General features: G+C 39.7%; 2 protein-coding genes and 2 non-coding genes across 11 annotated transcripts; 3 read left to right on the top strand and 1 right to left on the bottom strand.

Annotated features, from left to right (window-relative positions):
- The first annotated feature begins 18,565 nt into the window (after positions 1-18,565).
- On the top strand, positions 18,566-137,960 carry UBAP2 (ubiquitin associated protein 2). 7 transcript variants are annotated; one of them, XM_044940192.2, is made up of 30 exons: positions 18,566-18,590; positions 50,823-50,962; positions 67,059-67,211; positions 68,136-68,213; positions 70,741-70,851; positions 75,420-75,573; positions 77,369-77,446; positions 89,814-89,868; positions 91,655-91,758; positions 98,110-98,175; positions 101,382-101,434; positions 104,514-104,581; positions 106,762-106,951; positions 109,769-109,982; positions 117,224-117,504; positions 118,106-118,275; positions 120,300-120,513; positions 124,426-124,465; positions 126,523-126,706; positions 127,593-127,662; positions 131,944-132,139; positions 132,701-132,792; positions 133,055-133,102; positions 135,399-135,477; positions 135,685-135,890; positions 136,157-136,256; positions 136,339-136,446; positions 136,602-136,669; positions 136,752-136,943; positions 137,043-137,960. In XM_044940192.2, exons 2-30 carry the CDS (start codon positions 50,864-50,866, stop codon positions 137,136-137,138), a joined length of 3,567 nt encoding a protein of 1,188 aa, XP_044796127.1. In that variant the 5' UTR covers positions 18,566-18,590; positions 50,823-50,863; the 3' UTR covers positions 137,139-137,960. The 7 variants fall into 7 exon arrangements, with proteins under 7 accessions (XP_044796127.1, XP_044796126.1, XP_044796129.1 ...); XM_044940191.2 differs by lacking the exon at positions 18,566-18,590 and adding an exon at positions 18,779-18,916; XM_044940194.2 differs by lacking the exons at positions 18,566-18,590; positions 67,059-67,211 and adding an exon at positions 18,779-18,916.
- Positions 107,073-107,153, top strand: LOC112584156. The gene has a single exon (XR_003108499.1). It is a non-coding gene; the product is annotated as a small nucleolar RNA SNORD121A (small nucleolar RNA).
- On the top strand, positions 125,818-125,901 carry LOC112584157. Its single transcript, XR_003108500.1, has one exon. It is a non-coding gene; the product is annotated as a small nucleolar RNA SNORD121A (small nucleolar RNA).
- Positions 137,961-139,188: 1,228 nt separating the features above from the next.
- UBE2R2 (ubiquitin conjugating enzyme E2 R2) lies at positions 139,189-233,622 on the bottom strand. 2 transcript variants are annotated; one of them, XM_006066694.4, is made up of 5 exons: positions 232,793-233,613; positions 166,205-166,291; positions 155,887-155,984; positions 145,330-145,464; positions 139,189-142,415 (listed from the first exon to the last, which is right to left on the bottom strand). In XM_006066694.4, exons 1-5 carry the CDS (start codon positions 232,967-232,969, stop codon positions 142,196-142,198), a joined length of 717 nt encoding a protein of 238 aa, XP_006066756.1. In that variant the 5' UTR covers positions 232,970-233,613; the 3' UTR covers positions 139,189-142,195. The 2 variants fall into 2 exon arrangements, with proteins under 2 accessions (XP_006066756.1, XP_025137689.1); XM_025281904.3 differs by lacking the exon at positions 166,205-166,291 and having other exon boundaries at positions 232,793-233,622.
- Between the last annotated feature and the right edge of the window lie 8,880 nt (positions 233,623-242,502).

The raw sequence follows: 242,502 nt of genomic DNA, 5'->3' as shown, positions 1-242,502 counted from the left end.
TGGGGATCCTAGTTCCCACAGAATAACTCAAAGATATTATTTTGTTTGCTGTTAAAGTGCTGCACTCAATATGTTAGCAAATATGCAAAACTAAGCGATTTCCACAAGACTGGAAAAGGTCAGTTTTCATTCCAGTCCCAAAGAAGGGCACTGCCAAAGAATGTTCAAACTAATTACTGTACAGTTGCGCTCATTTCATATGCTAGCAAGGTCATGCTCAAAATCCTTTAAACTAGGCTTCAGCAGTATGTTAACCGGGAACTTCCAGATCTACAAGCTGGGCTTCAAAAAGACAGGAACCAGAAATCAAATTGCCAACATGTTGGATCCTGGAGAAAGCAAAGGAGTTTCAGAAAAACATGTACTTATTTTTCATTGACTATGCTAAGGCCTTTGACCGTGTGGATCACAACTGTGGAAAATTCTTAAAGAGATGGGAGTTCCAGACCACCTTACTTGTCTCCTGAGAAACCTATATGTGGGTCAAGAAGCAGAGTTAGAACTGGGCGTGGAACATCTGACTGGTTCAAAATCAGGAAAGGAGTATATCAAGGCTGTATATTATCACTGTGCTTATTTAATGTCGACTACAAATTGGCTTTTGCCAAAGGCATTTGCCAGTGACTGAACAACAACTACACGGGCATTTGCCATCTGCTTCTGCGGAGACTGAACCCTGTGCTGCTGCAGCTGTTGACCTTTGACATGCCCTGAAAGGAGTTCAGGGTGAAGAATGAGGCACTCTGTGCCCCAGGGAAACTGGTGGAACAGGTCTTCAGATAGATATTTTCAGGAGCTGATTTTCATGATCCGAATCCTTGCACCTCCTCATATCTAGAAAAGCACACTAAATCCCTTCACGGTGGCATCAGTTCCTCATGACCAACCAGCAGAAAACCGTTTGTAAAATAAGTGCTTGGCTGCATTAAACCCCTGCTTCATCAAAATCATATGTACTGACCTTCCCCCACTACCTTTTTGGAACAGTTTCCCAGAGCTATCTGAGAGGTGTTAGCTAGGACTGTCTCCCAGACTGCAGTCCTCATTTTGCCTCAGATAAAACCTAACTAGCAACTCTCATCTTGTGCATCCTTTTTTAGTCGATATTAACTTATATGCAGAGATTTTTGTTGTTGTTGTTTAGTCCCTAAGTCGTGTCCAACTCATTTTCAAGCCCATGTGTTATTGAGTCCAAGGACTGTCTGCTCGCTGCACAACAGGCCAACTAACCAAGAGAGATGAGGTATTGGGGCAAGGAATATGAGTTTATTCAGAAAACTGGCTGACTGAGAAGAAGGCAGACTAATATCTCTTTGTCTTGTCAAGGTCTGGATTTGTTGTTCAGTTGCTCAGTTATATTCGACTCTTTGCGACCCCATGGATCGAAGCACGCTAGGCTTCCCTGTCCACTATCTCCAGGAGTTAGCTTAAACTTGTGTCTGTTGAGTCGGTGATGCCATCCAACCATCTCATTTTCTTCTTCATTTGTTAAAACAGGTCACAAGAGTCAGGGAAATATTTATTTATGTTTCTCAGTTTATTGTAAAGGATATTATAAAGAATACAGATGAGCAGCCAGATGAAGAGGTACACAGGGCAAGGTCTGGAAGGATCCTGAGTGTAGGAGTAGAACTATGGTATGCCACCTTCCGGACCAGAAGCTCATAAATCTTCCCTGAGGTCAGTGGGCAGGACTGAAACCCTCTAATCTCTGGGACTTCCTGATCAGTAGTCCAGTACTGAGCCTGTGTAGGAAGCCTCCCCAGGTCAACCAGCAGCATAACTAAGGTGGGAGAGAGTAGTCGTCGTTGTCGTTGTTGCTCCGTCATGTCAGACTCTTTGTAATCCTGTGGCCTGTAGCCTGCCAGGCTTCTCTGTCCATGGGATTCTCCAGGCAAGAATACTGGAGTGGATTGCCATTCTCTTCTCCAGGGGATTTTCCCAACCCGGGGATCGAATCCGGGTCTCCTGCATTGCAGGCAGATTCTTTACCATCTGAGCTACAGGGAAGCCCTAAGGTAGGAGAGAAAGGGCTTATTGTGAATAACAAAAGACAGACAATCCTACCACTGAGATAAATACAAAGATTTTATTAGCTTTCTTCCAGGAACCAGGGCTCAAGTACAGATGGTCTTCTAGCCCTCTGTATCTGTGCATTCCCATCTGCAGATTTAACCGAGGGAGGATGGAAAACACTCAGGAAAAAAAAAAAAAAAATTCCACCAACTTCCAAAAACTAAAACTTGAATTTTCTGGACACCAGCAACTGTTTACATAGCTTTAAATTATATTAGGTATTATAAGTAATCTGGAGGTAAGTTAAAGTATACAGGAGTGGGAATTCTCTGATTATCCAGTAGTTAGGACTCTGAGTTTTCATTGGGGAGAGAGAGTGTATTCAATCCCTGCTCCAGGAAATACGATCTGTCAAGCTGCTGGTGCAGCCGAACAGAAAATATAAGGGAGAATGTTAAATGCAAATACCATGCCATTTTATATAATGTACTTGAGTATCTGTGGATGAATCCTCTGGGTGGGTGGGGTAGGGTGGGATCCTGGAGCCAATCCCCTCTGGATACTGATGAAATGAAATTCATATTTAATGGCAAGACAAGAAAATTTAAACAAAATTTTTCTTTGCCTGTTTGGGCCTCCTCCCTCCCCTTTACTGTGTACTATGCATCTACATAGGAATTCCCTGGTGGCTCAGATGGTAAAGAGTTTGCCTGCAATGAGGGAGAACCACGTTCAATCCCTGGGTTGGGAAGATTACCTGGAGAAGGGAAAGGCCACCATCTCCAGTGTTCTGGCCTGGAGAATTCCATGGACTGTATAGTCCACAGGGTCGCAAAGAGTCGGACACCACTGAGCAACTTTCACTTTTACTTTCTTTCAAGAGTCACTACTCCTTAGGAGATAGCTCAGTTCAGTCGCTCAGTGGTATCTGACTCCTTGCGACCCCATGGACTGCAGAACACCAGGCCTCCCTGTCCATCACCAACTCCCAGAGTTTACTCAAACTCATGTCCATTGAGTTGGTGATACCATCCAACCATCTCATCCTCTGTCGTCCCCTTCTCCTCCCACCTTCAATCTTTCCCAGCATCAGGGTCTTTTCCAGTGAGTCAGTTGTTCGCAGGTAGCCAAAGTATTGGAGTTTCAGCTTCAGCATCAGTCCTTCCAATAAATACTCAGGACTGATTTCCTTTAGAATGGACTGGTTGGATCTCCTCGCAGTCCAAGGGACTCAAGAGTCTTCTCCAACACCACAGTTCAAAAGCATCAATTCTTCAGAGAATTCTTAGGAGATAACCTTCCTTCTTAATCTTTCAAGGGGTCAACACCACCCAGGACCTACTACTTTGTACCTGTAGGTCTGGATTGTGTAAACAGTCCATGATATGTCATTTGTCTCAAGAACTTCTACAATTGTGCTTTGACTTCCAAGGGGAGAATAGTACTCACAGCTTTCTAAAAGACTGTGTCCCAGACTATAATCCTCAGGTTGGCTCTAGTAAAATTTTCCATTTCTTTCTTAGACTGACTTTTTTTTTAAACTGGAGGATAATTGCTTTACAATGTTGTGTTTACAATGTCTTTACAATGGGCTTCTCTGGTGGCTTAGCTAGTAAAGAATCCACCTGCAATTCAGGAAACCTGGGTTCAATCCCTGGTTTGGGAAGATCCCCTGGAGAAGGGACTGGCTACCCACTCCAGTATTCTGGCCTGAAGAATTCCACGTACTGTATAGTCCATGGGGTCGCAAAGAATCGGACATAACTGAGTGAAAGAAAGTGAAAGTGAAGTCGCTCAGTCGTGTCCGACTCTTTGCGACCCCATGGACTGTAGCCTACCAGGCTCCTCCCTCCATGGGATTCTCCAGGCAAGAGTACTGGAGTGGGTTGCCATTTCTTTCTCCAGGGGATCTTCCCAACCCAGGGATCGAACCCAGGTCTCCCACATTCCAGGCAGACACTTTAACCTCTGAGACAACTGAGTGACTTTCACTTATTTCACAATGTTGTGTTGGTTTGCTGTACAACAACATGAATCAGCTATAAGTACACATATATCCCCTCCCTCTTGAGCCTCCCTTCCACTCCTGCCTCATTCCACCCCTCTAGGTCATCATAGAGCACCAAGGTGAGCTCCCTGTGGTGCCTGTAGATAGAATTTTTTTTTTTAAGTCATTTATTTATTTGGTTGCATCAGAACTTAGCTGCTGCATGCAGACTCTTTGTGGTGTGTGGGCTGCTTGTTGCAGGGCGCTGGCTTCTCTAGTTGCAGCACATGGGCATAGTTGCCCAGCACCATGTGGGACCTTAGTTTCTCAACCAGGGATTGAACCTGTGTCCCCTGCATTGCAAGGTAGATTCTTAACCTCTGGACCACCAGGAAAGTCCATTTTCCTTAGATTGTCTATTGATTAACTTTTTCATCAACAGTACTGAGGGACAACTATATATTTGGCTTTAAGTTTTTAAAAAATTTTATTGGAGTATAGTTGATGGGGAGCCTGGTGGGCTACAGCCCATAGGGTTGCAAGGAGCCAGACATGACTGAAGCGACTTAGCATGCATATACATGCATAGTTGATGTATAATATTATGTGAGTTACAGTTGAGTAATATAGTGATTCACACTTTTTAAAGGTTGTACTCCATTATAATTATAAAATATTGGCTATATTTTCTGTGTTGTACAATATATCCTTCTAGTTTTTTTTTTTCCCACACTGTATGGCTTGTGGGATCTTAGTTTCCTGAAAAGGGATTGAACCTGGGCTCACAGCAGTGAAAACACTGATTCTTAACCACTGCATGGCCAGAGAATTCCCTGTAGTTTATTTTATACATAATAGTTTGTACTTCTTCATCCTTTATCCTTATATTGTCCTTGCCCCCTTCCCCTTCTCCACTGGTAACCACTAGTTTGTTCTCTGTATCTGTGAATCTGCTTCCTTTATGTTATATTGACTAACTTGTTGTATTTTTTTTTAGATCCAATATATTACTGTTATCATACAGGGTTTGTCTTTCTCCATCTGACTTATTTAACTTAATATGATACCCTCCACATCCATCCTTGTTGTTGCAAATGGCAAAATTTCATTCTTTTTATGGCTGTGTAGTATTCCATTGTATATACATACTGCATCTTCTTTATCCATTCATCTGTTAATGGATATTTAGGTTGCTTCTATATTTGGCAACTGTAAATAGTGCTGCTGTGAACATTATTGTGCATATATCTTTTTGAATTAGTGATTTTGTTTTTTTCTATCATATAGTCAGAAGCATAATTACTGGGTTACATGTGTATACTTTTTTCCTTGGTTGGAGGAGGTACACCACCCAGCTTGCCAGATCACAATTCCTCAAGCAGGGATCAATCTGTGCTCCCTGCAGTAGAAGTGTAGAGTCATAACCACTGGACTTCCAGGGAATCCTCAACATGTGTATACTTCTTATCACACAATAAACAGGAGAAAAATGTAGGAATTTCATCAGTGAAGTGAGCAACTTACTAGCTGAATAATACCTTTTGAGTACTGGAAAAATATTTCTTTAATTTTTTGGTATCCACAATGCAACAGCTACAGACATGAGACACTTCTAATTTGCATTGTTCATATTTTCTCCATCACTTTCTTAAGTCTAGACAATGAATAAAACTAGCTCTGATTTGTAGCATTTGCTGATTCCTGTGGGTAAATACTCCCACCATAGCCTATTTCAAGCTGCCAACAATGATGTCACTGACCATGAGTTAGGAAGAAATGCACTGTAGCACACCATTATATGGTTTCTCCTCCACACAAATAGAATAGCGTAGATAATAGTAACATTGGAGAAAGGAATGGCAAGCGACTCCAGTATTCTTTCCTGGAGAATCCCATGGACAGAGGAGCCTGGCAGGCTAGTCCAAGGCGTCACAAAGAGTCGTATGTGACTGAAGCTACTTAGCAATAGTAATATCACTAGAAGGCAATGAATTGGAGTATTTATTATCTTTATTTTTATATAACTTTTTAAAGTTTATGTAATTCAATTTTTGAAGACTTCTCAAATTTCTGAAAATTTAGCAAGTGGCTCTCGTGAGCCCATAGGAGCCAGCTCTAGCATACTCTGGTTTCTTACGAGACTGTAAGATCCATGAAAATGAGGCCTGAAACATAATATATAGTCAATAAATGCTTCTTGCATAAATAAATGAAAGTAATTTTAGTGTTATTCAGTTTCTTACCACCTAAAGAACTTGATTAAATTAATTTGACAGGGACGTAAGAGATGGGTACTGCTTGAGCTGTTGTCAGACCCTCATGCCATTTCTAAAGAAATCTGGGAGCAGGTTAGATAAAGGAGTAAATTGGTCAGGGAGGCCTGAAAACTCCAGATTGAGAATGAGGGGAGAGTGAGAATATCCATAACACTATCACTCAGTCATCCTCCACAATGTCGCCAACATTTATTTTTTGTTGCTGTTTTTTTTTAATACTGCTGTATTTATTTTTATTTTGACATGTATACACTGGTATATTTATTTATTATTTTTGGCTCTGCTGGGTCTTCATTGCTGCACTCAGGCTTTCTCTAGTTGAGAAGAGTGGGGGCTGCTCTCTACTTGTGGTACACAAGCTTCTTATTGCAATGCCTTCTCCTTTATGCAGAACACGGGCTCTAGGCACTCGGGCTTTAGTAGCTGCAGCACAGTGTTTCTGTCAGTTTTGGCTCTTGGGCCCTAGGTGGTGCAGGCTTCAGTAGTTGTGGCTCTCGGGTTCTAGAGCACGGGCTCAGTAGTTATGGCGCATCGGCTTGCTCAAGGCATGTGGAATCTTCCCAGACCAGGGATCAAACTGTGTACTCAGCATTGGCAGGTGGATTCTGTGTATAGTTTCTAGTCTCTGAGGTCTTAGCTGCTGCCCCATCTTCTGTGGCATAATTAATTCTCTAGTATTTTCATACACTGGATTGGGGAGATGTTGGTCAAGGATACAAACTTTCAGTGATAAGAAGAATAAGTTCTGGGACTTCCCTGGTGGTCCACTGGTTAAGAATTTGCCTGCCAATGTGGAGGACACCAGTTTGATCCCTGATCGAGGAAGATCCCACATGCCTCAGCGCAACTAAGATCCTGAATCACAATTACTGAAGCCCAAGTGCCTAGAGCCTGTGCTCCTCAACAAGGGAAGCCACAGCAATAAGAAGCCCTAGCTCTGCAACTAGAGACTAGCCTCTACTCACTGCAACTAGAGAAAGCCCGTGTGCCGCAACAAAATCAGTGCAGGCAAAAATTTAAAATAAATACATTAAATTTTTAAAAATAAATTTTAGAAAAAGAGTAAATTCTGAGGATCTAGTGTACAGTATGGTGACTACAGTTAACAATACTGTCTTGTATAGTTAAAGTTGCTATGAAACTAGAGCTTTCACATTCTCACCATAACAACAATACAAAAAAGGGAATTTCCTGGTGGTCCAATGTGCTCCCACTGCAGGGTGCCTGGGTTCCCTTCTTGGGTGGGGAACTAAGATCCTGCATGCTGTAGAGTGGCCAAAAAAAAAAACAAAAAAAAAAAAGCAAAAAGCAAACCAAAAAACAAACAAACATAAAATGGTGCTAATGTGAGGTGAAGGATTTGTTAGCTAAACTTATTGTGGTAAACATTTGGCAACATCCGTATGTATCAAATCATCACATTGTATATCTTAAATTTACACAGTGTTGTACATGGGAGAAGGCAATGGCACCCCACTCCTGTACTCTTGCCTGAAAAATCCCATGGATGGAGGAGCCTGGAAGGCTGCATTTCATGGGGTTGCCAAGAGTTGGACACGACTGAGCGACTTCACTTTCACTTTTCACTTTCATGCATTGGAGAAGGAAATGGCAACCCACCCTAGTGTTCTTGCCTGGAGAATCCCAGGGATGGGGGAGCCTGGTGGGCTGCCGTCTATGGGGTTGCACAAAGTCAGACACGACTGAAGCGACTTAGCAGCAGTATGTCAATTATATCTCAACAAAACTGGAGAAAAAAAGAATTGACATATCTGTTTCCCTGCTAGACTGTGAAAGCCTTAAGGACAGAATCTGATTCATCATCTCCCACGGCCCAATTTAGTCTCAGGAATTCACTTAGTTGGCAACAACAATTGTTTATCAAAGGGATAGTCTAGGGAGAGGAAAGTATAACAGCTAATCTCTCTAGGCCTCAGATCTTCCTCTTTAAAGATAATGTTTCCTTGCCTGCCGGGAAGCTGAAGGAGATGAGCTTACAGGTCATTTCTCAGATCCATGAGATGCTTCAGAATTTCCCCTAGAGCGGAGCCCAGTTTCAGACATGTTGAGAAGCACTGTGGTTTTATCCTTCACCCCAAAGGTATTTGATCTTACTTTAAGAAGCCAACAGGTGTAGCCATTCTGTTGCTGCCAAAGGCCACGCTGAACTATCTTTGGCCCGGAAGAGGGCCCAAACTGTTGGGAGATTTGTGTTTGGCTGGGGGAATATCAGGGAAGATCTGGGCTCAACAGGTTGTCAAGTCCCCTCCACAGCCAGGCTGGGAATTTTCCTCGTCTTTCATTGGAGCAGATTTCTCCTGGCAACTACCATGTGCTTGTTCTTGGAAGCGCGATAGGAAAGTTTTGCTCAGGTTTACTCAGGAACTGAAAATTGACATGCAAGTGAGTGTTGAGTGGAAGTATTCTTTCTTTAGTGACCGCAGCTGGCCCACTCTCAAGATGGCAGAACTGGCGCCCTATCAGCAGAGGATCTGAGGGGGTGGCCTCCTCATGTAGAATATCCACCCTTCCACCTGTCATTCCACCATTCAATCTGAATTCCTCAGTGTCTTTAAGGAGGCTTTTCTGCTTCTAGAAACCCAAATGACATTCCACTTCCTTTGGAGAGAGTATTTTAGCCAAAATAACAGGAGGAAATGTAATTCCTTAGCTTAGCGTCAAGATACTACACAATCAGACACTACCGAACTCTACAATTTTATCTGCCACTGCATTGATCCCCAAAGAAGTCTCCTTTAGCCAAATTGGCCTTTGAACCTACCTTGCTTTTATTGCCCCCTCTGTTTGCTGTCCATGCCATTTCCTCTGCCTGGAATATTTGGCCACCCATCTTCCCTTAGTCTGTCTCTCTTTCTTTTCTCAGTAGACATTAAAAAATATATATATTATTTTTATTTGGCTTCGCCAGGTCTTAGTCGGAGCATATGGGATCTAGTTCACCAACCAGGGATCAAACCTGGGCCCCCTGCATGGGGAGCTCAGAGTCTTAGCCACTGGATCACCAGGGAAATCCCCTCAGTAGATATTTATTTATCATCTACTCCATGGGAACGCAAAGACATGTTCCTTTCAGACTTGACTGAAGCAACTGAGCGCGCACACACAGACACACACAGTGAAGCACTGTGTAAGGTAAGGGTTGGGGTTTTGTTTGTTTGTTTGTTTGTTTTTTTCAATTGTTTACAGCCCCCAGAACAAAGCTAGACACGTCCGGGGCATACAACAAATCCAATGTGAAACATGCCTTATATTCCTTCCATCTCTAGAATTTGCTTGGCTTCCCAAGAGGCACTGGTGGTAAAGAACTTGCCTGCTAATGCAGGAGACAGTAAGAGCTGGGGGTTCAATCCCTGAGTCAGGAAGATGCCCTGGAAGAGGGGGGTATGGCAACCCACTCCAGTATTCTTGCCTGGAGAATCCCATAGACCGAGAAGCCTGGTGGGCTACAGTTCATATGGTTTGAAATGACTTAGTACCCAGGCTAGAATTTGCTAAGTTATAATTTGGACATGCAGGTGGGTATGTATTGGTTTCTGCATTTCCCTTGTAAGCAAAACATAGAAAGTAAAAAATAGAATTTTGTGAGACTGAAAGCATCACTCTTCATTTTAACAATACTGAGTATGCTTGCTATGAGCTAGAAATAAAGACATGAAAGGACATGCTCTCTTGTCTCTAGAAGCTTATAGTCCCATGGGAAGAGGCAAGCAAAAACACTAATGATGTTGGAGAAAATTAAGTACTATGTTTGGAATTAGGGAGATCTGAGTGTTAATCTTGACTCTGCAACTTGTTAGCAGTATGTTTTGAATTAACTCTTTCTGAGAGGTAATGATGCTGATGATACTTCAGAGTTGCTGTGGGAAAATAATTTCTATTAAACATCTTGCACTGGGCCTGGCACTTCACATGGGCTCAATAAATATTAGTTTTCCTTCATTTTTCCTTAAACCACAAGCATTCATTGAGTCTCTCTGAGTCTCATGAGGAATACAGGCCAAGAATGAATTTAGAACAAGTACCAGGTGTGATTTTCTGCTAATTTATGGTCTGTTAAAATAGCGAGACCCACATGAAGAGTTAATAATACTATGAGATGGGATCAAGGAGGGCTGGGATTTCCTGGAGAGGTGGGCCTGGAGAGGAAATGAGACCTGTGTTGTGGAAAGGTAGGTATTGGGGAGGGACAGTAAGGGTATGTAGTCATGAAGATCTTGGGATGAAGGAATGGAGGTGCTCTGATGGATAGAAGTGAAAAATAAAGTGGAGCAGGGAGTATGATTGCTGAGAGAAATATCAATAACCTCAGATATACAGATGACACAACCCTTATGGCAGAAAGTGAAGAATTAAAGAGCCTATTGATGAAAGTGAAAGAGGAAAGTGAAAAAGTTGGCTTAAAATTCAACATTCAGAAAACGAAGATCATGGCATCCGGTCCCATCACCTCATGGCAAATAGATGGGGAAACAATGGTAACAGTGAGAGACTTTATTTTCTTGGGTTCCAAAATCACTGCAGATGGTGACTGCAGCCATGAAATTAAAAGACACTTGCTCCTTGGAAGAAAAGTTATAACCAACCTAGACAGCATATTAAAAATCAGAGACATTACTTTGCTCATAAAGGTCCATCTAGTCAAAGCTATGGTTTTTCCAGTGGTCATGTACAGATGTGAGAGTTGGAGTATAAAGAAAGCTGAGTCCAAAGAATTGATGCTTTTAAACTGTGGTGTTGAAGCAGACTGTTTAGAATCCCTTGGATTGCAAGGAGATCCAACCAGTCAATCCTAAAGGAAAACAGTCCTGAATATTCATTGGAAGGACTGATGTTGAAGCTCAGACTCCAATACTTTGGCCACATGATGCGAAGAAATGACTCATTGGAAAAGACCCTGATGCTGTGCAAGATTGAAGGCAGGAGGAGAAGGGGACAACAGAAGATGAGATGGTTGGATGGTATCACCAACTTGATGGACATGAGTTTGAGCAAGCTCCGGAAGTTGGTGATGGACAGGGAAGCCTAGCGTGCTGCAGTCCATGGGGTCGCAGAGTTGAACACGAATGAGTGACTGAACTGAATTGAACTGAACTGAGGGAGTATGAACTAGATTATGGAGGGTTTTGAGAAGTGGTCAGAGTTATTTTATGCTGTTTTTAAAGCACTGTGTTGATTTTTGAACAGAGGAGTGGTGTGTTTTAAAAATATAATTTCTCTATACATTTAAAATGTACTTACTCTATAAAGGATAAATATACAGTTATCTTTCTTTTTGGCTGTGCAGCATGCGGGATCTTAGATCCCAGACCAGAGATCAAACCTATGCTCCCAGCAGTGGATGCACAGTCTTAACCACTGGACTGCCAGGGTTTAACCACTGAACTGTCCCCTGTTTAAAATTTTTTTTAAATCATAAAATACCTGAGTATTAAAGGCAATTTGAAAATATAGAGGTGAAAAATGAGAAAATGTTATCCATAATCCCATTGTCTAAACACTTGTCTGTGCCAGGTCACTTTGGTCCTGCCGACACTCTGTGACCCTGTGGGCCATAGCCTGCCAGGCTGCTCTGTCTGGGGGATTCTCAAGGCAAGAATACTGGAATGGGTTGCCATGCCCTCTTCCAGGGGATCTTCCTGACCCAGGGATCAAACGCATGTCTCTTAGGTCTCTTGCATTAGCAGGCAGATTCTTTAACACTAGCGCCACCTGGAAAGCCATTGCCACCCCCCTCCACCCCCGCCAAATAAATAAACACGGCCCATATTTATATTCTTTTGATGTACTTTTATAGCCTTTCCTATCTGTAGTGTTCTTACATAGTTACATTCTCTTAGCAGGTTTTGGCTTTTTATACCTAGCTCTATACAGCCAGCATTTCCTCATGTTCTGGCACGTTCTTCGTAAATGTTATTTATAAAGGCTTCGTTGTGTGGGATCTCATAGAATGCCATAATTTACTTACCCATTTCTCTACAGTCAGACATGTATTAATAAGATGTTTCCTATTTTTTGCTTTTATAAATAAAGCTGTGGAAATGTTTTTTTGGCATAACAATTTTTCCATATTTAAAATTATTTCCTTAAGGCAGGGTACCAGAGTTGCTTTGGATGAAGGAATTTTAATATATTATGACTTTTGTAATGGCTTATGCCAGCATATATTTCTATTAGCCACATAAGAGAGTGACTCTTTTTCAAAACACCGATTAGCATTGGGTAACATCATTATTTTCACTATTATTAATTTGGTAGGTAAAATACATGTTATTGCTATGACTTTCAACTTAAAAACTTATGAGTGAGGCAAACATTTCCCTTTGTTTTTTGATTGGCTCTATTCCGTCTTTTAGAAATTGTTGACAACTTATGTACAGAAATTTCAGGGTTCTCCATTTATGTGAGCTTTTTATGGTAAGTATTACACATTCAAAAATTTGTTTCCCACCATCTATTGTTTATCTTTTAATTTTTTTTAAATGTTACATAAAGAAGTTTTCTATTTAAGAGTAGTTAAAAAAAAAAAAGAGTAGTTTAATCTCTTAATTACTTCCTTTCTGCCTCTCCATGGCTTAAATATTTATTTGTTTCCTTTAAGCTTTTCTATTTTTAAAAAATGACAATTTTTGTTCACTGCACCAGACTGGTTTTTCAACTAAACCAAATCGAGCACAGCCTGGTTTAGTGGAAAGAGCACAAGTCCTTTCCTATCTGTTCTGTGAAATCTAAATACCTACCTAGAATATTTGTAATTGGGATAAAAATAAGATGGACATATATAGCACTGTGCCTGACATACATTAAAAGCTTACCCTTTTATCTTTAAACCATTTTGTCACAGAGAGTGCAGTGTGGCTCTCAGTCTTTCCCCCAGATTGGTAATAGATTGTATCACTACTTTTTAAATTATTATTATTTTTTTTTTTCTTTTTGGCAGCTCTGGGTCTTCGTTATTTTGTGTAGGCTTTCTCTGGTTGTGGTGTGTGGACTTTTCTTTGTGGCTTTTGGCTTCTCTTAGTGAATGATGCTAAAGCTGAAACTCCAGTACTCTGGCCACCTCATGCGAAGAGTTGAAAAGACTCTGATGCTGGGAGGGATTGGGGGCAGGAGAAAAAGGGGGTGACAGGGGATGAAATGGCTGGATGGCATCACTGACTTGATGGATGTGAGTTTGAGTGAACTCCAGGAGTTGGTGATGGACAGAGAGGCCTGGCGTGCTGCGATTCACGGAGTTGCAAAGAATCGGACATGACTGAGCGACTGAACTGAACTGAACTGAACTGTGGTTCATGAGCTCTAGGGCACTTGGGCTTCAGTAGTTGTGGAGCAAGGGCTTAGTTGCTCCCCACAAACACATGGAATCTTCCCAGACCAGGGCTCGAACCCATGTTTCCTGCACTGGCAGGTAGATTCTTAACCACTGGGACACTGGGGAAGCCCTCTCACTACTTACTTTAACTACTGTCTGCAAAGGCAGAATTTGTCTCATTAGCAGACAGCAAGCACGCTCCTTTCACAGTTGTGGATGTTTGTGAAGTCTAACTTAGACTGTTAAGTTAAATTTTTTTGTTTCCCTGGGTCTTTTTCTGAAATATTTCCCTGCTACCTTAATGCTAAGAAGAATATATATACTGAAACTGGGATTTCTCAGTTTGCTTGAATATTTTAGGCATAACAACTTTGAGAGTATGGAAGTAGAGTTATGATGAACTATTTTATTTTTGGCTGCACCATACAGCATAGCATATGGGATCCTAGTTCCCTGACCAGGAATCGAACACAGGGAGAGCATGGAGTCTTAACCACTGGACCGCCAGGGAATTCCCTGAACTATTTTATTACACCAAATTAGTGTCTGTCTCTTCTACCTTAGACTGAACTGTGATTGGCACAGAGGATACATGCCATTCTATATTGAGGTCCAGGCATTTTCAGCCACTAAAGGCAAATCTGTCTTGAACAAAAGAAAAAATTAACCTGGCAGAAAATAAACAATATTTTTGGATCTTAGTATTAATATTTGCTCAGCACTTACAATGTGCCAATGTTCTAAGTATTTGTATTAATTCAGATAATAATTACTATGAATATTATAAAGGTGATTTTTTATTTCTCTCATTCCTTCCATGTATATTAATTGAAATTCTTCTGTATGGAAGAGTTTTCTCTTCTCCCTATCTACTCTTCTATTTATTTATATCAGCATTTACTCCTGGATATTTATTTTATTCCTTGAGGTATAATCAAATACCATCATTATTTATTTTGCTGCTCAAATTATTCCATTTTTGGTCATTGAATGCACTTTCTACTTTTAAAAAACAGAAATAGAATAGAATATCAGAGTTTAATGTGCTGTGATTTTGTAAAATGTTAACATTAAGGGATGCTAGATAAAAGGGATCAGAGGTGATGGCACCCCACTCTAGTACTCTTGCCTGGAAAATCCCATGGACGGAGGAGCCTGGTAGGCTGCAGTCCATAGGGTTGCTAGGAGTTGGACACGACTGAGCGACTTCACTTTCACTTTTCACTTTCATGCACTGGAGAAGGAAATGGCAACCCACTCCAGTGTTCTTGCCTGGAGAATCCCAGGGACGGGGGAGCCTGCTGCGCTGCCATCTCTGGGGTCGCAGAGTCGGACACGACTGAAGCAACTTAGCAGCAGCAGCAGCAGCCTTTAGTTTTCCCCCTTATTCTAAGTCTTAGGTAGGACTTCTTCCTTGATAATTTAGTGAAAGCACCCAGTGCAGTATGCCTGGAATAGAAAAACAGACATTTAAAATATAATAACAAGAGATAATTGAGGCCTGGAGAGGTAACATAGCTTGTACAAGCTAACACATGGTCTCTGGTTTCTCTTTTCTTAAAAGTTAATCTTCAATTAAAACCAGTACTTTCTCCATGTAGAAATGAAAACATTACAGATTAGATTACAGTCTCTTTCAACTAGCACTCTCAATCACAAACCTCTTCCCACTTCTCAGAGACAGCTGTTACCAGGTTTGTCCACATCCTTTTGGAAGAGCTTTCTTGGGCTCTTTCCATTGTCTTTGCCTCTCGAGGGTGGTTTTCGTCTTTGACTCTCCCACACATTTCTATACAGCAGAAATACAAAAAAGAGGAAGACTGAATTGCCCAGACACAACCCTAGCTCAGTGTCAAAAGAGAGATAAGACACATCTACACATGAATGGTCATGATAATAAGTTCTGTTTGTTAAAGGGACAGGCTGAGTATTCTTTGATCAATTCAGATGAATAACAAAGGCTTCCCTGGAGCTGAGTGGGACAAGGTTTCAAGTGTTTTTCAAGTAATTTAATCTACAGCTAAGAAAGGCAATGTCAAAGAATGCTCAAATTACCATACAATTGCACTCATCTCACACGCTAGCAAAGTAATGTTCAAAATTCTCCAAGCCAGGCTTCAACAGTACATGAACCGTGAACTTCCAGATGTTCAAGCTGGATTTAGAAAAGGCAGAGGAATCAGAGATCAAATTGCCAACATCCGCTGGATCATCGAAAAAGCAAGAGTTCCAGAAAAACATCTGCTTTACTGTCTATGCCAAAGTCTTTGACTGTGTGGACCACAACAAACTGCGGAAAATTTTTCAAGAGATCGGAATACCAGACCACCTTACCTGCCTCCTGAGAAATCTGTATGCATATCAAGTAGCAACAGTTAGAACTGGACATGGAACAACAGACTGGTTCCAAATCGTGAAAGGAGTATGTCAAAGCTGTATATTGTCACCCTGCTTATTTAATTTATATGCAGAATATATCATGAGAAATGCTGGACTGGATGAAGCATAAACTGGAATCAAGATTGCCAGGATAAATATCAATAACCTCAGATATACAGATGACACAACCCTTATGGCAGAAAGTGAAGAACTAAAGAGGCCTCTTGATGAAAGTGAAAGAGGGGAGTGAAAAAGTTGGCTTAAAATTCAACATTCAAAAAACTAAGATCATGGTCCCATCACTTCATGGCAAATAGATGGGGAAACAATGGAAACAGCAACAGATTTTATTTTGGGGGGCTCCAAAATCACTGCAGATGGTGACTGCAGCCATGAAATTAAAATATGCTTGCTCCTTGGAAGAAAAACTATAACCAACCTAGACAGCATATTAAAAAGCAGAGATATTACTTTGCCAACAAAGGTCTGTCTAGTCAAAGCAATGGTTTTTCCAGTAGTCATGTATGGATGTGAGAGATGGACTGTAAAGAAAGCTGAGCGCCGAAGAATTGATGCTTTTGAACAGTGGTGTGTTGGAGAAGACTGGAGAGCCCCTTGGACTGCAAGGAGATCCGACCAGTCAATCCTAAAGGAAATCAGTCCTGAATATTCACTGGAAGGACTGAGGCTGAAGCTGAAATTCCAGTACTTTGGCCACATGATGCGAAGAAATGACTCACTGGAAAAGACCCTGATGCTGGGCAAGATTGAAGGCAGGAGGAGAAGGGAAGAACAGAGAATGAGATGGTTGGATGGCATCACTGACTCAATGGACATCAGTAAGCTCCGGAAGTTGGTGATGGACAGGGAAGCCTGGCATGCTGCAGTCCATGGGATCACAAAGAGTCGAACATGAATGAGCAACTGAAATGAACTGAGTCTATTAGTAACTAACAAGTTAGTAATCAGCAAAGTATCCTACGCAAATATCACTTTATGCTTCACTCCCTTTTCACCTTTATTAAACCTGTTGTGTCCAAAGGGTATACAAGGTGTGAAAATGATTACTAATATTTATTGAGGGATTGCGTGCATGCTAAATCGCTTCCGTCTTGTCCGACTCTTACTACTCTGTGCCGAAGTGGTACTTCACGTAATCTCATTTAATTTCACAAGCAGGTGAAATGTTGTCACAAAGTAATGCTGGAATTGCGGTGAGGCCTGCTGGGCTCCAAACTCCGTGTGTCTAACCAGTTTCGGATATGCCTGTGAGGATCCAATAGGCCGGCAAAACAGAAAACACTAAAAACCACTGTGCCATAATTATGACCCACTACATTACTTTGCCAACAAAGGTTCGTCTAGTCAAGGCTATGGTTTTTCCTGTGGTCATGTATGGATGTGAGAGTTGGACTGTGAAGAAGGCTGAGCGCCGAAGAATTGATGCTTTTGAACTGTGGTGTTGGAGAAGACTCTTGCGAGTCCCTTGGACTGCAAGGTGATCCAACCAGTCCATTGTGAAGGAGATCAGCCTTGGGATTTCTTTGGAAGGAATGATGCTAAAGCTGAAACTCCAGTACTTTGGCCACCTCATGCGAAGAGTTGACTCATTGGAAAAGACTCTGATGCTGGGAGGGATTGGGGGCAGGAGGAAAAGGGGACGACAGAGGATGAGATGGCTGGATGGCATCACTGACTCGATAGACGTGAGTCTGAGTGAACTCCGGGAGTTGGTGATGGACAGGGAGGCCTGGGGTGCTGCGATTCATGGGGTCGCAAAGAGTCAGACACGACTGAGCATCTGATCTGATCTGTCTTCTTCACGCGTGATTCGTAGAGTTAAAACAGGTGAGGTCATTTTGAGAGGCAGGTTATCCATTGTTTGGAGATAGAAAACTTGGATTTGGGTCAGTGCAGCTGGGAAACTGAATTCTTTCTCTACGCTTAAAACCCGGACAATTCCTGCCTCAAAGGGTTGATTCTATGACTTAATAAATGAAGTTGTATGACTACCGACAACGAGTAGGCTTTTCAACAAATGCTGGTCTTTTCAGGCAGAAGAGGCTTGGGAATGCAGAATTCAAGCCCGCATTGAACAGGACAGAACCTGCGAGGTCCGTCCGCCCCGTGGAGGTGCTTCCTGAATCCCGCCGGGCGCAGCGGCTACCTTTGCGAGCCGTTGGCGTTTTCCCGCGCAGAGGGCGGGGCGGAGCGCGAGCCCGGGAACGTGTTCGCAGAACCCCACGCCTCGCCGGAACTACATCTCCCAGGAGGAGGGACGCTCAGCCACCTGGCAGGCGGCGCCCACTGTTAGTAGTCTCAGGTGGTAGCCCTGTCAACTTTCCGCCTTGGCCTTCCCTCGTACCGAAGTCACAGGCGCACCATCTAACGAACTCAGGAGGGAAAGGATGTGGTGGTGGGTGCCTTTGCTGTACAGCAGTTTGGGAGTCGTAGTCCCCTCGCACAAGGTTTGGGAGGCTGGGTTTGTCTTGAGTGGTCGGACCACATCACGTGATGACGGAAAGGCGGCCGTAGGCAGTGGAGCGACCTGTGGTGCCTTGTGTGGTCATCACACAGCGACGACGAGCTGTTCTTGGACGCGGTGGGTAGTACGTCTCTGAGAACTCCCGAGTTCGAGAAACTGCATAAAATCTCCCTCGTTGACTCCATCTGCGTGCCTTCCCTTGACCCGCAGCTGTTGGCCTCTCGGGGTGGGAGTTGGGTGGCTACAGGAAACAACGCGCTCCGTAGGCGGGTTGATGAGCCGCGCGGCGAGCTACGTGTGTTGGCTCCTCCTTCGGCCGTGACGCGGAGTCACGTGACGGGCCGGGCCGCCTCTGCCGCCGCCGCCGCTTTGTAAGAGGCACATTGGCAGGTAACGAGCGGCGGCGGCGGCGGCGGGTCCCGAGTCCAGCGAGAGCAGCAGCGGTAATTGGCACCTTCTCTCTCTCCTTCCCCGTTCCAGCTCCTTGACCGCTACAGCTTGCGCTCAGTAGACCATGGTTCAGCTCTTCTTTCCTCCAGCGCCCTTCCTACTGCCCCAGCGTCCACCCTGAGGTTGGGCCGAGCTTCCTTCGCCGGTTTCGTGCGCCCTCAGTTTGCCCAGGCCTGGGTGCTGTCCTTCCTCTCCACCGCTGGTTGTCCTGCGCTCCTTTCTGCCTATCCCTTCCTTGTCAGCCCAGCCCCACCCAGCCCCAGGGGGCGCCTGCCCCTCCCCCCCTCGGGTTTCTGTCCTGGAGGGTGTGGTTTTTCTCTCCCACCGTTGTCCCTTCCAGCCTGTCCGCTCGAGCTCCCGCGCCACGCTGTCAATGACCACCTTTCCGCGTTCACGCCTGTCGCTAGTCCTGGAACTGGACATCTCAGAGCCCAACTTCTGTACTCTCTAGGCTTTCCTGGCAGCCCGGAGGCATAGTTCAGTTCTACTTCTCCTCCTCATTCTGGAAGGCTTTGGTGCCAGAGTCTTGGGATTCAGTTTTCCTCTTCGGTCCTAGTTCCTGTAGGCTGGCTGTGTCACGGTTGTTCTTTAGTGTGTAGGTTTGAGAGGGGTTTTGTAAACTAAAACGCTCTCTTTTATTTTATTCCAAATCTTATTCTTTTCATTGGTGCATTGCATCTCAGTTTTCTTTGCCGCTGAATCACTTTTCCCACTCGGCATTCCCACCTTTTCCCCTGGGTTTTCAATCTGATTAGTTGTCCAGGTATCTCAGGTACCATCACTGTTCTCACCACTCTGATCTCTTCCTTGTTGTCTCTAGGAGTTAGTTGATTCCATCATCATTCCTTTTATTTCCTGTTTGACCTAATCCTGCAGTTTACTTCCACCTCTGTTGGATATTGTTTCTGCGTGTTTTCAAGGTGTCTCCGCCAGTATTTAGGCTTGCTGTGTTCTGCCCTTGTGTGCCGTAACAATTGAGAACTTTTAAAGGTCTTCACAGGGTACCTAAAGATCATCTTTTATTTGAAGGGCATATAATTCACTTTTTGAGTGAGCCCAATTACTGTATATTTTCTCTTTGATTATGATAGTACTTTTAAAATCAAAAGTGTCAGTAATCAGTGTGTTCCTCACTTTTCCGTTATGAGTTGTACATTCATAATTTTTAGTTGTAGTTTAGTTTGTCTAATAAAAGTGGAAGGAAAGTGAATGTAATCCTAAGGATTGGGTGACTCTTGGGGCGGGATCTGTCTGTCTCAGGAAAGGGAATAAATTCACTCGCTGGAGATGAAGGGTCTTCCCATACCCCAGCATCTCTTCAGAGCCCTTGGCTAGGACTGCCCTCTCATTGCGTGGCTTATCCAGGCAAAAGTGATTAGTTTCTCCTACACTACTTTTCTGCTTGCTTCCAGTGTGTTCCTCCTGAGTTTGTCTCCTTAAGGCTAGTTCACACGTGTGGTGAGATTTTTTTCCTCCACTCCTGTCCTCCTTGTTTCCCACAGCTCTGATTTCCTCTGTCTGCTTCCTTGTTTCTGACCTTCAGTAATTAAGAAAACGATTGAAAGAAGGGAGGTTTTTGTTATGATTGAAATATGACTGGAAGTGGTGGCATGGGAATGAGGCCATGGGAAAGGTTTGTGGTAATTGCCCCTCCTGCCTGTTTCCTGCTGCTCTGGTTTCCTCTGGCCTCTCTCTCTATATGTGGGCTGGACCAGCTCTCAGAGAGCTGCCTTCAGAACTGGGCTAGAACAGTGGTAACACCTCTGCTTCCCTTTCCTGGTAACTGGTCAGCCTGTGCACTGCTCATCAGTGGTGTCTCTTGGTATTAACCTGAGTGACTTGTATTGTTTGGTGAGAAATGGTAGGAGAACCAGGAGGAGGATGGGTTTATTTCAGGATTTGTGTTTTGACAGAAACTGGTTGCTAACTCGGCTCCCATGAGTATAAACTGCATATAGAGAGTATAAACCAGTCTTGAAGGTTTGAACTGGTCTGAAGTGAAGCCTGTACTTTTGAAGTGTTGATTCCCCAGTCCTCTTTAAAAATGAAAACTTACTGTTAAGATTTTATTGTTGTCATAAGAAACTTTTTGTGGGGTGTGTAAGTGCATTATAAAGGATTAATGCCTGCTCAGAAGAAGTGGTCTGCATGATTTCACAGGTTGTGAAGTTCCTTTGGTTTTATTTTTAAAAATTTATTTATTTGGTTTTGATGGGTCTTTATTGCTGCGTGAGAGCTTTCTCTTGTTGGGGTGAGCGGTGGCTTCTCTTGTTGTGGAGCACAGGCTCTAGGGTGCACAGGCTTTGATAATACTGGCACACAGGCTTAGTTGCCCTGTGGCATGCAGGATCAAACCTGATCCAGGGATCACACTTGTGTCCCCTGCATTGACAGTCAGATTCTTAACCACTGACCAATAAGGAAAAAGTCCTCCTTTGATTTGAAACAAACCTATCTTTTATTTCTTCTTGTGAGGCAGCTATAAGTCAGCAATGATCAGTTAGCTCTTAGTTGTTAACTTGAGTATATGCAGTGTCCTTTAAAAGCTAAGTAGTATGGCACTGGTGCTGTTTGACTAGTGAGAAGGTGGATCTCTGATAGAGCTTAGAAACCGTTGTTTTCTCTTTTCTCTTTTCCCCAGAAGGAGAGTGGGAATATAACTTGAAGTAAGGTAAAGAGAGGGAATATCACCGTATAAACCTGTGGTAGGTTTTGAAATATTTTTGACCAATTATTGAGAGTCCCTTGGGCTGCAGGAAGATCCAGCCCATCAATTTTAAAGGAAATCAGTCCTGAATATTTATTGGAAGGACTGATGCTGAAGTCAAGCTCCAATACTTTGGCTATCTGATGCAAAGGACTGACTCATTGGCAAAGACCCTGATGCTGGGAAAGATTGAAGGAGGGAGGAGAAGGGGACGACAGAGGATGAGATGGTTGGATGGCATTACCGAGTTTGGTTTGCTCAAACATGAGTTTGAGCAAGCTCCGGGAGCTGGTGATGGACAGGGAAGCCCTGCGTGCTGCAGTCCGTGGGGTCTCAAAGAGTCAGACACGACTGAGCGACTAAACTGAACTGATCAAGTGGACTCCTTTTTTTAAGTCCAAGAATCAAATTAGTTGGTTTTGTTTTGACAATTATAATGTCAACTATGTATGCTGAAATTTCCTACTTTTAAAAATTTTATTTTTTTGGCCATGTTGAGTGGCGTGTGGGATCTTAAGTTTCTCCACCAGGGATTGAACCCATGGCCCCCTACAGTGGAAGTGCAGTCTTAATCATTGGACTGTCAGGGAAGTCCCTCTCCTACTCTTTGTATATTTTCCTGACAGTGTTTTTCTCAAAGATGCTTGTTCTGTACTTTTAAAAGTTATTTTAGTTTTGAAATTTCTTGGCCTAGGTTTTGAAGAACAGGCTTGTGAAATTCTGGCTGACATAGCATGTGTATTATAGTGTGTTTCAGTTTTCAGAAAACTCATTTTCATACTGGAGTTATGAGCTCAATTAAATTGAAACCCAGTTCACTGTTTGGAATTAATTTATGAAACGAGGCTTGGACCAAGGGGTAGGTGTTTCATTTAAGACTAGGCAATGCTCTACTTTTAAAGGGTGTTAGCAATGCGTTGTTTTTTTTTTTTTCATTTGGAACTCTAAAAATAATAGAACATATGTTTGATTAGATTGAACTCTGATTATTTTCAAGGATTTGTAGAGGAGAGAATTTTATTTGGATTTAGACTTGTTGCTATACCTTCATTTCTTTTGTTATTAACTTTTTATGTAAGTTGTCACATAGGAGCTTACTCATTTTAAGTTATGCTATACATACATAATCCACTAATACTTTATTTGTATGTCCACGTCGTGATATCTGGGGTGTTAGTTCCCTGACCAGGGACCAAACCCATGCCTTCTGCAGTGGAATTGTGGAGTCCTAACCACTGGACTGCCAGGGAGTTCCCCCAATACTTTAATGCTTTGTTCTTTACTCAAAAATTTTTACATGTCACAAAAGAAAGAAAAGAAAGAAAAAGAAGTTGCCCAGTTGTATCCGACTCTTTGCGAACCCATGGACTGTAGCTGACCAGGCCCCTCTGGTCATGGGATTTTCCAGACAAGAGTACTGGAGTGGGTTGCCATGTCTCAATCTTCTCATCAAATCAGCTCTAGGTATACCTGTGGAGACTTTGAGAAGCTCAGCGTTCCTTCTTGCTATTAATGTCTTTCTCCCTCTTTGTCTTCTTGAATTCTTTCCATTCCTGTCCTCCTGTTTTCCTCTTCTTTCTCTTTCCCTTGTTTTCTCTCTCTTTTTTGCCTTCTGTTCCTTCAGCCACATACAAAAATACTCAACACGCAAGTCTCAGCTGAGGAGGTTGTATTCCTTCTGACTCTTATTTGCCACCATAACATTGCTGCTTCCTAAGCAAGCAGATGAAGACTTGAAATGTCTTTGCAGTCTCACGGGCTTGGGGAAGGTGTATAGTGCTGTCTGTATTGTACATGTCTACTCAGCTGGAATGTGTGTGGTTTGGAAGGTGGGATTTTTCATTTGATAATAATGTTTGTTGTCAGATCATAAACAAGAGAATGCTGCTGCTGCTGCTGCTGCTACGTCGCTTTAGTCGTGTCCGACTCTGTGCAACCCCATAGACGGCAGCCCACCAGACTTCCCGTCCCTGGGATTCTCCAGGCAAGAACACTGGAGTGGTTGCCATTTCCTTCTCCAATGCATGAAAGTGAAAAGTGAAAGTGAAGTCGCTCAGTCGTGTCCGACTCTAGCGACCCCATGGACTGCAAGCCTACCAGGCTCCTCCGTCCATGGGATTTTCCAGGCAAGAGTACTGGAGTGGGGTGCCATTGCCTTCTCCAAAACAAGAGAATAAGTGGGCTTAAAAAAATACCTAGATGTCCATCAGCAGATGAATGGATAAGAAAGCTGTGGTACATATACACAATGGAGTATTATTCAGCCATTAAAAAGAATGCATTTGAATCAGTTCTAATGAGGTGGATGAAACTGGAGCCTATTATACAGAGTGAAGTAAGCCAGAAAGAAAAACACCAATACAGTATACTAACGCATATATATGGAATTTAGAAAGATGGTAACAATAACCCTGTGTAGGAGACAGCAAAAGAGACACTGACGTATAGAACAGTCTTATGGACTCTGTGGGAGAGGGAGAGGGTGGGAAGATTTGGGAGAATGGCATTGAAACATGTAAAATATCATGTATGAAACGAGTTGCCAGTCCAGGTTCGATGCACGATACTGGATGCTAGGGGCTGGTGCACTGGGACAACCCAGAGGGATGGAATGGGGAGGGAGGAGGGCGGAGGGTTCAGGATGGGGAACACATGTATACCTGTGGTGGATTCATTTTGATATTTGGCAAAACTAATACAGTTATGTAAAGTTTAAAAATAAAATAAAATTAAAAAAATATATATAAATTTAACTGAAATAAGGTCTAGGGAAAAAGTAACTGTCTTTAGGATTTATCGACAAGCCTAACTTGTTTCCTAGACCAAACCAGTTCTTCCCCTCTCTTTTTTCAAGTTAATTTACAAATTTCCATTTTAAGATTGGTTTTTGGGTCAGGCTGGCTGGGACTGTTTTACATAAGAAAATGCATTTTAGAAAATTTGGAAAAAAAAAGTGACTTATCGTTTAACATTTTAATATAAATCTTTTTTCTTTTTTCCCTAAAGTGTACACTTTGAAAAGAATGAGATCATACCTTGCATACTTTTTTTTAATTGAAAAATATAAACTACATGCCAAAGGAGGTATATGAAGTAGAAAAAAAGTGGAGTTTTCAAAGCCAAAAATAAAATGACCAACCAAGAAATGGAACATTAATACCACCTTAAACTCCCTTGTGTATTCCATCTCCTAAGTTACTTTTTCCTTGGGGGCGCGGTTACCATTACCCGATTATTTTGGTCTTACTATTTTTAAGAATAATTTTTACTCGCTATGTATCCATAAATAATATATAGTTTAGTATTGCCCGTTTTCAGTCTTGATCTAAATGGGATTGTGTGATTCTCTGGATACTTCACATCTTTTAGATTCATCCATATTGATTCTTCTCCATCATTTTCAGTAGTATGTTACTCCATTGTAAGGATATGGTGCATCTTATTTTATTGTGATGAATGTTTGTCTCATTTCCAGTTTTTTTTTTTTTTTTTCGATTACAAATTATACTTATTCTCCATGTCTCCATTTGCACCCCACCTCAAAATGAGTAAACTAGTTTGCTGAGATTGTATGACTGAGAGTGGAATTTTGGGGTTGTGTGTAGGGTATGTGTAATTTTAACAGGTAATCCCAAATTATTAGCGTCGTTTTGGTCGCTAAGTCTGACCCTTTGCGACCCCATGGACTGTGGCCCCCCAGGCTCCTCTGTCCTTGGGATTTCCCAGGCAGGAATACAGGAGTGAGTTGCCATTTCCTTATCCAGGGGTCTCTCTAACCCGGGGATCGAATCTCCTGCATTGCAGGTGGATTTTTTTTTTTTAAGGGGAAATTAAGAAAAAAGTTTTTATTTATTCATTTTTGACTGTGCTTGGTCTTTGTTGCTGTGCATGAGCTTTCTTTAGTTGTGGTGCATGGGCTTTTCATTGCAGTGGCTTCTCTTGTGGAGCATAGGCTCTAGGGCTTTTGGGTTTTAGTAGTTGTGGCACTTGGGCTAAGTAGTTGCAGTTACTGGGCTCTGGAACACAGGCTCCAGTAGTTGTGGCACATGGGCCTAGTTGCTCCATGGCATGTGGGATCTTCTGGATCACGGATCAAACCTGTGTCTCCTGCATCTCTTTACCACTGAGCCACCTGGGAAGCCCAGTGTTATATAGTCATTCTTAACTAGGCTCATTTGAACCACTGGGTGCTGGGCTTAGTCATTCAGTCCAGCTCTTTGCGACTCCATGGACTGTAGCCCACCTGAGTGGGACTGTAGCCCACCTATCCTCTGTCCATGGGATTCTCCAGACAGGAATACTGGAGTGGGTTGCCGTACCCTCCTCCAGGGGATCTTCCCAACCCAGGGATCGAACCCAGGTCTCCTCCTGCATTCCAGGTGGATTCTTTACCATCTGAGCCACCATTTGAACCACAGAATATAGAAAGTGACTATTTTCTCAGTTCTCTTGAGGATGTTACATAGCTAGTCTCATTCTGGATACCTATAGGAAAATATAATTCGTGCATACAACAGATATGTTTGACATTGGAGCTAAATTCTTAAAGACTGAATTGGTGAGAGTGCCACATTCTTGCTAACATTTGGTATTGCTTTAATTTTTTGTTTTAGCCAATTCTAGTGGGATGTTTAAGATAGATCTTTTCTGAACAACACACAGCTGGATTTTGCTTTCTTATTGCAACCTGCCAACTTCTCTTTTAAAAACTGGAGCATGGAGACCATTCATGTTTTTGGTAATTATGGATGTTTCAGGTACATTTTTGCCATATGGTCCTGTACTTGTCTTTATTGTTTTTCTGTCCTTTTTGCAGTTTTAATTCTTCTTTGTTGTTGGGCTTCCTCCAATTTAAAGACATTTTTCAAATTTGTAAAAGCTGAAGGAGTATACTGTATACCTTTGAACAAGAGTTATTACTTAATATTCACATTGAGTTTTCTCTGTATATACTCCATGCGTTATCTTTTGAGTCTAAGTGATTTGAAAGTAAAATGCAAATATCTTGACATTTATGCCTAAATGTTTCCTTAGCAAGTGTTTCTTCACAATAAAAACTTCTCATAAATAGCCACAATAACATCTTTACACCTAGGAAAGGGAATGCTTATTTAAAATATAATGTATAATGTCAATAAAATTTGACATCCACATTCAGATTTTCCCAACTGTTCACAAAATATCTTTTATAACCTCCCTGTTCAGTCAGGGTTTCTGTTTCTTTTTACCCTATTTAGTTATTGTCACTAAAGTACATTACTGAATAATAATCCATTTCTTTAGTGATTATTTTCTCAATTATTTATCAGATGTAACTGCCAGTCAGAAAATCATCTGATAAGCAAGAGTTAACTATTGCTGTTACTTGTTCAGTCGCTAAGTCCTGTCTGACTCTTTGTGACCCTATGGACTGCAGCACGCCAGGATTCTCTGTCCTTCACTGTGTCCCTGAGTTTGCTCAAACTCGTGTCCATTGAGTCAGTGATAACTTAATCCAACCATCTTATCCTCTGGTGCCCCCTTCTCCTTTTGTTGTCAATTTTCCCCAGCATCAGGGTCTTTTCTAGTGAGTCAGCTCTTTGCATCAGGTGGGTAAAGTATTGGAGCTACAGCATCAGTCCTTTCAGTGAATATTCATTCAGGGTTGATTTCCTTTAGGACTGACTGGTTTGATCTTGGAGCCCAAGGGACTCTGAAGCGTCTTCTCCAGCACCACAGTTCGAAAGCATCGATTCTTCAGTGCTCAGCCTTCTTTATGGTTTAACTTTCATGTCTATACATGACTACTGGAAAAACCATATCTTTGACACTGTTACTTAGTTAAGATAATTCTTGTAAATGTTAAATAAATTTCATTTTATTGTAGGATAAGTGTAACTTTTTTGGACTCTTAGAAGGCTCAAAGTGTATCCTGTTATTCCTTTGCCCACCCCAAGTTTTGAAACACTGATTAAAGTTCCCTTTTTAATGTGTGAGAATGAAGCCAAACTATTATATTTATAAAAACTTTTAGATAGTATATTCTCATGACAATTCTCTGGAATGCTCAGAATATAGGTTAATCCAGATTAGGTCTGAATAACAGTTTTTTGATGTTACTGGTATATGCTACTGTACAGGTGTTCAGTTGAACAAACATTTACTGCTACTTGTTGGCAGTTGTTAGGTGCTAGGGATATAGGTGAATAATGCACTGTCCCTGTTCTTTTGGTGCTTAATTCCAGTGGAAAGACAGTGCAGTTAGGAATCAGGATGCTGTTGGGAGTGACAGAGGAACACACTGTCAGCTGATTCCAGGTATTGGCCAAGGCTTCCTTGAAGTATTAGGAGTTTGAGCCTTACTTCTCCTGGGTTCTTCCCAAATTCCTGAAGTTAAAATTGTTTCTTTTGTTAAAACATTTTGAATTTCATCATAATGAAGTTTTATTGGAATTTGGTGTTATTTGGGTTACCATCTTACTGTATCTTTTGTTTGGCCTTGGCTTGGTAGTTTATTTGTAGCCAGCAGCAGCAGTAAAAAAGAAAGTTATTCTTAATGTAAGTTAGTAGCTTTCAACATTTTTTTGGGTAAGTGTTTTATTGGAACTTACTAGATGTTTCAACATTTCTCCTCCAATCAAGATCTCATTTTATTTTGATGAGAAATTTCCTGTAATATCAGTTACTTGGTGAATGCTTCTTTGAATTGTTGAAGATCAGATGACCTCTTAAAAAAATTCTTAGTTTAGGTACTTCACCTTATTTAGTATCCTTTTAATTCCTTGTGATTGGGAGTGCTAAGTTAATGGTGGAAAAAATACCCCTGTACAGAACATTCCAGGTAGTGGTGACAGGAATAAAATTCTTGTTAGCTAGAGGAGGCCATTTACTATTTTAATCAACGAACTTTCAACTTTCATTTTTTTAAAGGCAGTTTGAGCTGTTTAATTGTTCTGGTGCTTATCTCACTTTACCAAAAGATCCCAGCTGTAATGGGATGTAGCTGGCATACCCTGAACCAATTTATATACTTTGGTCTAGACATCTGTGGGACAAAGAAATGACCAGGGTCACAAAGGATTTTGTTGCAGTGACTTCAGGCCTGTAGTGATAGTTGTACAGCTTCATAAATACTAAAAATCACTGAATTGTACACTTAAGAGTGGACTCTACAATACTCATTATACCTCAGTAAAGTTATTTCAGTTGTTTGAATAAATCAACAATATTTTGAAACACTTAACAAAGAAAGTGGTCAGTGTACTTTAATCCTATAGTTGCTACCAGTTATGATCTAGTTTAACCATTTGAGTGAGGTACATTATCTTGTGTGGTGCTCCTTACAGACTTGTGAAAGAGTAAAATGCTCAAGGTTACTTAATCTAGTAATTTGTGCGACTTCCAAGACTGTACTCCTAATCATAATACTATACTACTTTATCTGTCTGAAATACTTCTGTCAGGAGTACAGCCAAGTGCTAGCTGATAAGTCAAACAATGTCCACATTTGTGGTACGTAAGGCTGGGGTTTTGTAATGGACGGGGAATGAGGAATGGATATATGCAGGTGGGGCCCTTGAACTCCTGTGTCTAGTTCCTCTAGACCCATTTGACTTTATCTGCTTTATGTGTTAGGATTTAGTCACTGGTTTGGTTGGACTTGGTTTCTGTGGTTTAAAAACAAAGCAACACACTTGCTTTTGCTTGAGTTTTCCATTCTGATTTTACTAGCTGTTCTCATCAGCATGGTGAGCTGGTCTGTAAGCTCTCTGCCAGTTTAGGTGTGTCCTTTGAGGAAGGTGAGGCACACAGCACTGAGAAGCGGCCATTGATAGCACACTGGCACATCCTAAGAACAACAGGAAGGCTGTAAAAATTACGCTTAAGAACTCAAGCTGCTGTTAAGTAGGGCTGTTTAGTATATTGTTGCTGCTGCTGCTAAGTCGCTTCAGTCATGTCCGACTCTGTGCAACCCCATAGACGGCAGCCCACCAGGCTCCCCCGTCCCTGGGATTCTCCAGGCAAGAACACTGGAGTGGGTTGCCATTTCCTTCTCTGATGCATGAAAGTGAAAAGTGAAAGTGAAGTCACTCAGTCGTGTCAGACTCTTAGCGACCCCATGGACTGCAGCCTTCCAGGCTCCTCCATCCATGGGATTTTCCAGGCAAGAGTACTGGAGTGGGGTGCCATTGCCTTCTCCGAGTATATTGTTAAGAAACAGTAAAATAATCATAGTTATTATGGACATCAAGTAAAGACTAATTGCTGTTTACATTGAAGGACAGAAAATGAGAAAATGGAGATATGTTTAGTATGCTGTTGAGAAAATATGTCTTATGAAGGGTTGATGGAAAAAGCAAAATAGGAACTTTCATAGTGGTCCAGTGGCTAAGACTCCATGCTCCCAATTCAGGGGGCCTGGGTTCGATCCCTGGTCAGGGAGCTAGATCCCACGTGCCGCAACCAAGATCCAGAGCAGCCAAAACAAAACCAAAACCAGGTGCAGTTAGGAAGAATGACAAGGCCGATTTGATCAAAGTGTAGGGATCGGAATGGAATAAAGACCTTGTATTTGTGATGATTGATGGTCTGTGAACAGAAGTTAATGAAGTTTGTTGTCGTTTAGTTGCTCAGTTGTGTCCTGCTCTTTGTGACCCCGTGCACTGTAACCGGCCATGCTCCTCCGTCCGTGGGATTTCCCTGGCAAGAATAGTGGAGTGCTTTGCCATTTCCTTCTCTAGGGCTTCTTCCTATGGGCAGGTGGATTCTTTATTGCTGAGCCACCAGGGAAACCCAAGTGATATTGTTGTTTGATAGAGTTTAGCAGTATTCTGAAAGATTAAACATTTTGATCAACTTTGGCATTAGTTTCATAATTAAGATAGTTCAGACAGGTAAATAGGGGTATGTCATTTCAGTGAAGTAGAGAAGAGGCAATTACTGATACTCTAGTTGATAAAGATGCCTTAGAACTGCTTAGAACCTTAGAGACTTTAAGTACAAACAGTAACCCTTAATCAGGTACCTGTTGTAAGTTGATGGCAGAGAATGTAAAGGAAGGCATAGGTTTAAGGCCTTAAATCCTTAAATGGGTATAGGAAGGAGTTCATTAAAAGAATGGCTTAAAGGTTTTGAGCTCTGGAACACCTGGAAAATGCTGTTGGCTACTTGGAAAATTTCGGAAATCTTCAAGTAAGATCGTTTTGGATGAACTCCATTATATGTGTATGTAACTGTCTAATAGGCAGTTACTTGGAGGCTGAATCTCTGGAGAGACATAGTCTTTAGCTTTTGCTTTGAAGTTAAAGGTAATAATTGATGCTAGTAGGGCATAACATTTCTGTGGGAAGGGAGAACGTGCTTAAGAATTGAACAATATTCTTTCAGAGGTGGGAGAAAGATGTGATGCCGCTGAGGATTTGAAGACAAGAGAGAGCTAAGATGGTGTAGTATCTGAGAAACCAAGAGAAAAAGTTATACAGTGTGTCACATGCCAGAGATAGGTGAAAGACTGATGAGAACAAGAGAAGTTTGACAATTACTAGGAGTCAGTAATGACTTGGGGGAATAGTAGCTTTCCTTTTGTTGGCGTGTTAAGGTGGTAGAAACCAGACTGAAAGTCAAGGAGATGTTTGGTGAGGAAATGGAGGCAGTGAGTGTATTCTTTTTGAGAAAAACAGCTTATGTAGTCACTGCTTGCGAGATAGAACATGTAGTTTCTGAGGACTGAGAAGGTAATTTTTCTAAGCCGTTGTTTTTGAAAATCTGGATGTTGAGAATAGTTGAACAAGTTTTTGTGCACATTCTTGTGAGAACTAAAAGAATATGGAATATTTTCTCAGTGTAGCTGTTGGAAATTTCCTCACTAAGGAATTTTCTCTTTGGTTTGGATGAAAACTGAGCCTGGTACGTAAGTGACAGGTGTGTTAAGATTTACATGGATTGCATGACTCTGTTTTGGTAGGTACATTCTTCAGGTAACTGCCATTTTTTAAAAAGTTACTTTTGGCATGAGCGAAACAGTAATAAACATGCTGTTAGAATAAATATACAAATATGCTTTAAAGAAAGGAAAAAAAGTCAAGCAATTCAGGACTGTGTATCCTGAGGTATATGAGGAAAGTTGAAAAACTAAGGAAAAGCTGTGGGTATGAAGTACTTAAAAAATTAGTGTTTATATTTTTGGCTTATGATAGAGCTGTTTTCAAATAGCTTAACAATGAATATACTGAACCTTTAAATCAATTGTAAAATGTTTATGTATTTGTAACAATTGAGTGCCAAATGTTTAAAATGATTTGTGAAAAATAAGAGTAACTTGAAATATTTTGTTATCTGTTTTCAGTAAGTATTGAAGATTTGTAATTGATAGAGATTTGTAATATAATATTGTAAATCAACTAAAATTCAAATAAAAAGTAAAAAGAACTGAAGATTTGTAAAGTTTTGTCTATTGAAGTATAGTAGGGATTTAATCACTTTGACCACTAATATCCAGTTTACTGTATTAGAGTGGTTAGCAGAGATGCCGCTTTGCCCAAAAACCAAAACAATAAATTAATGTGAGATAATGGGTTAAAGTTCATCCTAAAGGAGATCAGTCCTGGGTGTTCATTGGAAGGTGATGCTGCAGCTGAAACTCCAGTACTTTGGCCACCTCATGTGAAGAGTTGAGTCATTGGAAAAGACTGATGCTGGGAGGGATTGGGGGCAGGAGGAGAAGGGGACGACAGAGGATGAGATGGCTGGATGGCATCACTGACTCGATGGACATGAGTTTGGGTGAACTCCGGGAGTTGGTGATGGACAGGGAGGCCTGGTGTGCTGCAGTTCATGGGGTTGCAAAGAGTGGGACACAACTGAGTGACTGAACTGAACTGAATGGATTAAAACTTTTTAAGTGATCATGGGTTAAACTGGGTAATATTTTGAGTGCTGTTGAATTGGGATATTTCATGAAGTTCTTTTCACATCTTGAGGAGTTTGGAAATTTTCCTGTGTTGGGTATTGTTATGGCTTTTCTGTTCTTGAAAATAAGAGGCAAGAATTAAACTGGCATTACAGTTTAAGATAAAGTTTTGGCCTAGCGTTATCTTTGTAACTGATTCTGGTCAATATGACTTGACTAAAACAAAGATTTGGCGTATCGAACTTGTATCCCCAAGAATAGGGAGGTAGGTTAGCCTACCCTTTCTCAGTGGGTCTCAGGAAGAAAAAATAACCCAAAGGAAGAAGGTGGCTTTTCCTTGCTTATCCTCTTTGCTATAAAGGCCTTGGGAATGAGCAACTAGTGAGAAGTTCATCTTTCTCCAATGGAGGGTGGTGGCAAAATGGGAGTGAGGGTGTGAAGGCAAAAAATTTACAAAAATATGTCTCAGTCTTCATCACAGACTAAGACTACTGTTGGCATTATGTCTGTTGTGTTCCAATGGCTCTGAGACCTCACTAGATTCTCTTGAGAGGGTAGGTGGGGATAAATGCAGCTGAATGTGGTTGGGGAAGAGCCAAGTCAAACTAGGATGTGGATAGGTGAATTTGAGATGGGACCATCCAGCTGGCAATTTATTATGACTTTTTAATACCCATGAAATAGGCCTGGTATTTTTTTTTGGTGCCTGATGTGCGTTGACATCAACGGCTCAGTGGATGCTTACAGGTAGGTAAGGTTGTCTCTTAATCTTTCACGCTACCATAGAACAACCTGCACAAAGTGAGGAAACATTTGAGGGCTTCTCACAAGAATGTTTAAAGGTGGAAAGTTGTTGTCTCGCCTCCTCTCCCCCTCAAGGCAGTGAAACAATGCAGATAATTTTAAAACAAACAAGGAAACAGCCTGAAAGATCCTGTTGTCCTTGGGTTCAGAAATATTTTTGGAACGTGGCCATACTGTGCTGCCCAGAAGTCATGCAGATGTGTAAATGCTGCCACTTTGAGAAAGAGGCCAAGACAGGAAAGATAATGATATGATGAATTTATTTAGGAAAGCAAGTTCCTGGGCATGCCCCGGATTTAGAATAGATTCAAACTAATTCCTCACATTTACCCATCACATGGTTAGAATAACTGATGTAGAATCAGTAAAAGTTAAATCATGTTTATTGTACTGTATTTGCCAATGAAGAGAAATACTGCATTTTAGGAGGCAATTATATCAAAAAGGCTTGGAGCCAAAAACATTTTGGCACCTAAAGAATTTTCTTTCATATTCTTGTAATATACCTGATTTCTCAACTGACTAGGGTAATCAAGGTGCTATAATTATATTGCCACCTTGCTTTTACATAATAGTTTATATGTTAATGTTCTGTGATAAAAGTGTGGTAGAGTAATTTCTCGTGAATTACAATGATGTACGACAAATAAAAACAGTGGAAGGCTATTCACTAAACTGTTAACAGTAGTTATTTTGGGGTGATGGAAGTGTAGGTGGTGGTTTTATTTTTTTCCATTTTTCATTGTTTTTTTTTTGGAACTTTGTATGACTGAATGACTATTATGGGTAAAATAATAAAGTGAAATTATGTTTTTTGTAGTTTTCTCACCTTTCAATTGGAACCAACAGGAACAACGTTTTCATCTAAGGTTCTTTTGAGGGCAGCAATTCTCAAACTTTATTGTGCATCAAGTCTTGTTTAAACATTTCTGATGCACCAGATCTGGGGTGACCTTTGGAATGTGTATTTGTGACAAGTTCTTGGGTAGTGCTGATGCTGCCGGTCTGGATAACACACTTTTGAGAACCACTGCTGCTAAGTAGTTGGTGTGACATCCTGGCTGCACATTAGAAATCTGCAGAGCTTGTTTTTTTAAAAAATTGATATATGATTTATATATCATAAAATTCATCATTTTAAAGTATGCAGTTCAGTATTTTTAGTATATTCACAAAGTTGTGTGAGTATCAATATTTCTAGTACATTTTCATCACCCCAAAAAGAAGGCGCCCCCCCATTCTCACGACCAGTTTGCCCATTCTTTCCTGATCCCATCCACTAATATACTTTCTGTCTCTGTGGATTTGCCTTTTCTGGACATTACATGTAAATGGAGTAATACAGTATACATATCTGGTCTTTTGTGACTGGCTTCTTTCACTTAACGGTTTCAATGTTCATCCATGTTGTAGTTTTTATCAGAAGTTTGTTCCTTTCAGTACTTGACTAATCATTGTATGGTTATATCACATTTTATTTATCCATTCATCACTGGATTGTTTCTACTTTTTGGCTATTATGACCGATGCTCCTTATGGACATTCCATGTGTGAATTTCTGAGTAAATATTTGTTTTCAGTTTTCCTGAGTATGTACCTAGGATTGGAATTGCTTGGTCATATGGTAACTCTTTGTTTAATTTTTTAAGAATTGCTTGGAGAACTTTTAAAAAACAGTATTGCTGTCTGGGTCTTAACTATTTTGAGCCTGATGTAATAGGACCTGGTTTCATTTTTTAGAAATTGCTCAAGTGATTGTACTACGCAACTAGGGGTGGTGATGGATGGTGATCCACTCACTATTCCAGAGTCTTAAACTTTGTTTATTTGATGATGGGAAATTCCTGATGCTTCTGGAAGTATCACCACTTAAGAGTGGAGATTTAGACATGGTTGGAAAGCCACATTAGGTCATGAGTAAGCTGACAAACCTGGGTTGACTTTCTAGCATTTTTGCAGAGTAGAGTTTTTCTGTGCTCCTGCTTTACTTGTTTCACCCTTCTGTTGGTTCCTTAGGCCCATTGTGCAACCACAGGATCAGAACAGGGCAGGAGATAATGGCATAGTTATCTAGTAATTGTTTTTAAATTTTGAAGTATAGTAGCTTTACAATGTTGTGTTAATTTCAACATGGTGATTCAGTATCTTTTCAGATTATATTTCATTATAGGTCATTAGAAGATAATGGGTATAGAGTAATTCCTTGTAGCCACAGCCTGTGAGGTAGATAGGTTTAGAATGGAGGTTGAAAGCAGACTCTAGATGTGTCACTGTTTATGTGGGTGAGTACTAATTCTGGGAGAGCAAGACCAGAGTATATAACATAGGAAGAGGAACAGAATCTGCTATAAGTAGAGCAAGAAAAAAAAAGTGAGTGTCTGTTTAGCAAGAATTATTATGGATTTATGAGAAAGCTGTTAATATTATATTCTGATAAGTGGATGATTTATAGAAATTCTATTTTAATCTAGTTCCAGTGTAAGTTTTTTTTTTTTTTTTAAAATAAAAAAGAAAACTGAACTCTTTACTAGTCTTTGTGGTGTAGTAACCCTCTACTGAAGGTAACATCCTAAAAAAAAAAAAAAAAAAAAGAAGGTAACATCCTGGTTATTATTTGGGGAGTGCTTGTTTGAATGCAATGTAAATAAAAAGTACAGTACTGTAACTTGTAGATCTTTTAAAATGCTATATAGTATAGGGACCCCCTCCAACATCTCCTCTTTTTTAAAAAGATTTTTATTTTTAAGAATTTTTTTTTTTCCCATGCTGTGAGGTGTATGGGATTTTAGTTCCCCGACCAGGGATGGAAATACAGAGTCTCAACCACTGGACCGTCAGCAAAGTCTGAAACCCTCTCCCCTGCCTTTTTTTTTTTTTTTTCAGAGAAAAGACCTGAAAGGGTTAAGACTGCTCATGAATACCTAGGGGCTTTTCAAGGGATAGGAGGGCAAATCATCATGAGGTGGCTGCTGAACTAAGATCTTAGTTAAAAGCCAGGGTTTAGAGCCAAGAAGTTAGCAGTGGAGGAGTGGGACAGATGTATGGAAGCAGCTATTAGGCAATTAAATACTTTTTCTTGACTGACCTTAGATAACCGCAAAGAGAAATATGACTATGCCAAACACTTTTTGATGTCCCATAATGTTCAGGTGTTCACCAGCACTCATCTTTTCTGTGGGCAGATTAAGTGTACAAAATAGCAGATAACATTGTGTGCGACGCCTTGGTGTAGGGGAGTTAACCTTGTCCACCAGCTGCTCGAGGCCTGACCCTGCCCTCAGCAGCTGCGGAGAATAAAAAAGTACCAGCTTGGTCAGCTCCTGGCACGCATGGCACAAGCAGTTTAGCTGTGTGGAATTGGGGCTCACACTGGAGTTCCTTGGCACTGTAGCTGCCTTACTCTCCCCTGAGCTGGGGTTGTAGACTTGCCCTTGCTGGCTGCTTTGGGCCTTCCAAATTTGTTGAGGTCCTTAATGTAAATCAGTGTTGTTCTCTGCAGGAATGAAAAGATGAATTTCCTCTGCAGAAAAAGGTTGAGAATAATGGATATTTTCTTGATAGAAAAAGCAAGAACACATATTGGAAGTTAAGTATAAATAATAAAACATCCGATTAGCATATCATTACAATAGAGAGCTAAGGGAGCCCCTCTGGGTATCTGAAAGGCTGGGAAGTTAGGTGAGATTTGGACCCAGAACCAGATCTTTTTGCACCAGAGGTGAGTTATTAAGGTGGCACTAACAGTAGTAATGCTGTCTTCAAGACAGGGAAGCTGACTTGGAATGTGTTGTTTATCTATAATTGATACATATGCTTGCTGCATAAAATAGTGGGGAAGAGCACAGACTGTGGAGCCAGATGGCCTGGTTTTGAATCTTGGCTTTACCACTTGAATCTTTGTCTTAGTTTCTTCTTGTCTGTAAAATGGGAGTAGTGTTAGTATGTATTTCAGAGTGCTGTTGGGAAGGTAATGACAATGCTGTATGTATAAAGCACTTCAGCGGTGTCTGGTACATGATAAACAGTTTGCATTTGCTGCTGTTGTTATTGTCATAGCTTAATGGTTTCAGGATATTGCGAATGAGTGAATGAGTCTGATACGGATGAAGGACCCCTGACCGACCCAGCCTTGCCAGTCTAAGATAGCTCTGGCACTGCTGGCCTCAGGACTGAGTGAACAGCATCTCTGTGAGCATTCTTTTTTTTATTTTGGCCTTAACGCATGGCCTGTGGGATCTTAGTTCCCTGACCAGGGGTCAAACCTGCACTACACCCCCCCCCCGCCCCCCGCCGCCATCGCAGTGGAAGCACGGTCTTAACCACTCGACTGCCAGGGAAGTTTGTTTGTGAGCATTCTTGATGGAGGCTTGCTTCTGTTCTTAGTAGTTGAGCCCTTAGCTGATTACATAATTCATGTTGTGTGGGTGTATTATCTTCTGTTGGGGGGGAAAAAAAGACATTGATTTTGCTGTTTCTGGAATATAATTTTTTCTTGATGCAGTCAGTAGATGAAATACTCTGTGAACCTCCTGGTTTCAGAGGTATCTTCCAGTGCTGATACTTTGTGATACTGTCTTCAAGCCCTTGGTGCTTTCACCAACATCTTCACAGTTATCGTCATGTTATCAGCAAGTGTTCTGTAACTCCTCAGAATGACCAAATGTACCCTTGTTTTTCTTTTAGGGTTTATATGGTTTTTAGATAAATTTTTACCTATTTTTTTTAATGTCTTTTTTATGTCTAATTTTAGTTACCATCTTATGGTGAATTTGTGGTATTGCTCATGTAAACTTTAATAGAAGTACAGGTGGCTGTTAACCATTTTGAGTTCATTCTGAAATTCTGGAACACTTGAAAATGCAGCTGAGATATCTTATCTACAAAAGGTCCTTGAAAAAAAAATAACAGTTAATAAACCATTTTCTAAAAATGACCCACTACAGAGAAAATCTTTGTACTTTAATCAAGTTGGTTTATTCTGTTTTACTTTCTTTATATTGCAAGTAATTTTAGACTATTCTTGGACTTTAGATAATCTAGGAGCTTTATGTGGTATTTGCTGATTTTGTTTTTGTTCTACAGATGTAGTAGCATTTCTTATCCCTGTTAAAATCTATCACATCTTTAATTTACTTTGAATGAGGTGAAGTAAATATGGTTTTTAAAATTTGGTTGTATGGATTGAAATAACTTGGTGCTTCCTGCCACTTGAGAACCTGAGATATGTATGTTTGAGTTTCTACTGCATTATTTTTAGAATCTCTTGCTCTTGTCTGTTTCTATTCTAAGAATTCTCTTGGAACCTGTTCCATGGTAGTAGTTCTTGGGGGTGGAGAGTGATAGAGGGGATGGAACACAAGTGTAAACTGAATTCCTGTGTTCTGGCAACTGGGTGCTTATTGGAGAAGTACTGTCATTTGCTACACAGAGCTCTTTTTCCAAAAAAGGAAACAGAATTTCCCCATGTGAGAGTATGCTGAAGGTGTTGATTTTTACATCTAATTTCCATGCCTTACTCATTTTCATAATTCATTGGTGGTAATTTTTAAGGATATTGGTAGTAATTTTGGTAACTTAGGCTTTTTACTTTGCTTTAAGAATATACTGACTCCAGAACCTTTATGTAAAATATAAGAAAATTTGTCTGTTGAATCATACATCCTGTTAACTTTGTATTTTCTGAGCTCTGTTTTCTTTTCCCTGAGGATTCCATTATATTTAAATATTGTGGTTTGGAAATAACCATTTTTCTCTTTTAATTAAGATTTACTGCTCCAGGTTATTCATAAACTATTGCTACAAAAGACCTTTGGCATAAATATCGCAAATGGTTATTTCCAAACAACAATATTTAAACATAAACTAAGCAATGTACTTTTCATGTTTTACAAAGCAGTTATTTTGGTTTAGCTATGGAGCAGAAGCCTAATCACCTATTCATTGTTGAAAGTGAATTAAGAATTGATGATTAGAATAGAGATAGAAGATGGCGCTAGCGGTGAAGAACTCTTCCGCCTATGAAGTAGATATAAGAGACCGTGGATTTGATTGCTGTGTAGGGAAGATCCCCTGGAGGAGGGCATGGCAACCCACTCCAGTATTCTTGCCTGGAGAATCCCCTGGTCAGAGGAGCCAGCAAGCTACAGTCCATAGGGTCACAAAGAGTCGGACACGACTGAAGCAACTTAGCACACACACATGGAGATAGAAAGTCTTAATGTTTATATATTGAGACAGTGAATTAGTAAATTTTTTATAGTTTGAAACATAAGGAGCTTATGGTTAATCTGATTGACAACTGAGAATTTGGATATACTCCATCAAAATGTTTGGTTGTAATAGCAAGGTTATTATAAAAGTCTTTTGTAAATCAGAAAAACTCAGTCTTAATCCATTCAGTTTAGCCTATTTCTGTACTTGCAGATTTTCATCACCAGATGGCACTGCTGTAAGAAGAAAGTTTCATTTTGTTATTTTTAATGTACCTAGTTTATTTTCATAAGTAGAGGCACTGAGGGATAAATAAAGTGAGAAAAGGATCACATTATTCAATTAAAAAAATAACTGTTCTGAACTCTGTGGATAAACAAAAGATTTTTTTAAAAGGTTTTACCCTTGGAATACCCACTCAGCCAGGCAGATTTTGGTTGGATGCTTAACTTTAGATATTTAGCATAGAATTATGGAGTGAAGAATTATAGGGTATTAATGCTGAAAGTGATTTTAGAAATAAGTTATCTCTTTACTTCAGAAATACTAGTATGTTTCACATTTGTATGATGCCTGATAGTTAAAGTATTTGTATGTATGTTTTCATAGCTGAGAATACTAAACTCAAAGAAAGCTTTTAAGATAATTTTGACATAACAACCTTGTTTATATAATACAACCAAAAGAATAAACCCAAACCAACAAAATCTTCAAATTGTTTATCTCAAAAAAGGATGCAAAGTGTGTTATTCGTACTGACAGTGAGAGATTCAAATAGAGGAAAAAGTTTTAAACCATAATAGACACATAGATGTTCTCATTAATTGGTTATTTGCTATTATAGTGTATGCAAAAGAGTGCAGTAACATGCCTGTAGCCTTAAGCATTCCAGTTGACAGAGGACCTATTAAGAAAATCAATAAATGATGTTAGGACACCTAGTTCAGTACAAAGCTTGTGAAACCTTTTTTAGCTAAAATCGTTTTCAGGGACATAATTTTCCTTGTGATGCCTGAAATGGTATCCTGAGTTATGATGTCTCCTCTCTTTAAATTTAAGATCAGATCAGTCGCTCAGTCGTGTCCGACTCTTTTGCGACCCCATGAATCGCAGCACGCCAGGCCTCCCTGTCCATCACCAACTCCTGGAGTTCACTCAGGCTCAGGTCTGTCGAGTCAGTGATGCCATCCAGCATCTCATCCTCTGTCGTCCCCTTCTCCTCCTGCCCCCAATCCCTCCCAGCATCAGAGTCTTTTCCAATGAGTCAACTCTTCGCATGAGGTGGCCAAAGTACTGGAGTTTCAGATACACAGGTCCAAAAGATAACTAGAAATACTTGTTTAATGTCATTTCATTAACCTGAGATGTGTAAGATTTATAAATAGAGGTACATTGTTTCACATCATGGGAGTGCTTGCTTTGGGGTCTCCATAACTGATTGTTTTAGAAAACAATTCAATTTATGTATTGTTCTTTTTTGGAATCATTGACTCTTATGATTTGGTCTTTCTTAGGTTATTCTTAATTTTTACAGTTGGGATATACGTGTACATACTCACTTTGTTGTACAGCATAAACGGATACAACATTGGAAAACAATTATACACCAATAAAAAAAAGATACCAGCTTCTATCACATGTCATTTCAACACATTTGTAAAATGTCTCTTCTGTTGACACCTACAGAGTAGTAAAGGGAGCAAAACAAAATGAGTTTCTGGTCTTGTTTATGATTTAAGTCTGGGAAGGCAAGTTAAATATAGAAGAAATAGAGAATTTATAAGCTGAAATATGAATTGCATGTATATACTTTAGAATTCAGAGGAAAGTCAGTAGATAAAAGGCATTAGGAAATAAAATCCTAGAAATCTGTAGGCTGTTTTGGAATATTTTAAATGGACTTTGATAGAAACTTAAAGGTGGTTTAGGTTATCTGCTGTAAACTTGTGGTCAACTCTTGCTGGTTTTCCTATTGGATAGTTTTCTATTGCTTCTTGTTTCATAGTATTTCTTTCTTTTTTCTTGGCTGTACTGAGTGGTTTGTGGGATCTTAGTTCCCCTACCAGGGATTGAACCTGGGCCCTCAGCAGTGAAAGCTTCGAGTCCTAACCATGGGACTGCTAGGGCATTTCTCATAGTGTTTCTTCCTTCTCTCCTTTTTCTTTAATTGAAATATAGTTGATTTACAATGTTAGTTTCTGGTGTACAGTAAAGTGATTCAGTTTTACTTATATATATATATAAATAGTTCTTCCATTATGGTTTATTATAGGATATTGAATATAGTTCCCTGTGCTGTATAGTAGGACCTTGTTGTTTATCCATCTTAGTATTTAATAAAATCCAAATACTTCTACTTGTCAGATGTATGTTGATAAAAAAATTTCCCAATTTATGGCTTGTATTTTCACAGGGCCAGCTGCCTTTTTATGAACAGAAGTTTTAAATTTTAGTTATTAATCTTTGGGACTTCCCTGGTGGTTCAGTGGTTAGCACTCCACATTTCCACTGCACAGGGCATGGGTTTGATCCCTGGTTGGGGAACTAAGATCCTGTATGCCATATGGTGAGGCCAAAAAAAAAGTTTTTAATCTTTGCAATTTTAACACCTTTTGACTCTTAAGAAAACAATTACTGTCATGAGATAAAAATTCCTTTTATGGGGTTAAAAAAATTAGCCTTATTTTCTTCTGAAATCAGTAGTTTTGCTCTTTGTGTAAGAGTCGGACACGACTGAGCGACTTCACTTTTACTTTTTACTTTTCATGCATTGGAGAAGGAAATGGCAACCCACTCCAGTGTTCTGGCCTGGAGAATCCCAGGGACAGGGGAGCCTGGTGGGCTGCCGTCTATGGGGTCACACAGAGTCGGACACGACTGAAGTGACTTAGCAGCAGCAGCAGAGTACCTGTAAAGTAACTTTTATAATGTATGGTTTAGGAAAAGACATTTTAAAAACTATACTCAGCCAGTTCTTTTAGCTTCTTTGAAAGTCCATCGTTTCCTGACCGCATGCATCCTGTTGGAAATCATTTTCTGGGCTTTCTCTTCTGATCCATTGCATGGATTGTCTGCCCTGTCCCAGTTGTGTACTGTGGTAAATACTGCAGCTTATAATCCTTGATACCTGGATGGTCAGTCTTGCGCCTTGTTGTTTTAAGAAGCATCTTCTGTTGACTGTTTGTTCCCTGTGTCATTTTAGAATCACCTTGTCAGGTTTGAGAACAAAACCCCTGTTAGACTTCTGTTGGAAATTCAGTTGAATCTAGTTGAGGAAGAATGATCACTTTTACTGAGTGAACTGTTTAAAATAGGAGTTAGAGCACTTTTTTTCAAGGACCAGATAGTAAATCTTTTCTGCTTTGCCTGTGTTGTAACTTAACTATTCAGTACTGCCATTGTAGTGCAAAAGCAGCCATAGACAACTTACATAGAATTTTTTTTTGTTAGCTGGTACTTAGGTGTAATTTTTGTACATTTATTTTTATTTTGTATCTAAAATTTTGCTGAACTTACTAATTATAATAATGTATCTGAAGATTCTTTATATTTTTTATTAAAGTATAGTTGGTTTACAGTGTTTCAGGTGTTTACACTTTTCTTCGGGAACTGTGATTTTTTTTATTTTTTAAATTTATTTTTGGCTGTGCTGGGTCATCATTGCTGCACGTGGGTTTTCTCCAGTTCTGGCGCGTGGGGGCTACTTTCTAGTTGCTCTGCACGGGTCTCTCTCTTGTGGAACAAGGGCTCTAGGGTGAGTGTACTCAACAGTTGTGGCTTACGGGCTCCAGAGCACTGGACTCAGTAGTTGTGGCACACAGGCCTAGTTGCTGCATGGCACGTGGGATGTAACTGGACTAGTGATTGGACTCGTGTTCACTATTGAATCTCCAGGGAAGTTCTTGACTAAAAGAATACTAAGAAAATTATTTCCAGCTGGATATTCTTGTTTTACTGCCACCTTTTTGTAGAAATGCTTTGTCACTAAAATAGATTCTTAAAAACTTTTAACATGTTCCCTAAACATGAAATAATATGACCATTCTACATTATTTTGCCATATATATTTCCACTCTCCATTTTCAGCTTTTTTTTTTTTTTTTCATTTTCAGCTTTTTAATTTGATAAAGCTTTTTATGTGTAGTTATTGGAGTTGGATTTGTTTTGCTGTTTTCTCTCTTTTTAATATTTATTTGCTTATTTGGCTGGGTTGGGTCTTACTTGTGGTACGTGGGATCCTTCTTTGTGGTGCACAGACTCTAATTGCAGTGCAAGGGCTTAGTTGCCCTGCAGCAAATGGAATCTTCCCGGACCAGGGATCAAACCGTGGCAGCAGAGAGAGAACTCTGGCTTTTTAAAAAGAGGACCTTGAGAAGGCTGATAATGAGTTTCTAGGCTTCCCTGAGCGGACGGATATGATTCAGTTTAAATGGGATAGGTTGGATCAGGAGATAGGTTGGATCAGTTAGGGCATTGTAGTATTCTTTTGCTTGGACATCTCATTCATTGAATCATCTTTTAAGTGGCAGAAACAGTTAAATCTCAGTTTAAATTTTCAACTGAGTAGGCTTAACATTAAAAATTTAATATCAAGTACATTATTATTATTATTTTATACTTCTCCAGGGAGTATTTTATTTTTATTTTTTTAAAATTGAAGACTAGTTGATTTAAAATCCTGTGTTTGTTTCAGGTGTATGGCAGAGTGATTCAGTTATATATGTTTTTCCTGATGCTATTCCATTACAGGTTACTATAAGATATTGATTATAGTTTCCTGCTATACAGTAAATCCTTGTTGCTTAGCTATTTTAATTACAGTGATGAGTATCTGTTAATTCCAGATTCCTAGTTTATCTTCCCCCAGCTTCCCACTTGGTAACCGTAAGTTTCTGTGTCTGTGTGTCTGTAAAGACGTTCATTTTTTTCTCTTTTTTTTAGATTCTACATATAGATGATGTTGTCTTTGTCTTTGGCCTATTTCACTCAGTATGATCTCTATGTTACTACAAGTGGCAATATTTTATTCTTTTTCATGGCTGAGTAATGTTCCATTGAAGTACATAATTTTCTATGTGCCGCATTTAGGCCAGCTGAGTCAAGCGGATATTTGTAGGCCATAGATGATTAGTTTATTTCCAGTTCATGCTCCTTAAGTGGTATGGTTCAGAGGGGAAGATGCATGTGTTTTCCAGTTAATTATATTCACCTGAAACAGCAGACTTGTAAAAAATATTGTAATTTTAATAGAGAATCTTTATTTATTTTTGGCCATGCTGGGTCTTCGTTGCTATGCTTGGGCTTTCTCTAGTTGCAGCAAGCAGGGTCTCCCCTGCAGTTGCAGAGCATGGGCTTCTCGTTGCAGTGGCTTCTCTTGTAACCATGAGCTCTAGGAGCTTGGGCTTCAGTAGTTGAGGCTTGGCAGGCACAATTGGCTGTGGCGCTTAGTTGCCTTAAAGCGTGTGGGATCCTCCCGGACCAGGGATCCAACCAACCATTGGACCATCAGGGAAGTCCTACAGCAGACTATTTGAACACTACAATTAGTTGATTGGGTTTATACCATCTCAGCAGATCTTGAAAACAATAAGTTTGTTCAGAAAGAACATAGGTAGTATGTTGATTAAATACCACGTGTAAGTTTATTGAGGGTCAGCATTTTCTAATAGTTTCTTTGGGAACAAGCAGGTACCTTTTGTTCTTGAGGAAGCATAGAGCCTATTAAAACAGTGTGTGAATTATAGGATTTTGTTTAATGACTGAATTAGCAGTTATAGTCTGCATTTTTCCTGGAAAGGAATACCCTTAAGCTTTAAATACATTTTAGAACTCTGCTAAATTCTTAGAGCAGGTTTTTAGCCTGGACATCCATCATCATTGAGCAGGTGGAGTGGGTTGTTCCTCAGGATGGGTTTTGACGGGAGAGGGAGTGAAGATGAGATGTAATTCTCTTGAAATTTCAGGCAGAAATTTCTGTGGATATGCCTTTTTCTGAGGGGAGGGGCCATAGTTTTTATCAGTTTGTCTAAGTGCTTAATGGCCCAAAAGCTTGAGTCACCATATTATATTAGAGTGAAACACATGTTTAATGACAGACATGAAAGTGTTATTTTTACCTTTAATGAGGTTGCAAATCTGGCATCTGAGACTGTAATAAACTGGAGAGAGAACATTCTTTAGGAAGGGATGTTTTCAAATATGTATTGAAGCTTAAAGTATATGAGAAAGGCACCAGAGTTAGCAGCTCTTTACCTAGTGACATCATGTATGACTTAAGTGGACTCTTGTTTAAAATCCAAGTTCTTTTTATTTTGTGGGATGTTTCAGCAAAGGATCTATTCATCTTGACTCACATCTACTTTAATTACTGAGTTGAGTTGTGACATTCTAATTACTTTCATGGTAACATGTGGATCATCAGTATCATTTTTAAATTCTTTTTTATGACTTCTTTCGGCTTCCTCTCATATTCGTAGCGGTTAAAAACTTTGCCATTTTCTTTTGTTCCTCCACCCCCCACTCATCTAGTATGTCTCTTTTACTAAAAAAGTAAAGATTGATAAAACCAACTCTGTTGACTGTCTCTCCTAATCTTCGAAAAATTTGGCTGCTGTTGCACCCGCCCTTTTATTCATTCTGTTGGCCTGAGAGAGGGCTCCCTCTTCTTGTCCAAGGGATTCTTTTTATTGCTATTTCAGTTTAATGCCTCTCAGTTATCTCCTCTTTGGCTTATGGATAGGCCTCTTTTATTCAGTAAATATGTATTTGGAAGAACAAAGTGACAGGATGGATGTAATCACTGTCCTCACGGTGCTTACAGTGTATTAGAATTGCTCAGTGTACCTCATCCTTACTAAATTCTACTTTGTTCTGTATCTCCTTCTGGTTACTACTTCTTGCAAGTATGATTAGTTAGTTTACTGTCCCTCTCCCTCATTCATCTTGGCTTTTTCCAGTCCAGGGTTCTAAGCTCTGTTGGCAGTGGTCACCAGTGACCTCCTAGTTTCAGAGTTCCAGTGGACCTTCGATTCACACAGTGATTTTTTAAATTCTTGAAAATATTAAAGGGTTTACTTTTTTATTTTAAATGTTCATGTTGTTTGCTATTTTTTAGCAAATAACTTTGCTATTTTTCTGAGCGTATATGACTGTCAGGAAAAGTTAGGGAGATGGTGCTAAGGTGGGCTGCAAATTACAGTGTCTCTAGCCACAGGTCTTGTGTGTTAGAGACTGCAGTGTCTGCAGTTGGGTGTTGTGTAGGTTGTTTACATAAATGAGAGTTCTGTCTCCTCCATCCTTGACGTTGGGCTACTGTTTTGCTAGTATATGATATGAAGGCAAGAGTTACTCACTGGTTTGATTTGTAGGCTCTGTACCCTAGGAAATAAGCAACTGGGGCTCACTGTGTTGGATCTCATTGGTCTGTAAAACCTTTTCAAGTTTTATTTCTGATTCTTAAAATGGGGATTATGCCAAATTCTATAGAGTGTTGAGTATTACAGTGAGTAATTTAAATAAAACATTTAGCTTGTTGTTCAGCATGTAATAAATTTAAATAAAAAGTTGCTGTCACTATATAAACATTATAGTTGAGCCATATTACCTTTTATGGGGAATAGTAATTGGTTTCTTCCCCCTCACTGTTGTTTATGTTTCTGTGGACCCACCACTGATTATACTTTATCATATATACAAATTCACTTATTAAGATGGTCAAAAACATTTTCTTGGAGGCGTCTCTTTGGTGTCTCTCTGTTTTCCTGCTCTGATTAGGTTTGATTGCTCTGTAGGCGTCCTGTAGTCAAGATGTCATCTTGATAATTTTTCACTGTCATCTGAGGGAGCCACCTCTCCTGTCTCCTGTGTTAGACCTCCTTCTTATCCCCTAGTTTTTGGCAATCACTGATCTACTTTCTCTAGTTTTGTCTTTTCTAAAATGTCATAAAAATGGAATCATACAGTATGTAGCTTTTTAAATCTGGCTGCTTTCGTTTAGTATAATGTATTTGAGATTCATTCATGTTCAACAGTTGGTTCCTTTTTATTGCTAATTAATACCTGTATAGATATGCTACATGTGCTCACTCTTTGAACACATTTGGCATATTTCCAGTTTGGGGGACCATGAATAAAGGTGCTGTGACTTTTCAGATTATTTTTTAGAAAAATCGCCTGTGGCCATCCCAAACTACAAGGAGGCTGAAAAATTTAATATTTAGCTTTCACCCTCTTTGCAAGAGGACTGCGAGAGAAAAAATATGTTGTAAAGGGATTTTAGTAGGTAATGCATGGGGTCAGTTGCAAATGGCCTTTTCTTGGTATGCTGTTTCAGAGGTTTTGTTTGTTCCAGGAGCTTCCTGATTCCTGAGTATGAGGTCCACAACCTATTTCTGTCTTCACATTGATTGGAATCTTTGCTGAGTATAGGATTCTAGGTTGGAAATTATGCTCTTAAGGCATTGTTGTACTGTTTTTTAAATTGGGGTAAAGTATACAGAATTTACCATTTTAACCATTTTTTAAGTGTACTGTTTGTATACTTTGTTAAGTACATTCACATGGTATTGTGGCCATCCATCTTCAGAACTTTTTACATTTCTTCCTCAACAAAAATTCCATACCCATTAAACAATAGCTCCCCATTTCCCCAAGCTCCCAACCTCTGGTAACTATTATTCAACTTTGAGTATGAATTGGACTACTCCAAGTAACTCATATAAGTAGTCATAGGATATTTGTCCTTTTGTGGCTGGCTAATTTTGCGTAGCATAATGTCCTCAAGGTTCATTCATGTTTGTTGCATGTGTCAGAAATTCCTTTTTAAGGCCGAATAATATTCCATTTTATATTTATACTCCTTATGTGCTTAACCTTTTATCTGTAGATAGAAACCTGGGTTGCTTCCACTTCTGAGCTGTTGTTAGCTGTTTTTAGCTATGAACATGGGTGTACAGTTACCTCTTTGAGACCCTGCTTTTAATTTCTTTGGTTTATACCCAGAAGTGGAATTATTGAATGGGATGGTAGTTTTACTTTATAGGAACACAATACTGTTTTCCATAGTGGCTGCACCATTTTATATTCTTACCAGTGGTATTCAGGATTCCATTTTTTCTGCATCTTCTCTAAAACTTATATTCTGTTTAAATTTTTTTTTTTAAATCATAGTAGCCATGCTATTCAGTGTGAAGTGGTGTTTTGTTGTTGTAATTGTGTTTTGATGGCATATTGAATTATGTGCCTGGCACTTAGTTGCTACTGAGTAAGTGTTGAGTAAATAAAGGAAAATTACAGTTGTTTTTGTCTCATTGGAAGATTTGTTATTTATAAGTGGTTTTTGCCTTAAGGTATAGCTCGCTCCTAGACATCACATTTTGAATTAGATTATTGGCAGTAAAGTCTCCGCTAGACATAATATTGCCTTTGGGTTCAGATACCAACTGCAAATGGAAAGAGGCAGCTAAAACTACATATATTAATAGTAGTAACTATATACACTTGTCCCTTGGCATCTTGCACAGGATTGGTTCTAGGACCTCCCTCAGATACCAGAATTTTGTGCATGCTTATCTCCCTTATAGAAATTGCATAATTGGGACTTCTCTGGTGGTTTAGTGTTTGACTGTATGCTTTCACTGCACAGGACATGGGTTTGATCCCTGGTCAGGGAACTAAGATCCCCCATGCCAAAAAAAAAAATATGGCAAATAATATTTCTTGAATATAACCTACAGGCATCATGCTGTATACTTTAAGTCATCTCTGGGTTACTTATAATACCTAATACAATGTAAATGCTATGTAAATAGTTGCCATAGTGTGGCAAACTTGAAGTTTTGCTTTTTGGAACTTCCTGAAAAAAATGTTTTTCTAATATTTTCTATTTGTGGTTGGTTGAATCTGTGGATGCAGAGGGCCAACTATATAGTGGTAAACTAATTGCTGGTTAAAATTGAGATATTTTATATTTTTGTTTAGAATTGCTATAATCATCGTTGAGAGTAGTGTTTGTACATGGCCTTTACTATGTTGAGGTATGTTCCTTCTGCGTCTACTTTCTAGGGAGTTTTTATCTTAAACAAATGTTGCATTTTGTAAAAAGCTTTCTCTGAATCTATTGAGATGATCATATAGCTTTTATCTTTCAATTTGTTAATATGGTGTATCACATTGATTTGTTATGTTGAAGAATCCTTGCATCCCTGGGATAAAGCCCACTTGATCATGATGTATGACCTTTTTAATGTGTTATATTCTCTTTGCTAGAATTTTGTTGAGGATTTTTGCATCTATGTTCATCAGTGATATTGGCCTGTAATTTTCTTTTTTGTGGCATCTTTGTCTGGGTTTTAGTATCAGAGTGATGGTGGCTTCATAGAATGAGTTTGGGAGTTTTCCTCCTGCAATTTTCTGGAAGAATTTGAGCAGGATAGGTGTTAGCTGTTCACTAAACTTTTGATAGAATTCGCCTGTGAAGCCATTGGCCCTGGGCTTTTGTTTGTTGGAAGACTTTTGATTATAGTTTTGATTTCCGTGCTTGTGATTGGTTTATTCATATGTTCTGTTTCTTCCTGGTTCAGTTTGGAAAGATTATACTTTTCTAAGAATTTGTCTAATGAGATGAACCTGGAGCCTATTACATAGATTGAAGTAAGTCAGAAAGAAAAACATATGTATATTAATGCATATATATGGAATCTAGAAAGGTGATACTGGTGCTCCTATTTGCAGGGCAGCAGTGGAGATGCAGACATAGAGAACAGACTTACAGATATGGAGGTGGGGGAGGGGAGGAGAGAAAGGAGAGGATGGGATGAATGGAGACAGTAGCATGGAAACATATACACTATCATGTAAAACAGATAGCCAGTAGGAATTTGCTGTATGACTCAGGGAGCTCAAACCAGTATTTTACAACAACCTAGAGGGGTGAGATTGGATAGGAGGTGGGAGGGAGTTTCAAGAGGGAGGGCACATATGTATACCTTTGGCCAATTTATGTTGATGTATGGCAGAACCAATGCAATACTGTAAATCAGTTATCCCCCAATTAAAAATAAGTTAATTTTAAAAATTGCTATAATCGTAAACTGTAGACATTTAGACTGCCTTGGTAAAATTGGCTTAAAAGCTACCAGGGGAATCTTAAATCCTTAGTGGGTAGTTTCTTGAGAATTTCCTTTCCAGAGAATCTTTGTTTTATCTCATATTTCTTCCATATCCCTGAATTTTATCCTTGCTGTTTTTTTGTAATCTGGAAGTTTTGCTTACCATGTCTGATTTCTTGCAGATTTTCTATTTTGTGCATACGTTATTTTGTATATACTGTATATGATGACTTCGGTGAGCAGTGACCGGTCTAGAGGTGCTCGGGAAAAACCACAGATTTCAGCGACACAGGCAACACAACTACAGAAACAAGTGGTACAGGTAAGTTTTTGTGGAACTCTTGTTTTCTTTGTTTAAAATTACAGAAATTAAGGGGCATATATGCATTCATGTTCTCCTTTGTAGGAAACCCAGGATTTTGAAACTTGTTTTTAAAAAGATAGTTTAGGGATTTCTCTGGTGGTCCAGTGGTTAAGAATCCACTGCCAAAGCAGGGAACACAGGTTCAATCCCTGGTCTGGGAAGGTTCTACATGCCATGGAGCAACTAACCCTGTATGCCACAAGTACTGAGGCCCACATACCTTAGAGGCTCCACAGTGAGAGAAGTCACCACAATGAGAGAAGTCACCACAATGAGAGAAGTCACCACAATGAGAGAAGTCACCACAATGAGAGAAGTCACCACAATGAAAGCCTGCCCACCACAACTAGACAGTAGCCCCCTCTTGCCACCATTAGAGAAAACCTTCACACAACAACCGAGACTGAGTGCAGCCAAAATAAGATAATTTTTTTTTTAAAGAAAAAGATAGATTAAATTTTTTAAACAAGTAAATAGTCTGTAATAGGAAAGAGGAAGTACAGATTCAGGTAAAGTTGTTCCTTAACCGTTTAATCCTGAACTTTTTCCTGCTACTTATTAGCACCTAGGCTGTCTCCTTTTTGTTATTAATCTAGGTGTGCCCCTGGAATGTAATATGAAAATCTCAAGTGGAAAACAATGGAAAACAATACTCTGAAATAGAGAGAAATCTGAATTACAAGATATTTTTTAAAATGCTGTCTTTTCTGGGACTTCCCCGGGTGGTTTAGGAGTTGGGACTCCATGCTTCCACTGCACAGGCATGAGTATGATACCTGGTTGGGGAGCTGAGATCCCACATAATGTGCAGTGTGGCAAAAAAAAAAAAAAAAAAAAAAAAAAAGTGAGTTGTTGGGAATGGAAACTGTCTTTATCTCCCACCCAAATAAAATTTTTGGAAAGCCGCCCATTGAGCTTTGAGAAGGATTTCTAGACCCTTAGATTTCTGATTTCCAGAGAATCAAAGTCTACAGAATGGAGGAAGGTGGACCACCAAGTATTGTCTCTACTAGCTTTTCCATTGGCCCTTTAAGTGTGGCTCATTTTATAGAAGAAAAAAGCTGCCCACTGAACTTTTAGAAGGATTCCTAGACACTTAGATTTCTGACTTTCCTTATAAAAAAACGTTTGGTGAGAATTTCTCAAAACAGTAAAATCCTTAACCCTATTCTGGAAAGTGTTTCTTAAGGGAGCAACCTGAAATTGGGGGTAGAACGTGTGTCCCTCATTCCAGAAGATACTTCCTGCCCAGTCTAAATGTCTAATGGTAGAGGTGCACTGAGACACCCTATCGAGACAGCAGGGTGTAAGAACATGAACTCTTTTGAATCTGAGTAAACCTGGGTTTGGGACCTAAGTTTACTACTTTACCATTGAGATGTTATTACTTAAGTCTTTTTGAAGCTCAGTTTAAAAGAAAAATTGCTTGGAGAGTTAGAGAAACATTTTGAGAGTGGTACATATAATTTCTGAATATCCTTCTTCTGGATTTCCCCCAGATTTTAACATTTTTGCCATGTTTGCTAATTTATCCTGTTCTCTCTCCTTCTACAAAGGAGAACCTACACACAACTTTTCCTTCAAAGTTTTTGAGAATAAATTGCAGATATGGTGCATCTCTACCCCTAAATATTGCAGTATGTAATTTTTAAAAAAGTGAAGTGAAGTCGCTCAGTCTTGTCTGACTCTTTGCGACCCCATGGACTGTAGTCCACCAGGCTCCATGGAATTTTCCAGGCAAGAGTACTGGAGTGGGTTGCCATTTCCTTCTCCAGGGGATCTTCCTGACCCAGGGATCGAACCCGGGTCTCCTGCATTGCAGACAAACACTTTACCATCTGAGCCACCAGGGAAGCCCTCATTTTTAAAAAAAAAAAAAAAACCAAGGATCTTATTTTATGTAGACACAAAACAATTATCAAAAATCAGACAATCAGCTCATCTAATGTAACCTGTACATTGTATTCATATTTCCCCAATTGTCCCAATAGTGTCCTTTTTAGCTAATTAAGTCCTTGATCATACATTGTATTTAGGTGTCAGTTCTCTTTAGTCTTTCTTTTTTGAAACATCATTTATTTATTTGGCTGCTGTGGGTCTTAGTTGTGGTACGTGAGATCTAGTTCCCCGACCAGGGCGTGGATCCAGCTGCCTGCATTGCGAGCACGGAGTCTTAGCCACTGGACCACCAGGGAAGTCCCTCTTTAGTCTCTTTTAATGTAGGACTTCCTCTGTTTCATGACACTGATGTATTTGAAGAATATGTGCCATTTATTTATAGAATGTCTTCCAGTTTTAATTTGTCTGATACTTTTTCATGATTAGAGGAAGTTTATGCATTTTTGGTAGAATTACCACAGAAATGATGATCTGTACTTAATGCATCATATATGATGTATAGAACATAGGTTTGTCTTATAAACTGGTAATTTTGTCACTTGATTATCTACTATCATGTGAGGAGATAGAAAAGCACTCTAGTTTTAAAAAATGTAAAATGGAGTGTGATAATGTTAAACTTAAAAAGTTATTTTATGAGGAAAAATGGGCTTATTTGGGAATAGTAGAGAATTGCAATTTAGAGTAAGCAAGCTATTGCAGAAACCATAGTCAAGTCTCAGAAACAGAGGAACCTTATTTTATAGAGAAAAATGAGGAAGTTGGGAGGGGTTGTTGTGAACAAAAGTCCATTAGAGAAAAGTGAGGTACAGGGTAATAAGGGTTTCTCATTAACTGAGTTGCTGAAATAGTTGATTTCTTATAGGGATGCAATGTACATCTTTTCCCATTGGGGCCTACCTGCCATGTTAGTTTTTCCTGTAATTGACCTTTAGTGGTACTGCCTGAGAGTTTCCCCTTCTGGTCTCCTGATTCCATTTTAGTGAATTTTCCCTTTATTAATTTCACAATATTTACTTTACAGAATGCTTGGAAGGAATTAGAAATTATTTAAGTTCTATTCAGGAAGTGGTAGCTTTTACTCTTGTTGTGTATTCTGCATATGTTATGAAGTGAATAATAATAATTGAAAATTTAATGAAAAAGGCCTGGTTACTGAAAGAACCCAGTATTTTGCTTATAACGCAACTGTTAAAATATTTAAGCAAAAAGAATAGTTCTTAATTGTTGTTCAGTCGCTAAGTCATGCCCGACTGTTTATGGCCCCATGGACTGCAGCACGCCAGGCCTCCTTGTCCCTCACTATCTCACAGAGTTTGCTCAAGTTCATGTCCATTGAATCGGTGATGCCATCCAACCTTCTCATCCTCTGTTGCCCTCTTCTCCTTTTGCCTTCAGTCTTTCCCAGTATCAGGGTCTTTTCCAATGAATCGGCTGTTTGCATTAGGTGGCCAAAGTATCGGAGCTTCACATCAGTCCTTCCAGTGAATATTCAGGGTTGATTTCCTTTAGGATTGACTGGTTTTATCTTGCTGTCCAAGGGATTCTCAAGAGTCTTCTCCAGCACCACAGTTTGAAAGTGTTAATTCTTTGGTGTTCAGCCTTCTTTATGGTCCAACTCACATCTGTACATGACTACTGGAAAGACCATAGCTTTGAATATACAGACCTTGTTGGTAAAGTGATATCTTTGCTTTACACTGTCTAGGTTAGTCATAGCTTTCCTTCCAAGAAGCAAACATCTTCTAAGTAATTAATTATAACTAACAATACTTGTCTTTAGATGGTGGGCATAAGGGTGATTTATAAAACAAAATCTGACTTCATTGTATTTTCCAAATCAACTAGGTGACAGATCCAGCCCAAAACTTTTGGCTGCACTAGGAAAGCTATGAACACATTGTTCATTGTGAAAGTAGCTTTAGCTTATTATGAGCCAAGTGAATGGAAGAGAGATCCAGAGGTAGAGAGTTAGTAATGCTGTTTTTCTTGGCAAGACTTTTGTTTTTCCACTCAACAGTTGTGTGGTGGATGTCACTAATGTTTGTTGTAGGGGAGGGTGTGTAACCTTGTTAACTTACCCCTTGATTCTGCTTTTGCCCTCTGATTTCAGAAGCTGAACAGATCTCTTGACACATTCTAGAGCTCAGCCTGGCAACTTTCCTATCATACTCTTAATTTGGTGCTTTGGTTATTGAATATTTAAAGTCATTTTCTCTTGACTAGGGTAGTCAGCAAAGGAAAAGAATATTTAAGGTTTTGATTTAAAATGCCTTATGTTTCATCAGTATGCTGTGCTAGTGTTGCAATACTGGACTCCTGTTAAGTGCATCAGCTGTGTTGTGTCTAGATGGTCCATAATCTTAGGGATAAAATGATGATACCACTGAAGAGAAGTACAAAGAATATTTCAGTCATAGTATTTAAGCTGAAAAAGCTGAGTCTGAATAAATTAGTGATTAGTATTTACCTTACATATGGTACTGAAGAATGATTTTATGGTTAGAAATGTATGGATGCAAAAATATCAAAATGAAAATAAGGAAATATATAGAAGCCCTAGACTATTGCCTGCAGCAAAATGCTGTTGGCAGTAACTTTTCTGCTTATAGTCTTTAGTGAAAGTTCATCAACTTGAGTTTTTCTTACTAATATTTTATAAGATATTTTAATCGAGTTAGAGGAGCGTTCTTTGTAACTTGTGTATATTAAGGAAGCACAGACAATTCTCTAGCAATTTTTAAGTTTAAATATTGCTGCCTTTAGAGGTATTATTGTGGCTATTTCCCTCCCTGCCCTATTACTTTTAACTGATCCCACATCCCTTTTCAGAAAGATATTATAGCCAGAGTCCCTGTCCTTGGTGTATCATATACTCTGTAAAATTGTTGTATGCCGTATTTTCTCTGTGAAATGTCTTGAACTAGGCATATTCCGCTAATAAACATCATACAGTGAGTGAATTTTTCCAACTGGTCTGTGGTTCACTTTCTTGGATATTTTCCCCCATTTATTGTGTGTGTGTGTGTTTATTTTTTAAATGAAGTCTAGTTGATTTACAACATTGTTTCAAGTATACAGCGGAGTGACTCAGTTATATGTATGTATTTCAGGTTATTTACCATTATAGTTATTAAAAGATACTGAATACAGATCCCTTTGTTATTTAGTAATTCCTTGTACCTTAACTATATTTTGTATAGTAGTTTGTATCATTAATCCCATACTCCTAATCTATCCCGCCTCCACGTCCTTTCCCCTTTTTAACTGTCACTTTTGTTTTCTATGTCTGTGGGTCTTGTTTCTGTTTTGTATATACGTTCATTGGTATTATTTATTAGATTTCATATATAAGTGATATTGAATAGTACTTGTCTTTCTCTGTCTGATTTCATTTATATTTTTAATTTTAGCTCCTGTTTAACATCTGTTTTTCCCCCTTGGTTTCCTTGGTCCTTTATTTTTTACCTTCTTCCAGGCCTTCTTTTCTGGTCTGCTGAAATTCCGCCCCCCTAATATTTTATTATGAAAATGTTCAAATATAAAGAGAAGGTGAAAGACTTGTACAGCCAACACCCACAAGTTCACAATTACCTTTAAAAAATTGTTTATGTATTTATCTGTCTACCCTGGGTCTTCGTTGGTGTTCATGGGTTTTCTCTAGTTAGAAAGAGCTGGGAGCTACTCTCTAGTCGTGGTGTGCAGGCTTCTCATTGTGGTGGCTTCTCATTGTTGCAGAGCACAGGCTGTAGGGAGTGCAGGCTCCATAGTTGTGGTGCATGGGTTTAAGTTGCCTTGCGACATGTGGAATCTTCCTGGATCAGGAATCAAACCGGTGTTGCCTGCATTGGCAGGTGGATCTAACCACACACCACCCGGACAGCCCCCTCACAATTACCTTTTTGCTCTATTTGTTTTTATCACATTAGACTAGCTATCCATCATGTTATCTTATTTTTTTATGCATTTCAAATACATTTATACGATATACCCCTGGACACACTTGCTTATATGTCATTAACTAGAGCTTAATATTTGTCTAGGTTTCTCTCTCTCTTTTTTTTTTTTTAGGTGAAATTTACATACAGGTGCATTTAAATGTATCAGATCACTTAAATATATTTTAAAATATATTTTGTGTATACATTTTGAGTAACCCAGTCTCCTATCAAGATACAGAACATCACCTTCATCCCAGAAAGTTGTGCTCATTTTATTTTCTTGGTATAGATACCTGCTTAGGGTTCTGGTGATTTTATGTACTATTGACTGCTTTCCACTTTGCCCTCCATTCTCATTTCTCTCATTCTGTGTGCCTCTTTTCATTGGATTCTCACAGGTTTCTTAGGACGAATGTAGGCAGAGTTCTCCCAGATCTTGCACTTGTTGTGGTCACTTTTCTCAGACTGCAAGTACAAAGTGATAAAAGAAACATCTTTTACATCCCTTCCTTCTCTTGGCCACACTAGCCTGGACTCTCATGACTGCTTTCTTAGACTGTTCAAATAGCTTCTTCCCTAGTTGGGAGGCAGCATGATTTTTAACACTGGATACCCCACACCTCTGGTAGTTAGGAGGCCTGTGCCAGTAACACCCAGCATAAAGCATGAGTAAATTACATAGGGGTGCAGTATGGAGTTGAACTGGATTACTACCTCTGAGATCTTCCTAGCCATAAAACAGAAGCTGTACTTTGTGATTTATTAATTTTTATAATAGGAACTTTTGGATCTTATAGGAAGATAATTCTTCATTGATGAACAGTTTCCTGATGGTTATTTACCAAACTACTGTTGGCCTTATACTGTATAATACTTGTACTATGTCTTTCTCAAGTTTGGGCATTTTCCTGAGAGACAGAGATTGAGTGAGTGTATGTGTGTGTATGTGTGTGTTGGCATTTTAGCCATAAGAATTTAGTTCATGCATACATTCTACTTTCCTCACTTAATTGTTGAAAGACTTTGTCTGTTTAGACCCTCCAGTACAAATGGCTGGAACAAACATCCTTATTTTGTTCTTGATGTTAGGAGGAAAGCTTTCAGTTGTCTTTCACCAGTAAGTAGATTGTTAAAGTTGTTGGTTTAAGTTAAAGTTGTTATTAAGTTGAGGAAGTTCCCTTCTATTTCTGATTTGTTGGAGTTTGTTTATCTTAAAGGGGTTCAGTTCAGTTCAGTTCAGTCACTCAGTCGTGTCCGACTCTTTGCAACCCTATGAACCACAGCATGCCAGGTCTCCCTGTCCATCACTAACTCCTGGAGCCTACCCAAACTCGTGTCCATTGAGTCGGTGTTGCCATCCAACCATCTCATCCTCTGTTATCCCCTTCTCCTCCTGCCCTCAGTCTTTCCCAGAATCAGGGTCTTTTCATATGAGTCAGCTCTTCACATCAGGTGGCCAAAGTATTGGAGTTTCAGCTTCAACATCAGTCCTTCCAATGAACACCCAGGACTGATCTCCTTTAGGATGGACTGGTTGGATGTCCTTGCAGTCCAAGGGACTCTCAAGAGTCTTCTCCAACACCACAGTTCAGAAGCATCAATTCTTCTGCGCTCAGCTTTCTTTATAATCCAGCTCTCACATCCATACATGACTACTGGAAAAACCATAGCTTTGACTAGATGGACCTTTGTTGGCAAAGTAATGTCTCTGCTTTTTAATGTCCTGTCTAGGTTGGTCATAACTTTCCTTCCAAGGAGTAAGTGTCTTTTAACTTCATGGCTGCAGTCACCATCTGCAGTGATCTTTGGAGCCCATAAAAATAAAGTCAGCCACTGTTTCTCCGTTTATCTGCCATGAAGTGATGGAACTGGATGCCATGATCTTAGTTTTCTGAGTGTTGAGCTTTAAGCCTGAAGGGGTACTGGATCTTATTAAATTCTTTTTCTGTGTCTACTGAAATAATCATGTTTTGTCTGTTATTCTCTTAATATGATATATTACGTTAAGATGTTAAACAACCTTGCATTCTTGAGGTAAACTTAACTTGGTCACAGTATATATTCTTTTTTTGTGTGTTGCTGGTATGCTAGGGTTTGCTAGGATTTTGTGGGGGGATATTCTTCTGTAGTTGTGTTTTCTTGTGATGTCTTTGCTTTTGATATCAGGGTAATACTGGCCTTATAGAATGCATTAGGATGGTTCCCTTCTCTGTGTTTTGGAAAAGTTTGTGAAAATTGATGATTGGTGTTCATTCATTGTTTGATAGGATTTACCAGTGAAGTTATCTGGGCCTGAGTTTCTCTGTGGGAGCTTCTTTTTGACTAATTCAATCACTGTTACAGATTTTCAGTCTTTCTTAAGTCAGTTTCAGGAGTTTGTGTCTTTTTAGGAATTTGCCTTTCAGACAGAATTGTTGACTTCTGTCTAGGTTATTCAGCTAGATGGCATAAACTTGGACATGGTTATTTTCTTATAATCCTTTTAATTCTTCTGAAGTTTGTAGTGATGTTTCTCATTTCATTCCTAATTTTAATACTTGAGACTTCTGTCTTTTTTCTTGGTTGTTCTAGCTAAGAGGTTTATAATTTTAAGATTTGGAAAAAAAAAAAAGTTGGAAAATGATAGAGGTCTCTACATTTATCCAGCTTCCCTTAATCCTAGCATTTTATATTAAATATTGGCAAAGTTTTTCCAGAAAGGGCCAGATGACAAATACTTTCTGGTCTACAGGCCACACACAGTCTCTGTTGCATGTTCTTTCTTTGTTTTTGTTGTATTACAACATTTTTAAAATGCTAAAAACCTTTCTTAGCTGGCACACCATACAAAATCAGATCTTAGACTATAGTTTACTGATTTCTGTCCTATGTAATTATTTGTCAAGAGGAAGATAACATTGGCACAGTATTATTAAATAAATACTGACTTTATTTGGACTTCTCTATAGTTTTTCCACTAAGGTCTCTTTTCTGTTCCAGGATCCAATCCAATTTGTTGTCATGTCTCCTTAGTCTCTTCTGATCTGCAGCAGTTTTTCATGACCATTTACACATTTGAAGAGTATATTGATACATTTTTAAAATAATTACTTGGTTACCTATCCTCCAAAAGTGAATACTTAATATTAAAAATATTATGAACTTACGAGTTTTACCATTTAAAGGGTTTTAGTTATTCCTAGTTGTTTTTTTCCCTTAAAGTTGAAATTATCCCATCTTTATCCAGGTCTCTTGAAATTGGATCCTGAGGACTTTTTGACTTGGTTTTAGTAATCTTTGATAGTTTCTTCATAAACTGGCATATAAATTACTCCATACTTCTCTTGTATAATTTCTGCTGCATACCTTGATCAGACATTGCACTAGGGTATCCTGGCATCTTTTAGTGGAAATCGCACTTAGAGACCTCCATCTGGTAATGGTTTTGCGTTTGTCATTGTTTATAGGTCTCTCCAGTGGACAGACTGAAAAGTAAAAATGCCTCATGAGTTAATAATGCTGATAGCTCATATTCAGGACTACAGAATTTTCATTTTCATTTTTTATATAACATTTTCATTACTTCTACACTGAGAATCCTGGTTTCTTCAGAACCCAGGGGTTGGCGTAATTAGAATATCCCCAAATTACTCGTTTGCTTTATCTCACATTATGTGTATGCTGCTGCTGCTGCTAAGTCACTTCAGTCGTGTCTGACTCTGTGCGACCCCATAGACGTCAGCCCACCAGGCTCCCCTGTCCCTGGGATTCTCCAGGCAAGAACACTGGAGTGGGTTGCCATTTCCTTCTCCAATGCATGAAAGTGAAAAGTGAAAGTGAAGTCGCTCAGTCGTGTCCGACTCTTAGCGACCTCATGGACTGCAGCCCACCAGGCTCCTCCATCCATGGGATTTTCCAGGCAAGAGTACTGGATTGGGGTGCCATTGCCTTCTCCGATTATGTGTATATACAGCCTTTAAAACAGCCTTTAAAATAAGAGTGCTGAAACTACTACCATGTCTTCCCCATTTTACACCATCTCTCCTGTGCCCAGTGCTATTTTTATTTATACACAGTTTTCAACTTAGGGAACTTGTCCTTTTTGATTCCAGGGGCCTCCATAAACATTGCCTTGTTTTTATGTAATATCTTGGTCATTGGCATCAGATTTCAACATACTGAATATAAATGTTTACATTCTTTGCTGGAGCAACAATGTGTGTATCAGTTCTGATTCTGTAAAAAAAAATTTTTTTTTTTGAATCTAAAATTTTCAGCTTTACCTTGAAGTCAGTTGATAGAAGAAATGTCTAATTGAATAGTTTCTTCAGATGTGAAATTTCAGTGAAACTGCTTAGCTTATTTGCTTCAGCTCCTTCTGTAGCAGCTTTTAAATTAACAGCATTAATTTGCAGGATAATCACACTTGTACATCTGAGTGCCTCGGTTTTTATTAGTATTGGTGAAAATTATTCAACAACTAAGAGGCACTCTGTGTATAGACCTGGGAAGTAAGTGTCTCCAGTTCTTGAACACAACAGGGGTCTCACAGCACACTTGTTTTTGCCATTTGCTGTCTCATAATGTGACTCCTAATGCGGAGCCATTGTCAGCTGTCATTCTCTTATTTCTTGACACAGCCAGCATTTCTGGTTATCTTGAATAGTCACTCTGCTAGACTTCAGTAATTTGTCATCTGCTCTCTTTTATGAGGGTCACTACATGGTTTTTCGCTATGACAGCCTTATTAGCAGCCTTGAAAGCATATTTTACTTGATAGAGGTAGCCCTCAAGTGAAAAAATTGATGTAACTGCTAACGCCAGCACAAAGGACAGATTGGTGCACTCACTCTTCCAGGGTGCAGCCTTTGGTATTCATGGCACCTGAATCAGCCGATAAGCTCCATCTGGAACTTGTGGGAGTCCCCTTCTATCCTTCTTCAAATAGTATCCTATACCTACATGCCCTGTTCATGTGCCAGTTAGTTGTATACTGTACTTTCTCCATTTGAGACATCATTTAGTTTTACTTCTACAATAAATATTGTGACTGTTAAGCATGTACTTAGGTCAGTATCTCTAGTCATTTATATTATTTATCTGAAGCCAGTGCTGTTGTTGATTCCCCAGGAAAGGCTCATGGGAATAATCATCCCAGTGTTCTATGGTGCTGGTAATTATTTATGCCCTTTGTATTTGACTTTAAAGTCATTTTTTTTGGCTATACATGTTTGGCTCTTACTTCCTCTACTTGAATATCTTAAAATGTTTATTTTCTTTTTGCATTAAAGCATTGCTTTTGACAAGTTTATTGATAACTCTGATTTCTTTCCCTTAGAAGTCTTGTTATTTCTGCCTACGTACACATGGATATTTTTGTTTTAAAGTCCAGCTATTTTACTAGAAAATATCCTAGTGTGGATTGTTATGCATTGATATTCTTAAGTATGGTGTGTTTTTCTTCAAAAATTTAAACATTATTCTGTTTGCTTTCCACACATTTTTCTTGAATTTTAGTTTTAAATCTTTGTTCTGTTCCTTTTCTGTCCTTGTCATCTTCAGAGACTTGTATTCTCCACAGATTGAGGTTGGGTTGTCTTTTGCCTACATTCAACATTTGACACTTTCTTTTCTCCCATTCCTTTATCTTTTTCCTTTTTTAAATTTCGTTTTTACTTTTAAGTATTTTTCCTCTTTTGTCTTTTATTTCTCTTATAGCATTAGTTGTTAAGTTTATTTTTGTGTTCTTTTCAGTTTAGTTTTCACTTTCATTTCTAAATTAGAAAAATGTAGACATAAAATGTTATTCTTTTATGTTTTTATCTTTTTCTTCATGCTAGGTCTTTTAGTACATACTGAAACAGAAGATAGCAGTTTTACTTTTTTCCCTAGGCACCTTTTTGGTGTACTATCATTGGTTATGGGGGGTGTTACCTTGCTTATTCTTTTTCTCTTATACTAACTTTGTATTGGGTTTGACCTTTATTTTTAGATAGCTCATTTTTATGTGAACTGAGTCTTGAACTTTTACATGGCATCATGGTTCAGAGTGGCTTTTCAAACGTCAGTGTTTCCTCTTTACCTATGTAGTTATGTTGGCTTGCTTTCTGAGATTTCCTGGCTTTGTTCTGTTACCCCAGTGTGGACTTTTTTTGGAATTTTCTGTATATGTGGCCCAATTTTGATTCTACTTCCAGTATTTTCTCTCAGTGGGAACTTTAGCTGGTCATTTCAGTTCAGTTCAGTTGCTCAGTCGTGTTGCTTTTTGCGACCCCATGAACTGCAGCACTCCAGGCCTCCCTGTCCATCACCAACTCCTGGAGCCTACCCAAACTCATGTCCATTGAGTTGGTGATGCCATCCAACCATCTCATCCTCTGTTGTCCCCTTCTCCTGCCTTCAATCTTTCCCAGCACCAGGGTCTTTTCAAATGAGTCAGCTCTTCGCATCAGGTGGCTAAAGTATTGGAGTTTCAGCTTCAACGTCAGTCCTTCCAGTGAACACCCAGGACTGATCTCCTTTAGGATAGACTGGTTGGATGTCCTTGCAGTCCAAGGGACTCTCAAGAGTCTTCTCCAACACCACAGTTCAAAAGCATCAATTCTTTGGTGCTCAGCTTTCTTTATAATCCAGCTCTCACATCCATACATGACTACTGGAAAAACCATAGCTTTGACTAGATGGACCTTTGTTTGCAAAGTAATGTCTCTGCTTTTTAATGTCCTGTCTAGGTTGGTCATAACTTTCCTTCCAAGGAGTAAGCATCTTTTAATTTCATGGCTGCTGGTCAGTTTCAGTAGTTTATGATGGTACTACTCCTGCCTATTTCAACCTTTCTGCAATCCTGTAACTTAGTTTGCTATTGGAGTTGTCAAAACCCTATAGTACCAGGTGCTGTGCACAAATTGGCCAACCTTACTTTCAAGTAAATGTCACTTGGCTACATGGGGTTTCCTGTTCTTCGACTAGTTAGACACCCCAGTGCTGGCCTCTGCCACAGTTAATTCCATGCAGATGTTGTAACTGTTGTTTTTTTTCTTGTCATGTTTGTATTTTGAGGTTTGTAAGAGATACCTTGCCACCTAGTTTTATGTTGTTGTTATCCCTGGGATTTTTAAAAAATATATATTTATTTATTTGGCTGTACTGGGGCTTAATTGAGACACAAGGGATCTTTTAGTTGTGGCATACAAATTATTAGTTGTGGCATTTGAGATCTAGTTCCCTGACCAGGGATCAAGCGTGGGCGCCCTGCATTGAGAGCACAGAGTCTTAGCCACTGGACCACCAGAGAAGTCCTGTCCCTGGGATTTTAGTTTTGCTGTTAAGTTAGAACAAAGCTGTTTCTTTGTGCAGACACAGTTTCACTATCAAATTTCATAAATTTATCATTTCTGCAGTGTTCTCTACAGTTAATATTCCAATTTTGTCAATGTGGAACTTTCATTTATTCCAATGAAGTCATTTACTCCAATAATGTCTTTTATATCATGTTTCTTTCCAGTACAAAATCATTATATCGTATTTGCTTGACAAGCTTTTTTAGTCTTCATTAATTTGGAACTGTTCTCAGCCTTTCTTGGTCTTCTGAAATAATAGCAATTTTGAAGAATGCCAGTTACTATAAAAAATGTTCAGTTTGAATTTGGTGTTTCCTTATGAGTAGATTTAGGTTATAGATGTCTATTTGGAATGCTGTTTAACTCACATGGAGTATTTCTGAGTCCCATGTGTAGCACCACATGATGTTTCTGCCCTCACTGAGGATGTTAATTTTGATCACTCAGTCCAGGTTTTGCCCATTTCCCTTATTGTTATGATGTCTTGGCCAGCAACTAAGAAATAATCTTTCTGGAGACACTTTGAGACCCTGTGTAAATAATCTCTTCCTCGTTGAACTTTCCCCTTTAGAATGAGCATTCGTTGATGATTCTTATTTGAATTTTTCCTGTGGTGGTTGCAAAATGAAGATGTTTCAGCTCTCCTACACTCTTGTTTCATAGTCTTTTTTATCATCAGCATATTAGTAAGTTTATTTTTTAAAAGATTACTCTTACTAATGATCTACGAAGTAAAATGAAACCAAATAGAGATCATCTTTATTTTCAATTGGTTAAATTTGCATTTTTTAAAAACTGAATTTTGAGAAAGCAGACCCTTTACACTGTTAATTATAAATTTTTGCAGCCTTTGTGAGGAGCATTTTTGAGCAGATGTATGAAACTTCTTTTAACGTTTTTCTAGACAGTTCTTTGACCCATCTTTGTATGTATTCTAAGGAAGCTATCCTGGATATATATATATAGAAGATTAAGTGTAATAATGACTCCTGTAGTGTTTAGATTGTAATGAAAGTTTATAGAGTAAAATGCAAGACCTATCTAGTAGATTTTTATGCAGCCAATAAACATAATACAGGTGTTTACAGTTGATAATATGACCCTACAAAGTAGTAATGGTTAATATTTTGCTTTTGATATCAGAGAAAATTATTTAAGTGCCAGGTAAGTAGTTTTTGGTATTAGGTAGTTACCTTATGAGTCACTGTGATTTTCTTGTGGGCTGTGTGTAAGTTTTGTTATTTAAGGAAATTTATGTTAAGAAGCGATGAGCATTCATATGCTTGGATTGGAGCAAGGCTGAGTGAATATGAGTGAGGCATATTTTTAGACTTGAAGTTCAGAGACTAGGAGGGATTGGTATTAGGGAAAATGGACAGAAATTAATCATGTGGGATTTTAGCACCAAGAGCCCCAAATGTATTTTTAATTTTATTATTTATTTTTATAGAAGTATAGTTGATTTATAATGTGTTAATTGCTGCTCTACAGCAAAATGATTCATATATTTATATAGTATATATATATATATTTTTTTATCCTAGTGGGTTTTTAAAAATTGTTTATTTTTGACTGCACTGGGTCTTTGTTGCTGTGCTCAGGCTTTTCTCTAGTTGTAGTGAGTAGGGGCTACTCTCTGGTTGTGATGTGTGGGCTTCTTGTTGCAGAAGCTTCTCTTGTTGAGCATGGGTTCTAGCTACATGTCACATGGGCTTAGTAGTTGTGGCTTAAGGGCTCTAGAGTGGAGGCTCAGTAGTGGTGGTGCATGGGCTTAATTGCTCCGTGGCATGTGAGATCTTCCCATACCAAGGATTGAACCTGTGGCCCCTGCATTGTGAGGCATATTCTTAACTATTGGACCACCAGGGAACCCTGTCGCAGTGGTTTACTTTGACTCATAAGTGGTTGCCACTACCCAAAACTCAGATATATAATGTGGAAGTGCCATCTTTCCAGAACTCATTTTCCCCTTTGGTTTTTCCTTTTACCTCATTTACTTATTTCATACCTTGGTTCTTTAGGCTGCAGCACTGGGACTTCTCCTTTGAGGGTGTATGTAAAGAAGGCCCTTATGTATACTGATGAGGATTGAGGTAAAATTGGCCATATGTGTAGACAGTGCTTCTGTAATGTAAACATCTTTCTGTAATGTACTAGCACTTCAGCTGAGATCACAGCAGGCATAGGTTGGGATCAAAGGATTGGCCATTTGGTTGGAGGGAACTGGCCAAAGCTATCTGGAGCTTGAATAATCAGCCACACACATGAACTGGAAAGGTCTTATGAAAAGTGTTTTTACATTGTAAAAAATACTAACATCCCCCTCATCCCCGCTGTCAAGATTATTATGAATCTATATTTAAAGCAGGCTTCCCTGGTGGCTCAGAGGTTAAAGCATCTGCCTGCAATGTGGAGAATCCCATGGATGCAGGAGCCTGGTGGGCTACAGTCCACGGGGTCGCAAAGAGTTGGACACAACTGAGCAACTTCACTTTCTTTTCTTTTCATATTAAAAGCAAAGATGAAAAGCTGTTTATTATTAGCATTTAGTGAATCCCCCACCCCAAGCTCATTCAATAATTTAAATGATTTAACTTTAAAAATGTTTGTTAGGAGTTAGTAGAGATTTTAGCTAGCAGTAGTAACTTTACTTAAATAAAATTACTCCAAAATAGTTTATTATGTATTTTGTCTGTGCTGGGTCTTCGTTGCTGCATGGGCTTTTTCCTAGCTGTGGGGGCTACTCTCTAGTTGAGGATCACGGGCTCTAGGGTCTGTGGACTCAGTAGTTGTGGCTCCCAGGCTCTAGAGCACAGGCTCAGTAGTTGTGGTTGCTCTGCTGCATGTGGAATCTTCCTGGATCAGGGATCAAACCTGTGTCTCCTGCATTGGCAGGCAGATTCTTCACAACTGAGCCACCAAGGAAGCCCTGGAGTAATTTCAGATTTATTAGAATGTTGCCGAGACACCAGAGATTTCCTGTATATCCCTCATCTGATTTTATTGTCACAATTATGGTACCTTTGCCAGAGCCAAGGAACCAAATTGGTATGTTGCTGTTAACTCACTGCACAAGAGTTACCTTTTCAGATTTTCTTTCAAGTTTTTAAAAAAATCTTTTAATTTTTGTTTATTTATTTATTTTTGTTGTATCATGAAGCTTGTGGGATCTTAGTTTCTTGACCAGGGATTGAATCCATGCCCTCGGTAGTAAAGTGCAGTTTTAACTATTGGACTGCCAGGGAATTCCCAAGAATTACTTTTTTTTTTTTTTTTTTTAATGCCTTTCTAAATTTTTAATTGGCAGAAATACTACAAAAGTAAACCTCAAAAATTCAGTAACTTGGTCTTTTTTTTTTTTTTTTTTTTTTTTTTAGAAAATGGTTTTGAGTGAAAAAAGCAGCTGGAAAAGAATTTTCTCTGTAGCTGACTAATTTTAGTGTTTGAAAGTTGGTTCTTTTAAAATTCTGTTAAATGAAATCGTTAAAAAAACTGTGGCTAAAAATGTAACTTAAAAGTTTTCATTTAGGTAAGTACAGAGTTCTCTTCAGAACTGGTCTTTTTGGAGTTGATAGCAAAGCTCTTTTGCTTTTTGACCGCAAGGCTGGGTTTAAGCCTGTATTCTGGAAGTTTGCACTGCTTCCTGTTCTTCCAGTTTCTGTTATGCTGTAACTTCATCTCCTCAAGGGAAAAAAAATTCAAAAAAGAAAATTTAAATGAGTCACATGGCTAATGAAAATGAACAGGACTTTATTTAGGTCATTTGGCCAAAGGAATGGGACCTTTATGCTATTTAATTTGGTACTTATTTACTTTATGGGAACACATTAAATACACTTAAGAGGTCTAAATGCAGAGTCCTTTTGTTTTTTTAGTTAATCAGTATTTCTGTAACCATAGTGATTGAGAACTTTTATCTGTTTGCACCAGGTTTTGGCATTAAATCTTTAACAATTGTATTTGATTTTCCAGGCAACAGCTGAACAGATGCGTCTTGCTCAAGTGATCTTTGATAAAAATGATTCAGAGTTTGAAGCTAAAGTTAAACAGGTATGTTTCTGGCAAAGGATACTGTTATTTTTGTAATGTATTTTACTGTGCTTTAAAAGGTAATTTCACTAGAGATTCTTACTTTAAATTACGTTTTTTGCTTAGTTGCAAATAATTGGATTTTGAACCAGTGATTAAATACCTGTATTGGTGGCTGCTGCTGCTGCAGCTGCTAAGTTGCTTCAGTCGTGTCCGACTCTGTGCGACCCCATAAACGGCAGCCCACCAGGCTCCCCTGTCCCTGGGATTCTCCAGGCAAGAACACTGGAGTGGGTTGCCATTTCCTTCTCCAGTGCATGAAAGTGAAAAGTGAAAGTGAAGTGGCTCAGTCAGGTCCGACTCTTAGCGACCCCATGGACTGCAGCCTACCAGGCTCCTCTATCCATGAGATTTTCCAGGCAAGAGTACTGGAGTGGGGTGCCTAGAATGAAGCAATTTTAGCAGTAGAACCTTTCTGAGTAAGTGTTACATGTGAACAATGAGCATTTGTGAAAGCAGGCTGACATTGTATATACTTGTGCATAGAGAGTACATTTAATATTTGACAAATTATCAGAAAATTTTGTTTGATGTTAAGGAAGAGCTGAATTGCCTTTTCACATATTGTGATGATTCCAACCATAGATTGGAAAAGTTATTAAATTTTAGGGTGATGTCTTCATTTAGAATTTCAGTGAGATAACATTAATTTCATGCTATTCTTTTTTGATAAGAGTTTCTTTCCATTCAAGATTCTAGAAACCAAGCTATAACCCTTACCTTACCTTGGTAGACGTCTCCCAATAATTCCTGTAATTCCTTTCAATAATTCCTTATAAGTCCCTTGGTGAACCTTTTACTCTGTTCTTACCTAAGTTGCTGTCATCAGACTTAAAGTGATATTTTTGGAAAGCCATAGCAAGCATTTCTTAAAAAGTCATAGAACCCATTCACTGGAGTGAGGTTTATGAATTACTTGAGACATGCTTCTACATATTTATCTGAAGAGCGTGGCAGAGACACAAACAAGAGCACTGGTACAGTTCAGAGCTTTAAGTTTTAACGATGGTTCTCTCTTTTACTAATCCAGTCACTGGGGGAATTTCAACAGTAACTGTGCATCTTAATAACTGCATGTGATGGGTGTTGGGCCACTATAGATTCTTGATAAAACACTAACCTCGTTAGTAGACATCCAAAGACTGAAGCACTGGAAAGCTATAGAGTGTATACAGCCTTGCTGGGTAACACAGGAAGGAAATCAGATGGAATGGGGTGGTGTAAAGAGCTGTATTTAGGAGATCAGGAGACCTACCTTTTTGATAGGCTAATTGTTTTATGACCACAGAGAAATCATTTCAGATATTGGGGTCAAAGTATTTTGAAATGCAGCTGATATTGGTGCATATTGAAATAGTTAAATGTAGTTAAACAAATAGATATTTAGATCGTACATTTGCTCACTAATAATTGAGAAACCTATATTGTGCCTAATCTGTGGTTGTTCCTTGTGTTGAACATATTAAATAGCTTAGTATCTCTTGTAGGAAGCCCATCAAGGAGATTTATTTAATTTCAAACAATAGTACCCTGTTGAGGCCACTTGAAAAAATAGTATGTCCACGAGTGAGTTTTGTGATAGCTGCCAAATTCTAATTGTGAGACCTTAGAGTGTGATAGGGCTTCTCTGGTGGCTCAGGCAGTAAAGAATCCATCTGCAATGCAGGAGAATTGGGTTCGATCCCTGGGTTGGGAAGATCCCCTGGAGAAGGGCATGGCAACACTCCAGTATTCTTGCCTGGAGAATTCTATGGACAGAGGAGCCTGGTAGGCTCAGTCCAGGGGGTTGCAAAGAGTCGGACACGACTGAGTGACTTTCACTAAAGTGTTATAAATTATTTTGTATGTGGAATGTTCTAAACCAAGCAGTGATAGCCCATGTAGGGAATGTTGTCAGAGAGTGCTAGACTATTGTACAATGCAAGCAGTTGGACTGGATGTTTGGCAGTTGTGGCCATATACTCATACTTGGTCTTTGGGAGGGCTTTTCTGATGGCTTATACTGTAAAGATTCTGCCTGCAGTGTGGGAAACCCAGGTTCGATCCCTGGGTCAGGAAGATCGCCTGGAGAAGGAAACAGCAACCCACTCCAGTATTTTTTGAAGTATATATAGTCCCGCTTAACATTTGAGCAGTTTAGAAACTTGGGAATCCCAGGCCTGTGAACTAGTTTGAGCAGTCATAAAACTGATCCTGAATGTTCTGAGAATGTTGGTATGTATGTATGTATATGCTGCTGATTAAGAATCTGATGCTTGGTCAGCTTGGAGGAAGGTTGATTTGTAGCTTGACTTTGCCAGTTTTGGTGGAAAGACATGGAGTCATCAAAACAGGTAAACCTGATATTATATTGTACACTTGGAGTCTGGAAGAGGCCATCTTTATATGGAAGGATTGCATAATCTTTGTCTTTATATAGTAGAATCTTAAAATTAATATCAAATGCCAATTTTGGGTTCCCCTAATCATTTTCTTATAATTTCAACAGCTTATGGAGGTGACAGGAAAAAATCAGGATGAATGCATAGTGGCTCTCCATGACTGTAATGGAGATGTCAACAAAGCCATCAACGTATTGCTGGAGGGGAATTCAGACACTGTAAGTATTATTAATTGATTTGCATTGCTAAACTTTGTCTCTAGTTTCATATTGCATTTTCAGCTTTACCTTACTTGGTGGAGGTAGAGGGAATTATGGGTGCCATTCCATATATATTTTAGAACCAGAAAGAACACTAACGAGAAATGTCTGTTTGTTATATACGTATGGTTTCTTCATGACGTTGTAGAATCTGAAGACTCTAGAGAACTTGGTCATCTAGTCCAGCCTTAACACAGTTGCCAAAATTCTCTGGGCCTGTGGACATTTCACTACCTGAAAAACTTCTCTCTCCACTGCTCATGTTCCTTCATCTCCATCATCACCTCTCGCTACTCCTTATATCTCTAGGTTAACAGAAAATCAGGATTTGCTGTTATATCTATTTGCTTATGTGTTGACACATTTTCATGACAGCCTGACAGCTATATAAAATAAGAAAAAAAAATTTTTTTAAGCTTTGTAAAGTTTGAGGAATGCACATGGCACACTAAAGCTCCTTCCTTTGTATTTTAGAAAGGGTGCTGCTAAAGCCACACCAGAGGCAGGTGTCAGTTCTGATCTTTTGATTTCTAAATAGAAATTGCACAGTATTTCATTTGTATTTTTTCATTGAGGAAATAAATTTCAGAGCAGATTAAAACAGTCATTCACCTAAGTGGAGTATAAAGATGAGCACATCAAAAAGTGCCTTCTTATTGTTTAGGTTTAATCAGGTTCTCATTTTTACAGGTAGACTTTCTTAGGCATAGGCTGTATTAAAATGAACCACTGTGACAAGCTCAAAACTGAAATGAGTATCTTTTTATTTAATAGGAAAGCAGGTGGAATGAAATTTATAATTATAAACATCAGATAATTGGGAAAATACTTCATTATTTGAGTATAGCAGTATCTGTGGCTAAAATTCTGTGCAAGATAACACTGGTCCAACATGATAAAACTACCAAATACGTCAGTTTGTCAGGAAAATGCATGATGTTAAGTGAGGAAGTCAAATTTTGAAGAGTTCTTATTTGCTAACACTTAGGCATGTATTTGGAGAAGGCAATGGCACCCCACTCCAGTACTCTTGCCTGGAAAATCCCATGGACGGAGGAGCCTGGTAGGCTGCAGTCCATGGGGTCGCTAAGAGTCGGACCTGACTGAGCTACTTCACTTTCAGTTTTCACTTTCATGCATTGGAGAAGGAAGTGGCAACCTACTCCAATGTTCTTGCCTGGAGAATCCCAGGGACAGGGGAGCCTGGTGGGCTGCTGTCTATGGGGTCGCACAGAGCTAGACACGACTGAAGCAACTTAGCAGCAGCAGCAACAGCAGCAGCAGGCATGTATTTGCCAGATTTTATAACATATGGGGAATGGTCGGCCCATTGCTAATGAATGCAGTGTAGAATGGGTCTCATTTTTTAAAATGACCTGAAGGACTGAATTGCTCTTATTTTATTTATTTATTTATTTATTTATTTTCAAAAAAAGCACTGAATAAATGAAATATTTCCAGATTGTTAATTTGAGGGGCCTGTTTTCTTTTATATGGTAGAGATAGGCCTGGATGCTGTTTTCTCTTGCCTTTCCTTTAGCTCCCACAGATTCATCATTCATTTTCTGTGGTGGCTGGGTTAATCTTTTAAGTCTTAAATGAACATCCAGTTCTATCTTAATAAAGAGTTTCAACTTCCCTTTTCTCATTTGGAACTGAACTCAAAGGAGGTGGTTCTGGGCTGAAAGTTATAAAAGTCTCTTTGATTACCTCTAGAACTTTGAAATCACACAGTTGAGGGGTAGATCTGCCATGTTGTTTTCTTAAAAGATTGGAAGCTTGCGAATTAGGGCCTGAACACAGACACGACAAAAGACCTTTGCCTATTTGGAGGTGAGAGGGCTATAGGGGAAATGGAGAGGCAGAGGGAAAGTCCTTTTGAAACCCTGGTTTGTTTAGGATCATTCTGTGGTCCATCTTTCATCCTGTTTGCCTTGTTCTTACTTTATTGTCTGCAGCAGCCATGGGTAACCAGCTGTAAGGAGTATCTTCCCCTGCCTGCGGTAGATTATTTGGAGTGGGCAGTTAGAGAATGTGAACATAGTAGGCTTGATTGGTAGGAGCAGGAACTGTTCAAAATAAACTGTGAAAGCAAACAAATCTTGTCCTATTGGCTAATCTTGTTCTGTAACAAGGCCTTCTGAAAGAAAATGGTTACTTTGAAAAAATAGTGGAATTGTCTTCACTATTTGTAGGGGTGCATTTGTCTATCTAATAGAGTAGTTGTCAAAGGAAACCACTGAACAGAATCTTAAGTACTGAACTTTTCCTTTCATTAAAGTGCTGTTTTGTTTGTGTGACAAAATAGTTTTGAGGTTTAAGTCACTTGCATTAGTGTGCTTAAAAAAAAAAATATATATATATATATATATATATATATATGTTTGTATTTCTTATATGTATGTATGTATGTATGGTGCATGCTCAGTTGTGTCCAACACTTTGTGATCCTACAGGCTGTAGCCTGCCAGGCTTTTCTGTCCATGGGATTTTCCAGGCAAGAATACTGGATTGGGTTGCCATTTCCCTCTCCAGGGGAAGTTTCCGACCCAGGGATCGAACCTGCATCTCCTGTGTTGCCTGCATTGGCAGGGGGATTCTTTCCACTGAGCCACTTGGGAAACCTGTTTGTATTGTTTAGTTTTTGGCAAATATAAAGGGGTAGGAGAGTGATTTTGAATGAACTGGCCTAGACAGCTGCTTTTCTGATTGCTAAATATGGTATCTTGGAAGACAGTTTCTGTTAACATTTCTTCAAACCTATTATACAGGTAGCAAAATATAGATGACACAGGTTGCCAGAAGTTCTGTTGAAAATCTTTTGTAATTATTTGGTTTTCTTTGAAAGCCTGTGTGCATGCATGTAGACTGTTTTGCAAAATGTGCAGTTGTATTCCCTTTAGGATTCACTGTGGTGTTAGTCCATTTGCCCCTTAAAGGTTCCTTGCCCTGCTTTCCTCCCCATGTAAGTTCTCATTAGTTTTTGATCACAAGCCAAGACTTGCTTAGGGGTATCTTTTGCTGAATGAAAATAGGGTAAGATGTTACTGTCTCTCAAATGTATTATATAGAAATCTTACATATTTGTCATGTTTATTCATATCAGCGAACATAATAGATGGAGTTTATATGCTGTGAAATTTCTTTTCTGGAATAAATAAGCTTTATTGTTTTTGCCAATTAAAAAACAATACAGAACAATAAAAAAGGTAAATGATCTTAAAAGGCCCTCACTTGGATAACTACTACTTTTTCCAGCGATACACAAGCTCCGTTTGCTGATAGCTTGCGTCACTTATATATTATGGCTCTCTTTCTATGAACATGTCGATTACTCGTTAACTAGCTATGTATTTCTCACTTTATGAATGTTCTAGAGCAGGTAGTCTGTTAAGCTAAACATTTGGGAAATTTTCCATCCTTCTGTTCTGTGGTTCATTGTCTGCATATAAATGTTTGTACAATTACCAGATTATTTCCTCTGAATAAAAACCAAAAAATAGAATTACTGGGCCAGAAGTTTTGAACCAATATAAAATTTGGACACTATTGCCAGGTAGGCTTTCTGGAAGGTTAGAATGGATGGATGTTCATCAGAACTGAGAATACCTGATTATTCTACCATAACTATTGGCTGTTGATTTTTTAAAAAATTTATCAAAGCTTAGAGGTGGAAAATGACTTGTTTTAATTTGTATTTTTTTCCACATCCAATCATTTTATGCACTTACGTTTTTTGGATAATGACTTTTTTTTTTTAGTTTAAAGTAGTTATTGCTTAGTTTGAAATTGAATCACTTCAAATCCCTTGTGAGTAAATTATGGAAAAATAAATAGAAATGAATGGGTCAGTTTTGGGATCTCCCAGCAACATCCTGATGGATATCCTAATATTCATATCTGTAAGAACATAGTGTTTCATTCTTTTCTCCACGATTTTTCTGCAAATGATTTGATTTGTGGGAGAAAGGAGGTTACATAAATCATTTAACTTCTCATTAGAACAGGTCTTTGGAGGCTGAAATTTTCTGTATTTAAAAACTAACCTCAAATTTGTCAACCACTAAATTCTTTAAGATGGTTATCTTAGACAACAAATAGGGAAAATTGTATTCCTGAGATTTTAGGGTAAAATCTTACAGTCTTTGAACTAGTTCTATATATTAATAGGTGTTTGGCCAACTACTGAGGTAGGTGGGGATGGTATGGAGTGGGAGCTTGGGGAAATAACATTTGCTTTATTCTTATCAGTATAGAAAAAGGCTCTTTCGTGGGACAACATACAGTATGTTGTCAGTTAAGCTAGTGATGTAATCTTTTGTGCTCTCCATAGCAGTAGGAACCTAGCAAGAGATTTGCTGTCTTTGTCATCAGAAAGTACAGTATGTTTATGGAGAAGAATTAGAATGGTAGGCATGCAAGGTGTGAGGTAGGGGTAATTAGGTTCAAAAGATAAATGCACATACCCTTGATGATTGTACACAGTTTAAGTGACAGCTCTGAATAAATGCTCTTATTTTTGGTAGACTTCATGGGAGACTGTAGGAGGGAAGAAGAAGAATTTTGGAAAAGAAAGTTCAGAAAACAAAGAGAATAGAGAGAAGAGAAGTGAGAGAGAAGTGAGCCGTGGACGTGGAAACAACAACCGGAAAGTAAGAGGTGGCAATCGTGGGAGAGAGTGTAAGTACAGACCTTTTAGCCTCAGCTTTGCTTTATGAAAATTTTCATGCATACTAAAAAGCTGTGAGAATGATTCAATGAATGCCCATAAATCCATTTCCTTAATGCAATATTTGTTAATATAAGTAACACTTAGCTACAACTGAGTAGTTTGTTAGAAACCCAGCTAATGCAGTTTCATATTAGCACTGACCTGGGGCTGTAGGTAGTTCTGTTGTGTCTTAAGACTGCCTCCTCTAATATAGTGCATCTTCTAATTTTAAAGAAGGGTTTTTTTGTTGGCTGATAGATAAAGCTATTTATTCTTCCCTACTTATGGATATTCTTGGTATTTGCAGAGTTTAAGAGGAAAGTTGTTGAATAGGGAAGATTTTTCTCAATACCTTCCATTCAACTCAGGTTTTGGCATCATTCACCCAGAACAACACTACCTTCTGTGCAGGCATACCAAAGTAGCTAAATTATGGATGAATAGAATATAAATATTTAACATGTCCGCTTACAAACTTTCACTAGTTTATTTATTCCACAGATGTTTATCGAGTATCTACAATGTAGAAGATATTTTTAAAGGTGTACAGCAATGAATACAGAAATCTTTGCCCTTCTAAGACTTTTTAAAAATATATATACTTTTATTTATGTATTTATTTGGCTGTGCTGGGTCCTAGTTGTGGCATGCCAGATCTTTAGTTGCAGGCATGTGGGATCTAGTTCCCTGACCAGGGATTGAATCTGGGGCCCCTGCATTGGGAGCACAGAATCTTAGCCACTGGACCACAGGAAAGCCCCTGCCCTTCTAAGACTTTGCAGGAAGGTAGTGTGAGATGTGGAGAAGGCGATGGCACCCCACTCCAGTACTCTTGCCTGGAAAATCCACTGATTGGAGGGGCCTGTTGGGCTGCAGTCCATGGGGTCGCTAAGAGTTGGACACGACCGAGCGACTTCACTTTCACTTTTCACTTTCATGCATTGGAGAAGGAAATGGCAACCCACTCCAGTGTTCTTGCCTGGAGAATCCCAGGGACGGGGGAGCCTGGTGGGCTGTCGTCTATGGGGTTGCACAGAGTCGGACACGACTGAAGCGACTTAGCAGCAGCAGTGTGAGATGTAATAATAAAAAAGAAGAGTAACATTTTATATTAATATGACAGTATTTTAATGGCATTATGTAGAAATTATGTTCTGGGGAAAAACAAAGGCAAAGAGATGGGAATTACAAATAGGGTTTGACAAATTTAAAGAGAGTGGCCATGGAAAGCCTCACTGACAGCTTGCAGAGTTAAGCCCTGAAAGAGGGGAGCAAGCTGTGCCAGTATTGTTCATAAAGATTCTATATCATATAGAGTCACTAATGCCAATATAGGAACGAGGAGAAGAAAAGACTGTGTTAACAGTTAACTTCCCCAAGAACTCAGTATTCCCTTGGTATTGCAGTTGGCTAGTCTTTGCCTTTCCAGGCTTTGAACTTGACCAGTGAGAAAATTTTCTTGCATATCGTTGCATAACAAAGGTAATTTTTTGCAAGTAAACTTAACTTTATGTGATGGAAAGTCCAAACAAAAAAAAAAGTAGTATGTCATTTTGATTTCTTTTTGAATTTTCACCTACAAATTAAGCAAGTTCTGCTGTCAGTTTTTTGAGCCACTCTGGCTTGGTTTTGTTTATCGTATTTTCCAAACCCTTTGGTTAAATTTTAACCTTTTTTAAAACACCTTTTTGTTGTTGTTGTTGAGGGGCAGAAGGAGTCTTTTTGTCCTTGTCTTTAGTAGCTGTTTGCTCTTTTTCACTTTAGTTAGAGGTGAAGAGAACGGAATTGATTGCAATCAAGGGGACAAGCCTTCAGATCGAGGCAAGCGGGCTCGTGGTAGAGGTAAGAGAATGAGTAGGAAGGAGACACTTGTGATAGGGAGAAGGAGGCAGGCTGTTCATATGCTCAGTTCACTGAGGGCAGTGTACTGTGAAAGAACGGTTGGTCTGGAATCTTTTGATTCATTTACTGATGCCTATAAGTGAAATGTTTAATTATATAATTTTGAGGAACCCTATTGGTTGTTTTCAGATGAGCTGAGAAAGGCCCTTTGTGTGAATAATTTAAAATTTGAACCTCTGACCAAAAAGTTATTAAGTTCTCCTGTGTTGGACTTTAACAGATGTGTTTTACCCATATGGTAATAGTTTTAAAATCATTTGCCCATTGATTACCCCCATCCAGTGTTTTCCTGTTAGTGATCATTTCTTTGCATTTATTAATTTGGGATGTCATTAAGCCACTTCAAGAATGTAGTTCCACATATTTGGAGTTGTAACTGAATTTTCTTAGGGCTCTAAAAATCAAGATACATAATGTAATAGGGATATCTTGTTTTGGTTCAGTAAAGCTACCTGAATTGACCGACATTTTGTTTGATTCCTTGTTCCACTCAGTTGTGACTGTTCTCCAAATGTGCATTTTACAGTGGCAGAATTTCTTTTAATCAGAAATATTAGGGATAGAAATTAATGTAGGTATACTGCATATGCTATGAATTCCCTTGGCTATTCATCCAGTTATCATTTACTAAATTTCTACTATCTGGGCCAAAAGTAAATAATTTTCAGAGATCAGAAAAGGGCAGAATTATATACTAATTTGTTGGGCACAGTGAAAAGAAGGTTGTGCTTTAAAAACAGATTTCAATTGTAATTCCCTTTTCTAGATTTTTTCTTATTTCAAGCACAGAGAAAAATGGAGAGAGTAAATGAACCCTGAGGCCCTTCATGTTTAGTCAGTAATGTTTAAGGATTTTAGCCATATATGCTCTATATATGTCTACCTTTCTTGTCTGCAGAAATATTTAAAGTAGATTTTTGTGGATATTTTATCATATATTATTATGGTAAGCACCTCTAAAAAATGTATGTGATTTTATATGTAACCATGATGCTATTTTCACACTTAAAAATATTATCTAATAATCTGTACACAAAGTTTCCTGATTATTTTTAAAATGACTTTGTAATTGATTTCTTTTTCTTAAAAAAATTTTTTTATTTGGCAGTATCAGGTCTTATTTGAGAGCAAGGGGGATCTTTCTTTGCAGCATGTGGGCTTCCCTCTCTAGTTGTGGTGCTCTGACTCCTGAGTGCTCAGGCTCAGTAGTTAACATGATGCGAGTTTAGCTGCCTGATCACATGTTGCACAACCAGTACTTCAGAAGTTGAACAAATTGGGCTCTGAAGTTTTGCCTCATGCTCCATACTCACTGACCTCTCGCCAATCGACTACCACTTCTTCAAGCACCTCGACAACTTTTTGCAGGGAAAATGCTTCCACAATCAACACGAGGCAGAAAATGATTCCCAAGAGTTCATCAAATTCTGAAACACGGATTTTTACGCTACAGTAATAAATTTATTTCTCATGGCAAAAACATGTTGACTGTAATAGTTCCTATTTTGATTAATAAAGATGTGTTTGAGCCTAGTTACAGTGATTTAAAATTCATGGTCTAAAACCACAATTACTTTTCTACCAACCTAATATTTACTGGATTACACAATATACACAGAAGTGCTCAGGGTATGGTTTTGACATTTTATTTTAAAACAAAAAAACAGCAGAATTTTGTAGAGTGTTTTTACCCAGAGTCCCCAAACTTTTTAATATTTTGCTACATTTGCATTGTCATTTTCTCTCTATGTACATACTATTTTTTTTTCCTGAAACCATTGTGTGTGCATTTCAAACATAATGCCATTTTACCCCTAAATATTTCAGTGTGTAAACTCCTAAGAAAAAAGATACTGCTTACAGAACTACCTTAAAATTATAAAATCAGGAAATTACTGTTGTTACAATCTGTTTGGCCTTATTCAAAACTTTCCAGTTATCCTGCTAATGTCCTTAGTAGCAAGCAAATATTCTGGTCCAGTATCCAGCCAAGATCACACACAGTTTTATTTCCCATGTCTGTTTATTGTTCAATCTAGAACAGTTTATCTGTCTGGAATAGTCTTCCTCTGTATTTCATGGCCTTGATGACACTTTGGAGCATCTCTTTTGTAAAAAGACCTTCATTAACAATCTGAGAAGTTTCCTTATGATTAGATTCACGTTATGGTTTTTGGTAGGAATGCCACAGAATGATATAGCTATCTTTCTCAGTACATCATATTAGAGGGTACACGATACAGATTTATCTCATTACTAGTGATGTTAGCTTTGATTACTTAAGGAAAGTGGTTTCTGCCCAGTTTCTCCTTTGTAAAGTTACTCCTTCCTTCCTTGTAATTAATACATATTTTTTTCAGGGGAGTGCTCTGAGACTGTAAATGACCATTTTCCCATCAGACTTTTCTTCACTGGTTTAGAATCCATTAATTTTTTCCTGAAATAATTATTGTGGCACATTTATAATCAGACTTTTTTGCTAAAGAAAAGTTAATATATGAGACATGATGATAGACTCTATGCTTTCTTCCTCTTTGAATTCCTGGGGCATTTGCTGTTGTCATTTGACTCATTTATGCTACTTTACAGTTGGGGAAGATGTATTCCTATCTTTCTGTAGATGAAGCCTGAACCAGGGACAACTTGCCTGAGTCCTAAGTCTCTGAGTGAAACAATCCCCAGAGATGCCCTGTTGGGCTGAACTGGTCTCTGGGCAGGTGGGCAGCTCATCGTCAACACAGCAGCCATCTTTATCATTGAACCAGCTCTGAAAATCTGGGAACTTTTGCCAGTACAAAAAACTTTAGAACTAACTTTAAACTTTAAAATCTTTAGGATCTTAAAGATCATGACCTGGAGTGTGCAGTGATAAATTCAAGTGCACACAGTTTCTGGCAGATTTGGCTGTTATCAAAGCCCTGCTTACAGTCTCCTGGGGATGAGAGAGGGATTGCTTTCTACTTATTTTTCTTTAGGTTGCACATGTTTGGTCCTGGGGGAGTATCTGTTATTTGGATTTGCCTCTTCTAGTAAAGATGATTAGGTGTCCTCTGTGTTTTGGCTTTTTTCAAGGAAAGTGAGCAACTTTTTTACTCTGGTTCTCAGTGTAATACATAATATTAAACTATTAAAAACTTGAGCAGTTATTCAACATAGATGTAGCATAGAGTTCCTAGAGAGACCTATATGAGTAAAGTTTTAGCATTTATCATTACGTTGATTTATTCTTTATGATTATCTACTTTAATCTTGTTTTTCTCTATTTTATGAACCCAGGTCTGTCTTCTGAGCTGTTAGATGAAAACAGGTATTTGTACCAGGTTACAATAAAGGGAAATGTATACATATCAAAAACAATATTGCTGGTAGCATTACTAGCCAGGTGAAAATGAGAGAACAGTTTTGTTAGCTTTTTAAAATGGACGTGAATGTGGATTTTATTTTTATTTTTTAAATGTGTTTCTATTTAATTTGGCTGCACTAGGTCTTCGCAGCATGTGGGACCTTACATCTTCATTGTGGCGTGCAGGTTCTTTTAGTTGCAGCATGCAAATCTTTAGCTGCAGCACGTGGGCTCTAGTTCTCTGACCAGGGATGGAACCCAGGCCCCTGAATTGGAAGTATGGTGTCTTAGCCTCTGAACCACTGGGGAAGTCCTGGATTTGATTTTTGAAAATCTGCTGAAGATATTTGGGTTGTTCCTGTTTCGTAGTTGGGTGCGGCTGCTGCTGTCTGGAGACATGGAGATACGTAGTCGGTACTGACTTTTTCCAGGGAACTCGAAGGATTTCTTGAGTTTTGGTCCTTAGATTATGTTTTTCTTTTATAAATTTCTTTCTTTTCTTTCATGTACATATTGCTTTCTGGCTCAAAGATTAGATATTATTTAATGATGTCTTAGCAGAATCATTTTTTAAAAGTTTACCACTATTAATATTTAACCACTTGTTGGTACCTTTTGTCACATAGTATGCCATTGAATGGGTGCACTTATCAAGAGCAGTTGTATTGTTTAGATTTCTTCACTGGTAACAGTGTTTATTGTAGCCTAAAATGTTTTACATACTATACAACTCACCCATTTAAATTACATAATTCAGTGGGTTTTAGTATATTTATAGAATTATGCTAGAGGCAGATTTTATTTTCTTGGGCTCCAAAGTCACTGTGGACAGTGACTGCAGCCATGAAATAAAAAGACGCTCCTTGGAAGAAAAGCTATACAAATCTAGACAGTGTATTAAAAAACAGAGACATCACTTTGCTGACAAGGTCAACTATAGTGAAAGCTGTGGTTTTTCCACATTCCTGTACGGATGTGAGAGTTGGAGCAAAAGAAGGCTGAGCGCCAAAGAACTGATGGTTTCAAATTGTGCTGGAGAACACTCTTTTTTTTTTTTTTTAATTTTATTTTATTTTAATCCGCCACAGGTATACATGTGTTCCCCATCCTGAACCCTCCTCCCTCCTCCCTCCCCATACCATCCCCCTGGGTCGTCCCAGTGCACCAGCCCCAAGCATCCAGTATCGTGCATCGAACCTGGACTGGCAACTCGTTTCATACATGATATTTTACATGTTTCAATGCCATTCTCCCAAATCTTCCCACCCTCTCCCTCTCCCACAGAGTCCATAAGACTGTTCTATACATCAGTGTCTCTTTTGCTGTCTCCTACACAGGGTTATTGTTACCATCTTTCTAAATTCTATATATATGCATTAGTATACTGTATTGGTGTTTTTCTTTCTGGCTTACTTCACTCTGTATAATAGGCTCCAGTTTCATCCACCTCATTAGAACTGATTCAAATGTATTCTTTTTAATGGCTGAGTAATACTCCATTGTGTATATGTACCATAGCTTTCTTATCCATTCATCTGCTGATGGACATCTAGGTTGCTTCCATGTCCTGGCTATTATAAACAGTGCTGCGATGAACATTGGGGTACACGTGTCTCTTTCCCTTCTGGTTTCCTCAGTGTGTATGCCCAGCAGTGGGATTGCTGGATCATAAGGCAGTTCTATTTCCAGTTTTTTAAGGAATCTCCACACTGTTCTCCATAGTGGCTGTACTAGTTTGCATTCCCACCAACAGTGTAAGAGGGTTCCCTTTTCTCCACACCCTCTCCAGCATTTATTACTTGTAGACTTTTGGATCGCAGCCATTCTGACTGGTGTGAAATGGTACCTCATAGTGGTTTTGATTTGCATTTCTCTGATAATGAGTGATGTGGAACATCTTTTCATGTGTTTGTTAGCCATCTGTATGTCTTCTTTGGAGAAATGTCTATTTAGTTCTTTGGCCCATTTTTTGATTGGGTCATTTATTTTTCTGGAGTTGAGCTGTAGGAGTTGCTTGTATATTCTCGAGATTAGTTGTTTGTCAGTTGCTTCATTTGCTATTATCTTCTCCCATTCTGAAGGCTGTCTTTTCACCTTGCTAATAGTTTCCTTTGATGTGCAGAAGCTTTTAAGGTTAATTAGGTCCCATTTGTTTATTTTTGCTTTTATTTCCAATATTCTGGGAGGTGGGTCATAGAGGATCCTGCTGTGATATATGTCAGAGAGTGTTTTGCCTATGTTCTCCTCTAGGAGTTTTATAGTTTCTGGTCTTACGTTTAGATCTTTAATCCATTTTGAGTTTATTTTTGTGTATGGTGTTAGAAAGTGTTCTAGTTTCATTCTTTTACAAGTGGTTGACCAGTTTTCCCAGCACCACTTGTTAAAGAGATTGTCTTTAATCCATTGTATATTCTTGCCTTCTTTGTCAAAGATAAGGTGTCCATATGTGTGTGAATTTATCTCTGGGCTTTCTATTTTGTTCCATTGATCTATATTTCTGTCTTTGTGCCAGTACCATACTGTCTTGATAACTGTGGCTTTGTAGTAGAGCCTGAAGTCAGGTAGGTTGTTTCCTCCAGTTCCATTCTTCTTTCTCAAGATCGCTTTGGCTGTTCGAGGTTTTTTGTATTTCCATACAAATTGTGAAATTATTTGTTCTAGCTCTGTGAAGAATACTGTTGGTAGCTTGATAGGGATTGCATCAAATCTATAAATTGCTTTGGGTAGTATACTCATTTTCACTATATTGATTCTTCCAATCCATGAACATGGTATATTTCTCCATCTGTTAGTGTCCTCTTTGATTTCTTTCACCAGTGTTTTATAGTTTTCTATATATAGGTCTTTAGTTTCTTTAGGTAGATATATTCCTAAGTATTTTATTCTTTCCGTTGCAATGGTGAATGGAATTGTTTCCTTAATTTCTTTTTCTGTTTGCTCATTATTAGTGTATAGGAATGCAAGGGATTTCTGTGTGTTGATTTTATATCCTGCAACTTTACTATAGTCATTGATTAGTTCTAGTAATTTTCTGGTGGAGTCTTTAGGGTTTTCTATGTAGAGGATCATGTCATCTGCAAATAGTGAGAGCTTTACTTCTTCTTTTCCAATTTGGATTCCTTTTATTTCTTTTTCTGCTCTGATTGCTGTGGCCAAAACTTCCAAAACTATGTTGAATAGTAATGGTGAAAGTGGGCACCCTTGTCTTGTTCCTGACTTTAGAGGAAATGCTTTCAATTTTTCACCATTGAGGATAATGTTTGCTGTGGGTTTGTCATATATAGCTTTTATTATGTTGAGGTATGTTCCTTCTATTCCTGCTTTCTGGAGAGTTTTGATCATAAATGGATGTTGAATTTTGTCAAAGGCTTTCTCTGCATCTATTGAGATAATCATATGGTTTTTATTTTTCAATTTGTTAATGTGGTGTATTACATTGATTGATTTGCGGATATTGAAGAATCCTTGCATCCCTGGGATAAAGCCCACTTGGTCATGGTGTATGATCTTTTTAATGTGTTGTTGGATTCTGATTGCTAGAATTTTGTTAAGGATTTTTGCATCTATGTTCATCAGTGATATTGGCCTGTAGTTTTCTTTTTTTGTGGGATCTTTGTCAGGTTTTGGTATTAGGGTGATGGTGGCCTCATAGAATGAGTTTGGAAGTTTACCATCCTCTGCAATTTTCTGGAAGAGTTTGAGCAGGATAGGTGTTAGCTCTTCTCTAAATTTTTGGTAGAATTCGGCTGTGAAGCCGTCTGGACCTGGGCTTTTGAAGCCGTCTGGACCTGGGCTTTTGTTTGCTGGAAGATTTTTGATTACAGTTTCAATTTCCATGCTTGTTATGGGTCTGTTAAGATTTTCTATTTCTTCCTGGTCGAGTTTTGGAAAGTTGTACTTTTCTAAGAATTTGTCCATTTCTTCCACGTTGTCCATTTTATTGGCATATAATTGTTGATAGTACTCTCTTATGATCCTTTGTATTTCTGTGTTGTCTGTTGTGATCTCTCCATTTTCATTTCTAATTTTATTGATTTGATTTTTCTCCCTTTGTTTCTTGATGAGTCTGGCTAATGGTTTGTCAATTTTATTTTTCCTTTCAAAAAACCAGCTTTTGGTTTTGTTGATTTTTGCTATGATCTCTTTTGTTTCTTTTGCATTTATTTCTGCTCTAAGTTTTAAGATTTCTTTCCTTCTACTAACCCTGGGGTTCTTCATTTCTTCCTTTTCTAGTTGCTTTAGGGGTAGAGTTAGGTTATTTATTTGACTTTTTTCTTGTTTCTTGAGGTGTGCCTGTATTGCTATGAACTTTCCCCTTAGGACTGCTTTTACCGTGTCCCACAGGTTTTGGGTTGTTGTGTTTTCATTTTCATTCGTTTCTATGCAAATTCAGCTGATCTTTCAATGGAATGACTGATGATGAAGCTCCAGTACTTTGGCCACCTGATGCAAAGAGGCTGCTCATTGGAAAAGACCCTGATGTTGGGAAAGATTGAGGGCAGGAGGAGCAGGGGCGACAGAGAGTGGAATGATTGGATTGCCTCAGCAACTCAACAGATGTGAGTCTGTGCAAACTCCTGGAGATAGTGAAGGACAGGAAGGAAGCCTGGCATGCTGCAGTTCACGGGGTCGCAAAGAGTTGGACAGGACTTAGTGACTGAACAACAACAATATAATTATGCAGCCATCACCATAATCAAAACTATTGATTCCCAATTCCTTCTTCTTCCTCACCACCCCAATCCCAGCAATAAACAACTGGTAATCTCCTTTCTGTGTTTATAGATTTGTCTGTTCTGGACATACAATGTAAATGGAATCTAGTAATATGTGTCCTTTCTGACTGGCTTCTTTGACCTAATGTAATGTTTTAAAGGTTCATTGATGTTCTACTTCATATCAGCACAATTTTGTAGCATGTATAAGTACTTCATTTCTTTTTATAGCCAAATAATATTCCATTTTATTATATACTAAGATTTGCCTTTTTTTTTTTTTTTTTTTAAAGCTTATATGGTGACTCTCCTCCTCCCATCTTATCGTCATTAACTTTAAGGATAAATTATCTTATTCCTAAATTTTGGATTGTAATCTTGCCCAAACTTGTACATTGAAAGCTTTCTTTTCTTTTTTTACTCCAGTTTCTGACCTTCTTTTTGACTGTGGTATGCTGTGTAAAGTCTTACCTTTGCCTTTTGATGATATTAAAATAGACATTTCTAATAATAGGCATTATTAGAATTCTGCTTTTTAGGACATTTCCCCCTGTTCCCCTGTCTCTTGTAGATTTTTGTCAAGACCATATTTTTTAATAGTTTACCTTGGACTACTGGATAAGTTAACTGTACATGATTAAATATACATTTAATTGTATTAGTATGGTGAATATATCCCTTGACAACAACTTTTCTCTGAATTGGAGTACTCTTAAGTACTAAATGAGAAGGCAATGGCAGCCTACTCCAGTACTCTTGCCTGGAAAATCCCATGGACGGAGGAGCCTGGAGGGCTGCAGTCCATGGGGTCTCTGAGGGTCAGACACGACTGATCGACTTCACTTTCACTTTTCACTTTCATGCATTGGAGAAGGAATTGGCAACCCACTCCAGTGTTCTTTCCTGGAGAATCCCAGGGACGGGGGAGCCTGGTGGGCTGCCGTCTATGGGGTCGCATAGGGTCGGACACGACTAAAGCGACTTAGCAGAAACAGCAGTGCCCCTCTGTGATGGTGGCGTGTCCGACTCTGTGCGACCCCATAGACGGCAGCCCACCAGGCTCCCCCGTCCCTGGGATTCTCCAGGAAAGAACACTGGAGTGGGTTGCCATTTCCTTGTCCAATGCATGAAAGTGAAAAGTGAAAGTGAAGTCGATCAGTCGTGTCCGACCCTCAGAGACCCCATGGACTGCAGCCCTCCAGGCTCCTCCATCCATGGGATTTTCCAGGCAAGAGAACTGGAGTGAGTTGCCATTGCCTTCTCTGAAGTGACTTAGCAGTAAGTACTAAATGGAATCATGAAATATTTGTCCTTTTGTGACTGGCCTGTTTTCACATAGCAAAATATCCACAAGTTTCAGTCATATTGTAGCATTTATCAAGATTTCTTTCCTTTTTTGAAAAAGAATTACTTATTTTTGGCTAGGCTAGGTCTTTGTTGCTGTGAGGGCTTTCTCTAGTTGGGGCAAGCTGGGGGTACTCTGTAGTTGCGGTGCATGGGCTTCTGGGTTCTAAGTTGTAGGCTTCAGTAGTTGCAGGTCCCAGGCTCTAGAGCACAGGCTCAATAGTTGTGGTGCATGAACTTAGTTGCTCCACAGTATGTGGGATTTCCCTGGACCAGGGATGGAACCTGTGTTTCCTGCAATGTGAACATGGGTGTACAAATCTCTCTTCAACACTCTGCTTTCAAATTCTCTTGGAGATACACACACACACACACACACACACACACACACACCTACCCCCAGAAGCAGAATTACAGAATGATACACTTTTTTTTCCCCTTAAATTTTTTTTTATTCTACATCGGACCACAGTTGATTTGGGCTTTCCTGGTGGCTCATTGGTAAAGAACCTGCCTGCAGGGGACACAGGTTCCATCCCTGGGTCAGGATAATCCCCTGGAGAAGAAAATGGTAACTCACTCCAGTCTTCTTGCCTGGAAAATCCCATGGACAGAGAAGCCTGGTGATCTATAGTCCATGAGGTCACTAAAAGTCTGATACCACTTAGTGACTAAACAACAACAGTTGATTTACAATGCTGTGTTATTTCAGGCATACAGCAGAGTGATTCAGTTATACATATATCTATTCTTTTTCTGGTTTTCCTCCCATTTAGGTTATTACAGAATATTGAGGAGAGTTCCCTATGCTATAAGGATCATATAATTCTATTTTTAATTTTGAGGGGAATTGCCAAACGTACTGTTTTCCACAGTGGCTACACTATTGTACATTCCCATCAAACAGTATACAGAGGCTTCAATTTCTCTGTGTTCTTGCCAACACTTGCTATTTTCTGTCTCCTCCACACCCCCACCTCAGCCATTGTAATTGGTGCCGCGTTTACATAATGATTAGTGATGGTGACAATATTTTCATGTGCTTATTGACCATTTTTACATCATCTCTGGAGAAATATCTATTCAAGTCCATTCCCCACCTACCACGCCTTTTTTTTTTTTTTTTTTTAAGAATTCTGTTTATTTTATTTATTTTTTTTTTTAGTTCTGTATTTTTTTTAAATTTATTTGTTTATTGAAGGATAATTTCTTTACAGAATTTTGTTGTTTTCTGTCAAACCTCAACATGAATCAGTCACAGGTATATATTTCCCCTCCCTTTTGAACCTCCCTCTCATCTCCCTCCCCATTCCACTGCTCTAGGTTGATACAGAACTCCTGTTTGAGTTTCCTGAGCCATACAGCAAATTCTTGTTGGCTATCTATTTTACATATGGTAATATAAGTTTCCATGTTACTCTTTCCATACATCTCACCCTCTCCTCCCCTCTCCCCGTGTCCATAAGTTTATTCTTCTGTCTGTTTTTCATTGCTGCCCTGTAGATAAATTCTTCAGACCGTTTTTCTAGATTCCATATATATGCCTTGCTGCTAAGTTGCTTCAGTCATGTCCGACTCTGTGCGACCCCATAGACAGCAGCCCACCAGGCTCCAGCGTCCCTGGGATTCTCCAGGCAAGAACACTGGAGTAGGTTGCCATTTCCTTCTCCAATGCATGAATGTGAAAAGTCAAAGTGAAGTCGCTTAGTCGTGTCTGACCCTCAGTGACCCCATGGACTGCAGCCCACCAGGCTCCTCCGTCCATGGGGTTTTCCAGGCAAGAACACTGGAGTGGGGTGCCAGCACCTTCTCCCAGAATTCTGTTTATTTTTGGCTGTTCTGGATCTTCGTTGCTGAGAGTGCTTTTCTCTGGTTGGGGCTACACCTCTGGTTGCCGTGCACGGGCTTCTCATTGCGATGGCTTCTCTTGTTGCAGAGCACAGGCTCTAGGGCATGTAAGCTTGAGTAGTTGCGGCCCTTGGGCTCAAAAGTTGTGACACACAGGCTTATTTAGTTGCTCCATGACATGCGGGATCCTCCCAGATCAGGTATCAAACGTTTGTCTCCTGCATTGGCAGGCAGATTCTTTACCACTGAACCACCAGGAAAGAGCCCCCTTGTGCATTTTTTAATCTGGTTATTTGTTAGTAGTAGAATTTTGTTATGTATTCACAATGTTACTTCCTTATCAAATGTATAATGTGCAGATATTCTTTGGGTTGCCTGTTTACTCTGTTCATGTCTTTTGATTCACCTGTTTAAAATCTAATTTTTTCCTCTCTTGCCTTTCATTCTGGGGGTCATATCTAAGAAATTATTACAAAATTCACTGTAATAAGCTTTTGCTGTAGATTTTCTTCTAAGGGTTGTATAGTTTTAACTCTTGGGTTTAGTTCATTAATACACAATTTAGGATTCAATTAAGAAAAACCAAAGAGTCACTGAATAAAACTATTTCTTTTGCTTGCTTGCTGTCTTGTTTGTTGCCCTCTTGGTCATTTATCAAAAATCTTACTATTAAAAATGGTATTTAATATACCTTCAGCTTCCTTAGTAGATCCTCTTTTTGTTTCTCCTTTCATTTTATAGTAGAGGCTTATGGTGCCATGGTGTTTACACTAGATGTGTTTAAAAAGATCCAGAATTTTTAAAAGTATAACCTGCCTATGTTAAGCTGAAGTATATGACAAATGTTGTACAAGCAGAATTAAATTCTTTTCTCTCCTTTGAGCTCAATAGGTATTTGTGTCATCAGGGACCTGCAGATTGCGTGTACTGGTTGGGAATGTTGGTGCTGTTAGGAGCAACGTCAGTAATGTTTGGGCAGGTGTGTAAGGGATGAAGTTAGTAGAGTTATAGTTGCGTGGAACGTAAATATTATTTTTATACTTTTTTGTTTTTAAAGGATTTGGGCGTGGCAGAGGGAGAGGGGCAGGAAGATTCTCAACCCAAGGCATGGGGTAAGTCTTAGCTATCCTGTTTTTGAATTTGCTACCTTCTCTTTTTGTTATCTCTAAGGCTTTCCTTCCCCTATCCTGTACCTGATTAACCGTCCTGGTGAGTCAGATGTTTTCTATATTTAAAAAGAGAAAATACTAAAAAAATGAAATAGAACAAATGACATTGTATTGCAGTAAGCCTTAGAGTGATTTTTTAGTCCTGGCTTTATTGACATTTTGGATTGGATAATAGTTTATTGAGGTGGTGGGGTTCCCTTTACATTGTAGGATGTTTAGCAACGTCCCTGGCCTCTCCCTACTAGATCCCAGTAGCACCCCTCCTCAAGTTGTGACAGTCAAAAATTTCTCCAGACATCGCCAAATGTTCCCTGGGAGGGAGGTGCACAACCACCCCAGTTGAAAACCATTGCTTAAGAATTTTGTTGGTAAATCCAGCAGTTGTCTTTGAATGGTAAGTAAATGCAATGTTTTGTTTTTTTTTTTTAATGAAGAACAATCAATTTTATCTTTAATTGTAATACTGAAAGATGAGTATATTATTTTTAAATAGAGGGTATAGTCAGTTATTTATTCATTGCTTCTGGTTATTCTTTCACTTTTTCCTGTTATCTAAAGCTTTAGCTGCCACCCCCCATTATAAAAAGTATTTAAGCATCTTATAGAGGCCATAGGTAGATGATAGTCAAGAAACGAAAAGTCCTTTGTTTGTCCATAGCTTCCCGGCAGTACTGTTTTGGGTCACTGCCTAGAGATGGTGACTCTTGCCATCTCTTTTCTGCCTGAGCTCCCTGGGGACAAAAGAAGGATGAAAACGCAGGAAGCAAATTGGCTGGAACATTTGGACATATATGCCCAGCCTCGTAGCTTTGAAGGATTTTGTAGATTTTGTCCTCCACTTCAGAAAAAGTGCTGTTGTGATTCTTTTTGTCAGTGACACCCCAATAATGCTAAAATATTTTTTTATAAGTTGTGAAAATTTTGGCGATGTTATTTAGTTTGATTCTAGTTAGGCATCTCATGCAGGAGACCACGGTTCAATTCCTGGCTTGGAAAGATCCCCTAGAGAAGGGATAGGCTACCCACTCCAGTTTTCTTGGGCTTCCTTGGTGGCTCAGATGGTAAAGAATCTGTCTGCAGTGTGGGAGACCTGGGTTCGATCCCTGGGTTGGGAAGATCCCCTGGAGGAGTGCGTGGCAAGCCACTCCAGTATGCTTGCCTGGAGAATCCCCATGGACAGAGGAGCCTGGCGGGCTACAGTCCATGAAGTCGCGTAGAGTTGGACATGAGCGACTAAACACAGCACAGGCATCTGAATCATAGGTATTTAGGGTTTTAATTTAAAAAGAAGCACTGAGCAAAATGTTTTCTTTTTATTTGTATCCATCTAAACAAAATGAATCATTTATTGTAAAAGGTTCAAAGCCAATTTGGATTCTGAGTTGGGAAGAAAAGACCTGTTGCCTGTTTAGGTCTAGGCTTAGTTGGCATGGGGTGGGTGGGTTTTTCGTTAGAGCCTTTACCCTGCCTAGAACTATTATAGGTCTCCACGCCTGCTTTAGGATGCAGAGGACAACAATTTAGGCGAGTAGAAGCATCATACAAGAGTGTATGGAAGTCCCTAGTCAGCCTCTGCTTTTTAGAAGCTCTAGATTCTGATGGCCAGAAGAATTGGCTTATGGCTAAATAGGAGAAGGAAAATGAAGTCTCTTACAGTGGCCAGGGAAGATGATATACAGTTAATTTTGTGATTATTTCATTTGCCTTTATTTTTTATTTCAAACCCAAGGACATTTAATCCTGCGGACTATTCAGATTCTCCATCTATAGATGGGTGTGGGACAAAACCAGTAGTTTGGGAAGCTGCTCAGAATGGTGCAGATGAGGGAACTGGTAAGTGTCTGTCCTCACCAGAGATGTATTTTAATTGTTTGAGCTCTTAATAACCAAAGATGACATCCAAGTGTGCTGGTGGAGAAAAATGAAAAACAGGCAGCTATTCTTCCTCTGAGGCTACTCTTAGCTGGTCCTTAGCTCCAAAGTTTCTCATTTACAAAGCTTATTGACGATAAGGTATGTGGTTTTTTTCCTCTTTTGCACTCTGAAGAAGATGCTGTAACAAACCTGTGTAAGGCAGTACAAACCCACACTCAGATCTTGGTGTCAGAGATACAGAGAATAATTTCTTAGTGGCAGACTTCAAACAAAGTATTCACTGTTCATAGTGGTGAACACAAATATGGCCAGATTAAGAGGTTGATGGTGGTAGGTGAGTTCAGGGTAATAGTTGCTTTTGCAGGTTTTTTTGTATCCTAAAACTTTAGGGTTATTTGTTTACTGAAGTTCATAGATAAATACTTGTTAATTGGCTTATTTATTTAATAGAACTCTTTTGAATATTCCAGATAATATATGTTGATATTAATTGCTGTGATTATATTTGTAAAAACATACTTTGATACTTCCTGAATTATAATCCCATATATAAAATCATAGCTCAATAATTACCTAAAAAAGTGGCACCATCACAGGAGCACGGAAAACTAGGAATCAAATATACCATGGAGAGGACCAACAAAAGTTATAAAAATGGGACTGAAAGGTTGTTGTTGAGCTGTGAAAGACGCTGGGATTCTTGGCCTCTGGAGGAGAGGAATTCAATCTGGGGCCAATGACGAGGCTTGATTACTCAGAGCTTTTGTGTAATAAAGTTTTATTAAAGTATAAAAGAGATACAGAAAGCTTCTGACATAGACATCAGAAGGGGGCAGAAAGAGTGCCCCCCTGCTAGTCTTTAGCCAGGTGTTTTATGTCTGTTAGAAAGTTACTAATCAGATAATAGAGACACCTCAAGGCTGATGGAGTTTCACCAGCCCCTCTCCTACAACATGCATTTTTGAGATAGGATGGCACGAGGTGTGTCATCCCCCAGCCATAAAACAATTGATATGAATACTGGTTTGTTGATCTGTATCAGCCAAAACTTAGTCTTAGGTGGAACCATTTTGAAGAAAGGCAAATTCCAGAGCAAATACATAGTTTCATTAACATAGCTTAAGAAAAACATTTCCATAAAAAATTGCATTGGTTAGCTCAACGTTTGAGAAAAGTTAAGTTCTGGTGGAACCAGGTGTCGTCATGGCAACACAGAATTTTAAGAGAAAAAAAAGTCTGAGACTTGTTTGTTGCCTCCTGCCGCTTAAGGGAGAGAAAAACGTCTGACACTTGGAGTCTATTTCCTCTTTTTGGAGACCCCCTGGCCTTCCTGCCTGTTACCCTCTCAGTAGTTTGAAAACACTAGTAAAATTGATAAGTTTATCATGAGACTGATCAAGGAAAGCAGAAGAAACATAATTGGTTGTAGGAATGAGAAAAGGAATATTGATATTATTATAATCTATTATAATTAATATCATAGCTATTAAAAATTGTCAAGATATTTTGTTGATAAATTTCTTTCCACATTTGAAATTACAGATTAATCATATTCTTCAGCACAAATGTAAAAATTTTAAATCACAATATTGGAAAACAATTCAGTAAACTAGAAAAAGGATATATCATGGCCATGTTAAGTTTAAACTTGATATTTTAACATTTAAAAAATCAAACTACTCCTAGATATATACCAGAGAGAATGGAAGATACAGGTTCACATAAAAGCCACATGTTCTTCAATGGATGAATGAGAAAGAAAAATTATCCAGATTAGTCAGATAGAAGCAGAAGTAGATCAGTAGTTGCTGATGGCTGGGAATGTTGGGAGAAATGGGGAGTGGCTGCGAATGGGTTCTAGAGTTTTTTTGGAGTGATGAAAGTATTCTGGAATAGTAGTTGTGATTGTTGTACACCTTGTGAATAGACTGAAAACTAATTAGTCCTGTGCCTTAAAAGGGTGGATTCAAAAGTCACAGCAAACTTCACAATAATTAGTGATGTATAGAATATCCTTTTGTAACAAGATAAAGGACCTTAACTTTTTAAAAAATATTTATTTTTAATTGAAGGATAATTGTTTTATAGTATTGTGTTGGTTTCTGCCAAACATCAACATGAATCAGCCATCGGTATGCATATATTCCCTCCCTTCAACCTCTCTCCCCATCCCAGCCCTTTAGGTTGTTACAGGGCCCCAGTTTGAGTTCCCTGAGTCATAGAGCAAATTCAAGGGGCTTACTTTTTTTTTTCTTTTAAATAAAGGCAAAAGATTTAGTCAAAACTGAAGGGAAATAGGATTGCCCTCATTATTTCTGAACCATTGAAATAAAGAATGAAAAAGAATAGGATTGGAAAGGAAGGGAAAAACCTGTCATCTCTGGCACTGATACAAATAATCTATAGATAAATTAATGAAATTAGTTAGAAAGCTTTAAATGATGTAGCTAGTTCACTTAACAGGTAATATTTCTATAATCAACAGAGAAAATGGGGGGGGCAAGTAGCTTCAAAAAACGTCAAATGCCTGTGAAGTCTAATGATATGCAAAATAAGACCTCTATATATGCAAATGCAAAATATAAAATCTTACAGTAAAATGTAAAAATTGAGTGTCTGAAGAAACATTAATGAGCAGAAGAACTACCATTTATAGTAATACAAAAGCATGAAACTCCTTGGTCTAAATCTGACAAAGTATGTGTAAGATTTGTATGTCAAAAATTATGCAACATGAAGATAAATATCAAAGATGATCCATAAAGGAGGTGAGATAACTCAGAGGTGTTTATGAGTTGGAAGACTCATAAATGTTATTGATATGTTACTGATATATCATTGATATTGTTATTGATACGGCATTTCTCCCCATATTGATATATAGGTTTGAACATACAAGTTTGTTGAAAATCGTAGTAGGATGTTTTTGTGTCAGTTGATTCTAAACTTGATTCTGAAATTTTTATAGTAAAGTATAGGTGTGAACATAGTCCAAACAGTTTTGAAAACTAACAGCATTCAAAGACTCACACTCCATGATTTCAAGAAATTACCCTAAAGTTACAGTAATCAAGACTGTGGAATTGGCAAAAGCATAGAGATAGATCAATTACATAATAGCAAATCTAGAAATAAACCCACAGATACAATTGGTTTTGGACAGATGTTCCAAGACAATTCAATACAGCATACCTTATACTGTATATTAAAAAAATAACCAAAAGTGGATAATAGCTATAGATGTGAAAGCTGAAACCACAACTTCAAAAGAAAATACTGGGGCAAATCTTAGCCACCTTGGATTAAGGAAAAATTTCTTATATAGGACATAATAAGCATGAGTCTAAAAGAAAAACATGGTTATTCAGAAGAAAGCAGAATGGAAGACCAAGGCATAGTTTAGGAGGAAATATTTATTTAAAACCTCTACTTGAAAAGGGACTTGTATACAGAATGTATAAAGAATTCTCCGAAGTCATTAAGAAGAAAACAAGTAACCCAATGAAAATAGCAATTAAAACAACAGCAAATGAAAAAGTTGTGGAAATGGATGGTGATGATGGCTATACCACATTGTGATTACTCAATAGCAGTGAATTGTACACTTGAAAAAGGTTTGTTGTTCAGTTGCTCAGTTGTGTTTGACTTTTTGTGACCCCATGGATTACAGCACACCAGGCTTCCCTGTCCTTCAGGGTTAGTTAGCATGGTAACCCTAAAAAAGATTAGCATGGTAAATACTATTTACCACATGCACACTATTTTACCACAATAAAAAACTGACATAGAATAGTATACACATTTTGTATCTATGGCAGTTGTTTTGCTATTAAATTTTACTGGAATTATGTGAGGTGTAATCATCGGGAAGACTGAAGCGAGGATAACGTCTTATGAATCTGTAATTATTTCAAAATAATAAAAAATGAGCAAAAGATTTGAACTTCAGATGCTTCATAAAGGAAGACACTGCCGGGGTCCAGCCCCGGCTGATCCAGGGTATTCGAAGCGGGGACGGCGTCGGCGACCTATTTAATTATTTATTCATCAAAGATATAAAGAGTAATAGAATGAGGATAGCTCAGTGAAGAAATTCAGTGGAGAAAAGCGGCTGAAATAAGGATAGCTCAGTAGGAAAATTCAGTGGAGAAAAGAAGCTGAGTGGCTTGGTTTATGCGGAAAATCAATATAACCCGTGACACCAGGTTAGCTCTGACCACGGAGGCCGCAGGCGCCCTCTCGAATAGCGGAAGGTGCCCCACCTTAGACACCTTCTCGAGTGGGTCTTAGAAGCCCAGGCAAATAAATGGTCGCAGAGGACATCCGCGCTCCAGATGGACACTCAGCTGGAATTTGGGAGAGAGAGTGACATGGGGAGACCAAGTTTCAGTGAACAAGGCCTGTACTTTATTTTCCAAAGTAGTTTTTATACCTTAAGTTATGCATAGAGGATAATGGGGGAAGGGGTAGAGTCATGCAGCAAGCCAGGCTTTTTTCCTGTAAACTTATCATATGCAAAAGTTCAGGTGATAGACATCATCTTCTGGCCCGGAGGCCTGTTAACATTTTAAGAAACTTATCTTTCTCTAAAGGTGATTATTCCAAAGTCAGGCGCCAGCCTTCCAAAAAGCATTGGACAAAGCTGCATTTTACATTTCTATACACCCATTATATCAATCAATACACTGCCAAGGACACAGTAGGTAAGGAGTATGGAGACTTAGCAGCAAACATTGGCCCAACAAGTGAAAAACCCTTCACCAATACAATTTCTAATCAATCTTTTAACTACTCAAAGGAATCTGTGTTTAGGCAGTTTAGAACATCTCCTGCCTCTCACAGTTGGGAGGCTCTGAACAATCACATGTGGCCGGAAAAACCTATTCAGGCAGGCTAGAGGATTTCCAAAGGAGTTTGTAGGTTAAACACTGTCACATCCAAGAATTATTAACTGGAGCTGTAAGCTAACTCTTTTTTCAGAGAGAGGTAGTGGGAGACAGCCCCCCGTAAAGTCAGAGGTGTAGGTGAAAGCACAAAGCAGAAAGTAGGCAGACTCTGGTTTTGGGGGTAGATGCTCGAGAATTTCCAGGGGGACTCCTGAGGCTCGATCCCGCCTTTGCGTATGCCGAGCCTCCTTCCTCATGACCTTTGTCATGGGCGGAGTTCCTCACGCTGGCTCCAGGCAGTGATAGAATTCCAGTTGAGCTATTACAGATCCTCACTCAATATGCAATATGCCGGCTCCCGGCAAGACACATGGATTGCGATAAGCAAACAAAAATGTGCTCATCATCATTGGTCATTGGGGAAATATAAATTTACAGTGAGTGTGCATGCTAAGTAGGCTACCTCCATTCATCCACTAAAATAGCTTTGAAACTGACAGTTCCAAGTGTTAGTGAAGGTGACGGTGTAATTCGAACTTACTCCTGGTGTGAAAGCATGCATAGAGATGCTATACAGTCTTAAAATCTCAACCCTGGGTTTTTACTGAAAAGAAATGAAAACACGTCCATACTAAGACCTGCCTGTGATGTTTATAGTGGCTTTACTTAGAACCTCCACTGAGTTTTAAATTGGATGTTTGAAACAATATTGAATTAATCCATTAACTGCTACTTGTCTGTTTTCGTATTCCTCCTCCTCTTCTTCCTTTTCCTTTTGTCTTTATTTCTTCCCTCTCATCCCTCTAGTTTTCATTTAGAGTAGCAGATTCCTTCCTGGAAAACATTTAGATAAGCAAAATATGTTTGATGCAAAATACAATGAAAGATGTTGTCATCTGATGGGATTCTGGCTGTTTCTCTAGAAGCCTCACAGACTGGTATTGTCTTGTTGATAACACAGTGTTCTGAGTCTAGCCCACAGCTTCATAGAATCAGAAGCCTGACTTGACAGGATGATAATCAAATCCATCCTTAGGGTCAGATTCGAGATTGACCAAAAAAGAAAGACTGAAGGATAGTCAAAATGCAAATTTATAAATATACTAAAAACATACCATTTAAACAGATTGTAATGTTTTCTTTGACAAGTGGGAAGGGAACTTGGTGAACATGGGAATGAGAACAAGCATAATTGATGCAAATTGAATATTTGAGATCTGTCTGGCTGGTAAGATTCATAGTTGGGCCACAGCAGTCTGTCATAGCATGGCGAACAGAAGTTTCTTTTTCCCTGGACACACAGCATATACTTAGCTGTGAGGCTGTCCCCTCATTGTTTAATTTACTTACTAATTTCTCTTCTGATGAATTCCTTCTGTCATCTGATGATAGTTAAAACCTTACATTTTACATTGATCCACAGAACTGGCATCAGATGCTCAAAATGTAGCTCAGAATCTATCAAACAAAAATTCTTTTGGAATCAAAGGTATGGATTTTTTAAAAAATTCCTTAGTTAATATTCTTGTACAATTCTTTTCAATAATTTCCATTTTTATTAAGGCTAGCTAATAAAAATTCATCAGGTGAGTGTTTGTAAACTATTTCTACAATTTCTTGATAAAATAATCAGCTTTTGATAATGAAAGTGTTTTTCACACTGGCCTTTAGGGCAGTGCGGAGTTTGGATCATTGTTGCTCCTTTTCCTATAAGTCTGCCTTATATGTGTTTTTGATAGAGGACTAACATCAAGTTAAACTGAACACAAAGCATACATTTCAGATTATTGTTTTAAGCTGAAAATTAAATGAATGTCATTGAATTTTTCTCATAGTTTGAGGTGAAGCTTTATAGGTCTACAATGCGGAATAAGGTCTTCCTGTAAAAATTTTAATATTCCATAGTAAGATTAGGACCTGACTCTGTAGTCTTCTCTATCTAATGTCATGTAGTTTTTACAGTCTGTGTATCTAGGGTGGATCACTGCAACAGTTTGGCCCTGGCTGCGGATACGGGCATTCCTCTCTGTTGCCGGACATAACACTTTACCATGTAGGATGTCTGCCTACAACTTCATTCATTGTCTTCTGCCTGCTTTTGAATATACTCAGCTTCTCATCCTCTTCTGGATGGCTTAGTTTGTGTTTTAATTATTTTCATAATACTTCTAAAGTGGTAGGCCAGTCTCTTTACATATCATATATAAGAATGTGTGTTTTAAATTATTAATTACTGAATTGTACACTTAAAACATCTTGCCACAACTTATATTGTTTTTTGGGGAAAAAAGGCATATTCTGAACTTAAGGTTAATTTTAATATATTTTAGTTCTTTGTAATTTCTCATCACTATTTCTCTCTCCTGGAATATCCTTTCATTATATATCTGGCTATTCAGCCTTCAGGATTTTTGCTGTGATTCATCTTCTCCATAAACTTTCGGTTAGCGTTCTAGCTTTCCTTAACTTTTGTGTCCTGCAAATTTCCAGTGTATTAATCAGATTCATGTAATTTATCATTCACATCACTCACTAAATTTTTAATGGTCTTTTCAGTGAGATATTTGATATCTAGCATCAATGCTTTATGTGTAGGCTTTTAACCCAGTATTATTTGGTTGATGACTGATGATGAAGGAGATCCTAAGAACAATTCCATCATACATTGTTTCCTATTATAAAATCTTAGTTGCTTTGAAGGTGAAAGTTTTAGGAATGATTTTTGAGGCAGAGTGTTCCTAAATCTGCTTAGATTGAGCCTCAGTTTTTTGTAGAGTTGGCAGTCTTTGGAGTGTTGTCTCCTGTGATGAATGTGACAGCAAGAATTTGGGGTAGGTGGGATGGAGGTGGCACCGAGAACACTATGTACTGACCTGCTTCAAAACTAGCCCACTTTGTGAACTTTTTAAAAAATATAAATTTATTTATTTTAATTGGAGGCTAATTACTTTACAATATTGTAATGGTTTTGTCATACATTGATATGACTCTGCCACGGGTGAACATGTGTTCCCCATCCTGAATCCCCTTCCCACCTCCCTCCCCATACCATCCCTCTAGGTCATCCCAGTGAACTTTTAAAATATACATGTACTGAGACAAAAGTCTGGCAGGAAATACATTAGAAGGTTGGAGATTTATGTGTTAGTACTTAAGAAAGGCACTAGTTAGTACTTAAGAAACCATGATGATAGTGAAGTGTAGGTGGATGGCTTGCCTTGGATCCCTTTAACTTCATGTAAAGCATGCTCTAGAGATCTAAGTTCTGGTACTGATTTCCACTTAGGACTAATTGTACCTTGTGTTTTTTAACTTAAGCTATTATATCTTTCTGCTTTTGTTTATAAAATATTTTAATTCAAAGAGATGTTTTGGGGACACAGAAGTTGATACTTGCTTTGTGACATTTCTGGAGAAATTATGGAAACCATTTAAAGATAAGATAAGTTAGCCAAAGCAGTAGATCAGATTATCATTTCAAATATTAAAACATTCCTCTATCAAGTTTTACTATTATTACAAGGGTGCATGCAATCGAGAGGGACAGAAGAGTAGGGAGTGCTTTCCTGTAATGCATGTGCCCCATGATCCAGAGTTGGTGAGATGTGTGTGGGTTTCTCTCACACCAGGGAATGTGTTCATGTTTGAAACATCTCCCTTTTTATAGCCACAAATAGCATTTTGGGGGTAATATTTTATAAGAAGTCATGTTCCATAAATCCATAGATTCTACTTTTGTTTGCCATAATCAGTCTTGAATTAGGGACATCCTGTTGAAAGCCTTCCACAGAGAAGGCCTCTTTTCTTAGGTTTACAGCATCAGTTTAGTTAATAGGTTACTGACATGATAAGGTAGTTAGATCTGTTCATCTGCCTTTTTTCCAGAGGTGTGCCCTTCCTCTTCCCACACACAAACCTCATTGCAGGTCAGATGCTCAATTATTTCTTCCTATTGAAGGAACTGAAAACATTCACACTCCCGCTTCCTGATGGTGGTTACAGTCAGTTTCTTGGTGTGTTTCCTTTTAAAACTGTTTTATCTGGATATGTGTTTGTACATATGTTTTAAAATAATGGGAATGGACACAGGATCACTAAGCACTAATATCAGCATATCTGAATTCATATACTTTTCTTCTTCAAAGTACTTAATTGTTTTCTATATAGATGATTATTCTGTAAGAACTGTGTGAACACATTTTCTGTTCCTACTTATCAGGGGTATAGCAACAGACTTTATGTGAACAGGACTAATGCTCAGCTTTGCTGGAGACCTGTTAGGAAATGATACAGTGGATCTAATATAAAAAATACTTTTCTAAATCTGATGATCTGCCTGAAACGAGGGTCCAAAGCAGAGCTGCCTTATATTGAACTGTGTTCTTTTTTAAATAATGTATCATAAGGATCTCCTTGTTAAATATATTTATTTTGCTGTGCCATAGTTTCTTAAGGCAGTGGATATTATCCAAAAGCAATTTGAGACATGGCTTGTGTGTGTGTGTTTAGTACTTAGCCAAGCTGCATTTGAAAACATGACTGATTTTCTTGAGATAGGTTAAGAGCCTCATATTTCTTGGATTATAAACTATATTGCTAATGAGATACGTGATATATCTTGTGCTGTACACAATGGAGAACCATTTGGAATCAGACCTTATTTGACTTTGTGGTGTAAACTGTGATTGTCAACAGGGGCCTGGAAGAATTCTGTGGAAGAGTGGACAGCGGAAGACTGGACTGAAGATGTAAGTGTTTAGCATCAGATGTGACTATCTTTCTTTTGGATTCTGGCGGGAACACATGTACTTTTGAGGAAAGCTCGAGATATCTTAATTTTTTTTTTTAAGCAGATGATTTTCAGAAAGATGTTGGTGTTTCCAGATTTTTGAGAAACTTGGTTTTAAAGCATCTATTTAAAGATGACCAGGCATTAAATAGGAGCGATGTCTTTTTTTCACTATCTTTGTTTTATTTGGCCCAATAACCAGCTGATGCTTTTACCCTGGCCTGTGAATGATTATTTACTCTTTATAACCTTTTTATTGAAGGAGAGAGTCTATGTTTTAGGTTTACAGTTGAAATTAACCTCAATAAATCATTCTGGTTCTAGGGCCAAGCAATTCCCCTTTCAACTAGACGGGATCTTTTTGTATTCATTTATTCCACAGACATTTTCGAGTATACTGTACTAGCTTCTTGGTATTAGTAGTATTGATCTTTAAGTTCTGTGTTCAGCATAAGAACTCTTAACTATTTTTCTGTTTCACTCTTAAGGTCCAGAACAGAAGTATGTACATGTTAGAGTTACAGCTGACACTGGGTGGGAGAGAATAAAAGGTTTACAAGTACTGACCTTCAAAATTGCATAATATGACCCAGAGTTTTGGATTTTATTTTTCTTTTTGAGATTATCCTCTCTCCCCCCATTTGTACTTACATTTTTTTTAAAAAAGAAACAAAACTGCACTTGAGCTTTCTTTTATCACTATTTTATCTGACTTATTAGGGAGTAAGCTGGATAGGGTGTAAGAAAGGAGAAGGATATACTGCTTTGGAACTTCAGAGACTTAGGGTTTTTTATTTACTTATCCCACATACTAACCATAAGACCTTGGGGTATGATGTCACCAGGTTTTCTGTTACCTGTAATATGAGGAGAGTGGACGAGATGGGTGGATAATAGAGTCAGTGGAGGGATGGTACCAGTGATAAGAGGAAGTCAGAGTGAGGAACCTGTGGGCACCATACCTTATTTCAAACAGATCTGTCCTAGTTTTACATGCTTTGTGTTACTAGAATTTTTGCTAAGAGTTTGTTGGGAGGGAAAAAAAGGCTTCCAGAGCTAAAAGCTTTGTCTGGGGCAGCAGGCAGGATAGAAAGCCAGCCAGCTATCAGAGGGTGGATGACTTGTATTCATATTCTAGCTGGGTTGACCTATTGACCTTAGATGAGGCATCTTACTTACCTTTCTGAGCCTCCTATTTTTCATCCCTGAAATGATTATCATAATAACCATCCTGCCTAACTGATGGGGTTTTTCTGTGCTTCAGGTGAGGTCGTCAGATGTAAGTCATCTAATAAGCAGTTCAAATGCACACACATATAGGTAGTAATACTCTGCTGTGTAGGCTGTATTGTATCACAATAGAATTACTGAAAAGAATTACAGTAGGGAATTTAGACATCTTTTTAAAAATTTTTTCCCCAAACTTTAAACTTTTTATTTTGTTTTGGGGTATATAGCCAATTAACAGTATTGTGGTGGTTTCAGGTGAACAGTGAAGAGACTCAGCCATACATATACATATATCCATTCTCTCCCATACCCCCTTCCCATCCAGGCTAGGACGTATCACTGAGCAGAGTTCCATGTGCTATAAAATTGTGGACATCTTCTTTTCCAGAAAATACCAAAATTACTTAAAAGTTTCTGACATTTACAAAGTAATAGTGATTGAATGGTGAGTAATCTAAAATGCAGATCCCGAGTTCCTTCTAGAGCTTAGGAGGAGAAAACAATGCAAATTTTCTGTTCTTTAGCAGATTAGATAGGATTTCAGTGATAAATGTATAATAGTTCTTATTTACCTTGAACTTAATATTTTATATTTTAAGGCTTTAGATCATCTGTTATTACTTTTAATAGAATTACTCCTTATTTGCTTCTCTCTTTGTCTTAATTTAGTTCATAAGATTCTTTAAGGCAAAAATAGATTCCTTGGAATTCTTAAGATACTATCTTGAAATAGAGTGCAGTGCATAGTATAAGCCTTTCTTGTTGAAACAGTATAATGAATTTAGCACTTTTTGTTTTTATGGAAAGTGAACACCTAACTGCTTACTCTGCTCCTACCTTAATATTAATGTCTGAGGAAGTCTGATTTTAAGTCTGAGACACTTAGCATTGTTAAGAATAGCGTTTTCATTAGTTTTCAACATTGTCATTAGATCAACAGTATTAACCTTTACAAGACCGTGCCCCATTTTGAAAATATAAGTCTGCCTTTCAGCAGTGTCAGTTGAGGTTTCAAGAAATTGTATTCTGTGTGCCTTAAAACAATATGCATGAATCTCAAAATGATTATGTTCAGTGGAAAAAAAATCACAAAAAAGATTGTATGTTTAAAAATTCCACTTAAAATTCCTGAAAATACAGCTTAAGCTATAATGACAGAAAACACACCCATGGTTGCCTGGGGACAAAAGTGAGTACTCAAAGAATTGCTTACACAGGGACAGGAGCAAACTTTTGGGGTACTAGATATTGTCTTGATTTTGTGATGGAGCATATATATGACACACCTTATTCAGTTATTCAGTTTGAATATTCGGTTTATTATTTGTGTTATACCTCAATAATATTTTGATAAAAGCAGTAAGGAAATCTATGACTAGTAAATCTATTACTAATAAAATACTAAAGCCACCTGTCTTTGGGAAAAGAGAATGTCAGTAATTTACCTTTTCAAACTTCTCCTACTCCTTTTTGGTGTTTATAGTAACATTAATGGTGGTTTTTATAGGAGTTCTCATTTAGTATAATGTGAAGTAGAATGGTGAGACTGGGACTCACACTATGATCTGACTTTACTTCACTTTCTTGTTTCCCTGACGTGGAATCCTTATTGTGGAATTATCCATCTAAAATTATCTTCACCTTAAGAAAATTACATGCCATGATCACTTGTTTCTTTCTTTTCCTTTAGACTGCCTTTTGGGTGAACTAGAAGAAGAGTACTGATGACTACAAATTATCAGGAATTTGTTACATTTTTTGGTTTTATATAAAATAAGATTAAAATATTTTTAATCCTTTTGTTACAGCTTTCTGAAACAAAGGTCTTCACTTCCTCATCTGTTCCAGCAGAGAATCATGTCACACCTGGGCAAAGGTAAACGGTTTTCCCCACCTTTTTTAATTCAGAGCAGAATTAAAATTTCTTGCTGTAGGAGAGTGGTTTTCTTCCTCATATCTCTATATTTTTTACCCTTTTCTTGAATCTCTTTCTGTTTTTCTCTTTTCTGTCTAAGACTTGTTTTATCCCTTATCTGGTAAGCTGACAGAGCCTCCATAATCTCCTAATTTGTTGTGTCTGCTGTTGAATTAAAATAGCAGTTACGGGTTTCCCAGGTGGCTCAGACGATAAAGAATTGCCTGCCACTGCAGGAGACGTGAGTTCGACCCCTGGGTTGGGAAGATCCCCTGAATTAGGAGGTGGCAACCCACTCCAGTATTCTTGCCTGGAAAATTCTATGGACAGAGGAGCCTGGCGGGCTACAATCCAGGGGGGTTGCAGAGAGTCAACGTGACTGAGCACGTGGTCACACGCATGGCAGCGATAATGTTAAATCTAACACTTTGTTTTTTTACTTTCGTAAACATTTTTTTGACAGACAAATGTAACAGAAATCTCTTTTGGTTTCTTCATATAATGCCGTTTATTTAGATCTTAGGATAGTACAAAGTTCTCATTTTATATGGGTTCTAATAGTTTTAATCTACTAATTTCATAGATTACAGACAAGAAGGAGCTTTTGGGATGATAGAAACATTGTTAGAGTGTGTGCAGAATTGAATTATTGGAAAGTATTTACATTCTCAGTTTTAACAATAACTCTAAAAACCTTTGATTATGGTTTCAAAAAGTAGTGATCTAGAAGGATGAGAGCCTTGATATATATGATACCTGAGCATTGAAGGCAATTTTGAACCTAACACGCTCAATCTCTTGCTAAATGAGGTGGTGATAAGACTTCATTACAGGGAAATAAAAATCAAAGGTTATGTCTTACAATATATTATTTTGTGACTTGCTCAGAATTTTTCCTTAAATGGATGTATCTTCTTCATTGTATTTAGTATTTGATGAATTGCATAGCATCATTTTCATTTAAAAAATAAGTGGACCTTTTAAGGATTATTTTTCAGACAGTAGTGCTGCAGTGTTCTTCATATATATATATTTCATCAATCATTTGGAATAGAACTTCTGGTTTTTGTAGTTATGGAACTTTTGAGATGGGTCATATGTAATAGAACTACCATGAATTTGTATCCCTGGAATTAGGTTATCATAAGCTAGAACATTCCTTGGGGTCCATAATACTAGATCCCATAACTGTTTCTCAGTTACGGGGACATGAGAGTGGGTATTGCGTAAGGAGAGGAACTCAAGCCTAGGAACTTGGCTGTATATCATGAGTGAGTTTTGAATTATTTGACCTTCCAGAATCTGCCTCATTATTGGCATGGTGAGTTTCCGTTAGGAGAACTGCTTGGGAACTGCCCTTTAAAAGGATTTAATGGAGCAGATTACCACGTTAGGTCATTCTGTGGAGAAATTAGTAGCTCATTCTCATGTCAAGAAATATATTTTCTGAAAGATCATTTCTTCCTCATGCTTTCAGGTTTTAAGGCCATGATTCTGAACTTGGAATCTCAGTCTTCCTAGGGACATTATAAGAAGTCTGATTAACAGAGTATTTGTTAATATGTTGTGCATTTTTTCCCCTAAATATTTGAGAGAAATTATGAGATTTATATAAACCTAAATATATCATGGGATAGAACACAAAACTTATAGGAATATTTATGGTAAATGTCAAAACTGCTTGAATGGTCTAGCACGGCTTTGGTCCTCATTTCTCAAAAATATGGGTTTCCTTTGCTTTGGGAAAGTTTAAGAGAGACTGGTTTTAAGTAATGAAGAGGGCCAAATATTCTAAAGGAAAAAAGCCAAGAAAACTGTTGAGGTGTACTCAGTTGCTCCAGGTTTTCGAATCAGTTGTCATTGTGCCATTTCCGTGGAAACATCTCAATGCACCTTTCTTTTCTCTTCTCTGCAGAGCCCTATTTGGCTCTCGGTGGCTTGGTGTGCTTTCTTGGTAGGGTAGGCATGTGGGGGGATGATTGATAATCTCCCTTTGCTGCTCTTAAACTCCAGTTTCCAAAGATTTTCCTCCCTGGGATTATTTTTAGCATGAACTTATTTATAGTGATTGATTTCTCAAGTTTATTTTTTGGTAAGATTTGCCTCTGACTCATTATTTCATTTGCTTTTTGTCTGCTTAGTGTTGATCTGGTAGCCTTGCTCCAGAAGCCTGTTCCTCCCAGTCGAGCCCCAGAAGTCAACTCCTTTGAAACTTCTCAACAGCAGAGCTTTGGCCAAGCCCTTGTCTTCACGAACTCTCAGCACAACAATCAGATGGCACCAGGGACTGGCAGCTCTGATGCTGTCAACTCCTATCCACCTCAGAGTTTGGTAACTCACTTTTCTCTCAGTATGGGATTTTAAGGAATGGTCCCATGAATAAATGTATTATTGAATGGCACTTGCCTTATCATTATTTTTTTGCATATAAAAATCTCTACACTAGATCTCAGTCCAGAAAACAATGATGTCATAATTTCCAAGCACATATCTGACAGTTCTGTGCAGAATTCAACCACTGAGTTTTCTGGATGAAGATAAAAAGTACTTCTTTATGGTTAGTTGAATTATGAATTAGTTCAGTCATAATCAACTTAGGGATCCTTCTAGTAAGAAGGATGATTTTTTTCCTTGGGTTTGTTTCAGAGTCTGTCTTTATACTTAAGATGTTAAATTTTCATTTGTTTTCCAGTTTACTTAAATGCTAATGTTTGTCAGCATTGGTTTGCTAATCTGCAAAAACAGTTATTTCTAGATCTGCCTAGGTTCTTAAATTTTTAGCATTTTGGTTTTGTTATTCCAAACAGTTGTATAGTAGAGGCCCTTAAAAATTGAATATGTTTTTATTGAAACAGCGTCATCTGCTGCTGCATATATGACTTTAGCTTCTGTAACAGTTCAGCTCCCGGGTCTTCACTAGTGATCCCGTGGTTAAGGCTCTGTGCTTCCACTGCAGGGGTGAGGGTTCAGGGAACTAAGATACCTCATACTTTGCAGCATAGACAAAAAAAGAGAACTAACTTCTGTGAGAGAAAAGCTCAGGAACTGTTAGTGAAGCAAATGAAGATAGGTGATGGGAGTAAAAGAATGTAGCTGTAGAATGGTAAACTCAGGTCTCTGTCCAAGTGTGGGCTGTTCTGAGTTGCAAAACTAGAGGTTGAAAGGACTATAGACACAAATCCACAGCTTTCACTAGTGATGATACTTTGGTTCATTCTTTGTTGTGTTTAATCTGAAATCTACGGTTGAAAAATGGAATTTCTTATGAATATGATCTATGATAATCACACCCCCCCCCACCTTGGTTGAAAATTCTTTGCTGTTCCCTAAAAATTGGAGGCTTGAATATGAGAACTTCCATTGTCATCTTCTCCTCTGCATAGTCATGTCATGGCAAGTATAACTATCTTGGGAACTTGGCATTTTTAGCATCGTTGTTGATAGCGTTTGAGAGGGTGTCACTGCTTGAAGATGGACAGACCCAAGGCAGACTCTGTTTTGAGAGGGCCCATTAATACCCCTGAGTTTGATTGAACCATCCAGTTCCTTTCCTCCATCTGCCAGTGGTACACTGATGGGATGTCCTTGCTTACTTGCTGGAATCATAGTCAGGCTACTTGAGAATGTAGATAGGACATTAGGGTTTTTATTTTAACACCATCCTTCAGGCATGTTGCTTTTTGTCGTGAACAACATCTTGAGAAACCAGAGTACAGATTGTTTGTTTTGCATATGAGAGCAGTGATTCTCAGCCCTACTATGCTTTTACTGTCATTGGGAAACTTCAGTTATAATAACTAAATATGCCAGATAGTAATTAGATTAAGCCAGATTCTACACAAGACTGGTCAGGATCTCTGGCATTGGGAGTTGAGTATTTGTATGTATGTATGTGAATGCATGTGCACAAGTGTACCCGTAGGCACATTTGTAAACTGTCCCCATTGATTGAAATGTGTGGAATTGAAGCCCTGTGGTAATAGATATTACCAAAAGCAAGGTTTTAGTCATTGATGCAGTGAGGTCATTGTGTTGTGAAACACACAGAAAGTGCGTTACAATTAAATTAGCTGATGCAGGATAGAGATTGGGTAAGAAAAGAATAAGATGCCTTTTTTTGAGCAAGTAGGCTTGAGCTGGGTTTTGATGCATTTATAAGTGACATAAGAGTAGTGTAGTGGGTGGCATGAGCACAGAGTCAGGAGCAGTGGTAAGTAATGTTATCACAGCTGTTTTAATAGAAGCAGATTCTGTGTTTGGAGTGCAGTAATTGCCCACAGCCTGAAGTCTTTTGCTCACATTGGAGAATTTGGATATCTTTAAAAACAACTGGGACAGATAGTCCATGGCTTTGGAAACTGATACCAGAAATAATTGATTCAGCTTTCTAGATCAGGCTTCTTGATGGAATGTAGATCATTTCTGTTTTTAACCTTTATGGTGGTTGTCGAGTTACGTTTTGACTTAATCTTTTCAGTAATTGAATGATATTGATAAGTAAAAATGCACTTGATCCGCCACTCTTAGGTGGCTGGTTGTTTGCTCTGGAAGTGTATTTGGTGTACTTAGTCATCAAAACACCTTGAAATAAACACAGCAGTGTCCAGGGCATCTGCTCAGTACACACATATATCCTTGTAATTCAGTGTCTGATTCTGGAATACAACTGTTAAGTACTGTAATGTGCCTTTAACCTTGCAGGATGATCTGATGGCTGATCTCTCTGTGACTAACCCTAGTAAAAACTTGGCAAAGTTAAAGATGATTACCATTCCACACATTAAGAAAATACTGTATTTTGTTTTCGACCTTGTCTTTGTCATTTGATTAATGCTATTTCTCTCTACTTTAAAAAAAGTAATTGTTTCTAAGCTTAAATGATACCACTTTTTGAATAAAAATAAATTTATTAAAATCTAGGGAAACTATTCCTCTTCCCTCGAAGCTCTTGTATCAGAAGCAGGAAGGATTGTTAGATTTATTTAGTCAGATCTTGTTACTTGGTAATATTTTTGTGTAGTATTTATTCAGATGAGTCATACTAATTCAGAATGTTCTAGGCTATGATTTTAAAAATCCTTGTGAAAATACAGTGGCATGTAGAAATTCTGTATTGCTGAGGATTTTTGTTTTTCTTTCCCTTTAAAGTCATCCGTCCTTGGTTCAGGATTTGGAGAGCTTGCCCCTTCAAAAATGGCGAACATCACCAGCTCCCAGATTTTGGACCAGTTGAAAGCTCCGAGTTTGGGCCAGTTTACCACCACCTCAAGTTCACAGCAAAGTAGTACGAGTTCTCCCACAACCACTTCTTCTTGGGACCTCAAGCCTCCAGCCTCCCAGTCCTCAGTCCTTAGTCATTTTGGTAAGTGTGCATTTTCTACGGTGGTTTGCCCCTAGTGAGGACATGCCAAACACTGGCAGAGAAGGTTGACTTTTGGACACTAATGTGGGTTTGACCAGGCATATTTCTTTCTTTCATTTTTTTTTAATTAATTTTTTTTATTGAAGGATAATTGCTTTACAGAATTTTGTTGTTTTCTGTCAAACCTCAACATGAATCAGCCATAGGTATACAAATATCCCCTCCCTCTTGAACCTCCCTCCAATCTCCTACCCCATCCCACCCCTCTAGATTGATACAGAGCCCCTGTTTGAGTTTCCTGAGCCATACAGCAAATTCCCATTGTCTATCTGTTGTACATATGGTAATGTAAGTTTCCACGTTACTCTTTCCATACATCTCACCCTCTCCCTATGTCCATAAGTCTATTCTCTATGTCTGTTTCTCCATTGCTGCCCTGAAAATAAATTCTTCAGTACCATTTTTCCGGATTCTGTATATATGTGTTAGAATATGATATTTATCTTTCACTTTCTGACTCAACTTCACTCTGTATAATAGATTCTAGGTTCATCCATCTCAACAGAACCGACTCATATATGTTCCTTTTTATGGCTGAGTAATATTCCATTGTGTATATGTACCACAACTACTTTATCCATTCATCTGTCAATGGGCATCTAGGTTGCTTCCATTTCCTAGCTATTGTAAATAGTGCTGCAATGAACAGTGTGATACATGTGTCTTTTTCAGTTTTGGTTTCCTCAGGGTGTATGCCTAGGAGTGGGATTGCTGGGTCATATGGTATTTTTATTCCTAGTTTTTTAAGGAATCTCTGTAAGTCTTCCATAGTGGCTGTATCCATTTATGTTCCCCCCAACAGTGCAAGAGCGTTCCCTTTTCTCCATATCCTCTTCAGCATTTATTGTTTGTAGACATTTTGATGATGGCCATTCTGACCGGTGTGAGGTGATATCTCATTGTGGTTTTGATTTGCATTTCTCTCATAATGAGCGATGTTTCATGTGTCTGTTAGCCATCTGTATGTCTTCTTTGGAGAAATGTCTGTTTAAGTCTTTTTTCCCCCTTTTTGATTGGGTTGTTTGTTTCTCTGGCATTGAGTTATATGAACTGCTTGTATATTTTAGAAATTAATCCTTTGTCTGTTGTTTCATTTGCTATTATTTTCTCCCATTCTGAGGGTTGTCTTTTCACCTTGCTTATAGTTTCCTTTGCTGTGCAAAAGCTTTTAAGTTTGATCAGGTCCCACTTGTTTACTTTTGTTTTTATTTCCGTTACTCTAGAAGATGGGTCATAGAGGATCTTGCTTTGATTTATGTCATTAAGTGGTCTGCGTTTGTTTTCCTCTAAGAGTTTTATAGTTTCTGGTCTTACATTTAGGTGTTTAATCCATTTTGAGTTTATCTTTGTGTTTGGTGTTAGCAGGTATTCTAAATTTCATTCTTTTACATGTAGCTGTCCAGTTTTCTCAGCGCCATTTATTGAAGAGGCTGTCTTTGCCCCATTGTATATTCTTGCATCCTTTGTCAAAAATAAGGTACCCATATGTGCATGGGTTTATTTCTGGGCTTTCTATCTTGTTTCCTTGGTCTGTATTTCTGTTTTTGTGCCAGTACCATACTGTCTTGATGACTGTAGCTTTGTAGTATAACCTGAAGTCAGGAAGGTTGATTCCTCCAGCTCCATTCTTCTTTGTCAAGACTGCTTTGGCTATTCGGGGGCTTTTGTGTTTCCATATGAATTGTGAAATATTTTGTTCTAGTTCTGTGAAAAATGCCATTGGTAATTAGATAGGGGTCACAGTGAATCTGTAGATTACATTTGGTAGGATAGTCATTTTCATAATATTGATCTTTCTACCCAGGAACATGGAATATCTATCTATCTGTTTATGTCATCTTTGATTTCTTTTATTAGTGTCTTATGATTTTCTGTGTACAGTTCTTTTGTCTCCTTAGGTAAGTTTATTTCTAGATATTTATTTATTTTTGTTGCAATGGTGAATGGGATTGACTCTTTAATTTCTCTTTCTGATTTTTCACTGTTAATATATAGAAATGCAAGTGATTTCTGTGTATTGATTTTGTGTCCTGCAACTTTGCTAAATTCACTGATTAGTAATTTTCTGATCTTTAGGGTTTTCTATGTGCAGTATCCTGTCATCTGCAAACAGTGAGTGTTCTGCCTATGTTTTCCTCAAAAGAGTTTTATAGTTTCTGGTCTTACATTTAGGTCTTTAATCCATTTTACTTCTTTTCTGATCTGGATTCCTTTTATTTCTTTTTCTTCTCTGATTGCTGTAGCTAGGATTTCCAGAACTGTTTAATAATAGTGGTGAAAGTGAACAATCTTGTCTTGTTCCTTGTTCTTGATCTTAGGGGGAATGCTTTCAGCTTTTCTTCATTGAGAATAATGTTTGCTGTAGGTTTATCATATGTGGCCTTTACTTGTTGAAGTAGGTTCCTTCTATGTCCATTTTTTTGAGAGTTTTAATTATAAATGGGGTGCTGGATTTTGTCAAAGGCGTTTTCTGCATCTGTAGAGGTTAGCATATAGTTTTTATCTTTCAGTTTGTTGATACAGTGTATCACATTGTTTGATGTGCATATATTGAAGAATCCTTGCATTCCTGGAATAAACCCAACTTGATCATGGTGTATGAGCTTTTTGATGTGATATGATGAAAAGAAACTATCCTCAGTTCTTTTCATTCTTTTTACTTTATTCTGCACTTTAGAAGTTATTTCCACCATTTTATTTTCCACCTCACTGATTCATTCTTCTGCTTCAGATATTCTGCTATTGATTCCTTCTAGAGTATTTTTAATTTCAGTAATTGTGTTGTTCGTTTGTATGTTTATTCTTTAATTCTTCTAAATCTTTGTTAATTGGTTCTTGCATTTTTCTCCATTTTGTTTTCTAGGGTTTTGATCATTTTTACTGTCATTATTCTGAATTCTTTTTGAGGTAGTTTGCCTATTTCCTCTTCATTTATTTGGACTTCTATGTTTCTAGTTTGTTCCTTCATTTGTGTAGTATTTCTCTGCCTTTTCATTATTATTTTTTTTAACTTATGTATTTGAGGTCTCCTTTTCCCAGGCTTCAGTGTTGAATTCTTTCTTCCTTTTGGTTTCTGCCCTTCTAAGTTTGATCCAGTGGTTTATGTAAGCTTTATATAGAGTGAGATTTGTGCTGAGTTTTTGTTTGTGTGTTTTTCCTCTGATGGGCAAGGCTGAGTGAGGTGGTAATCCTGTCTGCTAATGATTGGGTTAGTGTTTTTCTTTATTTGTTGTTTAGATGAGGCATCCTGCACAGGGTGCTTCTGGTGGTTGGGTGATGCCAAGTCTTGTATTCAAGTGGTTTCCTTTGTGTGAGTTTTCACTATTTGATATACACTGTGGAAAATTCTGCAAGAGATGAGAATACCAGACCACCTGACCTGCCTCTTGAGAAACCTGTATGCAGGTCAGGAAGCAACAGTTAAAACTGGACATGGAACAACAGACTGGTTCCAAATACGAAAAGGAGTACGTCAAGGCTGTATATTGTCACCCTGCTTATTTAACTTACATGCAGAGTACATCATGAGAAACGCTGGGCTGGAAGAAGCACAAGCTGGAATCAAGATTGCTGGGAGAAATATCAATAACCTCATATATGCAGATGACACCACCCTTATGGCAGAAAGTGAAGAGGAGCTAAAGAGCCTCTTGATGAAAGTGAAACTGGAGAGTGAAAAAGTTGGCTTAAAGCTCAACATTCAGAAAACTAAGATCATGGCATCTGGTCCCATCACTTCATGGGAAATAGATGGGGAAACAGTGGAAACAGTGGCAGACTTTATTTCTTTGGGCTCCAAAATCACTGCAGATGGTGACTGCGGCCATGAAATTAATAGACGCTTACTCCTTGAAAGGAAAGTTACGACCAACCTAGATAGCATATTGAAAAACAGAGACATTACTTTGCCAACAAAGGTCCATCTAGTCACGGCTATGGTTTTTCCAGTGGTCATGTATGGATGTGAGAGTTGGACTGTGAAGAAAGCTGAGTGCCAAAGAATTGATGCTTTTGAACTGTGGTGTTGGAGAAGACTCTTGAGAGTCCCTTGGACTGCAAGGAGATCCAACCAGTCCATTCTAAAGGAGGTCAGTCAGTCCCGGGTGTTCTTTGGAAGGACCAATGCAAAGCTGAAACTCCAATACTTTGGCCACCTCATGCGAAGAGTTGACTCATTGGAAAAGACTCTGATGCTGGGAGGGATTGGGGACAGGAGGAGAAGGGGATGACAGAGGATGAGATGGCTGGATGGCATCACCAACTCGATGCACATGAGTTTGAGTGAACTCTGGATGTTGGTGATGGACAGGGAGGCCTGGCGTGCTGCAGTTCATGGGGTCGCAAAGAGTCGGACACGACTGAGCAACTGAACTGAACTGAGGGTTAGTTCTCTGATTGTCTAGGCTCTTGGAGTCAGTGCTCCCACTCCAAAGGCTCAGGGCTTGCTCTCTCTCCAAAGACCAGGCTAGGTCCAATCTACCAAGAGGAATTTCACCTGAAACGAAAGGGCCTTTACTTGAGTTCCAAAAGCCAGAGCACAAGAACACAATGTAGGTCTCTGACTCAGCAGAAACTGGGAAGCAGTTATTACCACCAACAAATGCCAAGATAAAGTCCCTCCACCTTTGGTCCACCTGATAAGTCAGCCAGAGACTACCCCTCTGGTCCTGACCACCACCACTCCAAACCACAGCCACCCAGCACTCTTAGCCACTACACCCCACCAACCAATTCAGAAGCAGGAGACTTTGTGAAAATGAAAGTGAAGTCACTCAGTCCTGTCTGACTCTTTGCAACCCCATGGACTATAGCCTACCACGCTCCTCCATCCATGGGATTTTCCAGGCAAGAGTACTGGAGTGGATTGCCATTTCCTTCTCCAGAGGATTTTCTCGACCCAGGAATCGAACCTGGGTCTCCCACATTGTAGGTAGACGCTTTACCATCTGAGTCACCAGGGGCGACTTTGAGGTGAATGTCAATTGTTAGTGTTTACGGGTTCTGTCTTGACCAGGCATATTTCTTTTTAGTAGAACTTCTGCAGTTTCTGAATTAAATCCTTCAGCTTGGCATTGTATAAATACCTATTTTTGTTTGTTAATATTAATAGTAGTAGTACATACCTTGAACAGATGTGCAAAAGCATGATAGTAGTCAAGCAGATATAAGGAAACAACACTTTGAATAAATACCTAGACAGATTTTTTTTTTTTGAGCTTTGTTAGAATAAGAAGGTGGAATGTGGACAATACTTTAAATCATATTCTCTATTGTTTTCTGATTCTAACATGTGTGTATCTGCCATGATTTTGTCTAGCCTTAATGTCTGTGGTTTGTATGATAAGTATTTTCTAAGTTAGATGTTTTCCAAGCTGTACACCCATAGACTTTGTGACATTAACCCTCCATTTCCCACCAATACACATGCCATAATAGCAGAGGTTTACTTTAATCATAGGGTTGGCTGTCTGGTTTATGTTTAGGGTATACTGAGAGACACGGAAACACATTTTTCTGCTGAATGAAATGGTTTACTGTTACAGAAGTACCTGAGACTACTCTAGGTTTGAAGTCTTTTTACCAAAGCATTCATTAAAGACACAATGTCCAAGGTTTTTATTGGGGGACTGGTCACATGGGCACTGTCTACCTAGTATAAACCAAAACTGTAGAATCCCAGAAAGAGAACATTCAACATAAACCAAATTGTATAAATAATCAAGGTAAAGAGAGTCCCTTTTATCAGTTAGAGCATTGGCATCCTTTGGAACATACCAGAAATTTCATGTTCCTTGACAGAAGCTGATGTTTCTGATATAGGCCTCCTGTGTATGTTAACTTTTTTCTGCACATTTAACTACTGAGTGGTATGAGTTTTTAGATCTGAGCATGCTATTCCCATTCTTTGAAAGTCTGTCCTCTTTGTACTTTCCTCTAATATCAAGACGAAAATAGATTCAACTATGATGGAAATAGACTAAGACATGGGATGGCAAACCTTTGACTGGATTTGCTACCTATTTGTGGAAGTACAGTTTTACTGGAACACAGCCATTTATTTATGTTTTTATCTGTAACTACGTTCAGTCTGCAAAAGCAGAGTTGAATAGTTGCTAAGAGATGACCTTCAGGGCCTAAAATATTTACTGTCTGGTTCTTTGCAGAAAAAGATCCTCTGTATGATAGAGGTAGCACTGCAAATCCACAGTGAATAGATGGTTTGTTTCTCTTGGGTATCTAGCTGGAAAATGAAGTTGGATCCCTAACTCCTACTGTTCAGCAAAGTGCCAAATGGGTGAAATACCTAAACGTAGATAATGAATAACAATAACAGAAAAACATAGGAAGATTTTTATGTACTCAGTTTGAGGTAGACCTACCTGTCTGGATGTGATAGGAAGTATCATAACCAAATGAAAAAGGAGATAAACTATGAAAAAAAAAATCATATTATAGGCAAAGGGTGAACTTCCTTAATATAAAAAGTATCAAGTCACTCTTTGAACCAGCAACTCTGTTCTAGCAGTTGATCCTGCAGGTGTACTTACACTTGACCAAAATGTCTTACATAAAAATATATTTATTGCAGCATTGCTTTTTGTAGCAAGAAATTGGAAAACTTCAAAGTTTATTAATATAATACTGGTTTGTGTACCATATCTGACTTTGTAATCATAAAAATGAAGTAGTTCTTCATACATTAATGGGGCACAGTCTCTGAAAACTAAATATCTTTGATATTTTTATTCAAGAAACTGAGTACAAATGTCTGCTTCTGGGAACAGGGTGGAAGGGTGATTTTTATTCATCATATATATTTTTTTATATTTTGGATTTTGCATTATCACGTATGTTATTGAAATAATAATTTTCAAAAGTTAATATAAAATATGAATACCCATTCTCCACCCCATATGCTTTAGCATAAACTGAATCTCCTCTCTGCATAAGACATTAGCTACAAACTCATTCAGGTGTCTTTTTCCATTTCCCACAGACCAGTTGTTAAAATATTATAGACACACGCACACACCATGTTTGGGATTGAAGTAGAAGGTGGTTGGGAGAAAGCAGTGGTGCCAGCAGCCCTCCACCATCAGGGGCTGCGGAATAGGGAGCTGTGAGCTCATGTGCCTAAATGATTGATTGTTGCCTCCCCCCACCCCCACCCCGCTTCTTAGACTTCAAATCTCAGCCTGAACCATCCCCTGTTCTTAGCCAGTTGAGCCAACGACAGCAGCACCAGACTCAGGCCGTCACTGTTCCTCCTCCTGGGTTGGAGTCCTTTCCTTCCCAGGTGAAGCTCCGAGAGGCAGCACCCAGAGACAGCAGTACCTCCACTGTGAACAAACTTTTGCAGCTTCCCAGCATGACTGTCGAAAACATCACTGTGTCTGCTCACCAACCACAGCCCAAACACATCAAACTCCCTAAGTCTCGGCGAATACCTCCAGCTTCTAAGGTGGGTCTTTTATCAGGAAGTCATAGTGCCAAAGGTGGATGCATTTTAACACTTAGTTCATGGGGTATATTCAAGTACATAGTCTCTTGATTTATGAGCATCGGTCACTTCTGAGTGACTAACGGGTTTGTGCTAAGAGACAGGACTGTCCATTCAAATTACAGATCTTGCTCAGGAAACCTGATGATCTTGTGCGTTTAGTGAAGAGAATCTGGTGTTCTTCTGCACTTACTTAGCTCTGTTCTGTAGAGGTAGGAGTGGTTCCTTGACCAGGCGATGCTTTCATCAGAGGCCCCTCTTCCTCACTCATCCATCACCACAATCCCGTGTCACACCCTCCCCCTCCCTTTCCCCCCAACTTCCATCCCCAATCCTAAGAAGCATTTGGTGGAACTGACCATTCCGTTAACTTTTTAATTTTTCTTGGCTCTGTTCCTTTCTCTTTAAAAAAAAAAATCCTATTTCTTTTTCCTGCCTTTCACTCCTTGTTCCTCAGGCCTCCCCACAGGGCCCTGGGAACCCAGTGCTTGTTAGCTCTGCAGACCTTTGGGGCTGGGAATCTCTCACTTCCGTTGCTAACATCATGGTTTTGCTTTTACAGATCCCAGCTTCTGCAGTGGAAATGCCTGGATCAGCAGATGTTACAGGATTAAATGTCCAGTTTGGCGCCTTGGAATTTGGATCAGAACCTTCTCTCTCTGAATTTGGATCAGCTGCAAGCAGTGAAAATAGTAGCCAGATTCCCATTAGCTTGTATTCAAAATCTTTAAGGTATACGGTTTCCCACTTCTCTTTCTAGTTTTGATTAACTTCTTTGCAAAGTAAAACACAGTAGAGTCTAAGAAATCACCTGGTGGCGAAAATAAACCCTATAGTGATGGGTTTGTATCACCATCACCAGTGGCTAACTCTAGAATGTGTCTTCCATCCCCCTAAAAAGAAATCCTGTGCCTGTTAGCAGTCATGCCCAGCTTTCCCCCTCACTCCATCCCTTGAAAAACCATTAATTTGTCTCCTGATTTGCCTGTTGTGGGATTGCATATAACTAGGAAAATGCAATAAGTGGCCTTATGTTTCTGACTTCTTTCATTTAGCATAGTGTTTTCAAGGTTCATCCGTTTTATAGTGTGTGTGCATTTTGTTTTCCAAATAGTATTTCATTGTGCAGGTACATCACATTTGGTTTATCCAGTCATTAGATATTTGGGTTACATCCACTTTTTGGCTGTTATGAATCATACTGATGTGAAAATTCAGTTAAGTTTTGTGTGCTTTCATTTGCTTTGGAGCTGTACCTGGGAATTGCTGGATCCTTTGATAACTCTTGTATTTAACCATTTGAGGATCTATCAGACTTTCGCCCTAGTGGCTGAAATACTTACATTCCTACCAGTAATCTATGAGGGATTCAGTGTGTATACATCTTTGCTAACACTTATTTTCTTTCACTGGAATATTTTATAAATAGAGGAATCAAGATTCAAGAGGAATCTTGAAATTCTAAAATCTCAAATTTTAGAATTTATTTTACTACATTTTTTACCTTCTAGAGCCAAAATCTGATATTTGCTTGAGTTCCCTTTCTAAGGACAGACTCAGGACATTTAGATTCCTTAAAGTTTCTTAAGAATTCTTAATAATGTCACGCTGCCTATTAGTTAAACTTGTTGTTCAGTTGCTAAGTCGTGTCCGACTCTGCAACCCATGGGCTGCAGTATGCGAGACTTCTTTGTCCTTCACTGTCTCCCAGAGTTTGCTCACATTCATGTCCATTGAGTCAGTGATGCTATCTAACCATCTCATCCTCTGCTGCTTCCTTCTTTTGCCTTCAGTCTTTCCCAGCATCAGGGTCTTTTCCAGTGAGTCAGCTTTTTGCATTGGGTGGCCAAAGTATTGGAGCTTCAGCATTAGTCCATGCAATAGAATATTCAGAGTTGATTTCTTTTAGGATTGAATGAATGGTTTGATCTCCTTGCAGTCCAAGGGACTCAGAATAGTCTTCAACACCACAGTTCAAAAGCATCAGTTCTTTGGTGCTCAGTCTTCTTTATGGTCCAACTCTCACATCCATACATGACTACTGGAAAAACCATAGCTTTGACTATATGGACCTTTGTTGGCAGTGATATCTCTGCTTTTAATATGCTGTCTAGGTTTTTCATAGCTTTTCTTCCAAGAAGCATGTATCTTTTAATTTCGTGGCTGAGGTCACTGTCCGCAGTGATTTTTAGAACCCAGGAAAAGAAAATCTGCCACTGTTTCCACTTTTCCCCTTTCTGTTTGCCACGAAGTGATGGGACCGGATGCTGTGTCTTTTTGAATGTTCAAAGTTTTTTGAATGTTGAGTTTTATGCCAGGTTTTTCACTCTCCTTTTTCACTCAAGAGGGTCTTAAGTTCCTCTTCATGTTCTGCCCTTAGGGTGATATTATCTGCATATCTGAGGTTGTTGATATCTCTCCCAGCAATCTTGATTCCAGCTTGAGCTTTGTCTGACCCGTTGTTTTGCGTGATGTCTTCTGTATATAAGTTAAATTAGCAGGGTGACAGTATACAGTCTTTTGCATATTCTTCCCAGTTTTGAACTGTCAGTTAAATTAGGTTGCTCTAATTTGGGAGGAGGGATTAATTGTTCTTTTAATCTTCATTTGCATGATATAAATGATGCAGCAGTATAAATTTTATAGTTATAGATGTGTTTATTTAATTTAAAATATGACAAGAGATGAAATTGTTCTGCCTCATGAAAACAGTGAAGTGACACAGATTTATGTCTCATGTCTTTTATTCTCTGTAGTGATTCTTTGAATACCTCCCTACCAATGACCAGTGCAGTACAGAACTCCACCTACACAACTTCCGTCATTACCTCGTCCAGTCTGACCAGCTCCTCTTTGAGCTCCACTAGTCCAGTAACAACGTCTTCCTCCTACGACCAGAGTTCTGTGCATAACAGGATCGCATACCAAAGCTCTGTGAGTTCGTCGGAGTCAGCTCCAGGAACCGTCACGGCAAGTGGTCTTTCAGGTTTATTCTTACAGGAGATTCCAGTTGGAGCTCAAGATGTAGTTTGGGAAATTTCCTTTTAGAAAATTTCATTTTAGAAATCGGCTAACCTTTTGAGAGGAATCCATATAGTTTGTGGCCATCTCGTTTGAAACCTGTGTTTCACGCACCCGTACACAGGGATTGTGTGAATGGACCCAGATGCCTGGTATACGGATAGTGTCAGGATACACCCTGAGTTGTGCAGTGGCTTCGGTGGGTGGTGGGGACTCTAGTCTAGTGTTTGACTGTCCTGTAAGGCAGACATTCAAGCACTACTAATGAGAGCTACTTCAGAGTGGCCAGAACATGGACATAATAGAAACAGTTGAATTGGCATAGTAGACATTTGGATACATTTTTTTTCCTTAAGTTTCCTTCTAAGATTGTGAGGAAATATTTGCATGTATTGACTTAAGAGTTTTTTCCTCCCTTTCTTTTCCATCTTTCATGTTGGATGTTTTCCTCAAATGTCTGATGAATCCATTGTGCCCACTTAACAGTAAAACTGTCTATAGGGGTAGGTTGTTGGACATGGGCTTCAGTGAGGGACAGTGTGGTTGGCCATTTCTGTAGGGGTGGGAGCTCCTGCATCAGCCCTATGGGCCTTTCCTGTTGGGTTTGTTTGCATTCTTCAGGGGCTCTTCTTCCAGTCTCTTCCCTGTAGGACCTATACCTGTCTGTCAGTGTCTTAAAAGCCTAATGTGAAGAGAAGGCTGCCGTTAAATATTCATTGATGAAGTTTAGAGCTTGTGGGAGAAGGTGGAAGGGGGCGTTCACCCTGCTGTGCAGAGTTTAAAAAATTCTCTAACATTTAGCCCTGCCTCAACACCCGGTTCCAAAGTTATGTGATATATATTAGTACTGAGTTGCTTGGTATGGTTCTTGGATATAAGTTGAGTGGTTTTCTGGTTTTCTCAACTACTTGCTTAGGCTTTGGCTTTACCAGGTCAGCTAAGTCAGTTACTATCTGGCATCTGCTTTCTACTGTATAAAATCTTATTGCTCTCATTTTCCACCTGTATTTCTCTTTCTGGGTTGACACCTTTTTAAAAAGCTGTGTATTTTCAATATATATTCTGTAAGAAGTTTATTTTTGTGATTTCCAGCATGGTAACCACTAGCCACATGTGGTAGTTTAAATTAAATATACAATTAAAAGTTCAGCTTCTCTGACACACCACAATTTAAATGTTGTCTGTCTAGATATGGTTGGTCAGTCACTATAGTACACGACCAAGTACAGACAGACAGTATTTCCACTATTGCAAAATATTCTGTTCCCTTGGAAAGTGCTGGTCTTCAGTGTGTAAGACATAAATCAGACCATTTCGTTAAATCTCTGTCATCTGCACAACATCTCAGTTCCAGCTCTAACTTGACCTCTTGTTCTTGTCCATATCACTGTTCAACTCTTGCTCAGCTAATCGAACCAGATTTCTGATGTCTTTTGACCATTTGGTGGTATTTTTGTCTCCAGCATGCTTCTGCCTAGAATTTCCTTCATCCCGAATAACGTGGCTTCTTTATTGTGTCAGTTTGTCCATTGCTTGTGAAATTTTTGTTTGTTTTTAATAGTTTTAAATTCGAAGTTATTTAATTAATTTAATTTAAATTAATTGTAGTTAATTTACAATGTGTTAGTTTCACATGTACAGCAAACTGATTCAGTTATATGTATATATTCTTTTTCAGATTCTTTTCCATTGTAGGTTATAAGATATGGAACATAGTTCAGTGTGATATATAGTAGGACCTTACTGTTTGAATATTTGTATTTTTTTAAGGTTTATTATTTATAATTCGAGTATATTGCTTTATAATTTTGTGTTGGTTTCTGCCATACATCAACATGAGTCAGCCTGGGGCTTTCCTGGTGGCTCAGATGGAAAGAATCTGCCTGCAATGCAGGAGACCCACATTCAGTGTCTGGGTCGGGAAGATCCTCTGGAGAAGGGAATGGCAACCCACTCTAGTATTCTTGCCTGGAGAATTCCATGGACAGAGGAGCCTGGAGGGCTACAGCCCATGGGGTTGCAAAGAGCTGGACAGGACTAAACCACTAACACCTTCACTTTTACATACACATGTATCCCCTCCCACTTGAACCTCCCTCCCACCTCCCACCCCATCCCACCCCTCTAGGTTGTCACAGAGCAGCAGTTTGAGCTTCCTGCATCATACAACAAATTCCCAATGGCTGTCTGTTTTTACATGTAGTCCAGGGTTTGTATTTTTAAAATGATTTTCTAGGTGAAATGAAGTGTTCCCAAGATGTGATGGCAGCTGTTTCATCCCTCTTTTCCTCTCTTTTTGTCTAGTGAGTTTTTTTGGCTCTCTGGGTCTTCCTTCCTGCAAGGACTTTATCTAGTTGTGGTGTACCATTTTCTCATGGTAGCTTGTCTTGTTGCAGGGCATAGGCTCTAAGGCACAGGGACTTCAGTAGTTGTGGCTCTCAGGCTCTAGAGCACAGGCTTAATTAATAGTTGTGGGGTATGGGGTTAGTTGCTCCAAGGCATGTGGGATCTTCCTGGATCAGGGATTGAACCCATGTTTCCTGCATTGATAGGTAGATACTTTACCACTGAGCTGCTAGGGAAGCCCTGATACAGTTTTCAGAAGACTTTGTATGTTGGTTTTGTGCTGTCTTGGAGGAATATGCTTGATGTCATGTGTGTATATTTACCGAACAGTGAACCATCGTTGAGAGGGAGGCAGAGCAACAGAACTTTGATTGCTCTCCATGTGCCCTTTATACTGATTTTCCCTTCTCTGAGTCTTTTAGCTCTTGTTTTGCTTTGTTTTTCCCTAGCAGTTCTGTTTTATTGTCTACATTTCTTGTAAATAATCTCAAATTGTTTTAAGAATAAAATGTATGTAGGATTTTATGAAAAGAAAGTGAATTTCTGTTCTGAGATCATCTCCTCAGCTTCCTTGTCCCATCCAGAACCTGTCTGAGCCCTGCAGGCTCCACTGTCAGTCACTGGTTGGTTTTTTTTTCCAATAGTAAGTTTATTTTTTTATTTATTGGCTGTGCTGGGTCTTCCCTGCTGCAGAGGCTTTTCTCTAGTTGTGGTGAGCAGGGGCTGTTCTCTAGTTGGGATGCACGGGCTTCTCACTGTGGGCTTCTCTTGTTTGTGAGCACGGGCTTCTGGCACACGCACTTGAGTAGTTGCCTCCCAGGCTCTAGAGCACTGGCTCAGTAAATGTGGCACACGGGCTTAGTTGCTCTACTGTGTGGGGTCTTCCTGGATCGACTCAAACCTGCATCTCCTGCCTTGGCAGGAGTGGCTCTTTACCACTGAGCCACCAGCGAAGCCCTCAATCTCTCTGCCAGGTCTCCACACCCCATCTGTGGAAGTAAAGTTTTCTTTGTGAGGATGCCTCCTTCTCTTTGAAAGTTCTAGGGAAGTGCTTCATGGTTAACTCAGACCAATTGAATCATATAAAATAGGATAATTCCTTGTATGAAAGTTATCTTCATTATAGTTTGGAAACACTTACTTTCTAGTATGTGGGGTACTCAGGAGACAGAATGTCCATGAGATAGAAAGGCTTGTGGTGATTTCAATATAGTGAGAGTTCCCAAGTCCTGCCTATGGCTTAATAATTTTTAGGACTGTTTCATTGCTTCCTGTGCTTTTGGTCTTATTTTTTATTCTTACTACTTCCTTAAATAACCAGTTTGGTGTAAATAAGGTCAGCTTGCTGGGATTTATTAAGAATTTGTTGTATTGCCTCTCCTTTTCTTAAGAAACAAAATAAAACAGATCATAGTTCTTTGCTTAATTCATAATCTTCATATGTTTGTGGTTAAATCCCAACCTAGGTTGTCATTCAATGGAGGGTTTACTTACTTTATTTTCTCTTTCTTATAGAATGGACATGGTGGTAGTCGAAGTCAGCAGACAGTAGACAGTAAGTATATGAGCTAACTATTCTTGTTGTGGCTGGTGGAAACCACAGACAGAAAAAGAGCATAGCTGATGTGGTGGGGAAAATGATTGGCCAATGGCTAATTCTGCAAAAGTAGTCCTTTTCCATCTTTTCTGATAGCTATCTCTGACTCATCATTGGCAACATTTCTTTCAGTTTAGAGCTGAGCTAGAGAGGCCCTGTGACCAGACTGTAGGTGACGGTATTACTAGAAATACATCTACAGCACGAAGGGGGTCTTGCATCATTCTGCTGTCTTAAGACTGCATCTCAAGTGTGGAGTGTAGGTTGGATTTAAAATATGCTTTTCTCAGAGGCCCAGATTCCAGGAAGTTTAAGAGGGCTTTCACTTCAGTAATGTGAAAGATGTTTAAAGCAGAAATTGGCGTGCTGGTTCAGGAGAGAGAGAAAATGTTGCTCACTATAAATACTTGGGAGAAATGGAGGGAAAGCCCACCAAATCTAGTACAGCTCAGTGATCACTGGAGTTAGTGTAGGTGAATTCCCATTAGTTGTTCCCTTTGTTCTTGGCTTGTTTATCAATGATTATGGTCATAATCTAAAATGAAACCGATTTTCATTGATCATTCAGTGAAGCAACTGAATATCTATTGGGTATGGAAGCCAGAAAGACCCTCTTTTTATTTAGAAATTTTTGGGAGTGTGGCTGTGAATTTTGCCAGACCAGGAATAGGTCTCAGTTGGAATTGAAATGACACATTGATTTACCCAGAGTTGGATTTGGTGTTGAGGGACCGCCAGAGCAACAAATAATGTTGGTACATCTGAGAACACTAGATGTCACAGGAAGTGTGAATTACTCAATCTGTGGTGGAAAGTTTCTTTGGCCCACGTGTGGGGTCGAGAACACACAGAGGTTTACTTAGAGATTTTATTTGGAGATGTCAAGTGAGATAATGAGATATGAGATGTCCATAAAACAGTGTGCATTTTAGATAGGTTTTTGTCTCCCATGCGCTCTTCTCCAGCCATCTCTCTCTCTCTCACACACACACACACACACCGTCACACTCACATTCACCACACACTTTCTGTGAACCTGTCATTGATGTGATCCAACACCCAGGGAGGTGAGTTTTGGGCCAGGGACATCTGTGGTGTCTTTATCTGATTTCTGGAAGAACAGGCACCATTTGGGAAGGCCTGTCAGTGAAAAGCCTCAGGGGTGTGAGGACCACTCTTAAGAACTGACCATGCCCAGTGTTGCCCTGTCACTGCCGGTGCTGGCTGTCGAGCTGTCCTCCCTTTCGGAGACTAGCTCATGTTGCCTGGACTTTCAGGGCCTCCCGAAGCAAGGTGCTGCCCCCTCTTAACTGCAGAAGACAATGATGCTTTATGTCCAAGCACATATCTGAGTTGTATGTGTGGATGGCACTAAAACTGAGTCTTCTCTGCAGCTGATTGATTGCATTCTTATTCTTCTGAAAGCCTAATGCATGCATTTATGTGCTCTGAGGTCTGTTCTGTTGAAGTGTGTGCGAAGAAATGCTCACTTTTAGAAGTAGCTGTGGAAGGCAGGAATGTCTTCCTCAGGTTTTATGTGTGTGTGATTCTCCATTGTATGTACCCTGGAGAGGACTCTCAGCCCCTTCCTCCCCTCTACTGGCAATGAACTTTCCTGAGGTCAGCCTGCTGTGATACTCATTTGATAGAAGCAGACGTAACCCCTGGGTGGTCCCCCCACCACGTGGTCACTGTCCCTTGTGTTCACGTTGTGACCATATTTGTCAGTCTCTGAGCCTCTTTCCGTGTCTGGGTGCAGCTCAGGGAGGATTTGACCCCCACATCGGGGCTGTGTGTGATGGTAAAGATGTATCCCCCTCCTCGCCTGGGGCCTGCGTTCCAGCCCTCCTTCCCACCATCCCCGCAGCCCGGGCAGGGCCCGCCTCGCAGCCTGCTCACGCGTTGTCCCCTGGGGCGCCACTGTGTGTCACAGCCCGGCCAGCCTGTCACAAAACTTGAGCATTCCTCCGATACTCACGGTTGGTTCTGGAGCTAAACTGATCTGTTTCTTACAGCTACTTCATCCGTTCCAGCTCCAAAGACAACAGACCCTCCTTCTGCCCTCCCATCTGTGGCCTCCTTGCCCAGCACCACCTCCTGCGCTCCGCTTCTGCCCCCTGCATCCCAGCACACTGCCACTCTGCCTTCCCTGTCCCAGCCTGGGGACCTGTCCAGCAGTCCCCTCTCTCAGCTCAGCAGGTATGGGGACAACAGGGACCCGAGTCCGAGGCACCAAGGCCAAGTCCTGAAGCTTCTGGATGGCTGTGTCCAGGGACAGAGCCCACACTTGCCCCTGCCTGTCGTCCTGGCCTTTCTCAGTAATGCTGTGTGGCGGGGGTGGGGTCTCAGGCGCCCGGTGTGAAAGTCTTGCCGCCTGTAATGCCTCTGCTGTCACACAGCCCTGGGTCTTTGGGAATGGGGTGGGGCCAGAGGGTCGCTTCTGCTCCTCTTTAGCCCTCAGGAGGGGGCCCCATGCCTCAGCCCTGCCCCACATTCTGGGCCCCATCACTGTGATATGGGGTGAAAGTGCTGGGGGATTTCTGAGCAGGTCTCTTGTGTGGCACTTGCTGTGGGTTCAAAGATGAGTGGTCAGCACAGTCATGGGAGGACCGGACTGGTGCGTCCTCACCTACCTTCTGAGCAGAATTCTCCTCTTGCCTCATGCAGCCTGGAGCAGAAGCCAGGCTTCTTGAATTCTACATTTAATGGGCATTCAAGCTCCAGCGTGTGGGGCCGACGTAGGAACTTTCTTCCCACACACACAGATTTAAGGGGGTCTCCAAGGCTGGCTGTTCTTAGTACAATCCTGTTCTTACCATTTACAGTCTCAGAGCAGATGGTTAGAGCTGCCTGAAGCGGACTCTGTAGGTTCCCAGGGAAGGATGTCCTGGATCCTCATGGCGAGTGAGCAAGCCTTTAGGTCATTTCTAACCACAGAACACCTGTCCGAGGTGATGCAGAATGAAGGGTGTCCAGCCAGGCCTTCCCATGGGGGGACAAGGCGAGCTCGTGGATAGCCTGCCTGGCCGAGTGGCCCCTGGTACAGAGGGCCATGGTGGACACGTGGTGCCGTCTTGTCTTCCAGCTCCCTCTCCAGCCACCAGAGCAGCCTCGCCTCCACGCACATGCCGCTCTCCGCCAGCACATCCCACACAGTAAGTGTTCCTGCTCCCCTACCCACTCCCTCCTTAGCTGGCTTGGGGCCTAGGCTTGGGCAGGGTTGGGGGAGGCTGTAGTTTGTGAATCCGAATATCCGGATACTCTAATCACTTGGCTGTGATGTCTCATCTAGGTTCATGGTTTGAACGGATAATTTCCTAGGCCCCACGGAGGACATGTGGTTCGTGCCTCTGTGGTGAAATCGGTTCTCCAGACCTGATACGATGGGCAGGGCTGTCGGGTGGTGAATTTGTTTCCCAGAATTCACTGTTCATTCTAGGAGACCTTTCTGCCTGGCAGGGTTGGTTTTATTTTCTGGGACTTCTTATGCTGGGGTCTTTGCAAGCTTTTTAGAGGAAAGTCGACTTGTTGCTAACTTCTGCTTGGCACCTGTTGCATGTCATGTCTGACTCTCTGTGACCCCGTGGACTGGGCTGTGCTAAAAGTCCAGTTTTATCAAGAGCAGTGCTTCTGGAGAACACTCTGGTACTTTGTGAAGTCCATTGTAGGGAGAGCGTGTGAAGGGAAAGGAAGAGTCTGTGTGTCTTTGAGACGGACAGATGGTCCAGCCAGTGTTACCGCATCCAGTGTGTGTCGTCATGGGGCCTTCACTCCCGCCAGCTCAGGCCGTCTTCTCCAGCTCAGGGGTGGGGGCTTTGGGAAGGTCCTGTTGCAGAAGCATGTGTGGAGCGTGGAGAGGCAAGAATAGAAGTGCGGGCGGGGTGCCAGCTGGGGAGGTCCCGATGTGTTTAAGGGTGACCCTAGATCGTGGTTACGGAAGTCTCGGCATCTAAGCTTGAAGCTGGGAGCATGGTCTCGGGGCTCAGTCTACACTGTGGGATGAGGCTGCGTAGCGGGTGGAGACAGTTCCAAAAGCTGGGAGAGATTGGAACATGGAAGGAAAGGTGCCAGGAGAGAACCAAGTGCCCCCTTCCAGGAGACAGCAGGCTTCCACAAGGTGGGAGTAGGTGGTCTTCAAGCAGGGAGGGAAGTTTTGGGTCCAGGTGAATGGGGGAGTTGGGAAATTGGCAAATTAGTTTCTTCTGAAGAAGAAGTCAGATCTTTTGCTGTAGAATGAAGTGGTGGAAAAGGTTCAGTCCTGTCTTTCCTCAGTATCTGGCCAACATTGTGGCATCCCTATTCTAGCTTAAGTGAAATCAGTTTATACATAATTCTTTGCTTGAAACACACAGATCACTGTCTTCCTAGCAGAGATTGGTGTGACTGTCTCTGTCCTTGGAGTAAGCTGCCTGCCCACCACCTATGCCTTGTGTTTGGCCAGTGGGCGCCCTGCGATGTCCCCTTTGTGAGCCCTGGAGTGCTGGCCTCCCATCCTGGGCGCTGTTGCTCTCGTGGTCCGCTGCAGTCTGTCTTGGCAGGAACTGTGTCATACGGTCCCAGTGGCCGCCAGCAGAACTGCCTCTTGCAGTTGCTAAGGTGGTCACTGAGTCACAAGACTCAATAACAAAAGACGTAAAAGACACACACTGAAGAGTTTTTGTCTCTTTTCTGCTTGGCTTTGCCCCTTTTCCTATTATTTTCTTGATCTTCTAGACTTTGTTTTCTTAACCTATCAAATGCATACACGGTCATTTTCCTTTCTGCTCTTTTCCTTGTCCTGTAATGTAAATGGGAACATTCTATATAGTTCCCTATATCTTTTCCCCTCACTCAACAGTGTATCTTTAGGAGGTTTCTGTGTTGGATCAGAGTTCTTTGTTCTTTTTTCACAGCTCTGCTGCATTGGATTATTTAGTAGTCCTCCTCTTATGGAACTTGAGGGCCATTTTCAGTTTTGATATCCCAGAAATATTGTGGGTTTGGTTCTAGACCACTGCTATAAAGTGAATAATGTGGGAGAGTCGGTCGCAGAAATCTTTTGATTTTTTTAGTGCATAGAAGTTTTGTTCACACTCTAGTCTATTATGTGTGCAATAACATTATGTCCAAAAAATACAACATATTCATCTTTTTTTCCTTTTGCCTCGCTGCAGTAACATTACGTCTAAAAAATACAACATATTTTTCTTTTTCACTCACTGATCCTGTGGCATGCAGGATCTTAATTCCCCAACCAGAGATCCAACCCATGACCCCTGCAGTGGAAGCATTGGGGTTTTCACCAGCAGACTGCCAGGGAAGTCCCCCAATATAAGTATCTTAGTTAATAAATACATTAGGCTAAAAATGCTGGCCATCACCTGAGCCTTCGAGCAGGTTGTGATCTTTTTGCATTTGTAACATCAGAGGTCACTGATCATCATAACAAATATGAAAACTTTTGAAATATTGTGAGAATTACTAAAATGTGACAGAGAGACGAAAAGTAAGCCAGCGCTGTTGGAAAATTGGCACCAATAGACTTGCTTGACCCCCCAGTTGCCTTGGACCTTCACTTTGTAGGAAACGCAGTATCTGCAAAGCACAAGAACGTGAGATGTAGCTGTGCAGACAGTGGTGTACAGCCTTCTGCACATGCTGTGTCTGTAGGATAGACTCCGCGGTGGAATTGCCAGGCATTTGTCATATTACACACATGGCTCTGCGTAGTGATTTCAGCCCACTTACCTCTCATTGGCAAACAGTGAAGTGTCTTCTTTCTCCACTGCCTCCTAAAATGATGTTACCAAATATTTGTATTTTTCTAATGTGTTAATAGAAGAATGACCTGTCAGTATAGTGTTTAACTGAAAGAACTTGAACATCTATTTTATACATTGGTAAACCATTAAATTTCCTTTTGGCTGAGATGTTTACATTTTTCTGTCCAGTCTGTGGTATTTATTTCTATAGTTGGGAGACTAGTAAGTAGCCCTTTGTGATGGGAAGTGCAAATATTTTTCCTAGGTTTGTTGTTTTAGAAATCGTTTTGACTTTTAAATAGTCAGGTATATCATAATCTGTCAGAGCCAGGTCTCTCCCACTTTGTAAAGGATCTCGTCTTTTCTCCTGCCCCTCATGGTCTGTGGAAGGTGTGGTCAGCTGTGCTCTCCTGGGCCCATCTGGAGAGCTGAGTGACGGCCCCATCACATGGACTAAGCGGGCCAGCAGCTTGTCTTCTTCACAGATTTGAGAGGTGGAAGGGCAGATTCAGGGACCCTTTCAGGGCCTACTCAAGGCAGGAGAGGCTCTCTGGATGACTCCTGAGTGCCTATGGATTCCCCCCACTCCCCACACTGCCAGTGTTTTTTTTTTAATCCTGTGGTTGAAAGGTTGGGTGGCCAGTGACATCACAGTGCAGTGGTCAGAGCTGTTTCTGACTCTGGCTGGTGTCCTTGGGTGGAAGCTGGGCTCTGTGCAGGGGATCGTGAAGTGTGCGTAGTGGGCAGCCTCAGCCCCACTCTGGGCCCTTCTCTGGCTGGTCTGTCTCTCCATCTCGGTAGAAGGGGCAGAAGTCCTGGGGAGCCCCAGGAGACCAGAATTTTCGGAGTCTGCACTTGCTGAACCGGATCTGGTTGCTAGTGCCTGGGCGGGCAGGGCAGCCTGTGGGGCTGGGGCCTGCACAGTCGTCTGGGCCCTGGAAGACAGTGCATGGTGTCCCTTCTCCTGGTCTTTCCTGTTCTTCAGCTTCGCGTCAGTTTCCCGGCTTCTTTGTGGTGCACACGTTCAGTCTTACAGAGCCTTTTCTTCTGTTTTCGGCCCTCACTTTGCCCAACCAGGTATATCTCGTCTAGCCTCCCCTCAACCCTCGAAACCCTTCCTGCCGCCTTGGTACTGGCAGCTGGGTTGGGGCCCTTGGCTCTCAGGCTCTTCAAAGCTTTCGCTCTGCTTTGCCCTTCTTTCCTTGGTGGCTCTTCTCAGGCAGGCTTAGGGCTGGGCCATGCCCTTCCTGGTGTAGACCCTGAGGACCTACAGAATATCCTCACATGCTGGAGCAAAGGCCACCTGCGGCTTCAGGTCAGAGGTGCCCAGGAGGCCTTGCCTTGGGCTGGGCTGCTGTGGCCCGGGCTCCACCCTCCTATTTTATGAGGTGGGTTTTCACCTCCTATTGAGATTCTCTGTTCATCTATAAACTAAGGTTACTTGAGGTTTATGTGCCTGTTTCAGTTACCAGAGCATGAGCAACTTGAGTGATTTTTAGGAGGATTTTTGGTCATAAATCTCAGTTGTGATGGTCTTGATACTCAGCTGACCATTTGTGTCCCCATGGCTTCAGTGAGGGGCCAGGGCGAGCACACAGGTCAGCCTGAGGCCGTGGGCCCACAGCCCAGGCCAGTCCTCGTGCATTCTCTGCTCTGCCCCTAGATCCATGTGCCCTGGCTTTTCTGTTTTGCCAGCACGCCAGTGTGGACAGCGCCCCTTCCCTACAGCCCTCGGCCACCTTCTCAACGGCAGCAACTTCCGCCTCGAGCGCCGTGTCCTCAGGGCTCAGCTTGCCGAGCGGCATGAACACGGTCAGCAGCCTGTGCCTGGGCAGTGCCCCCGGGAGTGCCCCCAGCAGCAGCGCCAGGGCTGCGCCTTTGATGACCTCAGGTGTGTTCCCGTGGCCTGGCCAGCCCTCCTCCCCCCGTCAAGAGTATAGCCTGGCTTCCTGGGAGGAGGCCCCGGTGGGCAGCCATGGGGGTTCACAGGCATTGAAAGCGCACAGCTGTGTCCGGCTCTGCCCCTATGGGCTTCTCTGTCCCACTGACCTCCTGAGGCCTGGTTCTTCCAGAGCTGGGATTGGGGTGGGGGCCAGATCCTGGCTGATGGTGAAATCGGTTTTGCAGGGGAGGATGCTCCCTGGACAGGATTCCCGGCAGCCTTTCTGCTTGGAGCGCTCCGTTCTTTTCTGTCCTTGCTCATCCCTGCAGCTGAGGTGACGGGGCAGCTCTCATGGGCTGCTCCTGGTCACTTTGTGTGACTGCCCATCAGCCAGACCTAGGCAGGCTGTGTGGGCCCAGCCGACTGTGGTTTGCTAGCAGCTTACCCCCTGTGGCCCAGCCTGTCCCTGTCCTGGGGCTACCCGGTCTGCTGCGTTCTGCTGTGCCCCAGTGGCTGAGGAATTGTACTCGTGTGGGGGCCACGTCACTCCATTTGACTTTTGCCCTCCAGGCAAAGCGCCCCCTAACCTGCCCCAGGGGGTGCCTCCCCTGCTGCACAACCAGTACCTCGTGGGCCCTGGAGGACTGCTTCCTGCCTACCCGGTGAGCGCACCCGGCTCCCCTCAGCCCAGCTGGCCTTGGGGGGTCTTGAGTTGCCTCCGCTCCCCCTGAGGGCAGCTCTGCCCTTAGACCCTGGGCCTTTCTCTAGCTGGACTCAGTCAAGGCAGGGCGTCTGCCCACAGCAGCTCGTCCCCGTCTCCTTCCTGCACGTGTCCTCCGCTTCCAGCCTTGTTTTTGGCCCCATGTGGGTCGGGTTCCCCAGGGGTGGCGTGTGGTCTCTCACAGCTTTTGTGTCCTCACGCAGATTTACGGCTATGACGAGCTCCAGATGCTGCAGTCACGGCTGCCAATGGTGAGTGGGGTTTGGGGGAGGCTGGGGGGCCTCAGGCTCTGAGTCTCGCGCACCCCACCTGCTGTCTGGCCTTCAGGACACACCCCACCTGAGGACGCCCTCAGCACCGCAGCCGGGAAAGCTGCTGTGATGGTGCTGCCGGTGCGCCTGTGGCCTGGGGACCCTGAAGTTCTTTGGCACCTGGGGCCCCAGTAGGCAGTGCCTCTAGCAAATGTGGGTCCTTCTCTTCCCTTAAGCCTCCCCCCATTAAAAAACAAAACAACCGACCAGGACATGGGGTTACTTGCCTGCCCCGATGCTTTTACTAAAGTCCTGTCTTTCAAAGTGCCATCCATCTAGTGTCTGGCTTCTGCAGTGGCCATCAGTGATGGCAGCGTTGTTCTTTGGAGTAAGTGGCTGGAGCAGACAGACAGTCTTGAAGGGCCCTTCAAGGTTTAGCCTGCCATCTGTTTGTAAGATTGCTGGCCCTGGGATCTCTCTGATTGCTGAGGTCAGTGTTGCCTGTTTTGGCCCTTGCTCCCAGGACGAGGCACTGGGCCTTCTCTGGGATGTGGCCGCATGAACAGGACGCAGTGCAGGAGTGGGACGTAAGGAGGCATGCACCCTGCCTGGACAGCCTGCAGGCTCCTGTCCTGCCGCTCCCTTCTTGGTCTGCTGTTTAGCAGACTCCTGATCATTTTCAGCAGTCTGGGGCATCTGTCACATTGTCAGGGAGTAATAGCTATTTGGACACTGATACCAGCTCTGTTGGGCACAGGCTTTCCTTTTCCCCAAGTGAAGGTGAGGTGTCCTTTGTCAGACTGAAGACTGGAGTGGAGGGCCCCCCGCCCCGCCCCCTCCTCATGCAGGGCAGCGAGGTGGCCTCCACAAGTAATGCTGCCCGCTCTGGGCTGACCGCAGAGAGCTCAGGGAGCTGTGGGCACCGGGCCCAGTGGCTGAAGCTTGCTTCTCTTGGGAGACTCGTTCATCTGCTGGAGTATTTCCAGAGGCTTGTAGCTGGGCTGCTCTTCCCCAGGGTGCAAACCAGCAGCCACTGCAAACCCATACTACTGCCCGAGGGCCTGTGGGGCTTTCTGCTCACATCCCTGGAGGACCGAGGAAGGTATTGAGGACGTACTGGCAGATTTCTATGGTGTAAAACAGAACTCAGGGTCTCTGGGGATGCCTTAAGCCCTAGGCTTTGCAGGGAAACCAGGAAACGCGGCCCAGGTCCCCCTGACACTCAGGAAACCTCGCAGCCCCGGGGCCTCAGAGGTGGAATGTGGGAGCTGGTTCTGAAAGACGAGTCTGTGGTGGTGCCTGGTGGGGCCCCTCAGAGTGACTTGGTGGGATTCCAGGCCCGGGGGTCGTCCTGCTTCATACTCTGTTCATCTTTTTGTGCCTTAGAAATCACTTGTGAGCCTGTCTTTGGAGATAGGGGTCATTTCCTAGGCTCTGGTGCGTCTGTGCTCGTTTCCACCTTGGGGTTTTCCTCTGTGAAGGAGCAGCCCCTCTGGGCTTCCTGCAGGCCGGTCCCCACTTGACTCCCTGCCAGCTGTGCTTCCCTAGCAGCCCTCCTCTCAGGCATTTTATGTCACAGGTGGATGCTGGTGAGGGTCATGGGCCAAATGAATTCCAGTGCCTTCTCCAGTGAGAGGGACTCTAAGGGACAGCTAGGAAAGTTACCTGGATAAGTAGAAACCTGAGGAGGAGGCGGAGCCTCAAGGGTTTAACAGGTCAGGGCAGCAATTACCAGCAGGCACACGTCAGTCCTGAGCTAGACCAGCCCTCTACCCTAACAGCCCTGACGCTGCAGAAGAGCTGGGAGAAGTGTGTGTGCGGAGGTGAGACACAGTGAAGCCCCGTGGAGAAGGGGAGGCCTGCCCTGCCCCTTACTACCCAGGGCTTGCCAGGCCTCGACATACTGCACCTGGGGCCTCTGAGCCGAGGGGAAGCCCTCCTGCTTTCCTTGTGGGCAGCAGTGTCCCAGAAAAGCACCCACACCCTCTGGATCCACTTTGGCTTCATTGCCAGGAAATCTCCCAAGAAATCCATAGCATCGTCAGCCTAGGAAGATGTGTGTGATTGGGATCCAGTGGCTCTGCCCCTGAAGGCTGAGGGACTGGTCAGTGTGTCTACATGCTATGTGGCTGCCACAACTCTGAAGGGCACCGTTTGTTTTGAATTTTCCGAGTGCTGCCCTCTGGTGGTCCAGTCAGGAACGTGGCCTTCGCTGGAGTACCCAGCTGCCTGCAAGGCCCTCTGTCCTAGGAGTGGGTGAGGCCATTCCGCTGACCGAGTCTCTGGTCTCTCCTAGGATTACTATGGGATCCCTTTCGCTACACCCCCAGCCCTCGCCAATCGAGATGGGAGCCTCACTAATAACCCGTATTCAGGTTAGTCGTCTTCAGGGGGTTAGGAGTAGGGGCTGCTCAAAGGACTGGCCTGTGGCCCATCCCAGGAGCCTGGAAACAAACGGAAGGGCTGCAGAGACCTGCCAGCTTCTGTTGTTGAGCCAGCCCTGTTCCTATTTGCAGGGGCCTGACTTTTTCCTCCTGCTGGGATGAAGGGTGGGGACTGCATCAGTGCCCCTGTTCCCCTAGGTGATGTCACCAAGTTTGGCCGAGGTGATTCTGCGTCCCCTGCACCCCCCACCACTCTGGCTCAGCCACAGCAGAGCCAGTCCCAGGCCCACCACACAGCTCAGCAGCCCTTTCTGAGTCCCGCCCTGCCGCCTGGCTACAGCTACACTGGCCTCCCCTACTACACAGGCGTGCCCAGTGCCTTCCAGTATGGGCCCACCATGTTTGTGAGTATCGGTGGGGGTGTTCCTCCAGCTCCGGGGAGCAGAAGCAGGGAGGGGGACAGGTCCCCACTCGGGCTCACCTGGCCTTGAAGAATGGGTCAAGGCTGGGGGCAAGGTTCCTGTTTCATCTGCTTGGAGACCTAGCGGGTGTGGCACTAGTAAAGACACATCCCTGGTGGTCGTGCCACCTGCTGCCCGAGGCTGAGCTGGGGCGACCTGCTCCCCTCACTCTGTTCTCCACTAATGCCTCCTGCTTGTCCCTCCCCCAGGTTCCTCCGGCCTCAGCCAAGCAGCATGGTGTGAGCCTCAGCACCCCCGGCACCCCTTTCCAGCAGGCCAGCGGTTACGGCCAGCACAGCTACGGCACAGGTGAGGGTGCTCCCAGCCCAGAGAGGCATGGGCAGGACTGGCTCACCGAGCTCACACACGCCTCTTGTCCCCGCCACGCTAGGTTATGACGACCTGACCCCGGGCACCGCAGCCGGAGACTACAGCAAGGGTGGCTATGGTGGATCATCACAGACACAGAACAAGGCTGCAAGCTCTGGGCCTGGCAAAGGTACCATCACCCCCTTACATCCAGGATTGAGGCCCAAAGCAGTTGTCTGCCACCCTGACTCCTCAGGCGAGGCCACCCCAGAGGGCCCCTGGAGGTTGGGGAGACTGGAGCTGGGCCCTGCTGCTATGGGAACCACCCACCGCTTTCCCTTCCAGGAGTGTCGGCGACTTCGAGCACCTCTGGCCTCCCTGATATGACCGGGTCTGTCTACAACAAGACTCAGGTGAGGGGGGCCTGGCGCTGAGGGGCCAGGCTGGGGCAGCTGCCGCCCGGCTGGCCCTCACTGTTGTCTCTCTGCCCTGCAGACGTTTGACAAGCAGGGATTTCACGCAGGGACTCCACCCCCGTTTGGCCTGCCCTCGGCCTTGGGCTCCACTGGGCCCCTGGCCCCTGGAGCGGCGCCCGGGTACGCGCCCCCGCCGTTCCTGCACATCCTCCCCGCCCACCAGCAGGCTCCCTCGCAGCTGCTGCACCACCACCTTCCGCAGGATGCTCAGGTGAGCTGTCGGAGGCAGAGGCCACGTGGCCCTGTGCTCCCAGGCGGGGGTTGATGGTGGTCTGCTTCAGCCTTGACCGCCTTCTCTCCTCCTCCTCAGAGCGGCTCCGGTCAGCGCAACCAGCCCAGCTCACTGCAGCCCAAGACGCAAGCCTCCAAACCTGCCTACGGCAACTCTCCATACTGGACAAACTGAACCCTGAGCGGGGCGAGCAGGGCAGGCTGGGCCGGTTTTCCCTGGGGAGGAGAAAACACATGGAGCCCGTTTCTCTGGGAGCCCCGCACCCTTTCCTAGAATTCCTGAGACATGTAACTGTGTCAGCCGAGCCTCTGTGGGGGAGCCTGCCTCCCAGACTCGCTATTGTATGTAATGTATTTATGTATCTATTTGTAAATGTGATAAAAGTCTTAGGGGAGTGGGGAGCAGCTGCTACTCTCCCCACTGAAGCCCCTTCTTGCTGTAGCAAAAGCCCCCCTCCCCTCTGCCTCAGGCCTTCTCCATAGCCCCCTGCACAGGCAGTGTCTGGAGGGGCTGGCTTAGGGCAGTTCGGGTACTAGGGTCAGGTACCAATGAAGAATCACGATTTATCTCGCTCCCTTGTAACCATTATTTGAGTTTTTGTCCCTGTGTAATTACTTTCTCCCTCACTTTTTGAGAAACTGGTCTTTCTGTCATTTGTCATGTTCCCCTCCCTCCAAATCTTGATCTGGGAATAGCAGAGATATATCCCCCACCCAACATGAAAGTGGCACCTATTTGTCTCCATAGAGAGCAGGGGCGTCTGGTTTTGTCTCCAGACTTGCCTTCCTCTGGCTGACCATTCTTAATTCTGAATTTGCGCTCAGATAGTCAGCCAGTCAGCTCCCCCCTTAAAAAAAATCAGATATGTTTTCATTTCGGTGAGAGCACATCTTCAGCAAAGGCTCCTCTATTCCAGTTGTCCTGAACCAGGAGGGTGACTATTTCGGAGGTTTTCTCTTTTGCCCAAAGTCCACCTAATAAAGTTCTGAGAGCATGCTTGGTCTCTTGTATGGTGACTGAAGGAGGGCTCAGGGCAGAGGTGTCTTCATTACAGTGCCAGGTACCCTGGACTTCACAGGGTTGAAGCAGAACTCAATGTCTTCTGGTAAGAGGTCATCAGGGCTTCAGTGGGTATTTGGGTATTCCTTGCTTTGCTGGGCCCTTCTCTTGCCCCCAGTCAGCATCCAGGGAGATAGCAAAGGTAAAGGATACAGCTGACAAGGTAGCTAACTCCCCTGACATCGCACAGACATTGCCTGTTACCTTTGCTTTGCTTGCAACTCTGTAACAGCCCTAGGGGACAAGCAGGGTAATTTCTTTTCCAACCAAAGTTAAGAGCTGAGTTCTTAAGTTCTTTAGTTCTTAGTTCTTTAGTTCTAGGCCTGTGAGAGAGTTTGAATAGTTAAGCTCTGTCCTTTGCTTTTTTCATCAGCCAAATGCCATCTTGACTGATGATAGCTGTAACAAGTGAGTCAAGGTGCTGTGAAGTAGGTAAGTGGGTCCTGAGCTAAATTGCTCTAGAAGGTCCCAAGGAACTATTCACCTGAGGCCAGGAGTCTGACTTCCCTTAAGCTCCTCCCTCTTGATTCCAGGCCACCAGTGCAGAAGGAACCAGGGCCATAAAACTATCCATGTGTCTTGCCAGGAGGCAAATCACCATGCTTGTCGAGGCATAGATGTAGTTCAACCTGGCAGCTAGTTCAGGGCCCTGAGGTGTTTCCCAGAGCATTACATTATAGCGTCTGGTTTCAGGTCAGCAGGCTGGACGCGAACCAGCCCGGGGGCACAGTCCTCATTTCCGCTGCTTTTGACCTCTAAAATCAACGGTCATTCGTCAGATATGTTGAGCACTGCTGGCTGGCTTAAAACGTTAAGTGTCCAAAACTGAAACTTATCACTATCATGGCACCTATTGCCTCCTAATCACTGATTTTAACAGCAGGAAGTTAAGATGACAAGCGACAAGAAAAACAAAAAACTTGCCTAAGGAGGGCAGTGGAGCACCCGTCCATCAGTCCACCAACCTACTTGTACCAGCAGATTGTGCCCTATTTCAGAATTAAGGTTAACAAACGGCTTTGTCTTTAGTAACCTTTCTTAAACTAGTAAGGATTTTTTTTTTTTTTTTTTAATTTTTCAGCTGAGTCCTGTGTATAATCTGGGAACATAGGAAGTATTAAGACCACCTTTTAACACACAAAAAAGAAAAGGGTCATTCCATGGGGAAGTAGCAATACAGGTATATTTTATTTCACATTTTATTAGTAGACAGATGGGCAGAAAAAGACAAAAATAAACCACTAAAGGGGAAGTTGAACACAAAATGCATCAGATAATCTTTTCTCATAAGTTAAACTGAAGAAAAACATCTACAATTTCAGCTAAGAAAACTATTAAAGTCAGGTGTGTCCTGCTGGTTTCAGAAGAGTTGAAAATTGCATCTGAATCTTTGTAAATGTAAACCTTTTTTTTAAAATCAGGATGGGGGTGGGGTGGGCTGGAGGGTTAATTTTCAGTGGAGAACTACACATTTTTCCCCTTCAATCACTTACTATGTATTTTCCAAACATAAGGAAACCAGCAAATAAAGAAGCAAATAATTACCGGGAAAGAAGAAGGGACTACAAAAAAGTTTGGCTAACAGAAAAGAACTCTGGAATGATGTGAAATGAAAGTGGGGAAGACTGTGAGAAGCAACAACAAAATCACGATGATACACTTTGTCCACCCAGCCTCAAAATACACAGACCTGAACAGCATCCGGAGGCCTCCGCTAGAATCTGAAGGAACCTCAAATTGCAGGGTGGTTTCTGAATTCATGTTACACCAAACAGCACAACTGTACTCCCAAGTTTGTGGCCTGAGCCCGTGATCTCCACTCCCAAAGGCTCAAGGTCTCCTGTGTCTGGTGTTCTCAGGACAGAGCTCTGGAACCAGCACCTGGGTTTACAAGTCAGAGCTATCCGAACGTCCACCTTCTAGCAATTCTAGCAAATCAACACACACCCCAGTCTTTTCTGGAATTGATTGTACTCTCATCAGAGGCAAACCCAGCCCTCAGAAGTAAACCCCAAAGGGCTGAGAGGTACAACCTCCACCTGGCTCTCTGGCTCCCTGAGTCAATGTGCAACAGAGGCCACAGGGCCTAATGGGACAGCACCTCCCACAATGCCAAAGTGTCTAGCCTGCCCTGGGAGAGAAATGCTTCAGCAGGAAGGGGAAAGGCTTAGTTTTAGGGTTCCAAGAGTAAGACCAAGCTACTGGCTGTAAACGGGGGGGGGGGGGTGGGGGGGGTGTGTGTGTGTGTGTGTCTAGTAGTGGAGGGTGAGAGTACATGTGGGGCGTAAAAAGCTACTTTCAGCATCACTATTCATCACAAGAGAGCTGCTTTGTTTTCTGAATCTGACCACAGTTGTTGATTCAGAGGTGCAGGTAGCCCCGTGGAGTATGGACAGATTCTGGGACCAGGCTCAACATTGTCCCATATAAACCTTAGCACGTTTAATGTTCCCGATTTAATACTAGACCAAACCTAAGATTCCAAAGAGGGCTGCTGGGAATTAGTCAGCAAATGTTTGGAGAGTCTGAAGAGAGAATGAAAACCCTGAGATCAGAAAGGAAGGAGGAACTAAGGACCTAAGCATCACTTACTCTGTCCTAGGATCCATCCTACCCCTGTCCCTCATCAACCCTTTCGTTCTTTCCGAGCTGTACGATCTGAAGAAAAGGAGTTGATGCTAGCGCACAGGGATCTGAAGTAAGTTTATAGCGGTATTTTTCCCACTGAAAAGAACACTGCCCTCTTACGCACTGGCCCGCCCCAACAAAAAACAAAAATCATCGCCACGTACAGAAGTCCCTGGTTGGTGAAGGCTGATGGAACTTGATATTGATTGAAGTAACACACGATCGGCACAAGGGAAATCAAAGCTGCAGCAACTGTGCGGCAGGAAGATGTAGCGTTGCCTGGACACTGCCTGCAGCCAACTCCCCTGGCCCTGCCAGAAGAGACAAAGCAGCTCAGGGGAAAGCTCCATGCACAACTTCTGCTTGCACTCCGCAGCCCGAGTACATCAAAAGGAGACAAAAGTCGGGGTCACATCCAGTGAGGAAAGCGGGAACCAGTCACTCAGGTCTCACATATATCCACAGTTACCACTATCAGTATAAGCAGCTCAATGAAAACCAAAATCTTAAACACATGCACCTAGTATTAATACTGAGTAATTAAAACCTCGCTACTTAAAAAAAAATGCTCGTGAGAGTGTATCTTTCAGGGAAAGGCCATGTTACATATATGAAACAGATGTTTTCTCTCCCAACAGTGTTCACCAGCAGTTTGACTTTCCCCCAGCAGCAATCAACCAAAACTGGCATAGTGATTTTAAATCTTTGTTCCCATCACTAAGTCTCCACACACTCACGCTAATCCCCCCACTCTCTCCCCACTCCCTGGGGGGCAAAAATAACTCTGCCTTCAAAATAAATAGCAATCAGTTCTATGTAAAGTATGAATATTTATTTCAGGCTTTAGATCCCAATTTCAAAAAACAAAATCTGATTCCTCTCTTCTGTGTGAGGAGGATTTCCTGGAGGCTGACGGTTCTGTGCCCTTAGGAACATGTCTCATCAGGTTCAGAACAAAGTCCCTGACGCCCACTGTACCCCAGCCTTAAGAAACAAAACTCACCATCATGGGGCTGAACAAATGCACACACACGTAAATGAGCAGCTAAACCTTGGCAGATCTGCTTAAAAAAAAAGTTTGTTTTCTGGGGGTTTTGTGGTTGTTTTCTTTTGCTACCCAGCATATGCAGCACTTGTGAACTCCCAATGGGTTCCCAGCTTTAAACACATTAAACGTCTTGGTGAAAGACTAATTCTTCAAGAATCTAAAAACGGACCAAACGTGTTTTGCTGTGAACGCTTTGTAGAGACGAAGTGAGGCAAGAGTTTGGATTTAAAGAAAGGGGGAAAAAAAAGAATCAATACAGTGATGGAAGGGTAAAGAATGCAAGAATTCAGACATTCTGTGGAGGATGACTTTCTCTCCATTAAGAGGTCCATAAAAAGGAGCAAACTGAGATCCATAAGGGGAGTCAGCAGGAGCCGTGTTTGTTTTCCCCACCCCCGTGATAGCTTTTTGCTGAGGGGCCACTGCTAGGTCCCCACTTGCTCCCCTCCCTTTGGCCTGAGACGGCAGGGCAGTACAGGGGCCTTGAAGGAGCACGTCACGACTCCTCATTTCCAGAATCGTCATCATCGTAACAGTCGGCATCTTCCTCCTCCTCATCTTCATCATCAATGTCATCGTCGTACAAGTCGTCATAAAGCAAATCTGAGCTGTTGTCATTGGAAGGCACTTTAGTTTTGATGCAGTATTCCGCCAGGGTCGTAGGGACCTTCACTCCATCCTTTTCTGCTTCGGCTTTAGTGGCTGACACCTGTTTCCTGAAGACAGGATAGTTTATGTAAGTCTCTGGAACATGGATTTATAATTGGCCAAAATAATCCAAACGTCTTTGTGACTTGGGTTTTTGAACCTTAGAACCTGTCTACTTAAAAGCATCTTTGACAAATACCCTCTACTACACCAAAAGTTCCAGCCCATCAGGTACCCGTCTGAAGAACACTTAATAATGACCCTTCTGAAGGGTGTTTGAAGCCATGGATCTCAAATACTGGTTAGCTGGAAATCACCTCACATCTTTTTTCCAGTTGGTCTCACACTAAACCTAGAATGCAGGCCCCAACAACTCAATAATCCTCCTACTCGGAGTAAAATCCAAATATCTCATGTTAAATTCAAAGTCCTGCATGATCCACCTGCCTACCACTTCACTGCTTTCTCCAATTCCAAAACATTCAGACCACTCTGGGGTATTTTTTAGTACCTTCAAACACACCTAGTTTTTCTGTGTGGATCAGTTGTTCCGCCCTACACATATGAACTTAGGAACATATGTCATCTGAGAGGAGGCTTGTTCTGACAGAAAAGGAGCTATCTTGTCATTCCTTCATATTATCCTACTTCCTCACTTGTTCACCTTTCTGTCATTTTCACCCCTGAATGTGAGCAAAGACCTTGTCTATCTTAGTTAATTCTGTTCCCTTGCTGCTTAGAGCGCAGTCTGTCATACACAGCTGTGTGACAAATACTGATTGTATGAATGCATGAAGGTTGTTTCCTTCAATAAATATGAAAATTGATCCCTCAACGGGTTAGAGAAACTAAACTTAAAACATCAAACCACTATTCTCCCCGTCTTCCTTTTAATTAGACTCCTCTCGGTTGATCTTGCTGCCTTGCATGCTGGTGTTGAGGCTTTCAGGCTTGAATCTCTCTTCTCACAATCTCCTCCTGGGACCACCTTAGCCATTCCCATGGTTCTAACCCTTCATACTGACAGCACTCAAATCATCAGGGTCCAGCCTAGACTTCTCTTCTGAACCCTATACCCTTCTCCGTGCTGATGGAATCCTAACGCAGCAAGTCTTCATCTGTCTGGTCTGTCGCCGTCCACCTCTGTGGCCAGTTTCTCCCATCTTTCTTCTCTCAGCTCCTTACTTCAAAGTCCTAAATATTTTCAAATCTGTTTTCTCATTCTTGTTTGTCACTTCGTCAGTTTCGTCTTCATCTCAGCCTCCTCAGATCTCAGCTGGTCTGCTGGTCAATCTCTTTCCTTTGGAACTCAAATAGGATTATCCTTTCACACAGTCTTTAAGTGACACTCTGCCACCTCCTTCTGACTTCACTGTCTTTTAAGACCTGATGCTTTTCTTAATTTCCCATCAATTCTCAAATTAGAATTTATGATTCTCTTGACATGTCATGCTGTCATACACCTGTGTTTCAGTAAACATGTTTTTCCCTCTCTCTGAAAAATTCTTGATTAAGACTCTCCTAGGAACATATTATACATTCCTTCCACTGTATCTTGTTTGTGTTTCTGTAGTTGCACTTATCCTATTACACAGTCATTTGTTTGTTTACAAACAGAAGTATGAATTCCCTTAAGGAAAGACTGTGCCTGACATCCAACCCTTCCCATGAACATCAGACTTCCATCTGACAATTTTATGAAGAATTCCCATTTTCCAATCCTCAGTCCACTTCCACACTGAACTAGTTATCTTCAATCTTTGGTATAAACCAGTCACCTAAGTGGCTGGTAAAAACAAAATACAGATGCCCAGATTCTATCCTTGCAATTTCATTAAATGACTGTGGATTAGAGAGAGGGTCTGGAGGTGATTTACAGATAACTTATTCAGCTGTCAGATGACATGCATTTAAAAAAAAATCACATGGTATTGTGCCAACTAGATTTATAGAGAGGGACTTTTTAAATAAATTCTAGTGCTTACTAAAATTCATATACACAGAATGGGCTGGAATTGTCCCTGGGGCTCTACCAATCCTTAAGTACTGTTAGGAAAACCTTTTATTCTATGCAGGATATAACTAGAAATGAATGGCTGAGCCTAATACCATCTACCTTTTTATTTCCTTCTACAGATGGGAAAATTAAAGACCCTCAAAAGTTAACTGATAGGGGCTTCCCTGGTGGTCTAGCAGCTAAGACTTCACACTTTCAGTGCAGGGGACATGGGTTTGATCCCTGGTTTGGGAACTAAGATCCCACAGGCTGCAACTAAAGATCCCGCACGCCATAACTAAGACCCGGGGCAGCTACATAAATAAATAACTAACTATATATATAAAGTTAACTTATAAAAGGTCATGTGAGGCATGGCAGAGCTAGGAGTATACTCCAAGTCTCCTGATTCTTATTCCGTTCTGTTAAATCATGTACTACAGTTGCTGATAACGATTGTAGGGTAAGGGAGTTAGAGAAGGCGAGGATGATTCTTGGAAGATGTTGCTGTGGTTAAAAACATCAATAATTTATAGGATTTCATTAATAAAAATTTGAAAACAAAAATATCTGGAATAGACATCTGGAATACCTTGGGTGTTTGCTACACTTAAAGGGCATGTTGAAAGCCTAGAACAGTGTCCCTAAACTGATCAGGAGGAAGAGTTTGCAAACTCGACTAGCCAGAACATGGAAGTTCTCACATGTACACCCATGGCAGATTCAAGTCAATATATGGCAAAACCAATACAATATTGTAAAGTAAAAAAAAAAAAAAAAGAACATGGAAGTTCTGGAAATCAGATCTGCTGTTCTCTCAAAAGCCAGTATCATTAGGCTCAGGCACAAATCTCTTCCCAAACGATAAATCTAATTGGCAAACACAGAGTCGACATTTAAGTTCAATTTAAGCCCTTGGTTCCAGGATATACTTTGATTTTGTATGAAGATTTGAAGCGAACAGAAGACAAAACAAAACACCTTACCTAATGATTTCAGCATACTCTTTGTCTTTTCCTTTACTGTCCCTCCATTTCCTGAACATAACCGAAGCATCCACATTGGCTGGGGAGAAGGTGTTGGGCTCATTAAGCAATGAGATTACACTTAACAGGATAGTCCTAGAAACAGGAAAAAAGGGTCAGCTATGAATATTCACATTCACAGTATTCAAAAGTTTTTGTTTTAAATTTAAGACTATAATATTTAAGGCTTTAGGGGAGTATCAAAATTTTGTTTCCAGTATTGGTTAGACTAGGAATAAGTTGCTATCTGGGAGACAACGCAGAGGGAATCTGAGTTTAGCATGAAGGTTGGTTTGCAGGCCAAAACATGAATTCTGTAGAAGGTACTGTCTTAACTGGCAATATGTTCCAATCTACAAAAATCGGACATCTGGAAGCTTTTCAAATAACATTTTTAAAATGAAAAGTTTTCTTTTTTAAGGTTTAAAATTTTTTTTTTATTGCAGTGTCTTATTTTTTAAATGCCATACAGTTTTTATATGGGTATGTATATATATATATTTTTAACTTTTACAATGATGTGCTGGTTTCTGCCATACAACAACGCAAATCAGCCATAATTATACTTACATTCCCTCCCTCCCTAGCTCCCTCTCCTCCTCCCATCTCCCCTTCTAGGTCATCACAGAGGGCCACACTGGGCTTCCTGTGCTACACAGTAACTTCTCACCAGCTATCCACCTTACGCCTTATAGTATATATATATGTTGATGCTAATTTCTCCATTAGTCTTAATCTCTCCCTCCCCTACTGTGTCTACAAGTCCACTCTCTACATCTGCGTCTCCATTCCTTCCCTGCAAATAGGTTCATCATTGTTTTTTTAGATTCCATATACGCGTTAATGCTGTATTTGTTTTTTTCTTTCTGACTTCATTCTGTATAACAGGCTCTAGGTTATACCTCACTAGAACTGACTCAAATTCATTGTTATGGCTGAATAATATTCCTTTGTATAGCTGTACCACAGCTTCGTTATCCATTCATCTGTCGATGGACATCTGTTGCTTCCGTGTCCTGGCTACTGTAAACAGAGCTGCTATCAACACTCGGGTACATGTGTCTTTTTCAATTATGGTTTTCTCGGGATGGGGGGTGGGTATATACCCAGCAGGGGGGTTGCTGGGTCATATGGTAGATCTATTCCTAGTTTTTTAAGGAATCTCCAAACTGTTCTCCATAATGGCTATATCATTTTACATTCCCACCAACAGTATAGGAGGTTCCCTCTTCTCTACATTCTCTCCAGCATTTATTGTTTGTAAATTTTTGGATGATGGCCATTCTGACCAGTATGAGGTGAGATCTCATTGTAGTTTTGATTTGCATTTCTCTAATAATTAGTGATGTTGAACATCTTTTCATGTGTTTATTGGCCATCTATATATCTTCTTTGGAGAAATGTTTGGGTCTGCCCATTTTTTGATTGGGCTGTTTTCCTAATGTTGAGCTGTATGAGCTGCTTATATATTCTGGAGATTAATCCTTTGTTAGTTATTTCATCTGCAATATGTTCTCCCATTCTGAAAGTTGCCTTTTAATCTTGTTTACTGTTTCCTTTGCTGTGCAAAAGCTTTTAAGTTTAATCAGGCCCCATTTGTTTATTTTTGTTTTTATTTCCATTACTCTAGTTAAGAGCAAAAGGAAAAAGCAGAAGCAAAAAATACTTAGCTTGAAGGCAATCTTTTCACAGCAAAGGGTAAAAATGATGCTAGACTCCATATTGTATCATGGCTGCTTAGAAGATCTGAAAACCAGTATTACATACAATTGTATTTCTTTCCCATACTTCTAAGGGAAGCAAGTAAGAATTAAGCAGGAGAATGGAGAAAAAGCAACAGCCTTAACATGGAAGAACTAATTTCTTAATAATAGAAATCTTATTCAAAAATACTTACTAAGCACTTACTATTGTACCAGAGGCACTAAGTCAGATGCTGAATGTTCAACTGTGAGAGTTAGATGCTCAGAAATTCTGTGAAAATTTTTCATCCACAGATAAAACTAGATACCTTTAATTACAGGGAATGAAGTTTCTGTTAGATAAAATAAACTCAGTAAGATCCAAAAATGTCTGAAATAGTTCTCATGCTTTTTTCTCCCCTAAAAGCTATGTGCATGAAGTTAAAAAACATGGGATGAAAAATTAAATTTCTCTACCTTTTCTCATTGGTGCGAGGTTACAGATTGTGTTGTTGCAAAATAGCCTTTTGCTCCTGACTCCAAGCAAAAAATAAAGGGAGGGAACCGGGCAATTAGATGTTTGATTTGATGAAACCTTCTCCTTAAAAGGGTAAAGAGTTTCTGTTACGTGATTATACAAGATTACCACAAAGGCACTTTCAAAGAAAACTTTCCCATCTAGTTAAAATCCATCTATCACATATATTAATATGTCCCCCCTTTCTATTAGGTTAACTCCTTGTTGTAACTCCCAAACCCATCCTTCTGGATTTCTTCAGTAGTTACAGTAAGAAGATTCAAAGAAACTCATCATTGCCAAAAATGGGAAATGGACTGACAATATCCTTGAAGCAAAAGAAAAATACGGGTAGAAAATTCTGTAAGGATTGTTTCAGAAGAAAACATATACAAAATCTGTTTAAAAAATAAGCAGAATAAGGACAAACTTTGGTATAGATTAATGGTCCTGATCAGTACTGTACCTTCACAACTTTCTGTGATGATGGAAACATAATCTGTGTTATCCAATATAACAGTGGCTATTGGACAACACAGGTCCAGATGAATTATATTAACAGAATTAATATAGAATTAAAAAGGAGACTTCTCCCAGGAGTGTTCACCAAGTAGATTTTTTATATGTTGCAATGTAAATACCATATTGAAACAGCAAATTGGAAAGTACCATTTAAAAAATGGTAAATCATCCATCTCTATGAAAAGAAAATCACTTCCAGTACCATAGACTCCCTAAATTGAAATCCATGATGCTTTCAGAAGCACCAGGTGCTAACTACAGTACACTGTGATAATATTTGTTAATAACAGTTATTAATCCAGCATGTTTTCACTTCCTCCCTTTGTCTGGAGAGCAAAAATCATCTTTTTATTTTGGGTACATGGAATCCATGCCACTGGTTCAGATGGAGTTAATCTTCTTCATCTAGTACACCTTCAAACAACAACAACAACGCCACACCTTCATAAAAACAACCCACCCACAGCAGTAGACATACAACCAAGTGCTAGCAAAGGACTCAACACTAAGGAAGAATTCTGATGCAATTCCATTTGCAATATCCTATTCAAAGTTTCCCAACCAGTATGTTGTGACTGGGTTACAGAGAAGTTGTATATCGTGATTCCCCTTAGGCAGATGGGTGGGGAGGACCTGGGACAACCTGAGCCTCTGGAATGGTAACTTCTGGCCAAAGGAGCATCTTCAGTTTAATACACTATGATCTACAAATAATATAATTTCATTTTTCCTATGTACTGTGACTATGTACTGGACAGTTTAAGCTGTCCAGCACTTGTGCCACTAGCTCCCTTCCCTTTCAGTGGGTTGTAGAGAAGAACAGACAGGAGAACATCCTAGCTTACTCCTAAGAGACCCTTGTACGTGACGTGTGTCCTCTGGAGTGGATCCATAAATCTGGTCCCATGGCAGAGAAAACACTATTCTATCCTTCGGAGGAAAGCAAATCCTTAACAAAGACCACTTTCCCATCCAAGAGCCTGCAGTAGATATGGCAGGTAGTTCTGAGGGTGGTTCCTCAGAGAAAGCACTTGTGAATCCTACTGCAAAGTCTAAGAGAACCCCCACCCACCCACAGAAAGCTCTCATTTGGTTCTTGAGAGAATACAAATTAAGGCACACTTTGTTTCTTCCATGGAGAAGAGGAGGCATGGTGCCGAGGGCCCCTAATCACAAACATGTGGCAGCATCAGGGGTCCCAACCCTCCCAATTTCATTTTTTGTTGACTAATGCCTACTTCTCCAAAACTTCCCAATTCTGTAAGGAACTCCCATCCTCTAAACATCTGAGGACAGGGCTGTGGATCTCTTCTTCCAGAAGGTATGCTGGCTTCCTCTAAGAGGAGGAGACTCCTGAGCTCTTAGTGGAAACGAGTTGGCTGATGCTCTGGATGCCTACAACTGTAGCACAGCACAGTTTCCTTGCTTTCTCCTTTAGCCAACTCTCACTACTCAGCAGGTCTTGTTAATAAATCGACTTAGGCTTGCAAAGGTAACTGGAATTCCTTCTTCTTCCTCAGGTTACAAAAGCCTGCACAACTTTATCTTCTGAGGATGTTCACTGAGGTGCTAAATCAAAGACTAGTGCACATGGTCATGAAGAAGTCCAAACACATGTGAACATGGAACCACTTTCGGATAACAGAGCCATTCAGCAGTCAAGACCCTACAACAGGCTGAAATGAACCTTTTGCTGCCTCCACTGCTATCTTGCTACAGCCATAAACTCGATATGGAGCTTAGAATCCTGAGGCAGACAAGTGCTGACTTTAGATAATTTAGCAACAAGCAGATATCAACAATAACCTTTGGTACCTCATATCTTGCCTCTTGATATTTCAGTGCCATAAATAACCTATGAGAAATACATACAATTTACTATCTTAAGGAACTGCTTTGTATTAAAACAAATAACACACTGACAAATGTGACGTGTTTCACATTAGGTAGTGCTTTTCTGACTTTTCAGAGTTCTGGGCATCACCAGGAGTTCCAGATGAGGTTCTACAAGTCATACAAAACACTATGACCTCTCTAGAAATACACAAACACCAAAACTCTCCCATTACTTGCCCACTCCAAGATCACTACATTGAAGAATCATCCAATAATTACATGGAATGAAGAAACAAAAAGGTCCGAGAAGTCCACTAATGACTTCCAATGCAAATACCTTTTGGAGCAGTGGGTAACGACCAAGGGGACAATCTGAAGATAACGAAGGTTTGCCTGTAAAGCCTCTAAATAACAAAGCATAAAGGCAAGGAAAGCAATCTCTGATGTGAAGTCCCAGTTCTAAACTGGGGCTCAGGTTACCTCAGGGTTCAGAGAGAAAAAATACTGATGCTGGTACCCAAAGTAGTTAAGGTAGTTTGAGTGCAGAGTAATACGAAAGGAGTTCTTGCCCTCAAAGGACTGAATTAAATGACAGGCCCTTCTCTTCTTTCTTTTGGCCACGCTGCGTGGTTTGCAGGATCTTAGTTCCCTGACCAGGGATTGAACCCTGCTAACGTATTGAAGCGCTGAGTCCTAACCCGTGGACCACCAGGGAGCTCCCCAAACAGGCCTTTCTTTTGGGGGGGAAAAAAAAAGTTTATAATATTTTAAGCTGAGACAAGGCAAATACAGTCTTTGTATATTTGCACAGTAGTAAAGGCAAAAAATTTGAATTGCTATGGGCAATGGTAATAGGTTTTCCATCTAGGCAGCACAATGAGAAAAATCTTGTTTTGGGCTTTGCATCTGAAGAATGGGAAGGCTTCAGATTCTATGCTGTAGTTTTAATCCCCAGTACTTCAAACTATATGTGGAGCAGAGTCTCTAGAGAGATAATCAAGTTAAAATAAGGTCCTCAGAACAGGTCTTAATCCAATATGACTAATGCCCTTATTAAGAAGGGGCAATTAGGACACAGATATGAACAGAGGGAAGACCATATGGAGATAAACTGAGAACAGAAGCCTCAGAAGAAACCAACCTTGCCAACACCTTCAGTTCAGTTCAGTAGCTCAGTCGTGTCCGACTCTTCGTGACCCCATCAATCTCAGCACTCCAGGCCTCCCTGTCCATCACCAACTCCCGGAGTTCACTCAGACTCACGTCCGAGTCAGTGATGCCATCCAGCCATCTCATCCTCTGTCATCCCCTTCTCCTCCTGCCCCCAATCCCTCCCAGCAGCAGAGTCTTTTTTTTTTTTTTTTGCTTAATTTTCTTTTTTTAAAATTTATTTTATTTTTTAACTTTACAATATTGTATTGGTTTTGCCATATATCAACATGAATCCGCCACAGGTATACAACGTGTTCCCCATCCTGAACCCTCATCCCTCCCCGTACCATTCCTCTGGGTCATCCCAGTGCACCAACCCCAAGCATCCAGTATCGTGCATCAAACCTGGACTGGCAACTCGTTTCATATATGATATTATACATGTTTCAATGCCATTCTCTCAAATCATCCCACCCTCTTCCTCTCCCACAGAGTCCAAAAGACTGTTCTATACATCAGTGTCTCTTTTGCTGTCTCATACACAGGGTTATTGTTACCATCTTTCTAAATTCCATATATATGCGTTAGTATACTGTATTGGTGTTTTTCTTTCTGGCTTACTTCACTCTGTATAATAGGCTCCAGTTTCATCCACCGCATTAGATCTGATTCAAATGTATTCTTTTTAATGGCTGAGTAATACTCCATTGTATATATGTACCACAGCTTTCTTATCCATTCATCTACTGATGGACATATAGGTTGCTTCCATGACCTGGCTATTATAAACAGTGCTGTGATGAACATTGGGGTACACGTGTCTCTTTCAATTCTGGTTTCCTCAGTGTGTATGCCCAGCAGTGGGACTATTTCCAGTTTTTTAAGGAATCTCCACACTGTTCTCCATAGTGGCTGTACTAGTTTGTATTCCCACCAACACTGTAAGAGGGTTCCCTTTGCTCTACACCCTCTCCAGCATTTATTGCTTGTAGACTTTTGGATCACAGCCATTCTGACTGGTGTGAAATGGTACCTCATAGTGGTTCAGAGTCTTTTTCAATGAGTCAACTCTTCGCATGAGGTGGCCAAAGTACTGGAGTTTCAGCTTTAGCATCATTCCTTCCAAAAAACACCCAGGACCAATCTCCTTTAGAATGGACTGGTTGGATCTCCTTGCAGTCCAAGGGACTCTCAAGAGTCTTCTCCAACACCACAGTTCAAAAGCATCAATTCTTTGGTGCTCAGCTTTCTTCACAGTCTAACTGTCACATCCATACATGACCACTGGAAAAACCATAGCCTTGACTAGACGGACCTTTGTTGGCAGAGTAATGTCTCTGCTTTTGAATATGCTATCTAGGTTGGTCATAACTTTCCTTCCAAGGAGTAAGTGTCTTTTAATTTCATGGCTGCAATCACCATCTGCAGTGATTTTTGGAGCCCCCCAAAATAAAGTCTGACACTGTTTCCCCATCTATTTCCCATGTAGTGATGGGACTAGATGCCATGATCTTAGTTTTCTGAATGTTGAGCTTTAAGCCAACTTTTTCACTCTCCTCTTTCACTTTCATCAAGAGGCTTTTTAGTTCCTCTTCACTTCCTGCCATAAGGGTGGTGCATGTCCAAAAGTGTGAAAAAATAAATTTCTACTGTTTAAGCCACACAAAAAAAAGAGAAAGAAAGAAGGCTTGCTTTCTCAAAGGGTGGGTGGGGTGGTATGGGAAGCATCCAATTCAACATTCAGCCTCCAAAAGCAAGAATCACCAACACCTCAGAACTCCTTCTTCTAGTCTAGGGTTAAAGCTAGCCCTGAAAAACAAGCACCAAAATCACTTAAAGAACAACTCTGCAGTTTTGGTCCAATTTTTCAACAAATCTTCCCAAATATTTAAATCCTTTTCTCGAAAGAGATGAGAAAAAGGGTAGCCAAACTTTTCCACAGCAACCACAGAGTAATGCCAATAATATCCTCAAGGAAAGAAAGCATGATCCTGAAATCTTACATCTAGTCAAAATCTGTCATTTGAAATATAATGGCAAATACACTAGTATACTCTAATATACACACATACACATGCACATAGTATTTTGCATGTGTGAGAATTCAGGGAATGAAATACGGCTCCTAGGACCAATCCCTTGAGAAATTACTAATGAACAAATTTCAGCCAATTAATAGACCAAAGGAAGTAAAATAATGAGCTGCTAATAGTGATCTGATCTAACAACAGGAATAAGAATTTAAAAAACTGGGATTATGTCACCGTATAGTACAGACTGTAAGTTTTATAACCCTGACAATACAGAAACAATAATACTTAAAAGCTAGAAGGGGGAAGCAGAAGATTTCCTTTTCTTTTATATCCAAGTGTCAGTGTATTATTTGATGCTGAAAATTCAATAATGTATGTATGAGCTAAAGGTACAAATACTCAGCTAACAGTGGTATGATGCTTAGATACGAGGGGATGAGGCAGAAATATACTAATTTTCCTAATGATCCTAAAAGATCCTGTGTAAAGCAATGGTCTTGAAACTAATATACATGCGACCCTGGAGATAATATAAAATATCACGTCAGTTCTTTCCAGCTTCCCTTTTCAGGATTGCCCTTCACAAGAAATGCATATTTCCCAAACATCCCAAGTATTTCTATGGTGCTTTGCCTAGTGGGGATGAAACATCAGAAGTGCAAAACAAAGAGAAATTTACAAATAGAGATGTTTTTCCTTCCTCATAAATAATTTTGTTAAAAGCATAGAGTGATTTTTTTAAGAGTATTTTGCTATTGGTGGAGTATAATACACTCAGTTATGTATAGATTGGGGCTGCTGGAATTACATCTGCACTAAAACAAACTCAGTAATTCCATCTCTGAATACTGTTGAGAAATGCTTCAACCCCAAGGGAGAATCCCATTAAAGCAAAGCAGAAAGTATAGGAAATGTGTAATGATTCTTTATTTCATAGACATTATAAACTTATGGCAAGTCTTAATGCCTGATCTGAGAATTATTCATAGGCATGATGCTTGTCAAGGTGAGGTGTATCAACACATTTAGTTGAATTAAAAAGGGAAGCCATTTTTTTCTGATTAAGAAAATATACTTGCAAGATGTGGTGAAATCCAAAATATACCCATTTTTCCCAATCCTGTATACTGGATAGAACAAAGTACCTAGTGAGTAATTAGCATAATCAAAAGTATCTCATATATCTTGAACAGTCTTTTAGGTATACTCATTACAGAGAGTGGGAAGCAAATACATAACTTGAAGAAACAGGTAAGAGAGGCTTGCATACATCAGGAAGCTTCCAATTCTTTGCTTTTGACAAAAATGGAGATTCTAATTGAATTACTAGCTTCCAGATCATTAAAAAAGATTAACAATTGGGAGAGTAGATTAATTTCCTATACAGAAGAACCTGAAATGACTTAAACAGATATCCCAGCCTCCTGGGGATATAATTCCCCACTCCTTAGTGTGGGCTGCACCTTTAACTTCCTTTATACAGAACAGAAAGTAGGAAATGAGGAATTTTACAGTGGAGAAATACTAAAAACAAGTCTCAGCCAGGTGATGAATGTTACCATCAAGAGTGATAAGTCATGCTGATAGTATGTACCCTTGATATGACAGGAGGAAAAAGTACTTTACCTTAATTTCTCCCAACACTCATAACTCCAGTATAATAAGCAGAAAAAAGCATCAAACAAAATCCCAGTTGGGGGACATTCTATAAAACACCCTTCAAAATTGTCAAGGTCATCAAAACCAAGGAAAAGTTGAAGAAACTGTTGCAGTTGTCTAAGAAGAAACATCTATTAAATGTAATGTGCTATCTATAATGTGTAGGATCTTAGAGCAGAAAAAATGACATTAGGTAAAAATTAAGGAAACATGAAAGAATATGGACTTTGATCAATCATAATGTACTACTACAAGTTCACTAATTGTAATACATGAGCCAAACTAATGTTAGATGTTAGTAACAAAGAAAACTGGCAGGTGTGGGGAACATGGGTACTATCTGTACTTCATAATTTTTCTGATAGTCTAAAATCATTATAAGTTTTTAAAAGTTATTTTAAAAGAAACACACTGATGATAAAACTAAAATAAGAATACCCAGTCAACCTTCTGGGATAGTTATAATAAGAAACATGGAAAATAACAAGTGCTAGCAAAGATCTGGAGAAATTTGAATTCTCACACACTGCTGGTGGGAATGCACTAAAAATTTAGTGCAGGCATGTTGGAAAACATGGCAGTTCCTTGAAAAGTTAAACACTGAATTATGACCCCACAATTCCATTTCCAGGAATAACTCCAAAGAAATGAAAACATATGTGCACATAACAACTTGCACACAACGTTCACAGTAGCATTATTTATAATAGCCAATGAGTGGAAACAACTGAAATGTCCTATCAACTGATGAATGGATAAAAAAAAAGTGTAAAGACTACGACTTTTCAGCAAAAAGTAGTAAGTGTCCTAGAATACAGAAGCAACCAATTCAAACACAGAAGTCATGAAATCTAAAGCAGCAGGGTGGAACTCAGATAATGCAAGAGGAAGAAGAACTAAGAGTAGAATAATTCTTCCAAAGTGAACAGAGATGAGCAACATATGGATTATTAGTCCATAAATACAACTCTTCAAAATGATGCATGCATGCTACATAAAGCTCTAGCATAAAACAAAGCAATCATATATAGAAAGGATTCTTTTGTACTTGTTAAAAGATTATATCCAATGTTAAGAGCCACCTAGAAACCAGATTATTCCTTATGTAATTCCTTACCTGACATTTTGAGTAGGATTCCACCTTTCAGAGGGCAGTTCTCCACTCTGTGGGTCATCTACAGGTGGATGAAGAATTGAAATGCATACATCTCCATTCTACAAGACATAAATAACACATTCAGTAAATACTCAAAAGTATGATATAAAAAAACAATTCTGCTGAAATTTCTTTTATTCCTAGAAAACATGTTTTCTTACCGCTGGGAAGTAAACTCCTTTTTATTCATGTTTAGATCCAATGATAAAGAAGAATTAAGCATTTTTATATTACAAATATTCATTTTGACCAATCTCCAAAATACTTTTCTTACTTTTGCCTAAAACTGCCTGGAGACAGCATATATGACAAACCTACAGCAAACACCATTCTCACTGGTGAAGAACTAAAAGCATTTCTTCTAAGATCAGGAACAAGACAAGAATGTTCACTCTTTGCCACTATTATTCAACACAGTTTTGGAAGCCCGAGCCACAGCAATTAGAAAAAATAAATAAATAAAAGGAATCCAAATTGGAAAAGAAGAAGTAAAATTGTCACTGTTTGCAAATCACATGATACTCTACATAGAAAATCCTAAAGATGCCACCAGAAAACTACTAGAGCTAATCAATGAATTTGGTAAAGTTGCAGGATATAAAATTAATGCACAGAAATCTCTTGTATTCCTATAACACTAATAATGAAAGATCAGAAAGAGAAATTAAGAAAACAATTCCGTTTACCATCGCAACAAAAAAGAATAAAATAACTAGAAATAAACCTACCTAAGGAGGCAAAAGACCTGTACTCAGAAAACAAGAAGACACTGATGAAAGAAATCAAAGACAACACAAACAGATGGAAAGATATACCATGTTCTTGGATAGAAAGAATCAATACTGAGAAAATGATTATACTACCCTAAAACAATTTACAAATTCAATGTAATCCCTATCAAATTACCAATGGCATTTTTCACAGAATTAAAACAAAAACTTTACAATTTGTATGGAAACAAAATAGATCCCAAATAGTCAAAGCAATTTTGAGAAAGAAAAGCGAAGTTGGAGGAATCAGGCTCCCTGATTTCAGACTATACTACAAGGTTACAGTAATCAAGACAGTATGGTACTGGCACAAAAATAGACCTATAGATCAATGAACAGGAGAGAAAGCCCAGAGATAAACCCATGTACCTATGGTCAGGGTCACGTAATCTATGACAAAGGAGATAAGAATATATAACAAAGACAGTCTTTTCGGTAAATGCCCCTGGAAAAACCAGATAGCTACATGTAAAAGAATGTAATTAGAACACTAACACCATTCACAAAAATAAACTCAAAACGGATTATAGACCTAAATGTAAGATGGTACACTATAAAACTCTTAAAGGAAAACATAGGAAGAACACTCTTTGATACAAATCACAGGAAGATTTTTTTGTATCCACTCCCTAGAATAATGAAACAAAAACTAAACAAATCTAATTGAACTTAAAAGCTTTCACAGAGCAAAGGAAACCATAAACAAGATGAAAAGACAACCTTGAGAATGGGAGAAAATATATGCAAACAAAGCAACTGACAAGGGATTACTCCAAAATATACAAACAGCTCATGTAGCTCAGTATCAAAAGAAAACCAAACCCTAAACAACCCAATCAAAAAATGGGCAGAAGACCTAAATAGACATTTCTCTCAAAAAGACATACAAATGGCCAAGAGGCACATGAAAAGATGCTCAACATCACTAATTATTAGAGAAATTCAGATCAAAACTGCAATGAGGTATCACTTCACACCAGTCAGAACAACCATCATCAAAAAATCTACAAATAATAAATGCTAAAAAGGGTGTGGAGAAAAAGGGAACACTTTGGCACAATTGGTGGGAATCTAAATTGATACAGCCACTATAGAGAACAGTATGGAGGGTCCTTAAAAAAACTGAAAATAGAACTACCATACGACCCAGCAACCCCACTACTGGGCAAATACCCTGAGAACACCATAATTCAAAAAGACACAGGCACCCCAATGTTCACTGCAGCACACTATTTACAATAGTCACAACATGCAAGCAAACTAGATGTCCATCAACAGATAAATGGATTTAAAAAGATGTGGTGTGTATATATATATATATATATATAAGTGGCTCAGTGGTAAAGAATCCACTTGTCAATGTAGGAAACACCGGTTTGATCCCTGGATCGGGAAAGGGAAATGGCAACCCACTCCAGTATTCTTGCCTGAAAAACCCCATGGACAGAGGAATCTGGTGGGTCCATGAGGTCGCAAGAGTTAGACATGACTTAGTGACTAAACACCACCACCATATATACACACACACACACACACACACACACACACACACACACACACAATGGAATATTATTTGGTCATAAAAAAAGAATGAAACTGGGTCATTTGTAGAGATGTGGATGGATTTAGAGATTGTCACAAAGAATGAAGTCAGAGAAAAATACCACATATTAATGCATATATGTGGAACGTAGAAAAATTGTACATATTTGCAGGGCAGGAACAGAGACAGATGAAGAAAATGGATGTGTGAACATGGGTGGGGGAAGGGAGGAATGAATTGAGAGATTGGAACTGACATAGATACCCTACCATGTGTAAAATAGATCACTAGTGGGAACCTGCTGTAATAGTGCAGGAAGCTTAGCCGGGTGCTCTATGGCGACCTAGATGGGTGGGATGGGGGTAGAGGGTGTGGAAAAAGGAAGGGAGGTCCAAGAGGGAGGGAATATATGTTTATATATAGCTGATTCACTTCATTGTGCAGCAGAAATTAACACAATATTGTGAAGCAAATATACCCCAATTTTTTAAAAAAAGAAAATCTGCCTATAACCTGTCTACAGAGAAGCTATAATCATCACCTTTAATATCAATGACTGGCTTCAATAAGTATGGTTTATATAAACTGATACATGCCTCCTAACAATTATATATAACTCCCTTGGTATATGGATAGAAGAACTCACCACTATGTATAATATTCTGGTTCATAAATTTAAATTATAGGATCTAATTCACAAGTGCTAAGTTAAAACACACATGGACTCTCTCATATGCAATAGAGACTGTTAACAGAAAAGACTGAGAAAGATGTAGTAGCCTATTGGTTTAAAATAAAAGATTCAAATGTTTAAAAAGAGAGATATAATCATATAAAGTAAAATAAATCTTATAAATAAACCCAAATTTACATACATGCACACACACACCAAGATAACAGAACATTTTAAAAAGGAGAATAAAATTTCAATAACATCAATGTCAAATACTATATTCCAAAACTTTGTATTAATGTTAGTAACATGAAAAAGTTAAAAAAAAAACAACACTATAGAAACGAGGAGAGAGAAACTAGACATATTTGGAGAGGACACCTAGGAGGTGCTTTGGAAGAAAAATGAAAGGCTTAAAGGTTGAAGAAGCTTTCAATAATGATTTCAATTTTAATAACCTAAAGGAAATTTAGACATGAGATTGCCTGAAAAAATAAATCAACATTAGAAATATGTTTGGGTAGTTATATTTATTTTGTACTATTACACCAATTACCACAAAATTGGCTGAAAATAACACCAATTTATTATTTTACAGTCTTGTAGGTCTAAGCTTGACACTGCTCTCCACAGGGTTAAAGTCAACTGTGTGGGTAGCAACACATTCCTTACTGGAGGCTCCAGGAAAGAATCCCTTTCCTTGCCCTTTCTGGCTTCTAAAGGCCACCCACATTCTTTTGTTCTTGGCCCTCTTCCTCTAATCCTCAAAAGGAAGCAATGCTGCATTTTTGGAGCCTTTCTTCTAAAGTCACATCTCCTTCTCACTCTGATTTTCTTCCTACCCTACCTCTTCCACTTTAAGGCTGCTGCTGCTGCTAAGTCACTTCAGTCGTGTCCGACTCTGTGTGACCCCATAGACGGCAGCCCACCAGGCTCCCCCTGTCCCTGGGATTCTCCAGGCAAGAACATTGGAGTGGGTTGCCATTTCCTTCTCCAATGCATGAAAGTGAAAAGTGAAAGTGAAGTCGCTCAGTCGTGTCCGACTGCAGCCTACCAGGCTCCTCCGTCCATGAGATTTGCCAGGCAAGAGTACTGGAGTGGGGTGCCATTGTCTTCTCCGCCACTTTAAGGCAGTGGTCCCCAACTTTTTTGACATGTGGGACTGGTTTGGCGGAAGACAATTTTCCATGACCAGGGGTGGGGAAACTTCCCTGGTGGTTCCAACGGTAAAGCGTCTGCCTACAATGCAGGAAACCCGGGTTCAATCCCTGGGTGGGGAAGATCTCCTGGAGAAGGGAATAGCAACCCACACCAGTATTCTTGCCGCCACCCTCCCCCTCAAAAAAAGGGGTTCAAAGAAATATTTAGGCTTCCCTGGTGGCTCAGATGGTAAAGTGTCTCCCTACAATGCAAGAGACCTGGGTTCAATCCCTGGGTTGGGAAGATCTCCTGGAGAACGAAATGGCAACCCACTCCAGTATTCTTGCCTGGAAAATCCCATGGGCAGAGGATCCTGGCAGGCTAAAGTCCATGGGGTTGCAAAGAGTCGGACATGACTGAATGACTTCAATTTCAAAGGGGTGGGGGTGAAGGGTGATTTTGGAATGACTCGACCACAGTAGGCTTTGCACTCCTATGAGAATCTAATGCTTGAGCAATAATGTGAGCAATGGGGAACAGCTGTAAATACAGATGAAGCTTGGCTTGCTTGCCCATCACGTGGGGGCTTGCTCACCCACCTCCTGCTCTGTGGCCTGGTTCCTAAAAGGCCCAGGGATTGGGGACCCCTACTTTAATGGAACTTGTGATTACACTGGGACCACCTAGATTATCCAGAATAATCTCAGTTCAAGGTCACCTGATAAGCAAGCCTAAGTCTTCTTAACATGTGAAGGTGCATATCACAGATTTCAGGGATTACAATGCAGACATCTCTGTGGGAGCATTATTCTACCTACCACAGGAGTGAAGAACACAGTTTGAATGAAAAATAGAACAGAGGAATATGTTACTTTGTTCACAGTTTAGTGTGTGTGTTAAGTAAAATTTCTGAGTAGTGAAATGATATAAACAGATATGTACATAGAAATGACATATCAAAAGATGAGCATCTCTGGAGGAGGGCATGGTAACTCACTCCAGTATTCTTGCCTGAAAAATCTCATGGACAGAGGAGCCTGGAGGGCTACAGTCCATGGGGTCGCAAGAGTCGGACACAACTCAGTGACTAAACAACAGCAGCAATTTTACAACCACCCTAAAAGAGCAACAGCAGGATGGACAGTTCCAGCAAAAGTCTCATCATCAGTGAATTCAATGAAGACGTCAGCAGTTGTGTTTGTCTTTTGAGCCCAGATCACTGGAAGAGAGCAATCAGTTTCACCTGCTGGATTTAACTTGGAATAAAAATATGGTTAAGAATAAAGAAAATGCCCTTGTTTCCATTAAAAAATAAAAGATGGGTATCTCAACTGATTCAGGCAAAGCACTTGACAAGACCCAACACTTACTCATAATAAAAACACTCAGAAAACCATACTTCCCAGCTATCTTAAAACTGTAAAAAGGAGTTATATTAAGAAGATAAATTTAAGAAAACAAAAAACCAACCCACAGCTAACATCCTCAATGGTGAAAACTTTCCTAAGATCAGAAATAAGACAAAGGGCACCCACTTTTACCACTGCTATTTACAATGCACTGGAAGTAGTAGCCAGAGCAAGTAAGAAAAATTCTGAAAGTGTACAAATTGAAAAGGAAGAAGTAAATCCATTTCTATTGTAAAAGTCAAAGAAAATTCCAAAGAACTCACAAGAAAACTACTAGAGATAATCAATTCAACAAAGTTGCAGGATACAAGATCAACACTCAAATCAGTTCATTTTGGGATTTTTGAAATTCCAGTGGTGGCATCTCTGGAGGAGGGCGTGGCAACCCACTCCAGTACTCTTGCCTGAAAAATCCCATGGACAAAGGTTAGGCCTCTGCACTTTCACTGCCCAGGACCCGGGTTCAATCCCTGGTAAGGGAACTAAGATCTCACAAGCCTTGTAGCATGGCAAAAATAAATAAAACAAAAAATTTTAAATCAGTTTCATTTTTATACACTGGTGATGAACAATCTAAAAAACAAGTTAAGCAAAAAATTCCATTTACAATGGCCTCTAAAAGAATAAAATATCTAGCAATAAATCTAACCAGGGAGGTGAAAGTCCTGTACAAAGAAAATTACAAAACACTACTCAAAGAAATTAAAGACGACCTTAAAAAAAAAAGAAAAACAGTCTATATTCATGGGTAGGAAGACAATGTTGGCAATATTCCCCAGTATGATCTACAGATTCAATCCAATCCCAATCAAAACCCTAGCTTCCCTTTTTGTAGAAACTGACAAACTGCCCATAAAATTTATAAGGAAATTTAAGGGACTCACAAAAGCCAAAACAATCTTGGAAAATAATAATAAAGTTGAAGGATTCATACTTCCTGAGTTCAAAACTTACTATAGAGCTACAGAGAATAAGACAGTTTAGGATTGGCATGACAGATATATAGATCAAGGCAACAGAAATGAGAGTCTACACAGATTCATACAACATGGCCAATTGATTTCTGATAAGATGGTAAGCTCATCCAATGGGGAAAGAACAGTCTCTTTAGCAAATGATGCTGGGACTGGATTTCCAAAAGAATGAAGTTGAACTCCTACCTCATACCATATACAAAATTAACTCAAAATGGAACAAAGATCCAAGAGCCTAAATCATAAAGTCTTTTTATAAAAGTGTGTCTGTTTCTGTCTATGTGTGTGTTTAAAATCTTCATGACTTTGGATTTAGCAATGGACTTTTAGGTATGACACCCAAAGCATACATAAACAAGATAAACTAGATCTCTCCATCAAAATTAAGCACTTTTGTGCAAAGGACATTATCAAAGAAAATGGGAAAAAAAACAATCGATACATATGAGAGGAAATATTTGCAAGTTATGAGGAGGTGACAAGGGTTTGATCCCCAGGCCGGGAAAATTCCACATGCTGTGAAGCAACTAAGCCCATAAACCGCAACTACTGAGCCCGTGCACTAGAGCCTGCAAGCCACAACTACTGAAGCTCGAGAAGCCACTCCAGTCAGGAGCCTGAGCATCACAACAAAAAGTAGCCACTGCCTGTTGCAACTAGAGAAAGCCTATGTGCAACAACAAAGACCCACCACGGCCAAAAATAAATATATCTTAAAAAAAAAAAAAAAAAAAGGAGGGGGGAAGGAGAAGTTCTAAGCTTTGAGAAAGGCAGTTCTGAGAAGTAAAATGAATAATAAATACAAAGAGCAGTGAGATTTTGAGTTGCCATAGCTGTGAAGTTCATACTGAAGAGTTTGTGTACAAAAACTTCATTTGAATACATGATTTGTGAAGCAAATGGGCTTCACTGGTTATCTACTTCTGAACACACACAACACATGTAACCAGGCAAACTGTTATTGAGATCACTCAACATACTACATAAAGTAAAAAGGAGTCAACTGTGCAGCATGGTCATTGATGACAAGTTCATATTAAATTTCTTTTGTTCTCCAAGTTTCCCCTTGGTATTCATAAATTTCAAAAATGTGGCAATGATAAAAGAAATGTTGCAATTGATAACACAGCAGTTTATTTATAAATTTGGGGGCTACAGTAATATCTGTGAATGTATTTAACAAAACTGTACCAAAGCTCTAGTTTTTAAAAACTTGATAAACTATTTTCTACCAAAAATAGTCCTTACGATATTTTTAATGCTCACAAAGTTGATACATAAAAAACTCATCAATTCATATATTTTAGCATTTGAGTAGGCTTTTGCTTTAGTATTGTTTTGTTGCTGTTGATATTGTTGTCACTATTCCATTTCAACCCCAGTTCTATTAAAAATAATTCTGTAGTAAACAATTTGGTGACTAGAACAATTTGACAATGAGGTCTGTTGTGTTTCTAGGTGACAACACAGATAGATGAGTAGAGAGCAATCTCCAAGAATATACCATCCCTTTGGCTAAGAACCATGAGCCCTAATGTCTAAAATCACAAATACATACTTGGGTCCCCAAGTTCAATTCTGATACCTTTCCAGAATGTAGCAAAGTAAATTAACGAATGTGAGGAAAGTCTCTTGTGACTCATTTGATTACATCAAATTTAATACTTAACTATCCTAACACTTGTTTACAAACAACTTATACGGCATGGTAAACAACTGCATATTCGTAAGATATGCATATATTATTTTACTGCTAAAATTTTTATGAATATGAAAAATATTTCTAAAAATAATGATCCAATGCTAAATCTTAAAGAGACAGAACTAGACTGCCTACCTGCTGCTGCTGCTGCTAAGTCGCTTCAGTCGTGTCCGACTCTGTGTGACCCCATAGACGGCGGCCCACCAGGCTCCCCCGTCCCTGGGATTCTCCAGGCAAGAATACTGGAGTGGGTTACCATTTCCTTCTCCAATGCATGAAAGTGAAAAATGAAAGTGAAGTCGCTCAGTCAGGTCCGACTCTTAGCGACCCCATAGACTGCAGCTTACCAAGCTCCTCCATCCATGGGATTTTCTAGGCAAGAGTACTGGAGTGGGGTGCTATTGCCTTCTCCAGATTGCCTACCTAAGTGGTGAAAAAGCAATGGAAAGGGGACTATATCTACCTACACTTTCTTCTGAAAAAGCTTTGGTTCCTTTATCATGCTTTTTTTTCTTTTTTGACAAAAGTTTGAGAATTAGATAAATGAGATGGAAACAGGCAAGTGTATGGCTCTAACATGAATGCATTCTCAGTGGCAAGACAAGGTGTATATTTGTTACATAGAACAGTATGACACATTCAATGTTGTTTTCATTTCTCTTTTATTATCTAAAACCTATATATACCACCTAGTTTTGAAGGCAAGAATTTCTTATTATTAAAATGGAGACAGATACAAAAATATTTCAGTATTAACTGAACTCAGTTTTAACTTATGAAACAGTGAGTGAAATGTTTCTATAGTCTCTCTCCTACAACAGGATAACTTTGTTATACAGAATGGTAAAACACATTCAATGTTGTTTGTATTATGGTTATGTCAAATACTAAAGATACTAAAGAAAACAATATTCTAGGAGCTTATTTCTGGAAATGCTACAATCTATCACCTTTTGAGCACTCTTTGTCCTGTTTTAAGAAAAGAAAAATGAAGATAATGACTTACAGAAAAAAGCAGATTGTGAAAAACAATAATGCTGCTCCAAGGTGTTCTTTATATAGACTGAGATCCAAAATTCAGCACTATAGAATAAATAAAGGCCTTATAGCTCTATATCTGGAGCACAGGAGCTTGCCAATATACACGTGACCAAAAAAAAACCCCCAAAACTATATTACTAAAGTTGCAAATTTTAAAAAACAAATTTAATGCTTGGGCCTCAGCTACAACTTCAGAGCCCTACTGTAATGAAACAGACTACAGAATGGTAAAGGAGTAAACTCAAAGGATTTATCAGTGGGCCTTGACATATACCCCAAGAAACATAAGGAATCATTTCAGGATCCTTAAAACTTAGCACAAAGCTAAGTACATTTCATCAAAAAAGCTAGAAATTGTTTTCCCAGGCATGTGCACTTGTCCAACAGAAGACCCTAACCTTGAATTTATTTCAGAAGAGATTCAACTGGTATGCAGCAATTCCTTAAAGGAGACCAGTACAAATGATTCCCACTCCCTTCGCCCACAAGCTGAATCTCTGATCAAAGTGATAAATCGTGAAGCTAGAGTCTGTGAAGCTAGGGAACAGGTACACAAATAAATTTGTATAACTTTACTAAATTTTAAAAAATGTAAATGCTAACACATAGGAATTATAATCTTAACAATGAGCAGCAAAGGTTTAAAGTCTCAATCTTAAATTAACCGTAATATGGAACAGTGTGTGCTCAGTCATGTCCAGCTCTTTGCAACCCCATGGACAGTAGACCGGCAGGTTCCTCTGTCCATGGAATTCTCCAGGCAGGAATACTGGAGTGGATTGCCATTTCCTACTGCAGGGGAACTTCCCAACCCAGAGATCGAACTTGTGGCTCCTGAGTCCCCTGTCCTGGCAGGAGGATTCTTTACCACTGAGACACCTGGAAAGCCCCAACCATAATATACACTGGTATAATAAAAGCCACAAATAGTTCTTTGTTGCCACAGTATACTGAGCTATGGAGGTATTTTAAAGGACAGTATCAAAAAATCAAATCTTCAAAGAAATTCATGATAGACATCTCTTACCTCATAAATGTTGGGGTGCCACATTTTGGTCAAGAATCTGAAGGTAGGTGGTGAATATGGGTAGTCAATAGGAAATTTAATATGCGCCTAAAAAGAAAAAAAAATGAAATGCTAATAAGTAAGACTACAGGTTACTTATCTGCCTAACAATTCACCCTAATATACTCCAATGAAACTGAACATCTTTCTACACCATAAACTCTGGAGATTAAAATAGTTCATATATATTTTGTTAGCCCCAATGCTAGGGTTATTAGCATGTTTTTACAACTATCTCCTTAAATATTTACAAAAATTTGTGTTAAATTGCCAATGCTCAACAGTTATATAATTTTTAATTGAATAAACATGAATGAAAAAGTTTAATATGTGTCACATTAATGGCTGCATTTTATATTAATAATTAATATGACCTATGGTATAATATAGAACAAAGATAATTTCTTTTACTTAACACCATTTAACTACCACCAAGGAGTAACAAATGCTATTATTTTGATACGGCTCTTCCAGGAGTTTTTCATGCTCAAGTATGCTTATCTCTTTACAAAGCTTATTTTCAATTATTGTGTTTATACTGTTTCTTTCCATCTGTATTATATCATAATTATATCAATTATTGTGTTTATACTGTTTCTTTCCATCTGTATGTACATACATACATACATACATCTGTACATATCATTATGATCGTTAGTATTTGCAAGATGTTTCTATCATATGGATATATAGATGAACCATTTTAAAAAACCTATTTCCTTATTTTGGAACATATTGGTGGTTTTGCACTCTTTTGCTATTGTAAATACAGTCACAGTGAATGTCCTCAGTAGAATCCCACATTTCAAATATGAGTAAATCCAAACAAAGTCTCATCTAACCGTACCAGTAAAAGGGAATGAGGACGGGAATGAAAGGACAAGCTGAGAGTAAAGCTGAGGACAGCAGTGAAAATGGCAGTTAGGATGCTCAAAACTTCTGTCTTCAATAAAAGCAATGAGAAAAATAGCAAAAATTGTAAGAATCAACTTCTTCAAAATCTAGAAAATCATGTGAGGCTTGTAGCAATTCAGGGAGGATCTATTCAAGGAAAATAGCTGAACTGGTTTTCATAGTAAACTCTGTGGTATTTTAACTTGCTCTAGTTAAAAGATCTCCAGAAGATCGTCCCAACCCAGGGATCAAACCCAGGTCTCCTACATTGCAGGTGCATTCTTTACCATCTGAGCCACCAGGGACTCAGCAGGTCAAACAGACTAAACAACTATTTTAATAGGAAAGGGTGGGATATGAAATGTCTGTATGGCTCTGAAAATCTCTGACCAATTTCTAACTAGAAGATCAGGCCAATGTATAGGGCCATGAATATGCCTCAGCTATGCACATGCCTTCAACTAGCATCTCTGGTGAACCTGAGATCTGCACGAGCAGGAAGTGAGGGCTAGACTGAATTTGCAACTACCTAGCTGAGTGTTAAAGGCATGCCCCCAAAAAATGCACACAGAGCTCCTCTAAAATGCCCAAGGAGGTCTGTTGATTCCAGGAATATAATTGCATTTTATTTAATAAGGGAAACTTCTGCCCAATCACTGGGTGACCACTAAGCTAACCAAGTGAAGACTTTACTGGCCACACACAACCAAGAACACAGACATTTCAGAATTAGGTCAGAAAAGTCATTACGTAAGGAAGCAACTACAACAAACAACAACAACCAAAATCCTGTTGCCACAATATATTATTTAAGCATCCAGTTTTCAACAAAATATTACAAAACATGAAAAGAAAGTTATGGCACATACAAAGGGTAAAAACAGCAACCAACAGAAACTGGAAGGTCAAAATATTTTATTTATTAGAAAAAGACTTTAAATCAGCTGTATTAAATATATTCCAAAGATTAAAAGAAACCGTGGCTAAAGAAATAAGGAAATGTATATGGAAAATCTTTCAGCATATCAGCATGAAGAAACTGTAAAAAACAAGCAAAAAAAAAGCTTTGGAGGAAAAGAACCAAATATAAACCACAAAGTGCAAAATACAGTAACTGAAAGTTTAAAAATCTGCTAGATAGGCTGAACAGCAGATTTGATGAAACAGAAAAAAGAATCAGTGAAACTGAAGCAAGCTCTGTTTAGATTAACCAGTCTGAGTTAAGAGAAATAAAAAGCAACTAACAGAGACCTATGGGACACCAGCTTATCAATATATACATATTAAGAGTCTCAGAAGAGGAAACAAAAGAGGCAAAAAGAGCATTTAATGAAATAATGGCCAAAAATTTGCCACATTTGATTAAAACAATGACTCTAACAATCAAAAGCTCAACAAACTCCCAAGAGAAAAACTCAGAGATACACATCTATCTATCTATATATCATAATCAAACTGTTTAAAACTAAAGAATGAATCTTAAAAGCAGCAAGAAAGAAACGATCCATCAAACAGAAATCCCTTGACAGACGCTATCTCACCAGAAACTAGGAAGCCAGACAGCAGTGGAATAACATTCAAAGCACAAAGAACAAAATCTGTCAATTGAGAATTCTATATCCGGCAAAACTATTCCTCAAAACTCAAACAGGCAAATTAAAACATTCCTAGGTAAACAAAAACTGAGAACTAGCAGATGATGACTAGCAGACGTCATCTGCAAGAAATACTAAAGGGAGTCCTTTAGGCTGAAAGGAAAGGACACTGACTACTATGTGAAACAAGATGAAGAAAGAGCACAAATAAATATATAGTACAAGTACAGGACAGATACAGAAGATATAATAAATGTTCCTTTTGTTTATAACTTTTTCCTCCCAATTTAAAAAACAGGGCTTCCCTGGTGGCTCAGTGGTAAAGAATCTGCCTGCCAATGCAGGAGACATGAGTTTGATCCCTGATCTGAGAAGATCCCACACAGCATGAAGAAATTAAGTCTATATGCCACAACTATTGAGCCTGTGCTCTAGAGCCTGGGAGCTACAACTACTTAGCCCACTGGCCCCAACTATTGAAGGCAACATGCCCTAGAGCCTGTGCTCCACAACAAGAGAAGATACTGCAATGCACATAGCAACTAGAGAGTAGTCCCCACTCCCCACAACTAGAGAAAATCCCAATGTGATTTGGATGTGAAGAGCCATCAAAGCCAAAAATAAATAAATTAAATTAAAAAAATACATAGCATAATAATTATAAATCTACTAAAGAACACAAAGAAGTAATTTGTATACCAATAAATAATTGAACTGTATAGTTATATGATGTTGATTATAGAAAATAACTCCAAAACTTCAACACCCCTTCATGACTTATTACCCAACGAACTAGAAATACAAGGGAAATTCCTTGCTTTAACAAAGGATATCTAGTAAACAAAACTGTAACTAATATTATACTTAATGGTTAAGGAATTTCAGAAATTATACAGGAATGTCCACTCTCATCACGTGTATTTAACACTGTATTGGAGATGCTAGCCAGGGCAACTGGCAAGCAAATGAAATAAAAGGCATCTTGGTTAGAAAGTAAGAAGCAAAGTTATTTCTATTTGTAAACTACATAATCCTGTATACAGGAAAATCAAAAGAATCCACTAAATATATTAGAATAGCAAATCAGTAAAGCTGCAAGATGAAATTTATAATATCAGCATCAATTATATTTCTATAGAGCATCCCTGAACAAAATCAAATTAAGAAAATTCTATTTATAATAGCAACAAAAATAATAAATACTTAGGAATGAATTTAATAACAAGAAGTATAAAACTTGGGACTTCCCTGGCAGTCCAGTGGTTAAAACTTCACCCTCCAATGCAGGGGGTGTGGGTTCAATCCCTGGTGGAGGAGGTAAGATCCCATGTGCCTCATGGCCAAAAAACCCAAACTACTTAAAAACAAAAAACAAACAAAAAACCCAGAATAAAGACTTTAAAAATGGTTCACATAAAAAAGAAAAAAATCTTTAACAAAAATGTGTGCAAAACTCACACTCTAAAAAGTACAAAACATTTTTAAAAGAAATTAAAGACTTAAGTAAATATTAGATATCCATGTTCATGTAGGTTCCCAGATGGCACAGTGATAAAGAATCTGCCTGCCAATGCAGGCGACCCAAGAGACATGAATTTGATGCCTGGGTCGGGAAGTTCCCTCAAAGAAGAAAATGGCAACCCACTCCAGTATTCTTGCCTGGAAAATTCCATGGACAGAGGAGCTTGGCGGGCTACAGTCCATGGGGTCACAAAGGGCTGGAGACGCCTGAGCAAATACACACATACACATGTTCATGGATTGCAAGATTTAATATTCTTAAGATGGTAATCCTGCCCAAGTTGATCTACACATTCAACATCACTGTATGGAAATCTCTGCTACCTTCTTTTCAGTTCAGTTGCTCAGTTGTGTCTGACTATTTGCAACCCCATGGACTGCAGCACACTAGGCTTCCGGTCCATCACCAACTCCCAGAGCTTGCTCAAACTCATGTCCAATAAGTCAGTGATGCCATCCAACCATCTCATCCTCTGTCATCCCTTCTTCTCTAGTCTTCAATCTTTCCCAGCATCAGAGTCTTTTCCAGTGGGTCAGTTCGTCACATCAGGTGGCCAAAGTATTGGAGTTTCAGCTTCAAAATCAGTCCTTCCAATGAATATTCAGGGTTGATTTCCTTTAGGGATTGACTGGTTTCATCTCTTGCAGTCCAAGGGACTCTCTAGAGTCTTTTCCAGCACCACAGTTCAAAAGCATCGAGTCTTCAGCACTCAGCTTTCTTTGTAGTCCAACTCTCACATCCATATGTGACTACTGGAAAAACCATAGCTTTGACTAGGCGGACCTTTGTCAGCAAAGTAATGTCTCTGCTTTTTATATGCTATCTAGGTTGGTCACAGCCTCTCTTTCAAGGAGCAAGCACATCTTTTAATTTCATGGCTACAGTCACCATCTGCAGTGATGCTGGAGCCCAAGAAAATAAAGTCTGTCACTGTTTCCATTGTTTCCCCATCTATTATCTATTTGCCATGAAGTGATGGGACTGGATGCCATGATCTTAATTTTTTCAATGTTGAATTTTAAGTCAACTTTTTCACTACCTCCTTTACAGAAATGGCAAAATTGGTACTTGGGGGATCCAGAATAGCTAACACAATCTTGAAAAAGAAGAACAAAGTGAGAGAACTCATACTTCCCAACTCCAGTATACTACACATCTATAGTGATCAAGACAGTTTGGTATTAACATAAGGACAATTCAATGGGGAAAAGGCCTTGTCAACAAATTATGCTGAGACAACTAGATATCCACATGCAAAGGAGTGAAGTTAAATCCTTTTACATACACCAGAGGATTCTGCTAATGCAGCACTTTGAAAAACAATCTAGCAGTTCCTTGAAAGAATAAACTTGTGCCATAGCAAGTCCGCTACCAGGTATATGACCAAGAAATGAACTACATAAGAACTTGTACAGAAATGTACATAGCAGCATAACAGACAAAATGTAGAACAACCCCAAGTGTCCATTACCTGAGGAATGAATGTACAAAGGCATTATATATCCATACACTAGAATATTATATGACAATTAAAAGGAATGATGTACAGAAGTTCCCTGGTGGTCCAGTTGTTAGGACTCAGCTTCCCTGCAGGGGAAAAGAGGAATGAAGTACTGACACATACTACAATGTAGATGAACCACAAAAACATTAGCTATGAAGTAAGACAGTCACAAAAGACCACATATTTATGAAACGAGAGATTAGTGGTTGCCTAGGGTAAACTGGGAGGAAATAGACGCATGAACTTTTGGGATGAGGAAAATGCTCTAAAATTGTTTATGGTTATGGTTGCAAAATTTTATGAATATACTAGAAACAGCTGAATTGTGTACTTTAAATGGGTGAACAGTATATGTACATTAAAATCACAAAAAAAGCTGCTTATTTTTAAAAAGGGGGCAGGTTTCCTGGGGGGGTTTCCTGGTGGCCCAGTGGTTTAAGAATCTGCCATTATTTGTAATGCAGGGGACACCAGTTCAATCCCCAGTCCAGGTAGATCCCACATGCTGCAGGGCAAGTAAGCCTGTGCTGTACTGTGCTGTGCTCAGTTGTATCCAACTCTTTGTGACTCCATGGACTGCAGCCTGCCAGGATCCTCTGTCCATGGGATTCTCCTGGCAAGAATACTGAAGTGGGTTGCCATTTCCTTCTCCAGGCCATCTTCCTGACCCAGGGATTGAACCCATGACTCCTGCACTGGCAGGCAGATTCTTTACCATTAGTGCCACCTGGGAAGCCCCAAATAAGACCGTGCGCCACAACTACTAGAGCCCGTGCTCTGCAATGAGAGAAGTCACTGCCACAAGAAGTCTGTGCATCTCAATTAGAGAATAGTCCCTGCTTGCCGCAAGGTGAGAAAGCCCAGCACAGCCAAAAATAAATGAACCTGGAGTCCAAATGCAGTCACAACCTAATAGCAACAAGAATACGCAGTTCCTAAAATACCATTTTCTAATAAAAAGAATCAAGGCTATTTGGAGGAATACTTGATACTAGATCTGGGAGAGTGAAATACAGCATGAGCATGGAGCATCTTACAGTGCCTGAAAGTAAGGAAATGTTAACAGTGGAGGCATGCCAAACAAAAAGCAAAAACAAACACCATAGAAGCCAACCTGAAAGAGCCCCTACTGGCCAAATGTAAAGCAATTTATAGTACTGGGTGATAAACCAAGGTAAAAAATAAATATAAATGAGTGCATGCTGGTATAAATTATTGAGTGAAAAAATATTAGGGAAGGGACAAATCTTTCTTACAGCAGCACTCCAGATAATATATATAGGTATATCCCATTAAGGAGGTGGAGTTTAGTTCCCCTCCCCCTGGAGTGTGGGCTGGACTGAATGACTCACTTTCTAGGAATAGAGTAGGGCAAGGAAGAAATACTAACTTTACAGTAGAGAAACCTGGCAGAAAACACCTTAATCAAGTGAATAAGATTAACATCACTAGTGTCAAGTCATTGAAATCATGACCTCCTGATAAGATGTGATGAGAAATGCAGCCCATCTTGGTGATGCTCTTACCCCAAAACCCAGAACCCTTCTAATCATGAGAAAAACATTAAACAAACCCAAATGGAGGGACATCCTACAAAATATCTGACCAGTTCTTTTCAAAACTGTCATGAAAAACAAAGAAAGACGGAGAAATCATCAAATACTGGAGGAAACTATAAAGAAGACATGACAACTAAATGCAATACAGTATTCTGAAGTGTATCCAGGAATAATAAAAGGCAGTTATGGGTGGTAGGGTAGAATTGAGCCTGACTGCTAATGGATATGAGATTTCTTTTGGAGTTGATGAAATAAACTGGAGTTAGATGGTGATGATGGCTGTATGACCTTGTGAATTTTAAAAAATCCAATAAACTGTATACTTTGAAAGCCTACAACATACTGGTACTATGGCTAGGTGTTGTCTTAAGGAATTCCCTGAGTGGATGAGAGCAGAGGAAACAGCAAGAAGGCACTGATGCACAGAAGGAGGAGCCGCAGGTGCAGCAGTGAGATGCTGGTGGACTGACTACAGGAGACTGGATGAAGGCAGGCTGAGGCCATGTTTAGGGGTTTCAGGGGAAAGCTGTACACGCATGCTCAGTAATTCAATCGTGTCTGACTCTATGCGACCCTATGGGCATAGTCTGCCAGGCTCCTCTGTCCATCGAATTTTCCAGGCAAGAATACTGCAGTTGGTTTCCATACATACAGAGAGAAAAGGCCAGATGTGTATTCTAGAAAAATGACTCTAGGACAGCACTGTAAAAGATGAATTGAATGGGATAAAAGAGACATAAGTTAGAAGTGGTTTCTTTTCTTTTTCATTTTATCTGTTTCATCTCCCAGATCTGTATATACTTTAGAAAGCTTTAGTATTTATTATATAGTTATATGGGGTTCCCTGGTGACTCAGACAGTAAAGAAACCACCTGCAATGTGGGAGATCTGGGTTCAATCCCTGGGTTGGAAAGATCTCCTGGAGGAAGGCGTATCAACCCACTCTAGTATTCCTGCCTGGATAATTCCCAAGGACAGAAGAGCCTGGAAGGCTGTAGTCCATGGGGTCACAAGGAGTCAGACACGACTGAGCAACTAAGCGCACACAGCACACACTCAGTTATATAATGCATGTTTGAATAAAACAGGATTATAAAAATTTTTATAAAAGACTGGAACTCTGGTGCTTGAAAATCTAGCCTCCTTATCATAATATTTCTATGAGAAATTAGATTATCCTTTCTAAAAATTATAAAATTTAGTACTGTTAGTCAAAATCTTGAGGTCCCCCAAAATGTTTTCCTAGACTACTACTATATTAAAAGAAATTCTTCCAGAGTAACTAAGTATGGCAGTATGAATATTTATAAAGAATGTATGAAATTCACCAATGCAACAGCATGGAAGAATAGTAAAGAACATCTGCTCAAGAAGCTAGACCACCCGGGTTTGAATCCTGGCTCTCCCACTTACTAGGTGTTTTTCGAAGTAAGTTATTTGTGTCTCCAATTTCCTCATGAATAAAATAAAGTTTATCAGTTCAGTTCAGTCGCTCAGTCGTGTCCGACTCTTTGCGACCCCATGAATCACAGAACACCGAACACCAGGCCTCCCTGTCCATCACCAACTCCCCGAGTTCACTCAGACTCACGTCCATTGAGTCAGTGATGCCATCCAGCCATCTCATCCTCTGTCGTCCCCTTCTCCTCCTGCCCCCAATCCCTCCCAGCATCAGAGTCTTTTCCAATGAGTCAACTCTTCGCATGAGGTGGCCAAAGTACTGGAGTTTCAGCTTTAGCATCATTCCTTCCAAAGAAATCCCAGGGCTGATCTCCTTCAGAATGGACTGGTTGGATCTCCTTGCAGTCCAAGGGACTCTCAAGAGTCTTTTCCAACACCACAGTTCAAAAGCATCAATTCTTTGGCGCTCAGCCTTCTTCACAGTCCAACTCTCACATCCATACACGACCACAGGAAAAACCATAGCCTTGACTAGATGGACCTTTGTTGGCAACGTAATGTCTCTGCTTTTCAATTTTCAAAGCAAACTGGAAGTGGTCAAACAAGAGATGGCAAGAGTGAATGTCGACATTCTAGGAATCAGCGAACTAAAATGGACTCGAATGGGTGAATTTAACTCAGATGACCATTATATATACTACTGCGGGCAGGAATCCCTCAGAAGAAATGGAGCAGCCATCGTAGTCAACAAGAGTCCCAAATGCAGTACTTGGATGCAATCTCAAAAACGACAGAATGATCTCTGTTCGTTTCCAAGGCAAACCATTCAATATCACAGTAATCCAAGCCTATGCCCCAACCAGTAACACTGAAGAAGCTGAAGCTGAACGGTTCTATGAAGACCTACAAGACCTTTTAGAACTAACACACAAAAAAGATGTTCTCTTCATTATAGGGGACTGGAATGCAAAAGTACGAAGTCAAGAAACACCTGGAGTAACAGGCAAATTTGGCCTTGGAATAAGGAATGAAGCAGGGCAAAGGCTAATATAGAGTTTTACCAAGAAAATGCACTGGTCCTAGCAAACACCCTCTTCCAACACAAGAGAAGACTCTACTCATGGACATCACCAGATGGTCAACACCGAAATCAGACTGATTATATTCTTTGCAGCCAAAGATGGAGAAGCTCTATATGTCAGCAAAAACAAGACCAGGAGCTGACTGCGGCTCAGATCATGAACTCCTTGTTGCCAAATTCAGACTTAAATTGAAGTAGGGAAAACCACTAGACCATTCAGGTATGACCTAAATCAAATCCCTTATGATTATACAGTGGAATTAAGAAATAGATTTAAGGGACTAGATCTGATAGAGTGCCTGATGAACTATGGACGGAGGTTCGTGACACTGTACAGGAGACAGGGATCAAGACCATCCCCATGGAAAAGAAATGCAAAAAAAAAAAATAATAAAATAAAGATTATAATATTTATTAAATGGCTTGGTATGAGGAGTGAGTAAATGCTTGTAAAATGCATTAGAACAGTGCTTAACATATAATAGGGCTTCCCTTTGTGGCTCAGCTGGTAAAGAATCCGCCTGCAATGCGGGAGACCTGGGTTTGAACCCTAGGTTGGGAAGATTCCCTGGAGAAGGGAAAGGCTACCCACTCCAGTATTCTGGCCTGGAAAATTCCATGGACTATATAGTCCTTTTCACAGCTATTTGTAAGGCCTCCTCAAACAGCCAATCTGCTTTTTTGCATTTCTTTTCCATGGGGATGGTCTTGATCCCTGTCCCCCGTACAATGTCACGAACCTCCGTCCATAGTTCAGGCACGCTATCAGATCTAGTCCCTTAAATCTACTTCTCACTTCCACTGTGTAGTCATAAGGGATTTGATTTAGGTCATACCTCAAATAGGAAAAGGAGTACGTCAAAGCTGTATATTGTCACCCTGCTTATTTAACTTATATGCAGAGTACATCGTGAGAAACACTGGGCTGGAAGAAGCACAAGCTGGAATCAAGATTGCCAGGAGAAATATCAATAACCTCAGATATGCAGATGTCACCACCCTTATGGCAGAATATGAAGAGGAGCTAAAGAGCCTCTTGATGAAAGTGAAAGAGGACAGTGAACAAGTTGGCTTAAAGCTCAACATTCAGAAAACGAAGATCATGGCATCTTGTCCCATCACTACATGGGAAATAGATGGGGAAACCATGGAAACAGTGTCAGACTTTATTTTTGGGGGCTCCAAAATCACTGCAGATGGTGATTGCAGCCATGAAATTAAAAGACGCTTACTCCTTGGAAGCAAAGCTATGACCAACCTAGATAGTATATTCAAAAGCAGAGACATTACTTTGCCAACAAAGGTCCGTCTAGTCAAGGCTATGGTTTTTCCAGTGGTCATGTATGGATGTGAGAGTTGGACTGTGAAGAAAGCGCCAAAGAATTGATGCTTTTGAACTGTGGTGTTGGAAAAGACTCTTGAGAGTCCCTTGGACTGCAAGGAGATCCAACCAGTCCATTCTAAAGGAGATCGGTCCTGGCTGTTCATTGGAAGGACTGATGTTGAAGCTGAAACTCCAATACTTTGTCCACCTCATGCAAAGGGTTGACTCATTGGAAAAGACCCTGATGCTGGGAGGGATTGGGGGCAGGAGGAGAAGGGGACGACAGAGGTTAAGATGGCTGGATGGCACCACTGACTCGATGGACATGAGTTTGGGTAAACTCCGGGAGTTGGTGATGGACAGGGAGGCCTGGCGTTCTGCGATTCATGGGGTCACAAAGAGTCAGACACGACTGAGCAATTAAACTGAATTGAACTGATATAGTCCTTGTGGTCATAATGAGTCTGACACGACTAAGTGACTTTCACTTTCACTAACATATAATAAGAGATATGTAAGGGTTTGTTTGCAAATTAAACTGTTAAGGGTTATGTCATGAAATCTTTTTTTTATAAAAAGTGTCTTTAACAGACTACTCATTTTCACTTTGTTTTATCTCTTTTACTTACCTGCCTTTTGATTCTAACACTACCAGCTTTAGAAAAGTCAACTCGAGAGATGCTTCCCAACCTGAATTTTATGGAACCAGTTTCTTAGAGCTTCACCAATCCTAATTACTTTTTACTTAAATATAATTAACAAATGTCAATTACTTAATATTTTAATTGGGTTTCTCTATTTCCTCTACACATCAACTAATATTTTGAATTATTTCTTTTGAGCTTTCACCTTTAAGCAATCTCTACCTTAAAGGCAGAGGGAAAAGAATGCAGAAAGGTTTATGCATGAGAGAAAAGGCAGAGACAGTAGGAGTGAAAATAACAAGACTGAATTTTTTGGGTTTTTTTGGCTGCGGTTCCCCAACCAGGGATCAAATTCACACTCCTGCATTGGAAGCAGAGTTTTACCCTGGGGACCACCATGGAAGTTCTATTTTTTAAAAATATTATTTATTTATTTTTGGTTGCACTGGGTCTTTGTTGCTGGATGCCAGCTTTCTCTAGTTGCTGCGAGCAAGGGCTACTCCCTGATTGTGGTGCACGGGCTTCTCATTGTGGTGGATTCTCTTGCTGCAGAGCACAGGCTCAGTAGCTGTGGTGCACAGGCTTAGCTGCTCTGCAGTACGTGGAATCGTCCCAGACCAGGGATCAAACATGAGTCCCCCGCATTGGCCAGCAGATTTTAAACCACTGGTCCACAAGGGAAGTCCTCAAGGACTTTCAAGACATCTAGAAATATAATCAATGAGATCTAGTAATTGATTTGATTCTGGGATTGAAAGAAAGGGAAAAACAGGATAAGGATGACTCTTTTGGTGTTTTCTGGATTGAGGAAATGGGTGACACTAGCTGGAACTGCTAATAAATCATCATTACAAAGTATGTACTAAATGGCAGTCACTGAACTAAATGTTTCATATGTATCATTTCATTTCATTACTCAGTTGTAAAATCAAAAGGTGAGATGTACATACACCCACAAACGCAGATGACTTTTAACTGAGGAATATATTATTTCCAGTCCATATTTCTGACTACCAAGAAGCATCTCTCCATGTTTATCATTTTGTTTCAAGATCTATTTTCTGTTGTTGTTATTCAGCCACTAAGTTGTGTCCGACTCTCTGTGACCGCATGAACTGTGACATGCCAGGCTTCCCTGTCCTTCACTACCTCCCAGAGTTTGCTCAAACTCAGGTCCACTGAGTCAATGATGCCATCCAACCATCTTATCCCATTGCCCCGTTCTTCTGCCCTCAATCTTTCCCAGTATTAGGACTTATCCAATGAGTAGGCTCTTCACATCTATTTCCTGGGCTTCACCAATTCCATTGTCTCCTCATGCTCTCTCTTTTCTGTCCATTCTTTATCACACTCCTTAGCTCCTCTTGTCTGCTTTTTAATTTGATGTGCTCTCATTATAACTTTTCCCGGGTTCTTTATTCACCCCAAATGTGACACATTACAAAAACCAAAAACTTCTGGGCAAAGAAAAAGAAACCCTACAATGCACAACACCAAAAAACAATTTAGATAACATTACTATATGAAGTATACATCTGCTTGGGACAAAATTTTGCCAACCCCAATGTGCAACATTAATTTTGTTACCCCCTATTCCAACCAGTCCATTCTGAAGGAGATCAGCCCTGGGATTTCTTTGGAAGGAATGATGCTAAAGCTGAAACTCCAGTACTTTGGCCACCTCATGCGAAGAGTTGACTCATTGGAAAAGACTCTGATGCTGGGAGGGATTGGGGGCAGGAGGAGAAGGGGACGACAGAGAATGAGATGGCTGGATGGCATCACTGACTCGATGGACGTGAGTCTGAGTGAATTCCGGGAGTTGGTGAGGGACAGGGAGGCCTGGAGTGCTGCGATTCATGGGGTCGCAAAGAGTCGGACACGACTGAGCGACTGATCTGATCTGATCTGATTTCCATACAGAGGGAATTTCAGCTATAACATAACAAAAAACAAATATGAAGAGTGAAACATATTCTAATTATTCTGTTACCTTGTTATTAACATACTATTAAATAAGTGAGGAAAAAGTTTACAGTTCTAAACCTAACTATATTTGGTAGTAAGTCAGTTGACTGCAAATGCAGAGTTGCTGCTGCTTTTGGATTAGTGCCTGAAGATAGTGTGAAATGAGGACACTCCCACTACTGAGTTTTTCTGCTATGTCATCAGCTCACATCTGCTGTAAGATATGTTTCCAACATGACAGCAAAAGCAATCTAAACATTTTCTTATTAACTTGTTGAAAGTTTCAAAAATCTGTCAATTACCAGAATGAATTTAAATTGTCCATTAATAGTATGTGAAAAACATATACCCAGTGATGCTATTAATATATGCCACAGACTTTTAAAATCAAGAAATTATGTCTTTATTTGTTGTTGTTTAGTTGCTAAGTCATGTCCAATTCTTTGTGACCCCATGGACCGCAGCCCACCAGGCTCCTTGTCCATTGGATTTCCCAGGCAAGAAAACTAGAGTGGGTTGCCATTCCTTCTCCAGAGGATATTTCAATTCAGGGATTGAACTGAATCCACACCTCCTGCATTGGCAGGCAGATTCTTTACCGCTGAGCCACAATGGAAGCCCCTTTACTGATTATAAATCTCAATATAAAAAGTGAATTTACAATTACTATAATATTTACTGTAATTATTCTAAAGATGAAATAATAAATAGCAGTAAACCCATGGTGCTTTTACTGGACTCTTTTTTGGGGGTTGCACTGTGTGGCATGTGGGACCCTAGTTCCTGGACCAGGGATCAAACCTGTGCCCTGCAGTGAAAGCATACAGTCCTAACTTCTGGACTGCCAGGAAGTTTCCTGGACTCTTAAAAGTAAACCTCTGACAGTTAAGGAGAAGTAACTCTCAGTATTAATGCTGATAGTCTTATTTTTTTTTAACAGAGTAATATAAAAATGTTCCTCTCTGCTTAGAAAGTAAAGCCTTATCATTCCCAAAATACACTACTAGATTATAAGACTGGGAGCTCCCTAGCAATCCAGTGGTTAAGACTCTGCACTTCCAATGCAGAGGACTCAGGTTCGATCCCTGGTCAGAGAACCCAAGATCCCATGCCTTGTGGCAAGGCCAAAAAACTTAAAAAAAAAAAAAAAAAAAAAAAAAAGGAGGGGGAGGGGGGGCAACGGATTCAAAGAGGAAAGTTAAGAAAATAATTCTGTTTACAACCATATCAGCAAGAATAAAATCTTTAGGCATATGGAATTCTCTGGTGGTCCAGTGGTTAGGACTTGACACTTCCACTGCAAGAGGCACTGTTTGACTCCTGGTCAGGGAACTAAGATCTCATGCGCCGCATGGCGCAGCCAAAACAAAAAGAAAGGAAGAAATAAAATAAATACTCTTTTTATTTATTTACTGCTGAGCCATCATGGAAGCCCCCTTGTTGACAAAGGATGCTCTATCGTTACAGGTATTTCTATAATAAAGTATTTACATATATTATACACACACACACATATATATATAAAGAATAAAATACTTAGGCATAAACTTAACCAAAGGTGAAAGATTTTCACACTAATAACTACAAAACATGACTCAAAGAAATTAAAGATGACACAAACAAATGTCCCGACAACCCATGTCCACGGGTTTGAAGACTTAATGTTGTTAATATATTCAATACTACCCAAAGTGATCTACAGATTCAATGCAATCCTTAGCAAAATCCCAATTATAACTTTTGGGGAAACAGAAAAATTCATTCTAAAAGTCAAACGGGATCTCAATTGACTCCGAATAGCCAAAATCATCTTTTCCAAGAACAAAGTTTGGAGGTCTGACACTTCCTGATATGAAAACTTAATAAAAAGCTACAGTAATCAAACAACGTGACAAAGGCATAAAGCAAAGACACTAATGGACTATAATTCTAGAAAGCCCAGAAATAAACCCTCACATATGTGATCAAATAATTTTTGACAAGGCTGCCGAGATAGTCAATGGGGAAGGCACAGTCTTTTCAACAAATGATAGAAAAACTGGACATACACATAGAAGAGAATGAAACTGACCCTTACCTTACACCATATACAAATATTAACTCAAAATGGATCAAAGACCTAAATATAACACCTAAATTTATAAAAGAAGAAAACAGGAAAAGCTTCATGACACTGGCTTTGGTAATGATTTCTATACGGTGACATGTAGGTGACAACAGAAGTATAGTAACAGAAGGAAAAAAATATAAACTGGGCTACATCAAAATTTAAAATATTTATCCATCAAATGACACTATCAACAGAGTGAAAAGGCAATCCACAGAATAGGAGAAATTATCTTCAAATCATATATCTGATAAGGAATTAATATCCAGAATATATAGTGAACTACATACAACTCAACAATAGGATTAAAAATCAGACAAAAGACAAGTAGATAAAATGTGGTATATACATAGAATGAAATATTTATTTAGTTTCTAAAAGGAAGAAAATTCTAACACATGCTATGAACATGGAGAACCCTTAAAGATATTATGCTCAGTTAAAGTGAAGTCGCTCAGTCGTGTCTAACTCTTTGCAACCCCATGGACTATAGCCTGCCAGACTCCTCCATCCATGGGATTTTCCAGGCAAGAATATTGGAATGGGTTGCCATTTCCTTCTCCAGGGGATCTTTCCGACCCAGGGATCAAACCCGGGTCTCCGGCATTGCAGGCAGACTCTTTACTGTCTGAGCCAGCAGGGAATCCCAAGTTAGACCAGTCATAGAAGGACACATACTATATGACTCTACTTATATAAGTTCCCTAGAACAGTTAATAATTCAGGGACAGAAAGCAGAATGGTGGTTGCCAGGAGCTAGAAAGAGGGGTGGGGGGGAGAGTTATTATTTTATTTCATGGTTCAGTTTAAGATGGTCACATTCTGGAGATAGATGTTGGTGATGGTTACTCAACAACATGAATGCACTTACAATGCCACTTAACTGTAAATTTAAATATATGTTATCACACACACACAGAATATCTTCATGATACTGGAGAAGATAAAAGTTCTCAAATAAGACACAAAAAGCATGAACCACAAAAGAAAATACTGTTAAATTTGACTCCATTAAAACTAAGAACTTCTGGTTCATCAAAAGACATCAAGACTGAACAAGCACAAGCAGAAGAAAATTCACAATACATATATCCAACAAATGATTTGTATCCAAATTATATAAATAAGTCCTGAAAATTAATAAGAAAAAGGAAAATGAATAAAAATGGGCAAAAGACTTAAACAGGTATACCATAAAAGAGAATATCCAAATGCCAAGGATAAAATAAAAAAAGATATTCAACCCCATTAGTCATTAGAGAAATGCAAGCTTAAAACACAATACCTCAAATGAAAGAGACTGGCAAGGCAATGATACAGAAGTACAGTAACTCTCACACAGTGCTTGTGCGAATATATACCAATTTAGAAAACTGTTGGTAAATAAGTAGCAATAAAAGCACATTTAGAAATATGGGGGCAAATGCCAGAAGATAAGGTTGAGAAGATTCAAAGTAGCTTTCTTTGGGGAGAAGTGTTCAAGGGTAGGAAATGGACAGTGCAGCTGTTGTAGGATTATCAGACTCTTCACACTACTTACATGTATTAATTTGACAACAACTTAAAAAAAAAAAAAAGATTTAACTGTTGTTACCAATCATGTAGCATTTTGGCCTCTCACAGAGTTCCTACTATATAACTATGTGTTACAGGTCATCCATGAATGATTTGTTATGGCTAACTTAAGAATGATGAAACTCTTGGCAGCCAGGATAAGACATCCTGGGTTCCTGATCTGAACACGAGCTCAAAGCTAAAAACAAAACAACAACAACAAAAAAATGCTTTCAGTCACAAGAAACGGCATTCTACTGCTAAGGGATTTTTCCTCTCAGCTCTCTCTGCCTTTTATTAACAAGGTATCTTTTAGCACCTCATATATTTACATATGTAAACAATGGCAGATAAAATTACTAACCAGTTTTGATGCTGAACTAGGAGAGCATACCTAGACAAGTAAAAAATGATTATATGTAAACAATCCTAAAATGGTACTGTAAGATAAAAAATAAAGATCAGTTATAGGGAATTCCCTGGCGGTGCACTGGTTGGGATTCAGCATTCTCACTGGCAAGGCCAGGGTTCAATCCTTGGTTGGAGGAATGAAGATTCCAAGCTACACGGCCAAAAAGATTGATTATATTCTTTCTAAATTTTTCATGAAAAACTTTAATTCCATCATGACACCAAAAGTTAAAAACCCTGATGAATTTTATAATATGAAAATTAATTCCATATAATACAGCAAATATACCATAAATATGGATAAAAGCAAAAGCACAAACTGGGGCAGATATATATAACTTCTGACAAAAATATATAGACTTATGCATAAAGCATAAAGATAAAACTATCTACAGTAAAACAGGTAAAGGACATGAACAAGCCAAAACAGAGAAATACATTCTTAGCAGCCTTTTCATGAACTCTCCAAGACTGAGAAATTGAGATAGAAAGCCACTCCTATATGCAAAATGAGTCAGCAACTTTTACAAATACAGGATATTTTTCTATGTATGCCAGTGGGAAATGAAAGTACACAATACAACATATAAGTCAGCCAAGCAGAGAAATACATGCCAAGAATCAACTTTATCAAAACAAGAAAAGGAATCTAACAATATTCTGCCTATATACTATCTTCTGCATTCCTACCTAACTAAATACAAGTTTCTTGAGTAGGAGGCTAATAGAAGGAGCGAGGAGGTATTTGATAAGGGTATGCATGACAGCTGAAGGGGGTTAAATTAACTTACCAGAAAGGAGGGGGGAAAAATCTAAATTTTAATAGTGGCAATGACAAAAGAGAAAAAGGAACAAATTGGTAATTCTTGGCTCTGCTTCTCTTATCAAATGACAAGCACAGCATTCTATTACCAAAGATAAAAGCATATCAACAAAGGATACCTCCTTTGAAACAAAAGAATGAAAAGATTTAAAACCCTTTCTTCACTAATTCATATTTTACTGTCAAATAATTTATGTCATCTTTTTTCAAAATCAGTAATTTCTCAGGTACAGAAAAATAGATCTTCTGGGAGAGGGGTTCTGGATGGGGAACACATGTGCACCCGTGGCTGATTCATGTCAATGTTTGGCAAAAACCACTACAATATTATCAAGTAATTAGCCTCCAATTAAAATAAATTAATTAATTTAAATTTAAAAAAAAAGAAAGAAAACAGATCCTCACTAAAACTGCAGAGGAGGAAATCTAGATCTTATCTTGAATTATTTAATTACTGAAGAATACTTTGTAACACTGAGTTAACTCATATTCTTTACCAGACCACCCCAAGGAAAAAAAAGTAGGTGTCAGACATGACAAACAAGTAAAAAAATGGGTATCTGATGTTATACAATCATGGATCTGTGAAACTCTGATTTCAAACACACATGATTTCTCAACAGTGAACAAATGACAAGGAGGAACTCATTTATTCGAAAAGATACCGGCAGCAAAGATTTTACTTTGACAAAAAGTGATTCGAACAGTGCTATGGAATATTATGCCATGCCAACATAACAAGGTGTTGCATCCTCACGCTCTCAAAATGGTACTTATTGTTTGCAAGCTAATTAATCATAGAAAAAGGTTAGAGCGAAGCCACTAAGACTGATGCTGAAGCTCTAATATTTGGTCACCTGATGTGAAGAGACAACTCACTGTAAAAGACCCTGATGCTGGGAAAGATTGAGGGCAAAAAGAGAAGGGGGCAACAGAGGATGAGATGGTTGGATATCATCACCGACTCAATGGACATGAGTTTGAGCAAACTCCAGTGACAGTGAAGGACAGGGAAGCCTGGAGTGCTGCAGTCCATGGGGTCACAAAAAGTTGGACATAACTGAGCAGCTGAACAACTAGGACTCAGAAGGCAATAAAATACAAACTTACACCAAAGGCTAAGATGTCAGGAGAAAAAGGGACTTATGTACCAATATTTGACATGTCAGGAAGTGTTAAGCCCAATTAAGAAAATTTCCTTTCAAAAAATTACTTGGAAAATGTGTGTTCCTAAAATGCAATATTAAAATAAAATAGCTTGAACTCCCACCACAAGGATTATATGCTAGACACTAAATTTATTTCTGAATAATCAAATTGTGTTTTCTTGACTACAAAAATCATCCTGTGAAACAAAACAAGAAAACAAGGTCTCCTGTGTCACACACAAGCACAGGGGAAAAAATCCTAGTTCTAAGAAAAACAGTATCTACAAATCTATCCCAGTCTTACGATTTTATGAGTCTGTTTTAATAATTTACACAAGTCATTCTGTGGGCACTCTGAAAATATAATGACCTTCCATGTTAAAACAAGGATATTCTCAAGGGTGTAAAACTATCAGGTAGGGCAGGAATTCTAAATTAAACTTAGGCAATGAGCCTAAACAAATTTAAACATAAATTGTCATTCCTGGTTCTGCTGTTTTCATGAGGATCCCAGTGTGTCAACTTAGGGCAGATATTAATCTACCAAGAGATAAAACACACAAAAATAAATTACAGTAGCAATTACATATACTGATGGATAATGAACATTTTCGAAGTAAGAATTTACAAAGGCTACATGGTTTTCAAAGTATTTGCATTTCTGCTCCCAAATACAGAAACCATAACTTACAGTGTATTTTTAAAAGACAATAAAATGAACTCTTCCATAAACTGAAATGTAAAGAAAACAGACTATTACATGGCATAGTCCAGAGTGGAATGCAATCATTTAGTAATGATTATAATTAGAAACTTAACATTTATACTGTATTATCACAGATCATCAATTTCCAAAAACCTAAGCTTAACAAAATATAATTATTGCCTTCACCTGTTCCCCTGGTAACAGAACAGTAAGAAGGCATTTTATAGAATAAAGAGCACTATCTCATGATAATGCTAAGCCATCTTTCTAAATCTAATTTAGCCTTCCTAAGAGGATTCTGAAACTTCAGGAAACTACATCAAAACTATTATTTATATCACTCAATAATGTACTTAGGTATGTGAAAGTGCCTATTTTACGTGCAATAAAAATGCAAGAAAAGTTCAAGAAAAAATAGGTTAGCTTTTATTATAAACGCAATTATTCCATGAGTTCAAAAAAAAATTCAAATGAGCATAATTAGTGCCTTAAAAAGTGTCTTAGCCTTATAGTACTAGAAAACAGAATACAACCCAAGGCTTCCTAACTTACATGTAAAAAATGAAAATAGCTACTCCCAACAATTCCTTAAGTCACTGTATATTACAAGCAAAATAGCTTGCGTGACTTTCAACAATTAGTCAATCTTTTGCATAAAGCATAAAAGGCTCACAATCTTATCAGTCTAATCAGCTAGCTGAGTTGTTTCTCAAAGCTAAATATTATTACCTTATAAATTAAAAAATGCCAAAAAATAAATAAAAAATGCCTAATGTGACTTTCAAGTATATTATCACAGGAAACAACACTTTGTAACCTAAAATAATTTAAGTCAATACTAACTGTGGTTTGAACACAAAAGAAAGAACTTAAAATTCTAAAACCCTAACAAAAAGTTCCTAAGAAGAATAAAAATACATATAGCCTCAAAAGGATAAAGAAAATGGAAGAGGACAGTAGACCAGATATTGAGAGAATTTTGCAATATGAAAAAGATGAAGTTAGCGGACTGGTAGAAGGCTGAAACCTAATGGGGCGGTGGGGGCGGGGGGAGGGGAGCGGTGCAGAATGAGGGGCTGAAGCAAACTCTTGTGTACAGGTAAACCTGTAAAGGCTTAGGATCCAAACAGTTTGAAAGTCAAGGTGTGAGATGGGGCTGGAAAAAAAGGATGAAAGGTTTAAAAAAAACAGTTAAATCTCTTCCTCTAGCTCTTCAGTCAGGTGACTACCCTTATAAGGCAAAAGGTTTGTACTATGGGAAGGTTAAACAAGAGAACCTCTAGCTGACAACAGAATTAAGATTTATTGAAAAACGAGATTAAATAAAATTCTATAACTGAACACTAAAACCACAGGCTTGTTTCATTCATCTACCCAATCCAAACACTAGTCTTCTCTTTCTCAGGTGGAAGAGGATTCTTCTCCAGAGAAACTACTAAGAGAAAAGGCCTACAGATACTGATGCTTGTGGGTTCCCCATAAAAAGGCTAATGCTCTAATCTAAATTTGTTGAGTCCCACAAATCAACAAGGTACATTCAGTTTCCTACTTGCAGCTTCTTAGTGACTCACTTGTAAATATAAACCAAGAGCAAAAGAAAACTAGAAATTTGAAGAAAACCTCCAGAATGAGGCAAAATTAGAAGAAAAAGTAAAAAGCAACTAAGATAGATAAATGAAAAGAAAAACAACACTGTAATTAATATCTTCAGATAATTTTTGTTTCCCAAAACAGTAACATGAATGGGAATACTCAGAAAAACAAAGTCCCCCAGTTAATAAGACAATCATAGTTAGAGATGCATATTCAGTTATTTATGGGTAACATGGCATGATATCTAAATCTGCTCTCAGAAACTACAGAGAAATGAAATATTGGTAAAAAGTTAATCACTAAACTGAATGATAGGTGCATCACAGTTTTAAGATTCTATCTCCACCTTTTTGGTTACAGTTTCAGTAATAAAGTTTTTTAAATGATAAAATTTAAAAAAAACAATTCATAAAACTGTGAAGATTAAAGCTGAGAAAATCATTGAGCAGACAAAAATGTAGAAAATAAGAGTATAAAAATTAAAGAATTAATCTAACTCATCAGGCAAGTAATACAGGAGTTTCAGAAAGAGAGCAAAGAAAATGTCAAAAAGAGAATTAAAGAAGTTAATAAAATTTCCCAGGACTAAAGGACTAGAGTTTCCAGACAGAAGCCTCTAAGGTAAACATCTTAGAGGTGTGCATTCGTGCATGCTAACTCACTTCAGTCCTGTCCGACTCTGTGCAACCCTATGGACTGCCACCCACCAGGTTCCTCTGTCCATGGGATTCTCCAGGCAAGAATACTGGAATGGTTTGCAATGCCTTCCTCCAAGGGATCTTCCCCAAGATAAGTATAATACATTATAAAAGATTTAAAATGAAACCAAGAATAATTTATTTGACCATGTAGAAAATAGTATTCAAGGTGGTTTTACAATAATACAATATTAGAGAATTTGGAATCATAAATGGAAGAGTGCCAAAGGAAACCAACTAAAATGGAAAGGCAAGACAACTATTAAGTCCAGGAAAAATTACAGAATTTCTAAGAAAGGAAATGTAATCATACTACACACTGGGGACACAGTTAACATAATACTTACACGTAGAGCCGTCCCTCGGTATCCATGGGGGGGACTGGTTTCAGGACCCCCATGAATTCCAAAATCTGAGAATCCTCAAGTTCCTTATATAAAATGACATAGTATTTGCATTAACCCACACACATCCTCCCATATACTTTAAATCATCTCTAGATTACTTAAAATGCCTAATACAATGTAAACCATTGCCAGTACATGGCAAACTCTAGTTTTGCTTTTTAGAACTTTCTGGAATTGTTTTTTTCCTGAATATTTTCAATCTTTGGTTAGATCAATCTGCTGATGTGGAGCCCACAGATGCAGAGGGTCAGCTGTATTAAAAATAAGGAATATGTATGCATCAAATGAAAAGTAAACTAGATATTGCTATAACCATATTAGGAAAGACAAAGGAAGGGGAAATGGTGATAAGGGGCAGTGGTATAAGATGACTAACAGGTTCTATAACAACAATTCAAAAGAAAATATTAAAAGTTCACAGTCATTTATAGTATTAGCACACCATTTAGAAATCTGGAGGAAAAAACCATATAAGAAAACAAGACTGAAGAAAGAAAATGTGGGAGAGATAGGTAAAGCAGTGTACTGCTATTTAACAATATCATATTTAACTGCTATTTAACCGCTATCATGGGGCTTCCCTGGTGGCTCAGAGGTTAAAGCGTCTGCCTGCAATGCGGGAGACCTGGGTTCAATCCCTGGGTCGGGAAGATACCCTGGAGAAGATGACAATCCACTCCAGTATTCTTGCCTGGAAAATCTGATGGATGGAGGAGCCTGGTGGGCTACAGTCCATGGGGTCACAAAGAGTCAGACACAACTGAGCGACTTAACTTTCACTTTCTTTAACTGCTATCATAAATCTAGGAGCATTTTTTTTAACTATGTACATAATTATTCGCAACAGACAAAATATCCCAATAACTCAAATATCCATCAACAGACTAATGAACAAAAGAAAATGTGGTATATATATACAACAGAATATTATTCATCCTTAAAAAAGAAGGAAATCCCACCACTTGTGACAACATGGATGGCACTGAACTACGTGAAGTCAGTCAGTCACAGAAGGACAAATACTGCATGATCCTACTATATGAGGTATCTAAAATAGTCAAACTCCCAGAAGCAGAGAATAGAATGGTGGCTGCCAGGGAATGGCGGGGAGGGGAAATAGGGAAGTTATGTTCAATGTGTATAAAGTTACCACAAAAAAAAAAAAAAAAAAAAAAAACCACACCCACCAACTATATATATACACATCACTTTGATAAGAGTAGGGGGGGAAAACCCAAAACTTTAGAAAATAGTGCTTTGCTGAGTGCTACCTGGGAGAAAAAGACTGCCTAATGGAAGCAGTGATGAAACAACAGGATGGTGAGAGGTTTTACGTTTTCATTCTTAGTTCTCCCCTATTTATGCTTTGGGATAATGACCACCTGTCCCTTTCTCCAAATAAATCTACAGTTTAATCTCACTTTGCAAGTGTCTTCAGTGTAAAGTCAGGACAGCGCAAAAGCCTTGCTACTGTAAGGCACTGACAAAAATGCATACAAGGTGATTACCTTCCCCTCAGCATTCACTCTTCCAAGCCTTTCTCCCATTCCTCCCCCAGATCCCCAGGAAAGATATACTATAATCTAAGGCTTCCTTCCACTTTTCCCTGTAAGTCTCAAAGTAAAACCCTGCCCAATGTTGTTGTGTAGCAGCAAACAGGAATGACTAACACTGATTTTATGGTGCCTAGGGCCCATTCTTTCTCTAGAAATGTACACAGACTTGGACCTGGACTTTCATTATTTCCATTCCCCAAAATAGTTTTAATAGCTGAGAACTAACAAACATAGTAGCTAAAAACCTCAGAAAAAAGCTGCTCATGAAACAATCACCTGAAAAATACATACAACTATAATAGACAGATAGAACCAGGCAACAATACTATTTCAATCCTTTATTTCCTTAAAAATATTATGATCGTCCACACAATTTCCATCCCAGATTCCGTCCCAGACGCCCTGAGGAAGGGGAGGGCTTAGAGAGCCCTACCTTCTTGAGTACCATCAATAAAGTACTCTATACCCCCCCAAAATTATCATGCTTATTTTAAACTCTCAATCTATTTCAAAATCCAACAATTTGTTATCTATAAGATTAAAAAATACTGGAAAAAACAAAAGGATAGAATAATGTACTAAGAAAACACATGCTAAAAGTTGAGAAGCAATCTGATAAAATGCAATTTAAGACAAAAAATGCCTTTAAGAGACTAAGAGTATATATGTTTATAGATTGGCCAAAACAAGAAAGCTGCATATTGTTAAGTGTTGGCAAAAATAAAAGAAACATCATGTACTGCTACTTAAGAGTGCAGATTCATTTTTTCCCTATTCTATTTGCTAGAGAAAAATCCTACGCTCTTCAGTAAAGTTGGCATCCCTTATAATCCAGCAATTCTGCTCCTTGTTCTATATTCCAAAGAAATTCTCAAAAAGGTATGCAACAAGACCCATATTTGGATGTTCACTATAGCAGTATCGATCACAAAGTAAAAAGTCAATCTGGATGATTATCTCTGAAAATGAACAGCCAAATTATGATGGACTCATACTATAATGGGGACGTCCCTGATGGTCCAGTGGCTAAGACTCCATGCTCCCGATGCAGGGAACCTGTGTTTGATCTCTGGTCAGAGAACTAGATCCCACATGCTGCAACTAAGAGTCCCACATGCCACAGCTAAGAACTGGCCCAGCCAGATAAATAAATATATATTTGGGCTTCTCAGATGGCTCACTGGTAAAGAATCTGCCTGCCAATGCAAGAAACACAAATCCAATCCCTGGATCAGGAAGATCCCCTGGAGGAGGAAATGGCAACCCACTCCAGTATTCTTGCCTGGAAAAAGTTCATGGACAGAGGAGCCTGGTGGGCTACAGTCCCTGGGGAACCAAAGAGTCTGACACAACTGAGAAGCATGAAGCTGAAGCATACTACAATATTAACTGAAGCAATTAGGTGTACACATAGCATGCAGCATGGATGGATCATTAAAACAAACTACTTAGGAGGAAAAAAATTAACATAAAGAATACATAAAGTACATATACATGAAGAAAACACATTTTATAGGAACAAGAACTTTAAGTAAAGTAGAACAGCTGCCAAATGAAAGTGGAGTTTGGAGATAAAAGGAAAGATATGGCAAGAGAAGTAAAATTTGCACAAACCAGTGACAACAATGGCTATAAACTAAGGATTGTGATTCATTCTCCATTAATTTGCATCGAAGATACAAAAAGAAAATTGTTTGTGGTGAATAATCAACAGAAATTTGAAAATAATTCAAGAGTGGCAATAATACATAATAGAATTAAAATAGAAAAGTTGAAGACACCATGACTTGCTTTGGAAGAGAGAATTCTTTTACATAGCCAGAACAAGTCCTGAGAATAGGCCTTAAATAAATACTACTTGAAAGAATCTTTTGCAGTGCTGGAAAAGTTTCTACATAAATTACCTACTCACTTGCCTCATTTCATACATGTCAACTTATCAGAAAGTATAGATATTAAAAGAGAAAATTAAAACCACTGATACTACAGTAAATATATTCACCTACCATTCACCTCTGCCCTAAAAAAGACAACAGTGAGGCCTGGAAGAGAAAACCAGGCCATCTGTCTCAGAAAGCAAGGAGGCAGAAAACAGTCTTCTCATTCTCAGTATTTGCCTGGCCCAGTCTTCTAAGATTTTGTCAAAGAACCTGGCAACAGCTATCCACACCTAAAACTGGGGCCGACACCAGAAGTTCTAGCCAGCCAAATTGTCTCTGTTTATATTTAGCCTGAAGTGGACAAATGCCACCAGGTGGCACCAAACTGCAGTCATGATCTGATCAGATCAGCATCAAGCAGCTGGATTTTTTTAACTCCAGGCCAGCTAGAGGTGTCTCTCGTGGCTCAGCTAGTAAAGAATCCACCTGCAATGTGGGAGACCTGGGTTTGATCCCTGGGTTGGGAAGATCCTCTGGAGAAGGGAAAGGCTACCCACTCCAGTATTCTGGCCTGGACAATTTCATGGACTGTATAGTCCATGGGGTCGCAGAGTTGGAAACAACTGAGCGACTCTCACAGGCCAGAGAGAAATAACACTAGGCTCATATTTTGTATGATGAAATTTTTGGAACTCCATCTATCTAACTATGGTGGAGTTCTACTCACTACCAACCAGATATTCAGATTCTGAATATTCTAGAATATGACCTTCTGGATTCACATTCCATTTTAATACTTTAATATGCTGCTATATATTAAAATAAAATTAAATAGTATCATTTATATCATTGTAATATGCATGCATATAAATGCATGTTTTATCTGAATGCATACCATTACCCACTGAATAAAACACAAAACTATGAGTCCATACAGACATAAATATTAATAAATTCAAAGTTGAGTAGGAATTGAGACTGGTTCAAAATTGGGGAAGGAATAAATCAAGGCTGTATATTGTCACCCTGCTTATTATTTAACTTACATGAAAAGTACATCATGTGAAATGCCAGGCTGGATGAATCACAAGCTAGAATCAAGATTGGTGGGAAAAATATCAACAACATCACATATGCAGATGATACCACTCTAATGGCAGAAAGCAAAGAGGAACTAAAGAGCCTCTTGATGAGGGTGAAAGAGAGTGAAAAAGCTGGCTTAAAACTCAACATTCTAAAAACTAAGATCATGACTTCTGGGGTCCCATTACTTCATGGAAAATAGGGGAAAAGTGGAAACAGTGGCAGATTTTATTTTCTTGGGTCCAAATTCTCTGCAGACAGTGATTGCAGCTATGAAACTAAAAGATGCTTGCTCCTTGGAAGAAAAGCTATGACCAACCTAGACAGCATATTAAAAAGCAGAGACACTCCTTTGTCGACAAAGGCCTGTATAGTCAAAGCTATGGTTTTTTCCAGTAGTCATGTATGGATGTGAGAGTTGGACCCTAAGAAGGGCTGAGTGCCAAAGAACTGATGCTTTTGAACTGTGGTGCTGGATAAGACTATTGAGAGTTCCTTGGAGATCAAGGAGATCAAACCCATCAATCCTAAAGAAAATCAACCCTGACTATTCATTCGAAGGACTGATGATGAAACTCCAATACTTTGGCCACCTGCTGTGAAGAGCCATCTCTTTGGAAAAGACCCTGATGGGAAAGATTGAGGGCAACAGCAGAATGGGGAGACAGAAGATGAGGGGGTTAATGACATCACTGACTCAATGACCATGAGTCTGAGCAAACCCCGGGAGATACAAGGAAGCCTGGTATGTTCCAGGGTCGCAAAGAGTTGGACACGACTTAGCAACTGAATAACAAAAGGAAGTGAGAATGTATGCAGTTTCGTAATAGCTTCCAACAAAATACTTATTAATTAAAAGGGAAGGGTAAAACTTTATAGAACCCTTCTAAGTTACCAGATCTCTTGTAAGTAACCAAAGTGGACATCATCAGTAATGAGACAGATCAAAACCATGTGCCACCTTAAATAAACATGAGGAAACTTTCCTAACTCAAACTGAAGGATATTCTACAAATAGAATACTGTCAAACCTATAAAGGGCATGCTAAAGACTAAGGAATGATTACAGTCTGCAAGAGATTATAAGAGACGGGCAACTACTAAAAGCAACACATGATTATGACTGGATCCTTCCACTACGAAGAATAACATCAAGATTCACAAAATTCACAAAATAGAATGGAGCTTGAGGATTAGATGCCAGTAATGTCTCAATCTTAATTTTGTTACTGTTGACAATTATGATTATGTAGAAGGATCCAGTTCGTAGGAAATAAATTCTAAAATATTCCGAGGAATGGTGGGACAGCAGAGATTGGCAACTTACTCTCAAATGGTTCAGAAAGAAAGCTGTGTCTGTAACTATTGAAAAAAAATTTTTTAATCATTGAAAAAAAAAAGTACCTACCAATGGATATTCATAAAGTTGCTAGAATGGTTGCCCAAGGGATAATAAGAGAGGGAGAAAAATGGGAATGAGAATAAAAAGAAATGGATACATATAAACATATCAACCATCAAAAGAAAAGGTCTAGTATAGGCAAAATAATATAAAGAGCTTTGAATTGAGAAGTATGATTACTTCAATCCTAGGAACAGTAACAAAAAAAATGGTTTACGGGACTCCCCTGGTGGTCCAGTGGATAAGACTCAGAGCTCCCAATGCAGGAGGCCTGGGTTTGATCCCTGGCCTGGGAACTAGATCCCACATGCCGCAACCAAGAGTTCAAAAGCTTAAACTACAGATCCCAAGTTGTGGACGATCCCTCATGCCCGCAACTAAGACCCAGTGCAGCAAATAAATAAACTTTAAAAAAAAAAAAAAATGGTTTAAATAAATATGTGATTCAGTCTGGGGGTAGGGCTCACCTAATGTGTGGCTTTATGCTAGAAATAGCACAGGAAGTAACCTAAGACTCACTTTCTCTCCATTTCTAAAACAGCTGCAAGACATTACTTTTGAGTAGCGGGGGACTAGTAGTAAGGAACTAATGTTCCTTTATAAATTTTATAGCATGTTTGACTTTTAAACCTATATATGTGAGTTATTTTTATAAATGAGAAATTAAAAAAAAAAGGAGCAAGCATTATATCAGTAATGAGAAGGTAGTAAAGAATCTAAATTAGGATTTGAAGGATCAAAAGTAAGCCAGAAGTCAGGAATCCAGATAGGCAGGTCATTTAAGTTGCCAGCCATCAGGACACAAGTTAAACTTGTTATTGCAAAGGGCATCTATACCATGAGTTCAGCAGCTCACGAATCCAGCTGATATCAGGGCACAGCCAATCTGGTATCATGAGAAGAAAGTAGATACTGGTAACTTAGAAATGAAGTTAACTAATGATGGCCTTGTTCCCAGTTTCCGCTTTAATCATACTTATAGCTGGCTACTGCCACTTTCAAAACCCAGAGAATCAGGGAATCCTTAACTCCCAGGGACAACTCTGACTTGATTACTATTTAAAGCCCTCAATCCTCAGACTCAGTTGAATCCTGAATGGTCTAGACTCCAACCTATTTCATTCAGCCCAAATGCCAAAGTATGCCAACTCTAATGCTGAAGTTCTTGTTCTAGAAGTATATTCAGTTTCTGTTATGGCCAGTATCTTACTAAAGGCTGTATCTGTCCAAACTCCAGTAGCAGGGATCTATCTGGTCCTCTAACCAAACAATTTCCTGGAAAACCTCTGAACATCCAAGTATCCTGCTTTGGGAGCCAGGGCAAAATTAAGGCAGACAGACTTAATAAGCTAAAGAACCAGGAATCTGTGTAACCCTAGACTCAAACTCTCTGCAAGCCTTAGTTTACACACACACACACAGAGGCATACAACAGAATTCAACATCCATTCTTGACTATTTTTTTAACAAGACAGATACTTCAATAGCATAGTAAAAAAAAAAAAAAATGTATATATATACATGGAATCAAGATTGCCAGGAGAAATATTAATAACCTCCGATATGCAGATGACATCACCCTTATGGCAGAAAGCAAAGAAGAACTAAAGAGCCTCTTGATGAAAGTGAAAGAGGGGTGTGAAAAAGTTGGCTTAAAACTCAACATTCAAAAAACTAGATCATGGCATCCAGTCCCATCACTTCATGGCAAACAGATAGGGAAACAATGGCAACAGTGACAGACTATTTTCTTGGGCTCCAACATCACTGCAGATGGTGACTGCAGCCATGAAATTAAAAGACACTTGCTCCTTGGAAGAAAAACTACAATAAACCTAGACAGCATATTAAAAAGCAGAGACATCACTTTGCCAACAAATTTCTGTCTAGTCAAAGCTATGGTTTTTCCAGCAGTCATGTATGGATGTGAGAGATGGACTATAAACAAAGCTGAGTGTCGAAGAATTGATGCTTTTGAACTGTGGTGTTGAAGAAGACTTTTTGAGAGTCCCTTAGACTGCAAGGAGATCCAACCAGTCAATCCTAAAGGAAGTCAGTCCTCAATATTCATTGGAAGCAGGGATGCTAAAGCTGAAACTCCAATACTCTGGCCACCTGATGCAAAGAACTGACTCATCTGAAAAGACCCTGATGCTGGGAAAGACTGAAGGCAAAAGAGGATGACAAAGGATGAGATGGTTGGATGGCATCACCGACTTGATGGACATGAGTTTGAACAAGTTACAGGAGTTGGTGATGGACAGGGAAGCCTGGTGTGGGGCAGTCCACGGGGTCGCAAAGAGACAACTAAGCAACTGAACTGATACATACATACGTACATAAAATGAGAGAGAGAGAAACTGGCTGAGTAAAACTTACCTCATGGGGGTGCTGTAAGGAATAAAGACAGGAGCAGCAGCTCTCACTTACCAACTGCTTACTATGTTCCAGGCACTGTTTCTACATTTTCTACATCTATTAACTCATTTAATTTTGTTTATTTATTGGCCACACTGTGCAACTTTGCAGGATCTTAGTTGCCCAACTAGGAATTCCACCTGGAGCCTCAAGACAGTGCAAGCATGGAGTCCTAATCACTGGACTGCCAGGGAATCCCCTTAACTCATTTAATTATTAAAACCACCTATGAGGTAGGTATTATTATCAAACCTCTATTACAAAGAGGAAGATTAATAAAAAGAATTTTAGAAATTTCCATCAGGTCACATATCTAGTAACTAGTGGAGTGGAGATACTAATATATATTAATATATTGTACTGTATATAATTTTTACTTGCACTTAGCACAGAGCAGGGCACATGTCAATCACTCAGTAAACAATGCCTAGTATTAACTTTGTAATTCTCTGTTAAGATAATATACTCATCTCAGGGTGTCCCTGGTGGTCCAGTGGTTGAGACTCCGCGCTCCCCATGCAGGGGGGATGGATTCGATCCCTGATCAGGGAACTAGATCCCACATGCCACAACTAACTGCATGCTGCCAATTAAGAGCTCACATGTTGCAACTGAGCCTGAGCTACAACTAAGACCCAGTGCAGCCAAATAAATAAATATTTAAAATATATATATATATATATACTCATCTCAGATTAGACTCATCTTGGCCTGAAAATTGCCCAGTCCATCAGATTGGACTATTTTTCTACATGTGTGAGGTTGGTTCAATTCCAGGCAGTCTTAGTTCAAACAAGTGGGCAAGTCTAGACCCTTCTCCACCTTCCTTACCTGGTTCTAAATAATAACCATCCACCACCAGGTTTATTTATTTATCAAATCATTTAATGATTAATAGAACTGGGAGTAAAAAATCAGATGATCATCCTCAAAGATCCTAAAAAAGGCATGCAACAGAATTCAACATTCATTCTTGACTATTTTTTTTTTTAAAACAAGATACTTCAATAGTATAGTAAAGCATATTATGTCTAACCCAAAACCCAACAATCTTTGCTAAGTGCTCACAAGCATTCTCAGCAAAAGTCAGAAAAAAGGATATTCTTTACTATTAAAAGTTTTTTACATTATTCTGCATGTACCAGTCAATATAATTAAAATAGGAGAAATAAAAGTGCAAAAATCAGAAAACTATCAGGATTTTCAGTGATATGATTTACTTGGAAATCTATAAAGAATCAGCTGGAAGATTATTTCAATGGTAACAGAATCCAGTTAGGTGCTGGTACAAATTAACAGCAATAAATTAAACAGTACCCCCACATACATATATCTATTTAGAAAATAAAAGCAAGTACACCTGTGTTTGAAATAACAATAAAAATTACTTAGCAATAAAACTGAAATGTGCAAAAATTAATAACTAAAGAAAAAGAATGAGGATACTCTTTAACAATATGGAAAGTATGCATTAAGTGAAAAAATAGGGTGCTGCAAATTAACTGTGCAGAAAAAGGAATCTAGACACAGGCCTTACACCCTTCACAAAAATTAACTCAAAATGTATCACAGATCTAAAATAAAACATAAACCCACAAAACTCCTAGAATGTAACACAGGAAAACTTTCAAATGACCTTGGATTTGCTGATAACTTTTCAGATACAATGCCAAAGCACAAAAGAACTGATCAGGTGGACTTTGTTAAAATTAAATACATCCTCTATGGAAGACACTGCCAAGAAAATGAAAAGACAAGCCACAGAGTAGAGAAAATATTTGTGCAAGATACATCTGATAAAAGACTTATCAAAAATATACAAAGACCTCTTAAAGCTCAGCAGTAAGAAAATAACCTTAATTTAAAAATGGGCAAAATATCTGAACAGACATCTCACTAAGAAACAGATATCTCGCTAAGGAACATATACAGATGGCAAATAAGCATATGAAAATATTTTCAACATTACACATCACAGAAATTTCAAATTAAAACAATGAGATTTCACTACATATCTATTAGATAAAAAACAAGGACAAACACCAAATGCTGATGAGGATATAGTACAAACAGAACTCGGTTGCTGGAGGGAATGCAAAATGATACAGCCACTCTGAAAGACAGTTGGCAGTCTCTTACAAAATTAAACATACTCTTCCCATATAATCCAGCAATTGTGTTCCTTGGTATTTAAAACCCAATCAGTTCAAAACTTATGCCCACATAAAAACCCATACATGAATATTTATATAACAACCTTATTCATAACTGCCAAAACTTGGAAGCAACCAAGATGTCTTTCAATAGGTGATGGATGAGCAAATTTTGATACATCTAAGCAATGGAGTATTATCAAGTGATAAATAGACACAAGATATCAAGACACTAAAAGACATGAACATTGGTTATCCATTTTAAATACAGCAGTGTGTACATGACATTCCCAAAGTCCCTAACTATCAGCAAGGAGCTCAAACTAGTCAATCCTAAAGGAAACCAACCCTCAACATTCATTGGAAGGACTGATGCTGAAGCCCAAGCTCCAACACCCTGGCCATCTGATGTGAAGAGTCGATTCACTGGAAAAGACTCTGATGCTGGGAAAGATCGAGGGTAAGAGGAGAAGGGGATGAAAGAGGATTAGATGATTGGATAGCATCACCGACTCAATGTACGTAAGTTTGAGCAAACTCTGGGAGATGGTGAAGGACAGGGAAGCCTGGTATGCTACAGTCCATGGGGTCACAAAGAACAGGACACAAATTAGCCACCGAACAATAAGCAGTAACAGTACTGATGGCTGACTGGTCAAAAGAAAATAAGGAAGAGAGTGTGTGTGTGTCTAAATACACACAGTGGAATATAACTCAGCCATTTAAGAAAAGGGGCAGGGGGGAATCCTGCCGCTTGGGACAGTATGGATGAACCCTAAGACCATAATGCTAAGTGAAATAAGTTAGAGAAACACAAATACTGTATGATCTCACTTATATATGGAATCTAAAAGTCATAGAAACTAGAGCGTAAAATAAAAAAATAAAATTAAAATGGTTAAGATGGTTAAAAAAAAAAAAGAAAAAAGAAACTAGAGCGTAGACTGGTGGTTGCCAGGGACTGGCAGTGAGGGGAGGTAGGATGGGAGAAATGAAGAGATGTGGTCAAAGGGTACGAACTTCCAGTTACAAGAGGAATACGAATGGGGACCTAATGTACAACACAGTGATTACAGTTAACAACAATGTATTGTAATACTCAAAAATTACTAAGTAAATGTTAAATGTTACCACAATATGGTAATTATGTGAGATGAAGGATGAGTTAACAAACTTTATTATGATAATCAGTTTGCAATACATATATCAAAATTATACCATATACCTTAAATTTACACAAGGTTACACATCCATTACAACTCAATAATGCTAGAAAAAAGAAATAAAGGAAGTCAGAAAACAGTGGAATGACAACTTGGAAGTGCAGAAAGCAAAGACACAATGAAAAAAAAAAGCCAATTTAGAAATCTACACCTAGCCAAAAAAACTTTCAAAAAATATATGCTTTCAGGCAAACAAAATCTGAAAGAGGGTGCTGCACAAAAAGGTTCTGTAGACTGAAGGAAAATATCTTAGACAAAAGTACCACTGCAGGAAGGAATGAAAAATGAAAAACTGGCAAGGGAAATACATAAATACGAAAGAACATTTGTGACACATGAAAAGATATATAAAATTCAGGAACTTCCCTGGTGGTCCAGTGGTTAAAAATCTGCCCTACAATGCAGGGGACAAAGGTTTGATCCCTGGTTGGGGAACTAAGATCCCACATGCTGCCGAGCCACCAAGACCTGAAACTAAGACCTGACACAGCCAAATAAATAAATAAACTATAGATATATATGAAATTCAAATTTCAGTATCTGTAAGATAAAATTTTAATGGAACACAGTCATGTTTATTTATGACTTGTCTGTGGCTACTTTAATGCTGTAATGGTAAAATGAGTAGTTGCAACAGAGACTATGTGCAGTGCCCTTACTGCTTCATACTGCTGCATCATGCATGGTACACTAGAAACTGCAGTGATACAGATACAGCCAACAGCATTTTGATTGTCACAAATGCTGCTGCACCGTGACAATTTTATTTATGAGTACATAACCCGTCATGTCAAAACAAGAAAAGTGCACTTCAAATGCCACACATTAAGGCACAGGGGAGTGTGTTTTGTCATCAAATTAAATGGCATAGCCTTGTCTTTACTATGCAATAACGCTACACTATGCTGCTGCTGCTGCTGCTGCTAAGTTGCTTCAGTCGTGTCTGACTCTGTGCGACCCCACAGACGGCAGCCCACCAGGCTCCGCCGTCCCTGGGAGTCTCCAGGCAAGAACACTGGAGTGGGTTGCCATTTCCTTCTCAAACGCATGAGAGTGAAAAGTGAAAGTGAAGTCGCTCGGTCGTGCCCGACCCTCAGCGACCCCACGGACTGCAGCCTTCCAGGCTCCTCCATCCATGGGATTTTCCAGGCAAGAGTACAGGAGTGGGTTGCCATTGCCTTCTCCGACACTATGCTGAAGAATACAATATACACAGATGTTACTAGACAGCGCTCACCACAACTCCCAAACTGACAGGAAAGCCACAATCAGAAAAATTAGAAAATTTATACTGTAGTGGAATTTTTTCATAAAACAAAAAATGCAACTGCAAATAAAGTAGGTGAGTGAGTGGCTCATTGATCAGCCTAGCAAGAAAACCTATTTACTATTCATAAGTTAATTAAATTGTGCTTGATTACACAGAAAGTAGTCAAAGTGTTGGATTACACAGTAGTCAAAGAAATGCATCCAGAGAAAATAAACTTGTTCAAGATTATTAGCTTTGGGACTTCCCTGGTGGTCCACTGTCTAGGACCCGGTGCTACCAATGTAGGGGGCAGGGATTCAATCCCTGCTCAGGAACTAGATCCTGCATGCCACAACTAAGACCTGGTATAGCCAAATAAATGAATACTTTAAAAAAAAAAAAAAAAAAAGACTGAGGTTTTTGGTGAGAATGGTCATTCAACCAAGTTGAGATTGGAAACAACATCAACAGTCAACAAAGGGAATGTTCCTGGTGATTCAGTGGTTAAGACTCCCCACTTCCAATGCAAGGGGTGCAGATTTGATCCCTGGTGCAAGTAAGATCCCACATGCTGCTTGGTACGGCCAAAAAAATTTTTTAATTAAAAAAAAAAATTCAATTAAAAAACAAGACAAATGGTTTTTACTGGGTTTCCTTGACTCTAGAGGAGACAAAGTCATCTAGTGATCACTGTAGTGATCACTGCCCAGTTGTTTGAGCAGTCAATACAGAATTTGAAGCGACTACAGAATTAGCCTCTAAGAAGGTCTATGTGAAACCACAACAGGAAACAGTATTTTCAAACTTGAGAAAATACCAAGTCAGTATAACCTGAAGTAGAATCTGCTGAAGAATATTACAAGTGATGGTGGCAAAAAATATGTGTAGAACAGAAAAGGGCTTATTGGACAAATTAACAAAACCTGTGAAAATGTAAAATATGTAAGGTCTTGCAAGCTTATAGTTATTCATCAGCAGGTACTCTGTGGAAAATATTTGAATTAATCATGTCTTATTTACCGATAGTGCCAAAAGATATATATTTCATTTGCTTTCATGGATTTAGCCATCTTCTGTTCCAAAACAGAAGCCAAATATCCTGACTTGCCACTACAGAGCAGATCATGTTGATAATGTTTTATTTTCATCTTCTGAGCTCAGGTATGAGCACAAATTTTTTCTAAAGGAAAAGAGCTAGCCTCAATCATTATTACAAAATATTAAAATGGCTTTGGAACTTTTGCTTACAAACATGATAATGTATCTTAATAAAATTATAGGGTAAAATACCGCTTATATGCAAAACTTACACAGTAGTAAAGCTTAAAATATTCTGATGACAACTAAAGCCGGTTGGAAACACCTGCAATGTTGAACGTTTTTAATGTTAAGTGAATAATGCTTTATTCACTTCCTAAACAGTCAAAGTTTAAAACAAGTGAGGTCACCATTCCCATAAAAATTTGCAACAGATACATTTTCTGAGCTCAAAGGATAGTTTCAGTAGTGTTTTTAAACTCTGAGCAAAGTATAAGAGAAATTTACATATTCTTAAATTCATTCAACTGTGCAATCTGAAGTGATTGGACCTTCATTGAAGGTGAAACCCTTTGATTGAAAGTGATTAATCTGCATTGTAACAACATGCTAAAAGACAAATATCAACAGGAGAAATCTAACAGAATTTTACAAATGACTTCCTAGTAATCAATATCCCAATTAAAATCATATTCTGGTGGACGGATACCTGTTATTGGTAGCACCAATCTCTGAAAAGACATTTCAAAGAGGAAACCTCATTAGAGATCAACACAGATGAACATTTACAATCAAGTTTAATGATAATGAGTAACAACTGAACCCAAATTAAGTGAAGCATTATCTAACTCTCCCAAATTAATTCCATTCTTCTCATTAGCAAACCTGTATTAAAGAAAACTATATTCAATTACTTGTACTTTAAAACTTTTCAATAAAGATTTATAGAAATTTCTCATTATATAACTAAACAGTATCTTTGAGTTTGCATTTTGGCCCACGAAGCCCAAAATATCTGCTCTAACTTTTACAGAAAAAGTGTGTCAATCTCTGAACTACCTAGTTCCCCTATACTATATATTAATTACTTGCTAAAAATAAATGAAGGTTTAAAGAGTACAGTAGTGCCCCCTTATCCACAGATTTACTTTCCTGAGGGAAAGGAGTCCAAACACATTGCAAGGAAAATTCCAGAAATAAGCAATTCAATTGCTGTTCTGAGTAGCATGATGAAATCTCACACCATCCTCTCCATCTTGCCTTAGATATGAATCATCTCTTTGTCCAGTGTATCCATGCTGTACATGCTGCTAAGTCACTTCAGTCGTGTCTGACTCTGTGTGACCCCATAGACGGAAGCCCACCAGGCTCCCCTGTCCCTGGGATTCTCCAGGCAAGAACACTGGAGCGGGTTGCCATTTCCTTTTCCGATGCATCAAAGGGAAAAGTGAAAGTGAAGTCGCTCAGTTGTATCCAACTCTTAGCGACCCCATGGACTGCAGCCTATCAAGCTTCTCTGTCCAAGGGATTTTCCAGGCAAGAGTACTGGAGTGGGGTGCCATCGCCTTCTCTGGCTGTACATGCTACCCACCTGTTAGGCACTTAGTAGTTGTCTGGGTTATGAGGATCAACTGTCACAGCACCACAGTGCTTGTATTCAAGTAATCCTTACTTTACTAAACAATGGCCCCAAAGCACAAGAGTAGTGATGCTAGCAATTCAGATGTTCTCTCACTGTGCCTAATTTATAAATTAAACTTTATTTTATGTATATGATGAGGCGACTCACTGGAGAAGACCCTGATGCTAGCAAAGACTGAGAGCAGGAGAAGGGGACAACAGAGGTTGAGATGGTTGGATGGCATCACCAATTCAGTGGACAAGAGTTTGAGCAAACTCTGGCAGATGGTGAAGGACAGGGAAGCCTGGTGTGCTGCAGTCCACGGGGTCGCAAAGAGCTGGACATGACTGAACAACAACCATACATAGGGTTCAGTACTATCCACATTTTCAGGCATCCACTAAAGATCTTAGAACATATCCCTCACAGAAAAGGAGTGACTACTATATAGTGGTGGTGGTGGTGGTTTAGTTGCTAAGTCGTGTCCAACTGTTGTGACCCCGTGGACTGTAGCCTGCCAGGCTCCTCTGTCCACAGATTCTCCAGGCAAGAACACTAGAGTGGGTAGCCTCTCCTTCTCCAGGGGATCTTCCCAACCCAGCAATCAAACCCAGGTCTCCTGCATTGTAGCCAGATTCTTTACCAACTGAGCTACAAGAGAAGCCCACCATATACTATGTAATGGCAATATAATCTGATAATACAGATATAGTACGGATACAAAGTGAGAAGGAAATGAGGATAACGTGCAAAATATTTTTTGTAACTGCTCTCAGTGATCATATTGGAAATGGTAGCATTAGTATTGCTATTCTGAGACTATTGTATAAAGTGGAATAAAACAAGTGACTAATAATGATTATTAAGTCTAATTCATTATCCCCTATATCCTTGAGAACCAGAATTTTTGTTATGGAAAAAAAGAGCTATAGATGTAGCATAGAAGAGAGTAAATTTTTAAAATCTTTTATGAGTGGAGGTATGTATATATAGATACACAGATGTACCTGTATCACCCTTAACTCTGTCCAAGACACAGTAACTCACAGCAATGAGCACACTCAATGCCCAGATTACATCCTCAAACACCATTTCCCACTAAAACCAGGACTTCTTGTAGAAACTAGCTAGTTACAACTTTGGAGCTGTAAATATAAAAGATAAGCCTAGAACACTTGGTCATAACAGATAACAAGGATGCTACAAAGACTACCTGGAGTGGATCAAGTTATTTAGAAACGAACTTGAGGCTCCAACTGACCAAAGATATGACAATTTTAGCATAAATAATAACTGACATTGATTAAAAACCATCTGCTGCTGCTAAGTCGAGTCAGTTGTGTCCGACTCTGTGTGACCCCATAGATGGCAGCCCACCAGGCTCCCCCGTCCCTGGGATTCTCCAGGCAAGAACACTGGAGTGGGTTGCCATTTCCTTCTCCAATGCATGAAAGTGAAAAGTGGAAGTGAAGTCACTCAGCCGTGTCTGACTCCTAGCGACCCCATGGACTGCAGCGCACCAGGCTCCTCCGTCCATGGGATCAAATATGTCTAAATCCCTGAATTCACACTGATATTTTAAAAAACAGCTGTTTTTCAAGAATTCCCTAGTTGTCCAGTGGTTAAGGACTCCACACTTTCATTGCCAAGGGCCCAGATTCAATCCTTGGTCAAGGAACTTAAGATTCCACAAACTGCACCACAGCAAAAAAAAAGAACAAAACACAACTTTCTCTTAGAGGAGAACTAATAAGAACTAATTTGCTATTCTGAAAAGTAATAAAACCAAAGAATCAAGCATCTATCCTACCTTTCCTATATAACCTCTACTTCAGAGTAACTACAGTTGAACAACATTCGGGTTACGGTACCGACTCTACATGCAGCTGAAATTTGCATACAACTTTACAGTTAGCTCTCCACATATATCATTTTGCATCCATGAATTCAAACAACAGTGGACTGGGTAATACTCTAGTACATATTTATTGGAAAAAATCCACAAATGAGTGACCCACAGAGTTCAAATCCATGTTGTATAAGGATCAACTGTAGTAGATAAGTAGTCAGTAAAATTCAAATTTTGGCAAGGGTTCTTCAACAAAAAAACTAAGGAAAAGAAAGGGACAGAGAGGTAAATTGTACACTAAAAGGTATTTATAAGAAATCAAATTTTAAAAACTGAGTAACATTACAGTGTCTAGGAATGCACACTTGTGATAAAACTTAAAAAAAAAAGGAAATGAATTACTATAAGAGTTAGAACAGTAACTATGGGAGCAGGGAGGGAGGGGGTTATAACTGAAAGGGGTTAACTTTTTTATTTTGTATTCGAGTATAGCTGATTACAAATAGCTGAGAAAAGAAGAGAAGTTAAAGACAACGGAGAAAAGGAAAGAGATACCCATTTGAATGAAGATTTCCAAAGCTTTCCTCAGAGATCAGTGCAAAGAAGTAGAGGAAAACAACAATATGGGAAAGACTAGAGACCTCTTCAAGAAAATTAGATACACCAAGGGAACATTTCATGCAAAGATGGGCTCAATAAAGGACAGAAATGGTATGCACCTAACAGTAGCAGAAGATATTAAGAAGAGGCGGCAAGAATACACAGAAGAACTGTACAAAAAAGATCTTCGTGACCCAGATAACCATGATGGTGTCATCACCCATGTAGAGCCAGACATCCTGGAATGCGAAGTGGACCTTCAGAAGCATCACTACGAACAAAGCTCCAATCGAGCTATTTCAAATCCTAAAAGACGATGCTGTTACAGTGCTGCACTCAATATGCTAGCAAATTTGGAAAACTCAGCAGTGGTCACAGGACTGGAAAAGGTCAGTTTTCATCCGAATCCCAAAGAAGGGCAATGCCAAAGAATGCTTAAACTACCGCACAATTGCACTCATCTCACACGCTAGCAAAGTAATGCTCAAAATTCTCCAAGCCAAGCTTCAACAGTGTGTGAACCACGAACTTCCAGATGTTCAAGCTGAATATGGAATAGGCAGAAGAACCAGAGATCAAATTGCCAACATCTGTTGGATCACTGAAAAAGCAAGAGAGTTCCAGAAAAACATCTGCTTTATTGACTATGCCAAAGCCTTTGACTGTGTGGATCACAACAAACTGTGGAAAATTCTTCAAGAGATGTGAATGCCAGACCACCTTACCTGCCTCTTGAGAAATCTGTATGCAGGTCAGGAAGCAACAGTTAGAACCGGACAAGGCCAAATCGGGAAAGGAGTATACACCAAGGCTGTATATCGTCACCCTGCTTATTTAACTTCTATGCATAGTACATCATGTAAAATGCTGGGCTAGATGAAGTACAAGCTGGAATCAAGATTGCCAGGAGAAGTATCAATAACCTCAGATACACAGATGACACCACCCTTACAGCAGAAAGCAAAGAAGAACTAAAGAGCCTCTTGATGAAAGTGAAAGAGGAGAGTGAAAAAGTTGGCTTAAAACTCAACAATAAGAAAACTAAGATCATGGCATCCAGTCCCATCACTTCATGGCAAATAGATGGGGAAACAATGGCAACAGTGACAGACTTTATTTTGGGGGGCTCCAAAATTACTGCAGATGATGACTGAAGCCATGAAATTAAAAGACACTTGCTCCTTGGAAGAAAAGCTATGACCAACCTAGACAGCATATTAAAAAGCAGAGACATGACTGTTGACAAAGGTCCAACTAGTCAAAGCTATGGTTTTTCCAGGAGTCATGTATGGATATGAGAGGTGGACTATAAATAAAGCTGAGTGCTGAAGAATTGATGATTTTGAACTGTGGTGTTGAATAAGACTCTTGAGAGTCCCTTGGACTGCAAGGAGATCCAAACAATCAATCCCAAAGGAAAGCAACCCTGAATATTCATGGGAAGGACTGATGCTAAAGCTGAAGCTCCAATACTTTGGCCACCCGATGTAAAGAACTGACTCATTGTCAAAGACCCTGATGCTGGCAAAGACTGAAAGGAGGAGGAGAAGGGGACGACAGAAGATGAGATGGTTGGATGGCATCACCAACTCGATAGACATGAGTTTGAGGAATCTCCAGGAGTTAGTGATGGACAGGGAAGCCTGGCATGCTGCAGTCCAGGTAGACAGCAAAAGGATTCAGCCATAACATACAGCTATTCCTTCTTCCCCAAACTCCCCTACCATCCAGGCCACCACATAACATTGAGTAGTGTTCTCTGTGCTATTACAATAGGTCCTTGTTGGTTATCCATTTAAATACAGCAGTGTATATATGTCAATCCCAAACTCCCTAACTATCTCTTCCTCCCGTCCTTTCCTGGCAACCGTAAGTTCTTTTTTTTTTTTTTTTTCCCCATAAGTTCTTTCTCTAAGTTTGTGAGTCTATTTCTGTTTTGTAAATAAATTCATTTATATCATTTCTATCTTATTAATTATTTTTGCCTGTGCTGGGTCTTTGTTGCTGCATGAGGGCTTTTTCTAGTCGCAAGCAAGTGAGGGCTACTCTCTAGTTCTGGTGTACAGGCTTCTCACCAAGGTGGCTTCTCTTGTTGTAGAGCACAGGCTGTAAACACACCAGCTCAGTAACTGTAGGGCAGGAGCTTAACTGCCCCTCAGCATGTGGAAATTGTTCCAGGTCAAGGATCAAACCAGTGTCTCCCTGCATCAGCAGACAGATTCTTAACCACTGGAGAAGTCCTGTATCATTTCTTTTTAGATTCCACATATAAGGGATGTCATACGATTCTCCTCAACTGTCTGACTTACTTCACTCAGTATGACAATTTCTATTCCCATCTACAAAAAGTTCTATTTCTTGACCTACGTAATATGGTTACAAGGATGTTTGCTTTATTTTAAAATAGGTTTGTGTGTGAGTGAGATTTTCTGCTTACTTTGCAATACAAAGGTTAAAATTATAAACTATGTAAAACAACAACACTATTGCCTTAGAGGTTTATAAAACATGTGAAACTAAAATATACAACAGCATTGATAGCACAAAGGGCAAGAGGTGGGGTGGGATGGAGTTAAATTGTTACACAATTTCTTGCATTCTTTGAAAAGCATTAACTTAAACTGTAATAAATTAACAATGCAGACTGAAATATATAGGCCTATGGTTCTTAACCAGGGGGTATTTTTGCTGCCAGGAGGACATTTGGTATTATCTGAAAACATTTTTGGTCATCAAAACTGGTAAATTGGGGAATGCTACTAGTATCTAGTGGATTGTGACCAGGGATGCTGCTAAACATCCTATAATACACAGCACAGCTCTCTCCACCCCAAAACAAAAAATCATCTGGCCCCAAATGTCAATAGTGCTAAGACTGAAAAATTCTGATCCAAGGTAACCACTGAAAATGAAAACTGGGGCAGGCTGCTAAGTCGCTTCAGTCATGTCCGATTCTGTGCAACCCCACAGACGGCAGCCCACCAGGCTCCGCCGTCCCTGGGATTCTCCAGACAAGAACACTGGAGTGGGTTGCCATTTCCTTCTCCAATGCATGAAAGTGAAAAGTGAAAGTGAAGTCGATCAGTCGTGTCCGGCTCGTAATGACCCCATGGACTGCAGCCTACCAGGCTCCTCCGTCCATGGGATTTTCCAGGCAAGAGTACTGGAGTGGGGTGCCATTGCCTTCTCCAATAATAATGGCTACACAAGTCTAAATATATTAAAACCAGTAAATTATACAAATTGGTGAATTATATGATAATGTGAGGAGAAGGCAATGGCAACCCACTCCAGTACTCTTGCTTGGAAAATCCCATGGATGGAGGAGCCTGGTAGGCTGCAGTCCATGGGGTCGCTAAGAGTCGGACACGACTGAGCGACTTCACTTTCACTTTTCATTTTCATGCATTGGAGAAGGAAATGGCAACCCACTCCAGTGTTCTTGCCTGGAGAATCCCAGGGACGGGGGAACCTGGTGGCTGCCGTCTATGGGGTCACACAGAGTCGGACACGACTGAAGTGACTTAGCATAGCATAGCATAGCATGATAATGTGAATTATATTGCAACGAAGCTGTTATTAAAAGTTCTTAGTAGTAAGCAGCGGAGAAGGCAATGGCACCCCACTCTAGTACTCTTGCCTGGAAAATCCCATGGACAGGAGGAGCCTGGTAGGCTGCAGTCCATAGGGTCACTAAGAGTCGGACACGACTGAGCGACTTCACTTTGACTTTTCACTTTCATACATTGGAGGAGGAAATGGCAACCCACTCCAGTGTTCTTGCCTGGAGAATCCCATGGACAGAGGAGCCTTGGTGGGCTGCCGTCTATGGGGTCGCACAGAGTCGGACACGACTGAAGCGACTTAGCAGCAGCAGTAGTAAGCAGATAGAAAACTAAGGGGAAAAAAATTAACTACACGGAAAACAAAATATTACATTAGAAATGAAAAATATATAATTACACCTTAAGATTGTATGCACTGAAAATCATATAATTATGACATAACTTTACTGGGAGACTGGAGAAATCTATGTGCATGTATGTATGAAAGTATGTACATGTATGCTGGAGGGAGAAAGAAGGACATGGAGGGAAAATAATGAAATCCTTATCTTCCATGGGGAGCTATCATATATAATGAATAAAATTTAAAAAGCAAAAACTAGTGGGAATTCCCTGGTGGTACAATAGTTAAGACTCTACATATTCACTGCCAAGGGACCAAGTCGATCCCTGGTCGATGAATTAAGATCCTACAAATCATGTGATGCAGCCAAAAAATAGTGTTTATAAATAAAACACAAAAATCAATGGTATTAAGCAATGAACTACACACTTTTGTTCAATGGTCAAAACTAAAAAATTTTATGTTATGTATACTTTACCACAACTTTTAAAATAAATTAAAAAGAAAGAAAAACCTCTAGAAGATTATAATATTTTTACCTTGCACATATATTAACTTATAAAGTGAAAAGTAACATTCAAAACAGTGTAGCTAACACTAGCAGCAGCTAACACTGGGTGCTTTTTATATAGCAGGCACATTCTAGGTACTTCTACAAGTACTAACATACAGTATTTAATTCTCACATTATCCTTAACAGAGTAGATGCCATACTTTCCTCCATTTTACAGATGAAACAAAGACAAACAGGATAAATAATCTGCCCAATATCATAGCCATAGAACCTGAACTGGAACCTAGCTCTCCAACTCCAGAGCTCACATTTTAAACCACTATCCTATACTGCCTCTCTGTTCTTTAACATTAAGAATGAGATTTAGGACTTTCCTGGTGGTACAGTGGATAAGAATCCATCTGCCAGGGGAATGGGTTCAATCCCTGGTCTGGGAAGATCCCATATGCCATGGACCAACTAAGCCTGTGGACCACAACTGTTGAAGCCCATATGCCTAAAGCCTGCGCTCCCCAAATAGACAAGCCACTGTGATGAGAAGCCGATGCACCACAACGAAGAGCAGCCCCTGCCTGCTGCAACTAGAGAAAGCCTTCCCACAGCAACAAAGACCCAGGGGAACCAAACCTAAATAAACAAAAGAATGAGATTTAGCACAAAACTCAAAGGATCACTAAAATACATAATGCCTACTCTTTTACTCCACTGAGAAATAATATTAGTTTTTTTCCAGTGGCAACCCTGAAGCTATAATCTCTAAAGTTGCTTGCAGACTCTAAAATCATAACCCATAAAAAAAAAAAAAACCAATAAATTAGCTACAATAAACAGCACTTTAAAAAATCCTACCACAAACCTTTGCAACAGGAAAAAAAAAAAAAAAAAAAATTCAACTTTTACTCACTGCCTTCTACTTGATTAACCCCAGGATCACATACACTAAAGAATAACACTCTTTAGCTCTCCAGTAAGATGCTCTTTCATGGATCCTCATGGTTAGCCCCATCCCTTCCTTATGATTTTACTCCAAGTCACCTTCACCTTTCTTCAGAGGTCTAAAATGTGACACAAAGATTTCTTATAACCTCTTCCCAACTTCAGACTCTACCTCGCCACTTCACCCGTTTTTTCACTAGAGAACTTACCACTTCTAAGATGTCACATACTTTTTTTGTTCATTGCCTGTCTCTCCCATTGAATGCTCCATGAAGTAGAAAATTTTTGGTTTTGAGTCACTGTAACCTCAGCATCAACAAAAGTGCCTGACACAGAGTAAGTGCTCAATAAATCTTTGATGATGAAACTACCAATAAAAATAACAAACTTTAAAATAAATGTTCTCCATATTTCTAATTCTAACAGTTTTAATTATATATGAGAAAGAACATACTGATGGTTTACTTAGGCCCCAAATTCTTCCATAAGTGGTAAAGAATTACCTAAGAAGCTAAAATATTCAGTTTAGCAATACTTTCTACCCATGTTCCCATTTACTAATGAGATGTATTCAGTTCAGTTCAGTTGCTCAGTCGTGTCCAACTCTTTGCAACCTCATGAATTGCAGGATGCCAGGCCTCCCTGTCCATCACCAACTCCCGGAGTTCACTCAGACTCACGTCCATTGAGTCAGTGATGCCATCCAGCCATCTCATCCTCTGTTGTCCCCTTCTCCTCCTGCCCCTAATCCCTCCCAGCATCAGAGTCTTTTCCAATGAGTCAACTCTTCCATGAGGTGGCCAAAGTAGTGGAGTTTCAGCTTTAGCATCATTCCTTCCAAAGAAATCCAAGGGCTGATCTCCTTAGAATGGACTGGGTTGGATCTCCTTGCAGTCCAAGGGACTCTCAAGAGTCTTCTCCAACACCACAGTTCAAAAGCATCAATTCTTCGGTGCTCAGCTTTCTTCACAGTCCAACTCTCACATCTACACATGACTACTGGAAAAACCATAGCCTTGACTAGACAGACCTTTGTTGGCAAAGTAATGTCTCTGCTTTTGAATATGCTATCTAGGTTGGTCATAACTTTCCTTCCAAGGAGTAAGCATCTTTTAATTTCATGGCTGCAATCATCATCTGCAGTGAATTTGGAGCCCCCCAAAATAAAATCTGACACTGTTTCCACTGTTTCCCCATCTATTTCCCATGAAGTGATGGGACCCGATGTCATGATCTTAGTTTTCTGAATGTTCAGCTTTAAGCCAACTAGATGTATTACCGACTCAAAAATATATTAGATATGCTATGAAACAACTTCTATATCTGAACAAAAATCAAAACTGTCAACTACTCATTAAAAACATACACAACATTGTAAATTAACTATACTTCTATTTTTTTAAATCATAAACAAAAATCACTGGAATAAAATTATGCAAGCTATTAACAAAAATTCCAAAGCTTAAGAAAACTTTACAATTTCACAGGTGTGTCTTTCACAGTAGGAGGGAAAGATAGTATTTGGCAATTAGAGAGAAGCCACACAATAATGAATTTTAGAGTATTCTCTTTTTGGCTAATAAAGAGTTTATAGATATAGTACCTTTGGAACATAAATGCATTCTAGCCACAAACTAAAGCAAAACATAGCATCATACTGAATCTCAGGAACAGGACAGGAACCTTGCTTTACATTAGAATCACCTGGAGATGCCCACCAGCGTCCCTAGTCCCACCTCAAAAGACTCTGATTCTAGGGACTTTCCTGAAGGTCCAATGGTTAATATTCCACAGTTCCACTGCAGGGGATGGGTTCAATTCTGGTCGAGATTCTGCATGCCGGAAGACAGAGCCAAAAAAACAAGATTCTGATTCTACCAAACAGTGTGAGGATAGAGACAGGCATCTTTATTTCTAAAAGTTTCTAACATGATTCTAAAGCAGCTTAATCATTCATCCAGATGATTAACATCCTCTTAGAACACTGTCCTTCAGAGTCATCCAATATGCATTTGACTACTCTCAGAGACAAAAAATTCACCACCTTCTCAAATACTGACTTCTAATGGAAAGTACTAAATTTGGGGAATCTTATGGTGAAATATCATCTGCCTCCCTTTATTTTTTTTCCTCCTCCAGTTTCTATGTAACTGGTTATATTAAACTGAAAGTTGTTAGTATTCACTACCAATACTACTCAGGCATTGGCTATCACTCAGGAAAGAAAATTAAAATCTAAATACACTTCAGCAACTTGCATCAAACTAATTTTTGTGAATATTAAATTTGTAACAGATATCTTTAGATGTGAACATGTTTGATCCATAAAATCTATTCTTAGGAATTTATCCTAAAGATACCACTAAACTGTATTTACAGTATTTTGTGCCAAAACTGAATGCTGGTTGCAATGGACTGAGTTTATGTTGCCCACAAAACCCATGTTGAAATCCTAACCCCAAATGTGATGAGATAGGAAGCAAGGTCTTTGAGCACAGAATCCTCGTGAATGGGATCAGCACCCTTAAAATAAAGAAACCCAGAGCGCTCTCTAGACCTTTTCTTACCATACTTATTGTACCATATACAGTAAATCTAACCTGACCATGATGGCAACCTGATCTCAGAGTTCAAGCCTTCAGAAGTGAGAGAAATATATTTCTGCTGTGTATAAGCTACTCAGATATGGCACTCTTATTTGTAACAAAGTAATTTTTGCATCCTTTTTAAACAAAGGTACTTTTATTTCTTTAAAATTTTTACTGTATCTTATTTTTTCAGCCTTATTGAGGTATAATAGGCAAATAAAATTACGATTAAATTTATAATTTTTTTACATTTTAAATTACATCTAGCAGGATTCCTTTTCTCAGCACACACTATTGTAAGTTTTAGCATGTACACAGATTCCTGTAAAAACCACCATAAACAGAATACAAAACACTTTCAATATTCACAAAGAATTTCGTCTACCTCTTTGTGGTTAAACCTCTTACCTCCAACCCTAAACCTTGGTAACCAATGATCTGTTCTCTATGCCTATAGCTTTGTTTTTTTAAGAATATCATGTAAACAGGCCCATTTAGAATATAATTTTATGGAACTGCTATTATGTCATTGATACTTATCTGTATTACTGGTATGTCAACAGTTGATCCCTTTTAATTGCTAAATAGCATTCCATAATATAGATATGTAAGTTTATCCATTATCCATTTACACTTATGTTGTTTCCAGTTTGGGTTAATTAGGAATAGTGCTGCTACAAACATACATACACCTATTTTAGTGTAACCAGTAAGTTTATATTGCCCTAAGACATATCCCTAGAAGTGGGCTTGTTGAATGAAACCCATGTTAACTGCATACTATGTAACAAACTGACAGATTTACCCAGAGTTTGCATTCTCACCCGAGTTTCAGTTAATCCTCATCCTTAGCAATACTCAGTATTGTCAGTGTAATATTTTCTATTATTTTAGCCATTCTAAAAGGTATGTATGATTCCCAGAGATCAAACTGCCAACAAGTGTTGGATCACTGAAAAAGCCAGAGAGTTTCAAAAAAACATCTACTTCTGCTTTATTGACTAGGCCAAAGCCTTACTCTGTGGATCACAACTGTGGAAAATTCGTCAAGAGATGGTAATACCAGACCACCTTACCTGCCTTCTGAGAAATCTGTATGCGGGTCAAGAAGCAACAGTTAGAACTGAACATGGAACAACAGACTGGTTCCAAACTGGGAAAGGAGTACATCAAAGCTGTATATTGTCACCTTGCTTATTTAACTTCTATGCAGAGTACATCATGCGAAATGCCAGGCTGGATCAAGCACAAGCTGGAAACAAGATTGCCAGGAGAAATATCAATAACCTTAGATACGCAGATGACACCACCCCTATGGCAGAAAGCAAAGAACTAAAGAGCCTGTTGATGAAAATGAAAGAGGAGAGAGAAGTTGGCTTTAAAACTCAACAATAAGAAAACCAAGATCATGGCATCCAGTCCCATCACTTCATGGCAAATAGATGGGGAAACAATGGCAACAGTGACAGACTTTATTTTGGGGGGCTCCAAAATTACTGCAGATGATGACTGAAGCCATGAAATTAAAAGACACTTGCTCCTTGGAAGAAAAGCTATGACAAATCTAGACAGCATATTAAAAAATAGAGACATGACTGCTGACAAAGGTCCAACTAGTCAAAGCTATGGTTTTTCCAGTAGGCATGTATGGATGTGCGAGTTGGACTATAAAAGAAAGCTGAGTGCTTGAAGAACTGATGCTTTTGAACTGTGGTGTTGAATAAGACTCTTGAGAGTCCCTTGGACTGCAAGGAGATTCAACCAATCAATTCTAAAGGAAAGCAACCCTGAGTATTCATGGGAAGGACTGATGCTAAAGCTGAAGCTCCAATACTCTGGCCACCTGATGCAAAGAACTGACTCACTGGAAAAGACCCTGATGCTGGGAAAGATTGAAGGCAGGAGGAGAAGAGGACGACAGAGGGTCATCACTGACTCGATGGACATGAGTTTGAGTAAGCTCCAGCAGTTGGTAAAGGATAGGGAAGCCTGGCGTGCTGCAGTCCATGAGGTCTCAAAAGAGTCGGACAAGACTGAGCAACTGAACTCAACTGATGGCTCCCCTGGTGGTTCAGTGGTAAAGAATCGTCTGCCAATGTGGGAGGCAGAGGTTTAATCCCTGATCTGGGAAGATCCTATATGCCTCAAGCAACTAACTCCATGCACCACAACTACTGAGCGCGCAAACCACAACTACTGAAGCCCATGCTCCACAATAAGAGGGGCCACCACAATGAGAAGCCTGTGTACTGCAACTGAAGAGGAGGCCCCACTTGCTGCAACTAGAGAAAAGCCTGCATAGCAGCAGAGACCCAGTGCAGTCAATTAAAAAATTAATAAAAGGTATGTAAATGGTACCTCACTGTGGTATAATGACTAAAGATGAACATCTTTATGTGCTTATAAGCCATCCAAACATCTCTGAACTATCTGTTCAAATCTTTCACCCATTTTTAAAATTGGGATGCTGGTTCTTTAGGGGTTCTCCCCCACTATGTTGAGTTTTGAAAGCTCTTCATAAATTATGGTTAAGTCCTTTCTCAGATATGTGGTTTGCAAATATATTCTCCCAGTTCATAGTGTCCTTCACAGGAAAGTTTTACATTTTGATGAATTTCACTTCATCAATTTTTTCTTTCATGGATCATGCTTTTGGTACCGTATCTAAGAGCTCCTTGCCAACCCAAGGTCAAGAAGACTTTCCAATGCTCTCTTCTAAGAGTTTTACTACTTTATGTTTTACGTTTAGGTTTATGATCCATCTTGAGTTAATTTTTGTATAAGATATGTTGGATGGGTTGAGGCTCACTATACATATGGATACCCAGTTTTCCAACATCATATATTTGAAAAGACTATCCTTTCTCCATGGAAGTATGTTTGCACCTCTGTCAAAAAACCACTTGACTATATCCAAGTAAGTCTATTTCTGGGCTCTCTATTCTGTGCCTTTGGTCAATACACCACACTGTCTTGATAAGTGTAGCTTTACAGAACATCTTAAAATTGGACACTGAGTCTTCTAGTTCCTTTAACTTTTCTATACATAATTGTTTAAAACTAAAGCCATAATAGCCACCTCTTAAATGTTTCTTTGCCCCCTAGAAAACTGGCAATTTTTACTGTTGCCTTTTATCTAGGTTCAAAATATAACATGTAGGCACCCAGAACTTTCAACCCAATATATCCAGTACTAGGAAACTTATATGGAAAACCCAAATATAGATATAAAAATGTGTTCGACATAGTCTTGTTTAGAAACCAAATCTCCTGGTCCAACAAAACGGGAAAGGTTAAATAAAAACTAGCTGAGGAAATGGTCAAAACATGTTGCTTTTAAAAAATGGATACACAGTATTCAACTTTTTAGATGAAATACAGTATTTCAGAAAAAATATATACTAAAGTATTTTTGGATAGCATCATTATAAGTGACTTTTTTCCTCACAGTTTAAAGAACTTTAAAAACTTTCTACCATGAACACATGTTGATTTATAACTGGAGATAATACTGAGTTAAAAAAAATGGTTATTGCCACTTACACAGAAAAATCCAAGCACCTCTGTATTACCCTGTACATTATCAGTATCGAGCTTATTCATAACGTATGAATAACCCACATGACAAGAGAGTTTAACTCTAAACTGTAAATTCTTCTCTGCTGTCACAACAGTTACAACACAATTTTCTCTATGCTTGACTCCATGTTTAACTTTGGACAGAATTCTAAATATGTTATTTTAATTACATTATTAATAAATGACACACAGGTATTTGCAACATGCAATAATACATCTAACCAATGACTAACTTCCTTTATACAAACAGCTTTTATCTATTAAAAAAAGAAAAATAGGCAAAGGACAAATATAGATAACTTGCATAAATATTACAAATGGCCAGTGATGTGAAAGTAAGTTAGATTTCATTCATGATTAAAAGAAACAACCATCATAAAGACCGATTTATCATGAATGTAAACTTCATATTTGACAATCCCTATGTTACACTACAGAATATAAATTAATATTTTTGAAGGGTAATTTGACTATCTAGTAAAATTTAAATACACAAACACTTTAATTCAGCAAATGCACTCAAAAAAGTAGACGTATGAAAAAATGCCCCGTTCAGCTTCACTTTTCAGAGTAAAAAGCTGAAAATAATTGATTTTTCATCAATAGGGGAATAAAAAAAGTACTTCCTTAACAACTGGAATATTGTACAGCAGTTACAAATTATAAGATAATTCATAAATATTAATAATGGAAAGATCTCCAAGATAAAGTTTTTTTAAAAAGATGCAGAAAAATACTTGTAGTATAACTACATTCATAGTTTTAAACTGCTTAGATGTGCCTGTAGGTAAATGGAATATTTCTAGAGGATTACATTCAAACAGTTAAGTGATTTTCAGGGGCAAGACTTTCTTACTGCTTGAATTGTTTATCTAGACTGATTTTAAGAAAAATTATTAAATCAACAACCTTAATAATATCCCTCATTACATCTTTTGGGCTTCCCTGATAGTTCAGCTGGTAAACAATCAGCCTGCAATGCAGGAGACCCTGGTTCGATTCCTGGGTTGGGAAAATCCCCTGGAGAAGGCAATGGCAACCCAGTCCAGTATCCTTACCAGGAAAATCCCATGGACAGAGGAACCTGGTGCGCTACAGTCCATGAGGTCACAAAGAGTCAGATACAACTGAACGACTAACTCAAACACATTACATCTTTTAATGTTAGGAAATATATATTCCTATATAACACCCACATGATAAATTAATCCATCATGAACTTAGTATTTTCCCCCAGCAAACCTACTATACTAAATTTAAGTGGCTCCATGTTGAAGCTGAGATGAGACAAGGTCCTACATGAGGTGGTTTATGAATTAAACTGGGTTAAGAAATAATGAGAAAAAATTAGGTAGCTAACTAGATTTGGTGCTGGAGAAGACTCTTGAAAGTCCCTTGGACAGCAGGAGATCAAATCAGTCAATCCTAAAGGAAATCAATCCTGAATATCCATTGGAAGGACTGATGCTCAAGCTGAAGCTCCAATACTTTGGCCACCTGATGCGAAGAGCTGATTCATTGGAAAAGACCCTGATGCTAAGACTGAGAGCAGGAGAAGTGGGCGACAGAGGATGAGTTGGTCAGATGGTATGATGAATCTACAGTCATGAGTTTGAGCAAACTGCAGGAGATAGTGAAGGACAGGGAAGCCTGGCCTGCTGCAATCCATGTGGTCACAAAGAGTCCAACAGGACTTAGCAACTAAACAACAACTAGATTTGGGGGCCAGAGCTTACCATAATTACTTTATAACAAATGTATGGTGACCTCCAGAGTTAGAAACATAATAACTTTCCTTTACTTTTAGTACTATAAAAGTATCTTTAGTTTGGAATAAAATATAATCAGTCCAGTTTCAAAGTCTTAAAACTGAAGACAGGAGTTCAGCAGTTAAATATATTCAATTGCCAACAAATAATTTTTGGAGAGAGAACAAGTGTTCGTGCAGATATAGAGAAATTGGAACCCTCTTTCTACTATTGGGAATGTATTTTGGAAAACAGTCTAGCAGTTCCTCAAATAGTTACACACAGAGTTATCAGATGACCTAGTAATTCTATTCCTAGGTAAATACTCAAGAGAAATGAAAACATGTCCACAGTGAAACTTGTACACAAATGTTCATATCAGCATTGTTTATAATTGCCAAATAGTGGAAAACAACCCAAATGCTCATCAACTGATGAATGGATAAATAAAAGGTCCATACAATGGAAGATTATTTAATAATGAAAAGGAATGAACTATTGATATATGCCACAACATATATGAACTTTGAAAACAACATGCTAAGTGAAAGGCCATATATTAAATGATTACATTTATATGAAATACAAATCTACACATTTACAGACGAGGCAAATTTATAGTCCCAGAAAGCAGACAAGTTGCCTAGAGTGTGGGAGAAATGGGAAGTGACTGCTGATGGGTATGGGGTTTCATTTTGGAGTGAAAATGTTCTAAAATTGTGGTAATGGTTTTGTACATTTAAATGGATAAATTGTATTGTATATGTAATATCTCAATAAAGTTGTTTTTTTTTTTTTAAAGGAAGAAAAGAAATCAATTACAGTCTTAAGAGGCACATCACCAAAAGCAACTGGGGATCTTGATTCAAATGAACTTACAAGTATATCTATGACACAACTGGGAGAATATGAACCTGGATATCAGATAATATTAAGGAATTATTATTCAGTAAGTATAAGAACAATATGATTATTTTTTAAAAAAGATTTCTTATCTTTTAGGGACTCCAGTATTTAGGGGTGAAAGGACATGTCTGGAATTTACTTTAAAATAATCTAATTGGAAAGAGTAGGAATTAACGGGAGAGAACCTAAGAGGTCATTCACAAGTGAATTGGGTCTTAAAGATATAAATTAGAGTTCAAGGACTAAAGAGGGCATGAGAAGAAATGAAAAAGACAGGTAACAGCTTAAGAAATGGCACTATCAAAGACCACCTATGGGACAAGAACAAAAAACAGAAAAGTAAGGAACAACCAGATCATGAAGAGTCTTATATGCCATACAAGGAATTTTTATTTAATTTTATGGAAGATGGACTGCTAACTTTCTTTTTTTTTCTTGGTGGGGACAGGTCAGATTAGAGCTTTAGACAGGTTACTCTGATGGCATTATAGATTGAAGGGACACAAAACAGAGTAGAGAGGCTACTGTCACAGTCCAGGGGAGTGACAACTGAATGGGAACTCATATGGTGGGAGGAGAAATAAAGATTAGAGGCTAAAACCTGAGACATGAGATACTAAAAATAATTGAATATACGGAAAGAGAGAGCAGAGACCATCTGAACTGATTTCTAGCATGTAGGCTTGTGCAACTAGGTAGACAATGTCCAATATACAGGAAAGGGAACATAGAAGAGGATTAAGGAAAAAGGTAGAGTTCAGCTTAATGTTCAGTGTAAAAGGACATACTGGTGGAAATGTGTTAATAGGCAAAAACTCAAGAGAGGGCTAATTAGAAAATATAGACATAAAAATCTTTAGGACATATTTGGTAGCTGGAACAATAACCAAGGAGAGTTTGTTACAACTGACACAACACAGAAATTTAACCTGAATTTGGGCAAACTCCAGGAGATCGTGAGGGACAGGAGGCCTGGCGTGCTGCAGCTCACGAGGTCGCAAAGAGTCAGACACAACTTGGCAACTGAACAACAAAAGCTCCCTCCCTACTCCACCTTGTTAAAAATTAATTATTTTAAAGTGTTTATGTAAACAGAATGATCAAGATGTGTTAATTTTATATTTAGACTATATATTGAAAGCAGGAGGAGAAGAGGACGACAGAGGATGAAATGGTTGGATGGCATCACTGACTTGATGGACATGAGTTTGAGCAAGCTCCAGGAGTTGGTGAGAGACAGGGAAGCCTGGCATGCTGCAGTCCATGGGGTCAACAGAGTCAGACATGACTGAGTGACTGAACAGAACTATATAGATATAGATACAGGAGAAAGAAGAACATAAACATATTTGGCTAAAAGCCATAAAAATTATTCTTTAACAAATTGCACATATGCAGCATATTTTCAAAGAACAGCTATAAAAATGTACTTTTCTAATTATTCTGATTCCTTTAATGTATCAAGGACATTTAAAATATTCATAACATTTTACAATCAATATTTAAAAATCCTCCACTGTATAAAAAATTCTGTGCTTCTAAAATGCACTTCTAGTCTGCTTTTAAAAGATCTTATGTCAAACCTCCCTGGTGGCGACTAGATTCTTCCCTGGTGGAGAATCTATCTGCCTGCCAATACAGGGGACATGGGTTCAATCCCTGGTCTGGGAAAATTCCACATGCCATGGGGCAACTAAGCCCATGTGCCACAGCTACCGAGCCTGAGTGCTGCAACTAATGAAGCCCGAGTGCCTAGACCCTGTGCTCCACAAGAGAAGCCACCGCAATGAGAAGCCCAAGCACCACAAGGAAGAGTAGTCCCCGATCACACTGCCATTACAGAAAGCCCATGCAAAGCAACAAAGACCCAGTGCAGCCAAATATAAAAAATAATAAGTAAATAATAAATAAAATTTTTTAATGATTCAAAAAAATAAAATCTTATGTCTTCAGATATTCTTTAAAAAAGCTAAAACAACTGGATTTAATTATTTTGCTGTATTCAGTAGATTTCCAAATGAAGTTAAGCAATCTTTATCTTCATGGGACTACAAAAGTCGAAGTTGCTATTTCTAGCCGGTTTTCCCAATGCCTCTCGTTATCACTGCTCCAAAATTCTTAACCTCTCTCAAATAAGTTTTCTAATACTTATATTATAAGAGGAGCCCTTTACAAAGATCCTAATTTCCTATATTACTATAACCAAGATTTCAGTGTTAATTAATTTTTAGCTAACCTCAGTCACTAAGAAAATTAGATTTAACTGAGGCAACCCAGCAACTACAGAAAAAGGTCACTGATGGAAAAATCCAAATAAAATCAAAGTTCTCCAAAAAGGGCAAGCACAACTAGAGGAACTAAGCAGTCCAAATACTGAGCCACTAGTCTTAACCACTATATTCAAGACAAGGGACTAATCACCTAAGATCTATGAAGAAACTCAGGTATCAGTTATTTCTTGAAACTGCCCAGAGAACTGGGCAGGGGGTCATTCTTAAAAGATGTGACCTCCCCCAAAAGATTAAGTATTACTCTTTCAAGTCCTATGCCAAATGCTAAGGAATTTCAAAGACTGAAGTAAGATCTAGTCATTTCTTAAGAAGCCCATAATCTAAGAATTTAGACAGACTCTCACACTACTAGGTTTGGACACAATAGGAAAAAAAAAAAAAAAAAATTAAGCTAAAAATATCTTATTTTCTTAGTATAATATATGACCTCAAGTAACTTTTTCAGTTTTACCACTTACACTTTCAGTTTTACATCATTTTTATTTAAGGAAACTCTCTGTACATTACTTATTCAACAATTTATCAATTAAAAAAAACTTTTAAAAAATGGTTATATAAAAAACGTAGTAATTCATCAAATCCAAACTCAGAAGTGCACTCCCCTTAAAACCCTTTTAACATAAGATTCCTTAGATACAATCTAAATTCAACAGAATTTCCGTATCTTCAGTTTAAGACGTCTCTTTTTTTGTCTAGCTATTTTTCCTTCCTTCTTAAGAGTAAATGTTGAAACATGATTAACAAAGCAAAAGAACTCAGGGTAAAAACCCTGAGGACAGTTACTATATATTTTTTCCCTTTAAGTTTTATTGAAGTACAGTTGATTTACAATGTTGTGTTAATTTCTGCTGTACAGCAAAGTGACTCAGTTAGGTGCATATATATTCTTTTTCATATTCTTTTCCATTATGGCTTATTACAGTACATTCAATGGTTCCCTATATTATCCAGTAGGACCTTGTTGGTGTTTTTTCCCTTCTTTTTTTTTAATTTTAGGGAAGTTGTGGAAGTTTTCCACAAGGATTAGCTTATATTGTTCCTTTCCCTATTTAGTCAATGGGAGAAAGAGCAGTTATGTGACAAGACCAAGATGAGCCTTAAGTAATAAGGTTTTTGTTTGTTTTAAACTCAACTACCACAGAACTCAAATGAGCTTTGTCCCCTTCAAAGCAAACACCTCAGAAGGTTGGCTATATACCACTCCAACAGTGCTAGACTGCCACTGTTCAAAACTCTTTTTTGGGAACTGCCCTCAGAATCTATTGTACAACTTCTTAATGTCCTTATTAGCGGCAAACCTTTGCTTCTTGTGAACCTTATTTTTAATATCCAAAGGTGATTCAGATTCAACTTGGTAAAGGAGGAAAATAATCTGAGTAATACTATATTTTAGTCAAAAACAAATGTGCGGCTTCCCTGGTTGCTCAGTAGTAAAAAAAATCTGCTTGCCAATGCAGGACATGGGGTCGACAGCCAATCCAGGAAGATCCTGCATGCCACAGGGCAACTAAGCCTGTGTACCACAACTGCTGAGTGTTATGCTCTAGAGTCTGGAATCCACAACTACTGGGCCTATGTGCCACAAATCCTTTAGACTGAGCGCCCTAGAGCATGTGCTCAACAAGAGACACCACCACAGTGAGAAGTTTGTGCACCACAACTAGAGAAAAGCCCACATAGCTATGAAGAGCCAGCACGGTCAAAAATAAATAAATTTAAAAAAAAAATCAAATATGAATATGAAGTATTACAGAAATTTTACCTGTGCCTCTATCAACAATTTCAAAAGTTTCAAATCATATGAAGGATATTTTTTTGAATAATGAAACTTTTTTGTTTCGCCATATATAGTATGAAGTATGATTTCCAGTAAACTTAAAAATCTGTATTCTAAGCTTTAAATCACTCTTCTATAAAGAATCACTAAATATTGTCCAACTTTTTGTCACTTTGCCAATATTATCTTATAAATGGTTATTTTCAATGAGATAATAAACATTCAATGTTTATAATCTGAATTACTATGTATGCTACTAAGTAAGTCACATAATCCAAATTATTTCAAGGGATTTATCCCTCAAATTAAGCATCAGCTGTCCGCACAGCAAATACAGCAAAGCAGATAACTAAATAACTGTGAAATCTGACTTCCCTGGTGGCTTAGAAGGTAAAGCGTCTGCCTACAATGCAGGAGACCCAGGTTCGATCCCCGGATCAAGGAGATCCTCTGGAGAAGGAAATGGCAACCCACTCCAGTATTCTGGCCTGGAGAATCCCCTGGACGGAGGAGACTGGTTGGCTACAGTCCACGGGGTCTCAAAGAGTTGGACAGGACTGAGGGACTTCACCTTCACTTTCTTTGTGAAATCTGAAAATCCAAATACACATAGACTGAAACTATGGCAATGATCTCAAGATGCTATAAAATGCATGAATATATGGCTTCCTCTGATGGTTAATTTTTTAATATCTTATTTTGGAATACTTACAGATTCACAACATATATTTGCAAAGATAGTACACAGAAATCTATTTTTCACTAAATTTCCCCCAATGGCTGCGTCTTACATAATTATAGTCCCATATTAGAACTAGGAATTTGACACTGGTACAATATATGAGTGCAGTTCTGCATCATTTTATGGCCTGCGTAGATCTGTGTAACTACCAATACAATTAAGATATAGAACTATTCCATCCACAAAGATCTCATGCTCCTCCTTCATAGTCACATCCACCTTGTTCCCATAACCCAAACATCTCTAACCCCTCCTCCCTCCTCCCACTCCCCGCCCCACACTCACTGGTTTTAGTCTTTATATTTTTGACATTTTAAGAATGTTAAACAAGTGGGACCATGTAACCTTTGAGATTGACTTCTTCACTCAGTGTAATCTTCATTCAAATTATTACATATATCAATAATTTTTAAAAAAAAGATGCTGTAATACAGATAAGGAATACCAGTTAAAACTCAACTGAAAAAACAATAAAGTCTCAACTCTACACTGCTCAAGCTTCTTATGACGTTTAAATATACTTGGAAAAGTACTGACGTTATTTTAAAAGCATAAAGCAACACTGCACTAATAAATTTAACTTCCTCTATGATCCAGTATGACTTCAAAGATGTTTACCATCATCTCTAAAACCAAAAGTAGCTTTTTAAGATTATATATTTCTGAACTCTAGTACCATCCCACTCTTCCCATAATGAAAAAGTTGCTATCAAAGGAGTCAATTTGCTAATTAAAAAAAGAAATCCTTCTGTAATATGACTTGTCACTCTCTAATCCAAGTGGTCCAAGAACAACATCAAAATCCAATTCTTCAGTCAATTTAAGACTTATAAGCAGAAGTCGTAATAATCTCCCTGAAATTTGAAGGAACAAATTACCCTTGTGACCTTTAAACTTGTACAATTTAAAAAGTTTACAATTTAAAAAGTTCCTTTTCAAATGTTCCCAAAATTTCATTTATTTATTTACATTTTTGACTACACCATGCAGCATGTGGGATCTTAGATCCCCAACCTGGGATCAAATCCGCAACCTCCTGGAGAGAAAGTAGAGTCTGAACCACTGGACCACTAGGGAAGTCCCGTCCATAAATTTTATTTTCTTAAAGCTCCATCTCTGTACCTTCAAACATCATCCAAAATGATAAAAGATCTCACCAAGAGAATACACAGGCTTTAGAACCAAGCAGTCTGAAAATCCATCTTGATATTACAACTTCCTAGCTGAGGACCCGGCAGAGCAAGTTAAATAAGCTCTGTGATTGTTTCTCTATATACATGAGAGTAATAGCAGCACACCTCACAGGAGAATTGTATGAAATAGTCTATATAAAGTAGATGGCACATAGCAAGTACTCCATACACGTTAGCTACTAACATCTACATTACTGTAATAAGGATAGTAGCATGTATCTGCAATTAGACATGACAGAGTTTTGCATGTTTTAAATTACCCTGCCAACAAGTTTACAACAGTAATTTACTGTGTTGTAACAAAAACATATTTAATTTGTTATTAAAACAAATCAACTAAAGGTGCTTAAAGTGGATATTCACTTTCTATGTTAAATACATATCCCCAAATCTGAATATTCCAATTCTTTTTTTTCCCCTGAATATTTCAATTCTTATATGGAGGAAAAATTTATGTAAAATCAAACCTTAGCAATCCAAACTAAAATTTTCTCTTCAGTTAAGTATTTATCATTCCAAAATTTCACAATCAATTCGTTTAAAGATACTTAAGCATAAACTCAATAATAATTTCACACTGAACCAAGCTGAAATGAATTAATTCTGTGCTGACAAAACACTTTCAAAGAGGTTCAGCTTAGTCTTATTCAGATATATATGTAGCTGTATATGATGAAACGTCCAAAAGAATTTCAGGAACATGAAAGAATTAAAAAGTTTAAATATGACCTTTCAGCAAGATAGGAGTTCTGTTGTCTTAAATCCTGAATTTATAACTCTATTATTTTCCCAAACTATATGAGCGGAGGTGGGCCAATTTCCTGAATAACCTCTTTTATTTCACCTGTCTCCAACAGACAGATTCTTTTGGAACCTTACTTAGCCTAGGACCACTAAGTTTTAAAAATGGAGCAGAATATTTAATCATGACAGACTGTGGTTATGTTGACCAATGCACTAATTGGCCTTAAAACTTTGATTTTAATTACCATTACAATTCCGTCAGTAACACCTATCCCTCACATTTCTGCACAAAGACTTTTATGAGGATTATTCATAAAAGTTCTAAGGTTATCAATGTCCTAATACTTATCCTTACTATTTGAAAAGTAGTGACACTTCCTATAGTGCTTTGCCTTTGGTGTGTGTTCAATAATTATTGTTTACTAACACAATCTCTGAAATAGAGGAATCAACATGCAGCAAAAAAGTACTAAGGAAACAAATCCTTTATTCAAAAAGAAATAATTCTTATTGATCAAATTTAAGACACTGATGCTGGCATTTAAAAAAATTTTATCAGATGATTTCAATGCAAGGGTCTCTCGCAGCTAGGTCACAAGTGCCACCTAGCTGATGGCAATTCTAAGAAGTCCTGGACTCATTCCAAATTTGAGATGTGAAACTAGAAAAATACGCATCTTGGAATCAACTTAATATGGTAAAAGTATAATCTATGAAATACTGGAATGCTGCATTTGCCAGGGATGCAGGCTGGGGACTAAAATTGCACTCAGTGTCCCAAATCAATGTACATTATCCATGTTTCCACTTAAAATGTTCCCTTAGTTCACCCAGCACTCAAGACAAGTTCAACTTCCAGAAAAGGGTACAGCTAAGAGTCATAAGAGGTGTTCTTAAACTGACTGAGAAAGAATTTTAAACTAAGAAAATTTTAACTGACTGAAAGACTTTTCATAATTTTTTTTTAAAAAAGCAGTATTTTTTTTACATCGTTAAAGGAGTTTAATTTTGTTTTTAAGGCTGATGATCAAATCCCTTAAAACAAGGATTCAGTTAACCCTCCTACATATAAGCTAGTTTGTGTTCTCACTGTCTTCTGAAGAAAATTTATAAAGTTCTCAAAAGGATCCCTACGCCAAAAAGACAAAGCTACTTAGAAAAATTGTTTCAACTATATATTAAAAATTTCAGAGTCATAAAATAGTTTTTATGGGGCACGGAGGGGTGGCACGTGAAGAATAGATTCCAGAACAAATGAAAATAATGTATGTCCTTTATCTTAAACAATTACTATTGAAGTTTCTTTAATATAAAATGAAGTGTTACATTTGATAAAGAATATCCTATTAAGGAAAACTCTGAAAATGTAACAAATACTTCCTAAATTTTATCTGTTGGGAGTTATCAAAAAATGGAACACACCTGTATTTCATTCCCATACATTACTGAATAAAATCAAAACTACAAAACCTGCAATACTTTAAGCATTCTGTAACACTTAAATATTACGCCTATCATGAAAGAGTCACTCTTTCTGATCTCCAGACTCATTGCTATCTTGTATTTATATAAATAATGCAGGAGTTACAAGGAGGTTCTATACAAAAGCAGTCACACTAAGTTATGATCATTATCAGGAGTTATTTGAAAAAATAGTTGTTTTAAAAAGAATAGGGGTAAACTTGTTAAAAGTCATTACTACTGCTCACGTGATCAACAAGTTCCTCTTCCAGTAACAGAATAGAATTCCAACTCGCTCCACATTAGCAAAATTAAGATCAGAAGTGTTCTGGGTATTCTAAGTCATCTCCTACTTTGTGTTCTACAATGATTGACCCCAGAGGGAAAATTTGAAGCAGCAAAGAAATTCACCCTGTGAATCAATGAGATCAAGAAACTGGACAAAGGACTCCCCTGGAAGTCCAGCGGTTAAAGCTCCTGGATTCCAAAGCAGGGTTACCAGGGTTTGATCCCTGGTGGGAGAACTAAGATCCTACATGCCACTCAGGGCAGCCAAAAAAATAAAATAAAAATAAAAAAATTTTAAATTAAAGAAACTGGACAAAAAGATAATGAGGCCAAAGAAGAGTTCATAACATGTAGAAAATCAGACACAAGAAACTACTTTTGCCCACCATACATCTATATTCCTCTCGATCCCCAACCCAAGTTAAGAATCATACAGATTCAAGATATTTGAAAAATAAGTTGAAAAAACAAATTTTGAAATACAGGTCTCACAATTCTCTACTACAACAGATGCCACAGTTAAAACAGACTAGGGTCAACTATTTCATGGTGAATAAGTTCAGTTAGAAGTATATTAATATGTAAAAGGTAAAGGAGTTAAATTATGAAAAATTTAAAATGACTGGAAGCCCCACTGCCTTTGGAAACTATAACACACCATAAAGAAAATAGTTTCACTTGAAAATAAATTATATTAAATGTTCAAGAACCACCATTTGATCAGGGAGAATAGTAGTACAGAAAGATCTGTGCCAACTTTTAACTGCAGCTGTAGTGGACACACTAAAAGCCTTGTTTCACAAAAGCAGTGAAATAAAAAACAATAGTTTTAAACCTATCACCAGTGTTAACTGCTCACGACCATAAATTTGCCTTTTCCAATGAAGGACTTTGGAATAAAAAGCCATTTAATAAAGAAAAAAAAAGCAGAAGAGAACAAAATTGAACAAAATTCTCACATAAGACTAAAACACTAAGTGTTTAAGAATTTTCGTACATTTTTTACATGTCACAAAAATAAAAAAATATGTATCTAAAACATACAAAACGAGATTCTTTTTAAATAAGACTGAATTTAAAAAGCAGTTAATTTAAATCAGTGCATGCTTCAAAAAATCCTCCTTCCATATTACCTATGCCAAACTGAGAGAGTTCACCACACTCCATTCTCAATTACCTAAGCAAAACTATTACCATTTTAAACCCATTATTTCCTTTGTTTGTTGTTTGTTTTTAATGCATTGCGTAGGAGTAAGATAATTCTAGCTAGTAAACATTTATCCTGACAAGTGATTGTCCCAAATAATGATACTTTTTAGAAATTAAACTTCATTTCACTAAAGTTAGCCAGTAGATTTTGCAAGTATTTTCCTCTGAAGAGTACAGTGTATGGTTGGTATATACAGTATTCTAAATACTAAACGCATGCTTTTAAACAGGCATTAAGTGACTATCACAGACAAGAATAGTAAACATTCCCCAATCAATTCTTCACATTTTCTACAAATAGACCCAATCTCAAGCCTGAAACTGAGGCTTCTACCTTTAGAAGAGTAGAAACTAAAGTAATTGGGCAGTCCTTAAAAATACACGTAATTGCATGACTAAGATACTCATTTAAAACTTATGCCAAGATAGCCCCTCCCTTCAAAACAAACTAAGACTGACTCACAGACCTATTTTACTTAATTCTGGAAATTAAAAAAAATTAACTTAAAAGAATTCCTAAGCACTCATTTCCTCCTGTCCCCCACCATTTAAAACCTCGACCTTCAATCTGTGATTTTCCCCTTAAAAAATGGTTAAATAAAAACAAAAACAAAAGACCCTCAATATTTCCAACTATCTATTTGGGAACTGAAAAAACTACTGGATTCAGGAATGATAATAACCACTGTTCTAACATCCTGGAAAACAATAGAAAGTATATCTACGGTCGCTAAGGAGCGGTCCTACTTTGTGAAACCATCCCACCGCAGATGTTACTCTTCACCTGTGAGACCACCCCCCTCCCCGTTTGCTAGAGTTAGCCATCTGAGCAAAAGGTTTCAATTTTGTCTCCCTGAAGTGGGAAATTATCAATCTCCCTATAAAATGATCCGCCTTCAGTGGATATTTCTACACGGGAGGCCAGGGAAGGCAGGGGAGAGTGCAGTAAAGTTGGTGGCAGGGTGAGGACAAAGGGCATTTTGAAACAGCACTGAAATAAATAGAAAATGAGGACAGAAAGAGGGCTAAATTCGAGTTCCCTCAAGTGGCTGATGGCAAGAAAACGCAGGCGCCCTTGTTTACCACCCCTAGGGTCCTATTCTCCATTACCACCCACTGGAATGCGAAGTTGGAACCACCACTATATGCAAGAAGCCCTCAAATCCCCAAAATGTCAGGTCAGTAGGCAGCCTCTGGAATGACAGCCCGATACCCCTCCCCCACTCTCCTACCCCCCCCCCCCCCCCAAAAAGGTCCAATCCCATAAGTGCAGGTCACTCTGCCCTCTGGGGTAGTTCCAGCCGGCGCAGAGATGGTTCTGATGGGAGGCCGTGGGGGACAGACCACCTTTCTTTCCGTACACCCTCGGCGGGGGAAACAAAACAAAGACCTCCCCCCTCCTCCTCCGGTAGCCACTACCCTAGCCACAGAGGCTTTCCTATTTCCCGGTGCAGGCTGGCCTCCCGCCCCCGCCCCCATGACAAAGAAAAGGCACCGGGTGAGCAAGCGAGGCCTTCCTGCCTCCACGGATGGGGGGAGGGAGCTGCCGAGGTGAGGAGCCCCCTCCGCTCCCCCGCGCTCCCACTCTCGGCCGGGAAAACAGCCCAAAACCGCGGCCTCCGCCGGGGGAAGCCTGAGAGGGGGTGAGGGTACCTTGAAGTAGCCGCCTTCGTAGAGCGTGTTAGGGGGTCCGAAGATGGCAACCTCCCAGTTGTAGAGGTCGGATTCATCCACCAGGGTGATCCGGAAGCCCTCCACCGGTTCCTCCTGCAGGGATTTCAGCTCGAGCATCAGGGCCTTCTGCGAACTGGTCATCTGCTGCTGGGCCATCGCGGCGGCGGCGGCGCCGGGCCGGGGCCCCAGTCCTCACGCACCAGCCGGGCCGGACCAGGCTCCTCCCCTCCGCTCGCCCTCTGCCGGGCCGCTCCGGGCCCCTGTCTTCACACACCCGGCGGCCCGGACCAGGCCCCACACGGCCCGTGGGCCGGCCCGGTTCCTCCTCACACACGACGCGGGCCGGGCCGGGCCCTTCTCCTCACACTCGGGCCGGGGTGGGGGGAGGGGTGGAGAGAGTTAAAGAAATTCGCTCCGGGTCTCGGGCCTCCCCCCCCCCCGGAGGGGGCCTCAACTTGGTTGGCGCGGGGGGGGGAGAAGAGGTGGAAGCGGAGGAAGGCGGCGAAAGGCCGGCGACGGTGAGGAGACCGGGCCGGGATGGCCCGGGAGCGCCGCGCTCGCTCGCTCTCTTGTTCTCCTCGGGGGCCGCCGGGGCCGAAGGGCGCGCGGGGCCGAAGGGCGGGGGAAGCGCGACACGCGGGGGTCTCGCGGCGGCGGCGGCGGCGGCGGCTGCGCGGGGGGAGGGGTGACGGCGGAGGAGGAGGAGGAGAAGAGCCAGAGCGCCTCGCGCCGCGGGAGCGACGAAGCTGAGAAGAAGAAGGGAGGGAGGAGGGGCGCGCGTCGGGAGGGAGGGCGGCTCTTGGCGGAGAGCGACTCTAGGCGGCGAGCCGCCCGACGCGACGCGCGTGCGCGCGCCCCTCCCTCCCTCCTCTCCCTCCCCCCCGCCCTCCTCTCCCTCCCCCCCGCCCTCCTCTCCCTCCCCCCCGCCCTCCTCTCCCTCCCCCCCGCCCTCCTCTCCCTCCTCTCCTTCCCCCCTCCCCCCCGCCCCCCTCTCCCTCCCTCCCCGTCCCCCGCCCCCCTCTCCCTCCCTCCCCGTCCCCCGCCCCCCTCTCCCTCCCCCCGCCCCCCTCTCCCACCCCCCCCCCCCCCGCCCCCCTCTCCCTCCTTCCCCGCCTCCTCCTCCCACTTCCCCGCCTCCTCTCCGCCGCCCCGCCAGGTGGCGGCGCTTTGTGACGCTGGCGCGCGTCCCCCGCCCTTAAAGGGCCAAGCGGCAGTGGGGGGTGACGGTGGGGGCCGGGGTTTGAGGGTGGCCCCTGGGGATGCCCTTGTCCCCAAAATGACGGTTGTGCGGCTTGACGCTACGTTTCCAAAGGCGCGCCAGGGAAGGGACCTCTGTCCTAGAGCTGTCATCGCCCTCCTCCCCCTACTTGTATCAGGCCTCCCGCAGTTGTCCTAAGAGCCCTGATCCTCTGCAGGCCTAACGTCCCCTCCCCACCCCGCCATGACACACGGTCTGTCCTCCCAGCACTCAGTAGGTGCTTGACAAGGATGTGCTGACAGTGCGGGTTTTGTCGGTGGAACAAGCGTCCTGATATTTCTGCAGGTCCAGTCCTCATGCCATTGTGTCCTTGGAGAGCAGCGTGTTACCAACTTAGGGGGTTGAAGTGCAGTTTCCCATCCGAGAAATGGGGAAAGCAGATAGGTCAGTTTCTACTTCCCTTCTTAACTACAAAGAGGAAGTTGTGGGAAATAAAAAGAGAAATAATCATACAGACTGAACCTGGGTTCTTGGCCCTTTTCTGTGTGATTTGGGACAAATGCTGTGGCTATCCTCCATTTACCCATTTGCAAAATGAGGTACTTGGTTGAACTTTGACCCCCTGCAGATCTTAGAACTGGGGTTCTTTTAAAATCATGAGTGGAGTGAGATGTGGAAATGGTCTGCAATCCCCATAATTTAGGCCCCGTTTCTCTTTGGAAGGCCTGTCCTATGAAAACTGAACATTTTCTAGAACAGGCAGGATACTGTGAGTTCCACACACCTAGAATTCTGGGATCAGAAACATCCCTGGTTCCAATCCTGGCTTCACCATTTATATTATATTACCTCTTCCTTTTTCATTAGCTTCTGTAAAAGAGGTTAATTATGCCTAATGTATAAACAATTATAAAAATTAAATGAAATCATCTATGTACAGAGTTTAGCACAATGACCAGCATATGGTAAATGCTCCATAAATAGGAACTTTAAAATAAGAAAAAAAATTTTTTTCAAGGCATAGTTATATTCTGGATACCACCCCCTGCATTTTTTAATAGACGTAAAAAAAAAAAAAAAAACACAGAAAATAGTACAGATAGTTTCCATATACCTGGCATCCAATTTCCCCTTATTAACATCTTACATTAGTGTAGTACATTTATTACAGTTAATGAACCAATAGATATATTATTAACTAAAATCTTAGTTACTCACATTTCCTTAGATTTTACCTAATGTCCCTATTCTGTTCCAGGATCCCATCCTAGATACTATATTTAGTTTTCATATTTTATTAAGGCTCCTCAACTATGAAAGTTTCTCAGACTTTCCTTGTTTTTGATGACTTTGGAAGTTTTGAACAGTACTGGTCAAGTATACTTTAGAATATCCCTCAGCTAGAATTTGTGATGTTTTTCTCATGATTAAACTGGAGTTTGGGGAGAGATCCTGGGGCTTCCCAGGTGGCTCAGTGGTAAAGAATCCTAATCTGTCTGCGAATGCAGGAGATGCTGGTTCAATCCCCGAGTCAGGAAGATCCCCTGGAGGAGGAAATGGCAGCCTACCCCAGTATTCTTGCCTGGAAAATTCCATAGACAAAGGAGCCTAGCTGGCTACAGTCCGTGGGGTGGCAAAGAGTCTGATATGACTGAGCAACTGGGCATGCCCACAGGGGAAGAGATCCCAGGAGAAAAATATTTTCATCACATCATATCAAGAGCCCATAATATCAACAATGCTGTGTTGATATGCTGATATTGACCTCAATCACCTGGCTGACCTAGTGTGTCAGGTTTCTCCACTGTAAAGTTACTCTTTTTACCTCGTTTCTGTCCTCTTAAGAAGGAAGTTACTATGCACTATCCACAAGGAAAGAGCCCCTTCATTTTGTTGTTGGTGTTATTTTTTTTTTCTCAGACACAAAGCCTCAATATTTTAAATAACCATTCCTTAGCTCCCAACTCTATTCTCTTGGTCTTGAGACCAAACTTCACTGGCATTAGAGCACATCTTAGTCAGTGTAGCCCCTCCTTCCCAAAGGATGGACTATGACTGATTCTGACTTCTCCTCCTCCCCACTACTCAATTTAAGGACAAGAAGATTGCTGACCTGGAAACAGTAGGTGGTGATGTTGACACTTTTAATAGCAAGGCTATGAGTAGACAAATAGGCAGAAAGTTCATCTTCAAAGCATTTTACCCACATAAACTCATCATAGCCCCACCCTTACCCAGAAGATGGCAGATCCCTAGTCTTAAGTCACTGGAACATGCACCTGGCACCCAGACCAAATGCCACTCCCTGGACTCAAATCAACTCACAAACTCATACTAAGTATTCACAATGCCATGACCCTAAGATGGGTGACTAATAAACATATACCTATCAAGGAAGCTCACAGCCTAGTATCTTAATGAGCTGTCTAAAGACTCCATCCTCAGGTCAGAGGAAGTCAAATTCCACAGGACTTCTATCATGCCTTTTTATCTTAGAAGGTGAGACATCATTTATTAGTAGGTTGCAACTGTGTCTTATTCATCCCTGGATCCTCAGCAACTAGGACATTCTCTGACACAAAATAGATACTAAGTAGTTGTTCTCAAGGGCCCACAGCCAAAGGCAGGAAGATAATCAGTAACAACAACAATAACAACAATGAATCACAAATTAAGCCTCATCCTCCACCTCTGTAGTCTAATAGGGTCTCTCAGACATGTAGTAGCTGCCCTGTTCTGTAAGGACAACAGGTCTTGCTCATATCTATATCAGTTCAGTCCCTCAGTTGTGTCTGACTCTTTGCAACCCCATGGACTGCAGCATGCCAGGCTTCTCTGTCTCTTACCAACTCCCGGAGCTTGTTCAAACTCATGTTCATTGAGTCAGTGATGCCATCCAACCATCTCATCCTCTGTCGTCCCCTTTTCTTCCCACCCTCAATCTTTCCCAGCATCATGTTCTTTTCCAATGAGTGAGTTCTTCTTATCAGGTGGCCAAAGTATTGGAGTTTCAGCTTCAGCATCAGTCCTTCCCAAATTAAAGTACTGATTTCCTTTAGGATTGACTGTTTTGAAGTCCTTGCAGTCCAAGTGACTCTCAAGAGTCTTTTTCAACACCACAGTTCAAAAATATCAATTTTTTTTGGCACTCAGCCTTCTGTATTGTTGAACTCTCACATCCATACATGACTACTAGAAAAACCAGGGCTTTGACTAGACAGACCTTTGTTGGCAAAGTAATGTCTCTGCTTTTTAATATGCTATTCAGGTTTGCCATCGTTTTTCTTCCAAGGAGCAAGCATCTTTTAATTTCATGACTTCAGTCAGCATCTGCAGTGATTTTGGAGCCCAAGAAAATAAAGTGTGTCACTGTTCCCATTGTTTCCCCATCTATTTACCATGAAGTGATGGGACCAGATGCCATGATCTTAGTTTTCTGAATGTTGAGTTTTAAGCCAGCTTTTTCAGGCTCCTTTTTCACTTTCCTCAAGAGGTTCTTTAGTTTTTCTTTGCTTTCTGCCATGAGAGTGGTGTCATCTGCGTATCTGAGGTTATTGATATTTCTCCCGGCAAACTTGATTCCAGCTTGTGCTTCATCCAGCCCAGCATTTCACATGATGTACTCTGCATAGAAGTCAAATAAGCAGGGTGACAGTATACAGCCTTGATGTACTCCTTTCCCGATTTTGAACCAGTCTGTTGTGCCTTGTCCGGTTTTAACTGTTGCTTCTTGACCTGCATACAGATTTCTCAGGAGGCAGGTAAGGTAGTCTGGTATTCCCACCTCTTGAAGAATTTTCCACAGTTTGTTGTGATCCACACGGTCAAAGGCTTTGGCCTAGTCAATAAAGCAGATGTTTCTCTTGCTTTTTCTATGATCCAGCGGATGTTGGCAATTTGATCTCTGGTTCCTCTGCCTTTTCCAAATCCAGCTTGAACATCTGGAAGTTCACGATTCACATACTGTTAAAGCCTAGCTTGGAGAATTTTGAGTGTTATTTTGCTAGTGTATGAGATGAGTGCAATTGTGCGGTAGTTTGAGCATTCTTTGTCATTGCCTTTCTTTGGGATTGGAATGAAAACTGACCTTTTCCAGTACTGTGGCCACTGCTGAGTTTTCCAAATTTGCTAGAATATTAAGGGCAGCACTTTAACAGCATCATATTTTAGGATTTGGAATAGCTCAACTGGAATTCCATCACCTCCACTAGCTTTCTTCACAGTGATGCTTCCTAAGGCCCACTTGACTTCATATTCCAGGATGTCTGGCTCTAGATGAATGATCACACCATCATGGTTATCTGGGTCATGAAGATCTTCTTTTGTATAGTTCTTCTGTGCATTCTTCCCACCTCTTAATATCTTCTGTTTCTTAGGTCTATAGCATTTCTGTCCTTTATTGTGCCCATCTTTGCATGAAATGTTCCCTTTTTTCATAATGTTCCCTTTGCATAAAATGTTCTAATTTTCTTGAAGAGATCTCTAGTCTTTTCCATTCTATTGTTTTCCTCTATTTCTTTGCATTGATCACTGAGGAAGGCTTTCTTATCTCTCCTTGCTATTCTTTGAAACTCTGCATTCAAATGGGTATATCTTTCCTTTTCTCCTTTGTCTTTAAATTCTCTTCTTTTGTCAGCTGTACATAACCGTATTCAAGCTACTATAATGTTTGGCTACTTTACAGCACAAATAATGAATGGCAGAAACAGCTTCTTAGAGCTTTCTTAGTTTCATGACAGGTAGAGATTGACTTGACTGACTGGTGCCCTCTGGTGGCAAAGAAAACAGGATGTTTATCCCTAGTGTCTATGGCATCACCTAGTAGGGTCACACAGAGTCCGACACGACTGAAGTGACTTAGCATAGCATAGCATAGTACTCTTTAGCCAGGGCTCCTCTAAAAAAATCTATTACCTTTCTTACAAAGAGAAAAGATGTGGAAATAAATGAGAGGGAGGGTCCTTGCTTTAGAAAAGTTAATTATGACTCTACAGAATAACTTCTTTTTTTTTTTTTTGCCACACTGCACGGCACTGCAGCCATGAAATTAAAAGATGCTTGCTCCTTGGAAGAAAAGCTATGACCAACCTAGGTAGCATATTTAAAATCAGAGACATTACTTTGCCAACAAAGGTCCGTCTAGTCAAGGCTATGGTTTTTCCAGTAGTCATGTTGGATGTGAGAGTTGGACTATAAAGACACTGAGTGCCGAAGAATTGATGCTTTTGAACTGTGGTGTTGGAGAAGACTCTTGAGAGTCCCTTGGACTGCAAGGAGATCAAAGCAGTCAATCCTAAAGGAAATCAGTCCTGAATATTCATTAGAAGGACTGATGCTGAAGCTGGTGCTGCTCCAATACTTTGGCCACCTGATGCAAAGACCTGACTCATTGGAAAAGACCATGATGGTGGGAAAGATTGAAGGTGGGAGGAGAAGAGGATGACAGAGGATGAGATGGTTGGATAGCATCACTGACTCAAAGTCAGCATCACTGACTTTCATGGCTGCAGTGCCATGCAGTGTGGCAAAAAAAAAAAAAAGTTATTCTGTAAAGTCAAAATTAACTTTTCTAAAGCAAAGACCCTCCCTCTTATTTATCCACATCTTTTCTCTTTGTAAGAAAGGTAATAGATTCTTTAGAGGAGCCCTGGCTAGAGAGTACTAGGTGATGCCATAGACACATGAGTTTGAGTAAGCTCTGGGAGTTGGTGGTGATAGACAGGGAAGCCTGGCCTGCTGCAGTCCATGGGGTTGCCAAGTCAGACATGACTGAGTGACTGAACTGAACTGCATGGCTTTGGGGAAATTGTTTCCCTGGTCAGGGATTGAACCTGGTCCATTCAGTGAAAGCCCAGAATCTTAATCATTAGGCCACCAAGGAACTCCCTAGAATGACTTTTTTAAAGAGGCCACTATTTTGTTTCATTTTGCATATGTTAATACATGTAAGTCTTAAATGGTGCTTCTAAGGAGGCACAATCTTCCTTTAAAAACAACAGCTAAGATTTGCTATGCATCAGTATATGACAGGCTCTCCACATGTGGTCAGATCAGATCAGTCGCTCAGTCGTGTCCGACTCTTTGTGACCCCATGAATCGCAGCATGCCAGGCCTCCCTGTCCATCACCAACTCCCGGAGTTCACTCAGACTCACGTCCATCGAGTCAGTGATGCCATCCAGCCATCTCATCCTCTGTCGTCCCCTTCTCCTCCTGCCCCCAATCCCTCCCAGCATCAGAGTCTTTTCCAATGAGTCAACTCTTTGCATGAGGTGGCCAAAGTACTGGAGTTTCAGCTTTAGCATCATTCCTTCCAAAGAAATCCCAGGGCTGATCTCCTTCAGAATGGACTGGTTGGATCTCCTTGCAGTCCAACGGACTCTCAAGAGTCTTCTCCAACACCACAGTTCAAAAGCATCAATTCTTTGGTGCTCAGCCTTCTTCACAGTCCAACTCTCACATCCATACATGACCATAGGAAAAACCATAGCCTTGACTAGACGAACCTTTGTTGGCAAAGTAATATCTCTGCTTTTGAATATGCTATCTAGGTTGGTCATAACTTTCCTTCCAAGGAGTAAGCGTCTTTTAATTTCATGGCTGCAGTCACCATCTGTAGTGATTTTGGAGCCCAGAAAAATAGTCTGACACTGTTTCCACTGTTTCCCCATCTATTTCCCATGAAGTGGTGGGACCAGATGCCATGATCTTTGTTTTCTGAATGTTGAGCTTTAAGCCAACTTTTTCACTCTCCACTTTCACTTTCATCAAGAGGCTTTTTAGTTCCTCTTCACTTTCTGCCATAAGGGTGGTGTCATCTGCATATCTGAGGTTATTGATATTTCTCCCGGCAATCTTGATTCCAGCTTGTGTTTCTTCCAGTCCAGTGTTTCTCATGATGTACTCTGCATAGAAGTTAAATAAACAGGGTGACAATATACAGCCTTGACGAACTCCTTTTCCTGTTTGGAACCAGTCTGTTGTTCCATGTCCAGTTCTAACTGTTGCTTCCTGACCTGCATACAGATTTCTCAAGAGGCAGATCAGGTGGTCTGGTATTCCCATCTCTTTCAGAATTTTCCACAGTTTACTGTGATCCACACAGTCAAAGGCTTTGGCATAGTCAATAAAGCAGAAATAGATGTTTTTCTGGAACTCTCTTGCTTTTTCTATGATCCAGCGGATGTTGGCAATTTGATCTCTGGTTCCTCTGCCTTTTCTAAAACCAGCTTGAACATCAGGAAATTCACGGTTCACATATTGCTGAAGCCTGGCTTGGAGAATTTTGAGCATTACTTTACTAGCGTGTGAGATGAGTGCAATTGTACAGTAGTTTGAGCATTCTTTGGCATTGCCTTTCTTTGGGATTGGAATGCAAACTGACCTTTTCCAGTCCTGTGGCCACTGCTGAGTTTTCCAAATTTGCTGGCATATTGAGTGCAGCACTTTCACAGCATCATCTTTCAGGATTTGGAATAGCTCAACTGGAATTCCATCACCTCCACTAGCTTTCTTCACAGTGATGCTTTCTAAGGCCCACTTGACTTCACATTCCAGGATGTCTGGCTCTAGGTCAGTGATCACACCATCGTGATTATCTGGGTCGTGAAGCTCTTTTTTGTACAGTTCTTCTGTGTATTCTTGCCATCTCTTCTTAATATCTTCTGCTTCTGTTAGGTCCATACCATTTCTGTCCTTTATTGAGCTCATCTTTGCATGAAATGTTCCTTTGGTATCTCTGATTTTCTTGAAGAGATCCCTAGTCTTTCCCAGTCTGTTGTTTTCCTCTATTTCTTTGCATTGATCACTGAAGAAGGCTTTCTTATCTCTTCTTGCTATTTTTTGGAACTCTACATTCAGATGTTTATATCTTTCCTTTTCTCCTTTGCTTTTTGCTTCTCTTCTTTTCATAGCTATTTGTAAGGCCTCCCCAGACAGCCATTTTGCTTTTTTGCATTTATTTTCTACGGGAATGGTCTTGATCCCTGTCTCCTGTACAATGTCACGAACCTCATTCCATAGTTCATCAGGCACTCTATCTATCAGATCTAGGCCCTTAAATCTATTTCTCACTTCCACTGTATAATCATAAGGGATTTGATTTAGGTCATACCTGAATGGTCTAGTGGTTTTCCCTACTTTCTTCAATTTAAGTCTGAATTTGGCAATAAAGAGTTCATGGTCTGAGCCACAGTCAGCTCCTGGTCTTGTTTTTGCTGACTGTATATAGCTTCTCCATCTTTGGCTGCAAAGAATATAATCAGTCTGATTTCGGTGTTGACCATCTGGTGATGTCCATGTATAGAGTCTTCTCTCGTGTTGTTGGAAGAGGGTGTTTGTTATGACCAGTGCATTTTCTTGGCAAAACTCTATTAGTCTTTGCCCTGCTTCATTCTGTATTGGTTAATCTCACTTAATTCTGACAAAAATCCATGACATAATCATTACTAGAAATATCTAGGGTTTCCCTGGTGGCTCAGACAGTAAAGAAT

Source organism: Bubalus bubalis, chromosome 3 (genome assembly GCF_019923935.1).
Source record: "Bubalus bubalis isolate 160015118507 breed Murrah chromosome 3, NDDB_SH_1, whole genome shotgun sequence".
NCBI classification, from domain to species: domain Eukaryota; kingdom Metazoa; phylum Chordata; class Mammalia; order Artiodactyla; family Bovidae; genus Bubalus; species Bubalus bubalis.
Note: the sequence above shows the minus strand (reverse complement) of the source record. Positions and strands in the feature narration are given on the sequence as shown.

Bases quoted from the DNA above. Each gene is read 5' to 3' on its own strand.
- UBAP2 (XM_044940192.2), top strand. From the start codon at position 50,864: ATGATGACTTCGGTGAGCAGTGACCGGTCTAGAGGTGCTCGGGAAAAA. The intron at 135,891-136,156 runs GTGAGTATCGGT...TCCCTCCCCCAG, and splicing joins AGTATGGGCCCACCATGTTT to GTTCCTCCGGCCTCAGCCAA. The intron at 136,447-136,601 runs GTACCATCACCC...TTTCCCTTCCAG, and splicing joins AAGCTCTGGGCCTGGCAAAG to GAGTGTCGGCGACTTCGAGC.
- UBE2R2 (XM_006066694.4), bottom strand. From the start codon at position 232,969: ATGGCCCAGCAGCAGATGACCAGTTCGCAGAAGGCCCTGATGCTCGAG. The intron at 155,985-166,204 runs GTAAGAGATGTC...TATGTCTTGTAG, and splicing joins GGCACCCCAACATTTATGAG to AATGGAGATGTATGCATTTC. The intron at 142,416-145,329 runs GTAAGGTGTTTT...TCCTGTCTTCAG, and splicing joins GAGTATGCTGAAATCATTAG to GAAACAGGTGTCAGCCACTA.